This window comes from Colletotrichum aenigma, assembly GCF_013390185.1.
Source record: "Colletotrichum aenigma strain Cg56 chromosome Unknown KSG_Cg56_contig05, whole genome shotgun sequence".
In the NCBI taxonomy this organism is placed as follows: domain Eukaryota; kingdom Fungi; phylum Ascomycota; class Sordariomycetes; order Glomerellales; family Glomerellaceae; genus Colletotrichum; species Colletotrichum aenigma.
Genome location: NW_023500911.1, coordinates 2,946,834 through 3,198,717, shown reverse-complemented (window position 1 = coordinate 3,198,717; position 251,884 = coordinate 2,946,834). Strand labels below are relative to the sequence as shown.

Genomic DNA, 251,884 nt, shown 5'->3' with positions numbered 1-251,884 from the left:
CCTGAGGGTTCGACATCTTTGGAACAGGTTCGCGCGTTATGCCCAGTCTCACCATATATACCACAGCGTCTCCAAGCTGGCTGGGCTCTCTTTGATGGACCCCCCTCGTCGACCTCTTGAGGTGCTGGACGTTTCCCTTTTTGTTTCCCTTCAAGCAAAACCTGAGATTCCTCTATACTAAGTGCCCCTCTAAGCTGGACCTACGTTCTTTTAGCCCTCTAGCGCTTAGTGAGTGCTATATTTGCATCCTCAAGGGTATAAAGCTGATCAGTCAAAATAGTGATTAAGTATGCTCTTACCTGCGCACCCTTTAATAATTGCTTAACTGCAGTAATAATTAGTGTTAGTAAGCTTCCTTGATGAGCAGAGATGTGACTTTTGATAAAGTTAGACTGTGAGATGGTTTATTGAAGGTTAGAGGGCGTTTGCGACTGCTAAGGTGGAGGTGTTGAAGGGTTAGCTATAGGAGGTGTAGGCGTCTGTAAATATATATCAAGCTTTTTAATGATATAGTCTAGGTCTTATGGTGAAGTTCTAGCGCCTTGGAAAGCAGACCTGATGTTTTCCTTATTAAAAACCTTATTATAGGCCTAGTGGAAGGCAATAAAGAACTCAGACTTAGTGATGTGATTTATGAAGGCTCTAATGAATTAGTTGATTTTATCACTATATGTGCGTTTTAAAGGCGAATAAAGGGTAATATCTAATAGCTGTAGTAGATATAATGAATATATAGGCATACTGATAGTTATAATATTGTTCTGCTTGCAGTAATTATTAAATTCAGCTGATAAATAGCTCTTATAGCTATTGATAATAAGCATCTAGTAGACGCCCTTTATTTAGTTCTTAGTATGTTTATTAAAGTGTTTAATTTAGTTAAGACCTATCTAATTGTCCATCTATCTATTAGCAGTAGGTGTAAAACCGTGTATAATAGAGGTAATATTATTAAGAGTAGGGGTAGTATTTAATATAATAAAAGGGGGAAACTTTTCGTTTTGTTGATTATTATAATAGAATTCCTCGTATTCAATAATAACCATTTATAACCAGTATAAATAGTTATTACTAGTATAAAAGAAATAATACTAATAATAATAGTGAATAATAGTAATAGGTAGTAGTAGTTGAATAGATAAAACTGTTGAATTGCTTTCCTTCCTCAAAATCTGTTCTAAGTGGAAAAATCCATCATATATATAATACATTTTTTCCTCGCAAACCTTTACTTAGGTAATTACTATGATAGGTAATTAACTGTAAAAACCTTATTATAAAGTTAATCATTACGGCTTTGTTTTATCCGATTCGGGTATTCTAGATCCGTAGTATTATTGTAGTTATAGTTTATAGATTTGTTACGGGTTATTAGTTTCCGTTGTTTTGGTTTCAAATTTAGTTACACTAGTATTAGTAATCTTAGCTTTGCATCTTTTTTATAGCGCTAGTAATATTTACTTTTACTTAAATTCTCCTAAAATTAGGAAAAATTAGTAGGGTTATACAGGCCTAAATATTTAATAAATTGTCTATATTGCGTAGTATTTAAGGCCTTAGTTATGCCATCAGCAATATTCTTATTAGACTTAGTATAGGTTAAAAGCACTTTTTTATTCATAATATTCCAACGAACAAAGTGATAGGTTATATCTATATGCTTTGTTCTTTTATGAAACTCTGGGTTTTCAGCTAAATACTGGGCTGATTGAGAGTCAGTAATTATACTAGGAATAGTTAGGTTATAATTAAACCTTAATAAATTATTAATACTAGTAAGAATATTATTTAAAAAAATAGCTTCTTTAGTAGTTTCTTTTAAAGCCATATATTCAGCTTCACAAGTACTAGTAGCAGGGCTTTTTTGTAAGCTAGTATTCCAGCTTATTATATTTTTAGTTTAAAAGAATATATAACCAGAGGTAGATTTTCTTTCTGGTATATAACTACCCTAATCAGAATCAGAAAAACCCTGTATTCTTACAATAGGAATATTATAGTAAAAGATTAATACATAATCGGTATTATAATTTAAATAACCCCAAATCCGATCCAAGGCTTTAAAATGGATAATAAAAGGATTTGACATAAATCTAGCTACTTGATTTACTGCAAAGGCTATATCAGGCCTAGTTTTTATTGCTAGCCAGATTAAAGAGCCTACTTCTTGCTGATATATCTGTATATCTTGTTTAGTAGCTTGATTTTTATTCTTAGTTAATTTAAGGGTTAAATCTACTGGTGTAGTATATTTATATATGTTTTCCTTGTTAAACTTCTTAATTATAGTTTTAGCATAATTATATAAAGATATAGTAAAGTATTGTTTTTCTTTATTTATATTAATTTGTTGACCTAGAAAGGTACTAACTTCGCCCATAGGTTCTAATTTCATTAAATTAGCTATTTTTTCAGCTAATTCTTCTACTTCTTTTTGAGGCCCTAATATCAAGATATCATCAACGTGGCATAATAGTATAACTTTAGTTATAGTATTAATAAAAACGCCATTATCATAAGGAAATATGATAAATCCTAATTTAGCTAATTGTATAGCTAAAAATTCATACCATAATCTAGGGCTCTGTTTAAGCCCATATAGAGCTTTTAATAGTTTTAATACCTTTTTAGGGTATTTTTTATTACTATAGCCTTCTGGCTGGTATAGATAAATTTCTTTATCTATAGGGGCGTGTATAAAGGCATTTTTAACGTCAAATTGGCGTATTATATAGCCTTTATTTAGTGCTATAATCATTAATAATCTATAGGTTTCAGGCCTACAGGTAGTACTAAAGGTATCTATATAGTCAATACCTATAATTTGATTAAAGCCTTTGGCTACTAATCTTGCTTTATACTTAATTATGTTACCGTTTTTATCTTTTTTCTTTTTAAATACCCACCTAGTATTAAGTGGGGTTTTATTATTAGGTAAATCAGTTAAAATCCACGTTTTCTGTGCTATTAACTCGTTTATTTCGTTATCCATAGCTTTTTCCCAGTCTAATTTATTAGCTGAATTAATAGCTTGTTTATAGGTATTAGGATCGTCAATATTAGTATTTAATACCAATATATCATTTAATTCATCTTCTTCGTTATTATAATAAGTAATGGTAGATAATTTACTATTACTATTATTAATATTAACATCTTGTTCTTCTATAGCTAATTCATCTATAGAATTAGAAGAATTAATATTGTTATTAATATTATTATTACTATTAATATTATTATTAACACTATTTTTTTCAAAAGCATTAGATATAGTGTCTATATCTATATTTTCAGCGTTAATAGTACTAGTTTCAGTATTATTAATATACTTATAAGGAAAGTTATTTTCTATAATAACTAAATCTCTAGTCCATAAGGGTTTATTAGTTTCTAAGCTAAAAACCCTATATTGAGATGAATTTATATTAAAACCTATCAAGATACCTTTAATACCTCTAGGTGATAATTTAGTTAGTTTATTAGTTTTATTTTCATAATAAACTAAAGATCCAAAAACCCTTAAGTGTGAAATATTAGGTTTCTTATTATATTTTGATTGGTACGGAGTTTTATAATTAATAGAACTATTAGGGGTTCTATTATATAAGTAAACTGCAGTACAAATAGCATCTCCCCAGAATTCTAAGGGCAAATAACTGTTATATAATATAGCCCTAACTTTATTAAGTAAAGTTCTATTTATTCTTTCAGCAGTACCATTTTGTTCTGGTGTATAAGGACTAGACCTTTGATGTATTATAGCAGAATCAGCTAATTTAGCTGTAAACCTACTATTAACGTATTCAGTACCATTATCAGTGCTTAAAATAGTTATTTTTTCATTATTAGGGCTATTTGCCTCAGTTATTAATTTAAATAGCTTAAAGGCTTCAAAAGCTTCATCTTTAGTAACTAATAATTTAATTTCTAGATATTTAGTATAATTATCTAGAAAAGTTTTAAAATATCTTTGATTATTATACGTTTTAGGTCTTATAGGGCCACATAGATCGCTATGGACTTTTTCTAAGTATTTAGTAGTCCTATCATTATTAGATATTTTATTTATTTTATTAGTTAGGTTAGATTTAATACAAATTTCACATGTAGTGAAATTATTAGGTTTAAAAGGTAGATTTAAACCTATAGTACTATTATTTAGTTTATTTAAGTAGTTAATACTTATATGTCCTAACCTATTATGAATAAGCATTTCATTGGTTAGAGTATTTAGTATATTTATATTATTAGTATTATTTTTTAATACTTTAATAGGTAAATGATATAAATTTCTCTTTTTACTAGCTTTAGTTAAAAGTTCATTATTTCTTTTAATAAAAGCGTAGTTTTTAGTAAAAGTAGTAGTTATATTATTATAAGTACTAAGAACTCCCTGACTTATTAGATTAATACCAATTTGAGGCATGTATAGACAGTTTTTAAGGAGTAATTTAGTATTAGTATCTATAAATTTAATATAACAGTCTCCATGTAATTTAATCGTAGTTGTTTTTGCTTTTCCCCAGCTTACTTGTTTATCACAAGGTTTTAAGGATATAAAATTATTTTTATTAGTTATGATATGTGCTTCTGCAGCCGTATCTAATACAAAATTGTATATGTATATATCCTTATTTTCCTTAATATTACTACTATTATTTTTATTAGTTATAGTAGTATTAAGTATATTAATAGGGGAATTTACCTCGATAGCTGTATCAAAGTCTTCTGAATAATTAGATGAATTATCATCATAATTACTAGTTTTATTAGATTCTGAGTTAGAATCTGATATAGAGGCTTTAGTATTAAAGTCTCCAATAATAAGAGCCCTATTTGGTGGGCTATTATTGATTTTATTATTAGGATCTTTAGAGATATCCCAATTTTCAGGGGCTAAGGCTGGATTTAAGTAAAAGCACTTATTAGTATTATGGCTAGTAACTTTGCAGTTATTACACCATAATCCTTTAGTCTTTTTCCAGCTGTTTTTGCCCTTAGTTACTTTATAAGACTTATTATTAGGGTTATTATTGTTTTTATAATATTGCCCTTTTTTATAAGTTTTATAATTAGTAACTAGTATTTTTGTTTCTTCTTCCTTAGAATTAATTCTCTTAGATTCATCTATAATACTACTAATTAAAGTAGTTATAGTATAAGAATCTGATTTATTTCTAAGGTGTTGGGTAATATTAGATATAAAACCCTCGAATATATCATTATCAAGCCCATTTAAAATCCAGGCTAATAATAGGTCTTTAGGAATATCTAATTTTCGAGCTTCTAGCTCATTAGATATTTCTTTAACCTTATTAATATATTCTTCAATATTATTATAATTGGATAACTTATTATTTAGGAAATCCTGAAATAATAGATTGTTTGAAGTAAATCCTTTAGGATTATAGGTTTCCTTTAATATGTCCCACGCAGATTTCGCAGTTTCTGCGTGTTGGATTTGTATAAGAGGACCATCTTCAATATATAATAATATTAGGCTAAAAGCCTTTTTTGTTTCCTTAATAGTAGGATTTTTATCCTCTACATCAGAATTATCACTATTATTATCACTATTATCATTAATAGGATTTTTTATAATAGCGTAGCTTAAATCTTTAGTAATTAGACAAGCCTGCATCCTAACTGCCCAAGTAGTATAGTTTATACTACCCTTAAGCTTAGGAATAGAAAGGGACTTATTATTAGAAGAGTCCATTTTTTAATATTAATAATAATATATTTATTATTATTTATACTAAAATAAAACAAAACTACTTAATTTTATTTATATAAGTAGATTAAAATACGACTGATAGATGCATATTTTTAAAGAATTATAAGACTGATAGATGCTTATAATTCTATATATTCCTTTAATATAAAAGATAAAGATCTTTTATGATAGGAATTATATTTTAATAAAAACCAGGAATAGTTTTATTAAAAGGTTATCTATTTCTAGATAAATAGTCCCTTTAAGACTTAAAAAATAGGAATAAAAGTTCTTAAAAGATACTCTTTTAATTCCTGACATAGGATTTCATTAATACCAGGTTCTGTGGTATAATAAAATTCGAAATCCTCCTTTTTTGATAGGTTTAAATTGGGTATTAAGTGAAAATAAGTGATATAATATTACGGTCAGCTATCCGACAGTAGGGTCTGCTAACAGAAGCTGGGGATTGATACGTTCTAACAGTACACTGGGTTGTGATCGTAGGTCGTAGGTACAGGCTGTAGTAGATTAGGTCTTCAGAGGCTAAGGTGATCAGTCTTAGACTCAATAAGTGATTCGCAGTGAAGGTAAGCTGAGAGTATCCGTGAGGATGAATACTAAGTTGATTGCTGAAGAGCTATGGAAGTCTGACCATAAGCTAGGCTCAGGGTTATACTATATATAAGTCTAATCCTGAATATATTCCTTTATACCTTAGGTCGATCTGGATCATTCCGATCCAGAATGATCGTTTAGCCCCTAAGTTGTGTTGGATCATATTGATCTAATATAATCGTTATCTTATTATTATATAACTTAAACTATAGTTCTTCTGTTACTAAGTGAGTTCCTATTATTCCTATGATCCTGCAGTATAAATATCCTATCCTAGCTGCCTAACGCCTAAGTAGGTTGGTTAACTGTTATCTATGTATAACAGGTTGTAATATTAGGTCCCCTCTCTAAAGGTCTTATCCTTAAGACCTAATATAAGTAGGTCGTTAGTCCTAGGTTAGGGTTTGATTAATTATGCTTCCTGATTTACTTATGATGCTGATATTATATTAGGTTGTATTCAGAAATCAGATTCTTATAAGACTTATTATACTCAGATTCAGCATAACTATAAGGCTCTTAGTGCTCTACTCTAGTTGATCACTATAGTTATAACATAATATATTATTCCCCTTATTTTCAGCATAGTTAAGTGTGCAAAATAGACCTTACTAACTTAAAGCGTTATAGTGAGTATATAAAGCAGGGTTTCTCAAACTGTAATAGTAGTGACGTGGCGAATACTTATAAGTACCTTAGCACCTTAGTGTTCCCTGGTGTTGCTGATTTATCGCAGTAGTAAATCGTTATTTCAATAAGCAAAAGAAAGTGGAGCGGGAGGAGGAAGAGGCTGAGGAGGCGTTAGAGGTGTTGCAGACTCAGCTTGCTGCCGCTCTAGGTTGTTTATCTCATCTTTAGAGACAGAAAAGGTTCTTAAAGGAGCGTGGTTTAGATCTGATTCGTTGGGGAATACAGTTTGTAGATAAATAGGAGGCTGAGGAATATGCTCTAGAAGCTTAGGAGTCCTAGGTGATAGAGGATTTGTTGCTGTAGGGTGCTTAGAATAAGTTAGATTAGTCTTCTCTAGGTATTAGGGTGGTTAATTTAGGCATTCCTCTGAACGTAGGTTCTTCTGAGGTTTCTTAACTGGCTTTAGGTGTTCCTAGGCGGATAAACAGTTTTCCTTATTACAGTCGATCTGCTTTAGTAGGTGGTTTAGTAAAGCGATATAGGTGCTTAATTTACTTATATCTAGCGTTCTTTTGGACTAGTATAATAGGTGCTAGTGTGACTTCTTATTCTTAGTGTTATTACTAATAGATTGTGAGTTCTTCTGCTGCGTTAGTGATATTTTTAGCTGGTTCCTATATATTATCTTTATATCTATATCCTTTCTATTTGATGAGGTATTAATATCCTTTTAGTTCTTTAAGATAGTTAATAATTTATTTGACTTTATATTCTGGTTTATTATCGTCTATAATAATAATATTATTTATCTGTGATTCATATAGTGTTAGCTTAAGAAGTGAGATATAGAATACTAGGTGACACTTTATGGTTTCTAGGAGTTTAAGTTTGTAGTTAACTAGTGAAATTACTTATGAGATTTTAAAAGGTCTGAGTTTTTTATAGTTAAGTTTGTTGCTTAGTTGTTTTGTTTTAATATTTCACCTTATAAGGTAGGCGCTATCTCCCTCTTTTAAGGTTGGTCCCTTAATCCTTTATTTATTGCTGAATTTTATTATTCTTTGTCACATGAATTTAAGTTCTTTATATGCGTTTTCCTGGATATCCCTAATTTAGCATACTGAGGCGACAGCTCTTACTGCAGCTAGGCCTGTTCAGGGTTCTCTATAGGTGGTTAGTTTGAATCTATAGTTGAGGTAGAAAGGGGATTCCTTAGTATTTTCTCCTACTACACTATTATAGGCGAGCTAGGCTATTAGTAGTAATATAACCTAATTATCTTAGTTATAATTAATATAGGCGTAGAGATATATTTTGAGGATTGAATTAATTCGTTCTGTTTATCCGTCAGTCTATAGGTGGAATGCAGTAGATATTAATTATTTAACGCTAAGGTGTGATATAATTAATTTCTAAAAGTTAGAGGTGAAGATCTTATCTCAGTCTGATATAATTTCCTTAGGTGTTCTGTGGTTAGCGATAATATACTTAAGAAATATATATATATATTCTTCAGCGTTGCTTAATTCTTTATATAGGATAAAGTAGGCATACTTTATAAGTTGGTCTATAGTGATAAGAACGCTATTAAAGTATACTCCTATAAGGGGTTCTTAAGACTTTAGTAATTTGATAATAAAGTTGAGGGATATAGATTGCTAGGCGGTTTGCAGTATAGGTAAGGGTTATAGCATACTATAAGGTTGATATTAAGTAGGTTTGCTTTTGAGGCAGACCTTATAATCCTTAATTGCTTTTGCTACTTATTCTCTAGTAACCTTTTCTCTATATTGTTATTATAGTTATTTCTAGGTTTTTATAATTCCTTAGTAACTATATATAGGGTGAGCATAAAACTCCATAATTGCTTTATCGTCTAGTTTGCTAGGCGGGCTAGTATTAGATCGTCCAGCTATTATTAAGAGTTTGGTTGCTAGCATTAGGTCTCCGTTATTATTTCCTTTGAGAATCACCTAGGTTTCCTCAGGTACTAGGACGTTATAGTCTGGTCGTCAGCTAAGAGCGTCAGCTTTACTATTATCTGATCCTTTGCAGTAGATAATTTAGAAGTTGAATTCTAATAGGAATTCTGACTATCTAATCTATTATTTATTTAACACTTTCAAAGTTATAAAGTGTGAAAGGTTCTTATAGTCTGAATATATAAGTACTTCGTAGGTGGTTCCTAAGAGCTCAGGTCTCTATTCCTTAAAGGCTTTAATAACTGCCATAAGTTCCTTATCGTGGATCTAATAGTTGAGTTCAGGTCTATAGAGCTTGCGAGAGAAGAAGGCGCATAGGTGTAGTCGCCCTTCTGAATCTTATTGAGATAGTTGCGCTCTAATTGCATAGTCAGATGCATCTGGTTCTACTTTAAATTGCTTTGTTAGATCTGGAATAATTAGGATAGGTTTGCTGGCGATGAGGTCCTTAATCTTCTGGAATGCTGTTCGTTATAGTTCTTCCTATATAAAGGGTGCGTCTTTGCAGCTGAGGCTTATGAGGGCTGCGTTAATCTTGCTATAGTCTTTAATAAATTTGCAGTAGAAGTTGATAAAACCTAGGAATCCTTAGACTTCCTTGAGGTTATTAGGTGCCAGCTATTCCTTAATAGCTTTAACTTTGTTTTCAGATATGCATACTTTTCTAGGGGTGATAGTGAATCTGAGGTATTCCACCTTTTATATATAGAATTTGCTTTTCTCAGGTTTAACTAATAGCTTAGCTTCTTAGAGGGCTTATAAGACGTGGTGTATATCTTCTTTATGTTTCTTAAGTGTTGATAAGAAGATGAGGATATTATTAAGATAGACTACTACGCAGATGTTAACGTATTTGCATAAAACTTAGTTGATCATATTTTGGAATGTTGCAGGGGCGTTAGTGAGGCTGAAGGGCATAACGAGGTACTCAAAGTATCTCTAAAAACTACTAAGACCTAACTAAGTACCCCCTAAAAGGAGAATTTGAGTAAAACTAAATATTACTAGCGCTATAAGAAAGATGTAAAGCTAAGATTACTAATACTAGTGTAACTAGTAAAACTACACCTAATAATTAAACAATTATCCTTATAACTATTAATCACATAGCAATATAACTAAAAGGAATAAAGTAACCATAACGTTATCTAATTAAAACAAAAACCACACTCGTATAAATTACCTATTATAGTAATTCCTACGATTAGCTAAAACGAATAAAAACTGTATATTAGGTTAGTTACCATAAAAAGTACATATCAACGGAATAACAATTCCCTAAAAGTTAATAATACAGTTATTATTGACTAAAGTTAATATTAAGTTAAGATTTGAAACCAAAACAACGGAAACTAATAATCCGTAACAAATCTATAAACTATAACTATAATAATACTACGGATCTAGAATATCCGAATCGGATAAAACAAAGCCGTAATAATGAACTTTATAATAAGGTTTTTACAGTTAATTACCTATTATAGTAATTACTTAATTAAGTAATTACCTGACTAAGTAAAGGTTTGCGAGGAAAAAATGTATTATATATACGATGGATTTTTCCACTTAGAACAGATTTTGAGGAAGCAAGCAATTCAACAGTTTTATCCATTTAACTACTACTTATTATTACTACCTACTATTCACTATTATTATTAGTATTATTTCTTTTATATTAGTAATAACTATTTATACTGGTTATAACTGGTTATTATTGAATACGAGGAATTCTATTATAATAATCAACAAAACGAAAAGTTCCCCCCTTCTATTATATTAAATACTACCCCTACTCTTAATAACATTACCTCTATTATACACGCTTTTACAATATTACGCTATACTCACCTTTAAAACGCGCATATAGGGATGTCATCAACCTATTCATCAAATCCTCTATTACCCATATTACAAAGTCTAAGTTCTTTATTATCTTCTATAAGGCTTATAATAAGATCTTCATAAATAAAAATATTAAATCCACCTTCTATAGAGCTAATGTTTTACTATAGGACCTAAATCATATAATTAGGAAACTAAATATATATATATAGATGCCCACACCTCCTACAACTAATCCCTCAACACTACTAGCCTAGCAGTTATAAACGCCCTCTAACTAACATAAAGCGCTTTCACAGTTAAACTTTATTAAAACTTAGATCTCAGCCTATTAGGAAAGCTCTCTAACACTAACAATTAAAGCAGTTAACTAGCTAGCAAAAGGTGTATAGGTAACAACATACTTAATTACAATTTTAATAGATCAGGTACACACACTTCAGGATGCTAATATAGCCCTTACTAAGCGCCAAAGAGCAAAAAAGATATACATCTAGCTTAGAGGAGTACTTAGTATAGCAGAATCTCAGGTTATCCTAGAAGAAAAGGGCAAAGGGAAACATCCAGCGCCTCAAGAAGGTGAAGATAGGGGTCTGTTGAAGAAGGGTCGGTCAGCTCAACAGCGTTATAGTGTGTGCAGTAAAACAGGCTGTAATATGCGAACGTGTTCTAAAGATGTAGAATCGTCTAGTGAATCAGATGCTGATAAGAGCTAATTAATTTTCTACGTTCTGGTTGTAAAAACTCTTATGATATTTGAAAGATGAGGAAAAGTGCGCAGCTGACTGATATGCGCGGCTGACTGGTAAAGTATGTTACCTTTAACTAGTTAATATTTAGAGACTAAATCTAAATACTAAGATTAATAAATAAAAACTACCTTTAGAATATGTTTTAAATATAGCTAATCTAAAAATACTATAATTTAGTAGTAATAAGCTACTCTAATTAAAATAACACTTTAACTATCTTAGCTTAATAGTATTTCTAGCTAAAATAGTCCTTAGCTATTTACTAATTTATAAAGAATCATAATAGTTATGGTTATAAAATAATATAGTAGTAGGTAAAACGTAAGCCTTTTTTACTATTATTAATAACTAAATAGCTTTATTATAACCTTACTATAAACTTCATAATAGATCTTCTCTATATAATAAGAATAAAGTTTAAATACTTCTTATTAATAATAAATAGACTTTTTAAAATAATAACTTTAAAAAAGATAATATTAATATTTATAGAAATATATATAGAACGCTTTATAAACTACTATTATTAATTCTATAGTATATCTAAATCAATCATTAATAATAAAAATAATAACTAAATAAGCTAGTTTTGATAATAGTTTTATATATTTACTAAAATTTAGTAGTATTTAAGTACTATTTTCTATTTATAGATAGATAAAGTAACTAAATGCTATAATTAAAAGATCTAAGTAGTTCTATAAATAATAATCAATTTTACTTAAAATAATCAAGAACTTTATTTAACCTCTATTTAACTAATAATTAAAAGCTATAATATAACTATTATAAGAGTAAGCATCTTCTTTTTTATTTGTAATTACTATATTAAGTTAATATTAATACTTTAGTTTATATTCAAACTAATAAACTTATATAAGTTAGCTACTAATAAGTTTATTAATAAACTAAAGTTAACTTTAAAGTTAGTTTAAACTATAATTATTACTACTTAGTAAATAATAGAATAATTAGTAAATATTAAAAAAGTACTAATAAAGCGATATAAAATAAGTAATAAAGTCTAATTATTATTAATAAACTTGTATTAAGAACCTCTATAAGAAATTAGATTAGCTATATTTAAAATATAAAATAACTAAAATAATCTTATTAACTATAGTTAAATTAAATATTTTAAGTAAAGGTTATAACTGCTTTTATATTAGCTTTTTATATTATACTATAAATAACTTATTTTTATATTAAAGAGTTAATAATCCTTAATTACTATTTATTTTTAAGTTCATCAGTCAGCAATAAATATCAGTCAGCAACAAACTTTTCCCCAAACGCAGTTTGCACCAAACCACTTAAAACTTTGACGCATAATAACTCTGCAACCATTATGCTAATTTACACATAAGAAGATAAGATACCTCTAGCTATTGAGGCGATCTAATCAGCCTCCGTCGCCAGCTGAAAGCTAAGTGTGTTGTGTGCTGCGAAGACTTATGGTGTCCCTAAAAGTTCTATACGCTATAGAATGAACGATCAACCCTAATGCAAATATGCCTAACCCTAACGATATAAACTCAATCTAATCAAAGAGAAAACACTTCTGCAATATATTATTAAATAGGATTCCAGAGGATTTCCTTTACGCCTCGCTAGTGCGGAAGATATAGCTAATCTCCTGCTGCAAGCCTGTAATAGCAAGCCTGTTAGCAAGCAATAGGCTAGGCGGTTTGTGGACTTACAGCCTGCTCTGAAAACTAAGTTTAATCGTCTATATGATTATTAAAAGGCTCTGTAAGAAGATCCTGAGGTTATATCAAAGTCGTTTGCGCTATTACGCAACATAATAGCTAAGTATAGCATCTAAGAGGGGGACCTATATAATTTTGATGAAACTAGCTTTATGATAGGCATGATCACTATGTTAATGGTGGTTATATATGCTGATCGATATAGTAAAGCAAAGTCTGTCTAACCTAGCAACTATAAATAGGCTATAATTATTAAATATATTAATTTAGGCAGGTAGTATATCCCTCTATTTATGATTATTAAGGGTGTATATCACCTTACTAGTTAGACTATAGAATCAGGTTTTCTAGGCAACTAGGTGATCAAACCTATAGCTAATAGATAGACGGATAATCAGATAGGCCTTAACTGGATTAAACACTTTAATAAACACACTAAGAACCAAATAGAGGGCGCCTACTCGATGCTTATTATTAACAGCTATAAAAGCTACTTATCAGCTGAGTTTAATAATTACTATAAGCAGAGTAATATTATAACCATCAGTATGCCTATATATTTATTGCATCTACTACAGCTATGAGATATTACCCTTTATTTGCCTTTAAAACGCATATATAGTGATGAAATCAACCTATTTATTAGAGCCTCTATAAATCATATCACTAAGTCTGAGTTCTTTATTGCCTTCTATTAAGCCTATAATACGGTTTTTAATAAGGAAAACATCAGGTCTGCTTTCTAAGGCGCTAGAATTTCACTATAAGACCTAGACTATATTATCAAAAAGCTTAATATATATTTACAGACGCCTACACCTCTTATAGCTAACCCTTTAACACCACCACCTTAGCAGTTGCAAACACCCTCTAACCTATAACAAACTATCTCACAGTCTAACTTTATCAAAAGTTATATCTCTGCTTATGAAGGAAGCTTACTAACATTAATTATTACTGCAGTTAAGCAATTATTAAAGGGTGTATAGGTAATAGCATACTTAATCACTATTTTGACTGATCAGCTTTATACCCTTGAGGATGCAAATATAGCACTCACTAAGCGCTAGAGGGCTAAAAGAACGTAGGTCCAGCTTAGAGGGGCATTTAGTATAGAGGAATCTCAGGTTTTGCTTAAAGGGAAACAAAAAGGGAAACGTCCAGCACCTCAAGAGGATGAGGAGGGGGGTCTATCAAAGAGAGCCCAGCTAGCTTAGAGACGCTGCGGTGTGTGTGGCGAGACCGGTCATAATGTGAGAACCTGTTCTAAGGATGTGGAATTATCAAATGATTTGAGTAGTAATAAGGAATAGTTAATTAAATATGTTGTGGTTATGTAATAGTAGATACTATTATATGCATAGGAAAAAGTTTATTGCTGACTGATATCTGTTGCTGACTGATAAACCACGTTATACCTAACCTATTTAGAAACCCCTATAATTTTTATAAGATAAATAAATAGTTAGTAAATTTTAAAAGAAATATAGTTTTATAGATAAAAATAATAATAACTTCTAATATATAGCGTTATGAAAAGATAATAATAAATAAATAAAAGTAGAATAAAAAATAGTAGTAAAATAAGTTATAATTAAAAAAATAAAGAGAAGTAGAAAAAACTCTATTATAGTATAAAGCTATGAAAAAAGCATAATAAGGCTAAAATAAACCTAAAATAGATAAATAATAAGTAACATAAAAACTTTAGAAATGAAAACCTTATTTCTCTTATTTAGTATAAATAGTAATAATAATCTTAATAAGCTAAAAAGTAGTTAAAATCTATAACTAAATAGAAAGAAGATAGAAATAAAATAAACTTTATAAAAAACTTTAGCTACATTTAAATAAACTTAAGTAAGATAGTATAATTAAACCTTATTAAACTCAACTAAAAGTAATACCAAAGTAGAAGTAATAGTAAGAGTATTAAAAATAAAAGTAGCTAGAGAACTAATAGAGGATATAGAGGAAGTATTAATATTAATAGTAATTTTAGTAATAACTTTAATAATATACTTTTCTTTAGCTTTAATATAGATCTTATAGCTTTATATAGAAGTATTATAAAGAAGCTTTCTATAAGCTTTAATTTATATAAAGAATTAATAAAGAATCGATATTTATACTAAAATAGTAGAATAATAAAAACTTACTAAAGCTTACTTATTAATACTATAATAAGTAAGATAATTCTAATTAAAAGAAATGAACTCTTTATAGTAATAAACTATATTTTTATTACTTAAGTAGATTATTAGCTTTATAAGAATAGAATAATAAAAAAGTAGTACTTATATTAATACAAATTAACTTAATAGATTTATTAAAATAATAGATATAATAAATAATATTACCTAATTTAAGTCATAATTAGCCTCTATAATAATAATAAGATAATAAAATAATATATTTATATAAAGGTAATATAATAAATTATAATATTACCAAACTTTTTAGTTTTAATTATAATAGATATATATTTTAAGTAAGAAATTCTAAAAACTACTAAGTACCCCCCTAAAAGGAGAATTTAAGTAAAACTAAATATTACTAGCGCTATAAAAAAGATGTAAAACTAAGATTACTAATACTAGTATAACTAGTAAAACTACACCTAATAATTAAACAATTATCCTTATAACTATTAATCACATAGTAATATAACTAAAAGGAATAAAGTAACCATAACGTTGTCTAATTAAAACAAAAACCACACTCGTATAAATTACCTATTATAGTAATTCCTACGATTAGCTAAAACGAATAAAAACTGTATATTAGGTTAGTTACCATAAAAAGTATATATCAACGGAATAACAATTCCCTAAAAATTAATAATACAGTTATTATTGACTAAAGTTGATATTAAGTTAAGATTTGAAACCAAAACAACGGAAACTAACAATCCGTAACAAACTAATAAACTATAACTATAATAATACTACGGATCTAGAATACCCGAATCGGATTAAATAAAGCCGTAATAATGAACTTTATAATAAGGTTTTTACAGTTAGTTACCTATTATAGTAATTACTTAATTAAGTAATTACCTAACTAAGTAAAGGTTTGCGAGGAAAAAATGTATTATATATATGATGGATTTTTCCACTTAGAACAGATTTTGAGGAAGCAAGCAATTCAACAGTTTTATCCATTTAACTACTACTACCTATTACTATGATTCACTATTATTATTAGTATTATTTCTTTTATATTAGTAATAACTATTTATACTGGTTAGAAATGGTTATTATTGAATACGAGGAATTCTATTATAATAATCAACAAAACGAAAAGTTCCCCCCTTTTATTATATTAAATACTACCCCTACTCTTATTAACATTACCTCCATTATACACGCTTTTACAATTATTCATTCTGTTGCGTAAGGTACTTTCGGGGATACCATATATCTTTATAGCGCCTCACATACTAAATTTATAACCTAGAGCACATGTCGATTAGATCGCCTCAATAGCAAGAATGATCTTATCTTCTTAGGTGTAAATCAGCATTGCGGTTGTTAAGATATTACGCGTCAAAGGTTTAAGTGGCTGGGAACAAAGCGCGTCATGGAAAAAGTGTGCGGCAGACTGATATGCGCGGCTGACTGGTAAAGTACGTTATCTATATTAGCGTGTATAAACGCTATAGTGACGTCATATTGCAGAAGAATCCAGTCTTCTTTTATAGCAAAAATAACTATAAACCTATAGCTTTCAGGTCTATAGGTAGTAGAAAAGGTTTCTAAATAATTAATACCAATATATTAATTATAACCTTAAGCAACCCATCTTGCTTTATATTTACATATATTTTTTATTTTATCTTTTAATTTAATAGTATATACCTATCTACCGCCTAATAGATGAATATTATCTGGTTTTTTTATAATTTCCCAAGTTTTTTATCTTCTATTTGAGTTACTTCTAGTTGCATAGCCTGAATCCAATTATCTTTGGAAGGAGAATTTAAAGCTTGTCTTGTACTAGAAGGCTCTTCTGATGTTATAACTGATAGTATACAAGAAGCTTTATCTATAGAACTGGTTCCAGCAGTCCTATTATTATCAGTTATAACGTTATTATTTAATTTATATATACTAAGAGCAGGGCAATCCTGAATAGTAAATAATAGTGCACTTTCGGTATTATTAACCGTATTATTAACCCATTGGTAGTCTTTTCTCGCTTCTTCTGATAGAGAGGGGATCTCTATTAATAACTTGGATTTATTATTATTTATTTCTCCATTATTAATACTAGTAGTTTTCTGACTATCATTAGGTGAAATACTCATACTAGTATTGGTACTATAACCATCATTGTGTGAAATAGTACTATAATTTTTATAGCTATTATTAATAGTATTATGTTTAGTATTATTATTATTATTAATTATATTGTTATTACTATTAATAATAGTCTCATCGCTTAGATTCTTAAGAGCATTATTTGTTGTAGTAATATCTCTACTTATAGTAGGATTATTACTATAAGAGATAGATTGACTAGAAATATCTCTTAGTGGACTATTATGGGCAGTATTATGTCTATCATCGTTAGGCATAACACTACTATTAGTATCCTTAAAGCGGGTATTTATGCTTATAGGAAGCTCTTTGTGATGAGAAATAAAGGTATTTTCTAAGATTTCAACGTCTCGAGACCATGAGGCTCTCTTTAGTTGCATATCCCAGATCTTATACCCATTAGATCCATAATTAATTATATAACCTTGACGTGCTCTAACGTCTAGTTTCTTAATCTTAGGATCTTTATTCTTATAGTAGCATACGCTACCCCACACTTTTATGTTATTTATATTAGGTTTTATTTTAATTTTTTATTTCATAAGGCGTTTTATACTCAATAGAGCTATGAGGAGTCCTATTATGCATATAAAGAGTAGCATAAAAGGCTTCACCCAATAAGTAGTGTGGTAAACCTGAATTATATAGTATAGTTCTTATTTTATTAACTATAGTGCGTATAGTACGCTCTATAAGTCCGTTAGGTTCATGCGTATAAGGAGGTCTTTTATTGTATATTATACCGCTTTAGTGCATATAGCTTTAAAGCGATCGTTTTTGAATTCTCTACCTCCATCAGTAGATATTTCTTTTATTCTTTTATTATTATTATTATTATTTACTTCAGCTTGAAATTCAAGAAAAGCTTCACTTATAGTATGCTTTTCTTTATCTTTAAGTAATTTTCCCCATACAAAACGGGAATATTTATCTATAAAGATAATAAAATAGATATATTTATCATATGTAATGTAATAGGCGTTATAGGCCCACATAAATCTGAAGCTATATAATCTAGATAATCTACATTTTTATTATGAACCTGTTTTTTACTAGCCTTTGTTACAAATTTGCCTTGAAAGAAGGCTTTGCAGGGCTGTAATTTATTATTATTTATATTATTTATATTATTTATATTATTTATATTATTTATATTATTTATATTATTTATATTATTTATATTATTTATATTATTTATATTATTTATATTATTTATATTATTTATATTATTTATATTATTTATATTATTTATATTATTTATATTATTTATATTATTTATATTATTTATATTATTTATATTATTTATATTATTTATATTTATATTCACAGTTGTATTATCTTTTATTTTTAAAAGAGTCTGTAAATGTATATGTCCAAGACGTTCATGCCATAATTGGAGGCTATTATTATGATTATTATTATTATTTATATTATTATTATTTGTTGTATTATATATATAGTTATTGTTATTATTGGTAGGAAATTGGAAGAAATATAAGTTATTTCTTTTCGCCCCCATAGCAATAATACAATCTTTATTAATATTATATAAAATAGGTTGTTTCCATATAATAGAAGCAATACCTAAAGAATCTAACTTAGATTGACTAAGTAGATTAATACCTACTTCAGGTATGTAATAAACGTCTTTTAATGTTATACTATTATTATTAGGATATATTATTAAATCACCCTTTATAGTAGAAGTAAGAGTCTTTGCTTCTCCCCACTTTACTGTTTTATTTATTTTTATAGGATTTTTTATAAGCTTATAGTTGTTAACTACATGAATAGTAGCCGCAGTATCAATATAAAAATCAACCGTATTTTCATTCTTATTGTTATAACTCCTTGCTTTTCCTTTTTCCTTAATAATAGATTGGTTAATTAAATAACCTAAGGAAGGATTATTAGTATTATTATATATATTTGTATAGCTTACATTCTATAGCTTACATTCTCAAAGAGAATATCTTCTTCTTCTTTATCAGAAGATAGATCCATTAAATCCATAGGAGTTTTAGGATTATTAATAGATATATAGGGGGTAATATTCTCTGCAGTAGTTATATTAACTACTTCTTTTTCTTTATCCTTAGCACTAGTAATACTGGTAGAGGGTTTTTTCCACCAGCTAGGTGCTTTTTCAGGATGTAGAAAAGCGCAGTTTTCTTCAGTATGGTTTGTTTTCTTGCAAGTTTTGCAGTATAAACCTTTCTGTTTTTTTCCAGGGTTTTTTACTTATTTTATTTTTATTTTTATTATTTTCCTAGTTTTTATTTTGTTTTTTGTTTTTCTTATTTCCCTTAGTAGTAGTATTATTAACTACTTCTTTGCCTCCTTTCCTCTTGTACTCATCTATAAGACTAGCGTATAAAGAGTCTAAGGAATAGGCAGTAGGGTTAGTCCTAAGAGACTGAGTTATAGAGGTTATAAAAGCCTCATAAGTCTCATTTAGACTATTAAGTATATAAGCTATAACTACTTGATCTGGTAGTTTAAGCTGATTATAAGATAAGTTATCTGTAAGTTCTTTTATTTTATTTATATAGTCTTCCATAGAATCAAAGTTATCTAAGGAAGTATTAAAGAACTCTTTACAGGTTAAAAACTCGTTTGTAAAACCTGTAGGCTCATATAGGGCTTTTAGATGCTTCCAAGCCGTATAGGCGTCTTCGTCATCTTTTATAACCCTTAGTGGCCCGTCGTTACAGAATAACTGTATATAACTTAAAGCCTTATAGTTTTTATCTTCATTAGTAGAAGAAATAGGCTTAGTAAGGTTCATAGTAATATCTTTACTATATAGTAGGGCTTTTATGCGTATAGCCCATACTTTATAGTTCTCTGAGCCTATAAGCTTAGGGAACTGGACCTTAGGATCAGTCATTATTGCCTTAATAGGATGCAGCGCGTAGTTGCAAGCCTTATAAAGGATAGACGACAGTGAGGTTATTAACTAAAGAGCTATTGTACGTATAGTACAGTGGTTCTTGTAGTAACGTTATAACAGTTGTAAACCCAGAGGGTCAGGATTCAACTGGCAAAAAGAGTGGTTTTTATTGCTTCTCTTTAATCAATATCTTCTTCAGCTAGACTTCTGTCTGACTGAGGAGACATATATCCCATATAGTGAATCGGTCGAGAGGAAGTCCGTCGTGACCTAAGTATAGGTCTAAACCAGATTGGGAGTAGACTACTAGGTAGTTCGTATATATAATCGAAGGAGTATAGGTTGAATAAAGTAGCAGTAAGGTCTTGTCTGCTTAGAGAAGGATCGATCGAGGTATAGTCGATTTGTATAGGATTAGGTATATAGATTCGCAAGAGATGGATCTGATGGAACTAAACAACTAGTCCAGCTAGTATTTCTGGTTCTGCGAAGGTAGTATGGATAGAAAAGCGTTCGAAGGATCGGTTTTCAGTATATATAACCCTTAAGTAGAGGTAGGGCTTTATAGAAAGGTAGGGGAGAGGTAAAGACGTAGAAGGAATAGTAGTTATCTCTGAGCTGGGCTCATAACCTGTTAGCACAGGTATAAGCGTATACAGGTTATGGATGTGGTAATGTTATGATAAAAGGTAATAATTCTGAGCATTTATGAGCATTTAATTGTACAGATAATAATAAGGGAACAGATGTATTGTGATGAGTCTGGTTGTTGTTGTTCGCAGGTTGCATCCTCTAGTAGGGAAAAGTGAGGGGAAAGATGACCTGAAACGTAACCTGCTAAACTGCTAATTACATAAGATGCTTACGTAGCTATACGTATTACATAATCAATATTATAGTTATAAGTTATAATAAATCAAGTATTTTTATATAAGGTTTTATACCTTAAACTTTATTAGTTTATTTTATATATAATATTAAAGTAAGTTTAGCGTTGTTATTATTCTTACATTATTATTATTATTATAAAAGAATGTTATATGTTAACAAAACGTACTAGCGAGAGCGTTATTTATAATATCGTGAGAGCGTTATTCGTAACGTTATAAAGGTGTTATCTATAATGTAGCTAGAGCTTAATAATAACTTAAACTTATACTTAAGGGTATAAACTTAATAATATAACTCTTTATATAGCTAAAAGGGTTCTTATAGCTATAATATAAAAACTTAACTATTCAAACGAGGCCTTAAGCCTGTTCTTTATATCCTATTATATATATAATAACTATAATATTCTTTCCCTTTATTATACCTATATATAAGCTAAATAAGGCTATATTGAATGATCTAATCTGTAAGACTAGAGTTAATAAAATTAAAGGCTCTAAGGATAATAACTTTTTCTATACTAATAAGATAACTCTATTTAAATTTACTTAGACGTATTTAGTTAAGATAGCTAATAAGTATAATAAATTATATTTATATAGCTTAAGATTAATATAGATATAGTTAAAGCTATTAATAGTAATCCTAACGTTTATAACTACTTTATAGACTTCCTTAAGATAGCTAAAGTAGCCTAAGGGGAATATTGATAAGTTAAAAAAGGTGAATTTAATAATAATAGTACAGCTAATAGCAGTAAAGCTCTTTATTAAAACTGCATAATAGGGCGGAAGATATTATATAGCGTAACAGTATAGAGGTTTTAAGGCTGCTATATTTAGTAGAGCAGCGTAAACGTCTAAATAGTAGAGGAGACTTTAACAGAAGATAGGCGTAAATTAAATATAGTATAGGAGATAAAAGAGACTGATAAAGATAGAGGCAGCTAAAAGAAAACAGTTAACTTAGCTTATTATAATATTTAAAGTTAGAGGAGCGTAGAGGTGAAGAAGATATCTAAGTCTGAACTACTTATAGTTATATAACCTAAAGGTTATTCGTAGAAAGTGACGGGACTAGTTTAGCTTTTGCAGTCAATACTACTTAAATTTCATAATATAAGGCTAGCAGCCTAACTATCAATTATATATTAATATAACTAAAAAGAATAAAATAACTATAACTTTATCTAATTAGAATAAAACATTACAATTATATAAATTACTTATTATAGTAATTCCTATAATTAGCTAAAATGAATAAAAACTATATATTAAGTTAGTTATTATAAAAAGTATATATTAATAGAATAATAATTCCCTAAAGTTAATACTATAGTTATCATTAACTAAAGTTAATATCAAGTTAAGATTTAAAACTAAAATAATAGAAACTAACAATCAATAATAAACTAATAAACTATAACTATAATAATACTATGATCTAAAATATCTAAATTAGATAAAATAAAGCTATAATAATTAACTTTATAATAAAGTTTTTTATAGTTGATTCCCTATTATAGTAATTACTTAAGTAATTACTTAATCAAATAAGGGTTTATAAGGAAAATATATATTATATATTTAATAGATTTTTCCACTTAGAATAGATTTTAAGGAAAAAAGTAATTCAACAGTTTTATCTATTTTACTACTTCTACCTATTACTACTACCTATTATTACTACCTACTACTTATTATTACTATTATTACTATTATTGGTATTATTTCTTTTGTATTAATAATAACTATTTATACTAATATAGTTCATCAGTCAGCGACAAATATCAGTCAGCAACAAACTTTTTCCCAAACGCGGTTTGCACCAAACCACTTAAAGCTTCGACGCTTAATTACTCTGCAACCATCATGCCAATTTACACACAAGAAGACAAGATACTTCTAGGCATCAAGGCGATCCGATCAGCCCGCGCCGCCAGCCGAAAGCTAAGTGTGTTGCATGCTGCGAAGACTTATGGTATCCCCAAAAGTTCTATACGCTATAGAATGAACGATCGACCCTGACGTGAACATGCCTAACCCTAACGATATAAACTTAATCTAATTGAAGAGAAAACTGTAAAAGCGTGTATAATGGAGGTAATGTTAATAAGAGTAGGGGTAGTATTTAATATAATAAAAGGGGGAAACTTTTCGTTTTGTTGATTATTATAATAGAACTCCTCGTATTCAATAATAACCATTTCTAACCAGTATAAATAGTTATTACTAATATAAAAGAAATAATACTAATAATAATAGTGAATAGTAGGTAGTAATAATAAGTAGTAGTAGTTAAATGGATAAAACTGTTGAATTGCTTGCTTCCTCAAAATCTGTTCTAAGTGGAAAAATCCATCGTATATATAATACATTTTTTCCTCGCAAACCTTTACTTAGTTAGGTAATTACTTAATTAAGTAATTACTATAATAGGTAATTAACTGTAAAAACCTTATTATAAAGTTAATTATTACGGCTTTGTTTTATCCGATTCGGGTATTCTAGATCCGTAGTATTATTATAGTTATAGTTTATAGATTTGTTACGGATTATTAGTTTCCGTTGTTTTGGTTTCAAATCTTAACTTAATATTAACTTTAGTCAATAATAACTGTATTATTAACTTTTAGGGAATTGTTATTCCGTTGATATATACTTTTTATGGTAACTGACCTAATATATAGTTTTTATTCGTTTTAGCTAATCGTAGAAATTAGTATAATAGGTAATTTATACGAGTGTGCTTTTTGTTTTAATTAGATAACGTTATGGTCACTTTATTCCTTTTAGTTATATTACTATGTAGTTAATAGTTATAAGGTTACTTATCAAATTATTAGGTGTAGTTTTACTAGTTACACTAGTATTAGTAATCTTAGTTTTACATCTTTTTTATAGCGCTAGTAATATTTAGTTTTACTTAAATTCTCCTTTTAGGGGGTAGTTTTTAGAAAAACACTTCTCTAATACGTTATTAAACAGGATTCTAAAGGATTTCCTTTACGCCTCAGCAGTGTGGAAGATATGGCCAATCTCCTGCTGTGAGCGCGTAATAGCAAGCCTGTTAGTAAGCGATAGGCTAGGCGGTTTGTGGACTCACAGCCTGCTCTGAAAACCAAGTTTAATCATCTATATGATCATTAAAGGGCTCTTTAAGAAGATCCTAAGGTTATATTGAAGTGGTTTGCGCTATTACGCAACATGATGGCTAAGTATGGCATCTAAGAGGGGGGCCTATATAATTTTGATGAAACTGGCTTTATAATAGGTATGATCACTATGTTAATAGTGGTTATATATGCTGATTGACGCAGCAAAGCAAAGTCTGTCCAGCCTGGCAACTATAAATAGGCTATAGTTATTAAATATATTAATTTAGGTGGGTGGTATATCCCTCTATTTATGATTATTAAGGGTGTATATCACCTTGCTAGTTAGACTATGGAATCAGGTTTTCTAGGCAACTAGGTGATCAAACCTATAGCTAATAGATAGACGGATAATCAGATAGGCCTTAACTGGATTAAACACTTTAATAAACACACTAAGAACCAAATAGAGGGCGCCTACTCGATGCTTATTATTAACAGCTATAAAAGCTATTTATCAGCTGAGTTTAATAATTACTATAAGCAGAGTAATATTATAACCATCAGTATGCCTATATATTTATTGCATCTACTACAGCTATGAGATATTACCCTTTATTTGCCTTTAAAACGCATATATAGTGATGAAATCAACCTATTTATTAGAGCCTCTATAAATCATATCACTAAGTCTGAGTTCTTTATTACCTTCTAACAGGCCTACAACAAGGTTTTTAATGAGGAAAACATCAGGTCTGCTTTCCAAGGCGCTGGAACTTCACTATAGGACCCAGACCATATCATCAAAAAGCTTAATATGTATTTACAGACGCTTACACCTCCTATAGCCAACCCTTCAACACCACCACCTTAGCAGTCGCAAACGCCCTCTAACCCACAACAAACCATCTCACAGTCTAACTTTATCAAAAGTTGCATCTCTACTCATCAAGGAAGCTCACTAACACTAATTATTACTACAGTTAAGCAATTATCAAAGGGTGTATAGGTAATAGCGCACTTAATCACTATTTTAACTGATCAGCTTTATACCCTTGAGGATGCAAATATAGCACTTACTAAGCGCCAGAGGGCTAAAAGAACGCAGGTCCAGCTTAGAGGGGCATTTAGTATAGAGGAATCTCAGGTTTTGCTTAAAGGGAAACAAAAAGGGAAACGTCCAGCACCTCAAGAGGATGAGGAGGGGGTTCCATTAAAGAGAGCCCAGCCAGCTTGGAGACGCTGTGGTATGTGTGGTGAGACTGGTCATAATGCGAGAACCTGTTCTAAGGATGTGGAATTATCAAATGATTCGAGTAGTAATGAGGAATAGTTAATTGAATGTGTTGTGGTTGTGCAATAGCAAATATGTAAAAGCGTGTATAATAGAGGTAGTATTATTAAGAGTAGGGGTAGTATTTAATATAATAAAAGGGGGAAACTTTTCGTTTTGTTGATTATTATAATAGAACTCCTCGTATTCAATAATAACCATTTCTAACCAGTATAAATAGTTATTACTAATATAAAAGAAATAATACTAATAATAATAGTGAATAGTAGGTAGTAATAATAAGTAGTAGTAGTTAAATGGATAAAACTGTTGAATTGCTTGCTTCCTCAAAATCTGTTCTAAGTGGAAAAATCCATCGTACATATAACACATTTTTTCCTCGCAAACCTTTACTTAGTTTAGTAATTACTTAATTAGGTAATTACTATGATAGGTAATTAACTGTAAAAACCTTATTATAAAGTTAATTATTACGGCTTTGCTTTATCCGATTCGGGTATTCTAGATCCGTAGTATTATTATAGTTATAGTTTATTAGTTTGTTACGGATTATTAGTTTCCGTTGTTTTGGTTTTAAATCTTAACTTAATATTAACTTTAGTCAATAATAACTGTATTATTAACTTTTAGGGAATTGTTATCCCGTTGATATATACTTTTTATGGTAACTAACCTAATGTATAGTTTTTATTCGTTTTAGCTAATCGTAGGAATTACTATAATAGGTAATTTATACGAGTGTGCTTTTTGTTTTAATTAGATAACGTTATGGTCACTTTATTCCTTTTAGTTATATTACTATGTGATTAATAGTTATAAGAATAATTGTTTAAGTATTAGGTGTAGTTTTACTAGTTACACTAGTATTAGTAATCTTAGCTTTACATCTTTTTTATAGCGCTAGTAATATTTACTTTTACTTAAATTCTCCTTTTAGGGGGTACTTAGTGAGGTCTTCGTAGGTTTTAGAGATAGACCCCCCTTGTTATCCTCTTAAGGTGCTGGACGTTTCCCTTTTTGTTTCCCTTTAAGTAAAACCTAAGATTCCTCTATACTAAGTGCCTCTTTAAGCTAGACCTATATTCTTTTAGCCCTCTAGCATTTAGTAAGTGCTATATTTATATCCTTAAAGGTATGAAGCTAATTCGTTAGAATAGTGATTAAGTGTGTTATTACTTATGCACCCTTTAATAATTACTTAACTGCAGTAATAATTAGTGTTAGTAAGCTTCCTTAATAAGTAGAGATATAACTTTTAATAAAGTTAGACTATAAGATAGTTTGTTATAGGTTAGAGGGTGTTCATAACTGCTAAGGTAGAGGTGTTGAAGGGTTGGCTATAGGAGGTGTAGGCGTCTATAAATATATATCAAGCTTTTTGATAATATGGTCTGGGTCCTATGGTGAAACTCTAGCCCTTTAGAAAGCAGACCTAATGTTTTCCTTATTAAAAACCTTATTATAGGCCTAGTGGAAGGTAATAAAGAACTCAGATTTAGTGATGTGATTTATAGAGGCTCTAATAAATTAGTTGATTTTATTATTATATATATGTTTTAAAGGCGAATAAAGGGTAATATTTAATAGCTGTAGTAGATGCAATAAATATGCAGGCATACTAATAGTTATAATATTATTCTGCTTATAGTAATTATTAAATTCAGCTGATAAATAGCTTTTATAGCTGTTAATAATAAGCATCTAATAGACGCTCTTTATTTAGTTCTTAGTACATTTATTAAAATATTTAATCTAGTTAAGACCTATCTAATTATCCGTCTATCTATTAGCAGTAGGTTTAATCACCTAGTTGCCTAGAAAACCTGATTCTATAGTCTAACTAATAAGGTGATATACACCCTTAATAATTATAAATAGAGGGATATACCACCCACCTAAATTGATATATTTAATAACTATAGCTTATTTATAGTTATTACGCTAGACAAACTTTGCTTTACTACATTAATCAGTATGTATAACCACTATTAATGTAGTGATCATACCTATTATAAAGCTAGTTTTATTAAAATTATATAGGTCCCCCTCTTAGATGCCATACTTAGCCATTATGTTGCATAATAGCGTAAACCACTTTGATATAACCTCTAAAAACTACCAAGACTTAACTAAGTACCCCCTAAAAGGAGAATTTAAGTAAAACTAAATATTACTAGCGCTATGAAAAAGATGTAAAGCTAAGATTACTAATACTAGTGTAACTAGTAAAACTACACCTAATAATTTGATAAGTAACCTTATAACTATTAATTACATGTTAATATAACTAAAAAGAATAAAGTAACTATAACTTAGTCTAAATTAGAATAAAAAGCACACTCGTATAAATTACCTATTATACTAATTTCTACGATTAGCTAAAACGAATAAAAACTATACATTAGGTTAGTTACCATAAAAAGTATATATCAACGGGATAACAATTCCCTAAAAGTTAATAATACAGTTATTATTGACTAAAGTTAACATTAAGTTAAGATTTGAAACCAAAACAACGGAAACTAATAATCCGTAACAAATCTATAAACTATAACTATAATAATACTACGGATCTAGAATACCCGAATCGGATAAAGCAAAGCCGTAATAATTAACTTTATAATAAGGTTTTTACAGTTAATTACCTATCATAGTAATTACCTAATTAAGTAATTACTAAACTAAGTAAAGGTTTGCGAGGAAAAAATGTGTTATATGTACGATGGATTTTTCCACTTAGAACAGATTTTGAGGAAGCAAGCAATTCAACAGTTTTATCCATTTAACTACTACTACTTATTATTACTACCTACTATTCACTATTATTATTAGTATTATTTCTTTTATATTAGTAATAACTATTTATACTGGTTAGAAATGGTTATTATTGAATACGAGGAATTCTATTATAATCAACAAAACGAAAAGTTTCCCCCTTTTATTATATTAAATACTACCCCTACTCTTAATAATACTACCTCTATTATACACGCTTTTACACAGCTTAGTAACTATAAATAGGCTATAGTTATTAAGTATATTAATTTGAGGGGATAGTATATCCTGCCTTTTATAATTATTTAAGGGTTTTATCACCTTATTAACTAATTAATAGAATCAGGCTTTCTAAGCAACTAAGTGATTAAACTAATTACTAACAGATAGACTGATAATAAAACTAGCCTAGACTAGATTAAGTATTTCGAAAAGTATACTTAGGCTTATGCAAAAGGTGTCTATTAGATGCTTATAATTAATAGATATAAGAGCTATTTATCAGCTGAATTTAATAAATACTATAAGCAGAATAATATTATAACTATTAGTATACCTCTATATTTATCTTACTTACTCCAGCTATTAGATATTACGCTATACTTACCTTTAAAATATATATATAGGGATGAAGCTAACCTATTTATTAAATCCTCTATTAACTATGTTATGAAGTCTAAGTTCTTTATTACCTTCTATAAGGCCTGTAATAAGATCTTTATAAATAAAAATATTAAATCTGCCTTTTATAGAGCTAGTATTTTATTATAGGACCTAAATTATATAATTAAGAAACTTAATATATATATATCAATGCCTACACCTCCTATAACTAATCCCTCAACACTATTAGCCTAGCAGTTATAAACACCCTCTAATTAACATAAAGCGCTTTTATAGTTAAACTTTATTAAAACTTAGATCTCAGCCTATTAGAAAAGCTCTCTAACACTAATAATTAAAGCAGTTAACCAGCTAGCAAAAGGTGTATAAGTAATAGCACACTTAATTATAATTTTAATAAATTAAGTGCATATACTTTAGGATGCTAATATAGCGCTTACTAAGCGCCAGAGAGCAAAAAAGATATACATCCAGCTTAGAGGAGCACTTAGTATAGCAGAATCTCAGGTTATCCTGGAAGAAAAGGGCAAAGGGAAACATCCAGCGCCTTAAGAAGGTGAAGATAGGGGTCTGTTGAAGAAGGGTCGGTCGGCTCAACAGCGTTGCGGTGTGTGCGGCAAGACAGGCCATAATGCGCAAACGTGTTCTAAAGATATAGAATCGTCTAGTGAATCAGATGCCGATGAGAGCTAATTGATTTTCTACGTTCTGGTTGTAAAAACTTATACGATGTTTGAAAGATGAGGAAAAGTGTGCGGCTGACTGATATGTGCGGCTGACTGGTAAAGTATGTTATATAAATAGAAATAACTATAAGTAGAATACCTAAGTATTATTACTCTATCTGTATAACCTACTTATTAAAGTCTATTTACTTATATGCTTGCTTCTACTATGACCGCCTGTTCCCCACTAGCTTTTGGTTCTTCTAACGCTAAGTCACCCCTTAGGTCTGGCACAAAGCGGTCAATTCGCTTCCAAGTCTCACTCCAAAGGGTCTCTTTCAAAGGATCTTGGCTGGGCGCTACCAAGTATCCACTGCTTGCTAGAAAAAGGACCACATTCTTGAGATTCTCGCGGACTGCCTCCTCCTGCGAAACTGTTATCAGCAAGCATGGTCGTTCCACAAAATCCGAATTACTCACTAGACTGTCACCCTGCCCACTGTTCATCAAACGATCCATGATATCGATGATCTTAATCCACAAATCCAACATCTCGTCCCATTCGGAAAGAAGCACAAGGTATTGGAGAAAGACTTTGCAAAGCAAAGAAGCGGCCTGAACTCGCATCTCACTCATACCTACAGGGTCGGAAGAGAAGACCTCTGGCTTCAAGAGCTTGTGGATCAACGGGAACAGAACCTCTCCAAATATCGCTATCCACTCCTTGTGGTCGTTGCAGGTGAGATCTGGCGAGAGCAACGATCGCTGGAGTGAAGTGAAGGCCTGGAGGCGAACATCTCGACATGGATTCGTGCATTGCGTTGTGAGAGCCTGAAAAATGGGCAACCAGTACGCAGACCATGCTGGGGCAGCGTATCAGACATTGTTTGCAGCAGGGATAATCACTGTCAGCGTACCTTCATTGTTTTCAAGATGGGACTGCTTCATCAAGAAGGGAATGCGTGCCGTCATACTGTAAATCGTGCTGATTGCTTTGGAGCCACGAGACACAACTTCGACAAGACTGCAGAATGTTTAGCTGTCTCGAGGCTTCAGATGCGGCCTGCAGCTACTCACCTAGGGTTTTCGCGTGTACCCTCACGAGTCTTGCGCTGCTTTGCATCAGCTACAGCAGCACGGCCGGCCACCGAGGCGAACTCTCCGAGTAGCAAGATAGCAGACTCATAGTTATCCGCAATGATGGCTGGCGGGGCTCCACCGCAACCCATTTCCAGTATATCGAAAACAAGTGACGCCGAGTCATGTCGCAGAGCCAGTGCTCGCATAATGGCCCAGAAGTCCGGAGAGGTCATGATCTCGTTGCGAAGTGGGCTTGGCTCGTCGATGCAAATTCTCAATCCCTGAAGGAGCAGAACCGAGGTCTTTGCCAGCACGTCCTTCGCAAAACTCGATATGGTGTGAAGTAGGACGGGCACGTTAATATAGTCATGAGTCTGCGAGGAGCCAGAATTAGATTTAAAATGTTGCAGTGGTACAATGGGAACTAAGCCTTTGTCACTACTTACGTAGCTAACGTGCAATAGCTTCAAAAGGTAGAAGGCAGCCCTTGAGACAAGAATGTAGTGGTAGCGTCCAGCATCCCGCAGTACTGCTTGCAATGCGTCGATAACCCGCTTGCCAACAAGTTGGATGGTGTCTTGGTCACGAAGAGCAAGTACGGTACTGAATTCCAGGATGTAGGCCATTGCTGGGTCATAGACGATCCCAGCTTGTGCGGTCTTCTGTCCATTCATAGGCGAGGACGGCACATCAGATTTGACGACTATCACCGTAGAACTGTGATCCTCTGGCAAAGCATCTAACAGCGCATTGACGAGAGGCTCCAATTCATCAGGTGGCAGGTTTCTGTGTCCCATTATTCAGCGGTGGCTAACATCAACCCGAGTGCAAACTTACGAGATGTTGGCAAAGACTTCGCCCATACGGCATTGGTTGACGCAGTCGACAGTGCATAGTGTGCTTTCGAGCTCTTCCTCCGAAGGCTCGGGTGGGTCGTCAGCTGCGTAGCTGGAGATGTAGCTAGTAAACGCAGAGAAGAAACCAGTCTCCACGGCTTTTGAACCTCTATCGATGACTTGAGAGGGCGTCTGCAGCGGAATAGGGTTGATGCCAAGAGAACCCTCCAAAAAGAAGGACGGGACGAGAGAGTTGACGAAAAGGTTGAGCCAGATACGAGTAATAGATTTCCAGCCGCTGCGAATCAAGTGCTCATTGCCGGTCACGACGCGGAAAAGTACCAGCGTGGCCAGCTGCGCGCGGAAGTCTCTACCCAGCTTGACCGCCAGCTCACTGACCATGACACTGCTCTCACCAGCTTGAACCTCGGTGTTCAAGCTTGTATTGAAAGGAATCTCGGTGGCCAGCGTTGTCATGTGGCTGAGTGAGTATACAATCTGATTGAGAGCATCAGCATTCTTGTATTTGGCAGCTACTCGCGCGCACTCATCGAAGCCGGTAACAATTCTGGCAAAGACCGCATCGTCCGTGGCAGACATGAAAACGTATGACAGTGTTGAGACGATTGGCCGCCACGTCGCTGCGAACATGTCCGCGTCGTAGATGTTCGTATCGCATAGGACCAATGGCCGCACCGACTCAGACTTCACAATAAGCTCCCGCCAGGCGTAGTCGAAAGCGTGCTTATTGTCGTGTTCGTCAGGGAGAATGATCTCATTCGTTCTGATGTTGTCATAAATACTTTGGAGGTAACTAGGGGCAAAGTCTTGCCCGTCATTGACGCCCCTCAAATTCCGTGCAAAGTCATCTACTGTCATGCGCTTCTGACCCTTGAGGTTGGGGTTATGCTGGTCCGTATTCAGCATGATGATGGCATACGTCAAGACGAAGACTGCATCTGCGTTGGCAACTTCAGTCGGTGTTGCCATGGAGCAGTATTTGGCGGCGAAACAAGTGACGATCCTCTCAATCAATGCGGATTCTCCAGGAAGTCGGAACGTCTCCAGGAGGCCTCTGAGCGCCTCGTCAACTCGTTTTTCAGAAAAGTCGAAAAGATTCATGTATGCCTCGAGGACGGTTTCACAGCCCTTCTTCGACAGATACTCCCCAAGAACCTTCTTTGACACTCGAGAGGTGCCTTTGAGGAACTGGGCAACCGAAACAGCATCTTTGACGTTCTGGATGATGCCCTGTGCCTCGAGATAAGCCAGACCTCCCTTCGGATTCTCGTTGAATTTGCTCGTTCCTTTGATAATAATCTTCTTCTTCCGCCGTCGCTCTCGTAATTCGGCCGGATCTAGGTACTCTTCCACTACTGGCGGCTCATCCAGTCGCTCAGCGAGGAACTGTATGTATCGGAGAAGTGCGTCTAAACATAGCGGCGGAACGCTTGTGGTAGACCAAGTAGCGCTGTCAGGGAGGGCATTTCTCGCCAGTAGTCCGATCATGTCTTCGCAAAGATCTGCTCGATCGGCGTCGCAGTCGTAGTTGACAAACAATTCGGCCATGAACGTCGGCATCCGTGCCAAGACACCAATGCTTTCAACCATTGCCTGTCGCGCGTCGGGCTTCCTTGCGCCGCCTTCAAGGCCCAGTTTCTGCCTATCCTTCACTGGTACTGGCGTGGAACGTCCGCTGCTGGTCTGCGACGGTGGAGGTTTGACCAGTTTGGGAGACTGCGGTATTCCGGCATACAGCGTTGGGTCAATACCGGGTTCGCGTGGTATTTCTACTGATGGGTGAAGACACGCAACGAGGTATGAGAGGAACAGTTCCTGCTGCAGTTTTAGAACGCCGCGGCAAGTGGCTAACAAAGTGCCAGCAACAATCAGGGATTCTTGAAGAATGGCCATATTATCAGACCTCACAAGCTGAAAGAGGTAACAACAAAGCCTGTCTTCCGCAATGCCAGCCAAAGCTGGATGTCGTGCGATGGAGGGCCCTGATACCTCAAGTGCCACGTGTATGATGCGCAAAGCCATTACCCTCATCGTATCTGTGTGCTGGCGGTCGTTAGGATCTAGAAAGTTGACTAGGACTCTGAAGAGCTCCCGAACTGATGGCAGCGAGTAGGGTCGCAGGTCGAGGGATTCGGAACTTTCTTCGCCATCACCTCCTGCTTCGCCATCACCTCCTGCTTCGGCGCCAGTGTTGATATTGGGCTTGGATTCTCCAGAGTCGTAGCTTTCTTGAGATGGCTGGTTCAGGTCTACTGGCGTTGAACTCGATGTCGACAAGCGAGCTTCATTCTCTGGTCCTGGGGCTTGCAAACCAGCAGCAGCATTTGCAGCAGGGTCCATCTTTACGCTGTCCATGTCCGCACTCGTCTGTTTATCGAGAGCATCAGACTCGTCTCCGGCTTCGACTTCCAAGTGCTTCACGTCCTCGAAGATGATTTGGCACATGCGAACCATTGACGCCTCAGCCGTGCGGCGTAGCACGGGTGAGAAACGGGGTTGTGAACAGATGGCCAATCCTCTGCCCATCATATCGCATACGCTTTCGTCGCTGAGAATGTCACCCCCAGGCCCTGACATCATGTCTTCCATCAGATGGAGAATCATGAGCAAAACAACTTCAACCTGGCCAGAGTCACTGCCATCAAATTGGCAACGCGTGACTGCTGCGGATAGTGACTGCATCGCCAGGGCGAATCGCGGGGAGGTCGGGCCAATGAAGCCATAGGCGAGGAACTTGCGGAGTGCTCCGAGCGTGAGTATCGTGACAGGCGCAGCGGTGCCTTTGGTTTGTATGATCTGCAAGAATGGACTCAGAAGCGATAACGCGTCAAACGAATGAATGTCTGGTACGTAGACAGTGGTCAGCAAGGCTGGTCTATGGTATACCTCAAAGGAGAACAAGGCAATATCTTACCTCGAACGCTGGCCAGTTCGTGTCGAAGCTTCCCAAAGCCAGCCATCAGAGGATTGTCCTGTATGCTGCGGCCCCTTTTCCCACGTAGACCCCATCGGTTGGCAGAAGCCGCATCCTGTAAATTGTCTGCGTTGAGAGCACTGCCAGTAGCTTTCGGGCCTCTGGGTGTAGCATTCGTGGGGCCTAAGTATATCGGGTTCGGGTTTCCGCCGAGAATGGCGGATACAGAAGAATGCGGTGAGCGCGCATGCTTGTGCAGTGCCGACGTTATGGATATGCACTCCGACATGACCAGAGACACTGGGTCTACGGCGACCGAGACAGGCCGACTTCGATATTGCATTCTGGGAGGCATCACGGAGGGTCCGTTAGGCCTGCGCAGGTCGAGGCTGAGATGACCGGTTGAGGTAGGCGCTGCCTCGGGGTGCTCGGGTTCGTCACCATCTCGAAGCATGTTTGATTGAGCGGGGAAGTGGTGGACGCGGATGCGAATGCGGCGGATACTTGCCCACAAGGTTGGATATTCTGCAAGCTTGCCCCTTCTCGGACAGAAGTGAACCGAGAAATCGGACAGGGAACGGATACGCTCATGCGCGTGACAATCGTATTATCTGAATCGGATCAGAGCTCGAGGGCCATCAAGAACGCAGGACCACTGGACATTGAGCCTTCAGGTTCTCGTCTGCAAATCGGAGGTTGATTGTTGCGTGTCTGGTTATAACAGCTGTCGCCAAAAAGAGGACCCCGGCAATTGACCAGGTTGCAGGAGCTCCAGATTAACGTGTGAAGTCTGGGTGGCACTCGTGGTAGCTGGCAGTACGTCTCTAGGTACCCGAGGTACCTGGTGGTCATCCAACAGGGTGCTTGCTTACCTTATCGGGTGGACCGTCCTATCAGGTCTACTACTATGTAGTATCTTACCTCTGCTAGGCGTTGTGCCATCTTGGGGCAGACTCGAGACTTCCCATGTACCTTAAGGTATCTAGGCATAGGTATGTTTGCGCGAGGTAAGAATACACACCTACTCAGCTAATCAGGTAGGCAGGCACTGTTTGGAAGTATTTGAGACCAATTCGGCACGTACACTCTGCTCTTAGATGCAACTATGCCTTGAATACTACTAACGCGAGCACGCGAAGAAGATGGATTTACATGGCATCATGCTTAGCCATGTGTGCTCTTATTTTCTCCACTTCAGCAACGTCAACAATATCAGCAGTGTCGTCAGTGCCTTGTCAATGATGGCGTGTACATTCGTTCCTTGTTCATGACGGGAATAACGTGTTAGGGCCGACCCATCGAGACCGCTGGATATTTTGAAAATGCCTCAACATACCGAACTTTCTCAGGGCCAGTCACATAGAAGATGCTGGTCACAATAGCCTCGATTTGAGTCTTGAAGTAAGTGCCTGCCCTCACACTATTCCAACTTATCGTCACTCGACACTCACCTTCCCGCTCAACAAACGATACATGTGGTACACGTAGATCCTCCTGTTTCACCTCGTAATGGTAAATGAGGCGACTGCGTTTAGTCGTGCCTTTGTGTACCTTCCAACGCCTCTCTAACTAAGGCACTGTCCCTTTACAAAACATCCCATAGTACCCCAAATCGAGGTACATGTAGTATACACAGTGAAAATGCAATTGTGAAGAGCATCTGCCGGCCAGGCAGATGATGAACTCAAAGTCTTTCGGCTGAACCTCGGCACGTTCTACGACCATGTAGATTCGTGTTTAGCTCTGCTTGCGGCTGACTTCAGCGTTCTGCATCCTTCGCGAAACCTCCACCCTCCTTCTCCCTCTCCTTCTTCTTCTCCTTCTTCTCCTCCCCCCCAATAGCGTTCTGTCTCTTCTTGGTTTCTTGCTTGCTCTTCTTGTCTTCCGTCGCAAGATGCTGCATATCGGATTTGTCCTTCTCCCACTGGCTGCTCGCGTCGCCAAATTGCTCCTTGACTTTCTTCGCCTTCTCTGCCTTCTCCTCCTCTTCCTTCTCTCTTGCCAACCTCTCTTGCTCCATTTCCTGACCACCGTTAGATCTGATTATTCGACCTAACGAATCGAATGACAACATACCTCCATGTGCTTGATGTCATCCACGCTTGGTTCGTAAAGATGCCAAATCGTGTAATGCGGCAGGCCAACGACTGAGTAGTCCATCCGCTTCGCCATCTATGCCATCGACGTTAAAAAAAATCGTTGACTCAAGCTTAAGCACACAAAATCTTACCTTGCCAAATCCCTCCGTCTCCGCGTGCTTCTCGAAACTGAAAGCTGGAAAGTGAACGCCTGACCGGAATACTCTTGCTTTGGCCAGGATGCTGACGCCCCCCACCCCATCAATCTCCATCTCCATGTCGGGGTCCCCGTACGGATCTCGCAGATATGCCAGGTGGGGTCGCCATGTAGCGTACTCGGCATAACCTTCAACAATGACAGCATCCTCGTCCAGGGTGTCAGCGAGGGCCAACGCTGTCTCTGACTCCTGCCAAGAGTTCAGATCGTAAGGCTGCTCACCCCCAAGCCAATCAGGCAGGGGACGCCAAACGTCTATGCGGTGTTCAGCCATGGCAACGGGCCTGCGAGTTTCATTAAGACTTACTTGGCACGATGACATCCTTATTGTGGCGCATAAGATCCTCAAGAATGGTGAAGGGTGCCGTTTCGACGTCAACATCTCTCCAATACACCCACGAGTGATAAGGCCGCAGGGCTGCACTAAGAAGCCAGTTCCGGGCCTGAGCCATCAACTTCCGTCTGCTTGCCTGAGCAGCGAAGCCGTGACGACTCTCAACATCCTGATTGACCTTTTGCCCGAAGTCCTTCTCAATGATAGAAATCTCACCATATGGCTGTTTCACATCCTCGTCGGCCTGGAGCCCCTCTAGGTTGTTTGACAGAACCTCGAGAGTTCGGTCTTTGGAATCGGATACGAGGAAGGCGAGATCGATCAAGTGATGTGGGTACGTGAAGTTTCGTAGATGGGAGAAGAACATCGGCAAATGGTTCTCGGCATCTCTCAGAGGCACGCAAAGAAGAATGCGCTCCTCACGCTCCCAGCCGCGGGCGGTGCCTTGCACATTGCTGAGGTCGTAGTATCGTACTGTTTCAAGCTGCAGGTCGTCGCTCGCTGAAAGCAGGCCAAGAGACACAATCGAGGTCAGTGATGCACCTGGCCATACGAGAATTAGGAAAAGGATGGCCAAGATGGCAACAATGGCCAAACGGGTGAGCAGACGCTGTCGACGGCGGTTCGCGGGTGTCGCTCGGGGCTGGTATCTACGAGGGAGCATCGTCAGGTTTCGTGGCAGTTGAGGAATGAACCGCACAGGAGGAAGTGTTTGAGGGCAATGACAGCTGTGCGACGTACCTGTGAGGGGAGATTTCAAACGTGTTGCCCCTGGGGTATCCATTGGAGAAACCGCCGGAGTGATGGCGAGGCATCACTTTGGAGCCCGACGATGCATATGACGGCAACATCCAGGGCACTGGGTAGAGGGACTAAGCCCTTAGCTGGGAATGGAGCTTCGAACAGTTGCGGTATAATTCCACCGGACGTTGGGAGTCGTGATGTTCAAGCAGTCAAGGGCATCTGGCAACCGTAGCACTTTCGCGTGGAACGAAAGTTGATTGCGCTGGGACGATTGCGCGGCGGGGAGCACTTGTATGAGTTCCGAATGCAAGAAAACCGGTTGAGCAGCGCGCAACTGAACAGGGCAGGGTATCTCAGCTGTTGCGAGCCGTAATCGTGATGTTTTCGAATGATTGTCGTCGAGGGGTGGGCTAAGCGTCGAGAGCTCGCGTCGTTGCGAGAGGTAGGGTAGATAGGTACAGGGGAAGGGAGGCCGACGTGCTTAAACACGGCGAACGCTTGTGCATGAGGTAAGGCACCTTGAGGTAGGTACCTTAGACATACTATGCCACTAGGTGTTCTGTGACCTGCAGCGCCATCCCCACCTCATTCTCAGCTTGGGAATTAGGTGGCCTGAGCACCTGCACGATTACTGTAGGGGTAGTAGGGTACAGCACAGCGAGCACAGTGTCTTGCCTCGGAACCTGAGTAAGCTCTCAATACCTCTCTTCATTGGCTCACATCTCTCCCAGGGGGCTCCCTCAAGTATCGCTTCCGCTCTCAAACCGAGGATAGTATTCGTACTCTGGAACCTCGTCCGCATGTGTACCTTTCCTTCCAGATCCTGTCTTAGGTTGTCTCGCATGGTAATCTGCTCTGTGGGCCGTCTATAATGTACAGACAGACACACGGCTGCACGCTCGTAACAAGGGAGAAGGGCATCTAGCCGGCAGATATCGATACCGAGATAGTCTTACGTGCTAAAGTCTCAGTCGTTCTTAGTTGCGTCGATTCCCTCACTGACATCGAGATATCATGTACGGACCAATGGCGGTCGCATTCTCCCTGAAACAGAAGGGCCCAACTACTTAAATTGGCGATGTTGTCGAGTTACAGCACTCGCACATGGTCGACATGGAACACAGCACCTGGGTGAAGCCTGCCGCCTAAAAGGGGGCATGTGTACGGTTTCAACCTCAGCCGGCATCTTGGCTTTTGGGGCGGCCAACAATACATGGACTTAGGCACTGGTCAAAGACTACGGAGTCGACACATAGCGGGCGTCACACAATCGTCAATCATAGACGCATAAGCGGAGCGCGTCGAAGTCAAGAAACACCTCGGCAGTGCAAAAGCAAGGACATACCTCCAAACCATTCCGATGATTTGACCCAACCTGCCACCAGTTGCCCCAGATATGATCCTAATATCTAGAACGCGCCATTAGCCGGGATCCAATGTAAGGTCGCAGTAGAAATGGAGACAAAAACGGCGAGTCAGACAAGCCAGTTTACTCATTCAGTCGGCCGGCCCCAGCCTCCCAGAGCTTCAGAACGAAGGACCGAGAGGCCGGGACACTGAAGCTAAATTACGGTTCCGGAGGAATCAACTCCACCACCATCCTTATCCCTCGTATGAGAGACTCCAGTGCGAGAGTATAGCTCGGCCGACTTGAGATAGTTGAATGGATAAGCTATGGTCATCATGTAGATCCCGAGTGTCACTGAGATGGGGATCATGGGGAAAGAGGGTTGCGAGAGTAAAGAGTAGACCTACCATTGAAATAATTTCCAGCAGGTGTCAAAAGCAGCCCTCTGAGAAGCTTTGGAGGCCTCAGTCGCACAATATTTGCCTTCAGACAATGCCGGGTTAGCATACGATATTATTTCAAAACTCTCAGCAGGCAGTAGACAGGGTATCCATCAGAATTTTTTTTTTGGTAAATGGGTATCATCACAGATCTCAGTAGCAGAACTGAATGAAAGGTTGTTCATCACGGACGTGGGGTGGAGGAGGGGGATTTGCGTAGATAGCTAGAACTTACCGAATACACGACATCCTGTCTACCAGAAATGCTGGACTGACGACGAGAGTCGGCGGGGTGATGCTCTGTGTCCAAGTCAGCGCCTGCCTCAAAGAATAGTTGCCGCAAAGGTGATTTGGAAGAAAGGTCCCAGAACAGGTTGAGGTCAGATGGTAGTGCATGTTGTTCGTGCGCTCAGGGTATCGCGTGAACTAGTGGAAGATGTTGCATCATATGCAGGGGATAGATAGGTGATAGGAATAGGCATTGAGCACTTACCATTGCGATGCAGCCCGGCAGCCCAGGACTGAGCCTGATGAGGATGAAAATATCTCAACGATGGGTGAAATCAAGGGACAAATGTAGGAACGAGGTGCAAAATTTTTTGGGCTTGAAGTAGTAGCCCACTAAGCTGGATACGTGCATAAGCACACTTATCCTCTCTTTTGTGCCGAGAGCTGTGAGTGGGACCGGCTTGCCCCTGTTGAATTCAGTTAAACGAGTCTACCTCTCTATTGAAAAGAACCTCAGCTGAATGAAAATTCACCTCCCAGCGACTTTGATAAAAGCCTCCCAAGCGATCAGCCGAACTGTGAAGTGACTATTCAACTAAGAGCCCAATTCTTTCTCAGAAAGATTCGAAGTTACTTCGAACAACCAGTTGGGCGTTACGTTCACTACTTCAGATTAGTTGGCTATCTAGCTTGCTATACGCCCTGCGGTCTTTCCGACATACGCTCCTGCCATTTCCGTGCCTTCAACCGCGAAACTGTCGACACGACATGTCCGACCGACGAAGAATTAATGGCCCGCCCGGTCCCACTCTACCGCCCTTGTTCGATGGCTGCAGCTCTAAATCAAGTTCCAGAGCAAGGCCAGCAAACGGAATCCGAGGATTATGTTGGTTCAATCCTTTGCGGTAGTCTCGTCACTCACAATACTAACTATACGACCAGTTCTCAAGACCGGCGTAGCCCCCACGGCATCTGGATCCGCCTACATGGAAATCGAGCCCCCTCAGCTTCAGACCAATCCTATAGCAAATGCCAATGGCATGAAGCTCATTTGCACCGTTCACGGACCTCGTTCCCTTCCCCGGTCCGCACCCTTCTCACCCTACCTGGTTCTCTCCACACACGTCAAGTACGCACCGTTTGCTACTCGTCAACGCCGTGGATACCTGCGCGACTCGAGCGAAAGAGACCTAAGTGTCCATCTCGACACTGCTCTACGTGGGGCCATTATTGCTGACAGATGGCCCAAGAGTGGCGTTGACGTCATTGTCACCATCATCGAGGGGGATCAAGAGCGAGAGCTCTCTTATTCCCAAGGTAATGAGCAGTGGGACGTGATGAACGTTTTGAGTGGCTGCATCACGGTTGCGGCTGCCGCTCTAACTGACGCTGGGATTGACTGTGTGGACATGGTAACTGGAGGCGTTGCTGCAGTTGTAGGAGAAGCGGTCGGCGACCTGTCGGCAACTTCAATCGTCATGGATCCTGTTTCATTCGATCACGAAAGAATCTTGGCTGCTTGCTGTGTTGCCTATCTGCCTAGCCGCGCCGAGATGACCAATCTGTGGCTCAAAGGTCAGCTTCCACCTTCTGATCCTCTCCTTCATATGAAGTTGGTGGATCGAGCTATTCAGGCGTCGAAAGGCAACTATCGGGCGGTTTTAGAGAGGCTTCAGGATCACCAGCCACCCCAAGGCTAGTCAAGTCTTGATCTGGATACAGCTAGAGAACGCAATATCTTGCCTAGTTCGCTTATTGGCGGCACTCTGTCCCACCGGAGTACATGTCTATCCCAGCTTCACAAACGAAGCTGAAGGGTTTTGAGTGGATCGCAAGGCATGTCATCAGGCACAGGAACTACTTCGTTGGACATTTACTCCGGTCAGGATCAGTCGATCAAAGACACGCGAGGGATTTGGCACAAGTTCAGAGCTACTCATGGTACCTTAGGGGACGTTGGCGGCAGCTCGCACGCTCCCATGGTTTGCAGTGTTGTTGAAGTGGCTTTACAGCGCCAGTCCACTGGTGTAGGTGGATCGAAGAAGCTGGAATAGGGACTGTAGCCGGGTGGGTCACTTGTGCCGTGCACCATCCCACCTAGTTATGTAATGATATTATCAGCGGATATATGATACCAGTAGACGAGGCTACGAAACTTTGGCACTTAAAATCCTTCTTCTTGATGACGTTTCTGTCTTGATGGTCTGTTGTACGAATCATCTTCATAGAATTCAAGTAGATTTCTACTGTGAACTGTGCCGCCTATATGGTCTTCAAAGGTGCTACGGTAATTAGGTCAGTCCCGTAGATTTTGTGGAATTGCGTTAGCGCCTTGGTCGGTATTTACTAACCGCCCATGAATGATGTTACTGTACCTCAGTACCTCAGGGTACCTCACCTTACCTGCTTAGGGTAGGTAGGGAACGTAAAGGACCTGGAGGAGCCGGGCCCCGGCTCTGTGCTGTGCCTGTGCTCGCGCCAAGTACACCCTCCAACAACTTATCCGAGCTTCCGACGCCGATTCTCCTCAGTCTGCGTTGATGCGGGATCTACCTCATTGTTCGAGCTGCTTCAACGAGATCCGATTGATAGCAATCACTGCCATTTCGACTATCGCCTTCTGATAGTGCAGTCTGCTATACCTTGCACATCAGCATACTCCACGATAAGCCATCTTGCATCTGCAGTCTGAAGCCCTCGCGGTCCCTTTCACGTTCCGTCCTTTCTTCTTGCCTGCATCATGCCCTTTCAACCCTTCGCCTACCGCCCATGATTCGTTTCGCGACGCTCTCAGCCGCTACGAGCGACAAGGCCGCCACCGCTGCCTTCGCTACCTTTGCTGACTTCCGACTTTGAATCTGCTTTGCTGTCCAGCTGAACATGGCGGATCAGCCCGCCTCTGCATCAGTGGACAACTCCACGATCTGGCGGGATCTGTCGCTGTGGACCGCCCAATATCTTCAACAAGCCGTCAACATCACGAAGCTCGCCCCTTCCTTCGAGGATCTGGTACAGGCTGGCCCAAGGATCGTCAAAAAGCTGACAACATTCATTCCGGCCCCCGATACACTTGATGGCCTTGGCCAGAGAGTCATTCCCGAAGCGACCGAACCCGGAATCATTCGTACGACCGACGCCGCTACGACCGCTGCGCTCGACATGAACATACCCCCTCCGATGGAACACCATCATGGGCTTGGGACAGGGCCGGGGCATGATACCCTAGTCGACCGTGATACTGGAATTGCCAGTCCCAAGTTTACCATGGAAGGGGCAAAGGGTCTAGGCAGCGTCTTTAGCTATGCCACGAGCAAATGGGCCCTTTGCTGTATCGCTATGGCTATTGTGCTCAATCGCACCCATATATTTGCAGCTACGAGACGCCGTTTACGCCTGACCTTACCTATCCGTCTCCTCCTGCGCGGTCTCCCGGTCTTACTATTCCTCATACAAGCCCGCGGTCTCCTACGCTCCATACAATGTCAAACATCCCCTGACTTTGCCGAGATGCGCTGGGGTAATACTAGCAAGAGTTCAGAGTTGATGTTCTCCCAAACCGGCGGCTTTCTTCACACAATGAGCTCCACACTCCTACTCGGAGCTTCCGACCAAGAATCATGCACAGCCGTTGGCATGGTGCCCGCGAACAACGAAGATCCGGCGCAGTATTTGCGAGGGTCATTGTCACTTCTGTGGCCGTTATTCGGCACGTTCTGCCTTAGTCAATTTCTCGAGACTGTGTCATGCGCCGTTCAGGGCCGTCCGGTATCGGCCGAAACGGGTATGACACTATTCGAGCATTCACTCGCCTTCGCCGAGGCTGATGCTGCAATTAGCAATCAGCTCGGTTGGGGCTTGTTTACTCAGTCACAGGCCGCTGAGGCGCTGTCTGAGCCAAGTAGCAGTATTGCTATTAGCCGGTCCATGATTCTTCGAAGGGTCAACACTCCGCCTGAAGTTCTCCTCGTGGCCTTCCTCTCAACTATGAGCCACATAACTAGCCACGTTCTGGGCATCTTCAATCTGCAATCCAAATTTCGCCTTGTCAACACAGGGTTTTGGGGCCTCTGTTTCATGGCGAGCATACTCTATAGCGCTTTCACATTTTCCTTGGATGACCCTTCAAAACAAGGACTGCTCAGGTTTCCCACAGTTTGTATCATCGGTTTCATCCCTCATGTTCTTGTCCTCGGTGGCATACTCATCTGCCTTTCCATCTATCTGCTTGCGCTAGGCTTAGCCGCCCTCACCCCCGTGGAGGGGTCCACGGGCCAGCGTCTAACACTTCGCGAGCGGCTAGCTCAAGCCCATGAGAACATGCAAGCCAACTTGTCTTTGTCTGATATTCGTATCGGCATGGATATGGACTTCTATACTGCCCTGTTGAGAACCGGCTTTGGTGCTATCACAATGGCCAGTGAAGCGGTTTACTTAAATGAGGACCGAGACATCAACCTCAGACACCGCACTTGGCTCGAGGAGGAGAGGTTTCGAGAGCTGGAGGAGTTGCGAGCGCAGTGGATAGGAGCCAGCTCGTCTGACTCGCAGTACGACACCATCGGCACCATTGGCTTGGTCCCCGTGAAGGATGACCACCTGCTGCCCATAAATGGCTATGCTCGCGAGCGAGCCGCACAGAAGGTACCGAAGGCTCGTTCAGGCGAGCGTAGGGTCAGGGATGGAGTTGGCGCTGCGGAAAAAAGTGGAAGGTGGCTCATGGCGCTGGATTTTCTCATGAATATCAACAGGTTGATAATCCGAACCTGGGCCACCGCCGCCATCAAAATTCTCTCCAAGATAGGCGTCCGTTCGCCACAGTTTCTCTTATGGATAGCACGCCGGCCCAAAACTGCCACCAACATCGTCAACCGAAACGGCAGTGAACACTGTGTCGACCACACCATCGAATCTATTGAGTCCACCATGGACATCCCGATAAACGAGGCCGTCGATGTTGAAACAGAATTCAGACAGCAGGCCTGGAGGAGAAGCAGTAGCTCAGCATTTATCGACGAGACAGATCTGGATACGCGGCTCTATGGCTGGTGGTTGAAGGGCGGATATTGGGGCACCACGGACAATAGTGGTGAATACCAACCTGAGGAGACCGCCGATGATGACGCCACTAGTGTCGTCTCGTTCAGCGCCCACGACGACAGTGATTGGGAATCAGAGCATGACGGGCAGAGAACACCGACGCAACCGAGATCCTGGACAACCAGAGATACCACACCAACGCCTGACGACGCTTTACAGTTATCGGATTTGGCCCGTCTACTGCATCCCAGTAATCCTGAAGAGAGAGATGAGGCGTTTACACTGGCCGCCCACTTGGCTAGTGATAGGATCATGACAAGGGCACAGTTCAAAAGGTCGCAGCAGTTACAACGGATGAAGATACTGCAACCAGCCGGAAGACCAGGCCAAGAATCAACTAGGTCGTGCAAGATGAGCCCTGACGAAGAGGCTCAGCGCCTGGAGCAACTTCTGCTATCTCGCCGTTCTGACACTCCCCGAGCTCTTCACAGCGAGTCGACCTGGGCAGAAGGGGCCGCCGGCCTAGGTCCCGACGGCCCTCAATGCGTCGTATGCCAGAGCTCTCCAAGGACAATTATTGTCTGGCCTTGTCGCTGCCTGAGCCTTTGCGACGACTGCCGGGTGTCCTTGGCCATGAACAACTTTGATAAATGCGTCTGTTGTCGCAGGGAAGTAATCAGTTTCAGCAGGATTTTCGTCCCCTGAAGCCCTCTAGGCATTTGGTGCGACGATCTTTTTGGCGGCGCCTGATTCAAGACCACATGATGGAAGTGCGTGGACACGAGGATAACGTCGCCGCTGGTGGGGTTCAGTTGTTTCATTAGACATCAGGGGGTATCTTTTGCTGGTATTGTACACAAACACACGCTACCTTCGTACTTCAGCGCCGTTCCACACTTTGGTTCAGCGTCCAAATCCATCGAATTCACATCCCAGCCCATTCGACGCAGAACGTGCGTACATGCTTCGCAGTCGCGTCTCCAGGAACGACGGCTTCTCCTCCAAATAAGAAGCCTTTCTTGACCGAGGTGCCTAGACGTCCGCTCCCCACTATGTCGAGCATGGGGATTTTCTCGTCGCATCCATAATTCGTAGCTAGGAAGTGAGCGTGATAGCGTAGCGGATCACCAGGGTACACGCTGTAGTCGGCACCGAAACGCAGACCTGGTGTCATAAAGTAGCCTCTTGATAAAAGGTACTGGTGGAGAGGGCCGAGTGGCGGAGACGGGACGGTCAGAATCCTATCTTGGGCATTCTGAAGACCGCCACTCGTTGTGGGTGTGACCGCCAGCAGCTTGTCCTGTGGCAGAATATTATCCGAAGACGCCTCGCCCACCGTGAGGGTACTTTGCTCCTGAGCGCCTGCAGCCCTTCGTGCCTGCACGGATGACTTCTTGGCTTGATCCTCGGCTATCAATCTTTGCGCCTGGTCCCGGCGGTCCTTCAAGATTGTGATGTAGGCTTGGCGAGTCTTTTGGTCTGGGGAACCAAGGCAGGAAAGGTGTTGGGATGTCTCGTCGACCAGGCGGCCTACCTTCTTCTCGATGAGCATACTGGCTTCCTCGGGCAGCAATTCCAGGGGCAAACTAAGAAACACATTCTGTGTCGGATTTTGCGGTGTAGTTCCAATCAGCACTGAGCAAATGCTGTGGTTTCGTCGAATCCAAGCTACATCTTCTGCATCAAAGACAAGATAGCGGTCGGCAATCTTGGAGATGCGCACTGGCGCCAGACCTAGTTCAAGCGACACATTCATGCCGTCTTCGAGTGATTCCTGTGAGAGTCAGCTACGGTTCAACCTAGATTGTACGCTGCACGAACGGCATTTGACGTCCCCAAAATCATATTCTCTTTGAAAAAAAAAGTTATCATCACAGAGTGTCAGTGGATTGACAGATTGATGTTTTTTTTGGTTTAATCATTGGAGGGGGAAGATCTGCAAGAGGGGCAGAGAATATCTTACCTGAGCGGACATTGTTGAGTGTAAGAAACTCAACGAGAGAAAATTTTAGCGACAGAGAATATTTCAATGCTGTGCTTGGTGGGGCACCAGGGACCACTTTGTACCTTACGGTCTTCGATGCCTTATCGGTACGTATCTTTGGGATGGAAGGTAACTCTTCACGCATTCACGCCTCACACTATCTCGTTCATGTTTCTCATTTCTGTTGCTTACGGTGAGGCTCCTATTTTCCATACACATATTGGTCTTTTAGAAGTCGAGCTTCTCCTCTTTCTTCCTCGCCTCGTTTGATCCCGTGTCTTCATCTCCATCCAGCATCGGTGGCAAGCTATAGGGCTTGAATATCAGGCCGCTCGCGCTACTCAACCGGAATGAGAGATTTTCCTGTGATGAGCCGCCCTCCAACCCCCCCCCTCTTTCATGATAAACGGGAAGGCTGTGGACCTTGAGCATACCTTGAACCACGTCTTCCGATTTGATATTCGGCTGTATATGCACCTTGCGCTGCAGCGGTAATAGTTCTAACACGCTGTCACAAAGCAGCTCCATCCATCTAGTGAGCCCGCTGGAGCGAGGATACAGTGATGTTGATATGGAAATGACGGCTGTTAGGCTTCCACTGTATTGACGCAGTAAAGCTCTCAGCCCGTGCAGGAACTGCAAGGCATCCTGAGGTCGGCACACAGACGAGCCATAGATCGCAGGCGACAATAGGCTTGGGACTAGGACTCGATGAATTGCGTCCGGCGCTGAAGACCTCAGTTTCGCCGAGAGGTTGGCAATGAATGTATCCAAGGGCGACGGAACGTCGGCGCCTCCTGGAGATTGGGACCAGGTCATGGCAGGACAGCAAAGCGTCGTGTCAAGCCTCCCTTTGATATCGCTGGGTTGTAAGCGTTTCGAAAGGTCGAATTGGTGGCAAAAGCTGTCTGTCATGTTGGCGTTTCCTCGGGTTGCATCTTCATTAACAGTCAATTGACGTACTCAGTGGATTACAACCCGAATGACGGATGATCATCGTACCTGTGCCTGTCTTGTTGCCGTTAAGAGTCTCATATCTCCAGGCGATTTTCATTTTCTCGTTCGAAACCGAAGCTGGCTGGCCGCGAAGCGAGCTGCTTGTTTTGCCAAGCCCAGGAAGCTCACCCTTCCACGCTTCGGTTAGACCTAGCACATGAACCTCATGGCCCTGTACGAGGCCTTCTGCGCCATAGTACTTGAGAAGGACACCCGCAAAGTCCGTCGTTCCAGCTTCCTCTACTAAAATGCTGCTCCCAAGAGGCAGCCCGGCGTGTCCCGCCAGCAGTTGATCTAGTGACCCGGTGCCCGTCGAGGTTGTGAAGCGCCCGTCCAAGGGTGATGGGCGAACTCCCACTGCAGGCGATACTTCCTGCTTTTTGACACCGGCTTCTCTCACTGTGCCCCGGGCCTGTTGGCCAAGTACGACATTCTTCTTGCGGAACGACATGACTTGTGCGGAGCGTGCTCCCACGAGTAAGTGACTGGTCCAATGTCTTCAAATTTGACGGGGCGATCAACATCAATGAGGAGTGCGAACTTACGCATTCGACTAGGGGCCCTATAATGACTTGTTCCGATGTTGGGCAGAAGCAGATGATGTGAAATCGCCGTCTTAGTCGGGTCGCAGACGCACGAGCTAGGGAATGCGCTGCTGCCCCCCACCTTTCAATCGTATGGTGCCTAGGTACATATCTTATCTTAACACGGGTAAGTGAATTTCGGGGTCCGTAATTTTTTCTCCAACGTGCCTGCCTCCAAGCTATCGTGGGACGCAGTTCTTGTCGACGATTTTTGCGTGCTACCTCTTCCAAATCCAGGTCGGCCGCCTTGACAGAGCTTCTGGGCCTCATTTGAACTACAGTCACTTCTACATTCTCGCAGACAGTCAGCCATCAACCATGTCAGGCGGAGGCGATGTGACCCTCTTTGAGGAGTCCTTCACAGTTACGAACTACGATCAGTCCAAGTACGATCGAGTGGCGCGCATCTCTGCCACCTCCACGGACAATCAGACTCTCATGACACTTGACATCAATATTGAGCTCTTCCCCGCCTCCACTTCCGACAGTCTTCATGTCGTCCTGGCTACCTCCCTAGCTCACGACGGTAGTAAAGACGAAGAGAAGGGCTGGAGGGACGTTACCAAGGGCAACCACGACCGAGAACCCACACTGGCCGACATGTTTGATTATGTGTGCTACGGCAAGATCTACAAGTTCGAGGACGCTGATGACGGGCAAACCATGTGAGCAGCCATCTTAAACCACGCCGGCGAAGCTCTAGCAGAAGAAGCTAACAGTGTCTTATAGCAAGGCGTACGTCTCGTTCGGCGGTCTCTTGATGTCTCTGGAAGGCCCGTACAAGAAGCTCACTCCTCTGAGAGTCGATTATGTCTACTTGTTAATCAAGAAATGATGAACGATTCTATTTACATCGCAACGAGCTGTCCACCAGGCTATTGACTCATAGCGCGAACGAATACGAGGGGTTTGACGAGGCCACAAGAAACGTGCCTTTGGAACCGTTTGTGAGCTGAGGTCGTTTGGAAGACACCTGGCCCTGGCGAGAGATGTCATCACAATCTACCTTCTCGGAACCGACACTGGCTCAGCCATCTATAGCCCCTAGGGATGGGTCCTGGTTGTGCGGGCCTGGGAATGGCAGTCTTCGGTGGATTCTTCGCAGAATATGGTCGTAATCGGGCTCATTGTGTTTCGTCAGGATGCCGTGACGGATGAAGAATTCGAGCATGACGAGAGCGCAGTTGGGCTTCCATTCTCCCCGTGCCAGGCTATGCTGGACTTCTTCAACGGTGCACAGGTGGAATTCGGCAACCTCTCCATCCTTTGGCTGCGGCACAACATCCTCAGGTAGTTCGAGATCGTATAACCATTGAACTTCGGGATAAATGAGACCCACCTGCCCTGCTTCTGCTTCGGTGATATAGATGTAGGTGACGCCGCCCACGTGCTTCGTGCGGCTGCGAACAAGCTGGTCCGGAAGGTTGGCCTCCTCATCCGCCTCGCGGATGACACATTCGAATGGGTCTTCCCCCGTCATCAGTCCTCCTGCCACTGTGTTGTCCAACATGCCCGGAAATGTCGACTTGGTCGGAGAGCGGCGAGGTACCCAAATTTTGATGCCATGACTTGCAGATGGGCAGCGTACGAATGCTGTTAGATGCACCCCGTACCTCATGACTCCGAACAGGCCGGATGCAGATCGTTCCATGTCGATGAGTAGCTCGCCTTTACGCCCGTAGACAGGCCACAGCTCGTCTCGCCACCCGCGCAGTATCGGAAAAGCATCGCGCTTCCTCCAGAAATCAAAAAGATCGGCTGCCAGCTTACTGCGGGCACCTAGTGTGGGTGCTTGAAATGCAGAAATGGTGCGCTTCGCAGTGTCAATGCTGATTTCTCCTCTCACACTGGCCGGCGCCTCTGCCAGCTTTTCTACCACTTCTGGCAACACATAGCCCAGAGACACGTCGCCCTCACCGTCGCCACAGATGAGGGTGTATAGGGAACCACCAATCTCTGCATAGCGAGTCGTGTCGTGCTCGTACGGATACCTGCATGTGTTCAGCACAGGTGACCCAGACGTTTGGGCAGACATTTCTCACGAGTCTACCTGAGCGATGAGGTCGAGATTGCTGAAAGCTCCCATATCTCTCCTGAGCATTTCTCTCTCAATTCGGGCGCAGGGGATCATGCGGCGGCAAGAAACGGAAGCCTTGAACATGTGCGGGTAAATAAATGTTGATGCAGAACGACTTCTGAAGGCAAACCTGAGGCTTGACGGCAGAATTGTGGTGTGTAATAGTGAACCAGTCCTGTTCTGCTTGGAACTCGGCCGTCTGGTTAGACCATTTCGCGGAGAAGTAAGAGACGTCACAATAAACCACCGACCAAGAATTAGAAGCTGTTAGAGAGGGAATCACTGGCGCATTGCAGCTGGGTGAGACCAGTTGCGGGGTACGTATGCATGTATGAGGGGTTAGGCAGACGCACACACCGATCTAACTACTATGTCCTCATCTAATCAGTTTAACGCGGCCCCCAAGGTCCAGCCATAAGTTGACGTCTGAATTCAAGCCTTCGTTCTGAACAGTTGCAGGGCCAGCCACCTGGTTAACCCCTGCAAGTCGTTCCTTGAGCTCGCCACCACCGGGGCATTGAGTTCCTGCGGTGTGAAAAATGGCAGTCCACGAAATGGCGCTAATGCCCGTGGACGATTCTCCCAGCATCTCGGAGCTTCCTGCTGTCCCTTACCCCACCCTAGGAGGACGTTATTTCTCATCTGCAAACCAGTTTTCTTCATCACCCTTTCAGGCACCGTATTTGTCTTCAGCGACGATACATGGCAACAAGCTTTGAACGAATGCGCAACCCAGTCAATCAAGCCCCGAACATCGCTGTCAAAGTAGGCCCTTGAAACAGCTTATTCCAGCCCCGACGCCCATTGCCAGATCAGCCTCAAAGCAATGTCCGGCCCTTTATTTGGCATCGTCCCAGCCGGTCAACCACTATTGACAGAGCCAACCTCGGCGCCGTCTGAAACCTCTTTTCTCTATTCAATATCCGCCGCTCGGCCTTTCTCCCACATAACTGTCATGCTCTTACCTGGGATCGTTCTGCCACCAAATACCGCCGCTGCCATCTACTTCGCTTCAGCAACTGATGTTGCTGCTGCCACTGCAACAAGCGAGACGCCCAATTTCAAGTTTCTGGGCGGCATCGGAACCGGGAAGGAAAGCGCCATCTTCAAGATCAACGCAAGTAGCGCCGATGCCACCCAGAATACTGGCCGTGTTATCATCGGTATTTCAGTCGAGCCGGCTGACTCAGTAGCTGCACGCATGGAAGAGCTTTCCGCGAACCGATTATCCAACACGGGCTCGGGTGCCTTATCGGCATCCCAGCCATCAACCCAAATCCTGGCCCAGAACATCATCAAAAACGCGTTCAATTTCCTAGCAAGCTTTAGTGGAAGTGCCGGGCCCGGTGGCGTCGAAATGGTGCCACTCAAGGCATTCGAGGAGTGGTGGAAGAAGTTCGAGAGCCGCGTGCGATCTGATCCAAGTTTCCTTGAGGGACCACAGAATGATTAACCCTCACTCAGTAGTTCAAATCATTATCACATCCGTAGTAGCTTTAAAAGATACCCATAAACCAAGTTGTTTTGCTCATGTATATCGGTTCATTGGTACAACCCGTCTAATATCTCGTTACTACATCTCGCCGGGAACGAAGTGCGTTCAGCGTATGCGATGCATGAATCACTTTCATGAAAACCTCGAGTTCAAAAAGGAAAACCGGTCCCGTCTAGTACATGGCCTGCAAGATGCCTGGTGAGTTTCAACGCCAAAGAGCTGCGCCTATCTCAGAGTTACCCGCAAACCACCACCCCAAAAACGCCGTCTCATGATAGAAAGGGTCCAACGCACAAAAATAGAGGACTGGAAATGAAGAGATAACCCTCGCGCCATCGCCATCTACTAGGTAGACAGGACCAACTGCACAGTCCGTTGCGTTGGATAGTGAAGTCTGCGCCTCTTAATCCTCATCCAAAGGCTTCATGAGTGGACTCTTCATCCTCGTTGGGCTTCCAGCGCGACTTCGACGTCCAGCATTCACCAGGCTTGGAACGAGCCTTTCACGGCTCTCCGTCCTCACCGCCAATCCACCTCTGTCTAGAGAGAAGGGCGGTCGCCCGTCATCGAATCTCTCAATGTTGAGCTTTGGCGTGGCCAAGCCAGAGGAACGCCCGGCTCTTGAGCCTTCGCTGCTGTCAGACTGTTCGTTCTCATCGGAGTCGACGTCGCCCAACTCAAACTGATCTGCATCGCCATCTTCCAATACACGTTCGTATGTTGCCGAAGAGCGCCCGAAAAGCTTGCTGGTGATTGAGAACCCGCGTCCAAACTTCCGAGGGCTGCCGGGACGCCTGTTTCCTCGAAGTGCAGAGGTCATTCTGCCAAACCATCGTGTGCGTCGATCGCGCTTTCGGAGAAGAAACCCTACCACAAAGAGAATCACAATGAAGAGTAAGAGACCGGAGCCAGACTTTGACTTGGCCTTGTCCAGTAGCTCATCCGCAGTGGCCCAATCATCATCGTCTCCCCCTGTAGCGATTGGGGAGAATTTGGATCCAGCTGGCTCAAAGTCCGTAGCGCCAGCAACATTGCTGCCAAACCCAACCGGTAGTGCAGCTCCCTGTGGGGGAACCTGACCAGCGGCGTAGAGTACCATCTTCCCCAGGGTCCAGCTGACCTCAATCCCATCAATTTCATTGACCGGTTGAAAGGGGTCCATGAATCCCTTTTCCTTCACATCGTCAATGGTCCCTTTCGTTACGTTCAAGCCAGGGTTTGGTGTGTGCTCCAGCCCGGGTCGGGGGATTCCAATGCCTTCATACAGTACGTTGATCAACCACGACGCTTTGAAGCAAGCTTCCTGCGCGTTCTTGGCCTTTTGTGTGGCCGACTTCTTCCGCGCCTCGATGCTAGCCTCGATATCTGCCCAGTCGCGAGTGCAGAAATCCACCACATTTTTCTGGTACGTGGCCAGGTCGTATGCCGTTTTGTGGCTCTTGCTGAAAACGCCGTGAGTCGTGTGCCAGTACTCGGAAACCCCGACGAAGTGGTTCACATCGAAATCAATGCTTGGCACATGCTGGCCATTCAGGAGACAAGGTTCGTCTTCGCAGGGAGTGTCCTTTCCTAACAGCGGCTCGGTCTGTCGGAGACATTCGTCGAATTGGCCAGTACCGATAAGGGACAGTTCATGAATGGCAGTTTTGGTGCTTATAGGATCGCCCGATAGAGAAGACCGCAAGCCAGATGGGAGGCATGGATCGGGGATCTCAAGACTATCCGGTTTGCCGTACTGCTCCTTGAGGCTTTCGACATATCGCTCACGGGCTCGATTTGCGCCGTATCCTAGCCAAGTTGCAGTGAAGACGCGGTGTTCGATAGTTGACCCATCGAGGGTGCGGAGGCGGACAAGCTTCAAGTCATTTGCATGCTTCTCTGCCTCGGTACTATTTGGAGCGAAAGCAATCTGTGCCGATGCGCCTCCCATATCCAGAAAGCCATACGTGTGATGGCCATTGCCGTGTTTGTGTTTATCGGGATGGTCAAAGCCGCCGAGAAGGTAATTCGTGGCAAGCCAGCCGTATAAACCTTCGGTCTCGCCCGATATGACTTGTATATTTGTGTTGCAGTCAGGTAGTGAGAACATCGTGTTTTCCTGCAAATAGGCACACATGTTGCGAAGAAGGGCTCGCTGCTTATGCTCGGGAAGAAGACGCATGCCGGCGGTGGCCATGAGATAGACAGGAGTGTCGGCAACTTTCTTATCGGGCACTTCCTTGAGGGCTATGTCGATGAGAGACTGGAGGTGTTCGCGACCAATCTCTTCGGGCTTTTCTGCGAAGGATGACACGCCAGGTCGGATCTTTTGACTCGTTTGTAGCTTGATCTTGGGCAGACTGTGCAGTGCGTCAATGGAGGCATGTTTGATGGCCTTGGCGTGGTCCTTCCATTTATAGACATACAGACGCGTCCCCGAAGAGCCCGCATCGAAGATGATACCGTACCGCCCTGTACGAATGAATTGTTACAGTCAGAATGCCGCTTCTTTAAACAGATAGATTATACTAAACCAAGTCTTCTCTGCAGAACCTACATTTCTTCCCCATTAGTGGCAGCTGGCGCAGTCAGGCTGCGTGATTGAGAAGGCCGTGGGTGACGCAAGGGGTTTTGCGCCTTCGAGGAGAGCACTATGGCAACTGGATGAGGATTCCGCGTGGAGATAGGAGTTGAAATGTCGCTGGGATCCGATGAGATATTGAGTGGCTCTGTCAGTTCGTCTAGTTCGCCGACGAAGTGTAGCGTGTAGCCGGTGATTTCGCAGGTGGAACGTATTCGAATTTCGAAAGCGATGCAGCCGTGGCGAGATGCGAAAGGTGTCGGTACAGTCAGAAGCGAATAAGTCCAGTGGTGGGATTAAAATAAACGACGACGAATAATGGCTGCTAAAGTTGAAGATGATTTGTGTCAACAGATGATTTGCGTAGGGTTGAAGCGAGCGTCGGTCATCCTGGAGGTTGTCAGGAGAGATGTAAAGAGAGAAAGAGGTTGGCAACTGATTGCCCGATTGATGTACGGAGTAGTCGTGCAGCTGTCCAGGGGGCGGAGCCAAGGCAAATGCGTGGGAACGGGGAGTCTGGAACGACCTTCAGTTTGGACCGGACTGGACGCTGGTTATGCCAGGGATTGGTGCTCGCACTTACACAGTCGTGGAAAATTGTAGGCTTGATTAAAGTGGGGTTGTCTGGCGAGGGAGGGATGCTGATGGAGACGACGCAGACAGGAATAAACTTGCTTATTAGGTAGGAAGTGAACAGGATGTGGAAAAGTGCAACACAAGACTGTCTGTCACTGTGGTGTACTCGTGTTGGATTACTGAGGCAACGTGGACAGGAGACGACTCCTGCGACAGTGGCAGGCCGGGCCAAATCTCGGACAGGTACAGACACAGGCTCGGGTCCAGAGCGTGGAATGATAAGACGGTGGTGGACTGGTGGTTGCAGCACTGGGCTGGTCCTCAAACGGAAGGATACGTAACCATCTGATGTCTGCTATGATTGGCCGTGGTCAGTCGAGGTCATATCCGCGCGAGGTACCTATGTACGAACATTCGCCGTCGTTTGGGAACGTCCCGGCTGCGTTTAGCTTTCTCACCTTCAAGCTGGCTTGCTGGGCAGTACCACTGGAGCAGTTATTTTTTTTCTTCTTCACCGGCGAACCCTTTGTCGTGCTTTCCACATCCTACTCTTCCTTGCATATGAGGCACGATGGGCTGGCAATGTCTCCGGCACCACATGTGGTTATGCTCGGGTTGCTCACTCCCTTGCCCTCTGGATCTGCTCCTGGCAATCATGACAAGGATGAAAAGAGACACCGCAATCGCGATCAGCGCCCTTGCACCAGCACTCGCAGCCTATCCGTACAGTACGTGCGTGATAACAGTGAAGGTCAGGTTTAACCAATGATTAGTAGGGGTCCCTCCCCCCTCCTCTCCAGTCTCACTGCCGCTACTCGCTCGCCATCGCCTCTGTCTGGCCTGTGCACCGTAAGAATTCCCTCAGGAGGCACTGAGTAGGGGACAGGTGTGGGTCGACGCTACATCCGCACTGACGCAGCGTCGTACATGATGTACACAGATACCTTAGGTACATACGAATAGTACATAGTCCGTACAGCGATGGTGCACGGCAACACAGTATATCATTGTATATCATTGGAACCCGGACTTGGCGTATCAGATTGGCTAGAGGGATTCCCACGTCGCCCGCTTTCAATCGCAATAATCTATCCAAATTGCTTTTGTCACGTACTATCCGCCTCAAAGTATGTGAGGCTGCCACACTGTGTCGCATATCTCCGCGCTTTACTGCATATATATCCGTACGTCGCTGTATCAAGTTGAGACAAGCCTACGGCCGCCGAAGGTACGCGATTGATAGGGCACCATTGAACCCAGTTTCGCCGCCCATTTGCTCTCCGCCTTCGGCTTGGTCTGTTTGTCACGGACTTGACTGCCGTATGTACAAACGTACGGGTTAGAGTTGGCCCCATACGTGTAGCAAACAGGATAATCAGTGTTGTATTGCTCTACATCATGCCTGATCTTTATGGTTTTGTCAGGTTGGTGGGATAACTCGTCCAACAGGTCGCTGCTGGTATCTTCTTGATGTTAATTGCTTGGAATTTGCCGTCCCCGATCGCGATTCATAGCAGTATATGACTAACTCGTATCCTAGCCCGTTTTCCTTGTCTTCCCCTTCTCTCTCCTCCCTGACTGTCTACCTCCCCCCCCCCCCCCCCCCCCCCCCCGCAAAAAAAAAAAAATAGCCTTCATTTCATCCCAGCATTCATCCGCTCTTGTGCCCTTCTCCTACCTTACACAAGTTGACAAGGACCTGGGCACTCGTAGCTATTCGCGCCACAACCGCGCTGCCCGCCGTCCGTGTCTCATGTCATCTGGGATGAGAGCCCGCAACCGCCCACCGCAGTCCAAGCTTGTCAATTCCCAAGCGCCTGGTACACTGTTCAAAGCTAGCAGGCTTAGAGCTTCCAGTCCATTCCGTTTGTTTCGTCTCTCTCGCAGTATCATATTTGAGCGTCACCGTTTCTTTGGCTAACAGGCTTCGCGATCGCCACGCCAGCCATGAATAAATGCCCCAGTTGCCAGAGCCATTTGCTGTGACTCTCGCCAACGAACTATCTAGCACGCCCCACATCCGTCGTGTTCGTCCCGCGACGTAACACAGCTGTGATTGATCACGTACTTGGGATGTCAATCAGGGCTCTTTGTCTGCATTGTCGTCACCTGCCGAGATGATGAATTGATCTCCTAGACAGGCATGATAATAAGCGTTGTTCTCAACCCGCACCAAGCACCTATGGTCTCTCATTTGCTGATTACCATAAGAGTGTACAAACTTACTACGGACTGATTTGCATACATCGCCATACTTGCTACTCAAGTGATGTCATCTGCAAAGAGCTTCCAAAACTCCTAGCCTTCTCACGACAACCGCTACTCTATGTCTCTGGGCAACTGAGTCATCTCCCAAAGTGCGCAAAGTGCGCAAGTTGAGATGGATGAACCGGTCATCGCTTCCCCTCGCCTGCTCGCTCATAGTTGGTTTGTTCCGTCATTATTAAATACCACACGTCATGCCTTATGGTCGTATTATTCACATGCTTGTCAGGGGTCCGAAAGCAGAAGGTACCAGAACTGGACGGCTGGCAACTGTGCCTAGCCATTAGCAGGGTGTGGGAGGCGGCTGAGGCTATTCGCATACCTTTGTGATGTGGTGTGGTTTCTCTAGGCTCCGCCGGCCCGTTGCCAGTCTGGCTGGCCCCAATCCCAGCAGACAGGCCAACCCCCAATCCGCGGCTCCGTGCTGAGGAGGGATTTCGTTGGGCTGTATAACCAGCGTGGAGGTTAGAAAACCCACGGGTTAATGGCGTTCCAGCAGGCAGTCTGGATGCCGTTGACAGCCTGTAACCACGGCCACTATCGAAACTTTGTCCTTGGGATGCTCCGCGTGGGGTTTGCGGTATGCCCACTATTCAAGTCAGAGGCATTTCCCAATATACCGGCGGAAGTCGGACTAACCGGGGGTAGGGCCAGGCCTGGACCACGGTTCCTCTTCCCGGGACGCAACGGAGCCACACTGTCCGTAGACCCTGATCGGACCCGCGTGGCGTTGGGGATCAAGGTATGTAGGCTCCTGTTGATGTTCGCAGAGACCCTGTGTTGTGTTCGGACCTGGACCAAGAGGCTGGAAGTCAACTGCATCTGATGCGGCAGCCTCCACTTGGCCCATTTCGACTCTCTGCTTGACCTTGTCGTACAAGTCCTGAACTTGGTTCAGTCTGCGACACTTGTCCTTGTAAAGCTTCCCCAGCTCTTCATACTTCCTGCGCAAGTCACTATAGTCGAGAATCTGGGCTGTTCTGAGATTGATTCGTGCAATCAGGAGGCGGGGCATCATACTCCAGATCGCGTACCTTGGAACCTCTCCTGCAAAGTTTCCTTTTCTTCGATTACTTCGCTGATCGTACTTTGGTGCCTTCTTTCCATTGTCTTGAGCTGGGCAGTCATTTTCTTGACGGTTTGGCGCTGGAAAACGCTACGCGACGTCAGCAAAGTTTTCCTTTGGGGAGACAACCGACGCACTCCTCTTGGCTTGTTTGGTATGCCCAGAAGCTCAACGCTCTCCCGGTGCATTCCATGATTACAGTTGGACTCAGTCCACTCAGAACACTAGTTTTGTAATCCTCGTTCAGGTTCAAATTGGCCAGGACAGCGTCATCAGGTCCTTGGAGCCCAGTCCGACAGGCTGGGCATTTTCTCTGCCGATCGGAGACTGGGCCTGAGAGACCATGTCTGGCGGCACACTCGACGCAAAATATGTGACTTTTCAAATCATCAGAGTATGAGCTCCCTCGTCCTTTCCCACTTTTGCTTGGTTAGGTTGGCTCACCTGCATGTAGTGACTAACGCCTGTTGCCCAACCTCCCTCCGGCACTCTCTTACGTTGCATCTAAGTGGGTGCTCCATTGGGTCATTCGGCTAGGGCTGTGTGGCAAAAGTTGGCTGCAAAAGCTTCGATGTTGTTGATGCGGCGACGACACTCTGGCAGTTGCTGGCCGATAAGACGAATCCATTCTTCGGATGTGAACTAGACACAGCTTGAAAATTTACAACACCCGCCGGAAGGGCGTCGGAGGAAATTTACCAAAGCGACGCTGGCATCAACGATTCCCCGCTTCTCGGAAGGGAACATGGATGCGCGAGGGGAAGGAGGGACGAGTGCCAGCAAGTGGCAGGTGAGGTCGATTCCAACATTCCGTGTGGGTGCAGGTGTGGATGCAAGTGCAGGTGCAAGTGCAAATGCAAGGCTGGAGGGAGCTCGAGGCTGCCCGGTTTTTCCATTAAAGATTCTTACCTACGTTGGGTTGCTGGAAGTCACTGCCTACTGCAGTGTCCTCCCGTTCGTCACAAACCGGACGACATGCTGAATGACGTGCGTCCACCCACGTCTTATATCGAAACATAACTAGTGAAGAGTGAGAGTAGCAATTATAGCCGTGTTCTCTCTTGCCACACCCATTTATAGCCCTTGCTTGGTGAGAAATCATTCCGTGGGACACCACCTGGGATTGGTGTTGGAGTCTGGGGGATTCCGGCTGATGTTGGCATGTTCGGAAGGTTGGGTGCGGGGCCGTCGCCGGAGCCTGAAGTCCGGACGTCTCCGCAATGGGGCGTTTGGGTTCATCGCTACGGAGCACATGTCTTACTTGTACCAAAGGAAGTGCCAGGACACGCTGGTCGGGTTCGGATGGTTCGCCGATCCGTGGCAGATGTTTTTAAATCAACGCCCGCATGACATCGCAGTCACTCCACCTCGTCTACTGCCGTTCAGACATCGCAACGCAAACGCAGTTACAACCACATCAGCCGGTATGTCGGGCCTACACCCACACAAAACCATGCCCAACATTCCCTTCTCGTGCTCGTAATCATGGACGCGTGTTTCTACTTTTCTTACACTATGTCTATCGTGCACAATTCTTCTACAGCGCTTCCCTGCGTTGCATAGGCTGGCTGATTCTTGTCACATATGGTTGCCGCAACTTGCCATTGAGACTCGGGCTAGACGAGAAAGCAGCCTTAATGGCAGAGCAATAAGGGCATGGATCATGGGACAACTGGGTGTGGGGTGATTCACTGCCGGGCAAGCAAAAATCGATGCGGCCCGACAATCCAAAGAACCATCAGGTGGTCCTCCACTTTCACATTTATCCGCCCAATTGCAACGATATCCTTCAGATACCTATACATCCACCTGCGCGCCCTAAAATGTTTTCGGCATGACCAGACTCTGCCTCCAGTAATGTTCTTCCTTCTAACCGGATGATCGGGGAACATGGCCGTGTGCCCTTTGACTCTGACTATGGAATCTCAGCTCCCCACCTAAACTACGTCCAGGCGCATCTGTTCACCCTGCGAAGTGTGCTTCGGGCTTTTACATTCGCATTATTGCTCCATTCCTCAGATATGTCCGGCTTCGCTGTTCAACACGTGCCAATACTGCCCTCTGCTGTTCCAACCGTCTCCCTCGGCCCATCTACAACCGCGTCAATATGCTCGGATTGCTCACTTGTTCACCTTGCTTACCAATGCCTAGCGCCGATGCGATGATAATCAAAGCTGCCAGAAAGTCTGCCTATAGCTTTGTCGCATGACGCTGTTCCAATGACTAGTAGTTATGGCAAACTTCCATGGCAGAGACTGTCTTCTCCTCAGATCTAGAAAATGCCTTCTTTGGACATATCGGTGCAAAGTCTCTGGTGGTACTAGGCCGAGATTCCAGTCACTATCCATGTATCGGGTAGAACTGGCAGTGGTTGATAGTTATTTATTTGGTAAAATTTCCTCTTAGCTGTCATCCCCAGTACCAGTGTTCACTTGTGCATTCATCATCGTGGTCCTCGCCTTCATGGCGTCATGGGATTATTTACGATGATTGACTCCCGAATACTGCTTATCGTGATCAACTGTTCGACTCGTAGAGAAAAAGGCCGTAGTAGTATAATATGCAAGTATTTCGATATTTATACAAACAGCTACTATGGCTGGTTGCCCAGCTGGCCAGCGTCCTCGCCGTCGTTGGTAGCCAATGCCAGGTTTTCACGCTAGACCTGAGGCCAAAAAGGGAATTGTGTACAGAGAAAGAGAGATCCATACGAATAGAGAAGAAGAAAAAGCCACCTCAGAGGCTTGCCCCTTTAGGGGCCGAAGAAGTTGCTATCCATCGGCGCGGCCTGGCCACCTATCATGCCGTACTCCATGCTCATCATCTGCTCATTGACATGGTATGGGGAAAATTCCACGCCCTGATCAGGACTGTGACCCCAATACATACCGTCTAGGTCCCAGAGACCATGCTGGTCAAGCATGCCCATTATGCCCATCCCCTCCGGCTCCAGTCCGATGGGTGACATGTGCAGCTCCGTCTCGGTCATCAGTAAGCCCTGCTCATTTCCAATAGCTTGCAAGGGGCTTTCTGACCGCATTGAGGGTTGTCTAGACGCATCATACATTCGCCACACCACCTCTCGGCTTCGGCGTGCTGCCAGGGACCAGTCCTCCATAGCCTCGAGAAGATCCAAGATCGTCTCGATCTGCTGGTGCCACTCGGAAACGCGTGGGCTATTCCACTGCCAGAACACACTCACAAGTGGTATCATAGCAGCCTGGTAGAGGAACCATACAGCGTTCCATCCGGACATTTGATTCCGAGTCCATTCTCGCGCAATGTCCTCGATCGTCTGCTTGGCGAGCTCACGGCACGTCTCAACAGCGTCAACATCTTGCTCTGCGACTTGGGAGGAAGCGACGCTGCTGGCAATGCTGAGCAGGACTGGTCGATGGAGAAGCATGCGGAGGTTTTGAAAGCGCCACTTCATAATACACCTGGCCATGTACAGTGGCTCTGCACAGGGATCGGTCGTCCTCAACAACCATGGCAGATTGCCATACCAGTTGACCAGCTGACCATCCAGATTGCAGCGATCTTCTTCCCGCAGCAAAGGAGATATTGCCAACATGTCTTGTATCTGAGTGGCTATCTTGCAGAACTTGATGTTCTCGATCAGGGGCAGAATACCGGCGTGCTGAGCAGAGTCTCGGGCCTACAAAGACAACTGTTAGCTCCTTTACCACGCTTGCGACGGCACTTAGTCGGTCACTTACTTGGTTGATTCCAAACTCCGGCGGCCGAATGTTGATCGCGGGCCCCCAACGGCCAAATGACGGCCGGCCCATCGTAGTGGTAGCCCAAGTGTCAAGACAGAACAAGCTCCACCATGTACGGCGCCGGGTTTCGGCAGCAGCAATGTCACTGGATCCCTGCGCCAGGCTCTCGCGATGAAGGCCAAGAGCACTCGCCATTCGAATTGCCGCACCGAGAACAGCGTTTGCCATGTTGGGCCTGTTGATATAGTGAAGATAGTAACCGCCAATTAGAGCCAAGGCCTGAACGCTCTCAATGTGGCTACTTCCAAAGGCATCTACTGGAAGATACTCCATGGCCCTGTTGTAATAGTTGATGTGATTGTAATCGTCCGACTTCATAGCCACGACACTGCCCATGGCAAAAACCATATTGAGCAGAGCCAGCCATGGTGCGTCAAATCGCTGGCCTTCGAGGTAGTCAGCACGGAACGAGGCTTCATCCAGCATGGGGACGAAAACATGGATGCGCTTGAAGTAGGCATCAATGAGGGTCTGTCCTTTCCACGACCAGGGGATGCGTTGAGTGTCCTTGGATATGGTGCCCCTTACTCGCGTAGTCGGGAAGTTGTGGGTGACTTCGACGCTGTGGAGCGGGGTGGTGAGAGAATTTCGCAGCGCGGGCTGAACTTTGAGCAAACACATTAGGGCTGCCTTGATTGACGAGGCGCCCAGGTAGGATGATTGCCGATCCACAGATAGGGAGAGTGCGTTGACGTCGTCGGCTTCAATGGGAATGGGGTCGCGGCCACGGCGTTCCTCATCCCACTCAGCGTTTCGCCCCGGCATCAATTCAAGACTGGTAAGACCCTGCTCAGAGCCTGAGCAGACAGGAGACTCGAGCTCTTGGGAGAGAGGAGACGCATGGAGAGGGGGAGAGGGAAGCGCGGTTGGGGTGTTATGAACGGGTCGTTCGAGGAGGCTCAGTAGCTCCTGGCGAGAGAGTGGCAGTAGAGATGGGACGTCTTGGCTTGGAAACAGGCGCTTCAAGATGGAGCGGCACTCTTCTAGGGACTGTGACAGCGCCTCGAGGGTCTTCCTCGAAGGAATGACGCGTTGCCTGTGCTTGTCATAGAAGCACCTTTTCGGCGCACGACTCGAGAGGCATTGGCCACATGGCTGTTGACCATCGCAGCGGCTGAGATAGAGTCAGATGGGTTCCAAATTGGTAGGTCTGGGCATCAATGCTCACATTTTTCGCCTCTTGCATTCGGCACATGCATGTGGGGTGGTGATTCGCTTAGAGCCCGTCGAGCCAGGTGTTTTCCCGTTGTCTTGGGGCTCATTTGAGGGTTTTCGCGGCGTGACGCCCTGAACTGAGGTACGCGGCTTGAGCAACGATCTAGAGGGAACGGGTGTGAACGTATGCTGAACATGTACTTACAAGTATGGAACATGCCACCTTGGTTAGGAACCGGAATTGAAGGAGCCATGCTCACCGCCGGCGACAAATGCTTCTTGCTTTGGAGTATCAGGTGCAAGGAGGCCGCTCAGCTTGAGGGCCGCGAGTAGAGGCAAAGAGAAAAACCCCGAGATAGCAAGCAGTACAGCTCTGGGAGACCTGCCTCGGTCGTTGCCTGCTGAGGGAGTAACAGGTTCGTTTGTGTTGAGTGAAGGCACTGGATGAACGGTTGGATCATGTCGGTTGAACCCAAATCTTATATATCTACAAGAGAGGCTAGTTGAGGAAAACCGGAAGACGCACGAGAAGTCCGGCAGCTATTCAGAGGACCGCCAGATCGGCAACATTGGGTGTGGAGAAGGTTGTCAGGGGTATATGTGAGCATGTATGACGAAGAAGGGCGATGGAACATTAATGCCGTGTCGGCTGGCCGGGCTGGGGCGAGTAAACCAAGCCTGAGGTGAACTTGAACGAACTGGCTTGTGGGAGGCACCCTTCGGGGGTTAGCCGGGGTGGAAGAAGATGGGGACGGAACAGGGATTAACCTAAGCCAATGCTAGCTGGGCCAGCCGAAGCGGTTGAATGCTGTATATTTGTTCCGGAACAGCGACGATGTGTGCCCATGTCGTAGGGGACGATCCACCTTTGAAGAGTGTGCGGTAGCCATCACGGCTAGCGAGGTGGGTTGAAATGTTGGTGTGTTGTTACCAGGTCTGGTCGCCCAAGATGCTGGGCTATTCTCATGCGAAGGCTGGCTGTGATGGCACAAAGCGCATGTACGATGTTTGGTATCGCCCGTCTTGAGTTGCTGAGATCAGGAACATGTTCAAGCAACACGGCGGTATTCACGCAAAAGAAGGTGGGACGGGTCGTACGGATCCATGACTACGATTGGGTATGGCTGTGAGTGTTTAATATCGGATGCGGAGAAGAAGGGTACGTATGTGTAGAAAATGTGGTTGGGTCCACTCGATGGAAAGTCGGAAAGTCGGTTGAAGAGCTGATTGGGGCTTGGAAACCTGGAGAAGTTGGAGCAGGGACGAACATTCGTTCGCATGACCAGCCGTGTGAGGGGCCCAAAAAAAAAAAAAAAAAAAAAAAAAAAAAAAAAAAAAAAAAAAAAAAAAAAAAAAGGAAAAAAGAGAGGGTGTTTGGAAGGACATGAAGGGGACTCCAACCCAGGAAAAGCAACAGCCACTTGGAGAGGGGGTGGTAAGGTGATACTGAGGGGTATCTCAGGCAGGCTACCTTAGGTACCTACCTGACCTACCGTTCCCGATGGCATTGGCGATGCGATGTGATGAATTTGCCCATGACAGCCGTTAACCATTCACTGGTGGGGAAATCTCAATCGGGCGGGGCCGTGGCGGAACACCACGACGACACAGGTACGGTCCACGGATACCACACCTGTGCTTGATTAAGGTCAGGCTGCCCCACACTTTCCGCCGTCCGAAGTGAAGTAAGGTACCTTACCGAGACTCTGAGCGCCGACGGGACCTCGGGACCTGACGGGACCTGACCTGGTGAAGTTCTCCAGGCACTATGTATTTCCATCCCTCCGCTTCACCTCCATAAGGTACGTAGAGTCGAGTCCTCAATTCCTGCATCTCTCCAATATGTTGCCACACCTCAGTCTCGCGATAGCCAGCAGGACCGCGCCGCCGATCCAGGGTAGACCCCAGCGATGCCCCTGCTTCTCCAAACCACCCCACAACCTAAAGGTTATTGAAGAAAACGAACGATTGACAGAACAGATCATCTACTATCCACGGAGACATGAGGGTAGGGTGTCAAGACCAAAGAAGAAGAAAATAAAAAGTGTCAATTCGAAATTACCCTCAGACACATCAAAACCACAAGCAGCCCATAATCGCGGCTGTGCACGATTGTCCAACTAAGATCCTCCACAACGGAGAAACGGCCCTGCTGCAACCACCCGGGACGCATAATATCCCATCCAGTAGCGAATCTCGTTGACCACACTGGCGAACACACAAATGAAGCGGCCCATGATCCCGCCGCGTCTTCCTGTTCACTTCAACTAAGGTACCCGGGAATTGCGAACTCTACCGGCCGTCCCATGACCCATTCTCTCCCTCCTTAGTATCCACCCCCATTGGCACAAGCTGTTTCTCTCCCAGTTTTGTCCCCCCAATTACTTCCTCTTAGCGCCCCTCGTCCCTGCACTTCACATCACAGATGTGCAGGACCAGATTTAAGTGCTCGGCTACGAGATGTGGCGGACAATGCTCGGAGGACCCACGTTGCATGCAAGGAACATCAGGTAGGTATCCGTAGTACAGATGCCTCACCTGTCTTCTGCGCATAGATTGTCTGGTCGACACGTTGGCTGGCAACCCTGCAACGCCGTCATCTTCAACGAGACGGGAAAATTGTGCCTGGCCTGGAACTTCTCCCGGCGAACCGCGCCGTGACCATTGCCATGCACACCTACAGAGAGACACAGACGCACATACCCCAGCTTTTCCTCTGCCGCCCGCTATCCGCTAACGGGAGGCAATTGCCTGAAGTTAATCGACTGCCCTCCTTTACCCGGCAGATGATCCAATGCACCTCTTTCACATGCGGTCTAGCAGACAGACAGTAACAGCCGTCAAACAGCGCGTAGGCCTGCTCAACCGGCTACATCTCTCGCTTCTGCGCCCGAGTGGTCATGTGTTAACGTGCATCCGCCCGTCCCTGATCCTCGGTCTGGAACAACAGCGTTGTCAGACTCAATGCGTAAAGTTGATTGGGGATGCGTTGTGTCTCGACGTCGCATCGTGCGACGACTGCCCGATTACCTCCCCACATCCTCGCGTCTTTCGGTCGACTTGGGAAGGAGACAAGCAGATTTCCATGCAAATGTTGGCTACCATGGCTGGGAAGACTCGGCCAGCTGCTGATGCTCCGTGGAAGTCTACACGTCCTGTCGTTCAGTCTGTGAGCTTGTTTATCCACGGCCCCAACCCTAATGCTGTCCATACGCATTCATTCTTCATCTTCCTCAGCCCTCCCCTACGGCTTCTGCCTCTTCTCTCTCCCCATCTACCCTTCACATAGCGGCAACTCTACAGGCTCAGAGCGCGGATATTATTGGAGGCTGTGTTGCTAGACGTGTTTCTCGGCAGATGCTGCGAACTCCATACCGCAACATCCATTAAATCTTGAACGGTGTCGATGATGTCAACAAAGTACCGGGGCACCACCAAGCAACTCACAAGGCTGTGTCCGTAATACCTCGTTAATGACGGGGTAGACAGGGGTCTAGCGACTATCAAAAGTTGATGTCCATGCAATTCCACATGCCCCATGTCAAGAGGTTCTGGTTAATACTGGCCATCGGACCTAACGACCCGTCCGAGTCTCTTCTCCTTCCCTAGCTGCATCCTTCCTGTGAGAATGAAAAGTCACGGGTGGTCAGGACAGGGGTATATGTATGTCTGCGCGCGAATGAGCTTTGGCTTGCTGGATTCAAAGGTACCTATGCATTGTTGCAACTAATAGCTTGATCTGACACTGACAAATTTCCTTTTGGTGGCATCTGGAATAATTCAGATCACTTTGCAGTCTCCATTCTCAAGACGGCTTAAGCTCACAAGACCCAAGCAACAGCGTCGACCGCGGAGATTTTGCATGTCTATGACACTGCCCATCACTTCGGGAGACTCGTTTGTACCTATCGCAAGGCACTCGAAGTCAACGTACCCCGCCCGTTTGAGAACCCCATGAGAACTCCTGGATAGGAGGTCGCTCTCAAGTTGCTGGAACGATATCTTGCAGAGGGCATTGGGTGGTCAGCAGAGCTAGCATAGGGCAACGATGATAGGGCAACGATGACAAGACGGTTTGGTGCCCGTCGGGCATTTTCACTTTTCCTTCTTCGTTCCTAGAGACTTAGATCAGAGGTTGTTGCTGGGCGTGGGAGGCATCCCCTCTGCTTGCCCACTTGGTCTCCATCGTCAGCAGCAGAACAAGACTCGTCACTGGGTGCCCTTTAAAGCCAAACGACACAGGATTGCTGACTTGAAAATTGGGATTCTGACAATACCTGCACGGAATCTAACTGTGCGTGATAAATCGCAAGTATGTGAACGACACACATTGTGTGAGGCCTGCCATTCAAGTTACAAACTTATATCTCACGGGGAAGCCGCTATTCGGCTCCCAACTCTAAGCCCCCTTCACAGTCACATTCTCAGAAACAACACTTACACCTCTCTACTAGACCATACGTCCGAACTCCGGCAGTATTGATGCCCTTTGCGCCGGTCGAGCCCACCATCCATCCCCCAGCGTTCCACCCAAATCCTGACTGCAAGGGACTGCGGTCCGACGAGATCCACGTCCTTCCCCAGGCCCCCCACACGCTCAACCGGGTCTTTCGAATTAGTTGTTGAAGGGTTGCATTCCCCTGCCCTGCACAACAGTTTTGTGCACCACACATGCAAGAGTGCCGTCTTCACGCCGAGCCCAGAAGCCTAAATATCTCAGCGACCAGGGTTTTTCTCACACTACTAGTTGGACGTTCCCTAATGCCAGGAGACCCTTCCCTCCGAGATCTGCAAGCCCGACGCTGAAGTCCATAGGGTGATTGTGCATGTTTTCGTCTACCCCTCCAAATGCATGTATGCCGGTCGAAGGGTGCCATTGATTGCGATGCGTGCTGAAGTGGCAAGGGAGGTCGGCAGAGTGGAAAGCTTTCCCGGGTCTAGAAGCGAAGTACCTGGGTCCGGCTCACAATGCCGTCGAATATGCACGTGTTCTCTATTGGGATGTACTGATTCGTGATTATCTTGATCGTCTCCTGGGCCACCATGCCACCTGCCGTGGCGGAGACGTTGTGAAGTTCTCCGCCACGAGCACGGGACACCTCGTGAGCGGCTTCGATGACTCGTTTGTTGCCATCAGCATCTGGCAAGATTTTCTGGACGAATGCCATAATGTCATCCGGTGTGGCCGAAGATGTATGAGATGTTGCGTGGAGAGCAAGATATATTGGCAGAAGCGAAAGAGGCATCGGCATCGACGGGTCCTTAGCCAGCTCATCGTTGGCAAATTCCTGTTCTGTCAATGGTTCAGCTGTGGCACCTCTGAAGTAGACAACGGTGCTATACTTACGAGCTACGCTTCTTAGTTGGCCGTCCCCGTCAGTTGCAGGGATGATTAACTTGATGAAAGCGGCATTTTTGCAAAACACGTCAACTTCAGCTGGGTCAACGCTTTCGCCACAAGGGTTTTGGCGAATAATGCTCAGAACCTCAGCGGCGTCCTTGCGAGCCTTGTCCTTGTAGATGTTTTGTAGCTTGATGTAGACGCTCGATTGGGCCTTCATGTCCGGAAGACCGCCGGGCAGCGGCAGACATTTGTGCTTCTCGTAGAAGCTGCGAACTGCAGCGGCAATGACCCAGAAACTTGATGTTGATTCCAACTGTGACTAGGTGAGCACCGATTCCTATGCGGTTTATTCCGTCCGTACCTCGTTAGTGTGCTGGTACTCAAACACCTGCTTTACAGCACTGGGCAGGGATGGCTGCGAGATGGTTTTCAAGACCGCAGCGACAGCCTCTTCAAAGTTTTCCTCGCCACCTTCTGCGTTATCGACCCTGGCAGCGTTGGCCACCATCTTGCGGAACTCGACTTTCTCCTTATAGTTGGTGGGCGGCACGTCATCATGGGTTGATCTCCACACTTTGAGGTAATGTAAAAGAATCACTACGAACGGCAAGTGACCGTGCTCGTGGTTATCAAGGCCGTCGATATCCTTGGTCATGTTCTCGGCAAAAGCCGTCAGTTCTTCCCAAGGTGTCAGAAGACGCAAGTCCGTGGTGGCAGTTGCATCTGGGTGAGTGTCAACGATGGGGTAGACGCCAGGGAGACGTAGCCTAAAGTAAGCGTAAAACCCCGCTGAGTGGATGGCGATGAGTGGCGTCTTGCGTTCTCGGCTGTAGGACTCGAGTGCGTTGAGATGTTCGGGTCTGATGGGCAGCGCAAACAGGATGATTGTGAAAGGGCTGTCACTGCCTAGAACTTCTCCAAGTTCCAGGGTTTCCTGTTCCTGTAGTTGGCACATGAGCTCCTTGATATGGTTCATTCTGTGGTAGCTCACCGAGTTCCGAGGATGCCAATCACCCTCCACTTCTGGGTTGAGCTCAAGAAGTAGCTCGGTGCAGCACTGTGCACGAGACTTACCCAGTGAGCTCTCGTCAAGGAAAAAGTTGACACCCAGATCAGCCTCAGTCACGGTAGTGTCGTCGGCGATGGTGAATTTTCCGATACCTGAGTTCGATCAGTTGCCCTTTTCGGCTCCAAAGAGGTATAGTCACATGATGCCTACCTGGGAGAACAAGATTCTTCAGTGTTTCTACGCCTATAGTCCCCGAGCCGGAGTTGACCAGCAGTACATTGGCTGACTCCAGAGCAGCCTGGCCGCTGGCGGCCCATAATCTGAGCTGGCGATCATACTTCTTTTCCTTCTCTGAAGGAACAGAGAGGCAGGGCAGAGCTTGACCGGCGATGGTATCAGTCATATTGGACTGTACGCCACAGAGGATCGAACGATCTGGGAGGGTTGTCCGCTTATGTTGTGACGCTGACAGACGGAACTTGAAGGCTGTGAAGACGTCCAGGTACCGTTGCCGCGAGATGTCTCCGCTGAGATGAGTAGAAGGCCGACTGATCCGCTTGGTTGACCTGGCTGGGTGATGCGAAACCAATTCGAAGAATAGCGTCTGTGGTAATCCGATTGCACTTGCCTGCCTAAGGTAGCAGGGTAGGTAAGTAAGGTATGGAGCGTTTGCTGAGGTAGTCACTAGTGTACGCGAGGTAGGCACCTACAGGGCTCGGCACGTCCCAGAAAGACTGGTCAGGGAATGCTTACATAACAGCAATCCGAGCTGGACCTAGGTAAGGTAGGTACACCCGGCGACCCCGGTAGGTGGCCGTGCCGGGAGCTTGAGGTGGCTTCACTCTTTCGGAAGTGTGGCAACTATCTTCCGGGCGTGACAGCGGGCCCAGGTCTCGTCTTGTCAGTCTTCCACGAGTGCTATCTCGTCTATTCTAGACAGGAAATCAAGCTGAAATCGGGAAATAAGCAAAATGGGGAGGTAAGTCAACTTTCATGTTCACCTTCATTTTCGCTTTCGTGCCCGCGGGAGAATTTTCTTGCCGCCCTTCACGTCCTGCTGTTGTCTCCATCCGTCCCCTTTTTTGCTTGCCCCTTGCAAGTGCTCCGATAGTACTGTTTAGCAGAGAGGGAGCTCGGCCGCCCTACTTGGTAGAAAATTTCGACTCACGCACCTTTCACCAGGCGCCCGATGCCACAGAGACACCGCCATCTCCATGAATGTCTTCTGCGCAAAAGCAATCATGCTCGCCTAGGTGGGAAGGTGTATCTTGTCGTCTTGACATTGATGCGGAATAGGTGCATACACGTTCAGATGCTGGCTGACACCGAAACGAAGCCGACTAGAACCTCCAGGGCTTCCGGGATATTGCCCAAGGATTGAGACGCTCAACGAAACGTTGTTCAACCTTCAGCCCGCATTCTCCAATTCATTCCTCGCGCATGCATGCCCACTAGGGCGTCTACCCATATTGTGGCTCGGTGTCTCTGATGCGCGCTGCGCCTTGCTTTGGTTGGCCCCCTTTTTGTTATGCCGGCGTTTGGTGCATCATCACGTTGCCAGCAGACACCGACCCCGATCTCCAATGACCTCCGACGCTAGGTTCGGTATTGAGGCTCGTGGACCACAAGAGTCGGCTTCCCCACAAGATGGCAAGAACGAGACCCGTGGTTGGATTCAAGGGAACCGACCACTGGCATGTTGCATTGGCTCAAGTCGAACCTAGACCGTGCCTGTCGCCCACAACTTCAACGGCGCGCGGCTCGAGGTCTTGACTACTTAGCATTCCTCATCTGTAATCAAAACATGCTGGCCCCGAGCGAGAACTACGAGACGCCGAAAGTAGTGAGCGCCTGCAATCTTGACGACCTTCTTCTTTTTCCTCTTCTTGTGTTCCTCTCGGTTGGCTTCGCCCTTGCGTACACTGGCCTTGCGCCTTGTCTCACAACTGGTCTCAGTCTCTGGGGTCGGCGTGGCGCGCCGGCTCCACGCCGTCTTCGCCCACGGAATCAGCTTACGGCCGGCAGCGTCGGGCGAGAGACAAACGAATAGGGCCATGAGCCGCGAATACAGACACACTAGGAGGTTGATTGCCCAGAGACGGTGGTTAAATTATGTGACTTGCCTCGGGGCGTAGTTCGGAGCTAGTGGATCAAATGCGAATGCATTCTGAACGCCGAACATGCTTTTTCGTGCGGTCCTGTTTCCATTTGTCGCTCCGAACGCCGACTCGTTTTTTCCTTGCGTTCGGAAATGGCACCATCTATCTAACTGTCTTTTTAATCGCGGTTCTCCGTTGAGTCGTGTCTGCTCTGTCGTGTTTGCTCGCTCCTCGACGCGCCTCCCAAGCGCCATCCACTCGCTGTTCCGCCCATCTCAACGCCGCGGCATTCTTCACTATGAGTTGTGCTGTCCTGCCGCCAACCGCTGTACCTGTTTATCACGAGTCGTCGTCGCCGCAAATGGTCCGAGCCAAAGGACCTACAGCCTGACGTTGTGGTGCTGTCCTTTCCATCGGAGAGGTTGCCCTGCCCTAGCACAGTTGGCTTTCGTCTCTCTTGTTAGAAAGCTCCAAGCCTGCCGATGCTGTCGCCAAACGCCATATATATACCGCATATTGTACTCACGATCGATCGACAAGCTTTCCTTATCAGAACACTCAAACGCTCTATCGGACGGCCTGTCAGGCAAGCCTGAGATCACTGTCACTTAGGTAGCGATGGGTCACTTGAGGGGCGATGTCGAGACCACCAAGGCGGAGACGTTGCCGAGGCATCAATATCGCGATGCCTCCCTGCCAGCATGGAGATTTTGGTTACTGAGTGTCGGGTGTGTAACTTTCGTCCGCATCGCCTGTGTCTCCATTACTGATCAAGAGCTAGACTTTGCCTTGGCCTTTTTCTGTCCATGTTGGACTCTTCTATTGTTGCCACGAGTCTGTATACGATCGGCGCAGAATTTGAATCCATGGGTCTCATCAACTGGGTCGCGTTGGCTTACACGCTCACCTATCTGAGTTGTGCAGTACTGTTTGCTCGAGTCTCCGATGTTGTCGGGCGTCGTAATGCTTTCTTGGCAAGCTTCGTCATCTTCTTCTGCTTCTCCCTTGGCTGCGGCTTTTCTCAGAACCTTGAGCAGTTGATCGCATGCCGCGCACTACAAGGCCTAGGCGGCTCTGGTATGCTGAACACATTGTATTCTCACCGGAAAAGAAACTAAGTGACTGCAACAGGTTTGTACTCCATTACTATGATCATATTCCCAGAGGTTAGCCCGAAGCATCTGCGCCAGCATATCGCCAGCCTCGTAGGAATGGTGATCGCTAGTGCTGGTGTTCTTGGACCCGTACTTGGCGGCATCTTAACGCATTACACCTCTTGGCGATGGATTTTCTGGATCAAGTAAGTCTACTCATAGCCATAGCGGGCTGGCGCTAAATTGCTACTAGTGGTCCAGTTGGATTTGTATCCATGGTCGTTTTCTACTTGACTTGGCCTCAGGCTAAGCACCTCCCAAGCCTGCAACGTCGAACTTGGAAAGAACTAGACTTTGTTGGGTCCTTCCTCCTCGTGGCTGGCTCCGTGCTCGTTGTTTTCTCGTTTCAAAACGTTGGCTCGGATGGAGACAAGTGGCATCGGGCTATTTTCATAGTCCCAGTCACTGTAGGTGTCTTCTCCTTCATCGCCTTGGTGGGCTGGGAGACACTTGTAGCTCGGTTCTGGGACAAGCGCGTTATGGCGGCAATTCCGATTCGACTGCTAAGAAACCACGTGTACGTCGCTGCTATGCTGCACACTATGTTTTTGGGATTTCCGTACCTGCTTGTTGTCTACGCCTTCCCTGTTCACCTGCAGATCGTCAACAACAAAAGCTCCTTGCTCGCCGGCATACTTCTCCTGCCGATGCTAGGATCCGTCGCTCTAGGCAGTACTCTTGGCGGCCTGGTGAGCAAGAACAGAAACCTTCTCTTTGAGACACTGTTCACCGCAAGTTGTTTCATGACGCTGGGGTGCGGACTGTTAACAACATTATCACCGTCGGTCGAGCTGGAGCCGAAGGCACTAGGTTTTTTAACCCTGATCGGCTTCGGATTTGGATTGTCAGCAACGTCGGCCACTATCCTTGGCACAACAGAATCCGAGATTCCGGACCATGGTAAGTGCCGCGTCAGCCCTGCACCTCTTCTATCTCCGCTTCTGACAGAGCACAGCTGCAGCCCAGGGAATCATCGCACAAGTCCGTATTCTCGGCGGTAGTCTAGGAATTGCGGCGTCGACGGCGATCTTAGGCACTCATATGAGAGAAGAGCTGGCAGGAGTCCTAGGACCAGGCCAGTTGTCAACGATAACTGGAGCGGGGACGAGCCTGACGGAGGCGCAAGCTATGGCTGTCCGACAGGTGTACGCAGACTCATTCCAACAAGACATGAAGGTTGGTTCCATCTTATCAGGCGTGGCAATACTGATCAGCTTGGGAGCCTATCGCCGAAATCGGATTTCGATCGAAGAGCAGCGACAACTGCACATCAAGACAGAGATGGAGAGGAGAAGAAGGGCGTCGGCAGCGACGACGCTCGTGTCTTCAACAGATTGAATTTGGATAAGGCTGGCTGGTCTGGTTTTGGCGTACGATAGATGACACATAGATTGGCGAGCCCGGCGGCAACGCATGATGAATAGACATGACAGTGCATTCTTTACTGTGGGTTTCCATACGCACTCTTCTACTGATGAGCAGCGGGAGTCTTGGACAGCAGGGGCGGGGGAAGTAAATGCCGCCAAGTTCGACGTTGCCTTGCACTCATCGTCCCATTAGCGGGCGCTTGGTATGACGAGCAGCTTCAGAAGACGACACGCAATGTGGTATTGCCTGGCCCCTAAGTACCTGCGCCAAAGCGCGACGAAGTTCTCTTTACTCCTTTTCTGGTCGTTTACAGCGGTGAAAATAAAATGAAAATGAAAATGAAAATGAAAATGAACGACCGTACCCAAGTTCTATAATAAAAGCACACGCCTCGGATAGAAATGATGCAATCGCGTTCCCCCGCCGGTTATCGGGCTGTTGAAACCCCGCATAGTGGGGCTTATCCATTCCGTCCGCCGTATCGTCTTTCTACCATCTGCTTCCCCTCGTCTTATCCGTCTCTTGACAGTCGGAAACGTGCTAAGAATCATTCGTCCCTGAGGTTACACGCTGCCTTGGCCTAAGGGTTCAAATCAACATTTTAAAGTCGGCCCTTACTTTTAAGTCCCGAGTTTTGCAATCTCCCTTCCCTCCTCCTCTGGCTCTTACACATGAACCGCATAGTCTGCTCGCTGTCTTCTACGCTCTGCTCTCGTCAACACCTTCGTCTATCGCCCACCTTCCAGACCATCTTCAACAAGAGCCACATCAGAACCATCATGTCTGCCACCGCTGCCGCCAGACGCCTTGAGGGCAAGACGGTGCTTATCACTGGCGCCTCCAGTGGTATTGGAAAGAGCACTGCCTTTGAATACGCGCGGACGTCGCCTCATAACTTGAAACTCATTCTCACAGCCCGTCGTATCGACAGTTTGAAAGAGATCGCCGCAAAGATCAACGAGGAAGTCGGAAATGGCGTCAAGATTCATCCTGTCAAATTGGACGTGAGCAACCCGGAGGAGGTCCGCCAACTTGTGCCCAACCTACCCGAGGATTTCAAAGACATCAGCATCCTGGTGAACAACGCGTAAGTCCCCACCCCTGATATTTTAACAGCTTTCCCCATGGTCCTCGCGGTTGCAGTCATTGAGTAAGACTGATGTTGGCATGCAGAGGTCTCGTCAAGGGCGTCGCAAAAGCCCCTGAAATTGCCGAGGAAGACATCAATGTCATGTTCGCAACCAACGTCACTGGTCTTATCAACATCACCCAGGCCATCCTGCCCATTTTCAAGTCGAGGCCCGACGGTGGCGCCGGTGACATTATTAACATTGGCTCTATTGCCGGTAGGTAGAACTGGTCCATAGGGTTGAGAACTTTGTTGACGTAAAACCACAGGTCGCGAGCCCTACCCGGGTGGTTCTATTTACTGTGCCACCAAGGCTGCTGTGCGTAGCTTTACGGACAGTCTGAGAAAGGAGCTCATTGCCACTCGCATCCGCGTCATCGAAATCGATCCCGGACAGGTTGAGACTGTACGTCCCCGACTCAAGGCGGAACGCCAAATGCCTGCCGGCTCCTTTTCTAACCCAAACTTAGGAATTCTCCGTCGTCCGCTTCTATGGTGACAAGTCCAAGGCCGACGCCGTCTACGCGTAAGTGAATAGCCTCGGAGTCTCCACGGCTTTCGTCGATGTTCTTTCCAAACATCTCAGACGCTCCCCCATCTGGAGTTGGTATAGACTGAGCTGACGATCGCCTGGGTACAGCGGCTGCGAGCCTCTGACTCCCGACGACATTGCCGAAGTAGTCGTTTTTACCAGCACGCGCCGGGAGAACGTGGTTGTGGCAGACACCCTCATCTTTCCCCAGCACCAAGTAAGTCAATTAATGAAGGCAAATCGTCAATGGCTCGACTGATATGCTACTAGGGTGCTGCTGGTATCCTCCATCGCAAGTCTTGAAAGTAATCCGCAGTACTGGGGATATTTAATCGAGAAAGCTTAGCGTTACTTAGCATTGGCGACCTAGGCGAAGTTGATGAGCCTGAACTCGTTGAGTTAAGCAACTGCATAGATAGATTCAACTAACTTGATAATGAGGAATTGGGTATCCATTTCCAAATGATAAATCAGCAGTAAGAGGCCATGGCGATGTGCTCGATGCTGCAAAGAGCCCTTAAAAAAATGTGCGAATGCAAGCTCGGAAAGATGTCCGATAATGCGCTTTTCCGTTACTCGACAACGTGTGTAGGCACATACCTTAAGGTACCGAAATACTTACGCACGCCTCCCCGCCCGGGTCACGAAAGTAGGTACGCAGTATGGTACCTAATTAGGTATCTGAGTAAGGTAGGTAGGTACTGATTTGCCGCCTCCTACCCAGCCCAGAGGAACACCTGCCCACCGACCGCCTGGCCGAGACTCCCCGCAAGCACGTTGCGCATCGGCCTAAGGTAGGGGGTCCACGGGTAACGTTTGGGACACTCAAGTGCCCTAGTAGGTACCTTCGGGTAAAGGTAGTCCCCAAAGAGGCGACAGCAAATTAAGCAAAGACAACGACATCCCCTAGACCGCCTCTTTAACTATTGTCAACAGTCCTCATGCCCCTCTCCTGACTCTTTACCTACACACCTTGCTTCCACGACGACTGCCTAGCTCGACAACCCCTCAGCTGTGTCCATGCCGCGCGCGGTTGGCATATTGCTCTCAGTCGCACCGCATCAATCTGCTCTGATCCCAATGTCAATGCAACTTCGTTGACACCTACTTCGTCGGTCCGATTCAACCGCGTCGCAGTACTGCTTTCGCGCCATGCAAAGCCTACCACGGCCATGAGCAATCGAAATGGGCTTCACGACCTTCCTCGGCTCCTCCACCGAACGAGTGCATTCTCCTCGCACAAAGCCTTCGGCTCCTTCATCCACCGACAAAGTCGACAACATTCTGAATGTTGACTCGGACGTGACCGAGGACACCACCTCTCACAATGGTTACATCTACGACGAATCACACCTGTGCAGTCTGCCAGCCGACTGCCCCGATATACGCGAACTTAATAACAGTTTGGTGGCCCTGGCCGCCGTGTTTCCCGACGTCCAGATCCAGGTTTTCCGCGAAATGCTTTCCAACTTCGACCAAGAGTCCAGGCTTGCCGTAGTTGCCGACGCCCTTCTGAAAAACCGTGTCGCCTGGGTCAAAGGTCGCTGGAGAGTCGCCAGTCATCAGCGCACAGAGCCCCAAAGGCACGAAAAAGACCTAGGAGAACCAAAAAACCTGCTGGTTCCCCGTGTCGAAACATTTCGAGCCTCTGACTACAAGCAGGCCGTTCAAGCCTTGGCCTGGCACGAGTTCAAGGGTCTCTCGCGATCCACTATCAACGCTGTCCTTGCGGAATCCAACTATTCATATCTCGAAGCACGCAAAATCCTCGTGTCTCTCTCGTCGAAGTCCTGGCGTTTTACCATATCCTCTCTTTTCCTCCGGAGGAAGCCTGTGGCATCTGTCGACGCCGAGAACCATCCCCTAGTAGTCTGGAAGTCAACCGGACAGGGCGCTATCGTGCCGTCTTTGAAAGCTACGGGAAATGCCGAACTGGACGGCGAATTGTATCGTCATCTAATCCAACCACTGAAGGAGAGGGCCAGGCAAACGCAGGAGGAAAAAGACCACGGTTATGCCCTTCTACTGAATAACGAACAGGCCGAGGAGGTTCACGCCTATCACGAATGTGCTTGCTGCTTTACCGAGTCCACCTTCGAGGAATTCACGAACTGCAATGCGGATGGCCACATGCTATGCTTTCGTTGCGTTCAACATTCCATCAAAGAGGCTGTTTTTGGCCAGGGTTGGCACAGCAGCATCGATATAGATTCCGGCACGCTCAGATGCCTGGCGGTCGAAGGGGACGGATGCTCTGGCTTTATCCCGTACGATCATATGCGCCGCGCAATGCTAGAGGAGAAGAAAGGAGCAGAAATCCTCCACAAGCTCGACCAACGTTTGGCGGAAAACAGCCTGCTGGCATCGAACTTACCGCTCATCCGGTGTCCATTCTGCGAATATGCCGAAGTTGATGACATCTACCTGCCGGCTTACGAGACACGATTAAGCGTTAGGCTTGACAGCCTTCTTAGCCTTTTACTAATTTTACTTTGCATCCTAACGGTGCCCTTCATTCTCCCCATAATATTACTCTCATCAGTCGTCTGTCTCTTGGTCAGCACCGAGCGCACGTTGGGCGACTACCTCGTAATTCAATGGAAACTCGCTCTCGGTCGCCATCGAAGGCGGCGTCGCGGACTGAAGTTCACTTGTCAGAACCCTGATTGCAACAAGAATTCTTGTCTATGCTGCTCCAAAGCGTGGACAGACATTCACGTGTGCAACGAGTCATCCTTAGTTGCGCTGCGTACACAAGTGGAGCAGGCCATGAGCATGGCCATCAAACGAGTCTGCCCGCGTTGCCATACGTCCTTCGTCAAGAACTCAGGCTGTAACAAACTTACCTGCCCTTGCGGATACAAGATGTGTTACGTATGCCGCAAAGACATCGGGGGCATGAATGGCGAGGGCGAAGGTTACCGGCATTTCTGTGATCACTTCAGGCCTGATGGCGACCCGCGACCATGCACTGAGTGCACGAGGTGCAATTTATGGGAGAGTGAGGATACGGACTTCGTGCTGAGGCACGCGAAGGAGGAGGCCGAGGCCAAGTGGCGGGAGATGGAGAACCGGGAGTTGAGTGGTGCAGAGAAGGCTTTTTTGGAGACGGGCTTCGCTAGGAATGGAGTCTCGTCGGTCGAAAGTTGCATCAAGAACGGACGATTGCCGACCTTGGCCGAAGTGTGCGACTTTATAGTCGAAACCAGCTTCGTCTGACGTCCGGCCAGTGAGTGGTTTACAGATCACCCACATTGTTGCCTGGTTAGACAAGCTCCTGAAGAACACCACTTCCGTGGTTTGGGCCGAGACAGGGCGACTTGAAATTCAATGGTTGTCCCACTTTTGGCTTGCAGGAGCACATCTAGTCGTCGTGATGTAGGAATGGCACCTTCTGCCAGCCAGCCGTCCCAAGCGGGATGCCCAATAGGGGTTGGGATCATCAAAACGTCCGTATCGGCTCGCTATGATAGAATTATTTGCAGCAAGTACTACTTTGTACTAGGAAAACAGGCTAAATCTGGATGCATTGCATCGATTTCCTGATAACATGTATCATTACGAAGAGAAGACACGTAATGTCACTGATTGATTGTACATGAATTTACGTGTCGAGCCACGAACTTAGGTCCATTTCTATGAAGCCTGCCGGAGTTCCAGCTTGCAACTACACCGAGCAAATCCGAACACGCTAGATCTTACCCTTATCGGCCAATAGCTCTGCTGCGGCGCCGCCGATGGCTAGCTTGCCCGTCTCCTTCACCTTGGTCTGGAAGATGACCTTACTGCCGTCTTTCCACATTTCCGTAACCAGAGTTTGGCCAGGAATTACGGTGCCAGCAAAACGCACCTTAACGTTCTTGATGGGGCCGAAACGCTCATAGACGGCCTTGCCGGCGATGCCAAAGAAGCATAAGCCATGAAGGATGGGGGCTTTGAAACCTCCCATCTTGGCAAAAGCTGGGTCGACGTGCAGAGGACTACGACCGAACACATTAGGGTGAACTCAACAAGGAAAGGGCAATCTTGGGGGCAAACGTACTTGTAGTCGCCGCTCAGTCGGTACAATGCAGCCTGCTCCTCAGTTGTCTTTTCCTCAATGACGACGTCAGGATGCCTAGAGGGAGGCTTGTTTGCAGCGGTGCTGGCTCCGCGGTCAGCTGGTTTCTTTTGGCCGCCAAAGCCACCACAGCCTCTCAAAAACACTGTCATCTCGTTGTAGAAGATGGGCTCCTTAGTCTCTGCATTGACAGTCGTGATGCCGTTCTTGACGATGGCAGCGTTACCCTTGTCAACTACCTCGAGCAGCTTTCCATACGATACGAGCTTCGCCGTTGTAGGTATGGGATACTTCTTGATCTCAAGGTACTGCTCCCCGTGTAACAGCATCATTGGCGAAAAATTCGGAACGATATCGTCGAAGTTGTATGGCATTTCTGTTCCAAAGGGAGGTATGACTCCAAACGTCGGAATTACTTGGAAGTCATCAGCACCCTCGAAGACATACTTCAGCTGCTCGCGCTTGGCACCAATTCCCAAGTTGTAAAGCATGACGTCACGCTCTTCGTACTGGAATTCAGTGCCCTTTGGTTTGGCATTCATCGCGGCCTCGATGGCTTCGAGGTACTGCGATCCACTGCCAGACGATTCGTCTTGCTGTAACTCATGGTCAACAACTTCGGTTTTTTTTTCTTAAGACTAGCGCTACTATACAACGTGTGCCGACAGCATCATCGGGAAGTGCAAAGTCATACCTTGTTGGTCTTGTTTTCCATGTTCGCCATGACCTTCTGAAGACCATCCTGTGTCTTTTCGGGATGGTCGGCGCATCCATCCTCAAAGTTGCGAATAGCATCCCAGTGTTTCAGCACCTCCTCAGGTGTTAAAGGGACGTCGACCGGGAAGCCGTGGCCGCCGCTTCGTTGCCAGCGGGTCTGGCCAACCCAGCCACTGCCGACTTCGTATAGACCGCCGGTAGGGTTTTTCGGCACTTTATCACTGCAAAGGGCCAAAACAACTGGGGCGATGTAGTCAGGCTTGAAGGCCTGGACCATCTCCTCGGGCATGATCGTCCTAGTCATGGCTGTACCAGCGTTGGGCGCGATAGTGTTGACGTAGATGTTGTACTTGTAGCCCTCGAGAGCCAGTGCGCGAGAGAAGCCCAAGATACCGCATTTCTGCGTGCCTGTCAGTCAAGTAACTTTGTGCGTACGGGGATGCAGAAACACGTACAGCAGCTGCGTAGTTTGCCTGGCCAAAGTTACCGTAAATACCCGAGGTAGACGTAGTGTTGATTACGCGACCGTACTTCTGCTTCAGGAAGTAGGGCCAAGCAGCTTTGGTGACCTTGTATGTGCCACGGAGGTGTACGTTCAACACAGGGTCCCACAGACTGTCATCCATGTTGTTGAAAGCCTTATCGCGGAGGATGCCTGCGTTGTTGACAACAATATCAACCCGGCCAAAGGCATCGATGGCAGCTTTCACGACTGCATCGCCGTCCTCAGCCGATGCCCTCACTCCGACAGCCTTTCCTCCGAGTTTCTTGATCTCGTTGACGACGTCGTCAGGATTCGCTAGGTCATTAACAACCACGGAGGCGCCATGCTTCGCAAACGCTAGACTGTAAGCGCGGCCAATACTGAGCCTTGTTAGCCGAGTCAAGCAGACGTAGGCATGAGGTAACTTACCCAGCACCTCCGCCGGTGACGAGTGCAACGCGGCCAGTGAAGTCCAGCTTTTCTCCCTGATCGTTAGGGCCCATCTTCATGGACTCCTCCAGAAGAGTCAAGAAATCATTGGGACCCGATGGATATTGAGGATTGGAAAAGTCGGTGGCCTGATCCCAGTTTTTAAGAACGGCTCCAGGAGTGTAGCTGTCGTCGGCCTTGAGCAACAAACCGTTGGATCGTTCCCAGCGCAACTTTGCCACATGGCCGCCTCCGACCTCAAAGATGGAGCCGTTCTCGTCCACATTGTCTTTATGTACCAGTACAGCAACAAGGGGAACGACCCAGTCAGGCTTCAGGTTTTCCAAAACATCGGGCGGCATCACAGTCTGGGTCATCCTGCTGGCAGCTGTCACACGACTTAGCGCGCCATCTCGCTTGCAACTCCGCTTATCCCACGTTGCACTTACCGATTGGTGCAATTACATTGGATAAGATATTGTACTTGGCACCCTCCTTGGCCAAGGTTTCGGTGAAGCCAACCATGGCGAGTTTGGCAGCTATGCAGCAGCTTAGCATCAGATATCATAGATATTGGGCCTTGCAACGAGGCTTACCCGAGTAGTTGGTCTGGCCGAAGCTGCCAAAAAGGCCAGCTGCTGATGCAGTGTTGATGACACGGCCGTACTTTTGCTTTCTGAAATGGGGCCATGCTGCACGTGCACACTTGTAGGAACCCTTCACATGAACCTTCATAATCAAGTCCCAGTCTTCATCCTTAATGTTCTTAAAGCTGATGTCCCTCAAAATACCGGCGTTGTTGATGAGGATGTCGATGCGACCGAAGTTTTGGATAGCCGTCTCGATAATTTTGTCGCCATTCTCGACCGAGTCGTAGTTCGCAACAGCCTTGCCGCCGGCAGCCTTGATCTCGTTGACAACAACGTCGGCAGCCTGTACCCACCGTGATGTTAGCAACTTCCGAGCTCTTGGCGGCATGTGTCGTGATATCATCGTGACCACAAACCTTTGTTGAGTTGCCTTCACCCTTGAACGAGCCGCCTAGATCGTTCACAACGACACTGGCACCGCGGGAGCCGAAGAAGGTGGCATAAGCCTTGCCCAAGCCGCCGCCAGCGCCCGTGACAACAACGACCTGGCCGTCGTAGCGTAGCTGACCAGCCATCCTATCTCTAGAGCTTTGGGGGCACAATGAACGAACAGTCGGTTAGTGATGTACTGGGAAAGGGTTTCGATATAACACAGACGCAGAAGAATGGATGATAGCGAAAGGATATGCGAGATGGGGAAATTGAGGAGTATAAGGCTGGGATTGGGACACTGCGAGAGGATGGGCGGATGGTTTTCTAACGCAGCACGTCCGGCAACTCTGAAAGAGCCAGCGTGACGGTTGCCGCAGACAGAGCCGAGGCAGCTTCTCTGACCGAAGCCGACAAATGGCGCTAGTCCGTAATAAGACAGAGACTGGATTCACATGCAACTTAGCCGTGGGTTTGGCGGAAGTCTCCATGAGGTCATGTGGAGAAAGAGACGTCTCCCCGCCCCTCCGCATGTCACATGTCCCCAGATTTTGTAAGTTTGACCAGTGACACGAGAGTACTCCGACGGGGTAACTGCGTAGTGTCCGTACATGCAGCGAACCTAGTATCAGTACCTAGGTATCACCGCCAGTAGGTACCGCAGGTTGCGACCAAGAGCTGGATGGACCCAGCTACCTACAATTGACAACCGGCCTCCAAGCTCCAGCTGCCGAACAACACCAAGGTAATAGGATATCGACTCGTGCAGCCAGCAACCTAAATTGATTACAAAACCCAACCCCTGAATTCTCGGACGTATGCTTCGGCACATGCGACGCAGCGACGCAGCGACGATGGACCGGTGTGACTGGTTACGCCGCAGAAGACGTACAACACTTCTTTAATGTTTGGGAGAAACTCATCTCAGCAGCATCGTCCACCCTGTGATGCTTGGATATTCACCAACTAATAATCTCCCTCCCCGGGGTTCGGCACACCTTCGGGACGTCTCAAGGCCTCTACTTGTACCACAAGCCCGAGGCCTACTTGCTGCTGTTGCCGCTAATCTAAACATCATCTTGGGTCAGTCAAAGGAGAAACCTATGACATGATGACCGATTCCATAGACATATTCATTCAGATTGATGCGGATGATAATGAACGCGAAGACCTTGAGGTTTTTTCTTTTCTTTGATGAATAACCCCCATCATATGCGAGGTATACTTCGACCCCATCAGAGGTGGTGTGTTGTCTTCGCAGCAAACCAGGGCATCTAGTTCAGACTCGTCGTGGACAAAAACATGACAATGACGACACACATAGCAGCAGTATAATCAAAGTTCTCTCTGATGACGTATTTTTTGGTGGCAAAATTGATTAGAATACAGTATCGCGGCGGATCTTACTGTCGCAGAAAGGTTCGCTTTCTCCCTAACTCCAATCGTGATAATCGTGATTCGTAATTCATAATAATTTTGTCATAGGAAAATACACTCTCCATGAATCTCATGCTTGTGACCGTGGGAGAGAAAAAGTAGCTCAGAGGCAAGCTGGTGAATCGTTTCAGAATTCCTTATCCGCCAGCATGTCTTCGCCTTTGTGTTTGATTTGGTTCAATTTTTTGGCGATGCTCTCGGCCCGAAGACGAACAGCTTCCTCCCTGGTTGCAATTTCGTTTTCAAACTGTTCGACCATGTTTCGCTTGTTCTGACGGGCAGCTTTCACTTTCTGGGTAATCTGGCTGAACTGTTCCAAAAACCAGTCGCCGGAGCGTTCCCAATCGCTGACTGGCATTTGCATAAAAAATTGCTTCTGGTCTGCTTCACGCTGGCCTTGGAAATGGTCAAGCTTTGCAGGTAGACTATCACCAGTAAGGGGACCGATTCCTTTCAGGGATTTCTTCGTTGGGTCATCGTCAAACGCTTGCTCACGCAGCTCAGAGTAGGTCATTTCTGCGAGCTCGTCATCAGCATAGTCGCAGCTGCCCCGGCGCCGCTTTTTTGTGTTGTTTCGCTGAGTGCGACTGGGTGCCGGCAGAGGATTCTCCATGAGAGCCGGCTCTCGAGATAACGCCTTCTTTCGATTGGCTCGAGGAGTGCCATTGTCGTCCTCGCTCAAAGGGTAGTCGCTCGCGAGGCTCCCCTCGACCTCGTCATCCAGTCGAAGACCGGCAGTGTGGCGAGTTGGCTGGGTTTGTCCAAGCTTTTCAACCCTTACGAGGTTATTGTTGGGGATCTTGTATGTTGGGGAGTCCGAAAAGACTTCCTGGTCGTCCTCGTAGGCAGCAGGTGCATAAGACCTTCGTACAGTTGCGGGATGCAGTGCGAGTTTCACGGGACGTTGTGGTGAAGACGTATATGGCTCGCTGGAATAGGTATCCTTTTGAGCTGCAGGTTCGACAGAGGCAGGATCACCGCTTTGAGCAAGAGCCAGATCGGGGCCATCGTTCGAGGGTGCAACGCGCATGGCACCGTTCTTTCTGATCGTGTATGGTAGTTTGTCAACAGTCTGCAGCGGTGGGAGATTGCCCATGGCGAAAGTAGGCGGTGGGGAGCGGAGTCGACTGTGAATGTCCATTACGGCGTCATATTTTTCGGACCGCTGAGTCGTAGGCGAGCCGAATTGGCTATCGATTTGTGATTCTGGCCAAAATGCGGACCTATCGCTGCTCTGGGAGCTGGCTCGCTGGTGATGGTGCCTTCGCGGTGAAGCATCAGGAGCGTTCGCGGCAGAATGCACACGCAGGGGCTGCATTGAAGATAATCCCGACTGAGGAGGCTGTCGGAGCATTGTCAGATGTGTAGCATGCGCTCTAGCAGATGCAGATGGTTTTGGGGCGGGAAGCTTCGTGGAATCGGTGATTGCGTGACTTGAGGTTGAATATGCCGGAGGTGTTGCGGAACGCTGTTCCACTTCGTGATTTCTGGCGAGGTTCGCAGCCCCATCGGGAAGAACCGAATCAGGGGAAGGGTTCCTAGCGTACTGGGCCATCCTGTTCGAGCCCAGATTCGGAGGCATGTTGCCAGTGACGTTGCGTCCGTCACTACGCGCCGCCTGGTTGTGCTGGGTGTCAAATGTCGAGATCGGATGTCGGGGAAGAATTTTGCGGAAATAGTTGAGACTTGGTCATTGCAGATGACCACGATGATCAACAAGCCGTGGGTTGAAAAGGACCGAGACACAATGAGGTGCCGGGCTTTCTTTTATCGAGAACCGTAGGCTGACGCAGCATCAACTCATCTCCGGTGAGGAGGAAGGAGGTGTTGGATGCAGCAAGTAGTAGGGTTTAGCTACCGGACGCGTCAAGGTTCGCGTATTAATGGCCAAAGCGCGCTCAGATGCAGGGGAGTACACCACCCCGCCACCCTTTAGTACCTAAGGTGTAAGTGTACCTTTTATGGCGTCAAGTCGGCTCACGTCGCAAAACAGCCTATCGCACTATTCGGGGGGTGGGGGGGTTTCCTCGTTTCTTCTCCTCACATAGACCACTGGCAGAACGCGAGTTTTGCCGGTTGAGTGATGTGTCCACGTAGACCATTCGTTATCGCGTTGGAAAACGGTACAGCCCTGTCGCTGATACCACTCCTACGTGCTTCGGTAAGCAGGCGCGTGAACCGTCGGTAAATTGGGCTTTGGATACTCGTCGCATGATTATGCCACACGCACTCACCTTGGGGATCTCCCAACCACAATCCGTGAATGACGCCTCTGAGAATTCGGGCGAAATTCGAAACTCCTTCGAAGGCGTAGGAGCGACTTACTAAGAGCCTTTATTTATTTCACTGCAGAACGACTGAGCCCGCCAGCCTGCATTGCCTAGGAGACATAGAAAGATGTAACCACTGCAGTTTGCGGTAGCCCCAGCTTGACATCTAGTGCAATTTCTTTCAAAGCAGTATGGCCGATTGGCATGAACTCTGCCGGCGGCACCAAGCGAGGTTATTGACCGTATCTCGTCAGCGGTGTGACGTAGAATTGGCTTCTCTTCCGGTTATCGGGCCAAACGGGCTTCCACTAGCTTCTTGCTATCGTCGTCATTATCTATCTCTAGTACATTAACTCACAATCCAGTAAATACGTCCCTCGCCACTGTTTTCTGACTTCGCATGGCTGGAATATCTGCACAATGGAGGCATCACATCATAAAGTAGAACACCAATTGACGTGGTGCTTGAGGAAGGCTGACCAGACGGAGGAAATTGAATCCGGCTTGCCTCGCAGACAAAGTTTCAGCAACGTTCAATTACTATGCGGTCAGGTGCAGAAGGCGATCCTCAGATTTGGTGAATTATTTCGATATTTTCCGGTTCCTCAATGGATCTAGTCTAGCAACCATCTTGGCTGGCAGGAAGCTGAGCATGCAGCTCTGCTAACCGCTACGCCACTTGCGCGCCTCACACGAATTGCTCGACTGCTTCATCCGATCTATCCTCTTGTTCTCTATGGCGAAGCAATAATTTCGCCTCTTCCTGGGCAAATATCGTCACCTGCACGACCGCGCGTCCCGCTTACCAGTCATATTTACTGTCTCTTGGTCTCAGTACTTTCCGCTCGCCAAATCTGCAGCAGCTTCATTGCCAGCCGGATCGGCCGCAGCTCGACTCCAAACGCCGTAGCTCGCAGACGCATTATGAACAGAGTCTGACGGCAGGCAACGAAAACTGGTGTCGTTAGTTTGCCGATGCCCTTCACGCCTGTCCGTTGCAATCACAGGACCCATCCTTCCGGCCAACCTCTCACTCAGACTTTTGTTCTGGTGCTGCCAATGTTTTTGTGGCCGCCATCATCTGGTGTTTAGCCCGAAAAGTGGAAACGCGCAGCCTCAAGTTGGCCGAGACCCTCTCGGGGAGCTACATATCGCCGGCGGTAGGTGTTGGTGAAATCTTGCAGAAGCGCTCTCACTTGTCTGATTGCGCTAGGGTCATCACCGCCCAGGCGCTCCTTGATTTTAGTCATCAGTCGGTTTGCTTCGACTGGCGTGATTGTGCCCTGTGGCAGGAGATGGATGGTGCGCTCAACCCAAGTGGTCGTCTCGGCCGGGAATAGCTGGAACATTGCCAGAAGAACGCCGCTGCCATCTGCAAAGCAATCTCGGGGGAAGGTGATCATCATTCCTGCCATGACTTGCTTGACCAGTTTCTCACCGTGTGTGCTGAGCAACTTACTGACGACCTCGCGAATGTGAGCAGCAACATCTGGAGGGAGAACATCTGATGTTGCCGGGTTGTCGCCGCCGTATGTAAGGAGGTCGCGAAGGAAATGAAGCGTAGCCGAGAGAGGATCGCGTTGTTCCAATGTCAAAGCAAAGACGGCTGCTTCAAAGATCGGACCCAGGAGCTCCGAGGGTATCAGTCGTTGCGGGTAGTAAAGTAGTGCGTCAATCAGCAGTCGGAAAAAGTCCTCAATGACATCTGGCACCTCGCCCGGCTGAAGCTCGCTCATGACGCGCAGGAATGTCGTTGTCTGCGCCTCGAAGAAGGCGTATATGCTTTGCGTGATTTCCTGGTCCACGTGCTCCCGATCCTCCGAGAACTCTCGAAGTATAGCTGCCGTAACCCAGAGAAAGGCGCCTTGGCGAGAGGCGGAGAAGCCACTGGCCAGCTTGTTCGCCATCTCTGGCAAGAGCGGCGTCATAGCCGTTCTGTAAGAGATGATCATATTGCGCCAGCACCGGCAAATTCTTTCACAAATGGGAACGAATCCCAGGAAATTGTCCAAGATCGTGGCAAGCACAGGGAAAACCTCTTGCCAGTACTTGACAGCGGGGTTCTCTTCCCCAGGTCCGACATATGGCACTACAACCTGCACAAATGTAGTGACGAGTTGAAGATGGTCTGATATCATGTCAGCGGCGTGTTCATCGATAGGTCTCAATTGCCAACCCACCAGCGAGTGCCAATTTGCCCTTGTCGTCAGTGGCGAGATTGGCTTTGTTCATCAAACGTTGAACCAATGGATCGCAGTAGAGCTTAAGAAGTTTGTAAATCTCAGCAGGCGGCTGGACGGCAACAACACTGGCCACTCCCTCTGTGATTTCCTCCTGACTCATATCGGGAAGTTTGTCGAGTATTTGATCGTAAAATGTTTGCATCTGGAGTACTTGCCCACTGAGGAGCTGCTTGCAGTCAGTGCAGAAATATTTGATGGCCATAGCTGCCGCCCTTACAACCTCTTTTGAGTCTGTCTGGAACGAGGTTACGATGTAATTGAATTGCGGCTCGAGATATTCGGGGTGGGCCGCCGTCCATTCCGTATATCGTCCGAGGACCATGATAGTGGCAAACCGGAGCTTCTCATGGCTAGGGATCTGGACGAGTAACGGCATCAACTGCGGGAGAACAATGTTCTCGTCCTTTTCGACCATCTGTCCCATTGCCCGCATCGCAAATAGCGGAGCCTCTAGCTCTTGCCAATGTGGAACGGAAGTTGCTGTGGCTTGACCGGCGTACTTATGCATCCAAAGCTTGATAGCCTCAAGAACCTTAGTAAGGCAGTCTGTCACGCCCATTACTTCGCACGAGTCCTTGAGAGTGTCGCCCATTTGATGTCGGAATTCGCGAAATCTTTCCTCCTGCTCCCGATCACCATCAAACAAGTCAGTTTCGTCTGTCGATTCTGACTGGGGGTATTCCAAGTGCTTCAGAAGTATATCCACGAGTTTGGAATAAACGTCGACAAGCTCCAATCTCGCCTGAATGTAACGTTCCAGTGTCAGGTACTGCTTGAGCTCATACCAGAACTGGAAGGTGTGCTCAATCACATCTCTGCCCTTGTCTCTGGCCGCACATTCCAAGACTGAATCGACAAGAGGCCGGAAGTGTCCCGGCTCGCGGGCAATAGCTACAACCCATGCCTCTGCAGCCAGAGCGAAGATCTTGGTCAGGGACTTGTATACTTCCGTATCTTCCTCGTTGACAACAGCCTCGATCCTGGGACGGAGAGCAATAACGCGAGGCAGGAGAGCTTGTATCGTGTCGAGATTGTCGTCGACGTCTCTCGTCTCCCGGAAAATTGTGCAGAGACATTCTGCGGCCTCCTGCGAAGCCTGATCGTTGCCCACAGCGTTGAAGATAACGTCGAGAAGAGGGGACTTGACAACATTGCTGACGGGAACCTCACGGAGCCAAGATGTAATACACTCCATTAACTGGGGGTTTTGAGCAGCAGAGGCTGCATGAATGAATCATCAGCGTGGGTTCTAAAATGTATATCGTGTATACGGGTTTAGGACGTACCAGATGATTGGGAGTAGTTAATAAGCAGTTGCACAACCTGGTCCGTATTGTCACCCAGCAATTCCCTGGTCCGCTGGGAAAGCTCTTCTTCCTGTCATTGCCAATTAGACTCTGATCCCTGTTGATATAGGCCCAGCAAAACCACGCCGCTGGAAGTAGAAGGCCGGTCGGTGTTTCCGTGATCCACGTACAGTTAAGGTGATTTTGCGGCCTTCGGTCACCTCCTCGGGTAGCACGCGCAGAAAGTCGAGAATGGCGGCGTGGCTCTCAACGCTGTCCCCGAGAGATGATACTACCGTGGGAAGAACATCCTTCCAGTCCTTCATCTGCACTGCCAGTGTCGCCAGACACACGCAGAGCTGAACTCGTATGGGTTTGGGGCCGGGAGCAAAGTGCTTCAGAAGGAGCAGGATTTGGTCTCGCAGCGCAGGTAGCTCTGTTTCCGATACTTGCGTCGTCAAGTCGTAAGTAATCTGTACAGAGTCATGATCAGCTCACCATTTCAAGAAAGACCACTTGAATGTTCTACCTTTCCGCGCAAAGTAATAGCCGCAAAGAGCTTGGCCTCGGGCTCTGCGTCGGACTGAAGGATGCCAATGATGGTGCCCCATGCATCTTTCTATAACCATTGTTAGCAGAGAAGTAAGCCGGTGACAGCTGCATCGGAATTGTGGTAGTCTGACGGATTTCTGGAAACGTTCCAGGTAGGCGTGCGCCTTCTTCTTTGTCTCTTGCTCGCCGCCGCGCATGGTCACCATTGCCGACAAGACGTCGTTGGGCGCGAAGGCCTCTTGAATCCCGTTGGCGGCCATACTTCAGACGTCTAGCAATGTCGCAAGTGTCAATCGGCTGTTTGATGAGGCGGGGAGCGGGTATGTGGTCGAGAGAATGTGGGAGCAAAACCGCATATGACGTCGTGCGGAAGGACCGCAGGTGCCGCAGAAGGGGTAAGCGATGAGAGATTAAGTTGCAACTCAGCTCTCGTTTCTTTTGAGGCGAAAGGAGCGTTGGGCCAGTGAGGTGGCAATTGGGAGGCTATCAAAGCAATGCGGCGACGTCCAAAATGGGCGGATGGAGGGGGTGGAGGAAGGTCGCGAAAGGAAAATAAAACGTCAGTCAGGCTGGCGGGACAGTAGGCGGGTCCAGAGACAAGCTACCTAGGTAGGTACCTAAGACCTTAGGAATCCGACCTGACTAGATGTCTAAAGCCGGCTACCCTATGCCTACCGCGCCTTACCTTAGGTAAGGTAGGTACTCCGTAACCTAGCACCTACCTACTTAGATAGGGATATAAGTTCACTGGTAAAATACAAGTATGGTTTACCTGCATACAGTACATCAGTGTAACGCATATAAGATCGCTGAGGCACACCTAAAGGTTTGGTAGTGAGCGCCTCACATAATGTACCTATCCGTAGCTGCGCCGACAGCATGTCCTCTCGTACCTTACCTTGGATGCCTAGCATTTCATTCCCTGGAGCTTTCAGTGTAGGCAGGTGCTTACTTACTGGAGATTCTCGAGTTGTTTGCCACGAGCAATCGCCGCGGCACTATTGGAGTCGTTAGAAAGATCTTTGGAGTTGTCTGTAGCACCTTTCAGTGCCCAGTCAGGTGCTGTGAGGCGCCGCCGGCTTAGGCAACCAAACCCGGATGAGCAGAGTGGCCGGGGAAGGGATGCGTCCAGAGTGCCCGGGCACCTCACCTCAGTACCTTAGACCGGATGGAACATCATTTTGCCAGCCCCACCTAAATTCTAGCAAACCGCGGGAACCACCCATACCTGTAACTGACTGAGCCAGGCCAAGAGTCGCGCACCCTCATCGCGCCCCAGCTGCGAAGAAGGTGCTCGCCGACAACTTGCTCCGCCACAACACACTCGACGAAGCCGAACGCGAGCGACAGACAGCATTTGCCGCTGTTCCATATCGTGAAATATCCGAACTCATAAGCGTTGCTCGACCTTTCTCCCACACACCTAAATATGTCAGGACGCGGCGGCGGCGGCGGTCGCAGAGTACTGCTTCCTCCCATCAACTTCATCTTCAGACTCCTTCAGTATGTCGCTGCACAAGTCAGGCCCTATGCGTACCGAGAGGCTAAAACTTTTACAGGCAGCACACGACCGTTCAGATTTGGCTGTACGAGCAGCTTTCGATTCGAATCGAAGGCAAGATCAGGGTGCGGCGAGTCGTTGAGATTCTATCAAGAAGCGCTGTACTGACTTGGATCACAGGGCTTTGACGAGTTCATGAACCTTGTCATTGATGATGCAGTCGAGGTCAAGCAGGTCACAAAGACGAACCCGGAGGAATCACGGCGGCCATTGGGTGAGTGCTGAAGCTGGTGTCAGACATCCTGTTAAGCTAACAACATTGGACAGGTCAAATATTGCTGAAGGGTGACAATGTCTCGCTGATTCAGAGTGTCTCGGAATAGACAGCGATCATGTCGAAGGAACCACATTGCGATGACGGGCCTTGCACACGGATGATAAGAAGGGACAAAAAAGTTTGATACCACGAATTTACCAACATGATGCGGCGGACTGTCAGCGGTTTTTGAAGCTTTCCGCCGGCCTCCTAACCTCCCCGCTGCCGAGGACCACGCCATCGAGCGGCTGGTCGTGTTGTGCGACGGGAACTGTGCTATCTGACGCCTGGGAGAGAAATTGCTCTGATAGAGCCAGGCCAAAGAGCATCAGAGGCTTTGTCGCTACTGACGAAATGTTGTTGTACTTAGCAGCGTAACGTCGAATAAAGAGGTCATAAAATCCCTTGCCATGGCCTAGTCTTCGCAGCGAACCTGACTGGGGGTCAATGTCAAAAGCAACTCCTGGGAGCAGCATAAGGTCCAAGAAAGAGGATTCTGGGGATTCGGCTCCATGCTCACCCAGGACGCGTTGTCTCTGGTCGATGGTGGCCGGGTCAATGCTGGGAATGCCCCATTTGTCCGGCTGCAGCGACTCGTAGTCTTGAAGATCGCGCAAACGGACCATGTCCATGACCCTGGGCGGCGTCTCCTCGGAAGGAAAAGGTGATTTGTGAAGATACGGGACGTAAACTTGCTTTCCGGATGACAAGGCATGGCGCACAATGTCGTCCGTCTGTATCTCGCCGGACGACATTGAGAGGAAAACACTGATCCTCTGTGCCTCCACATAAGGTTTAAATGTCTTCAGAGTTTCGCAGACAGTCCGGCCTTTTGGCGAAGCTGAGCACGTGCGTTCCAAAAGAGGTGAGCAGCTTACTTTGTATGTTGATAGACTCATGAGCTACGCCAGCTAGCCTGTCCCTCATGACAGACCGCAACTGCTTCTTGGCAGCCACTAGCGCGGAGCCCATTGTGATTTGTTACTGTTCCCTCGACTGTCTAGGGAGCGGATGCATGGAAAGAAGTTCTCTGGGTCTTCTAGCATCGGCTTGGTTCCAACTGTGAACGTTATGCGTTAGTTAAAGATGAACGAAGCATGCCGTCGAGAGGGCTTCAAGTGGGGTCTAATTTGAGCGTCTTACTGACGTTCCGTGCGTTCTTAGGATACCTATTATCGATAGTTCACATGCGGGCAAGCGGGGCGTTGTCAGTCGGTGACTTGCACCACAGCGATGTTCTGGGGAGATATGTAATAAATGCAGCATGCAAGTAGAAGGTACAGCGGGGAAAAGTATTGTATGCAGCAGTGTCTGCAACGATAATCCGCATTCACAAGCATTACCTACGTGAAAAAGAGACAAACAGTATCTGGCGTAGATTCATAAAAAAAAAACACATGCTAAGGTGTGTGATAGTGGCTGTGTCGTCCACTGAAAAGGCCACGCGACAACCTCGTCGGGCGAAGCAGTAAGTTCTCCATTGCTGATGTATTGGTGGTGGCTCTCAGCAAGCCATGCTCTGAAAGGGTTTGTCAACCAAACCACGCCAAGTCTATTGGACTCCGGAACCGCACGTACGGATACTTTGGTGCACGTTAATGCGCCAAGAGGCTTGTTGCTTGGCTGGACGTGAAGAAGCCGACACAGGACAGCTCAGTCACATATGGATTGCGAGGCTAAGACGCGGGGGAAAGCGTTGGGGCAGGCGAGGAGGGCCGGCCAGAAGCATCACTGGCAACGCGCCAACCCAGTTGCCAAGGCGTGGCATTCCGCTACCTTGCTTTGCGACTATTCCGACGGCCTCAATAGGCTTGGATCTGTTGTTGGTGACGGTATCCCACGACGAATTCTGGCCTTAATTTCCCCGGGCTGCAGCACTTGAGAGGGACAGGGCGGGCGCATTTCCTATCCCGACGCGAAGACAAGCAACTCCGTGGTAGAGGGAAGGGGTACAATTTGTTTTTTGTGTTATGGTGAACCAAAGACGACATGGGAAAACCCAAGAGCTCCAGCCCTTGAGAAGGATGTACTACATCGTCTATCCGCCGAAATCCGTTCACTACCGCTGCCAGGCGTAACTCGATCTATGCGCAGATTTGACAGGAATGTGGATTCATCCAGTGTCTTACAGTACCCTACCTTGCCTACTCTACTTGGTACCTTTTTGGCCAGCGAGTTACGACGCCATTCCAGGTTCATGTCGTAGTATTGTTCAGATAAGGCGTACGCCACGAAACAAGGGGACCGTCCGGTCTACGATGCAATATACTACCCCGCAAAGGCGCATCGCTGCGCTGCGGTGCATCATCTGTGTCGCCGCTGTGCCTGTATCCGTACGTAGCTGCGTGAGGGAGGGAAGCTTCGGGCCTGAAGGCTCCTGGTACTTCGTGAAATATATAGATCCTTCCCTTAACTCTCTGGTTCATACTTTCAAAGCACCCAAGCAAATGCGTACGCGATAGCGTTTGTTTGTGGTGTAGGCTCATTACTCGAAGGCACCCACTGTGGCGCGACGAGTGTTTCCATTCCGAGGTACCTGCCTCATCTTATCCATGGATGGATGTAGGCAGGTAGTCGATACTGCGGTGGGCAGGCAGGTACATGGGAGGTTCCTACTGTAAGGTAGCCAGCGGCTGCAGTGATACATTGGAAAGCACAGCAGTCGCGGGACGCTTCATAGGTAGGCAGGTACCTAGGTATCTAAAGTACAGTCCAGCAGGAGGTAGAGTACAAACCCGACCTGACTTTCACGCTATGCCTAGCTAGACCTGGAGCTTGAGCCACACTTTTGTGGAGATCCACTCGCCCTTTCAAAGCAAGTTGGAAGAGCCAAGAAACCCCCCCAGAAGCTCCCACGAGCGTGTCGGGCGTCTCTTAACGGCACCTTTTGCCTTCCCTTCCCATTGCCTGTGCCTTCTCGCCATCCGTCCAACAAATACCCCGACCACCCCCTTCCTTAGCTGCTTTCCTACGCAGGCCTCCTTCCAACGCCAAACTCCACAATCTGAACATCTTCAGCTTCTACCAAGCGCTCACGGCGTCCTCCCCCAAGAAACCTACTGTCGCCCACCTCGACCCGTCGCTTCCGTCCGCGCCGTCCACGTCTTGTTCTTGAGCTCCCGAAGGCAGCGACTGCGCACAGCCATAATACTTATCCAGGTAACTAGACGCTCACTTTAGCAATGGCTTCGCCGCCAAAGTCCAAGTACGACACCCTGCCCAGGATGCAGGTCAAGGGCCCATTCTCCGTCACCTCGCCTGGTGCAATTCCGAAAGAGGGGGAGACGTTACCTCGTCGCCTACCCCAGGCTGTTCCTGACCTGATCACCCTTCCCGGAGGCAACATCACCACCACATACGAGCTAGTCAAGTCAAGCGCCGAGAAGTACGGGAACGCAAAGTGCCTGGGTTCCCGCAAGCTCATCACCACCCACCGCGAGTCAAAGAAGATCAAGAAGATAGTGGATGGTGAGGAGCAAGAGGTCAGCAAAGACTGGACCTACTTCGAGCTGAGCCCTTACGAGTACATCACCTACCACGAGTACGAAACACTCACCCTCCAGCTCGGCTCTGGCCTGCGCAAGTTAGGCATGACCAAGGGCGATCGCGTCCACATCTACGCTGCCACCAGTGCGCACTGGCTAGCCATGTCCCATGCCGCCGCTTCTCAGTCCATGCCTGTCGTGACTGCCTATGACACTCTAGGCGAGCAAGGTCTGAGATACTCAATGGTTGCTACTGCCGCCAAGGCCATCTTCCTTGACCCTCATCTTCTCCCTACGCTCGTGAATGTCCTCAACGATGCCAAGGACATCCGCTACGTTATCTGGAACAACCAGAACCAGGCTCAGCAGGCACACGTCGACCAGCTCAAGTCTGCACACCCTCAAATCACTATCCTTAGCTTCGATGACCTGAGGCAGCTTGGCCAAGACAACACAATCGATCCTGTTCCTCCTACTGCCGAGGACTTGTGCTGTATTATGTATACTTCGGGCTCGACTGGCTCTCCAAAGGGTGTCCCCCTGAAGCATAAGGCTGTCGTTGCCGCCGGTATGTTCCCAATCTAGATCTTGAGATCATCTTGATGGCTGAAATTCGTTCCAGTTGCCGGTGTCAGTGTCGTCGTGCAGCCACACATTGGACCTGGCGATGGTCTTCTGACGTACCTCCCACTCGCCCATATCCTTGAATTTGTTTTCGAGAATGCCTGTCTCTACTGGGGGTCGACCATGGGCTACGGCAACCCCAAGACATTGTCCGATACTTCGGTCCGAAACTGTGCTGGCGATATCAGAGAGTTCAAGCCCTCCGTCATGGTCGGCGTCCCTGCAGTCTGGGAGACGGTCAAGAAGGGCATCATCGCAAAGGTCAATGCTAGCGGTGCGGTTGTCAAGACGCTCTTCTGGAATGCCTTGGCTACGAAAACGAGCCTAATGAATGCGGGCCTCCCGGGATCTAGCCTCGTTGATACTGTGTTCTTGAAGAAATTGAAAGAAGCGACTGGTGGACGCCTCAAGCTTTGCATGAACGGAGGTGGACCCATTGCCAAAGAAACTCAGCATTTCATTTCCATGGCCATTGCGCCTATGATCATAGGATACGGTCTTACCGAGACTACTGCCATGGGCTGTCTCATGAACCCATTGGAGTGGAACGTCAACAATATGGGAGCCATGCCTGCGTCAATTGAGGTCAAGCTGGTTGACTTCGCGGAGGCTGGCTACTTCGCTCACAATAAGCCGAACCCTCAGGGCGAGGTGTGGATCCGCGGCCCGTCGGTCATGGAAGAGTACTGGGACAACCCTAAGGAGACCAAAGAGGCTATCACGGAAGATGGCTGGTTCAAGACAGGCGACATCGGTGAGTTTGACGGCAACGGCCACCTCAGGCTCATCGACCGAAAGAAGAACTTGGTCAAGACTTTGAACGGCGAGTACATTGCCCTTGAGAAGTTGGAATCCATTTATCGTGCGTCCGCACTTGTGGCCAACATTTGTGTGTATGCCGATGCCCAGAAGGCGAAGCCTATTGCGATTATAGTTCCTGCCGAGCCTGCTTTGATGAAGCTGGCAGAGAGCATCGGGATCAAGGGCACCTCTTTGGAAGGACTCGTACATGACCGGAAACTGCAGAGCGCCGTTCTCAAGGAGTTACAGAGCGCCGGCCGACAGGGTGGTCTTTCTGGCATCGAGATCATTGAGGGAGTTGTCTTATCCGACGAGGAATGGACACCCCAGAACGTGAGTTTATATAAATGACCCGGGTTGTCTCTAAAACTTCTTGGATGGCTAACATCTCTCGCAGGACTTGGTTACAGCAGCCCAAAAACTGCAGCGCAAGAAGATTTTGGATAAGTACAAGACCGAGGTGGTAAAGGCGTACGGCTCATCCAACTAGTCAAACACCTATATGCTTGTTTTCAGGTTGAGTTCACGTTCTGTAGGACTTGTTATTTGTCAAGGTCTCTGGTTTTTTTCGCCTTTTTTTTTCTTCTTCCACAGGTTGGGTTGGACTTCGAAACGCTTGATATCCAGGAGTACAGTGTACACGATTCGACTTTGTAACACATAATAACGATCGAGGCCCCTGTTTTCAATCCAAACCAGTTAATGCAATTCGTATTTCACAGTCACAGGTAGGGCTAAGGCTCTTGCAGAACTATAACGGAGCGAGTGCTGGAATTCCGTGGTTTTCGCACGCAAGCTGCTGCTGCCCGGGATGGCCCGGGTTGTTTTCAAGGCTGTCTTGCCGACTCGGGACTGCCGGGCAGACAGTAATTATGTTGAGGACAGCCGGTTCTGGCCACCATCTATTCTGGGTTTCCGACGGACCCAGCGGCCCTGGGTCCAGCAATCAGGTGGAGCGTGTTGGTCAAGATGATATTGTGAGACACAACACGGTAAAATCACTGGAATCCCATTCCTGCCTGGCCTCGGGTAGGAAAAAAATAATAATAATCGCACTTTGTCTCGCACAGCTCGCCTAGCCCGCAAAACACCACAATACCTTCCAAGTCATAGCGAAAGCTCCACTTACACCAGGCCATCGTACAGAGACAGGGCGGATACGATGGTCTCATCACGTTTGCTACCCTCCTTGAATTCTTCCATGTCGAGACTGCCGTTCTCGTCCTTGTCCATCATGCGAAAAATCTTCCGTACCCGCTTCTCGGGGGTGTCTTCGTCCTCAGGAAGCTTAACCATGGAGCCAACCTAGTTCCGAGATTGTCAGCGGGCAACATGGGACAGGCCGAGCAGTTTTCCTGAGAGGAGGGTACGGGATGAGAATGGGACCAGCACCATCGCAAACTGACCATCTTGTAAATCGCCTCGACGATCTTGAGCATTTCGTCGTAGCTAATCTTCCCGTCGCCATCGATATCATACAGCTGGAAAGCCCAGTCGAGTTTGTCCTCCATTTTTCCGCGGCTCGTAACGCTTAGAGCACATATGAACTCCTTGAAGTCGATGCTTCCTGACTTGTCGCTGTCGAAGACGTTGAAAACGTAGTCTGCAAATGAACTTGGATCGCCAAACGGGAAGAACTGTCTGTAAATCTTCTGAAACTCCTCCTTAGTGAGCATGCCCGATGGACAGTCCTTGAGAAAGCCTGGGTTGCTGGTCAGAACCGTTTGTTCTCGGAAAGTTCGCGATGCGCCCCGAGGAAACAGGGGAGGAAACGAGGAGATGTTTTCCGGGCAATTCGTGATTCGTTTTGCGCGCGATGAATTTTGGGGACTGTGACCAACGTACCCTTGTACCATTGTTGCAACTCCTTCTTGTCGAAATGGGTCGACTTCTGCAGTTCAGCAAGCTGCTCCTGGGAAAGCTTGGACTGGCTGTACAACGGCTTGTCAGCCCATGTCTCGGATGATCTCAATCGACGCAGGTGCTGGAGTCCTCGCTATAAGGTCCGCAGGGTGGGATTCCGTGCCGATGATGGTGACAGAACAGGGAAGGACGGAGGACAACGGCACTGTCCGGTGGGTGGCGATCGACTCACGATTTGCCCATGGCTATTTGAAAGCCTTAGCAGCCGAGAACAAGGCGCAGCGAGAGATATCCTAAAGATGCAGGAGGGGAGTCAAGGATCGTGCGAGCGGGCGGTGCGCGATAGGCTTCAGTCGGCAGTGAGTCTGTCGCAAAGAGGGATCGTGTGTGAGAATGATTAGCGTCGGCGGTTGCGGAGGTGGTGGCCGGCTCGGCGTCAGGTTGTCGGCGCGACAAAGTAGGTGAAAACAGGGTGTCCAGGATAAGCGCAAGGAGGCTCTTCCGTTTGTTGGCTAAGGCAAGTGACGAGGACGGCGCGTTGACGAAGACGAGGAGGACGGCGAGGCTGGATACAGGCAAACAAGGTGATGGTGGTAGTTGTCACAAGCGGGGGAGGGGAAAGAAATAAAGCCCCAGGATGCTTGGGGGGGACGGGACACTGGAGGCGACCAACCCAGCCAGGCGGGGGACCAGACCCGACGACCTGACGGGAACTGAGGGTTGAGGCCGGGAACTCTGGGTACCTAAGGTAGGTAGGTAAGGTAAGCTGAGGTGGCGGCGATAGGAGGGGCGGGTACCCTGTAACGAGGAAGCTGTAGCAGAGTAGATGCTGTGCCCGGCCTGCTGGGCAGGCAGTCAGCGAGGCGAGAATGAGGTGGAGATACCTCTCATGAAGTGGCTTTCAACGCTATGGGGGAAGTAGCTATCCACCTATCCCAGGTGAGCTTGCCTGCTACCTACCTCATCTTAAGTACCTAGGTACTAAGGTAGGTAAGTAGGTACGTGAGGCAGGCATGATTTGAGGCTACCCGCCTCCCCCCCCTTTTTTTTTCGTTCTTTCATACGCGCTGCAGTCGCCGCAGCAAAAGAGCGAGCTGGTCACTGTGGCCGGTGTCATCCGTCCAATATGGTGGAGGCAGCCCGACAGCTTCGATGACACTGCGCGGCTCGTCAACTATTATTGAACTGCTAGGACGGTGACGGTGACGGTGACGGTGACGGTGACGGGACTGCATGCGTGTGCCACCAGCCACACTGCGCTTGGATATCTGCTCAGCGGCATGTACTGGAGCCTCGAAACATTCGCACAAGTGGGGGTTATCTTTTCTACGACGGCGAAAGTACTAGGCACGCTACTTTAGAGCAGAAGGCGAAGAAAAAAGAGCTGTTTACCTCGGGCTTCCAAATGCTGAACGGGGCCCGCTCCTTCCACCAAAACGCGACTTGTCCCACTCGACGTCCAAGTTGCCAAGCGGCCTCCGACAACACAGCCCGCCACCTGGGTGCGCAGGAACGTGTGGTAGTCTGCCAATGGTAGGAGACAGGACGTCAGCTTGGCTCCTTCCCAATGAACAGTGACCTGAACAGTCTGCCCCAGTCTACATACGTCTTCATGCAAAAGGCAGTTCCTTAGGCATCCCTTGATCATCGCACGAAGAAAACCGCCACCAGCTTCTGTGTGTGGGGATGAAGAACCACCGGAACAGTATCACGACGAACCACGGCAGCGCTGGCCACCACGCATATATTCCGTCCTCGAACGACTTGTCTCGGTTTGTGAGAAGAAGCGGGATCGTTGTTGTCTGCAATTAAGCCATCATGTCAGCCATCCATCGCGCGTCTGTGCCGAGGGAGAGGGGAACAAGACCGTAATTGGTACATACCTTAAGCGCCGGGTCGTTGCTCTTGCTAAGCAGCTCTTTCATGAGTCTCTCAAACCACTCGTCCCATTCGACATCATATTCTCCGAGCTTCAGCAACGTGTCAATCTCGTCACTCAAGTGCTGCCGAAGGCCTGGCATGAACGAGTCAATGATGCCCTTGAGCTTCACTCCGCTGTACGCCTCCTCGCCCTCCCCTTCCCCCTTTTGCACTTTCTCCAAATAGCTCAGGTACTCATGCAATCCGCCAGTGAAGGCCTCATGTTGGGCGATGTTGGCTTCCATGAGCCCTGGTGCTTCTGCCATCTTCTCGATTGCCGGGAACACATCCCTCTCCTCAGTGTGATGGTGTTCCTCCACCATCTTTGCCCACTCTATGGCGTACGAAACAAAGTCCCGGACGTCGCTCGGCGACTTCTCTACGTTGATGCACTGCAGGTAGACCGTGTTGATGATGCGGATGATCATGTTGTGGATAATGATCATGTCTTCGGCCATGCGCTTAGCTCCGGTGGTCTTCACGCCTTTCTAACCGGGCACAGAATGTTAACCCAAGTTCGACGATTGCCAAGCGCTCACCACAGCAAAGAGTCTCTGTAGACATACCTGAGATCCTACACGAGCACTGCTAATGAGGGTAAAGGGCCCGTCGGCCCATGGCCCTTGGCCAGTCATGCTGATCGGATAGTATAATCAAAACTCAACTCTTTTCGCAAATGTTGGTGGTAGAAATGCTGTCAGCTATCGAGGAGATGACAAGATGACCTACGTATGCTCATACGTCCGAACAAAGACTGCAAGCGATCAGGAGCTGCCTGGGCCATATTTTAACTGTTCCTCGAGACTGGGACTGTCAAGCCTAGTTTCCTTTCCATGAGTGGCTGACGAGACAGGATTTTGAGTGCTGACGATAGCACCGAACGCGGCAAGACGAGCCGGGTTGATGGCCCGTCTGAGATGCTGTCACGCCTTGGCCCTTTTTAACCCAACGCCTGTCAACCTATCGTTGTCTTTGGATTGTCAGGATTTGCCCTTTGATTGGGCTTACTGTTTTAATTACCCCCGGTTTGCCACAGAAAATCCAAAGTCCCAAACGCTGGCAGGTTGCCCTTGGGAGCATCTGCTTCTTCGAGTAAGACCTCGATTGCGGATCTGGGGCGGGAGCTTTTCAGACACAAGTCGACGGAGGAGACTACAGGTCACTAAGAATCCTCATCACAGGATAGGTAGCGATGATTGGAAGGTGCATTATCTGACGGGCCACCAATACGCCATGAACCCAACACTTGAGACTGGTCATGCCGCAAGAGTTGACAAAAAACTTGATAATTACGAAAGCAGAATGAATGATCCATGCCCGTGTCTCGTTAAGCTTGTTTCTCCCAGGCCGGTTCCTTCATCGTCAAAATCAACGAAAAACGCCTTGGTCCACCAGTAAAAAAACCACCCAAGCCACCACCGCGTCTCTCAGTTGAGCTCACCTGGCCCGCCTCATTGTGCGCTGGTATTTTCTTTAACCAACTACGGCTTTCATGCTTAGACTTTCCAAGAATGCCCCTAGATCCTCCTTCTTGACCTCCACCACGCAATGCTCAAAGCTGTCAATTCGAACCCGAGCGTTGGTCTCCGCGACAACTTCCTGAAACGCGGAGCCGAATCGGTTCAAGCCGTATCCCCTGTCTCTAGCGGGCCCGTCCTCGTCCTCGGCCTCGTCCGAATCGGACCCGTCTGATGCCTCTGATTCGGTATCGAGCTCATCATCGTCCTCATCATCCTGCCCTGCCGCTCGGCGAGCAGCTTTTTTTTCTTCGCGAATCTTTTCCTGGTTTCGCCGAGAATCCTCCTTTCGTTTGGCCCTTTCGTCCTTGGCTGCCTTTCGTTTCTTTGCCGCCTCACGGTCGAGAAAGGTCGAGTCCGGCCCACCGCCGCCGCCTGTTCCGACAACGAGGTACACGCCGCGTTTGTCGTTCAGACTAGCGACAACTAGGGGAGTACCGCGGCCGCCATGAGAGAGGCGACCTGTAGCATCCTTCTCCTGCTCCACAAGAGCCTCACCGATCCAGAGGGCTAGCTTGGTAAGGGCAGCTGGATGACCAAAAACGGGAACGTCAGGACCCTCCTTGACCACACACATGCGGAACGCCCGCAGATGCTTGATTTGTTTCTTATTTATGAGCGAAGTGCCAGTGCGATAAATGGCGCGGTGTAGAAATTGGGCAGTCGGCAACCCCGACTTGAGATCATCGATGCTGGCGCGAGATTGTTAGCAGCAAGATGCGCGATGAAATCCAATGGGGTACATACTTTTCGAGGGCATCATACGCTTCCCAGAACCGGCTAACCCACTCTTCGCTCTGTGCGTTGACAATATCTTCGTCATTGCCTTCCTCGATTTGAGAATCTTTGATTGGATGAGCCAGCTCCGTGCCATCTGCATGTTTGCCGACTTCTAGCAGAGCGCCGATGACAACACCAACATCCTGTGCGCTCAGTGTAGCTCGCCAACCCCAACTTCGAACGAAACCCCAGCCATCCTTGGCGCCAGCGCGGTCTTTGCCATCGGTGTCTACCGCAGGGACCATGTCATCCAAGTTGTAGAGAGAAGCGTATTTTAGGAGCTTGGCTCGAAGCTCACGTTTGAGCATCATATCCATGTGGGTGTAGCTCTGTTTGCATTGGACAAGGCTCACGCCCATCTTGGCCAACAGCTTGTGCAGCCGTTTTAAGCCAGTCTCACTCCACGTCTTTAGACGGGCAAATAGGTAGGGCGAATGGAGCATGCTGTCGTAAAGACTCCAATGTCTAATGAGAAGGAATTTGGGTTCTGGAGATAGCCTGATGCTCGTGTCCTCCGGGCTCCGGGCAGTAGTCGGAATGATACCGGAGTTTTCGGCCGACGTACGGGAGCTATTGACATCCGGAGGATTCAAACGGCGAACCTCATCTCTGAGAAGTTGGCGGATGCGAGCGCCACGAACTCCCATCCAGCCGTTACCCTGCCCACGGTCTGAGTTGCGGACTGGGACCGCAATGCCTGCAGACGACCTGCCATAGAGCTCCATGGAGGTGACACCAACAATTGTTAGCCAAAGGAGATCATTGTCTTCACGGCCAAGCTCTGACGCCAACGAATACATCATTGAAGATATGGGTTCCGAAAACGAGGCGCCAATTTTGTAGTACTTTCGCAGGACCCCCTCTTTCTCTCTGCGCAAGCGCAGCAGGCGACGTCGCAAGGACCTCGCTGAAGGTGCAGGGGGTGGTTGAGCAGCAGATGGGGGCTCCAGAGGGTCGCTAGACAGAACCATGCCAGCGTCACGGAGAGACACTAGTCCTCTGTGAGCTGGTCGCTGGGGCGATGAGGGTATGGACGAGGACTATTCGGTCTACGGTCAGTAGCTGTCCTGTGATGAAGAGCGATCAGGAATGGGTTTAACTCACAGAATTGCTTCTTCTGCGCTGCCGTGGCCTTTCGTCTGTGTCGCTGGAATCTTCGTCCGGATCTGACCAACTTTTTCTTTTCTGGCCAGCATGAACAGAACCTTCAAAGAGATCCTCGTCATCGTCGTCTTCTTCTCCAAGATCTTCTCCGTCGTCGTCGATTTCGGGCATGTCAAGCAGAGCCAGATATGCATCTTTTTCGGTCGTGAGGTCGTCCTCTATGTCGCCATCATCAAAAACAATGATCCCTCCCTTTCCTGGTGTATAGGCACGCCCAATTCGACCCGCAACTACTCCGCTAGGACAGCGTGCCTGAAGACTTTCATCCTCATCAATGGCAGGCTCAAGAGGAAAGCCGCCGAAGACATTGCCAAGGTTCCAGGGACGGTGAGAGTCGATGACCCAGACCTCAACGCCGCCAAAGGTCAATTCGTCTCCTTCGGGCTCCAGCCCAAGCAAAGTCCCCAGGTCGACCATGCCCCCAACACCGAGACAGACGACGACTCCTCCGCTCCCCCCTTGGGTTTCCATCATGGGCTGGACCAAGTCCCGGCCGGCGCGCTCGAGATCGGCATAGCCGGAAACAGGCTGTATCTTGTGGGGGATGTAGTCGTGTTTCAATAAACGAGTCAAGATTCGGCATGCGCAGAGGGCGTCAGGCTCGAGCGCAACGAGGACGAGAACGGGTGGTGATAGTGGGTGTCGCGTGTTTTGTAGGTGAAGGTAGAGTTTGGATATCTGAGACCGTGGAAGATACATGGCTAAGAGGATTTCGACGCGTTCCCACGGTATCTGCCAAGCGGCTTCATGAGATGCAAAGGTCGCTTCTTTTTCTCAGGGTACGGAGGCGGGCTTTGGATGTTATTGGCGTTCTGGGGCAGGCCGGGAAGACGGGCGTCGGTAGTTTGGAAGCAAACGCGGCAAGCAACTCGAACAATGTGCTGGTAGGATCTGATCTGATTGAATCTTCAAGAACGGCAGATTGAATTTGCTACCTCATGCAAAGTCGATCTGCGGCGAGTGCAGTCGGTAGAGATGTTGACGAGTAGATTTTGACAAGGCAGGCAGTATGGACAAGGTACCAGCACCAGGGAAACGGGGTGGGAGTGATTGACTGAGAGGATGGCCCTGGCGGGTGATTGCCTGAGTGTTTTGCGCGTGAACGCGGTTTACGCGACTGGGGATTGATCTGTACGCGTGTGGTGGGGACGGGACGGGCACGCCCAGGTAGGTAAGGTGGTTAAGGTGAGGTGCACCACACCTAGGTTACCTGTCAGTGTCAGTGCAGTGAGAGAGGCTTTTGTTTTGTTCCCTATTCTGTATAGTTAAGAGAGGCAATGTAGCTAAGGCACCTAGTTACCTAGGTAAGGTGGGTAGGTACCTAGGTACCTTACCTCACGTGGGATGGACCGGGACACTCAGGGAGTTCGGCCGAATGCACTGACCAGATGGAAAGCCAGAGGGAATGGAGGGGAATGTCTTTCCAGGTTTGCTGGCATCATTTATCCTTACTTCGAGCCGTACAACTCCCGTCCCTTCGCCTCTCTCGACGCCTTTCAGGTCACAAAAATGCTGCGATCGCTTTCTCGAGAAGCTGCAGGCGCATACTGAGGTACACCCGGGCTGTTGTGTCTGTTGCATGCCGCATATGCGCGACCTCCTCGAAATGGCAAAGCCCGCGTGGCTCGTCCTCGCGAATTGGTTTGCCCCCTCCATCTAGTGTGTTGGGTACCTTGACTCACAGTGATCCGCCTGCCCGCCATGCAGGGGATTCAACTGAGATGAGGTGTCCGTTGTGACTCTCGCCGTGGTCGTGGATTCGGACATTTACCGCCCCAGCACGTTGGAGCCGGTTCTGCTCTTGTATTACTTTAATCAACGGATGGGCATCCTTAGAACACTGGGACCAGCCCCGTCAACACCAACGGCTGCGAGCAGCTGGCCGTGATTGGCCTACCACACCGTTGGTACTGACAGTAGACCCGGTTCCTGTTACTAGGTGGTGTGCTCTGTTCCCTCTCGCCTGGCTTCTTCCCCGTCCCGCGTCTCCCAGATCATCCTCCCGTCTCGCCCTCTTTCTTTTCCTTTGCCTTGACCACAATTCGTTCCCGCAGTCTTCCGTACACCTACTGTCACGCTCTGCTGCTGCCTGGTCTTTTCGGCATTGCATGTCCAGCAGTCTCCACGGCTACGATTTACTTTGGCACCTTCCCACGTCGAGTACACATCTCACTTGCTGGACCCTCAGCTCGACGCTACCCGACCCTACAGTCCGGTTCGGACATTGCTGATGCAGCCGCCTGTCACTCAACACTCGCCACAGCCTTAGAACAAGCTCACAAACACCGGCAAAACCTGCTCCGTTACGAGGCATCTTGTCTGCCCACAACACCTTACAGGAAGGCAGTGCTATGTCGATGAATTCATACCCATCCGTTTCTCTGCAGAGCTGGTCTTAGGTCACCTCTCAGAGGCGCTGCGGCCATGAATACGTCCACCACCGAGCCAATAGAGCCGGCTCCAGCAGACACAGTGGATGACGACGCATTCGAGGGTTCGGATTACGGGGAGTCGCTCGTATCCTCGGGCTTCACATCGCTTGCTTCCCGCGTCATGAGACATTCGCACGAAGGTGGCAGGTGTGTTGCCCACACCCTCGTCTCCGTCCTTGGAACAAAACTGAGCCTTCACTCAATAGACGATATCAGTCCTTCCTCCAGGGAATATACCCCCTGCCCAACGACGAGACGGAACAGTTCCGGGAAGAAATGAAGCACCAATTGATCAAACGTCTTCTTGATGGCAATGACTACCTCTCTCCCATCAATGACAGTCCACAAAAAATCATGGACGTCGGCACCGGTACCGGCCTTTAGGCTGTAGAAGGTAAGTCTGGTGCTAGTCGTTCCCCGTGCATATGTTGGGTGAAGCTTGCAGTTCTGACCCATCTTCAAGTGGCCGACAAGTTTCCTAGTGCACATGTCATTGGAGTAGACATCTCTCCAATCCAGAATGCCTATGGTCCTCAGAATGTGGACTGGCGAATTGACGATGTTGAAGAAACCTGGTCCCCTCTATACTCTGACTTGGACTTTGTGCATTTGCGTTCAGTCAGTGTCACCCTTCGAGACCCAGTAAAGGTCATCACGTCGGCGTATCAGTAAGATGAATGCCTTGGGTTAACCCGTTCAACGGCTGACCTTGTCACAGTAATCTAAAACCAGGCGGTTGGATTGAATTCCAGGACGCTGGCATCAAAATCGGATGCGACGATCACACGATGCCCGAGCACTATGCTCCAACAAGATTCATGGACCTTTTCGTTCGCATGTTCAGAACTCACTTTCCTGGGACCTAGGGATTCCCCTCATCCTACCCGAGATTTTAAGAACTATTGGTTTCGTCAATATCCACTGCCGAACTCACAAGATGCCCATCGGGCCATGGGCCAAGAGTAGGCATCAGCGAGAAATCGGTCTCTTCCTGAGTAAGGACGTCTTGTGGCAGCTCGTTCGCGCCGTCCTCGTGAAATGGCCGCAGATGGGCCTCACCCAGCAGGAGGCCGAAGCCATGGAACAGGACATCCGAAAGGCGTTCCACGACACCAGAATACATGCGTATCTGCCGTGGATCTCCGTCTGGGCCCAAAAGCCTTCCGCTTGAAACGAGACCTCCGCTTCCTGTGGTACCTTTACTGGCAGGCTACGATCTACCGATTGCCGACCAGAACTTGCTGCGCCGTTCGCCAATGGTTTCAATACGTTCCAGAAGGTTCAATTAATTGTCAGTCCGGGCCAAGAAGTGGTCTTTCTGGCCGCGCTTTAGACTCATGCAAGAGTCTCAGCCAGACTTGTGACAGTGGCCACGTCGGCCGCTCCATGTCGTGGGTCGCGTCGCCTAGGAAGCAGACAGGGATAATACACGGTTGACAGCATGCGGGGCAGGGCGTAATAATTTGGCTTGATCGCGGTGCGAAGACTCGAAAGCATGACCGCCTGGGCACCGACGATACAGTCAGCGACCTCCGACAGGAAAGCTCCCCATCACAACACACCCCCCGTGCGATGTGATGGCCTGAGGGTATAGAAAATGCGACATCAATCTAGCAGCTATACATGTCATGGCTTTCTCCCATACGTAACGTACACGTCGAAGTAGCCATGCCTCCTTACATCACGCCATTCTGCGCTCGCCCTCGCGCTGAAGTCCCATACCTCCTCCTTTCTCCACCCCATAAACCGGGTGAAGAGGGCCAAAGTCATCGACTCAAGACCAACACTGAAGTTGGCTTCGGTCCAGAGGCCCAGGGTTTTATGCCTGACATCCCGCGGCCATTGATTGATGGGCCATTTGAACGGTATTCGCACAATGTCAATGAAGCCTGCATTGGCCATCATTTCCGCTGCCCGGCCACACGTGTCGAGGAGGAAACCCGATCTTCTACCAGCCTCCATCATGAGATCATTCCATCTCCCCAGATCGCATTCGGGTGGAATCGTCCCATCATCGCATCGCATGGGAAAGTCGATATCCTGGATCTCGAGCCACCCCCCCGGGTTGAGGTTCCTGCGAGACAATGTTAGCGAAGGATAGGATGATGAGTGCAGAGCCGTGATTGGAGAAGCGACTGACTCAAATGCTTGTCGGTGAAAGTTGGGCCAGTCTCTAAAGGCACCTGTCATCATCATGCTGTGGATGTAGTCAAACTTTCTCGAAAAGCTCCATTCCTCTTCGAGGTCGTCTATTTCGTAGTGGACGTTGGGTGGTGTGCTGTAATTGTTAGTGAAGCCGCAGTAGAGCAGGATGAGCGATTCTTACAAGCCTGGCTGAACGGGCGAAAGGTCCACGCCAATAACCTCGGACTCGGGATGCTCTTCGCCTGGTCCCGGAATAAACACGCCTTCAGGTGCTAAAGGGACTCGGATAGTGTCTTACCAAAGTCTATTGCCCACATGCCTATGGGGTTGTCAATATGCAGGCTACAAAGACGTACGCGCGGAGGCCTAAGGATCGGGGCAGAGACGGAAAGGAAGAGAGCGACACACACCTATGCCACATCCAACATCTAAAACCCTATGTGGGTGGTAGACCGGCGCGAAGTTGAGCCTATTTTCGAACGTCAACTGGCATAGCTGGTACTGAAATGCTATTGCGACAGTTAGAGAGCAAGTACATCGCCGAATTGGTCTGCTAATAGCAGATGAACTCACCTTGGCGGTCGAGCTCCTCCTGCAGACAAAGTTTCGTTAGTCCAGACGACATCATGTCGGCAGTCGTATTACGCTCGGAGATACTCATACTTGATCAGTTGGCAAGACATATTTGCCATCTTTGTACCCATGGTAGATGCGGCCGTTCTCCTCCATGGCCCGGACTATGCTCGACCGTAATGAAGCGGTTGACGAAGGCCATGCTTCGGACTGTGATGCGTAAGCTCGCGAGTCTACGATTCCATTACTGCTGAATAACTTGCTTCGCCCAATGCCGAGTCGACATCGCTCCCCAAGTTGCTCTGCATATCGGCATCGGAAACTTCCTGTAAGGCGTGGTAAGTAAGGAACATAATAGAGATCAGGATCCCGAAGGTGGTGAGCCTCCACTTCGACGCTGACCTCGTCAGGTTCCAGGGCCAGATTGGCCCCCAGTGGAAGCACAGTGTCGACACTATGCGTCGCTTCCAGGATCGGGTCCTCCATCGCCATCGTCTTGTCTCGTCGAAGCTCCTTCTAAGTCCCTGGCAGTTGTGCAGCATTAATTCGAGCCTGCTCCGACAATTCCGACAACAATACAGTGGCGAGATAGCTCAAGGCTCTCTTAGCTCTTTCTTCTTTATCTATTTTTGCTTCAAGAGAAACCCCGAAAGCGGCTCTACACAATTCTTGAAAGGTGCTGGCCGTATCCCCCCTCTCTGCCATTGAGGATGGAGACGGAAGGTCACGTCTGTGGTAATAACATGAGGGGAACGGCTCGGCTGCGGTGCTCCTTGCGAGGGCAACACGAACAAGTGGCTTCCTTGTCAGGCCGAATTTTCGGTTCCGTGTCACCCAAAGCTGTGTATCTTTCTATCTTCCCTTTGGGCTAACCACCCTCCCCCCTCAACAGAGGGTAGGGACTCCGTGCCTTCTCTCTATCAGCGCAAAGAGCTCGGGACGATGGCGTCAGCCGCCTTCTGATATAACAACAACAGATGATGCTGTACAGAAGTTAGTCACGGATGCAAGAACGATAGCTATGACATTGCTCGACTGGTTTTGCACAGGGTCGGTCCAAGCCTACGCACAGTTGAGGTATCAATATCGTACTGGCGAGGAGGGTTGCACAAGCCACGTGCATTCGTCCAGTCATAACTTGACAGCTATAACCTGCGACTATGGCTAGGGGGTAGGTTGGCGCCTTCCGAGCTGTCAACTGCTGATGATATGCACGAACCATGGTCGTAGCCTGCAGAGAGGGGTAGGGATCCCGATGGCGAGGGTTCAGGTGGTGTTTTGAGAGCCGACAGTCGTAGCATACATCACGGCCGTTCCGCTGAGAGTCGGTTTCCTGCATACAATCATGCAGGCAGTCGGGGAGAAGACAAATACGGTGGGTAGCATGTTGCCGCTGTGGCCCACCGACGTCTTGCTATCATGACCATGCGGCGAGAAAACAGGAATAGTGGGTGTGGTAGCCGGCGAGAAAACAAGTCCGTCTGTCCGTTTCCTGAGAATCCTGCAGAGCCCGAGGCGATTCTTGTATTTCGAGCACCCGTGCGACAAAACAAGAGTGGCCGCAACCAGTGTGACTGGCTGGGTCCATCCACCCACTTTAGTCCAACATCAGGTTCGAAAGATCCTGTGACCCGTTCCCTGAAATATCCTCGTGAACCGAAGAGCATGGAAAACTGCATAGTGGCTAGCAGTTCATGGCTGATGGCTGATGGTTTATGGCTATGGCAGTGGAGTTTGGCCACCACGATCATGCATGTTACACGCAGATACCTTGGGCAGGATGCAGTATTCTCCCAGGCTATAGTGAAAGATGGGCACACGGCCGACGCATGCAGATATTCCTTGGGAAATTGACTGGCAGGTACACGTAGTCTTCCGATGGGTCGGTCGGCAAAGGAGGCCAACAAGTCGGACGTCTTGCGTCTGACCGGCGTGTCTGTCACGTCTGGCCAGGCTCCCGTTCGATGCCTAGCAGGCTAGACCGGAAGACTGCAGATGACAGCTCATATTTTCTATTGGATGTAAGTGCAGCAGCGAGACCAGAGAGGTAGTCGGGCAGATAGGTCACGACGGAAGGAGAAGAGTCTTGGACGGGGTGCTGGGAGAAACCCTCGTCAAGACGGAAATGGCAGCAGCGGGAATGATGTCAAAAGCAAAGGAGTGAGAGGAACAGAGAGGGGAAGCAAAAGGAGGGAGGAAACAACAGATCTGTGTCAGTTTTGATTCTTAGGTCGTTACCAATTTGCCTATTACATTACCTGCCTACCTACGATAGGCTACGGCAAAATGAAGGTGAGTATTTGCGATTCTGCCGCCTTCCCAGTGCTCTCGGCAGGCATCTGCCATGGATACCGTAGATATCAAAGGACCCTTACAACGATGCGGAAGATATTTGAAATGACCCTACCACACATCGTGCCTGTCACTGCAGGGTAAGGTACCATGAGGTGTCAACAAAGAAAACCCGGCCAGGCCAGGCCAGGCCAGGCCGGAGGCGGTCGAGGACACTCACCCTCCCTCTCCCCTTCACTCGCTCTCGCCCACCTAGGTGTTCGTTGGTAAGGTACCTACCTCACCCCATCCGGCAATCTTACCTGCAACTGGTTACTTACACGTTGATTTTCATGCCATCACCGGGCGTCATTGCCGCCTGCCGCACTTTTATGCTCTTGCCCTCCCGGGAAGGAGTCGATGCCATTCAAGCCCCGGCCGCCGTGCTTACCTTACCTTCCGTTACCTACCGGACTGCCTCGACCTGAGGTACCTTACTTTACCTGATCACCTACCACTCTTCCCCATCTCTCCGAGGGCCCCGAAGTAAAGTAGGCAGGTAGGTACCTACATAACTTAACTTCTGGTTTGTCAAGTCAAAAACTTGCCTCCTCCCTCGACTTCTTCCGGCTGTCAAACTCACACCCTGCATTCACTCTCACACTCAGCCCGATCCACACCACCCTCGACGGAGAGGAAGGGGGAGAAAGGAAAAGAAAGACAAAACCAGGTGGAAGACAAAAACCAGAATCCACTCTTCATCTCACATCACGGCCCCAGACCCTGCCTCACACAACCGCCTCAGACAAGGCGTCATGGCTGCCCTCATCGAGCTTTCGGGCCGCTTCCAGAGCCCGTTTATTCCTCTGCTTGCTGCCCTTCTCATACTTCTAACGGTGATGAACTACCGCTCATGGAACCGTCTCAGACATATTCCTGGACCGCCAGGTGCTGCCTTCAGCAAATGGTGGATGCTACGTAACACACTGGGTGGGCAGATGCATCTCGCCCTCAAGCGAGCCTGTGATGACTACGGTGAGTCAGCCCTGGAAACTTCCTACGCCCGGTCCCCAGCACATTTCCAGCCCTCACCACTCAACCGCTCGCCTCTGCCACAGAGATGAGTTGTGCCGTCCGAGAAGGTCTCAGACACACATGCGCACTCGTCCACTGCGTGCTCAAGAGCCGCAGACATTTCCCCTGTCTGGCTTCCACAGGCTGCTGACAGAAACCCTTGCGTTGTAGGCCCGGTCGTCCGCATTGGTCCCAACGACTTGGTAACCAATGACGCAGAACTGCTTCGTCGGATGTGGGCGGTTCGTTCGCCATATCGCAAGGGCGCCTGGTATCAGGCCGTCAGATTCGATCCTACCAGGGACAACATCATCTCTATGAGAAACGATCATGACCACAATGAACTCAGAGCCAAGATGGCCATTGGTGTAAGTTGTGCCATGTTCCTGTCTTTCCTGGTCTTACATTCGATTTTCATCAACGCGCCATCCTCTGACACAAAATCAAACAGTACTCTGGCAAGGAAAATGAGGGTCTTGAGTCCACCGTCGACATTCAAATACAGTCACTCGTCCGGCTCATTGAGGAGAAATATGTGTCCACTGCTGTCAACTTCCGACCTGTGGATTTGTGCAGGAAGATTCAGTACCTCACATTGGACATAATCACATCGCTCGCGTTTGGCTATCACTTCGGGTACCTCGAGCAAGATGCCGACGTTCACCAATACATCCAGACGACCGAGGAGAGCATGCCAGTCATGATGACACTCACCGTGTTCCCTCAACTGGCAAAACTGCTTCAGTCGCCCCTTTTCCGCCGGGCAATGCCCTCGGAGCATGACCGCGTGGGTTTTGGCCAGTTCATCGCGTGAGTGATTGTGTTGCTCTGTGCCATCTTTGGTGTAAACACGAGACCACTAACTGTTGTTTGTTTCATGCTAGCGTCGCGAAGAGGGTTGTCGCAGAAAGGCTCATGTCAGACAAAACGGCGAAACGGCGGGACATGTTAGGGTCCTTCCTTGCACATGGCCTGACCAGAGAGGAGGCTGAGGGTGAGACATTGGTACAGATCATAGCCGGATCCGACACGACGGCCACTTCAATCCGGACTACAATCCTGTATCTGATGACAGCCCCATCCTGTTATTCCCGCCTTACCAACGAGATACGGGATACGGCGCGAAGGGGTATGATATCATCCCCCATTACTAACCGGGAAGCGGGTGACCTTCGCTACTTGCAAGCTGTGATCAAGGAAGGCTTGCGTGTGTTTCCTCCGGTTACCGGCCTCATGTCGGCAACAGTGCCCAAGGGAGGTGATTTCATGCATGGCATGAGTATACCCGAAGGAGCTGATATTGGTTGGACTGCCTTCGGAGTGCTCCGCTCCAAAACGGTATACGGCCCAGACGCCGACGTGTTCCGGCCGGAACGCTGGTTAGAGGCCGAAGATGATCAACTCAAGTCCATGACGGCGCAATGGGAACTGGTCTTCAAGTACGGCAAGTGGCAGTGTCTGGGGAAGACGGTGGCCCTATTGGAGATGAACAAAGTGTTCGTTGAAGTAAGTCTTCTCTGGGCTAGCCAGCGTCCTGCGCAAGAGGCATCTTTGGTTGACTAACTGTCACTGCCAGCTCTTGCGGCGATTCGACTTTGCCCTGACGGATCCTACCAAATCATGGAACTCGTTCTCAGCTGGAATATTTATTCAGTCTGGCCTATGGGTTAGAGTGAGCAGAGTGGAGTAGCCGAGACGAGAGGTAGCCAAAAGGTCATTGGAAAGATCAGGTGTGGGATGTGGATGGCGAATCCTTTGAGAATAGGTGCGAATGATACAGCACACATGCATGCGTTGGTAAAATTGTAGATGGAAGCACATACAACCGAAGCAAGTTGGCAAGAGCCAAGCGTCCCCCCCTCTCCCCCTCCTTTGGACTGTAGGCTACCAAATACTGTTTGAAGGCATTCAACCTGTGTTGAAAGCGAACCGTAGAGTGCTTTGCATACCGGTCGACCCTGTGGGCGGATGAGGATAGGTCGGTCGCATGCTTCAGAGATCCGAGACCGAAGTTCTCTCGGCGAGTCATGGATGTGCGTTTTCTGTTGTGTTCGTGTGGACGGTTCAGAAGGTTGCAAATACTAATTAAATAGATTTCTGATGGACGTGGTAAAGGTGAGGTGCTAATTAGGCGATCCTTTCCTCCTCTCCGCACTCAACCGGCTTAACCGAGCCCCTAAACCCCAACTTTGAAGTAAGTTGCCGTCCTTAGCAGAAGCACCTTACTCGGCCCGCTGGGTTTAGACCAGATAGTCCGGTGTCGCCCCGGCCCCCTTGTAAACCTTCCCACTGAGTGCACTTTCGAATGAAATGACAGTACCCACGCACCGCGGCGACTCCTTTTCCACTTCCATTGCCAGGCAGGCAGAGGCGCCATCCCTGTAAACAAGACGACTTGGGATGAACGTGCAGGGCAGTCCAGAACGATGATGCCGGTAATAAGTTTTGCTGCAAACTAATGTTTTCCTGCACAATACGAGTTGCTTGGGATGTCTCAGCACGAGGATTTTCGTTTGTATTGTACACAACAACTATATATATACATATCAGGCAGCCGTCACCAATGGCGTCGATGTTGCCGAACCCTACCTCCGAAAGCCATTCATAGGATCAAGCACGGATTTCGCCATACGCTGGGCACTTGCTTCCCATTTGTGACGCCATGTCTCTGCGATCTGGGTTGCTCTCCCTATTCGGCCTCGTCGCCACTGTCCTCGCGGCAGATCTCGATGACTTTGTCACTCGTCAAAGAGATATTGCTCTCATAAGCGCCCTGAACAACATTGGACCCCATGGTTCAATGGTTCAAGGGGCTGGTGCCGGCATTGTCGTCGCCAGCCCGTCCAAGTCGGACCCTGATTGTTTGTTACCGACCCCAAGCTCCATTATCTTCGTTCGCTAACCCAGTACGCGCCGCAGACTTTTATACCTGGACCCGAGATGCCGCGTTGACCATGAAGATGGTCGTCGACGAATTCATTCTTGGCAACAAGGATCTCCAAGTCTATATCGAGGACTACTACCACTCTCAGGCTATCCTGCAAACCGTCACAAATCCTTCGGGGTCTCTGCTGGCCTCTGGCCGCGGCTTAGGCGAGGCCAAGTACTTGGTCGACGGCTCACGCTTCAACGGTGCCTGGGGTCGCCCTCAAAGAGACGGGCCGGCGTTGCGAGCTATCACACTCATTACCTATTCGCATTGGCTTATTCAGAATGGCCAGGAATCCAAGGTCAAAGACGTCATCTGGCCCATTATCGCCAACGATTTGTCCTACGTTGGCCAATACTGGTAAGTCAATCTCCCGGAAGACGCATGTCGTGTCGATGGCCTAACAGGGAGCCTAGGAACTCTACCGGATTCGACCTCTGGGAAGAAGTCTCCGGCTCTAGCTTTTTCACCACTCAGAGCCAGTATCGGTCCCTCGTGGAAGGCAACACGCTGGCACAATCTCTTGGCGTCAAGTGCGCAGGCTGTGAGCTGGCACCCGACGTCTTGTGTTTCCTCCAAACTTTCTGGAACGGGGAATACTTCACGGCCAACATCAACACCCAAACACAACGGTCCGGCAAGGATGCCAACGTCATGCTCGGGTCCATCGCTGTGTTTGATATCGCAGCTAGCTGCGACGATCCTTCCATTCAACCCTGCCACAGCAGATCTCTGGCCAACTTCAAGGTCTTGATCGACGCTTTCCGTAACGCCACGCTCTACCCAATCAACGAGGGAATCGCCAAGAACAAGGGTGTAGCTCTGGGCCGCTACACCGAGGATGTGTATTTTGACGGCAATCCTTGGTGAGTTGAATCCGAAATTCCACGCCAAAAGCATGGTGCTGATCCGCAATTAGGTATCTCATCACCATCGGAGCAGCCGAGTTCCTGTACGACGCAGTGGCTCAATGGAAGTCGCAGGGCCAAATCAAGGTGGACTCGACGTCGCAACCTTTCTTCGCCGACTTGTACCCCAAAGTCAAGGAGGGCACTTACCAGAAGGCCGCCAACCTATCCAATGACTACAGCAGCATTCTCAGCGCCGTCACCGCCTACGCGGATTCCTTCGTTGCCGTAGCCCAACAGTATATCCCCAAGAACGGCTCAATGTCTGAGCAGTTCAACAAAGCCCCGCCAGGCAACCCTATCTCTGCGGCTGACCTCACATGGTCGTACGCGGCCTTCGTCACGATGAGTGAGCGCCGCGCCGGCTCGTACCCGCCCAGCTGGACTGCCTCCACGGAGCTACCGGCTACATGCACCACATCCTCGACGACCGGCATTTACGCCCCGGCAATCGCTGCCGGAGCCCCTAACGTGACGGGCTCCTGCTCTGTATCCGTCAGTTTCCTGGTCAATGCGACGACGTACTACGGCGAGAATGTCTACCTTGTCGGCAATATTGCCGAACTTGGTTCCTGGAACGTTGGAAATGGCCAGCAAATGAGCGCATCAAATTACAGCTCTGAACGTCCGCTTTGGACCGTCGACGTAGAAATTCCCGGGGGCCAGAACGTGAGCTATGTCTACGCGAGGAAGCAAAACTGCGACCAAGGCTACATTTACGAGACAACAAACCGTACACTGGCTGTACCTTCCTGTGGCTCGACGAAAAGCCTGGCGGTAAATGATGCTTGGGAAGGGCCTACGGGATCAAGTGGCACCTGCTAAGCTGGGCACCAAGTGTCGTGGTGATGGGTAATAGTAAGCACATAATGTGAAGAAAGAACTCTCATTTGATTCATGGACAATTGCCCAGGCCTTTGCCTTACCCTTCACATGTAGGAGGGATTGAAAGTTCCTCAGCTCCCAAACATATTACTACCATCCGGGTTCCCCATCATCCCCGGGCCGACCATGCCATTACCGCCCAGAGGAAAGCCGCCGAACCCCCCTCCGAATGCCGCATACGTATCCATGTCGTACCCTTGCATCAAGTAGCTCCAATCCATATCCACAACATCACCTTCCGAAGCCGGGGGACCCATCGCCGGGGTCCCCGCAGTCACCGATGGCGGCGTCATGATCATGTTTGTCGGCATTTGCATGGGGCCGACCTGGGACGTAGTATTGTTGACCGGTGCATTTCTGGCAGCCTGTTGTGGGAATCCGGCTCCTCCATCTGGCCCGGGCCGGCCGCCGCGCTGCTTCTTGCCCGCCTTCTCTGCCCGCTGGCGCAACCTCGTGATCCACATGGGCTCCTGCTCAGGTCTTCCGATCTGTTGCTGGCCGGCTTCGTGAGCGTCCCATGCCTTAATAAATAGATTGCCGAAAGCGATGTGCATCGGACTATGCAGTGTATTCATCAGCCCTCGCCGTTCGTGGTTCTCAGCAATGGCATCCCATGCTCTTTCAACCATCGGCCCGGTCAGCCGTTGCCGTAACTCCGTCACCAAGAACATGTAGGCCGGAAAGGGGAAGTGGAGGTACGTATACCACTTATATCCCTGCAGACTTTCCGCGGCCTGGACAATGTTATCGTACTCGATCATCTGGATAGCTTCAAGAAAGAGTGTATCGCGCTCATGATCTTGGAGCGTGGTCGCTTCGCCGTTGCCCATCCGTACAAGGAATGAGATGACCCTCATCTTACAAAGTGATTGCCGCGTCATCGTCAGAGTAAAGAAATGTAAGGGTATTTTGGGGTCACACCATTTGAGGTAGGTGCCCTCGATATGCGCGAAGAAGCCGTCTAGTGTGTAGGTTTGATCCTGCCCAGCCATGCGGACCGTCGGGACCGGTCGCGGTGCGATAGCCGCTGGACCGGATTCTTTCTCCTTGTCCCCATGGCGCTGCCCATCGCGTACAGTATCGCTGCTAATAGCCATCGCCAACTCTGTCCGGATGAGGACGAAGAGCATCTCGGTCGCACCCTGGTGTGGAGTCGGAGCATCTTTGCCGTTGATATGTAGGTCAGTATCGTTGATATTGAGAGGCAGCTTGCAGTCACCGGCAGTAGACAAGGCTGTTACGGTTGAGCCCGTCATCTCTCCTATACGACGATCGTAGCCGACAATAGTCCACCAGAGACGCCGCCGTTGCTCGACCTCATAGGGTGAGAGCCCAAAGGCTGCAGCATCCCGATGCAGACCCATCCGCTGGCCGATCCTTACAGCTATGCCGACCAGGCAAAAGATCTGTCTTGGATCGACGAACATGCGAACGGCGATCTATTCGCGTTAATTAGCAAGCCTGCTGTGTAGAAACGCGTTTACAGGAAGCGGTTCGTATCTACCAAGAAGAGCATATAGGCCTGGAGGACCATGGTGTCACTTGTCCGCATAAAGCCAGCGTTGACAAGTGCCTGTTGGAGAGCCGTGTGGAACCTAGATAAGACGGAAGGTTTGGGTTCGTTAAACATCTTGGCGACCTCGGTATCCTCAAGTGAGGTGACTGCTAAAAGATAAATTGCAAACATGAGACATTCCACGTTCTTTGAAATCTTCTCGAGGTTAGCACTGGCCTCTATGATGAGACCTTGAACAGTGGGAACATGTGTTATTTTCAGGAGAGGATTGACGTTGTTGATATAAATTTGCCAGAGTTGAAAGATTTGAATGGGAGATGGATGCAGGTGTGTCACGGAAGCATTCCGGTTGCCGACAATGAATGGGAAGCCATCCTGGTTGTCATACATCTTATCGAAGGCGTGGTGTATCGTGGAACCATCGACCTCATCTTCTGAGGAATCCCTCAGCAGTTCCTCGCTGGCTCTGAACTGGGCCATCAGTTAGGACAGAGGGTGGCAAAAGGCAAAAATGGGGCGCGTGGATAAATGAAGCGGAGGAGGGCAGCAAACCTCTTTGTGAAAGGGAAACCATTTGTTAAAGGGTCTAGTATATCGAGTAACATATTAGTGCATGTACGAAGGGGGAGTTCTTGCCGTAGTAGTAGTAGTAGAAGTAGTGGTAGTAGTAGAAGTAGTAGTAGTAGTAGTTGTTGTAGTGGTATAGTGCCGCTTTACTCACTTGTCGGACTGTGACCTCCTGCTGCCGGCGACGGAGGGTGATGTGCTTCCCTCGGGAGACGTCTTGAGACCCTCGAAGTCGTTTTCCAGCTCAGCAACCTCATCGATACTAGGGCCCTCGTCGATGTGGATAGAGTCTCGGTCTGAAGGCTTCAGGTCGGCTGCGATGGGGTCGAACTTGACGCCATTTTCAGCCAAGAGCAGCTCATACTTTTTCAGTCTGTCGACAAGGTCTCTCTCTTGAAGACGCTTCTTTCGTCGCCTCGGTGGTTGTGGGGGGATGACTCGACATTCGACGCGAGCCTTGACACAGTTGGCACAAGGCTTGTTCTTGTCGCAACGAACCTTTCGCTGCTGGCAAAGAACACATGATGTGCCTCTGGTAAGCTTCATGGCAGCCATGGGGTCGGGTTCGGGTGGAGGAGGAGCCCTCGGCGGAGGTAGTAGTTGTGCTTCTCCCGACATGGTTTATTATGTGGATGCGGGCAACTTCTGGTATGCAGATGGCGAGACGCTGACTGACTGGCTGATTACCATACAGGTCTTGATGTCGGCTGGCTGAATCCCGGTTCGGATCCGAAAGGTGAGGTTGCAGGCGAAACGTTGACGGGGTGCGGGACGAGTTTAACGAAGAGACCAATGAACAATCATCAGATGCGCCAAGGGGCAGCTGGCCAGACCTGTCGGTATGGAGTGGAGTGGAGTGGAGCGGAGCGGCGCCGTATTCTGTCTCGAGAGGCTCTCTGCCGGAGACCACGAGGTTCGGTGAAGATTTGGTTCTGACTACCCGAGACACTGTTGGAATGGACGGTCTGTTGGATTGTCGGAATGGGCAGAAGATGGCTGCGGTAAGCCTAGTAGATGTGTATGTGTGTACGGATAATGAGCAGGCAGCAGGCAGAAGCTCAGCTTAGAGTAGGTTTGGTGGAGACAAGCGTGGATATGCGTGCGGAGATGGAGAATTTGGGGGGACAGGCGGAGTAAGGCAGACGGGGGTAAAGGTATGGATTGGTAGGTCCAGTTAGATACGGATAAGGTACCTAGGTAGGTAGGTAAGCGGTTGGGGTCGGTTATGGAACCAGGCGTTGAGGGTAATGGATCCGTAGGCGGTGGGAGTATCAGCATCCGCATCAGCACCAGCACCAGCACAAGCTCTGGTGTCCGCAAAGATGGTATGCTAGGGCCAGGCAATGGGACTATTCGTGGACCAAACCGGAAGAGACAGGACGAACGACAGGGCCGTGGGCGTTTCCAGTCCGGTGGGTGTGGTGCTCTTGCCTACGTTATAGGGTAGGACCGTAGCTTAGGTCCGGCGACGACCACACGGCGAGACTGGGACCTTGGAACTGGGAACGGATGGGATGGGATGGGATGGAACGTCGCGATGTCTGAGGGGGAAGACCGGCAGGGAGAGAGAGCACCTGAGGAGAATACCTAATTAATTACCCGTCCGGGACCGAACGAGAGTTGACGTTGATCCAAGTTGACAGATTAGAGGTCAATGCAACAACAGAGAGCCCAGCTTTCCACAAAGAGCCCTAAGCAGCTTTAGGTACCTAAGCAGGGACATCGGGCAATAAGGTGCACCTCATGCCTTACCACACCACCTAAGGCACCTTACCTAAGGTACCTAAGGTAGGTAGTGCTACAGATACCCAGGCACCTTGTCTAAGGTATGCATTGCATTACCCGAGCACCCGAGTCCATGCCGCAAACGGCGCAGTCGGGACCCCGCCGGACACCAGTACGACCTCCGGTGCCCGAGACATGGCCTTCTAAGGTCCCATTGATGCTGAGTATCCTTCGCTTCTCCCTGCGAACATGTCCGGAACCAACGAGCGACGACACTCGCCTGGACATCCCCACCGGCCTCGACTAAGCTTTGCTGGCACCCATCCCACCGCCATTGCACCGCAGTCGCGTGAGACACTCGCGGCAGCCACCATACGATGATGGTGTACATAGTATCGCGTCGCGTCCGAGGCACCTTCACTGGTCGCCGACGGCCGCGTTGATACCATGCTAACTAACAAGTTGTCGTAGCCACCCACATGTATAATTAAAATGGCCTGAGTCGACCGATTCTCACCCGTCTGTGGTTCATGCCTGTGAACTGCCCGAGCGCCAAGCAGCGAGAAGAAAAAAGCGGCAGAGGCGAAAGAAAAAGAAAGGGAAAAAAAATCAAAAATCAAAAAAGCAAATCCAGCCGAACTTGTTGTCCGCTCATTCATTATTCTAATCAATTCCTGCCACCAGAGCCAAAGCCCTTTTTCCCCCTCCCACCGTCTTGTGCGGCCCCTCCATCTCTACCTCCTCGGGGGCATCATCATCGCGAGTGGGCCTAATAGAGCATCCCGAATCATCATGGTCGACACTCCCCCAGCGACCAAGTCTGCCGAGGGCGACGGCGCTTCTTTCAATGGCGAAGCTTTCCGAGCAACAAATACCTCAACACCCACCTTGACCCCAAGGGAAAGCGATGATCACGTGGAGAAGAAATCGGAGGACAGGCCATCAACGTTACAGGAGAAGGTCACGGTTCACACGCCGATAATATCAGCCAGCCCTTCAGCCAATGCCAGCCAGCTCGACGTTTCGAAAGAGCCTAATCTGGACGAGAAGCAAGATGCAGAGAACCCCGCTCCGGAGGGGCTACCGGTTGAGATTGACGAGGCAGAAGAGAATTTCAAGCCAAAGAGCATCAAGTTCTGGCTCACCATCTTTTCCAACTTCATCGCCTTATTCTTGGTGGCACTCGATCGAACCATCATAGCCACCGCAATCCCACGCATCACTGACGAGTTTGGGAGCTTGGGGGATATCGGCTGGTATGGGTCGGCTTACATGCTCACCACTGCCGCTTCCCAACTAGTGTTTGGCCGAGTATATAAGTTCTACAATCTTCGATGGTACGTAGTGATACGACTAGGGGCTACAGAAGCGTTCGTGGCTGATTTTTTGCGCGTACAGGGTTTTCCTCAGCAGTATCTTTGTTTTTGAGATTGGCTCACTTCTTTGCGGCGTCGCTCCCAACTCGGCCACTTTGATTGCAGGAAGAGCCATTGCAGGTGTCGGCTCCGCTGGTATATTCACTGGAGCCATGATGGTCATGATTCCAATGGTGCCGCTACATAAAAGGCCAATGTTTCAAGGTAACCAAACATTACTGTCTTGAGCAGACGTGTCCAAGTTTTAACACCAACCGTAGGCATCTTTGGTATGGTCTTTGGCCTTGCTTCCGTGATCGGGCCACTGATCGGCGGTGGCTTCACGGGCACAGTCACTTGGCGGTATGTTGCACTCAACATGTCTCTAGCTAGAATGGCTTGGACTGACGCGGGAATCCGGAAAACAGATGGTGCTTTTACATGAATCTTCCTATTGGAGGCGCGGCTTTGGTATACCTGTTCTTCATGCTCAAGGCTCCCAAGCAGCAACCACGAGAACCTGCAACACTCACCCAGCATATCTTGCGCCTTGATCCCTTGGGGACGTTCTTCTTCCTACCCTCCATCGTGGCCCTTCTCCTTGCCCTGGAGTGGGGCGGGGCGACGTATGCATGGAGCGATGGCCGTATCATTGCTCTTTTCATAGTCTTTGGGGTTGCCTTCAGCGCTTTCGCCGCCGTCCAGGTATTCATGCCCAAGACGGCAACGGTTCCAGTCAGGATCATCACCCAGAGGACCATGCTAGCCGGCGCATTCTTCATGTTTTTCTTGGCTGGGTCGATGATGTTGGCGGTTTACTATCTTCCTCTTTGGTGTAAGTTCTCCCCCCCCCCCTTCTTACAAAAAAAAGGGGGGGAAAGGGCCGGTGTGTTGCTGCGAGGAGACGACGTGTTAATCAATATTCCAGTCCAAGCTGTACAGGGTGCGGATCCCGTGGACTCTGGTATTTATACACTACCGCTGGTGCTCAGCATCGTGGCGTCATCCATCATCTCAGGGGGAGCGACGCAAAAGATTGGCTATTACGTGCCATCGATGATCCTCTGTCCATGCATCATGGCAACAGGTCTAGGATTGATGAGTACCTTTCAGCCGGGAACTAGCTCGGCACACTGGATCGGATACCAGTTTCTCACAGGTTTCGGCCTGGGGTTTGGCATGCAAACCGTCGGTCTTGCTGTGCAGGCGGTGTTCCCCAAAGAAGACGTGTCAACAGGTGTTTCCATAAGCTTCTTTGCGCAGCAATTGGGAGCAGCTATATTCGTCTCGGTAGGACAGTCGATTCTCAGCAACATGCTTGTGTCGCAGCTTTCTGGCATTCCTGGACTGCCTGCACAAGTCATTGTCAAGATTGGGGCAACCGACTTACACAAGGTCGTTCCGTCCCAGTTCTTGGATGTGGTCGTCAAGGCATACAACTACGCATGCACTAGGATCTTCTTGGCAGGCATGGGCCTGTCATTGGCAACGCTTGTCTGCGCTCTATGCATGGAATGGAGAAACATCAAGAAGGGGAGGAACCGTGCCAGTAGAATCGAGCCGGAAACTGAGGCGTAGTGATGGATCATCAGGCGAGGGGACGCGACAAGGGCGACTTAGTGACAGAGAGGCACATCCATACCATATACGGTACCGTAGTTCACCTACCTTGAAATACCTACCTTGAATGATGATTGTGTTCGGTGGCCTCAGGCGATCAGGGCCATCTCTAGTGTAGCGCCAACGCACGATGTTGGGCCCTGAACGGGCTGCCATGCATTTCGGGGCTCACTGACAGAGGCCACACACAGCGACAACGCACGTCAGGCCTCTCAAACCACCAAACTCAAAAAAAAAACTTGCCTTCAAAACCGGCCCATTTCCGATTCCGATCACCTTTTTCTCAGGTTCATGATCCTGCCTGAGTCAGGTTCGTTGAGTAAGGTACGGCTGAAGTGACGCTCCGCTTAGGCATCCGTTCCCGTGTTCAGCTTCTATCAGATCTTTGTCGTCCCACATTACAGCCAATGTGCATGCATGCGCTGCGGACGAGGCAACTGGCTCCACGTATTTTTGCGCGCCTGTTCCCCGATCAATGAACGTCCCATCAATTGAAATCACCCTCCGTTCGAGCCGATGGTTCCCATCTCGAGGATCAGTGGAAGCACCACGAGTATGCCAAACCAGACTGCTGTTTCTCTGAAACGCAAGAGGGCAAGCAAACCCAAAGTTCGAACAGGGTGCTTGACATGGTGAGCCCCTATTCATTACATACTACTGCATGCCCCTGTTCTCGCGGCTGTAAAGATTAACTGAGCGCAGCAAGTACGACACTCTTACCAACGAGAATGGTGCCTGGGCTGCGAAGTGCTGACGCATGGCTACAATTTTTTTTTATACAGAATAAGACGCATCAAGTGCGGAGAAGAGAGACCTGCCTGCATACGTTGCATATCGACCGGAAGGAAATGCGATGGTTACGACCAAGTTATGCCGTCTCGACCGGCAGAGGCGGACGACGATACGCGTGCTCCCGCTCTAGTTGCCCAGGCATCTTGTATGCAGCCATGCTCTGAAATCAAGGCTCTGCGCACATTACGGCCCTTAGTCGCCGACATAGACGGCACTCACACGGAGCGTGTCTATTTCCACCGCTTTCGTCGCGTTGCCGAGGCCGGTCTCTGTAACCATGTCACCAACCTCATCAGTGTTTGGAGCCGATTAGCCCCTCGGTTGAGCCATGCTGACGAGGCTGTGAAGCATGCCGTTGTAGCTCTTGGCTCCGTGTATCAAATTTATCAGTCGGAGATGCGTCAGAACGATTGCAGCTCGTCGCGCCGGGACCTCGAAATTTTCACGATTCAGCAGTACGGCACAGCAATGTCTAAGTTGTCCAGCTGTGCCCATGTGCCAATGAGAGACAGAATTCCCGTTACACTCCTCTGCTGCGTGTCTTTCGTCTGCATAGAAACACTTCGGAACAATTGGCGGCCAGCGTTGACTCACTCGTCAAATGGCCTGCGTATCATTGAGAGCTTGCCGATGAGTACGCTCGACGAGCTTCGAAATATTCGTCCAGCCCACGAATGGGAGAAAGCAACGGAAGAGATACTGGGGATGGACTATATTCTCCGTCTCTTTGCCACCTGGGAGGTTTCTTGTGCTCTATTCGCCGAGAATTTCAAGCCTTTCATCTCCATCAAGCTGTACGAAGGGCGAGAGCTTGACGACACGCCTACAGAAGAGTTCCAGTCCATAACGCAGGCTCACCGCGTCGTCGTACAGCACACCCGGGATGTATTCGCCTTCGTTTGGTTGACTCGAGAGCACCAAGGAGATGATGAGTTCTGGTCTCAGCCAATTCCCCAACGCCAGCACGAGATATTGACCCAGAAGGGCAAGGATATGGCAGGGCTTTTCGAAAGATTTCTGGCCACGTCGCAAGCTCCGCGGGCCGGCACAGGAGAGCATGATTCCATGTGCCTAGACACGTTGCATTACAAGTGTGCACGTCTTCTCTGCCACAACCTACGCCAAAGACCTCACCAGAGGTCCCAATCTCCAGAAGTCGTAGCTCGCTATGCGGAGCTGGTTTCCATTGCCTCTCTGTTACAACAAAGGCTCACAGCTGGGCAGAGGGAGACCACAGCCTTGCCTCGCTCCTTTACACTTGACATCGGAATCATCCCGCCGCTTTATTTTATTATCGTCAGCTGTGGGGATCCAGTCGTTCAGAAACGTGCCCTTCGACTGCTGCAGAACTACCCACAACGAGAGAACTTTTGGGATGGTAACTCAGTGCGAAACTTGCTACGAACGGCTGAAAATATCAGCTACGGACCAGCGCACCCTTTGGAAGAGGTGCCCAATTCGCTGGCGTTGGGAAAGGGGATACCCGCGCTATATGAGAAACTCCAAGAGCTACGGATCAAAGTTGAAGAAGACTAAAAACGTGCTTAGGCAAACCCGGTATCGACACAATGATTTACTCATGTGTCCTAAATTGTTGCTGTTGGTGTCCTCTCTACTCGACGCATGTGCTGGCCCTCATTTGTGTGTAGAGAAGAAGATAAGAGGAAAGAAGGTAACAAGATCTACGACCTAAAACCTCAGACGTTTCCGTTCATTAGCAAGTCGATTGTTGAGTGAGTACCTACTTACTTCCACATTAGGTTAGGTAGCTGCGCAAGACCGCACTGGTGGTCATTGGCCGATGGTACGTGCCCTTCCGGCATCCTTCGTGGGGCCTTTGCTGTGAACCACATCATCCAAGCTACAATCGCCACGCAATCGTCGCGCGTCTGGTTTGCAACGTCGATACTCGAGAAGCGCACTCAAAACTATTTGACAATAAAAGTCGCACACGATGGCATCGTTTCCTCACGAAGTTCCCACAATCACCGAAGAGAGGACCGGTTTCGACTTGAATCTCCAGCATGGCCACCAGGATCTGGTTCAAGCTGTAGCCTTCAATGCCTATGGCGATCGCTGTGCAACCGGCTCCGTCGACGGGAAGATCAAAGTTTTCAACCGTCACAAGGATGGTGTCTGGCATCATTGCGATACTTGGGGGGCGCATGGCAGCGAGATTCTTGAGGTAGGCGATTCTGACGCTGCGCACAATCACTGCCCATTCAAGACTGACACTCCCTCCACCCAGCTCCAATGGCTTCCCCCGACCGTATATCCGAATCTCATCGCATCTCTCGGGATAGAAGGCCGCTTCAAGTTATGGGCCGAAGATCCATCTGCTGCTCCAGGCCGTCGCTTCAGCGCCAGCAACCGTGCGACAACAAGCAAAGCCGCATACGAAATGCGCTCCTCGAAATACCCCTACCGCTCATTTTCCATGAAGCACAACGAGGAGACAAGGCACACGTACCTTGCCCTTCTCGCCGCCGACGGTCGTCTGATTGTGTACGAGAATGAGCAACCTGAAAACATGTCCGAATACACCTCGATAGACGAGTTTAGCATATGTCCCAAGCCGAATCGCGGAGAAGAGGTTAGCTTCAAAGTTCGGTTCGATTCGAATCCAGAGCCGTGTTACAGTGCATTGCGGGCAGGGGTCGCACACGACTCTTTAGGCCTCGTTGTGGCGGGTATGTCCTCGGTCAAGGTGTATCGCTCTAGGGACGTGATCACAACCTCGTACGGCGTCGCTCAATCACAACGCCAGTTCTATCTTGCTGTTGACGTTGGTGTCCATAGAGGCCTTGTACGCGATATAGCATGGGCGCCTGGGAATATCCGAGGATACGACATTATTGCGACGGCTTGTCAGGACGGGTTTGTACGCGTATTCCGCATAGACACACCCTACTCGTCAGACGATGGCAAGACATGGTCAACGGCGGAACTCACGAGACATGAAAATCACCAGGCGCAGGCATTCTCCAACGTAAGCCAGTCCACAGACAACAAGCAACCTCAATCAGGTCTCAGTGCCAGTCTAGCTAAGTCTGGCTCGCACGTGGAGAGGCACTTCTCGGGCCAGCCAGGACAAGTGAAGCATATTTTCAAAGAAATCGCCAAGCTGGATAGCCATCGTACGCCTGTATGGCGCGTCGGCTTCGATGATGATGGCCAGATCTTGGCCAGCACTGGCGACGACGGAAAGCTGGTGTGCTATCGCCAAACTCCAAACGGCGCCTGGGCAAGAAGTTCTGAGCTGGCTATGGTGAAAACGAGAATGGCCCTGCCTTGAGCCGGCTTCATGGGTCGGTCCAGCTTGTATCGATCGGCCCTCATCGCTTGCTCGTGCCATTTTCGAGCCGTGGTAGTTCTTCAACCGACGCCCAGCGACCAAAGTAGCATGGCATGGCCTCCTCAAAGGCTAGGGGCCAACATGGCTCCCATGCAAAATCCCGGCTTGCGGCTATCACAAACCAGTGTCTGACGCAGACATGGCTGCTGCACTACAGATAATCGGTAGCGAGGGCAATCTGAAAGAAATAGACTGCCATGATGGATCGGGCCATCAACTTTGCCATCCAGCTACCACACATCTCGAAATGCGGAATGACTCGAGTCACAGTCTTGGTTTTCAAGGAGAAGTTAGATACCCCCATTGAATGATTTCGCAGCCTTAGCCTGTCTGATGCGACTGATTGCCAAGCGCCCTTAATTACATATTCTACGAAAAGTAGTAGATGACTTTTGACCTACCCTAGACATTCCCTCACTACTTCCTACGCTTCTGACCTCCGCCGCCGGCCCCCTCGTCCGCTGCTTGGCGCTTTCTGCCGTTCTTACGCCAGAACTCCTTGCTCTCCTTCTTCTCCCTCGCCTCCTTCTTTTCCTCAGACTCGGCCACCTTCTTGCGGTACTCGGCACGCTTCTCCTCCTTTTTGGCGGCGCGGCGAGCGACCTTGTCGTTACGGATCGTGGTAAGCTGCTGCAGCAGGTTGCGCGCCGTCTTCTCCTCCTTGTTGAGCACGACAGCTCGCTTCTGCATGTAGGTCTCTTTGTTCTGCTTGCGAGCCTGCACAATCTGTGACTTGAAGGGCAGCTCGGCGGCCAGGGCACGGGGCACGCGCAGAGGGTTGAAGTGGCGAGTCTCGCGCTCAATCTTGCGATACTGGCTGTTCTTTTGCGAAGGTGTCTCGATGCCCTCAGCGCGGCGCACCTCACCCGTAAGCCGCATCGCCTGCCAGCCGATGAGGTTTGTTACGGGGCTGTAGAAGCGATGTGGCTTGATAGGATACCATGCTCGGAGGAAGACGATGTCGCTGTACAGAATCTTGTCTTCGAAGGTGGCACGGAAATGGCCCTCCGGCTTGGACAGTGCACGTTTGATCTGACCACGAACGCCGGAAACTGTCTTGATGGACGCGCCCTCGAATTTCGCGATCTCGAGCGACGAGTTGAACATGCCCTTGATGAAGGCCGTGTTCTTGTGGATCTTGTCGGCAGTACCCGTGAGCTTGAGCTTCTTGACGATTTCGGTTGATTCGTCGACGCTGAGGACTGTCCCCGTGGCTGCTATCCGGAAGCCAGGATTGGATGACGAGAAGGAATTGAAACAAACAAAGCCGGAGTTGGGCGCGATGAGTGGACCGTAAATCGTTGCGAAACAATGCATATGCTCTGGTGTGTATTTCAGCATGCGATTTCTCGTTCTCGAGTCTGAGATGCTGTAAATAGGCATGGTCTGGAATCGCCTCCAGCCGAGGGAGAAGATCAATGGATCGTTCGTCTTGAGAATCTTTTTGTGCCACCTGTGCTTTTTGATTCGGACCTGCACATATCCAAAGCGATCCTCGGTAGGGCTCAGACCACCAAGAATTAGAGGCATCCTCGCATTGAACATCTCAACGAACTCGGCCGGAATACCCTCCAGGACAATCTTGGCATACTTGCCGGCCTTGAAGCCCTCGACAACAGCTCTCTGCCTCTCGTCAAGGTTTTCGAACTCTGCCTTGTTGATATCCAGCTGCTTCTGGATAAGGGCCTTTTGCGACTCGTACCACTCGTCCTCGCCGAATTGCTGTTCGCCGCCTTCCCTCCGGGCATTTGCTTTGTCGTTGAGGAATCCTTCTCTATCTTCTTCCTCAAACCGTAGTTTGAGTTCCTCTTTGCGTTTCGCGTTCCTTTCACGCTCGTCCTCGAAGTTTTCCTCTTCGTCGGGGTCTTCGGGGCCGTGCTGTTCTCCGGTTTCCAGGTCCTCGAAGATACCGTCGCCTTCGTCATCGTCCTGGTCATCATCAATGCCGTCAAATTCATCGTCATCCCCGTCATCGTCATCCCCACCTCGTGACGCCGATGTTGTGAAGCGGCGCCTCAATGCCTCCACATTTGCCTGAAGAGACCACTTTGCGGCCAAATCCTGATAGTCGTACAAGGGTATCGACCTATCCTCCACTTTGTCGTCCGTCTCCTGTTTGGACTTTTTGAAGAAATCGTCGTCGTTCTCTGAAGCTTCGATATCTTCTTCCCCTTCTCGGTCCTCACCACGCCACCTCTTCAGTGCTTCCTGTGGTGTTATAGAGTCGTCATACATGAACCTAGCGAGATCCGGTGTATGATAGGAACGTCTCTTGCCATGCAGCCTCTTGGCGCGCTCCGCCATGTTTTCCTTCCACTTCAGAGCGGCCGCCTCCTCGTCCGAGTCGAAGCCTTCACCATCCATGTCCCCGTCCTCATCTTCCAGCCCAGAAATGGATCCGAGGTCAGAGTCACTGTCAGCGAAGGCCACATCCTCATCGTCGCCATCCCTTTCAGAATCCTTGAGGAAGATCTTGCCGAGCTTGCCCTCGTCGAATTCTTCTTCAACGTCAGACTCGCCGTCCTCTTCACCACTGACGAAACCCTCGTCATCGACCATCTCCTCATCCGACTCTCCATCCCGGTCCGGGAGATGCGCAAATCGTTGGGTCTTTCGGCCAGTATCATTGTCCTCGACGACGTCCTTCAATTGTTCGCCGCCCTTGAAAAGCTGGACACCCTCCTCAGTCTGACCTAGCAACTTCCGCTCGCCCTGAAGTCCAACAATGAGCTCTTCACCTTCGCCCCTCTCACCATCTTCGGCATCATTGTCGAAGGTGAACCCCTTTTCCCTTGTGATCCAAATTGCGTCACCGTCGATCTTGAGACCGCTGCGATCTGACAAGGGGGCGTATAGTTTCTTCTCCTTCTCGTCTAGGCGTCGGCGTGTCGTCTTGCCTGTGATCTTGGCCATGGCTTGCTCCATAGCTGGAGTCGGGCAGGGGTCTGGAAGCACCTCGAGGTTGGCGACGGTAAAGTCCCCAAGGCCGGGAATATGCACTCTTTGGCCTTGGGAGGCAAAGTTAGTTCCTCTGAGGTAGCCTGAAACAACAACAGAGCGGTCGCACTTGGAGTCCTCCTCGATCTTCGTCGGATGGGTGATGTCTCGGTAGCTGTCGACGATGGTGTAAGGATGGGAGTTTCTCCAGACCAATGGTCGCGGATTCTTCATCACGGAGAGGAAGCGCGAGAGATTGTGAATCTCACGGTCAGGATAACGCCCATTCATAACTCCTGAGAGATAGAAGAGGTGTGCGCCTTGGTAGAGCTCGCTCCAAAGTCTCCTCTTGATCCGCTTCTTCGCATCCTTCAAAGTCTGAACTTTCTTGAACAAGTCCAAGTGAGTCAGAATGGTGAAGACGTTCCCGGGCATGCCGACGGAGCTAAATATATTCAAGGCTTCCATTGTCTCCATCTCGAAGCCGAAGTTGCCATCGATCATCAGCAGGACGATGTCTGCGATCTTGGCCAAGTCGACCATGGCCTCGAGTTGATTGGGACACTCGACGAATGTCAGCCGCTGCTTCTTTGATGTAACAACAGTGATGGGACCCTGGGGGTCGGAAATGGTCTCCTTCGCATATCGACGGATCAGAGATTTGAGTAGAGTCGTTTTGCCGACACCAGGAGGTCCTATGATGGTGACCAGCTTTGGTGGCGGCTCGTCGGGGAGTCGGTCGACGAGGGGCACATGAAATCGCCTTTCTTTGATCTATCCAAAAGCATTAGTCAACGCTTGTGTAGAGTGCCGTCGGTTCAGGGGTGCGTACGTCGGCAGATCGCGCGTTGGACTTAAGAAGCTTTCCGGGGTTGGAGAAGGTGAAAGCCTTGGGGTTTCGATCTGGAGCGCTTGTGAGTATTGAACTGAATGCAGCCAAGATCAGATCCATGTAATTTACCTCCAGTATGACCTTTCTTCTTGTCCTTCGCCTTGCGGTGAGGCTTGTGCACTTGGTCGTCCATGATGGCGGCAGTGTTAACGAGTACTTTTGAGGATGCCTGTAGCGACACGGCGAGCGCATCCAATATTTTTTTTCCTCTGGTCGCGACGCTGCGCACTTACCTTCCTTAGCTTACCAGAAAATTTGTTATGGGTCTCGTCTTATCTTATCGCGGTAGTGTATCGATAAGATCGCTGGCCCGTTGCATGGACCCCACTACGTACCTAGTCCCTGGATAGGTAAGCTAACGCACTGTACAGGCTGCGTTACGGTTTACCCCTCTTGCACTACCCCTCCCTCCCTCTCTCCCCTTGATTCTGTCGATGAGGCCGATCATCGAGGCGTTGTATTACAACCAACACATGGGGACACCTGAGATGAGCCGGCTGGGAGGCGTACGTTATTCTTGTACATCCCAATCAGAATGAATAAACAGGCCACGGCCCATGCCCAGCAGCATCTGGGTACAGTTTAGAAGCTTCCGCGGGATGATGGCCAGCCAGAGATAGGTATCTATTTCACGCAAGGCGACATTTCTGCAAACCAGCCATAGTCAGCAGTGACGGCATAGCCGCTGACGAGTGTCGTCGAGGCGGATGATGATACTTGGCAGATAGGCCTTGATTGGCTTCTGTGTCGAGTCACAAGACACCAAAGGGGCTCCGCAATCGTCTGCGAGCAGACGCATCATGCCTGAAGAAACAAGACAGACGCTCGAACACTGAAGCTGCGGACTAGGTCGGTAAGATTTCTTATTTGTAATCTGGTACACGAGCGGCGGACATGGTCTGGGGCGTAGTTACGTAGTAGCGGTGTTCATTCAGATGTGATATGCGCTCCACGCGCGTGGGTTCAGGGCGGTGGCTGGCTTGAGGCAGCCACAGCACACGCAGACGAGGGTTTAAGTGCGTTATGGGATGACGTATTGGCAGGTGTGGGACACCTCATTGAGGTGTCCGCAATGAGGTGTCCGTGATGGATGGGGGTTGAATGCTCTCCGTACGTGCCACTCATACACATCCTCACCTACCTACCTACCTGACGCTCACGTTGCATGGGCCACACTGAAGCACCGCCTACGGTACGCTGTCTCCTCAGAAGCAAACTTCGCGTCACTTTTAGTTCCCGGCAAGTCGCGAAGTTCCCACACCCCGTTCAAGCCTTGCTACTGGCCTGTTCTCCCTACCTTCCTACTGACCTTCCTGACCTGTCTGTGCCTTCCATGCCTGGGAAAACCGGGCACTTATGAGACCCGTTGCCCTGGTTATAAAGACTGCCTTGCAGGCGCACTCCCACCTGCGACTTTCACCTCATCATCTGCTTCAATCTCTACACACACCCAAAATTGTCGTCACATACTACCAGCCTCAAAACTCTTTCCACACCATACAGCCCGTCACCATGCCTACCTACATTGTACGTATCAAGCTTGCTTTTGACGTTGTTTCTGGAACGCATCGTGTTGACGTGATGCTTTCCTAGGTCACCTGCAAGGAGGATGCTACTCCGGAGCAGTTCCAGGCGTAAGTCGGCAACTACGTTTCACGAAGCACACGTTTTAACTGTACACGCAGGGCCAAGAAGCATGCCGAGGACCAGGGTGGAAAGATTGGTCATGAGTACAGCCTGATCAAGGGTTTTTCGTAAGTCACTGCGATTATGTAGTCCCTTTATGCTGACCACGACTGACCTAATCAACTTCGCCAGTGTCGAGTTTCCCGAAGACCAAATCTCCACTCTCGAGAAACACGAGCATGTCAAGCACGTCGAGAAGGACCAAGAGGTTCGCACGCAATAGACACCGAGCAAGGCTTTGCTTGCGGTTTCAATGAGCCTTGTACCCGATTCAGTACATACCTTAACTAGAATCATGACGTCCGTAATGATTTGATGCTCTTCTTTTCTTTCCGCTCCCACTTGCAACTTCTAGGCTCTATGCGTGACACACGTGAACGATTAATGGCGCTACAGTAGAGCCTCGCTTTTTACTGGAATTGTCTGGACCACCGCGAATTCCCTCTCAAGATTATCTCTGGAAGAGTGACAGTCATGTCTCTAGGCACCATTCGTGCTCCGTACCCTTCGGCCGCCATTTGCTTGAAGCGCCCCGCGGTTGGCGTCGGCCCCCGCCCGTGTCTCATCACCCGGCACGGAAGCCACAGGAATCGGTCTATGCCACTAGCCACCCCCGCCTTCAAGCCCCAACACGGACAGCACCCGGTGACTGCGCTAAGATCAGCTCCCTGCGTCTAATTCGTTCCGAGTCAAGCCTCCTGTCCTGATGCATATGATCTCATTCCTTCCTAAGCCAAAGCTCTCTCCCTCGCACTCCTTGACCGCAAAATCTCTTGCCCGGTAACTACAGCTCTTACAATGCCGCCATGAGGAGTATCGCTAGACCGTTGAGGCTCACACAGCCCCAGAGGATACCCCTACGAGCCTGCTCTTCTTATCCTTGCCGTTCCTTCACCTCACGCCATGGCCACGGCGGTGCCAACTCTTCCTATCTGTCGCGTGTCGACGAACACGAGATTGTGCAGCTGGCCAAGAAACCTCAGCATCCACTGAGCCTCGCCGATTTGGTCAAGTATTGATGACCCTCCCAGCCCGATATTCCCACGAGCTTTTCAATCTGACGTTTGGTCAACCCAACCTAGACATGGCCGTCCTCCGCTGAGCGAAAAGTCCCTCTTCTCTTCGGCCAACTTCACCCTGTCACTACTACCCATTCGCCTTGCCCACCGCATCCAGGCCCTTCGAAACCTGCCATATATCGTAGTGTCGAACCCCAACATTAGTCGAATCTATAACAACTACGTCCACTCACTCTCGACACTACTTCCTTGGTGGACTAAGGGCGGCAAGGCGGGCGAGAATGCGGTTCGGACGCTCGACGATGAGATTCGCTTCACAGAGGTCCTGGCAGAGCTCGTCGCGACACACACCGATACCATACCGATTCTCGCTCGGGGTTTCCTCGAGTGCCGCCGCTACATAAGCCCCGCAGAAGTCACTCGCTTTCTTGATGAACATCTCCGTGCCCGTATAGGCACACGCCTCGTGGCCGAGCAGCACATCGCCCTTCACTACAGCAGCCAGCCGCATTTCGACCCGGGTGCCAGTCCGACGCCATGTCCGGAGCATCCCAGCTACATTGGCGTTATCGACACCGCTCTACGTCCTGCTCACATTGTCGAATCCTGCGCTGGCTTCGTTGCCGACATTTGCGAACTGCGGTACGGCGTTCGCCCACATTTGATCATTGATGGAGAACCAGACACTACTTTTGCCTTTGTGCCAATGCATCTCGAGTACATCGTCACCGAGCTGCTCAAGAATGCCTTCCGAGCCACCGTAGAACACCGTGACAACAAGGAGCCTATCGTGGTAACGATCGCTCCCGAGCCGCCCGCTCGCAAGCAGTCGGGGCAGCCCCTCAAGATTGACGTGCCCAAAGAGGGTAGGGGTGAATTCAGGAGCGATGCTATACGGCCGCTGGATGACAACGTGCCAGGAGTGACCATTCGGATAAGGGACCGAGGGGGTGGTATAGCCCCTGAGGTACTGCCCAACATCTGGTCGTACTCATTCACCACGTTCTCCGAAGATGATGAGTTTCCTGGTTCCGATAACGATGGATTAAACGTGATATCCAATGCGAGTGCAGGCGGAAGCACTATTGCAGGTCTCGGATACGGTCTGCCGCTTAGCCGAGCATATGCTGAGTATTTTGGCGGTGGCATTGCTGTGCAGAGTCTATATGGCTGGGGTACTGATGTCTACCTTAGACTCAATGGTGTGGGCAAGATTCAATAGAAGCCTCGTTCTGATGCACTGCCAAGCAGTCAACGCTCGGTCGAACAGCTAAGATTCACACGTGCAAGAGGGGTAGGAAGCGTTACCAGCACGAGCGCCATCAAGATAGCGCATCACCTGTTCGGTTATTTATACATATTAATTGAACTACTAGGAGATTGATTACCAAGTGGATGCCGTCCACATTTGATGCGTTACCAATAGCAAATATGTGCCCCTGACCAACAGAGAGAAAAACGATAGAATCAAAAATGACGTCATCGAGTAAACTCGTTCGATGATCGATTGCGCAACGCCCCAGATTTTTTGACCAGCCTCCTGCAAGTGCCCTCATTTTACGACAGCGAAAACGGCTCTTATGTACGATCTCTTGCATATATTTTACATGTTCGCCAGCTCGTTGTCGATCTGCCTGTCCATGAACGTCCTCCTCTCGCCGACGAGTCCGGTCTGCAGCCGCTGCTCAACCAGAGCACGCACTTGCTTCTTTGTGACGGTGTCGAGGTCCACTTCCCTCAGGACGCCCTGAATGGCTTCGATGATCATACCGTCGTCGGGACCTTGCATGTTGCCACGCTGGAAGTCGAATGACGAAGTAGATTGGTTCGCGCTGGGACGGTTCAGACCCAGTGCTGATTGTGACCGGCTACCGCCGAGACCAGGCGAAAGGCTAGCCTGGCCACGGAGGTTGGAGACGCTGGGACGATTGCCGGGGAAGTCTTGATAGGGGGTCTGCATGCGATGGATGTCGTGAGTACCCAGAGAGGCCATCGATTGCCTATTGGCCATGGTCTGGTCATTGTGGTACGGGCTGGTCGCACCCGATGCGCGAGCCATGTGGCCTCCGAAAGGAGCCGGGGACTGAGGCGGCATGTAGGTGTTGTTGCGGTTCATACCGGTGAGGACGGAGCCCTGGCGAACGGACGAGTAGACCGACCTGATCTCGTCCATCTCGTACTGGTCGTCATAACCCATGTCGGTCTTCTCCATGTAGCCGCCACGACGTCCAGGAAGGTTGTTGGCCATGGCGTAATCATCCCATCGCTGCAAAGGAATGCTCCTGGGGTCAAATCCTTCGTCGTCAACAGCGACCAACTGCTTAGCGCCCTTCTCTCCAATGACGATACGAGTGTTACCCCAAGAGAAGTTGTCCTGGTTCCAGAAAGAGTAGATGGGAAGGGCGAAGGAGTAAATAGGGAAAGCAAGAATGTAGATGATCATCCATCCGATGTGTTGCCACTGTCTCTTCAAGATGAATATCAAGGCTTGTAGGCCATACACTGCAGCGATCATGATAATGGAAATGTACGGAATCTGGCCAGTACTGGTAGCCAAGGTGTAAATGAGGTATCCGAGATAGACGGTGGTGGCGGGGAGGATGATAGTTCCGAACAGATCGATGAAGACGATGAAGCGCATGCTGAAGCAGCAGAATCCGCACATTTCCTTCAGCTTCATCAACTCAAAAAGGTTGTGGATGGTAGAGTTAATCCAACGGCGACGTTGAGACAAAAGAACGCTCCACGATTCGGGAGCTGCGGTTTGGCAGTACGCATCGGGAATAAATTTGTACTTCATAGACGGGAAATATTTCGTCATCAGCGTTGTAAGGTAACGATCCTCACCGAGAGACAACAGATTCTTCTTGTGAAGGGTGTCGACGTCGCAAACACTGTAGTCGCGAATCACGCCGTCACAGATGATGAGCGGCTTGCCCTTGTCAACGGTTCGCAGACGGTACATGGTGAAACTGGTGCGAAGTTAGTCAAGTGTCCCCAGTGCGAAAGTCATCGGCAGTCTTTTACTTACCATCCAGGCAAACAGGTAACGCTACCGAAAAGAGACTCGAAGGCCTTGGCGAGGTTGTGGGAAATGAAGTACTCGTAAACCTGGATCATAGTCCACCATGTTCTGTCATCGTTCTGCAAGCCGGTTTCGCCGCAAATACCAGCAATCTTGGCGTCATTGGCGCAAGCCGACACAAGTCTATTCAGCGAATCTTCCCTGACGCAGGTATCGGCATCAACCATCATGAGATACTCGTAGAGTTCTGGATCAACTCCAATGATGTTGTTGATCTGGTGGAACATCTCAAGTTCAAGAGGACTCATGGGGGCGCGGTGGTGAACTCTGTTCAGGAAGCTCATCAAAAGAATCTGGGAATCACGCTTGCCCCTGTTACCAGGCTTAGCCTTGGACTGCTCAGATTCCTTTCCAACCTTGACGACAACGATGTATGGGACTACATTCCCCTCAAACTCGTACAGACCCGAGTAGACCTTGCCGTAATTCAGCTGCTCACTGCCAGTGCCAACAGACTTGAAAGGAAGCGCGGGTGGGTCAACCTTGGGATCAACACCGAGGATATCCAGAACGATTTTGGGGGTTGGACGATCGTTGCCGGCACCAACGATGATACCGTCACAGATGACGCAAATGAGCTTCCGTTTGTTGTCATATTGCAAGGCTGTAAGGGAATCGAGGGCTTTCCGTAGTGAGTCTTCGCCTTCAGTATAGGCAGGAACCTGGCAGATAACAAACTTGTCCTGGGGAGCTGGACGTCGCTTCGAGCCAAACTGAAGGGCGGACAAAAACTTGATAAGAATGACAGAGCAGAGAATGATTGTCATCGCTAACATAATGTAGTTGTTTGCCTGACACTTGGCGGAATTTCGGAAGTCCGGAATACCAACATAGAAAAGATTCTTTATGCAGTTCATGCTGTTCTGCACAGATGTGTTCTCGGTCGTGTTCGAGGCCGCAGTCTTGATGACGTCGTTCCACAAGTCTGTGACATCTTCGCCAGGGTTATTGGAAACGACGTTGGTAAGTTTCGTGTTGAGAAACTTGTACGTGTCGACGTTCTTCTGTATATCCATGGTATTATAATAGTCGGTCAAGTCGTAGACGGCGCCATCATAGATAACCCACATGTGGCTGTCGTTGGAGCCTTCATCTGACACAGTCTTTTTGTCCCAGACGAGGTCACCCTTGTAATATTCCTTCATACGGGGCAGGAACGTCTTGCTGTACCAGTCGGTGTTGCCCAAAGCACTGGTGCGGTCGGAAGCGTAGTAGCCAGACGTATGGACACCTGTGGTGTACTCCGGGGTGTTGTTCGCCGTCAACTGAGTGGTTTCCGCGAGTCCGAGACCAGGACATACCAGCGTCAGGGGAGGGGGGAAGTACTCGTCCAAGTTCATACCCGCGAATGGCAACATATTGTCCTTGGTGGTCTCGATGGCCGTGTCAGAGTGCTGCGTCTTCCAGAACTTGGAAATGTCGTAAACGCGACCTCGAACGCTGACATAAAAGTCGGTTTCGCCACCATGATACCCGACTTCTTTGGTATTCCAAGCCTTGTCGAAATTGGGGCACAAGAGTTTTCCGAACCAGATAATCCAAAAGACGATGGCAGCATTCATGAGAATGATGAACCAAACGAGGACGAGCTTCTCGCGCCAGGCCATGCGGACATCGGGTCGCTTCATTCGGCCAACAAAACTCAACAAAGGAGAAGGAATCCACCAGGTCCAAGCCCAGACGATTGCGACCCAAATCCGTCGCTCCTTGGTCATCTCCTTGGTTTCAACATGTTTGCCGTCAGCAAGCTCGGGATCCATCTGTCCGACGAATTCGCCCTCGTGGTTGTAGAAAACTTGGCCCTTGTAAGTATCACCCTTTGTACCCAGTCCATAGTCTCCTGACTGTTGCACATTGCGCATTCCAGAAGGGGCAATGGATGGTGCTCGCATGGCGTTGTTGTGGTTCAGGGTGGCTTGGGAAAGATTGCCTTGGCTGTAGTTTCGCTGATGAGCAATGAGGTGATCACGGCTACCATTAGGAGTTGTTTCGCCAAGCATGGGAGTTGGAAAGTAGCCGCTGCCGTTTGCCGAGTATCCCGACTCCAAGTTGTTGGCAACCATGACGTTACCCATGCCAGGAAGGTTGTTGTCCAGCGGCTTCATATCAAGCATGCTCTCGGCCTCCCACCACGCAGCCTCCCGTACCCAAACACGTTCTTTACCGATGACTACTTCGCCATTGGTCCATCCGCGCTCGAGAATCCAGGTTTCAATGCCCTCGCGGCCATCTTTACAGCCAAGCGCAGCATAACGTTGGACAAACTCGTCAATGTCGAAGTCTGCTGTGAAGTCGAGGTTCTTGTTGCGTCTGTTGGCCCATTCAGGCAGGCGCCAGGCGCGAAGCTGGCGGGAAACGGTACCAGCGGACCAGGCAGAATTCACCGAGGGCAGGGCAGCCAAGCTTGCAGGTGAATCGTCAGTAGGATGAACGGCAAGATGGTACCAAACACGGCTGGAGCTCATCAAAGACAACAGGTCGATGCGACCGGCACGTCCCAAGGTGATGCCTTCGCCCGCAACGGGGAAAAGCAACTTCTTGAGGAAAGCATCGTCGTCTGCAGAATGTCCAATCTTCTCGAGGACCTCCTCACGCTTCTCCAACTCATGCTGACGGTCCTTACCGGCCGCACCTGACATGATGCCCATCTCAGGGCCGACCTCGCCAATCGCAGTCTGCATCTCTCGCACGATAGTGCTGCCTGCAGGGGGGACTTCAACGCCATCCGCAATCATCTCAGCATTAATGCCAAGAGTATCATCGAATATCCCCCTCATAGACAAAGCCTTGCCCAAATTCGGATCAGGCACATCCAATATAGTGATACAGACGGTGTCACCGCTGTCACCATTGGAAGTGGGCGTATGAGTGCCGCGGCCGTCAATGGACTCAGCACCATCTTTGATACGCTGCATCTGGGCAGAAATGGCCTCGTTGGCTTTGGAGATGACCCAATCGACCAGTGCCTCGTAAAGACCAGCAACAAAGGTCGATCGGTCCTGGGTTGTACAATGCCTGGCAAGGGTCTCGGGATCCATGCCCAGCAGCCCACTGACATCCTCGCAGATTTCCTCGAAGACCTCCTCATCGACATGGTAGTCCAGAGTGTCACCGAGCTTCAATAAGCCTGCAAGTGTGGAAATCAGGTTGCGGTGAGCGGAACCCTTGATACCGATTTCTTTCAAGGCGGAGCGGAAGTCATCAGCAGCGGCAGCATCATCGGCAGTCGGCAGATAAGAGGGAGGGTTGTATGTGCCAGATCTGGAAAGTAGAGCGTAGTTGGAGGCAGCCTTCAGGCCCAAGAATTCTCTCTCGGCAGGGGTGGAAGCCGAAGTGAGGAGGTAGTAGAAAACGTCAAAGGCGCGATATCCGGCCTCAGGAGGAATACTAAGCAGACCCTTGGCAGTATCAATGCCGCCCTGAGATAAGGAAACTGATGCCCCATGAAGATTTCCCGTCAGGTTAAGTGTCAAGGTGACACCGAGAGCAGACTGGCGAGATGCAGAAGGGTTGTATGGGGTAGAGCACCTGAGGAATGGTTGGATGGCTTCCAATGACCTGAAAACCGACGAGGGGATCGAGAGGGGCAGAGATGAGAGGAACGGAGTGAGGAGAGAGGGCGTCGATGTGTGAAGAGACCTGGGAGAAATCAGCGACCAATCCGGTTGAGACCAAGTATAAAGTATATTGAGTCTTACCCAAGGACGATGCAGCCGTCCTCGGCACGGCGACGAGCGTGTTCCCATGCTCTCGCACCGAGGGTAGGGTCTATGGTGCCACCGGGTCTCCCATCGGAGCCGGCCTGAGCTGCCGTGAGCCATGTGTTGACGACGAGGCTCGTCCCAGCATCCAGATTATAAGGCTGGGACGACAAGTAGATGTTGTGAACGGCGTTGAGGAGAGTGGTGGTGGACACAGGGGTAGACTGTTGGGCACCACGAGGGCCTCCAAGACCCTCGGATGCCACCGAGTACATGGACATTCGACCGCTGGCCATGTTGATGGGGTTCGAATCGTGATGTCCGGCGTGGACAGCCCCCTCGGAGGGTCAGGACTCTATTCGGGGTCGTTTATAAGACGGATTGGGTTACGAACGAAGGTTGAACAGGCGTCGAGGTCGTGGCCTAGAAAGCGAAGGGCAGCCGTGGATGGAGAGAATAACAGATGGTGACGAGGAAGAAAGGAAGCGAGTTATTCTGTGGTTGTGCTATTACGAGGAGTAAGATAGACGAGTGGTAAGACGGATTGAGGCGGAGTGCTATGCGGTTTGTCGCTGAGCAACGCGTAAAGTTATGCTTCGAAGGTGGGCGCGAAGCCGATTTCTCCCTTTCTCTTCTTGCCTTCCGGCAAGCAAACGAAGAAGTCGACAGTAAATCGAAAGCAGGAGAGAAATCCAAAAACTCAGCGAACGATGGGACAATCAGACCACCAAAGCGAGTGAGGCGTCTGTCGAGGGGGAAAAGAGGTAGGAGGAAGAAAAGCCAAGTTCCCTGTCCAAGGCTTCGACAACTGAAGATGAGGGTGATGGAAGAGGGTGACAGGCGAAAGGGGAGGGAGGGGGGCGGCAGGTGAAGCAGGTACCTCGATTTTGCAGGTTTTCCCTCAGGTACCTATGTAGTAGGTAGGTAGGTAAGGCAGAGGTACAGACGCAGGCGGAGGAGCAGGCAAAGCATAGGACACGGCTACCTAGGTAGGTAGCAGAAGCAGTCATGCTGCAGACCAGGAAGTTTAGGGAGTGTCGGAACGTGGGTCTCGTACATATGGATAGGTAATAGGAGCCGAATGAGTGAACACTGAAAGTTCGGGGATGGTCTGCCGCAACGCAGCAAGAGGAACAGTACAAGCGTGTCCCAAATAGAGGCTGAGAACTCCCGAGGGTGCTCTCATGCGATATCGTATTGTTCTGCAGCTTACCTTAGGGAAGCCCGATCTGACGGTTCACCACACCATGGGCCTGCCACTCAGCTCGTACAGCACATCAAAATACAGCACGCGTGCCTGTTGAGATTTTTTTTTAACCCCCCCCTCTTCTGATCCCACCCCCTTCCCTTCCTTTGATTTCGTCGCCTTCCTTGCCTTGGCCCCTGGGATGAGGCGGGCGGAACACGCCCAAGACGCAAAGTGTCACTCCAGAGACCCCCGGCCAAATCTTGGACGAAAGAAAGGAGACCCCGGCAACGTCGCCAAGGGCACTCCCTAAACTCAGCATGGGGCTCAGGTCCCTTGCACTGCTGCGCAGAATGGAGTAGTCAATCCCACCGGTCGGCCCGTGGGCTCGCACTGTAAAGAAACCCCGACTTACCTAAGGTAACCTGCGTTTGCCTGCTTCATACTGCGTAGGTACGCCAGCCACTTGATGCATTCACATGAATTCCAGATGTCCGCAGACACCTTACCCCAGGAAGTCATAGGGCAGGCATCCGTACGATGACAACTCTGGGAGTGCTTGGAATCAGTCATCCATTGCAGAAGCAAGTTTTACCTGGTGCATCCGTAGCTGGGGCTGATGGCCCGCAATGGCTTTCAGTCATAAAAAAAAAAAAAAAAAAAAAAAAAAGGGCGAATACAAGCAACTAACTGCACGAGGTTGCCAAACGACCCCCTCCACGACAACGGCGACGGCGGCGGTTCTTCCACAACCGAACATCCATCGTGTGTGCTTTGCCACCGGTAGCTCGCAAGCGCCAGGAGTTGGCCATCATCGTGCTGGTCCGATGTGCCAAGGCAATGCAACACGCATGACAGACCAGGGCACAACTGCCACAGCGGAACAGGGGGGATGCAACATGCAACACGCTCAAAACCAGATTCTCAGTCGAAGACGACATTGTTCCATAACAAATATCCGTACATAGTAGAAAACACGAGCAAGCATTACTTAGTACGCCCAGCCGCCACTCGCCCGTCTCCGCGAGTCCACAGTCGTTCGTCGCGAATTCGCCGCCGTGGCGACTAGTACAGTGGCTTGACTGGGACTGCTGCAGATCCGGCCGCGGGCTGTCCTTTTCTTGGAACAAATACGAGCCTGGAGCCCCGGGACACGCCCGGGGAGGCAGTGGAGAGGGCGAGAAGTCGGCCCACCCAGCCGATCGAACGGCGGAAAATGCATTACACTAAATGCGAGCTGCGTATCTGCAGCATGTTCTTGGTGCCGACGGCGGCTTCCTCAGTGTGCGACTCTGCCATGCAACTGCGTACGCAATGACCGTGGCCTCAACCAGTGCTTCTAAGAAGGGTCCTGCTGAGTCCTGAGGCGATTCCATATTCCAAACGGCGGCATGAATCATCGGACAGGCGATGGATGAACAGTGGGTGCAGGGCGTCCGTGTAATTACGCTCGTCCTCACGCACTGCAACAGTTCAGCTGATCTCGTGGTTCGGACAGGAAGAAGGAAGCTCATACGTGTCTCCGTACCTTTGGGTTGGATGCTAAGGATGCATCAACAAGCTCTGTGTTTTTGTAACTGCCACCGTCGTGAATGCGAGATGGTGGCTGGACTGGCTGGACTGGCTGGACTGGCTGAATGTCAGCTGAAGAGACAACAGCCCGCTTCTTCCCTGGTTTTGGTAGCATTATACGATGTCACTGAACCAACAGGTGTGTTGTTATTGTTGTTGTTGTTGTTGTTGTTGTAGTAGTAGTAGTAGTAGTAGTAGTTGTTCTTTTTCCGACCCCCTCTCGGTGCATGGGGCGTCCCTCTTTTTCCCGCCGATTGGTGCTCATAACTGATGGCATAGGATGCATGGCCGGAGTTGGCTTGGCTGAGGAGATGGTTGGTTGGTGAGCAATCGGGCTGGAACGCGATGAGGCTGTGTACCGAGTATTGGCCTACGGTTTTTTTTCTTCATCTTCCTTTTTGTTGCGTACCCAAGTACGTAGTCTGAACCTGATGCATGCGAATGACACTAAAGCTCTAGTTGCCTTAGTTTGGTATTCGCAGAGGGTGTAATGTGAGGTAAGCTGAGGTACCTTACCTTACCTTGAGGTCGGTCATTCCCTCGCGTCGTACTGTAAGGTAGGTAGGTAGGTACGGATAGATGGACGAGACTTGATGCAGCTCAGTGCTTTTTTTGGACTAAGGTATCCAGCGGTTTAGCGGCCGATGGGCCCATTCAACACCGGCTCTTTCCAGACCCAGTAGATGGAACCCCACGGCCCCTTTTCTCCCAATTTTCTTCAAGCGTCCACCCACTGCACCCCCAGTGCTTGCCCCGTCTCTTGCTCCGTCTCTCTGTCTCTTGTTTACCCTACATCATTATTTTACAGGTCCCTTTTTTTTCCCCCTTCTTTTTAGCCTACCCTGCCTGGCGTCCCGCTCAGTCTTTGGCCCGCACCTGGGCTTCCTTGCAATCTTTTCTCGGCTGCTTCCCTGTCCTTTCCATCTGCTAGCAATGGAATCTCCCGACTAACCCGCGGGTAAGGTACGTATCATCCTGCCGAAGGTGCTGGACGTGCCGTGACGGAGAGGAAAGGGACTCCCTGTGCACTGTGTTCTGAGTGACTTCCCCAGGTTGGCAGGTACCTACCTACGCAGTACAGTCCGCACCACATTTCCCTTCTCTAATTGAGACGATGATAATTCGAGGCAATCAAGGCTCAAGCCCGGGTTCTCCACGTCTTCTCCCACCGTGGCAGAGGCCAGAGCACCCAGGGAACAGCAACGACTTCGCGGCTCGAACCGCCTGCCATCCAAACTGCCCAGTGCCTGCAACTCATCAGACATCAACCATGCATTATGCTTCCTTCACATTCAAACTCAGAACACCGCCCTCCACTTATGCTTAGTGTCATTCCGATGCTCGTCCGATGGCTGTTTATGGGATGAACACCACCTCCTCTCAAGCACGCTCCGAACAATACATTCCCGTCAACATCATCCTCGCATGTTGCTATAGGGACATCGTGCAATTACACACTGCATTCCAGATGCTGCAAGTTGCCAGAGTAGACACATTCCTCGCCGCTGTCCTGTCGGACCAGGAAACATTCAGTCTCCTATTACCCCTTGAACCGCCATCATCGGCGAATTCTGCGGCCCCTGATACGGAGACATGTGCGAAAACGCCGTTGTTGGGAGTTGGGACGCCACGCAGCAACCCGTCTTCTATAGGCGCACAAAGTTTAGGCAGGGCATTTTTGAACCTCAGTCCATCGTTGCGACCTTCAACGTTTTGTTTCAATCCGGCTAGCTGTCGCCCATGTGCCTGTGAAGCCAACTTCAAACAGCCTCGGTGCTATCGATACTGGCGTATGCAATGCCATCTTGTGCCTTTCGTGTCCTGGTGATGGCCCCCAAAGGAGACGAGAGCAGCGGAAATGCAGCACTCTGATTGCAACGGCGAAATGATGCCAAAAAAAAGAAGAAAAAGAGAAAGAAAAAAAAGAAGGACAAAAAACCCCTCCGGCGGCTTGCACAGTAAGAATACCCCTGATCTCAATACCACTCGATGTTGTCATAGTCTCACCTCAAAGGCCGCCAAGGCACGCCTGTAGAGCCCGGGGGAAAGGGGGGCCTGCGGGAGAACTTCAGGCCTCACTCGATCAATCTAATCTTCACCCGGGGTGCGTTGATTACCATGATGATCTTCGGACCGCCAGCGGTCCTCTTGGTCCCGACTCCATTGGAGCCATTCTATCCTATACAGCGACATGACTTGTATGCGGCAAGCGCCCTGCGAGAGTATTACCTCATCATGTCTTTGCTATTTACTGGTTTGTTCGGGAGTTCAGACGACGCGAGGCGCAGTGATACCCTCGGTACGAACGGACAGGAATAGAACCCACGCTAGCGATGTGCGAGTGCACGTATGTAGGTATACGGGTACCAACTTGCTGGCTGGAGTGTACTCATATCCATAAGCATCGTAGCTTGACGGCAACAGGCTCAAGGAACCCCGCAACGAACCGCTGGACGATGAGGAAGCCAGAGGGGATATCTACGTAATAGACACTGAGAGAACACTGGCGAATACTGCATAGGTTACACTTTCTACGCTACGAGTACGGACACATCAGAATGAAGAGTGGACATGGACATCTGGAACGAGGTCAATATGGTCAGCGTTGGAAGCACAGTGCGCCATACTTGATCCACTACAAACGGGGATCAGGAAATACAGGAATGGGATGGGAATAGTCGAGAAGAAAAACGAGCAGGGGTCAGAACTTGTCATTTCGTCGTCCCCGAGCCTGGATGGAGGCGATAATAGGCAGGCAGGGCAGGCAATGCCTTGATGCTAACGGAGGTGTCGTGAATTGTTCCCGGTCTCCACTGCGTGTCCAATGTGTGTGTGGTGCTTGTGGCACACAGTTCGTATGGGAAAGAACTGCGTTTTAGGTCTATCTCGTTCGCCGTGTGGAACCACTGCTGAGGACTTGCGCCCCGAAGAAAACAATCCCCTTTCCCAGTTACCACATTCGCTTGTTGCTGTTACCCGCCCCGTTGCACCATCCTACCTCTCTGCCTCTGCTGCTGGCTCCCTTAGCATTTGGAGGGAAAAGTGGGATTCAGCGCGCGCGAAGAAGAGCACGCACGATTGATTGCCCAGAAAGAGAGAGCTACAGAGAGGAACCGCTTCGTTCGTTTCGTGCCTCGAGCTTCGCTCACTCGGTCATCTCAGCCTTGGTGGACTAGTCAGTCCGCTCTTCTCTTTCTTCACCTCTCCCTGCACGCTCGTTTCTTGCATAGCAAGTGCTGTTGTTGTGGCACGTCTCCTTCGTTTTGAGTTTTCGACTTCTCGTTTGCCTACCAACTATCACGCCTAATTCGACTTCGATCTTACCCTCAGGATTATCTTGTCCCTTGTTCGACTTCCACATCGGCTCCTTACACGCCTTGGAATACCTATAGCCTCTCCAGCTCCTCTACTCCGCGATTGACCGATCGACAAACGCGTTCGCAGAGTTCGTCCACACCAAGTTGTCGCCGGCGCCATCGTGCCCAGCATGGCAATGAACCTCCCACCGCTTGGTGGAAACGGCGGGGGCGCCCATAATCAACCTTCTCTCCCCTCGTTGCCCGCACATTCACAGTCAGACACGCAATTGACTGCCCATTTGGCCAGTCGTTTTCACGTCTCGCTGCCGACTGCTCGACTGTCATCCCACGCCCTCATTTCCCTCAATACCTACACCTCATCCGCCAAGGGTCCTGATGGAGGCAAGGAAGGGAGTGCCATGGCTGGCGCTGAGGATATCGCAGACCGGGCGTGGGTCAGATTGGGTCACAGATCAGAGAACCAGGCCGTCGTCTTTCTGTACGCATTTGTAGCTCCATCTTGATCTTTTTGGCTGTTTCGTACTGACTATGCAAATAGGGGTGAATCTGGCTCAGGAAAGTCTACCCTTCGATCCCACCTCTTGACCGCGTTCCTGGGCAAGTCCTCAACTCCTCTCTCTACAAAAGTATCTCTCGCTGCCTACGTTTTCGATACCCTCACCACAACCAAAACTGCGACGACCCCAACAGCCTCCAAGGCGGGTCTTTTCTACGAACTTCAGTATGACACGGCCACAACAACCAATCCGGTGCTTATCGGTGCCAAGCTTCTGGACCACAGACTTGAGCGGAGCCGTATTACAGACATCCCGACGGGGGAACGCAACTTCCACATCTTGTACTACCTTATGGCGGGTACCAGCGCCGCGGAGAAGGCCCATCTTGGCTTCGAGACCCCGGCTGGTGCTGTTCAAAAGAGGTGGAAATACCTTGGTCACCCCACTCAGCTCAAGGTCGGCATCAATGATGCTGAGGGCTTCCAGGTCTTCAAGAATGCGCTCAAGAAGTTGGAGTTTCCCAGAAGCGAAATCGCCGAGATTTGCCAGATCTTGGCCGGCATCTTGCACATTGGCCAGCTTGAGTTTGAAACGACGTCCAACACCCAGATCACTGGCGACGACAGCGGTGGTTTCTCCCACGAGGGAGGCCAGACCGTGACGGCCGTCAAGAATAAGGATGTCCTCAGCATCGTTGCTGCTTTCTTGGGTGTCGGCACCCAAGACTTGCAGACGACACTGTCATACAAAACGAAGATGATTCACAAGGAGCGTGTCACCGTCATGCTGGATCCCACCGGTGCCCGGTCCCACGCCAACGAGCTGGCGCGTACCCTCTACTCCCTCTTGGTTGCGTACATTGTCGAGTCTATCAACCAAAGAATCTGCGCCCCTGAAGAGAGCGTCGCGAACACTGTGTCTATCATTGACTTCCCCGGTTTCGCCCAACAGGCGGCAACTCATTCAGCTCTTGACCAACTTCTCAACAACGCTGCTTGCGAAGCTCTCTACAACTTGACGCTACAAAACTTCTTCGATCGCAAGGCAGACATGCTTGAGAATGAGGAGGTAAGCGTTGCAGCTACCAGCTATTTCGATAACTCCGATGCCGTCAGGGGCCTACTCAAGCCTGGGAACGGCTTGCTCAGCATTTTGGATGACCAGACCCGGAGGAACCGCACCGATCACCAGTTCCTCGAGAGTCTGCGCAAGCGTTTCGAGGGCAAGAATCCCGCCATTACCCCTGGCTCCACAACTGCGAGACTCCCAGGCAGCAACTTCCTTACCGAGAACACGGCAGCTCTTTTCACCGTCAAACACTTTGCAGGTGAAGTTGATTACCCCGTGAAGGGCATCATTGAGGAGAACGGCGAGGTGATTTCTGGCGATTTGCTCAACATGATCAATTCCACCAAGAGCGAGTTTGTTGCTCGTTTGTTTGGTCAAGAGGCTCTACGCACAGTTACTCACCCCAAGGAGAGGTCGACCGTGATGCAGGCTACCATCAGCTCCAAGCCAACAAGAGCACCCAGTGTTATGTCGCGAAAGACAACTAGGACCGCTCGCAACCAGGCTCGCATTCAACGATATCAACAGCAGCAGCAAGAGGAAGCTCAAGAAGAACTGGACAGGTTGAGCGATGGCAACTCCCAAGCCGGAGGCTCCAGGCTTCAGGCGTCGGAGCAGGGGGCATCCGGTCAATTCCTTGCATCCTTGGAGAACGTTACCAAGGCAGTGGCTGATCCCAGCACCAACTCCTACTTTGTGTTCTGCTTGAAGCCCAATGACAGGCGCATCGCCAACCAATTCGACAGCAAGTGCGTTCGCACCCAGGTGCAAACGTTTGGAATCGCCGAGATCAGCCAGCGTCTGCGTTCGGCTGATTTCAGTCTCTTCCTCCCATTCGGCGAATTCTTGGGCTTGGCCGACTCCGACACCATTCTCGTTGGTTCTGAGAAGGAACGTGTTGAGCTTGTCGTTGAAGATAGGCATTGGCCGAGCAACGAGGTCAGAATTGGATCCACCGGCGTCTTTCTCAGCGAGAGATGCTGGATGGAGATTGCGCAGTTGTCCGAAAACGCTTCTGCTTCTGGAAGATACGCTCTACCATCCGACAACGGCGACGGTCTCACGCCTCAGGACACCCCTTTTGCTGCCTCCAAGGAGCGTCTGCTCTCTGCCGGCAACACGCCCATGGGGTACGGCGAGAAGGGCAAGAGCGGATACTTTGGCGGTCAGGACGGCTCCGACGCTCGCTCCGAAGCTGGCGTTTCTGCCTTCGGAGGCGGTGACATGTTCAAGAACCTAGACACCCGTGAGCAGATGGCCGAACGTGGAAATGAGAAGAGCCTCGAAGAAGTCGAGGAATTCAAGGACAGTGCCAGTCGCAAGCGCTGGGTCTTTACCGTCTATCTTATGACCTGGTTTGTTCCCGACATTCTCATCCGCAAGATGGGCAAAATGCCCCGCAAGGATATCCGTGTTGCTTGGAGAGAGAAGCTGGCCATCAATATGCTGATCTGGCTCTTCTGCCTGTTTGCTGCTTTTTTCATCGTGGTCTTTCCCAAGCTCATCTGTCCCACGCAACACGTGTACAGCGCTGAAGAACTGTCTTCCAACGACGGACAGGACGACAATTCTGCCTATGTTTCGATTCGCGGCGTCGTCTTTGATCTTGGTTCTTTTGCTCCTCGTCACTACCCGCCGTATGTTACTGTCAAACAGTTGAAGAACTATGCTGGCCAGGACATCAGCTCCCTCTTCCCTATTCAAGTCAGCGCCTTGTGCCAGGGCAAGGACGGTTCCGTCGACGAACACGTGTCACTGGATTACAAGAACACCAACACCACTGGCTCCCCCACGCTCGCCACCATTGACCAGAACTTCAAGTTCCACGATTTCCGTTCTTGGACCAACGACAGCCGCCCGGATTGGTACTACGAACAGATGACATTCCTCAAGGCCAACTACAAGAAGGGCAATGTGGGCTACTCTCCTGAGTACGTCAAGACTCTGGCCAACAAGCAGCAAATTGTTGCTATCCTGGACAGCCGTGTATACGATTTGACGCAATATATTAGCGGCGGTTTGAGGATGCAAGCCGCGGCGGGCGAGTCCGTTCCCGAGGACACGGGTCAGACCAAGTTCATGGACAACACTGTTGCCACGCTCTTCCAGCAAAAGGCCGGCTCGGATATCACAAAGCTATGGGACAACCTCAACATCGATGCCGCCATGAAGAAGCGCATGAAGACCTGCCTCAACAACCTCTTCTACATCGGCGACGTTGACACCCGTAACTCGGCCCGTTGCAAGTTCGCCGAGTATCTTGTTCTCGCGATCTCCATCATTTTGTGCGCTATTCTCGGCTTCAAGTTCTTGGCGGCGCTCCAGTTCGGCGGCAAGAACATGCCTGAGAATCTCGACAAGTTCGTCATGTGCCAGATTCCGGCTTACACGGAAGATGAGGAGTCTCTTCGCCGTGCCATTGACTCTTGTGCCAGGATGCATTACGATGATAAGCGCAAGCTTCTCATTGTTGTGTGTGACGGTATGATTATCGGACAGGGTAATGACAAGCCGACGCCTCGTATCGTACTTGACATTCTCGGCGTCTCTGAGACGGTCGACCCCGAGCCACTCAGTTTCGAATCTCTCGGCGAAGGTCAGAAGCAGCACAACATGGGCAAGGTCTTCTCCGGTCTGTACGAGGTCCAAGGCCACATTGTTCCTTTCTTGGTAATTGTCAAGGTTGGCAAGCCGTCAGAGGTTTCCCGTCCAGGAAACCGTGGCAAGCGAGATTCTCAAATGATTCTCATGCGGTTCCTAAATCGCGTTCACTACAATTTGGAGATGAGCCCCTTGGAACTCGAGATGTATCACCAGATTCGCAACATTATTGGCGTCAACCCAACCTTCTACGAATTCATGTTCCAAATCGATGCGGACACAGTCGTCGCTCCCGACTCGGCCACACGCATGGTTTCTGCCTTCCTTAACGACACCCGTCTTATTGCCGTCTGTGGTGAGACGGCACTAACCAACGCCAAGGCATCCTTTATCACCATGATTCAAGTTTACGAATACTGGATCTCTCACAACCTCACCAAGGCTTTCGAGAGTCTGTTCGGCAGCGTCACTTGCTTGCCTGGTTGTTTCTCGATGTACCGCATCCGCGCTGCCGAGACCGGCAAGCCTCTGTTCGTCAGTCGCGAAATCGTCCAAGATTACTCTACCATTCGCGTCGATACTTTGCACATGAAGAACCTGCTTCATCTTGGTGAGGACCGTTACCTCACAACGTTGCTGCTCAAGTACCACAACAAGTACAAGACCAAGTACACCAACCGGGCCCATGCTTGGACTATCGCCCCTGACTCTTGGGCTGTGTTTCTCTCCCAGAGACGTCGGTGGATCAACTCGACGGTGCACAACCTGATGGAACTCATTCCCATGGCTCAGCTGTGTGGATTCTGCTGTTTCTCCATGCGTTTCATTGTGTTCGTCGACTTGCTGAGTACTGTTGTCCAGCCTGTGGTCGTCGCGTACATCATTTATCTTATCGTGATGGTTGTCCAAAACCCTACCGTGGTGCCAGTCACGGCCTTCATCATGCTTGGAGCAATCTACGGTTTGCAAGCTATCATCTTTATTGTCCGCCGCAAGTGGGAGATGATCGGTTGGATGATTCTGTATATTCTTGCCATTCCCGTCTTCAGTTTTGCCCTGCCTCTCTACTCCTTCTGGCATATGGACGACTTCAACTGGGGTAACACTCGTGTCATCGCTGGTGAAAAGGGAAAGAACATTGTTATTTCCGACGAGGGCAAATTCGACCCCTCTGTCATTCCCAAGAAGAAGTGGGAAGAATATCAGGCCGAGCTCTGGGATGCGCAGACCGTCCGCGAGGATGCTCGCTCCGAGGCCTCTGGCTACAGCTACGCCACTAAGGGACAGGTTCCTGTTTCTGAGTACGGTTACCACAGCCGCCCTGGCTCCATTGCTGCCGGCTATGCGCCTCCAAGGGCCCCTATGGGTTACGATCAGCGTAACATGTCACGCATGTCCCTTGCAGCGTCCGAGATGGGCGGTAACCGCAACAGCCAATTCGGCGGTTCGCAATTTTTCTCCCCCGAAGATATGGTCGGCCTGCCCAGCGATGACGCGTTGTTGGCCGAGATCCGCGAGATTCTAAGGACGGCCGATCTGATGACGGTGACGAAGAAGGGTATCAAACAGGAGCTGGAGCGTCGCTTTGGCGTTCCTCTGGATGCCAAACGACAGTACATCAATAGCGGTTAGTCCTCCCCTGGCCACTTTTCACATCTTTCTCTTACTGACGTCATCTGCAGCTACGGAGGCGCTATTATCAGGCCAGTTGTAAAACGCAGCGTCGTTGGTGATTTATATCTAATTTAATGCATCACATTTGGCTACGGGGACACCAAAAAAGAGAACACCTCTCACGCTTAAGGACATTTGCTATTTGTTATCAGCTGGGAGGGATTGCATGCACCGGGAAAGTGTTTATTATGTTGCACATTGTTATATACAGAGGATTCTCGCATAATACTGGATGAAGTTGTCAGATGAGTTGCCGATTCAGGACCTCGAATAAAGGTGGTTAGGAGCGAATGATTTTAGTTTCCTAATTTGGGCAATACTTGTTCTTGCATAAAATGCATCCACGTGCAGCCATGAAAATGCCAATAATCATTCGGCTGCTTGTGGATATTGTCGGTAGTACATGCAATGGTGGTCTTCTACCACACCGGATAAGCAATGCTACGTGATTACTTGACGTCGTCATCAAGCAGACTGTGCGTGCGATACATGCAGATTCAGGATGACCCCATAATTAACCTGACGACAAATGTAGCATACAGAAAACACTCCACCCAGAAAATATCCAACAGCATGAAACATCGAGCGGGACATAGGTGTTGCCTTTCTTTCTGGCCGTGCATGCTTTCGCGATGGGTCCTTACAGTTTTGTGCTGACTGCCGGAACCTCCTCGTCGAGGGGGAGAACATCAGGCAAAGGACCGACTGGAGTGATGGAGAAAGGGTTGATATGAGTGTGGCTCTTGGTGTAGTGCCACTTGATATGCTCGAACTGGGTCGTGTCGCGGAAGGCTTGGACATTCCAGTAGAGATTACGCATCCACCTGTGAAGGAAAGGGTATCCAGAACGGATATCGCGTATGTTCGTCTTGAAATGTTGCACGTAGACGGGCAGTGCAGCTGTCAGTAACTTTGTGGTCAAGAAGATGCAGCTGAACTCACATCGAATCGAATAATGGTGACAAAGCTGCGCGGGGAAAGACAGAGTAAGCTTGGCCTTGATGCCCAACTGAAGAAGGAAAAACAGTAGTAACAGTAAAAATAGAAGCAGGGGATCGCCTGAGACTCACAGTCTGATATCCGCTTCAGTGGTAACCTTTCCAAAGTAAAATGGGCCCTCGCTATATGTCGACTTGAGGTGCGCCTCGGCTTTGTCGAGAGCCTTGAAAAGAGCGACGACGTTGCGTTCATATGCCTCCTGCGTCGTGGCGAAACCAGACTTGTAGACGCCGTTGTTGATCTTGTCGTACGTCCACTCGTTTGTCTCGTCAATCTGGGTGCGGAGAGTCTCAGGGTAGAGGTCGACTCGACGGTACTTTTCGTCCACGAGGTCATCAAACTATGGCCAAGGTCAGCTACGCCAAATCTTTCCTAGCTTCCAAAATTAGGTCACCTCGGTGTAGAGCATGCGGATGATCTCGCTGCTTTCGTTGCTAACGATGGTCTTAAGCTTCTTGTCATACAGCACCGGGACAGTGAAGCGGCCCTCGTAATTGGGCTCTGACTCGAAGTAAACGTCGCGGAGGTGCGTGAAATTCTCGTGGCCCTGGATGGGGTCTGGGACGACATTGTCACCGGGGACGCTCTCTTGCTCGCCCTTGGTGACGAAGCGCCATCCTGTTGGGCAATCAGCCCAGCTACCACACTGAATTTTTGTGCGTATCACCAAACCCACCTTTCTCTCCTAGGTGCCAGTGGACAACGGAGTAGCTGATGATGTCCTCTAGACCCTTGAGCTGGCGGGTGATCAAGGTACGGCAGGCCTGCGGGATGTGAGCTACTTGTCGCACAGCCACCAGAAAACAGGGCCCTGGAGTGTTGGCAAAACTCACCCAAGGACAAGCATAGCTGACATAGAGATGATAGCGGCCCTTCTCAGCTTGAAACTTGACGCCTTTCTCCCGGGAGATCGAGTCACGGAACGAGCTTTGCTGACGCTTGAACTCGCCGGACTTGTCGCCGGACTTAACCCACTCGGTGATCTTGCTGGCCTGCAGCGTTTTCGTGTCAGTCCTGTGCCTGATCTAGAACCTGCCCGCTGGGCTCTGGTCATCTTGTTCCAGTCGCGGCCTTACGTACCATTCTGAGCTGTTGGCTGCGAAAAGCGTCTTTATGCTGGACGAAAGTTGACGAATCTGAAGGCGAGAGGTGTCGAGGCGATGGCACGGCTGACGTCAAAGACCGAAACTATTGACGGCGGCATAGGCTTTGTTTGCCGAAATAGGAGAGACGATTCAGAATCCTCACGTTCATGGGCGATGATGATGATGTTGGCCGGCAGCAAGAACCCGCCGCCAGGGTGCGGGGGCGGAATGATGATTTTATACGGTATGGTCTAGAAAGGGACGATGTAGTTGTGTGGTCGTACGTTTGTTCGCATTGACGAAGCGAGGACGACTAGCCCATGCGAGCCACTCAACTTGGGCGCAAGGTATCTTTGGTGATTATTACAAAGGCATGCATGGCCCATGTCATCTACGGTCTTCTCCCCTTTCATGCCTAGAGTCGCCATCCACAACGTCCCTCTGCAAACGTCCGCGAAATGGCTTCTGTGAGATAGGTAACAGTTGCGCAACAGCTCTAAGCATTGCTAATGGTGACGTAATCAGGACCCAACAGATACGGTCCCACCCTCTACGCTACTGAAGCAGAGCGCTTACAAATGACCACTGCACCTTACTCGTACACGCTTGGGCTTATTCATTCGGGTACGTACTTGGGGGTATCGTCCTTTGATGCGGATCGGTTATCCTGGCACCAGTTTTCTCGCCATCATACCATTCCATGAATGTCAAGATGCGACATAAGTTTGTTCCTAGTTGCCTACTTGACTCTGTGATACATCCTTTTCTTCTTCTGAATCCTACCTTGAATGCTCAACATCCTGATCTGTCTGTTCGTCTAGGCCTCCTCCCTGACGACATACCTCAGTCAAGACGTATCGAACCCTCCAATGTAGACCCTTAGGCCATCTTCATCTTGATGTACGGAACCTCAACATCCTCGCCGTCAACATCTTCTGCCACCATCTCAAAGATGACCTCCTTCTGGTGAGAGGGAATAGGCTTCTTAGAGACAGTTTCCACCAGCTGGCTCAGTTTCAGGTTCTGGCGGTCCTTCAACTTGGCAGGGGGGAAGAAGCTGGCATACAGCAAGCTGACGCCTGAACTGAGCATAGAAATGCTGAGACCTTGCTTCTCGAAGTGCTCGAGAAGCTCCTTCAGCGTGATATCTGCCACTTCGAAGCGATCCCAGATCTTGTCTAGCTTGACGATACCGTTCGGGCCCTTGAACTCCACCTTCGGGCTTGCAATCGGCTCGCTGAACCCGAAGAATGGCAATGCCAAGTTGATGAAGCCATTCTTGTACTGCTCTAGATCTTGCTTGCCATCGATGACCTTGTACAGCTCCAAGATGACCAGACCTGTGACGAGAGCTGTGGTTGTCGCAATAGCAGGAATGATCTTTCCAGCAATGAACTTCGTCTTGTGACGGTCAGCCTGCTCAATCTTATAGTTGGCAGCGCGCAGGTTGCTGCAAGCCGTGATGAAGTCGATGTGATGGTTGGAATCGTCGTCCTTCTCAAAGTCTACAGGTTGGAGTTGGAAGCCGGCCAGATCATTAGGAGATGGCAGGCTGGCAATGATCTTCTGTAACTCATTGTTGTCGTCGAAAGAGCTGCCCTCTCCGCCCTCGGCGTTCGGGTCCTATCAAGTATTAGAAATGACCAACAGATGAGTCTTTCGTTTGAGGTACTCACAGGGTCGCTATCATTAGCCTGGATCTTGACGCCTTCCGCAGGCGAGAAGTCAGGCACAATCACATTTTCAAGCTCACGCAGATAAATGTCCTTGTCAGTGCCAGGGGATTTGATGTTGTAGTTGAATGCATGCAGATTGGCAGCAGCCACAACAAACGCAAAGTGAGTAGGGTTCTTGGCATCGAACTTGAGCGGACCAGGGGCCCGCTTGGGACCAGACCAGAAGGGAGTGCCACTGGAGGTTGTCGAGTCCTTGGGAAAGTTGTGCAGAAGTTGTTGGATCTTGTTGTTGAACTCCTTCTCGAACAAAATTCGTGCCCATGCGATACAGTCTTCGAATGTACGCGGGCGATCGGTAGTCAGGTAGTCGCGGAGCGTCTCCAGAGTCAACTTAGCGCTGCCGCCTTGTTTCAATGTGGCCTCGATGTAATTGGGCTGCGTCAGATAGAGGTTGACAGTCGAAGGAGACGTGATGAAGAGATTCTCGAACATATGGTCCTTTGCCCAGGCAATGGTGTGTTCGATCTTGTTGGGGAAGCTTTTCACGGTGCACATGGGGAATTCCTTCTCGGGAGGATCTTGAGAGGAGGAGTAGGACTCAGTGAGATGTGGGAGCACAACCTGAGTATTACCCTTGGTTCCGAGGGTGCCGCTTTCAAGGAGAGGCTTGCGGAAGAACACGCAACGTCTGTCAACGTATGTTCTCGCCTCTACGTTGTCAAGTGCATTTGTGACACCATCGAGGTCGTTCCAGAACTGTTCGTTGAAGGTCTCCTCAGTCTCAGGACTTACGCGATCCTTCAGGCAGACGATGTGGCCGTTAAGGTCAGGGTTCATGGCCTGAACGGCTGCTGCCGCACAATCGCTCTTCATATTGCCGACATCCTTGGCGCGGAATAGGAACTGACGGTTGAGGTTGCTCTTCTCGATGGAATCCATGTCGGTAACCGTGATCTTGCCCTTGGGGCCGGTACCCAGGCCAATCATGGCCCAGTTCTTGAGCATCTCGCATCCGATGGCACCCGCACCCACAAGGAACTGGCGTAAGTTGGCGATCTTCTCTTGGTACTCGCGACCGAAAACCACAATCTGTCCGTCGTATCGAGTGCCCAACGGCTTGCAGAGCTCCGCAGTACGTGCAGTACTAGTCGGAAGAGACTCGAGCGAGTCGAAGTACATCCACTGCTTGATGGGCTGGAACTTGCCGGAAACGGCCTTGAGAATCTCCTGCGCAGTAATTCCACCAAACAGAGCTGCCATGGGGTTGAGATCGCCAAGAGCTTGATAACTCAGCTCCTTGATCAGCTTTTCGTCGAACTCAACCTCGAGGCCTTCGGCCTTGGCGAACTCCTCTGCGGAGCGGAGGATTACCGTGGCATCTCCATCATCCAAGGGGTTGGGGAAGCGGCCCTGGCTCTCCACAAACGCGTGGAGAGCCTGAAAACCAAGATGCAACTGCTGGGGGCGATCGAATTTGGCAAAGTCAGACATGACAAATTCAGGCTCCTTAATCGCAGCGGTGATGCTCTTGAAGTTGATAGACTTGGGCATCTTGACCTGCTGGTAGAGACCTCCGCGCTTGTACTGGCCAAGACCGGAAACATCGCCGATCGAGAATGTGTACGGGCCCTTAACAGTGATCTTGCGAGGCTCGCATCCATTCAAGCCTTCCATACCCTCAATCTCAGAAAATGTGACATAGTCCCCATCCTCAAGTCCATGACGGGTCTCGTCAAGAGCAGAGACGAGTCCCTCCTCGTCAATGCCGGCGACTATTCCACTCAAGGGGCTTTCACCAGTCTGGTCGATGACGGTAAAGTTCTCGCCAAAGTCACAGAATATGGAACCAAATAGACCGAACGTGTCGGCGGCAACGACGTAAATGCCTTTAGAGTGGCAGTAATCGCCAATAAGAGTCTGCAGTTTCAGAGGAAGGCTAGTTAAGACGACAACTTGGTACTTGTCGAATTGGGAGAGGTTCTCGCCCAAGCTACGTCGTTCGTCAGCTAGGTCTTCTTCGGCATTTCATTTTCTGAACTTACTTGGACGACTGGTGAACCTTGATCGGTGTGTATGCGTTCAACTCGGCGACTCGAGGAGCCGTAACCTCATCCCTGGGCTTTCCAACATCTTCCGGGTGGAGGAAGAATTGTGAGGACAAATCGGCAAGGGAGACCAAGCCAGGGTCGTAGAGTGTGAGACTCTTGACTCCGGCAAGAGCAATGTTCTTGGCAATCTCGACACCTAATCCCTTGAGACCGGCAATCAGAACATTCGAGGCGCCCATGCGCTTCATGGCCTCGTGGCCTAGAACATAGAGCTGGCGACTGTAGAGGGATTCGTCGATCTCGGTCAGCCCCACGACGGAGTCGTCAACCTGCATACGGGTCACCAGGTCGACCTCCGTTAACTTTTTGTCCTATGCATGGTGATATTATTAGCAGACTGATACGACGCGACGTGAAGAGGCCGGCCACGCCGCGAGCTGCAGCGGCGCTGCGGGGTTAGAAGATCGTTCTGGCGAAGCATTTGCTTCGGCCACAACCGTAGTCGAGGGGGTAAAACGTACAGCCATGGCTTTTTTCTGGGAATTCGGTGTCCCGCCGTTGGAAAGTTTGCGCTTCCCCAGTTTGGCGAGCTGTTTCTCTCGAGGTGCTGCTATGACGTGGAGGGAAACACGGCGGTGGGACGATCAGCTCAACCCCACCAAACGATGAAGCGAAGTGTCCAGTATGTGTTTGAAGGTATCGTCTCGTTCGGCCGCGGGGTCCGTTGGTATTGGGTTCGTGAAAAGGGAAGTGCGCTGCGTGGAAATGGAAAATGTGCACCAGGCAAACTCGTAGAGATTCCGAGATGGAGACGCAGATGGCAGAAGAGTAGCCTTGTTGAAGTGATGTAAAGGTGGTCGAGGAACCTGCGGGTGGAGAGGGGTGGTGTTGACGAGGGGCAGGGGGGTAACTGGGTGATTCAGTGGGGGTTGAGGGAGGTGAGAGGCACCTAGCTACCTTCCATAGAGCCCGGTCGCTACCTTGCGGATAAGGTAAGCAACTGCCTGACGCTAGAAAGGTGCCGGGCTACCTCACAAATCTACCTTGGTTGGGGGAGCTTCTCTTACGTACTACGCACACACTGCCACACAGTGTATGGCGCTGGAGCTCCACCGCTTGTGGGCACAATTAGGTCCACGGGTAGGCGATTTCTAACGGGAGCAGAAGCGTCTCCCGCTCCTGACATCATTACTAAGTACCTAAGGTGCCTTCAAGCTATCTACGCCCGGGCAAGGCTGGTGGATGACTGCAATCGGATTGACCTCATGGGTTATTGCGAAGCCAGTAGAACATGCTGTACAAGGAAACAAAGTAACGTGTCTGGCTGAACATAGTGGAGGGGTCAAAACTCTTTTCCGGCACTGTGCTTCTGCTGTCCTGAGCCAGCTTCTCCGATGATCTACCGAGTTCCATCGCGGGGCGAAGTCCAGTGCCACTGGCCCTTAAGCTCGCCTGACATTGACATGACCCTCCAACATTCTAGCACCTCTACAGTCTAGCATGAATGAAAGTCGGCTGCTCTGATGCGCACCTCGGAGATCATAACAGGCCACTGTCGGCATCAATGTTAGGTGATTTAGTGACATGCCATCATGAATAATTCATCACCGACCATCGACAACGTTGATGCTGTGAACGCAGTGATCTAGATATCAACAACCCTGGATATCACCATGGTAGGGTTGTCATCCGTTGGCAACTTTTGGCGAGACTGGATCACGACAATGGTTGTAGATAATTGAGCAGATGCGTGACACCCGTCGTCGCTGCTGTGCGAAGTGAACCCAATCTCCGTGCACAAGATCCGGCGTTTACGCAGCTACTGATCAGCTTGGCGTGCTTGACAGTACGAGGACACCGAGGGTCATTTTGGGGATTTCTTTTGGATTGTATTCAATCTAGCGCGTGTCTGAGTGGCTGGCTGAGCAGCATCGCCCAACTGCACGACGGGGCCTCAATTGGATGACGCAGTTTCCATGTGTTCGCGCCCAGAGCAAACGATCCGAACGTATAACATCGCCAGTTTCTCTATAGTCTATAGCCCTCGCGAAGCAAGGTGCTTACAATCATTCGACGTGCTTCAGCTCAACGTCACTGTAGTAAAGCTTGTTAGCTTGATGACAATGCCGGAAAGGGTTGGATCCAACGCCAAGGTAGGTGATACATACAAGATGAGATCGGCGCGAGGGGGAATGTGACCGGTGAAGCCGCTAGAACCGAAAGTCAGTGTCTGTCATGTGCCGCAACGGCACAGCGGCTGAAGAAGATGCTTACCGCTCGCCATAAGCATAGTCGCTGGTAATGTCAAGGGTGGCCTTCTCGCCAACCTTCATGGTGGTGACGCCCTCATCCCAACCTGCAGCGTATGTGTATTAGCGGTCACGCAGACGAAAACTAGCGGGATATCATCTGCAGATTGCTCCGGTGAAGTAAGGGGGTAGTGATCGTGGCAGGCGTGGTCGGAACATACCCTTAATGACCTGGCCGACACCAATGCGGGTGATGAAATCGCCGCGACCGACAGAAGAGTCGAACCTGTAAGGGAGACGTTGTCAGCAGCGGTGTTGAGCAAGTGCTTCCGAGGATGGCGGGGGGGCGAGGGGATACCACGCAGTGGACGGGCGAAGGAGGGCAGCAGAGCAGAGCAGAGCAGAGTAGAAAGAGTAGAGTAGAGTAGAGCAGAGCAGAGCAGAGCAGAGGAGAAGAGAGCAGCAGTAGCAGAGTCCAGCGTCCTTACTTCTTGCCCTTGTTGTCGGGCTGTGTGGTGTCCTTCAAGTAGCCAGTGTACTCAATGGTGACGGTCTGGCCGGGCTTGGGAATGGCACCGGATCCCTCCTGATGAGTAGTCTTGGTAACGCCCATGGTTGCTGAAGTTGGCAATTCGTGTGTGGAAGTTGTTGCGTAGTGTGGAGGTGAGATGAGAGTGGGAAAGGAAGAGAAGAAAGCTGAAGCAACGAAGGCAAGCTTAGATACCTAGGTCCCGAACAGTGGAAGTGGGGTATGGAGGGGTAATTTGTATTCTTCGGGTCAAGGTCCAAGGTCAAGGGCAAGGGGCGGCGGCACTACGGATGCGACAGTTCAGCCCGGCGGACGCGACCTTGCACTTTAAATACTTTGTGGGAATTCAATGTGGGAGTCGGATCGATATGGTATAGTATGCGCATGGGTGATATGCGCATGGCAATGATGGCTGAGGTGATGCCGCAGTCGCGACGACTTCGCAGTTGCTTGATGAGTTGCGCTTGCGCGCGTTGGAGGCTAAAGTACCCCGGTACACTGGTACGACTGGCTCTCTCCACGGACAGAGACCACGGTTCCAACGTCGCGACAGGAACTTGAGGTCAAGCGCCTTGCATTATTACTCCACGTCCCTTATCCTAGTCATGGTACTACATCTATACTATCTCTCTCGTTGCTTGCATTTACGTGACCTGGCACTTCTGGCACCTCCCGCAGCCTGTTTGCCTCTATTTCCTCCAATCAGCCGTACTAGCCAGATTATCTGATCACTCACCGCCCAAACACACATCATGTACAATCACCCAGCTTGGGCTGTTTCAACCCCTCTCTGCCTGACCCGAACTTGATTCACATCCTCAACCAGTACATAAGGTCTGAGGAAACACTGCCGCTATCTCGATCTCGTTGACCACTCATCCGTACTCATCTGAGGCCCTGACGGGCACGCATTTCGTGGGACACGCAGGGCTAACAAGCGGCGAACGTTACGTCGGCCGCTCGGCAGTCCCTTGAATTGAACGAGGGGTATGCCCCAGTTTCCAGTTCCCCGTGCTTGATGCCCCTCCATCCCCTTCGCGCTAGGTAGCCTGCCCATTCGACCACAACGACGACAACGCCTGCCCGGCCTGTGTCTCTGACTGACGAGGTACGTACGATCGGACAGAAAGGTAGTCTTGGTCTTCTTTCGATCAGTCTGAACACCACGCATTATGAACGCCAGCCTCAACTGTTTAGCATCCCGCCAGTCAGTGATACCTCGAAATCCTCCATCGTTTAGCTGTGCCAACTTGGTTCGCCTCGGGCGCGGCCCTATTCGCCCATGTCCCACCGTTGAACCAATGGCGCCCAACCAGCAAAGCCTTGTCCACCAGCCACTGACTGCAGCCCTGCCAACAAAAAATGTGATAGAAATCCCGTCAACCCAGCTTGAGAACATGACAACGCGCACATCTCCACCGCCTTTGACAGCCCCGTCCAATCTCTGCCGATGTAAATGGCCAAGTCCGAAAACCAAACGCAGAAAAAGAAACAAAACTGTGGGCTCTCTGCGAGCCAGGATGTGCCGTCTCGCAGATACAACAGGCGCGAAGCTCGTCATGAAGACTTCGTGGAGCATTTGACATATGATGTGATTGCTCAGAACCTCGCCCGCATATGCATCTTCGCGGCAAGCCCAATACAATTCCGGTCAGGCTTGCGAATGCGCCGTCCTCGTCCTCATTCCTCGTCAATTGTCGTCAGAATATGATAGACCCTCATGTCTCCACGTCGGCGGGTGTCCATGGAGCAGTTGGTAGGTCGTCCTGCGGGATCTGGCAGCTGTATATCCATAGTCATAGCCAGTCATTGTCGTCAAACACGTAGATGTCGACCTTGCGCCACAGCATCGGACCCGGTAACGTGTTCTGTATCGGGGTTCTTTGCAATACGGCCCAGGCCCCTCATTGGCGAAATGCTGTGGCCAAAGACAAGACAGCTGCGGTCTCGACAGGGTATCAACAAATCGAAACCCATTTCGATCTGCGCAATGCTTGCGTGTTTTCCGCATCAGGCCGCCATCAACGATGGATCGGAGCGGGGCATCAAAGGCGCCTGGCTATGAGAAATATCCAATGGCACTAATAAGTTAAATGTCAGTAAATCCTCGTCGTAAATCTTGGTAGTGTGCACTTATCAGGTCCAACACATAGTCGACTCTTTGATAAACGCGACTCTTTGCCAGCAGCCCCCTCTCCCCCGAACCAAGTAGCCCGGTCCCCTCGAACATCATGAACAGAGCTGGCTGAAGACATGTATGGCCGATGGCCGATTCATGTGTGTAAGGGTAAACGCAGGGCTCTCGAGAGAATGCGGAACAACTAGACAGGGTTGAGAGTTGCTTGTCCGTCGAAGGTGAGATAATGAAGCCGCGCTGACAGACGAGGCCATTAGAATCATCGGTGTAAATCATCTGAATGCACCATGCATTCGGATCCGGTGGTGTTGAGAACCCAGACAAGCCCGAGGTATACAGCCGGCCGCTCGTCGATGGGGTGGGCCCCGAGGCCCTGGTGCAGACTCGAGTTCTTACTGTAACAGAAATCGATTGGCATCACAAGCGTGCAGGTAGGAGACGTCACAGACTTAGTAGCAACACGAAAATGTTCCAGGGAGTATATGGGATGGATGATGTTGCTTTTCTGGCGCTTCACGGACACTTGCGCGATCAATTTCTAACATGCCCAATTTACAGGATCGGGACTGCGGCTCGGGTCAGACCGTGCAAACACTCCAGGCAACGTGATACCGGGGATGGCCTGTTGATGAACGGGAATGCCCAAGTCCTAGAAAGCCACTGAAGCGCCGGAAAAGCAAATCCATCGTCACAGAGTGAACCGGGCAAAGTTGCACTTGGACGAACAAATTAATGGCTGGAGCACCCAGTGCCACGGGATGGTCCGGCGTCACCTGAACCATCGCTGGCGGGTGGCAGCATTGCATTCCTATGACGTCTCTCGGCCTGTTGCTGAAACGCAGGACAGGGCCAAGCTCTATGTCTGCGAAGCGTGGGGTGGTTGTGCCACATGCGTTGATGAGAAGACCGGGACTGACCAGAGTTCATCCGCTGATATCCCAAACATTGGCATCTGGATCAGCACAAGCCACGAGTAGGCACTGCAGCGTTTGGTGGTTGGGCACGTGCAAGAACGGACGAGACGTCAAGGGAACCGGCAGCGTGGCTGGAACATTCGTGCTACTCTGAACTTGCTTCGTCGCAAAAAGGATCATACCAGTGTGTTACAATGGCTAGAATCCGGAAAGAGGTTTGGAAGTCTTAGCTGCATGTGCGTCCCGTTCGTCGAAGCAGCGACACTGCCCAACACGCCGGTGATCAAAATCACGCAGACATACCGTGGATGGTGTGCTTGGAACGGAAGTCGCTGGTTTAATATGATGCGACTGGTAGCTAGTAGGATGATCGACAGGTAAACAGCTAGCTTTTGCACTCTGGAAGGCGGGGAGAGTGCCTGACAAGTAGCCCCTGGAACGATTTGAAACGAGCTGAAGAAATGCTCGGATGGGTCCAAGGTCAGATTCAGCTGTCACTCACCCACTGATCTAATCCATCCGATATTGTTTCAGGGATTCAGGACGTGCCCACATTCTCAGGTGCGAGGCGTCCAGAGCCTACTCCGTAGCCGCGCAACGTGGCTCACGGTAAGCGCGTCAATGCCAACGCGCTAGAGCAAGAAGAAAGAGACAGAGAGGGAGGAGAGGGATTGGAGGCTTTTGTGGGAGAGAACGAGCGCTGGACGAGGGTTAGGGATGAGACGAGACGACGATGACGAATCGATCTGATCGCCGTGCCATACCTCACATTTCAGTGGCAGCGCCAGAAATGGGAGTTCGTCACTTGAAGGCGCGAAGCCTTAGGGGTGACACTAGATCAAGCCACGCCCGCGCCGTACCTGGAGCTATGCTCTGGTCTCAACGATAGCATGTGTCTCGGCCCCATTTGATCTCAAGCCGGGAGCCTCACTATCGATGGTGGCACGCGCGAGGCCGCAGCCCAAGGGGGAAGAGTCATGCTGTGGTGGTGACACAATGGCCATTGTCTGCATTGGAAACCCAAGTCAACAGGGTTCGGGACCGGACCGGCAGCCGCTGGACAGCCGCCAGGACACCCATCGGGCAATAGTCGACATGGAGGTGATCGACTGAGGTCTAGACCGAGACATGTCCTGGCTACCGATTGCGAAGCTCTATTGATGGCTTCTCCAACGCGGAAGACATGCAACTCAAGGGGACGGCGGGCTGAGTTTGGCACTCTGATGACACGATGGGTTCGAAGTTGGGGATGTAACGCGACCCATGGCGAGACGGGCCGGGCGGTAAGTTGCGAGGAATGGGGACGGTAATGAGAGTATCGGGATGTAGAGAGACGGCTGGAAAGCCGCAAGGCGTGGAGGCGCCGTTCCTGCCGGCGAGAGGACTGCACAGCCTCGACATGTCGTGTTTTGAGCTTCTGTTGCACCGTCCCGCATTCCGTTCACTGAGGACTTCACACCCAGACCCCGGAGCGCAGTGCTGGGGCCACGAAGAGTCTCCTGGACCTGTGACGACGAGGGGGAGGAATACGAGACCTCTCGTCCCAGGAAAGCCTTCAGCCAGTGCTTCCAGGCCTAATTGAACTCAAGTTCGACAGACCCACCAGAAAGATTCGAACGATGATGAAACCGTCCCACGAACGTCTTGTCCTTGTAGCAAACAGAGTTTTGGAGGAGGGTCCTCCCAAGCGAAGAGTTTCCGAAGGGACCGTCCGAAGGCAGAATCACAGCGCACATTAGCTTCAGGGGATTCCAAAAGACGCAGAGCAACGAACGAATGGTTTTGAGCCGACACATTCCTAGGCTTGTCTGTGGTAGAACTGAAGCGGAAGCTGAAGCTGAAGCTGAAGCTGAGAGATGTGTGTGCAACCAACCTGGTCTGCGGACATGGAGAGAAGGGCTCCAAGCGTGCAACTGCCTGAGCACGCGTTGCACTAATAGTGAGTTAAGTTGTGTGTGTTTGGGGGGTTGATGAAGTGACTCAGCAATTAACCTGAGTCGCGCGTGGCGACCACATCAACTGGTTGCAAGCAGCAACTGCAACTGGCAAAGCTTTGGCGATGCTTTTGCGCTGGCATCGGTCATGACCACGTGGGGGAGACGCGCAACAAGTCGAGTCCAATCCGCAGGGTGGCCCTCGGCCGCTGATCGGAACGGGCGAGAACAGTCTTTTGGGGATCCATCTCCTAGCGAGACCGTCTGGCCCCCCAAACGTCATCTGTGCCTCTCTGTGTGCCCCTGTCTGCTCGCTGATCAACAATGGTAAACCCCGCTTGCCGAGTTGCAGAGAGATTGACAAGAACCGGCTTGCCGGCATTGCACTGGAAAAGCAACCACGTCGCTGGCGACTCGACTCAAAGACTCGATGGCCTGCGTCTCGTGCTGCGTACACTCGGCACAACAGTGTGTGAACGTGGCACTGTGGGTAGGTAAGCAAGGAGAGAAAGAGGAACGGTGGGAGAGGGTTATTCATTGCGGTTGCTTTAGTGAGCGGGCAGAATCTTGATGTTTGGCTGTGTTGGTCCAGTGCCGATGTGATTAAAGGCTCAAGCCCACGGTCCATCGATGGGACATTGAGACAGGCTAACGCGAGCGGCGCCTCCTCCTATTGGATATGGGTTCTGTGCCATCCACAAAGTGGCAAGGGAAAGGCGAACCATGGACAGGGATGCAGGGCACGGGAGAGGGACAAGAGCAATTTTGCGTCAACGGTAGCCCTGTTTAGCAACGGCACAGTCGCCTCCGCCAGCGCCGGATGCACATGGGGACGCCGGTACCTGAGCTGGACTGCGCAGCGACCCAGGGCTGCTCACTGCTTGACGCGGCCTGGGTTGTACCTACCTAGGTATCCGTACCCAGCTATACCTATGGAGGGTCCAGCAACTGTGGGATGTCGCTGCAGCACGAGCCTGGGTAACAGGCGCGTCGCCGAGCAGGCGACCCATTGTTTGCGCGATGATCGGCCGTTGGGCGGGTTTGTTGGCCCCGTCAGTCGTGGCCAGGCGTTTCCAGGATTGGATTTGAGGTTTTTGGAAAGATCACCGCCAACGTTGTATTCTCGAGCAATGAAGCTTGTCACGCCGCCAAAAGTAGACTTTTGTGGGCAGTGGGCAAGTGACGATGGGCCGTTGGTAGGTACGAACATGGGTGAAGTGCTGCAGGAGGCAGGTGAGTACCAAGAAGCCAAGTTGACGAAGGTATCATTATCGACTGCAGGTGGCGGGCGGCCTGAGCACATCAATTCCCGAGCACGGCAGGCAGGTAATCTATTATACTCATAAACATCAATTTAGGCACCGTGGCGGGTTGCAACGCCAGCAAGACAATGCGACAGATGCAGTATCGCGGCCCTACGAATACCAGCCTCTGTCACCTACCTTACCTAGGTACCTACAGAGTGCAGCTGATGGGCGACGGTCAGCATGCATCGCCATGTGTGTGAGGTGAAATGCCAGGCTGCGGCGTGGCGGGACACATTGCGCGATTTCCACAGTAGTAGTCGCGTTCACGGTAGATTATCCGTACCTGCGAAGCGAAGTCCCGTATGCCCGCATGGCCGATATGTGCATGCATTGGCCAAAGTTGTGCAGCCACGTGAGAAGGATAGCGTGTGCACAGCTGGAGAGGAGAGCCTGCTTCCGCCCATCCAACTCTCGAGTTCCAACAATACCTAGGTACTGTACGGATACTCGTGCTGAGTATCCGTACCGTACGCAGTACCTATTCCAATGTTTGATGTGGATTGATGGAGACCCGGACTGCACACTGGTGCAGGGGCTGAGCGGTGCAAAATTACCCGTAGCGTCGTCCTGCTGAGCCTTAGCCAATGATCTGCAATCGCTTGTCAGATTTCCCCTGTCCGTTCCCACTACCAGCGGGCCGTTCTGTAATCTGTTCTGCTCTGCTCTGCTCGCTTCACCCTGGAAGGAGCAACAAGCCCCGGCGGGGGAAGGGGCGCAGGGAAGGAAGTCGATGGGAGGAGGCCGGCCTGCCCTCCACCGTGTTGGAGAATGTCTTTCTGATAGGGAGGTACTAAGAGATGAATTGCGCCTGCCAGTCAGTCGTATGTACTCGAATATCAAGCCACACTTCCCCAAGTATGGTCCACGTTGTGTCCCGCCTCACATCGGGAGTAAGTTGATGTACGAATACTTACTTCATCAAGTGCCTGCCCTACCTACATAGTAGATCCTGATCCTGTACCATATCCGTGGTGGAGGCTGTGTTCCGAGTCTTTTGTGCTGGACAGACAGACAGACAGAGAGACAGACAGACAGCACGCTGTGCCTCCAGAGATAGGCCCGTCGTCCACCGAGGGACCTGGCCATTTTTAGACCGTGCTCCAAATTAAACATGCAAAGCCTGGGACCCCTTTGGCGTCTGCCATCTCATCGAGTCATCCCATCCCATCCCATCCCATCCCATCCCAATTGAAGGCAGCCCGGCTACCTTACCTTACCTAAGGTACTCAGCAGTAAAGTATCGGTGCCTCAGTACCGCTACCCGTGGACTAAGGTACCTAAATACGTATCCGTAGGCAGGCCCGGTCCCTAGCAGCAACACCGCCGCAACAGTGAGGTGACCTGAACGGTAGACCACGACCAGAACAGCAATGTCATTTCCAAAATTTCCACCTGGCCCACCGGCATGCTGTTGCCGGCCTAGGAGAACAGGGCCAGAAAGGGCCAGAGACGCTCGTGAACACGCCCAAAACGTACTTTGAGCCGTCATCGCCGGTACGACGCCATGGTGTCTTCCGGTGAGAGTCGTCGAGATCGTCTGTGCCATTGCCATTGCCGTTGCCAAGTTCAGTTCAGTTCAGTTCACCTACCTACTTACCTACCTACCTACCTGCCTTAGCTCAGTCTGCAGCTTCATAGGTAAGCAGTCGCGGCAAACACAGATTAAAAGTACGTAGCGGTAGGTAGGCTATGCAGGGACGCTGGCTCCTTGGACGGCCCGGTGCTCGTCTCTGCTAAACTCCCTAATTTGTTTGTACCTGCGAGATGGGAGGGAGATCCTGGATCTGGTCACCTGCGCACCCAACGGACCCTGGCTTCCCAGTCAAAATTCAATTTCTTCCGCGGCATGCCCCTTGTTCGTCGAGCACTGCACTAGTGAACGGATTGTGTGTGCCGTGCACTGTTGAGACGCTGTGACTTTGCCGCGTACAGAGCTTACAGTGCAGAGAGGCAGACTAGGCATGAGATCAGACGAAGCATATTGGGCGGTTGCTCGTCGCTACCGAGCCGGGTTTGTTTGACTTAGCCGTTGTCACTTCGTCGTCAACTGAGGCGGTTATTCCATAACGATTAGGAATGCATCTACTAAACGAACGAGCCGTAGTTTTGCCCGTTTGGCCATCTATACGCATAAGCGACGCGCATGCACGAACGAATGTATGAGGTACGTACTGAGATAGGCTGCTTTGTTACTCTGTACTTCCGAGTCCACTTGCGCAATCATCGGCCGCCGCTGCTGGCGGCGAGCATAACTCGTACCGCTCTATGAAGACTAGGTAAGTAAGCTGGCATAAGCAAGCTCAGTCGGCCAGGCATTCGGCGACTTGTGTGTGTGTGTGTGGTGGGTGACATGCTGGGCTCGCCCCTACAATGTAATGATCTTAGAGGGAATCAGAGGTTATCACCGACGTAAAACTAGTGGAAGTACTGACTGAGTACGGCGGACACTACACTATACGTTCTTGTTCACTGTTGGATGCACAAAGTAGCCCAGGTGCCTTTCCATGCTGCCAACTCGGCCTTGGCTCGCCCGCAGGGCGTTGTGTTCCTCCCGAGACGAGTCCTGTTAGTTCGCTCGTTCATTCGTCTTGTTGTTGTTATTGTTGTTGTCGTTACATGCCCGTGCTGTGTTGTTGCTGTTTCGTCGAGCAGAAAGAGGGGGGCGTATGTGTGTATGTGTGTGTGTTCTGAGAGTGTGGTGGGCGTGTGCAGCCGCCAGTGCAAGTGTAAGTGCAGGTAAGAGTGAAGTAGCTGCGGTAGGACAACTGGAGGTCGAGGAGGAAAAGGAAGGGGGGGGGGGGAAAAAAAAAAAAAAAAAAAGGGAAAGAAAAAACGCCAAAACCAATGGGCTATCACCCCTGTCTGCGCTCTATTCCGTGCCTGGACTGCGATTTACTACTGCCCAGCAGTGCCCGGCTTGTCTGCCATTCCAACTCCCTTCCGTGCCGCCCAAATCCCAACCCATCCCATCTTATTCCCTCTCATCCCCTCCCACTCTCATCCCTCCTCCCACCCCCATCCCCCCTGTCTGCTCATCCTCTCTCTCCCCCCCCCCCCCCCCCCCCCGTCCTGTCGCTCATCCCTTGTCGTGTGTTTCCATCAATCAATCAATCTCCCATCCTTTTGCTGCCTCGTTCCATCCACATTCTTTCCTGTCCCCTTCCATTCCTTTACCACCCTCGCTTTTCCCTTCCCTTCCCTTTTTACTCCTCTCGTTCGCTCTCCTCTTCTGCGCCCCCACCTCTCCCGACCTCGTCTTCGAATCGTCGACCTCGACCTCCTCTCGCCTCCGTCAAGAATTCCCCGGGCGACGTCGATTCTTCGATTCTCAACCTGCGCCCCCTTTGCGCCTACGCGGTCCACCGAGTCGATCCTCTTCCGTCCCCTTATGTGCCACGAACGGATCTGACGACCCGACAAAGGTCTCGCGGACAAACGCCAACTTCCTCATGAATTCGCGATCGAAAATTGCTGTAATTCTTCAACCCGTGACGGACAACTAACCCACGTCCTTCCCGCACCCATCCGACGATTTCTCGTCGAGTCGCTCATTTTTACCACCTTGCAAAACACAACAAACTATACTTACACTCATTGACACATTTGTCAAGTACATTCGTTGAGAACCCCCTGACAAGTGAGTCCCGTCTCACTCTAGCTATCGCCGGGCGCCACTGCTGACTTTACATGGAGACTACTAAATACTGCCAAAAATTGGTATCTTACAATCGCTAAAACAAAACTTCAATTGAAAATTCGATAATCGGGATTATTGTTGGGAAGGAAACATGCACGCCAAGTCTGCTCTTCTGGCCGCCGCCCTGGGCTTGGCAACCACTGCCTGCGCCGACCAGGAAAGGCCCAAGATTTACTTTCCCCGTCACGTCAAACGCCAGTTCACGAATTCCACGAGCACGAGACCCGAAACTTTCCCAGCACCGGAGAGCACGCCCTTCGACTCGACAACATCAAGCGGGCCGAGTTCGTCATTTAGTGACTTCCTGACCAGCTTGACCGACACTCTCAATCAGAATCCGTCATCCAGCGCTTCTTCAACAGAGATCCCCGCCGTCACATCACCCTCGCCTACGTCTACTGTCGCATTGACCCAGCTTGTCTCTTCAGGAGCCACTGAATCCTCTGTATCGCTGTCCACCGCAACTCTTGCAGATGGCAGTGTAACGACTGTTGTGATCTCCAGCACCATCGTCTTCGACCCATCAACGGAGACGACGGCGAGCGGTGCGGCTTCCACCAGCAGCCTCCCCCCCGTCATCGTGCCTACAACGAGCGAATCCTCGCCCGTTGCGACAAGCGATGCCTCTACAATCTCACCTCTGCCGACCACGACTCAGACGCCCACGCCGACGGCTGAAAGCTCCGCTGCCGCAACAACCCCGACGACTACCCCCGAGTCGTCCGCTGCTGCCGTTCAGCCTACCCCATCCCCGGAATCTTCTGTCCCTCAGTCATCCACCGCCCCTGAGTCGGCGACTTCGGTGGCTCAATCATCCAACGCTGCAGAGACCACGCCGGCAGCTTCTAGTGCCGTCGAGTCTACCGCCGCATCCGCGACTGAGGTGAACTCGACTCAGCCCACTGACGCCGCTCGTGTGTCCAGTGCCCCCGGTTCAAGCATTGTCGTTGCGCCAACCTCGGAGGCCGTCACGAGCTCAGCCGTCCCTGCTAGCTCTGAGATTGCCAACAGCAGCAATCTGGCTGCTCCCACAACCCAGGCCGGGTCTATTTCAGTGCCGGAGACGACTCTCTCCATCTCTTCCTCTGGTATCTTGCTTGCCCCGACTGGTGTCGTGAGTGAGACGTCAACTTCGGAGTCCAAGACCTCTGCTGCGGAGTCGACTTCGATTCCCGAACAGCAAACTTCCGGCGTCGTTGCTTCGAGCGTTGCTCCCAGTGTCAACATTACGGAGCCCGCAGTGTCCACTTCAGCCCAGTCCGTCTCACTACCTGCCGAAACCACTTCCGCTGCCGTTCAATCCTCTGCTCCCGCAGAGAACGCCTCCACAGATGCTACTATTTCCGCCACTCGCCTGCCAACTTCAGTTGCTTCTTCCGAGGCCCCCCAGACAACGAAGCCTACGAACCCGCTGGAGCCCATTGTTTCCCTGATATCCAGCGAAGTTCCCATCATCAACGCAACCTCTGCCGAGCTCCCCGCCGCTTCCTCCTCTGCCGCTTCGTCCGACGTCCCTATCCCGACGCCCACTGCTCTCCCATCGCCAACTGATCGTACCACGACATCGGCAGTGCCTACCGACCCCATTGTGAATCTTACCTCGGCACTTGAGATCTCGACTGAGCCGACTACGTCCGTGCCGGTTCCTAGCGACCCTGTTGTTAACATCACTTCATCAACCGAGCTCCCCGTGTCCGTTCCCACCACTGTGCTTTCTTCTACGGAGGGCATAATCAACGCTACGTCGACGGAGATTCCTGTGGGAGAAACGTCAACTAGTAAGCCGGTTACTTTGACTAACAGCATTGTCACGTCTGCACCCACAACTACAGCGACTGGTTCCGTGGAGCCCATCCCTGTCAACTCCACTTCGACCGAGGTTCCCATTACTAGCGGACTCCCGACAACAACTGAGCTCCCTTCTTCTGTGACTTCCATTAGCAACACCACCGATGCTGAGAGTGCGACCTCTGTTCCGGCGTCCACTGCTTCTATCCCGCCGACAACTATCGCAAACGAGACTGCTCCTGTGACCGAGACATCCGTTCCGGTTACCTCCCAGCCTACGACTACTCAGCTTCCGGTTGCTACATCGACTGCCATCCCCGTCAACACCACCGAAACGCCTGTTGTTGAGACCACACCTACGGTATCGACTCCTCCTGCCTCGACCACACCCGTCATCACCAGCATTCCTGCCACGGCTACGATCACCGACTCCGAGTCCTGGCTTCCTACCACCATCATCGTGGAGCAATCCACCTCAATCAGTACTCCTACCGAGGCTCTGGCCCCCACGACGACAGCCCCGTTGCCCTCTGACCTCCCCAAGGTCATCAGCCCGCCTGACCCTAACGTTGAGAAGCCGAAAGACTCCACACTTCTGCAGATTGGCTTCTTGCACGGCGAGAACTACCAGCACGTCAGCAAGAACCCCAACGCTGCAGCTCAGATCTTCAGCTGTCTTCCCAAGGCTTTGGCCGACGCAGCAGGTCTCGACCTGACCCAGATCAAGATGCAGAAGCTTGTTCCTTACGACACCTCTCAGACTCTCGGCTACATTACCACCCTGGCCAGGTTCTACTATCCTACTAGCATGGTTGATACCCTGCGCATGGATATCAAGATTCCTAACTCTGCCATCTACAACAACCCTGACCAGCTTGTCTTCAACCTCACTCAGAACATCAACCCTGCCATTGAAATTATTCCGGGCATGGAGGATGACCCCAACGCCACTGGTGACGGCGGCTCATCGTCCACCGATGCTGCCAACCCCAACGACCCTTTCAACAACGATAATAACGAGCAGACCCCCATCCAGAAGGGCACTGCAGCGGCTATTGGAATTGGTGCTGTTGGTGTTGCTGCTGCGTACGGCGCCGCCATGTTCATCATTGCTCGCCGCTACAAGCAAAAGAAGCAGGCCCACCGCCGCGCTAGCTCCCTCACCTCGTCTGAAATGCGTTACACAGGCGCGGGCAGCCCCCCGATGATGGGCGGGGCTTTGATGAGCAGGGACTTCTCTAACTACGGTGGAGTCGCCGGTGGCCGAGACAGTCATGGCAGTGGCCGCACGAACCGCAGCGGCCCGGGTAATTCAGCAAGGACCGCGATCATCTCTGCCCCCGTTGCTGCTGAGAATTCACTCGGTTGGAATTGATTGACGACCTAAACGCCATTTTCCATATTTGTCACCATTTACGCTTCGATACCCTTCGGGAGGATCCTGTTTGAATGAGATGCCTGGCGATTGCCCGGTGTCGAACCGATGGCAGTTAGAGAGGGCATAATACATTCGGTATATATGTCTTTGGCCATGAGCTATCAGCTCGAAAGATTTCTTTCCTTTTCTTTACTTCATGTCTGGCAGTACGTACCATTCTACTCACCGGGCCAGGGGTGTCGACGGTTTCGTCACCCTGTCCCCCAACCGTATTACCATATTCTCGATGTCGCTGTACTTGGGCTGTTCCACCTTCCGTCCCCCACCTTGTCCAGGAGGAACATTCTTTGGAGTATCGAGATTTTTTTATTTATTTTTTAATATTTTGTATCTGTGCTCTGGATCTATACATGGGGCGAAAAGCGGGATGGGTGATGCAATGGAGCCATATCAACGAGTGGCGATGAGTTCGGAGTTGGATTATGGCTGGCGATACCCTGGGGGAAAAGAACCAGGCTGGGTTCCCTTGTACATCTTTTGCTTTCTTGTTTTGCAGATGGAGAGGCGTCTATAACACTGCGCCTCGAGCTCGCAGCTCCACCTTTGTCCTGTGTTATTTCCCCCGCTTGTCAGGTTGAGATGTGCCTAAGTCACTGAGGCTGTCGGACAAGGGGTCGCCTCATTCGTATATTTGTCGCAGATACAGCGAATAGAAAAAAAGAAAAAAAAAAAAAAAAAACCACTGCGTCCGAAGGTCCAGCAATGCAATGTGTGTTGACAAGCGTAGGCTGTAAATAGAATCCAGTATTAGCTTCGTTAACGTACATGAATGAGTATTCATATCTGGGTTTACAGCACTAGGATGGAGTTTTCCAATACCACGGGTGGCTTTCATGCGGCACGGCCACCGCCCCCCCCCTCCCCCCCTTTATCCGTGTCATGTTATCAAGTCTGCCTGAGAGGTGTCTGCCTAGACGACCTCACCACACACATCTCATGCGGCAGTCTAAATCGACAAAACTTTCGGATGCCATTCTGATGATTTGGCTAGGGTCCTGCGTCTGACTCATTTCACAGAGAGAATTCCTTGCGTAAGCGAATAAGCCCGCAGGATATGAGGATCGAAACTGAGCGAGCTACGAGAAATGAAGAAGGTAGGAGCAGGCAGCGATGCCTCCGCCTCCTAAGTACTTAAGATGGGGCACTTGACAACAACCTTGCTTTCCCAACTTGTCGCTCCAAGTTCAAGATCGCCTGCAACGAAGCCAGCATGAACCGACTAGCAAATATCCTCTTTCAAGGACCGCTGCGCCTTGTGGGCATGTTACGAGCCTCTCCGACGCAGATCAGTGCACCCAACGAACGAACCCACACCGCGATAGAGACTGGGGAGGTTGAGGAGGAGGCTGATGAGCAGGAGAAGAAGAAGAAGAAGATGGGGAGTTGGAGAGAGCGAAAGTACGAGTTTTCGAAGCCGGTCTCGGCTGTGTGGGACGGCGCGCGCGTCATTCCTCCGGCCGGATGGGACCGCATGAAGAAGGGGCTCTGGCCGCAGCAGATGGAGGACCGATGGGTGATAGCCCACGTGGCGGCCGCGGAGGCGGACGGTGGAGAGGGGGAGGGGATCGTGCTGGCTAGGAGCTGGACAAGGTATCCCTTGACACAGATCACAGTGATACCCTCTGGCGCGGACGGTTGCAGCAGGAGGATCACAAAGATTACGTGGGAGGGAGACGAGGAGCGGTGGAGGGTGGATGACCGCAAGAGCGAGGCCAAGAAACTTTTTGTCCGGTTCGCGAGGGGGGTTTTCCAAGTCGACCTGGCAAACGACAACGAGTCCGACGAAGACTGAAGGCATGTTCCTTTCTCTTCCTTTCTCTTCTTTTCTTGGATCCGTGCGTCCGCTCTGCATACCTTCATCGGATGAACTTGGACTGACTCGGTACAGAGGTGTGGGAAACCTTCGTCTTGCGGCGGATATGAATCGGCGCGCAGTATTCCTCTAAAGGATACACCCATGCACCACTACACCCAAAGTTTCTCGAGACATGACCTGCCTTAATTTTGAGACGCTGCTTTTACAAGTTGGGTCGTCCTAGCTATAGGTTGTGATGATTCTGCTGTTGGCGGCCATGGCTATCAACTGCTTCTGAGGCAGATTTCGCATGCGCCGGGTGCGGGCGAATGGTTTAGTGGTATAATACTCGCTTAGCATGTGAGTGGTCCAGGGTTCGATTCCCTGTTCGTCCATTTTTTTTTCGACTTTTTTTTGCAAGCTGGTCCTAAACTGAAAAAAATAATAAAAAAAATTGACCGTTTCTGAACGTGATATTTGATACTGCCCACACGTTGCAAGCTGCAGTCTGTTAGGAACGTAGCCGCATCAATAACGACGCCAGATAGCTTGCTGCGCTAACAAGGCACGTAGGTCTACATCGTCCGATGACCATCGCCTACAAAAATTATACGCAGGCAAGTAAGTGTAGGGCATATACACAGTCTCTGTTTGACTTTTACAATTTTCACTGCTTGAAGCAAGTTTTTACTGGGTTTATAACTTTACTGGGTTTATAAAATGCGGCCATCAAACGTTAGGAAGGAACTTCATCAGGGCGTGGTCTCATCGATTAAATCAGTATGTATGTACGTAAAGGTATAGGCTTTTTGCACGATAGTGTCCCTTGCGCTCTAGCTGGCTGGCGCCGTCACCGTGGTGGCATTCGTCTTCTCTGGCTTGGATGATGGCTTGCGACTTGCCCTACCAACAATCTTCTCCGTCCAATTCCAGCCTCCGAGCGGCGTCGATGATCGCGCCTTGTCCTTGTCTTTGGGGCCTGTCGGTGATGTGGGGCTTCTTGCACTGGCTGTCGTTGTTGTAGTAGTATCGCTGTCATCGCTGTCCGCCCAGTCACGTTCGCTCCACGTAACCGAGTCGACACGCTCAGGCGGTCGCGGAGGCCGATTTGCCCTCGGCGGACTGGCTGAGGAGCTTCGGGATGACGAGCGGCGCTTTGGGGGTGGCTGCATGTCAGGGACCATGTCTTCCGCCTCTCTCTGGGAGTTGGGGGACAGAAGCGCCGTCCCCAGAACATCGCTCGCGCCATCTCCGGTAAACGAAGCACCACTATCGTTGACCTCATCGCCAAACTTATTAGGTGGCAGGCTGATATCGTTGGCTCTTTCCCCAGTTGGCTCGTCAGCATCACGTGTCCTCGCCGTAGCGGAGTCGCTAAAGTGGGCGTCGACGAGATGCTTCACCACAGGCCAACCATAGGCATTGGCGAACATTCGACGGACGATGATGTTGTTGTGAGCGTCTGGCTCTAGCTTGACCAAGACCTTCCTCCAAGCGAGTCCACGATGATAAGCACGTGCAATCTTCTCTTCAACCCGCATCTGCGATGCGTCAATCTCCTCATCGGCGCCCTTGTTCGGGTTTGTGTTGGCTGTGTCATCGTAGTCTCTGGTTGAATCCATGGTACCTTCATGTGAAAACCGGTGAGATGGATGCGGAGACGAGTCCGTACTAGTCCTCGACCCTCCAGAGCCAGTTGAGGCGGCCCTTCGGAAAGTGCCTCGCCGAGAAGCCAACGACCCCGTGGGTTTCTTCTTCAACGGCGGAGGCGGAATATCAGCAGGCTGGTAGACACGGTCATGGAAGATTGCGCGAGGCCTTTTGGATGGGTCGATCAGGTATTCGGTGGTAGGAATTTTGGGGTTGATCAGGTCGTGAGCGGACTCGAAGAAGCTCGTTCTCGGCGGGGCAATATGCCGATTCTCTCCTCTTTCAAGTTCGTGGCCGGCAGTGACCTTGGAGGAGCCACCAGATGACTGCGATATCTCGTCAAAATTGATGGTCTGACTTCTCCTGTAAATCTTGTGTTGCTTGTTGGATATGGGTGGTGCCTTGGGCTGCGAAGAGTCGCTGCTCTTGAACATGGAGAAGAAGCCGGCGAATGGTCCACCACTATTTGCGTCTTTCCCGCCCTCAGGTCCTCCATCTTCATTATAAGGCGTGGGAACAGACCGCAAACTGGCCCTGTCATCTTCCATCATTGCGTTCCGCGGTGGCTGTGGAACCTCGACTGCATTGGACGGGGCCGTGGGGGTGATGTTGCCGGACTGGTCGTCGGGCGTCGCATCGTCTTCCGGAGGGAGCATGCTAGTTCTCCGAGGTGTGGGAGCCAAGCTACCGCCGGTTAGTTCAGCCCAACCGGCACCGACCAGAGTCTCAACCAAGCCAGCGTCTCGCCGGGCCTTCTCCACGCGTCCCAATCCTTGCCAGTCCAAGAACAAGAGACAGCTAGTTCTGAGTGGCACAATGCCATCGTTGACAACGTTGGAATACACCGTCCGGTTGCGAAACTTTTTCAGGGCAGTGTGAGCCGGTCCCGTCGGCAGGATCCTCAGCAGAGGCTTTGACTCTGGCTGAACTTCTCCCATGACCCTCTTGTGTGCGCTCTCTCCGAGGTTGCTGACGATTGCCCCCCACCCGCTCCTTGCGATGGTCGGCGCCCTCCAGGTTAGGCCAAGATCCTGGCCGGTTCTGCCTACCAGCCCGAAGTCGAGGGCAAATTTGACATAGAGAGGGTTCTCGTTGCTGAGACCGAGAAAAGGCGTGGCAAGAGCAACAAAGTTGATCGGTTTGATAACGTTAAAGAACTCTGGGGAGTGTTTCTGAATGTATGCAACGGCGTATGTTTGTATTAATCCACCCAGTGAATGTCCGATGAAACTGATGCTGGTAATGGTAAAGGGACGCTTCTCTTGTATCTCTTCTTTGTGTATAGTACTGTGTTTGTGGGCTGCCTTGTTGCTGTCTGGTTCAGATTTGTTAAAAACGGCAGCGACTGCTGATTCGGCGTGTCCTTTCTTGGACGGAAGAAAGGGCTGATCGGGGTAGGACATGGAGAGAACGTATCTAGCCAGTCTCTTACCCAGGTATTTAATACCCCTCTCCGTCCTTGTCGCATTGCCAGAGAAGCCTCGAACAATGACTTCCTCATCATCTCCGTCGTCCTCTGCAGGAGAGTCATCTTCGGGGACAGTCTCCTGTGAAGAGCTGGCCCCGTTCGTATCGGCATGTTCTTTGCTTTTTCTTTCTGCACGCTCCTTGGCACGTCTGGCCTTGGCATCAATCTTGGCCTGGGCTACCGTAGAATCAATGCTCTCCTTGAGATAGAGCATGTCTGCCCCGAGGTTACTGTGTAAGCCATGAGTCAAGACTACCAAATGGACCTTCTTTTGCTTCTCTTCGGGTTTCTTTTCTGTCTGAGCACTGCTGTCGTGGGCGACGCTCTCGACGGGCTGGTCCTTACGAGGCCGGCTCTTGAAACGGTCAATGTTGAGATCATCCCAGCCCGGAAGCCTCGGAGTATTCCACAATGCGGCCGTGTCCTCAACCTTGAGCTCGATGGCTTTGGAGAAGACGCCCTTCGGCTGCGCCGGATGATGTCCGTCCTTGGCGCCTAGGCTCTGCTGAAAGTCGGCGACCTTGCCGGGTTGCGGTACCTGCGCCTGGCCGCCAATGACGGGCAGAGAGTAGCTCAAATTCAGGGACTTGGCATCTCTTGCTATTGTCACCTCGTAGCCTACGGCAGCCGAGGTCGAGAAGATGACTTGGGACGATACCTCGACGATCCACGTTGCGCTTTCGATCTCGTGGTCCGGGGATACGCCAAAGTGACTGCCTCCTCCGGTCCCGGCACTCTGCCTTAAATGCTCCGGGACAATCAGTTCGCTCTCCCAAGAACCGCCAGCCTTGAGCATGGGCTCGAATTCGGGAACACCATAGCGACGGGGGTTGGCGAACTTGACGTTGGGGTCGAAGTTGGAGGGGTAAGCGGCGGCGGAAAGAGTGTAGGGGCCGTGGACGAAGGCGGCACGAAGGGCGATTGCTGAGGTGTTGCGGACGCGCAGGTAGAGGCGCTCGGGCGAAGGCAGAATTCGGTCTTGAGAGGGTGTGTAGGTGACGGTATAGCGGACGACCTCGCCAATCTTGACGCTCCCGACTTGGTAGACGAGAAGCATGGTGGTATCGAAGAGTGTGCTGGGTGCGCCGATGGGGTTCGGTTCGGTGCGGGTGGGAAGAGGTAGAGAGCAGGTCCGGCGTATATAACGAGAGAGCTGCTATCGTCGGTCTGTTGGTGACGCCGTCATCTCCGATCGGGTCGCTTCGGTGGCGGCAGACGGGGAAGTGAAGGGGTCGTCGAGTTTGTCGTGAGCGAAAAGACCGGTGAAGTGGCAGCGACGGTCAGATCAAGGGAATAGCGGGAGTCCGGTCGCGTGTTCGATCTCGCATTCGCACGGAGGGTGGGAAAGAGTGGTGTCGAGAGGGCATACGAGGCGTATCCCACACATGCAAGAAGGGAAAGGATAGTATAGTAGGACGTGTAGTAAGTAGGACGGGTAACAGGACAGGGAGGATGGGAAAGCGATGGAAAAGCGATGGGATAAGGTGAAGTAAGGTACCCCAGGAGCGGTAGTCGGGTCGGTGGTCGGGGGATGTGAGGCTGGGAAGCACGAGCAGCTCTTCGTCTTGGAAGGCGAAAGCTCAAACTCGCAGCCCAAAAGGTAAAGTAAGGCACGTTCGGTTCCGGGTTTTGAGCGCGTGCCTATCCCCCAACTTGGCAAGGTAGTAAGCCTTTACAACGACTGCGACAGCGCATCAGCAGAAGCAGAAGCAGACAAAGTCGGGAAGCAGCCATAGCCCGGGAGCGTTGGCAGGATTGGATAGGCACGAGGAAAACCCAAGACCCCGGGGACGCCAAGCAAGAGTTGCTTGCGGTGCTTGCAGAGAGCGCACAGCACAATGATGCAACCTTCTCAGCGGGACGTCAAGCAACGCGAGTCTTCATTGGATGCCACCAGCGCAGCTGGGGGCAAGGCATCCGGAAGTCGAGGACGTGGACCAGGGCCAGGACGGATAGTATGTACCTAGGTACTTGGTAGGCCCACTAAGGTAACCTAGTGTACCTTACCTACCTACTGAGCACAAATGCGATGCGCCACTGCCGAATCAAAAGACGGCCCTCTCGCCTCACCATCCCATGATGATTCCCATCCGAGTGCCGCCGTACTTAATGGGCATCTCGGTTTGACTTGGATGATCGGTCCAACATGGAGGTCGCTGCTAAGCTCAAGGGCTGACTTTCGCCCCACGCAGTCCATACCCAAGCCAATTTCACCTCAAACTCATCATCTAAAGTCGGTCAGACTCAGCACTTTACGACAGAAGCGTCTTGCAGGAACGGGCTCTTGGTCCTCGCCAACGCCAGAAAGTCAATATATTACTTACTCAAAGAGAAGAGAGGGTGTGCGGTCCAAGTGCCACAGCAAAGCCAAGCATGCTCATCCTCGCCTCCCCGGTCCTTGCTTGCAGTCCCGCCTGTCCTGCTTTCCACGTCTCAATGGATGCCCAGGCGCAGGCATCGTCTGTCTTGGCAGGGGACCAGGCCCGATCGATATGTGTTAAAGGCATTTTTGCGCCCTGTGGACGTGCGCCCATGTGCAATGGGGGTGCATCCGAGTGCCGCCGCTTACTGTGTACTACTATACGTACGCAGCACACCCATTGTTGTTGTAGCTGTGAGATGCTGCGTCGCATACAGGAGTGCAACCGGCACTACCCTGAGATCTGAGATGGGCATCAATGCGAACAACAGCCAGGAACCGCACCACGTCACGTTCTGCCCCACCCGCCACGACCGCCGCCACGGCAAATGGGCCTCGAGCCTCCCCCGCTGACACAGGTACAGAGCGAGTCAAGATCCGCCGCACGCCTCAGTCTCGTTGATCCCGGACCTGGGTCCGTAGCTAAGGTAATTAAGGTGAGCCTCGACTTTGCAGGCCGCCATATTGCCGCCATATGCCTTGGCAACAACCACCGGACTCCTCTCGTCCCACAATCCTCTCGGCCAACGGCAGCATGGAGATTGCCCATCTAAAGCAAGGCAACACAAAGCTTGTTCGATCCAAAAGGTCGACAACACGGCCTGCCAGAGACAAACTTTACTTCGTTGGGCCACGTCTTCGGACGACAATGCACATGAGATTCGTTCCCGCTCCTCGCCGCGCCGCACAGAAGCGAACTGACCGAGGCAGAGAGTTCACATGAGAAACAGCCTAACAGCACCCAGTCCGCAAGCGCAGCGCAAAGTAACGCCGGATAAACCTTTGCTGCGAGGTTCTTTCCTAGAGCTAGAGTATACACGTTACAGTCCTCTCTCAGCAACCAGAAGCTCATACGTCCATGCCCACCTCGGGAGATCACACGCCTAGTGCTACAAGCATGAACCCATAAAACGGCAAGTTGCCTCTCCAAGTGCGCAACGCCAACCAAACGGCCAAATAACAAACCCCCGTAAATCATTTCGTGTGTCCTGTGTCCGGTGTTATGTGCTGTCATTGAGATACCTTGTTGGTTTGGTCCTGATCTTCTGTCGTAGTACAGGGTCGTTATGCCCGGGAACCGTCTTCCGGGTCTCCTGGGTGGACATGATTCCGCCACTCAAACACCCGGTTCATCCCGCGGCCGGGTCCTGTGAGGCCAGCGAGCGTTGAAGACTTGGGTTCCGCGTATGGACGCCGCCGACTGGGCGTGGCGTGTATCGCTGCCTCTGCCTCGTAGTCATGAGCCACGCGTCCATGTACTACTCGCTCTGAGGGTCGCATGGTTCTGGCGCTGTTATACAGTTCCTCCTCCATAGTGTGTCGCCGAAGCATCGGCATTGGCGGCGGGTGCCCCATTCCTAGGGGCGCCGTCAAAGGAGGAGGGGGCCCCATGGGGGACGCCGTCATCGGCCCGAGAGGCGAAATCGTATGCGGCGGTGGTGGCCCCATCATCCCCGACCGGGAGGGGCTGCCCGGGCTGGAACGGAACTCCGAGAAGCGCTCAGCCAGGCGCTGGCCCATCGAGTCTCGTTGGCTCATCGTATCCTGAGGGAGGCCTCGTGCCCGGGTGACGCCTGACATGTAGTCGGTCGGCGTGGGGCGCTCGAAAGCCGCCGGTGGCGTTGGTGCGGGTGGCACTGGTGGTCCGGATACGAATACGTCGTCAGCTTCTCTGCGATAATCATCACTTGCGTAGTTTCCAATCGTTGTGTTGGCGCCAGTAAGTTCCCCGTATCCTCTGTCAAGAACGTCGTCGTCTCCGTAACTCAAAAATCTGCGCGTGTCGTCGTCACGGTTGTCTTGAAACCTACGAACGAGTCTGTCTTCGTAATCTTGGGACCGAGACCGAGGTGACGGCCCCGAGCGAAGCGCCGGCCGCATGCCCCTGGATGTCATGGTCAAATCCAGCCTTTCAAGCCGCTGGATCACTGCCGGAATTTGTACGTCGGGAAGCCTATCCGCGTCTGTCGTGTCATAATTGAACCATGGGCAGTCGCAGTTCTTCCATTTGACGCCGCAAATCATGCAGAATTGCGCTCCGCAGCGACTGCTATCGTCAGCAAAGCCCCGATCGCAGACAGACGGTCGACCAATGATGCTTACCATGTCATATGGTTGCAGCCTTCCTCGAGTTCAATCATGTGATTGCACTTGTAGCATCGCTGCCAGCCGGCCTCTTTGGCCTGCTCAAGAAATCTTGTGGTGTCTTCATCGTCGGGACAGTCTCTTGACGAGTGCCATTTCCCTTTGCAAGAGCAGCACACATCAGTTCCGCATACCCTGCAGGAGCCGCACTTGCGACTCCCTCTGCGATAGATGTCCGATGGTCTGATCCATGCTCCGCAGCGTCGCGAGGAGCAGTAGATCCGGTTACGGGTCGAGTACTCCAAATACTTTCTGTTCCAATTCATCTTGAAGTCAGATGACAGCAGACGCTCGACATACTTGAGCGGGATGACATCTGGCGTGCAGCACCTGGGAGGCATAGACTGGGGATCCGTGATGGAAAGCTGGAATCGCCATTCAAGACAAGACTCGCACATGCGGTGGCCACAACTGAGCTTCGGAACTTTCGAAGACCGATGTTCGTCCATACAAATCATACACTGTGCCCTGCAGTGATATCATTAGCACGTGGCACACCAGAGGAATATTGACTCCGGAGGCTCCTAGACGGCGACTCACATTTTGACAGGTTTCTCGGGCGAGCGAGAACGTACGCTCCTGGCGAGCCTTTGGCCCATGAAATTAGATGAATGTTTAGTCGACGAAGCTGTGCTGTGCGATGTGACCTGGGATGCCGCCCTCGAAAGAGTGTGGGAGCGTCGAATCATCCGAGAGTCTCTATACACAACATCTGACTGATGTCTTCTGGAAGGTCTGCTCGGGCCAACATCAGAATCACCTCGGTAAGGGAGCGTTCCGTATGCCAACCTTTTGGAGGACGTAGGAGGCTTGGAGACCATCTCGCAAGTCTTCGCTGGAGGCCGGTGTTGGCTCGGCCTCCTTGCGGGACTGTGGGAGCGCTGCCTCGAGAAATGCCTCTCGGAAGCCGAACGAGACAGACGAGAGCGATGCCGCAAGGGAGATCTGCTGCGTTCATCGAGAGACTGACGCGATTGTCGCGGCGTGTGCACGGTCGATTCATCATCGTCTTCTTCCACATACACGATTTCCTTAATCTTCCTGCGGCGCTTGGGCGTCTTCTTCTTTCTCTCCTCTGGAGAGAGCCGCCTTTCCTCCAGCACGAGGCGGTGCGTGCGTTTCTCATGCTTCCCTCTCTCCTTCTCCCGCTTCACCCTCTCGTGCCGTCTCTGGCGTTTCTCTTCCTGGGTCGATATACTGGTCGCTGACTCCTCGTCCGTCTCGGTGTCCGTGCCAGACTCTGAAGATGCGGAAGATCTCTCCCTTGCGTAAGGTCGACGGGGCCGGGAGGGCTGGGCGGCTCTTGGGCTCCGAGCACGCCGAGGACTCACCCTCCGGCCGGGCGTGGGCGACTCGGTCTCGCCAAAGTCATCATAGGCGTAGTCTGCGGCTGGATATCGTCCCCTTCTATAGGTTTCCGTCACTGGGGCTCTCGACAGCACAGGTACGGGCATCGTCTCGATGACGGTGGCAGACGCGCCGCTGCTGTTCCTGGAGGTTCGGCTTCGTCCGGGGGACGAAGTTATCTCGGGTCCTTGTATAAGGTCTTTGGGCCTCCGATATGGGAGCGAATCTAAGGACGTCTCACCACCGGCACGCCAACCATGGTCAGCGACAGGCAGCGGCCCTTGAGGGTAGCGGCGTCGGGTCGTTGTCCTGTGCCAGTCTTCCACATCTCGGTAGGCCATTGGGCGTCAGAAAGCCTCATCCGGGAGAGGGAGCGGGAGGAAATTGGGATCGAGGCAGGACGGGACGGGAAGTCGTGAGGCGAGGGTGTGGGAAAAAGGGCAGCGGAACAGCTGGTTGCTCGCGAGTGGGCGGACTTAATGCATGCCTATAGCTGTGATTGGGCTTGGATGACGGGTTGCATGTCGGCCATGCACTATGCAGGCGGGCGAGAGATGATATGGCGCGCCCTAAGAATCGGGACGATGGCGATTGTTTGCCTCGCTCTCGTGAGGTATCAATCGGGCAGCAGCGCAAGCTGTTTGGTCGGGTTGTCGTGTGTTGTGGAGAGGTGAGAATTGAGAGGGACCAAACAGGATGCGGGCTGCTTCCTGTCTGCTGGGCGGCTGGTGGGATCACGAAATACCGAGATAGGTAGATGATCGAGGTGGTCAAGCCAGGCTACCTTACTTACGGACTTGGGACTAAGTAGTCAAGGTAGGCAAGGTAAGTAGGTAGGTAAGGTAGGCAGTAGACATGACAGATGGAACGAGGGGTTCTTGTTTATTCGGCGGTACGAGACACGTCCAAGGCAAGGAAAGCAGGCAGCCTAAGGTTGCCGCGAGTGGCTGTCCCCAGTCCCATAAGGGCAGAAAAGCAAGCAAGGGAAGGGACATTTCCCGTCGAATCCTCAAACCTGAAAATGACTGCAACATGGCAAGGCCGTTTGTGTGTGTGTGTGAGAGAGAGAGGGAGAGAGAGAGAGAGAGTCATTCCATAGCCCGAGCTGCAGCTGCGAAAGGGGGTTAGGGGCGCCACAGATGCGGCAACCGATTGGTTCCCCTTCCACGTCCAGGGCTACGTGTTGCGGCAGTGGGGTGGAATCGAGACGTTGCTGTCTCTGTGTGTCTCTGCCACTCACTCTGCTGCTCCACCTTGAGAAGGCAGATGGAAGCAATCAAAGTCGATTCATACAGATGCACCGGCCCGTTTGAAGTTTGTTCCATCACGTCGGCTTTCCGTCCCAGAAGATGCTGACGTGACAGACAGACGGCAAAGACACACGGCCGATGCGTCCGCCGTGAGTCGTCGTCTGAGCAGGCGGCCAGTCCGAACTCCTCCACCACCTGTTGCCAAGGTTGGCAGAAGGGACTGGACGGTTGGTTCACTTCAGTTCACACCGTGCGCGTCCAGCAGCGCGGGAGAGGAGTGAGGGGGCAGGAGGTGAAGTGCCTTGGGGAACGGTGAGGGAACCCTGAAGGATGCTTCGCGGGAGCGAACCGGAGGCTGAGCCTTGATGTTAGCGCTGTCGCTCTGCAGGGGCTGCCCTGGATGATCTGACCGCTCTGGCCGCCGTTGCCCTGGACCGCCCTGGATTTGCCCTGACGTGCCCTGATTTGTTGCCCTCCCAGAGCAGTCCCGACCCGTCCGTCTTACAAGTTACAACAGCCGTCTGCAGTGTGCGGACGTCGCAGAAGCGAGCGAGCCGCTGGAGTCACGCACCGTGGCGTCGCGCCATGCCATCTTGACCCATGACAACGGTGCCGGCCCGTCATGAGGGCTGTGATCTGACACATAGTCTCATTGTGCACTGAAGGAACCCAAGGTTACTCAAGTACCTACCTAGGTACCTTACGTTGGCAATTGGATACGTAGTGCCTTGAGGTAAGGTGCTGAGGGTCTACCCTAACAATCCACTCTTCCCTACGATATCGAACACCGAAATCCCACATGCTGTGCACAAGGTTCACCACAACGTGCAAAATCGGGCCATGCACCATAATGCACGTTAGCTAGTCTGAACGGCGTCTCGGTCTGCCGATGTCTGCCGTGCTTTCCCGTCCCGGTTGGTCGGTGCGGGGCCGGTCCGGTGGTCGGAGCTACTGCCTGGTCTCGTGCGGCTGACCGCCTTATCTCATGCCCGGATTCCTTGGCTCAAAATTTCGCAGAATGCATCCTGACCAAGAAATGCGAGCTAATAGAGGCCTGGTGGCTGGATTGATTGGAGAAAGAAGCAGATTAACGGCAATTCCTAACTCTATACAGGTATACTAATACCCGAGCTCCAAGTGCTTTATTCGGGGAGAACTCCCTTGGGACATCACCTAACTCAGAAGGAATCGAATACAACGACGAGAAGGACGACGAGAAGGACGACGAGAAGGACGACCAGACCGCCGCTCACACGAGGACTGTACATTGTATCCACTAGCATTTCAGGCGGGTAGATTCTCTTGAATGTTCATAGCACAGTCATGGTGTTTCAGCTCGTGTACTTCAAATTTGTGCACGTAGCGTCAACGACAATCTACTACGAGTGAATGCGATTTGTTGACCTCAGTGGCCGCTCTTTGAGATACAGCTCCTCTGGTAACGTACCTGTTTTGGTACATCTCAACATGAGACTGCTGGAGATGCGTGGCCAGGCGAAAGTTGCCGCTCTTGCAAGCAAGACCGAACTCACCGCAACCCCGGCGCATCGAGCGGACTATAAAGCGCACAAATACCGGCATCTGCTTCTTTTCCTATGCGGCGGCGCCTGCATACAATTTCTCGCATCCATCGCCAATTTTGACAGTCCGCGTTCGCTCGGATTGGTGGATCTTCCGTCCTCCACACGACATCCTGCACCTCCCCCGATGCTTCGGTCCCACGATTGCCCGTGCAGGGCCATCTGGTCCGTTCCCGCATCCTGGACTCCCGGCTCTGAACCCCACATCCGCACCGGCACTCGAAAACGGATACTTGGTCCCGGTACCACGGTGCCTTTTGCCTCCTTCCAGAGCTGAAGAGTTATCTGTCAGGGAGGTTTATTACGCAGTGGTTCGTTCATGTCCCACGTGTGCCCTGAGGAGGTTCCCGGAAAAGAAGAAAAAAAAGTGGGGGGTTGCAGCGACATAGCGGCGATTGACCCTCGCATTCCTTTGGACCGACGCCGCCAATCCGCGGGCTCGGAACGCATGTTGATGTCGAACAGACACTGACGAGCAGAGAGGTGCTATCTCACCACGATCGAATGCCGGCTATCGACTTGGAGGCCGTCGGTTGGCTATGTGGCGCGCGCCAGTCCTCGTGCATAGACAATGACAGCCAATTAATATGAGGCATGCCGGCACCCGCGTTGTCGATAGATACCTTGACTGCTTCCAGAAGGCGCGATATGAAGCTACCAATATCAACTCGTCATTATTCGTTGATTCCTTGTCCACAAAAAGCACGGAAATCTGGACATGTTTACATTTCCTCACCCGCGCACATCTCCATCAAATGGGCCGTGTTCGATCAAGAACCCACAAGATAGACAACCGCGAGATTGACTGCATGTTACCAAGAAATCGCGACGTCTCCTAATGACAAGGAAGAGTACAACATAGAGTCAGCATAGCGCGCCTCGTGACTGCCCTGTATGTGAGATCGCTTGACATGCATCCTCCAAGTCTTTCCCCTTGCGTGCATGCAACTCATGGGTGGGAACCCCGCGCAGCCCAAGCTTGTTGGGGCAAGTTTGCGTCCCTGGACTGATCGCCCTGCAGCATAATCTCACGTCCTGCTGGACGTAGACTGTGACCTTCTGAATGGGGGATTATTTGTCCTGTTTGGTAACTAGGGCGCGTTGATGGACGGACGCTGTGCTGCGCCTATCCGAGCACCATCCGGGTTTAAAAGAGGCGCATGCTTTTTGGACTTGTGTTGGTCTTTTCGGCACACGCAGGGGTATTTTGTTGGCAATGCTAATTCCTACAGTGATATCTTGAAAAGTAGACGAGTAAATCCAGAAGGGAAATATCTTTCCTCCCCGCAGACTTGAAAATCTTTAAGATCTTCCATGTTCACTGTCCAAAGCTCTGCGATAAAGTCTAGGTGAAGTGCCCGTCAACAATGGGACACTACATGGGTCGAGCGGCCTCGAGTGGCTTGCGGCCAGATCGCTGGCGAGGCGGCGTCTCTGAAGCCGTCAGCAGGAAACCAGCCGCTGAAGAATCACTCCGAGCACCAGCAGAATTGCGCTGGTGAGAAATGACAGCAACCAAGCCTCTGTCCTGTGATCCTGCTGCCATTCCCGGAGATGGCGGGTGAGGTATCTTGAAGAGGGTTGGCGTGGAATGGAGTCATTGGTTGAACGGGTGAGCGCCGGAGTGTCGGTCCGAATACCGGTGAGCCCAGTATTACCCGCCAACCACGCCTCCCCAATTTGCAGGTCTCCACACATCCCTTCTCCAGATGATGCAACCCCAGACTGTTTCTGCACCCCAGATGTTTCTCTGGCATTTTGCTGCCTGTGTACCTGTTGCGCCCGCTTCCCCACGTTTGGAGACGATTCGGAAGGCCGGGCAGCGATATCACCGGGGGTTCAGAATATCAGAAAGACTGCAGACGTTTTGTAGTCGACATTGAGGCTGGAGCCAGGATCGAGGGTGCTTTTGCCCTCCTGTCAGACGCAAGGCCACACATGCGTGCAGTTTGTTTCTGGGCATAGCAAGTCCTGCGTGGGTCTTCTTCCCAAAATATTGGAGGAAGGTCGTACGAGCAGCGGACTGGCACAGCCCTCAACCGCTCAAATATGCTCTCCGTCTGACTTCGGCCTCCTTGATGATTTCCGCTGCCAGGCTGAGACTAGGCGCCAGCGTCGAATATCGCTCAATCTCCATCACCACGTCATTAATGATCTGGTCGATGGTTTCCCGGTGAGGAACGAGGGTCAGCAGAATGCTGCTCAGAGAGGGTGACATGGTGGCACCCATAACAAGAAGCGTCTGCGACACAATCGAGAGGGCACCTTGCCACAAGTATGGCATATGTCCGGCATGACTGCGGCGAGTTAGCAGTGGTACGCCGAGAGTGGCATGCCATCACCACAGCACGTGGCGTGACCAATCAGTAACACTTACTGCGCATTGATGTGCTCCAGTTGCCGAATGGAGGCTTCCAGGCACTTGTGGCAATTCTGTCGGACAGCGGGATCCAACACAGCCTGCTCATTGTCCAGTACGGCCAAGATGTACGGGCGGTAGATGATTGTCCGACAGGCGTAGAATCGCAAGCGCAGGACCGTCTGCACCGGATCTGAGAGCACGGTGCGGCCAAATGGGAACTGCAACGGGATCGGCAGGCTCTCGTACCATTGTTGCAACTGAAAATCGAGTTCCGCCACGACCGGCTCCAGACTGGTGGTCGACGCCATCGAGTCTTTGGAGTAGATGAGTTGACTGACCCTGTTGAGGAGCCGCCGGAGCGCGATCTCAGCCAAGAAGTACCACAAGTCGTCTCGGCCAATCGCTTCTTGCTCCTCGCCCTCGAAGCCACCAGGGAGGCCAACGTTCTCCTCAAACTGAACGACGCCCGAGTGTGGCAAATCCAACTCAGCGAGTAAGTCGCTCTCGAACAGGAGCGAGTTCCAGTAGATGCGCTCAGTGAGCTCCCTCTGATTAGGCGGCACCCTGTTGGGGGACATGAGCAGAAGTTGCAACTTGGTACTTGTGGTGCAAAGTAGGTTCCAGGCCTCGAGCGGTCGCACGAGGTAGAACAGATAGGCTGAAGCGAGAAGGTGGCACTGGGCAGCCAGGACGTTGTTCGATGTCATCATGCCGGGAAGAAGGGCCCAGGCTGCGGTGAAGTACTGTAGGCCGGGCGCATCCTCTCCAGGAACGATTCTGGAGATGCTGCCTCTCAAACTTGCTTGACCCAATGCCAGGACAAGCAGGACGATGCAGCTCTCTGCGCCCTCTCGGAAGCCGTTGGAGAGGGCTGTGCGGTAGTGACTCCTCCAGGTGTAGGGGTTCACGCAGGCATACCACACATTGACTCGTTCAAAATAAGCCTCGATGTAGGCGGTGGTGTTGGAGAGGTCGACGCATGGGGTTTTTGTGAGTGAGTGCAGCGGTTCGCGGGCCATTTCCAGCTGCAGGAGGATCTGCGGGTCGTAGGGTCGAGATACGAGGTCGCGGATGAGAGGCCACTGAAGCAGGTGCAGGGCGGCGTTGGTGTGTAGCTTGGGCATGGTTGAGATGTTGGTCGGGTTGTTCCAGGTGCCTAAACCACCGTTAGGAATAATTGAGACGAAGTTGCCGGTGCCTGAGATTCCCATCATACTGTCTCCATTGAGTCCTGAGCCGTTGCTCATTGAGGGAGACTCCTGGTTGATGGCGATGCCACCGTTGGCCTGGCCTGCGACCATGTTCATCTGCAGCAAGCTCTCGATACGATTCAAGCGCTCCAGAATCAACTTGTCGCCGGCGTCCAGCTTGATGCCCGGCTCTCTGTAGATGCACTCGGCTCCGAGCTCGGTGCAGAGCTTACACTTGGGCTTGGTTCCATCGCAGCGAGACTTGCGAGAGCGACACACTTCGCACTATTGCAGTCGTCAGTGATAAGCCCTGGGCCAGGTCTGCAGGGGCAGGATTATCGTCAAGGGGACCGAAAAAACGTACCGCGATGGTGGCTCTCCTCCTCGGGTAGTCGACGCCAGCGTCTGTGTTTCTCCTTTTGAGCGGGTTGGAGCCCTCATCACTAGACGGCTTGTGTACACCGTTGGTCAAAGCATCGGGGCGGTGGTCGGAAGACTGAGACATGTTCCGGGCTTTGTGGGCGGAGCCAATGAGACCATCTCTGCTGAAACTGGGTGTTCTCTGAGTCTTGAGGGAGGCGGGCGACTTGAGTGGATGTATGCCGTTTACGATGGATGTCATTGAGGGCGAGGGAACCTCGATGTTGAAGTTGTCGCGCGAGGGGACGGAGAAGGGCCTCCCCGCTGTGCCGCTGGCTGAGTGGGGAGAGTCGCCCGTCGAGGACGGGGACATTGCCTGCGTCTGGAGGCGCAACAGTTGTGTGGAAGACGTGAGGGGCAGACTTTGATGCGCCGCGAGAGCGCAGCGCAGCGCAGCACAGAAAGAGAAAGCCGAGTCGGGTCGCGTGGTATTGAGTTAACTACCGTACCTAGGTATTTGGTGGATCGTTTGACGGGGAAACGTCCGAGCAAGCGGGCAGCAGTCAGTTGTCGGCCGGGCAGGGCAGGGCAGGGCAGGGGCGGCGGCAAGTACGTCGAGTGGTGGCGGGCTCCTCGGTGCGACCAAGGCTTTTTAAGTCGTCGACCCGCGGCAGAGACTGTCAGGCCACACTGGAGGTTATCGAGGAAGCTTTTTCGCCTGTCACTTGGGAGTAGGGGACGGGAGCGGTTGGACGGCGGGAGAGAGGGTCGAGGGAAGGAGGAGGAAGAAGAGGGTGATGTGATGCGCGGTAGTGGAGCAGGTATCATTCTTATTATTCTGGACCCGAGAAACGACGGGAGGGAAAATGCGGAGGATGCCATACGACGACTGACTGGTGCGATGCTTGCTCTTGCTGGGCAGAGTGGCAGGCCAGTCAGAACCGAAGACTGCAACGGGCATGGCACGAAATGGGCATGGCATGGCATGGCATGGCAGGGCAAACCGAAAGACCACGGAACCGGGGAAAGGATGCAGGACAGGGGTATTGGTTTTCTCTCAGCCGTGTAGTGTCGTGTCTCGTTTGCTGCCATGCGCGTGAATACCAACCAGTAGTTAGAGTACATTGGTGTTTGGTTGGCTTCTGGTCAAGTCACCCGCAGCCAATTTCCATCCGGGCAGGGGAGGGTAGTGGTGGTGCTCAAAAGGAGTGAGGGGTTGGTCTCGCGTGGATGGATGGATTGGGGTCGGGCAAGGTGTGGAGGGTTTTGGGGTAACGCGGGAAGGAGGCGCCTCGGACTGGAACCTACCTAAGGTGAAGGTAGAGAGAGGTTCACTGGACCTGCCCGTCAACCTACCTACCTACCTACCTAAGGTAAGGTACCTAACGGACTGGACGGTAGGTATGAATTACCTACCTACGTAGTTACCTTACCTAAGACACCTTACCTCGGGCAGGCACCTTCCACCTAGTAAGTGACTGAGGTGCCCTCCCTGTCCTTCCCTTTCTTCAGCGTCCCTCCCGTCTTCGGGCTCCCGTCCTTCACGTGGTCCATCGTTGAGGTGCTGCTGCATCTCCAATGGAAGCCAGTGGAGGGATATCTGCGGCGGGAGTTGCTCGCTAATCTTGGACAATTCCATCACATAATGTTGCTTAGCATTTAGACACCTCCTTACAATTTCAAGCCACGCGAACAACCCAGCATCCCATCCCGCTGCCACATATTACAGCCGTCACTTGTGACCCAATAATTGCCGTCTCGCCAGCTTGGTCCCCGCCCGTGGTCCAGTCCCCGCGAATCCGGGGTGCGGGCGGCTGGAAGGAATCCATACCTTAGGTATCTACATATGTACTGCCTGCGGTCCCCATCAATCCCATTCGATACCAGATTCAACTCGCTCATACGTAGCTTGCTGCAGGTCGCTCGCCAGGGCCTTCTCCGCCGTGCCCACCATATTCTCGACGCAACCGCGGCCGGTGAACCAACCTTTGGCACCGTCGCCTGCTGATTTCCTTGGTTCAGAGTCGTATCGAGCCGTTCTTCCGTAAGCCGCGGACGTCTTGTTTCCACTGTCCATTTCTATGACACAGGACGGGAAGAAGCAAGCCTCTTGACCCCCGCGATGCAAGTCGCCAACGGAACCCGATGAACGCTTCAGCTTGCATGCGTGCACGGCAAAAAGACACAAGTTCACCCAACTCTTATTTTTGAACTTAAATCTGGTAATTGCTATGAACCTGCTGCCTTGTGCTTCAAGAAGAAAGACAGCCCGTTGTAAGTGAGGCAAGGCCTTGCCTTCGTAATGAAAACATCAGACCCCCGAGACCAAACCGGCAAACCTACTCGTCAAAGATGACAGCAGTGACCTCGCCCTCCACCTTGGTGCTGGCAATGATCTCTCCCAGCTTGCCCGAGACGGCGTCACGGCTGATGAGGACAACGCGACTGTCCGACTGGAGACCGACGGCGACGAGCGAGCCGGCCTTGTTGACGGAGAACTGGCGAGGGATGCGGCCTCCGGCAGGGAACTTTTGCAGGAGAGTGAGCTCACCCGTCTCCGCATTAATGGTAAAGCTGTTAAGGGAGTCGGACGGAATCTGAGCGCCCTCGTTGGTGTCCGGGTTGGTGATGCTGAAAGCGCTATCGTTTCGGGAGGAGACGGTCAGAAACTTTCCGTCGGACTGTACAGTGTCAGCCAAGCATTATCACCATCACCACCATCATTGTCCCCAGATGTTCTTAGAGTCACGGAACTTACGGAAATCCAAATCTCAGCACCGCTGGCTCCCGCGGGCGCGGTGTTGCCAGCGCCGTAGGTCGAACCAGAGTACACCTCCTTGAAGCCGAGAGTCTTGTTCTCGCGGTAGGTGACGTCGTAGGCGGTCACGGTGTTTGCCAGCTCGGCGATGAGATACATGTACGTCTTGCCTTCGGGAGTCACGAGAAATTCGAGATGGCGGGGTCCGCTGCCGGGGGCGGCCACCAAGGGTTCGACAGCGGCAAGGTTCTTGCCATCAACGGCGAAGACGCGGACAAGATCGGCCCCCAGGTCGGGGACTAGCACGAAGTGGCCCTTGGGGTCGAGGACGACCTCGTGAGGGTGGGGTGCCTCTTGTCTCGAAGGGTTAGGGCCCGGGCCGGTCATGTTGAAAGTCTCGGACTTGACGGGCGTGATGGCCGCTGGGTTCGAGATGTCGAACCAGCTCAGAGAGGAGCCTCCACTGCATCAGATTTTAGAGCCATGATCCAAGGAAAAATGTCGTCAACGCCTATTCGGACTTACTACTGAGCAACGGCCAGGCCGGCCCCTTTCTCACCGAAAAGAACAGCGCTCACCGGCCCGCTGATCGTGTCAACCTTGGACAGCTGCTCCAGCTTGCCGTCGGGGCCGGTCGTGAAGGACGAGACAGTGCCGTGGTCGGTGGTCAGACCCTCATCCGTGCAGTAGAGCTTCGCGTTAGGCTTATCGAGGGTCAGCCACGACGGGCTGGGGGCGCATCCGTTGGAGGTCGAGATGTTCTGCAAGGTAGACTGGGTGCCGTTGTTGCCCGAGAGGGTGAAGTTGAGCGTGGTGATGGCTCCGCTGTACGACGACGCAAAGAGAACCGTGGCAGCGGCCGGCGCGGGCCCTGCCAGGGACGACAGCAGCAACGACAGGAAGCCTGCTGGGAACAAATCTCGCATCATGTTGGGCAGCTGGAGTACGACACTGGCAACGAGCTTCGTGAACGAGTGGCAGGGACGGTGTGGGTGAAAGGCGAGGCAGCACGCCAGCAGCAAGACGGAAACGAGACACAATAAGAGAGCGAGAGAGACGGCAAGGAAGGCGGGCACGGAATGCAACGATGAGAGAAAGGGACGACGCCGTCTTGAAGAGCGAGGACGGCGCATTTTCGGTAGTACCCCAACCGGGACCACCCTACGAAGGTCGAGAAGACGCCATGAGCCAGGGGTAAGGACGGGTCCTGCCTCCAGGTCTGTTAACGATTGTCCCATTGATCAATATCCTTGGCTCCCTGGTCTTGCTGGTCTTTTTTTGCCTTGGAAAACCCACAGACTGCGGTTGCTTGGACGGCGAAACTGGGGCCAAGGTTACCCGTCCTGGAGGCGAACGGGATTCTTCCGTGCTTCTGGTCGTAACCTTAAAAGGCTCGACACTTTATCCGGGGCAGGCCTCCGCAGCGGTAACCCCGGAGAACCGCGGGTGTGGTATGTTTGGATACGCACAGAGAGAGTGTGTCCTGCGTAGAGGCCGTGTGTGAGAAGGAGGGTGAGAGGCGCAGAGAGGCCAGAGTTCAGGCGAGTTGGACCTCCTGTCGGAGGCGGAGTGAAGGGCGGGCACTTTTTGAAGAATGGTCAACGGTCCTGGTGGGCAGTCGATGGCGGTAGGGACATACCCTGTAGCTGTTCAGGGGTGAAGCACCAGTGCCGGAGCGCGCCGTCGTCTTGGGAAGAAGATATCCGGCCGTTGAGGGACCACTCGCTGGGCGGTGGGCATGCAGTACGTACGGACCGGCTTTCCCCTGCAACTCTGGCAAGGAAACTCGGGGGAGAAGAAGAGCGACGGACACATCGGATGAGCCAAATGGAGAGCGCGAACCGCAGTGTCTCTTCATCCGGTGTTCGCGCAGGCACACCACACCACTACATAGTACTCCAGCGAACCGTTCGAAAATAAGTGTCACACAAACTTTCGAAAGTGTGGTTCGGGTGGAGAAGGTTACCTTGGGCTTTTGTCGTGTGCCGTGTCTGATGCGGAGAATGTGGAGAAGAGAGAGAGGAGGCCAAAGAGGAGCACGAGGAGAATGGAGGGGAAAGACTGGAGGGCAGGAGGAACAAGCGGAGAGAACAGAGTGGGGTGGGACAAGACACGGAGATGATGGTCGGCGAATCGGCCTGGCCCGACGAACCGGACTCGGCTTGAGAGATGGTTCCCGCCGCCTCTCTTCCCCCCAGGGTCTCAGCCTCCGGCTCTGTCTTTCTCTCTCGCCTTGTTCTCACCTTATTCCCACCGCTGCACATTCACGCATTCACACATTCACCATCGACAATCTCCTGTCACCCAGTCATCTGATTGGGAGCCACCGATCTCCGGCAGTCAGATGACACAGTTGATGGGCGCACCAACTTGATTGGCTACTTATTTCACCTGGCTTGAAGAACGTGAAGCTGCCATGTATTGTGGCGACGCAGACATGTGGGTGTTTTGCTGGCTCGCATACGTGACGAGTGACCACAGGATGCGCATTATTAGGTAGCATAACCAAGCTATGCGGATGGTACTATACGGCGAATATTCTCCATCCCTCTCTCCCTTACGGACGAGTCACATACGGCTGCAGTCTTGAAGCCCAGGCGGCCTGGGCATCTACAGAATCTAGTGCCTATCTCGGAGATCTTACCTTCACTAATGAAGCTGTCCCCGTTGTAGCCTGGGAGAGTCTGATTCTCAAGTGTCCAAGGCATAGTTTTCGAAGCCAGGCCGCACCAAATGGGCCCCGGTTCTACCAAACTTCCGCTTTGTTGGAGTGCCGTCCTCCTCTTTGCCTAAAATCAGGCACATTGAACCTGCAAGGCTCCTGTTATGCAGAAGGGGAGTGCATCTTGTGGTGGGGGCTGCTCTTGCATAACTTACCTGAAGACATCCGGGGCAACAGGAACTTGCAGCCGTAATTCCGTGCCGTGTCTCGTGGGGCCTGCTCTGCTGATAGGTGAGGTTTGTCAATTCGTGTACCAATGCTGTTGTGCTGCTGAAAGAAATCGCTGCAGTGCGGTATGTTATTGTTCTCAAGGCTAACTCACGGACGCCATCCCAAACGCTTTTTCTACCCCATCCAGACCAAGTTCCTAATTGTGGCAGACGGATCGCTGTTCGGGTCAACTTAAACCGACGACGTTCGAGGCCCACTCGACCAAGCCTGTACCGAAATCATTCTGTTGTCTGACCGTGCCGGTTTCCCCCCATCCACGCAGCATTCTGCAAGATCAACGGGCGCACCTGTTTGGGTCAAGATTGACTGCTTGATAGCACACTCATGCCTTTTCGAATGGGGCGCCGGTAGGCGTGCTAGTCCCTTTGGATGCAGACATACTGTATGGCGCCTGCAACTTGTGAGCGGACATCCAGTACGATGCGGTTGCTTCGTTAACTTACCAGAACTTGCTTTGCGTTGCAGATTCTCCAGGCCATCTTCTTGACATTTCCGTCAGCTGGCACAATTGCGGGAGCAAACTCTATGCCAAACATCTGGTGAATAGCGTATACGATCCGCTTGGCATACTTGCCGTCCCTCTCAACATGGCCGCCAAACGATTCTTCTACCGTGTTAGGGGCAATGTCGGGATCACGGTCGCAGCAGTTCTGCACCACGGGCAGCAGAGCTTCCTCGACCGCCCGTTCGTATATGCCGTTGGCGTCTACCTCAACATCCTCTTCGTCGAACTTGCCAATGCGGATTTCGAATGGCTGAGAGATGTTCATCACATTGTGACTGCCAGCGTGGTGAAAACGGAATTCAAAGACACCCTGGGTCCACCACAAGCGATCTCCCTCAAAAATGACCTCGCCCTCCACAAGATCAGCTTCTGACGGATCCTTCTTCGATACAGGACGGTCTGGAACCAAGATGGCCTTGTCTGCGGTGGCTGCGTCGTAGTTGCCTGGAGTTGTAGGAACCCATCGCCCCAAAGAAGAGACTTCGGTGATGTCCCTGGAGTGGTTGTCGGTAACCATGTACAGGCCGATCCAATCTTTGCTGTCGTGCTTGGCTGGGGCACGCCATTTGACCTTGAGGGGAGCACCGTATTCGAAGATTTGCGTCTCAACACCGCGAGGGAAACGCGCCGTCACACTCTCCTTGCCAGTAGCCCGCTCATTCGCGGCGGAGAGGCTCGAGGGAGTGCCTTCAACCGTGAGAGAGTAACATTTGGGGTTGAGGCCTGCAAGGTCTGGAGATAGCCTTGTGATGGTCAACCGCGCGGGATACTTGTTGAAGAGAGCGGAAGTATCGCGGACAATAGTCTCGATGCCTGCGGCAAATTTGGGGCGCGCAGTGTCGAGGAACTCTTCGATAAACTGCGCGGTGCCGTCAAGAACCCTGTCAACCCCTCGCTGCCAGCCTTGGACTGGCGGGGGAAGAGACCGCTTGATGAATTTGGTGAGCCCCGCCTCTTGGCGCACGCTCCTGCCGTAGATTTTCTGCATGTGCGGCTTCTCAATGAAGTTGATGAAAGCCAAAGTGAGGATCTGACTGATCAGTGCCATGACGAAGATGGCTCTGCTCCAAGTGATTAGGGCAAGCCCCCACAAGCCTGCGGTGCCGAAGATGCGCTCAGGGTTGTTGAGGAAGCGGTAAATGGACTTGTAGGTCAACTTTGCTGTTGAGTCGTAGAAGAAGTCCCCAAAGAACCAGCCAAATTCTCCGAGCGAGTCGTAGACGCTCACAGAGGTCCAGATCTGAAGGGCAACAAGACCCGCACCAACAACGTGCTTGAGCAGAACCCAGCCGTAGGCCCAGTCCTCGGGAGGAGAGTACATCTTCCAGCAAGCTGCCAAAAAGGAACTTGTGGACATGACCAAGCTCAAGTGGTACATACCCTTCCATTGATTCCAAGCCTCAGTGTGCGTCTCGCCGAACTTGAGGAAGTGCCTTGTCCAAAACTTGTTCTTGGATTGCCCATAAAGGATCGCTCCGAGACCCAAATGATACCACACGCGCCAGAGCAGAGCATGCGACAGGAATATGGCCTGAAAAACTTGGGTTGAGGGCGTGACCAGAGTAAGGATAACCAAGTAGAGTCCAAGCAAGAGAACCGAGGTGTCAGTGATGCGGAATAAGTCGAAGTTGCCTAGACCCAGCATGTTGTGTACTTGAGGTGGGCCTTCTTTGTTTGTCGAGGCTTGTTCGACCCAAACATCTTCAGTATCTGAGGACGGCTTGATAGCGACAATCTCAGATTTCTCACCGACGGCAGTCGACACGGTTCGCTTGCGTGGGGCAGGAGGATTGTAGGTTTTCTCAATGTGAGGGTTTTCAACGATCACCAAGAAGGCAAATTGGGCGAGGTGTGCAACGACGGAAATGAAGAGCACCTCATAACTGGCAGCCATCATGGAAATGCCGTAGTAGCCAGCGTACCCAATTGAGTACATGGGATGAGGAGCCATCTCGAACACGCCGTCAAAGTTCAGCTCTTGGTCAATGAGGTAGAAGAAGTCACCCCAGTACCAGGCATAGTCCTTCACGACCCGGTGAGCGTCTAGCTTCACCCACAAGTTGAAGAGAACGAGCAGGATGCCGACAATCCATCGACCGGCACCGAGCAGAAGGCTCTCGCCCTCGGGGGTGTGACCACAGATGATGGCAAAGAGACAGTAGGACACGAAGTCACACATCAAGATCAGATCGACAACACGGCGGAAGACGAGCCAGGTGTTGTACTCCATAGGAGCCTTCTCGAAGCTGTAATCTTCAGGTATCTTTGCCTCAAGTTCTCGCTTGAGCATGTTATAGAGCCAGGGCCTTGGCTGCTTGCCAGAGCTGGGATGCTCAAAGAGTTTCCATCTAGCAGCCCACGTCTCCAACCTGCGGTGTTGGGATTGAATGGTGAGAAGATAGCCAATGCCGATGTTATAGGCTGCTCTCCAGAAGAGAAAGACGAGCGCAAAGACGGGGCGTTTCCAAGAGGCCGGGATGAAGTAGGCGGCGCCGATCTGTAGGGCGAGGATGGCCAGGACCAGCAAATCGGAAAGATTCTTGGGTTGTCTCGGGTCGAGCAACTGCGACACCATGTCATGGGTCGTAGGAACGGTAAAGACTGGGCGTAGAGGGCCACGTCAGCCTCCAAAACCAAGTGGGAGTCAGAGTTGAAGAAAGCAACCATGCAGCCTACCTGTACCGTCAGGAGTACGACCAAAGGTCTTGTTGGGTTTCTGGTCAACGTCTAGGTCTTGACTGATGTCAGACGACTGAGACTGGTCGTCTCTGAGAAGTGAGGCATTTAGGTCCTCGGTGTGGGCGGCGGAGGACACAGGCCTCTGACGCTGGCGAAGACCAGCATCATTGGAGTTGTAATCGGTCGAGGAGGTCATTCTGGTAGAATGGTTGGCGGTTGTTGAAAATGCCGACGTCCTGTAGAGAGACTGATGGAACTTCACACACAGGGGGGTCGGTAAGGGCGAAGTGCAAGAGTAGTTCTGATGCTCAAGGTGTCCATGAGCTGCCAGTTGTCTAAATACCTGGTCTAGTAAGGTATGCAGAAGTTGGTGGGTTGCAGGTGGTTGTGCGCATGAAGTAACGTACGTGTGTGAAGAGACAGCGGCAGGAGGGGAAGAGGCAAGTACCTTACCTTAATATGAGGTGTTGAAGGTTAGACGTGGAATTACGACACAGCGACCAGGGGGGGTCGGTTTCCAGTGGGAAGTCCTCCAGAGAGGGCCCCACCATTACACTAGAGCAGTGCACTGAGGGTGGGTTTTTGGGATGAAAGTGCCCGCCCGTCCCGCCCAAAGGCTTTGGATCACATGTCATAGAGACACCAGAGTTTCCTTTTTCAATGTCAAAGGGACAATTGTTGAGGCTGGCCTCAGGCCAAGTGGCCAGGTGCGGACCACTGCGGCAATCTGACGAGACCCCAATTACTACCTACTTTACCAAGAGCAAGAAAGACAGACAGAGAGAGAGAGAGAGAGGGAGAGAGCGAGGGTGAGAGAAAAAGAGAAAACTGGCCCCCCTCCTTCTCCTTCAACTCAGTGAGCCCAGAGCACCACCGCCACCATAACAACCTCAGTTTGGGGGCGGCAGACCCAATCAAGCATCTGCCCGGGCGCAGATCCGATCTTACAGGCAAAGAACCTAAGGTCTTCAGATAACTTACCTTACTTCTAGTTACTATACCTAAGGGTGAATTAAGAGAATAGTAACCTTAGTAACCTGCAACCACTAATTGCCTACTGCCATCTACCTCTCACGCACTCAGCCGTCAGCAGGTACAACTGCGTGTCTCAGACGCACACGTGCAATCGCGCTCGAGTGTTGTCCCGAGCCCTAACCACCCCAGCCAGCCACCGCCTCAGGTCAACTCGATGTCTTTCTGGGTCTAGGTCTGCCTGGTCTACCTTACCTCAGGTACCTACTTAGTGCCCACGGCGGAAGAGAAAATCCTTCACTGCGCTTCCAGCGTTTTCCTTCACAACGGCACCCAGCACATTTCATAGGTTGTCCCACGCGGGATGGGATGCTAAGGCAACCTGCAGGCAGGACCACCTTCCCGACTGCGCCAAGCCGCGCCCGGATGCGGGGCACGCCAACGACCTCTCGGAGAAGCCCAGCTTACTTACCTAACTCAACGTGTGGTGTCTTTGCAGCCTGCCCGTCTCTCGTCTTCTTTCGCGGCGCTTCTACTAAGCGAGGGTCTCACTAGACGCTTGGACACCCATGTACCTATCTAAGGTACCTTAGCTACCTACCTAAGGTAAGGTAAGGTGCCTTACATAAGACCGTCTGGTGCCCGATAAGAGACGGACGGAGGCTGGGCCGATAAGCAATTCAAGGGCTCGTCGCCGAAGGGAACGCACCTACCTACTCTCACTTACAAGTACAACACATCCCTCTGCAACTTCAACCCCTGAGCTTGAGGTCTTTCCAGAATGCCTTCAAGATCTAAGAATCCCCTGACAAGTGTCACATCGAGCCAAAACTCCCGTTGCAACGGCAAAAAATAAGGCCTAACACAAAGCTTCGAGCGGAGCCGGTCCAGCATCCTGCAGACAGGGCCATGCCAGTCTCACCACGCGATGCGGAACAGGAACATGAACACTCATCAACAACATCCCTCCGCCAAGTTCACGCGCATTCAAGCGCGCCACGCGTTTTGATTTGGTAGCCATGCCACCAAACACACCTCTTAGTAACCACTCATTTGCCTGGAGACTGGTCCAATGGAGGGAGCCCCTCAAGTTCGGCATCCCTGGCTGGGATTCGCGCTGCCCCTCCAGGGTACGCCCGTTTTTTGCATGAACTTCTAGAATGACAGCATCAAAACACACCCACCTCGCACAAGGGCCCCTTCCTGGCTCAAATTTCTCACCGGCGGGCGCGCTTTGAAGAGTCGCTTCGTTCGGCAGTTGTATAAAGACTGCCGGCGGAGGTCCAATCCCTCTTCTGAAAGCCTGACTTACATGTGGTTTTGCCTGCCAAAGCGTCTTAACTGACCTCCATTCGTTCATTGACTCTCACACACACATATTTGATACTCACTCACATAAGCGGGATACCGCCCCTCGCTAGGGAAGACATATCCTGATAATCATATACCACCCCTTGCCACCAAACAGAGCAAAAGACATGGCACGCGCTACCCCGACAGCCTCTCTGGCAGGCGACAAGCCCTTGCCGACCCGCCCCGGCACTTCAGGCACGGAGAACCTTCTTAGGACGAACCGCCGCCAAGCCTCAGACAATTACCAGCGCGCCCAGCGTGCAGAGAGAACCTACCGGGCCAAGAAGCGCGCCACCGCCGCCCGCGCCGACCTCTCCGACGCAAAGACCCACTACGCCGAGTGCTTCAAGCACCTCACCCGCGGCCTGGCCGTCACCTTTAGCGCCGTCAAGTCTCTCCCGTACGTCTTTGACGAGAAGCAGGAGGCCGCCCGCCAGAAGGCCGAGGCCAAGAAGAAGCAGCGTGCCCTCGAGAAGAAGAAGAAGCTCGAGGAGAAGCTTGCGAGGGAGAACGCCGCTGCCGAAGGCGAGACCCCGGCTGAAGATGCCGCCGCCGAGGATGCTCCTGCCGAGGAGAACGCCGCATGATGGACCATTCGCAGAGTCGAGTCGATTACGTGGTTGAAAGGAATCTAGAGCCAGACCGAGACTTTGCAGACGGACTCCTCGTGCTAGCTCTCGAGCTCCGTCTCGCATCCTTGTCTCGCGCCCATGTTTCCCTCCAAGTCAAATACACACATCTCTACCCCGCCTTCAGGACCTCACTCTGCGACGGGTCTCTCAGCTTCGTGCGCAACCGCGCAGGAACGCGCCATTCCCTCCGGCCCAACATATCGACAGCAACACAACAAGACAATGACGACACATCATCGACAAATACCAACCACAAGGACGACACAATCGACCAAAAGAAGAAAAAGCCCTTCACAAGGGGGAAAAAAACACAAGAACGACACTCGTAAGCATCGCAATCTACGCTCATGGACAACACATTCGCTTTCCCGCCCTCGAGGCACTCACATTCGCTTGACTACACACACCATCAACCCATTTTCCTTATTCTCCTCGCCTTTTTTTCTTTCCCCGCTCTTTGTTACTTGTAGTACTGCTTGCTCTCGGCAGCAACATTTTACGGCCTTGGACGAGATAATGATGACGGAGCCGACATACAGACGGACTCTCCTTGTAATAAACACACCACAATCACTTGGGCACGTAAAATGGGGGAACCGGCGGCCACGTTTGGGTCTTCTCACTCGGCGTCTTGTCGAAGGTTTCCATCTTTCTCTGCTTATTCATGTTATTTTTCGACCTTTCCTATGTAACTGTCCTTTGAATGTTCTTGCTCCAGGTTGCTGGAGAAAAGGGGGGCGGGAAGAGGGAGAGGATGGTTCGATGCGGTCAGGACGTCCCTGCATCAGAGATACCTACTTTGCGATTTTTTTTTTTCTGAATTTGAATATGACGGCATACCTTGAAACAAGAGACTCTTCATGCCGTGTCCACTGTGTGAAAAATCTGCGAATCCCGTAGACTAGGATCTTGTCTTCTTCGTCTCTGAGGTCCTGGTACAAACAGAGCCAACGCGCCATCTAGCCCAACAAGACCAACGGCCTACGCGTGAAGCCCAACACACCGCCGCGACGGGCTACCTATTTCCATGAGATCATGACTTTGCATTTCCGAGAGAGAGAAAAAGGATGAACTACCAAACCCCAGGATGCCAATTTTAATACCGATGCCGTAGCCGTATCTCCAGTAGTAGCATCATAAAAACCGTCGTTACCGCTCCACACCGTTCCCTCTTCAACCACATTGCAACTCCCTCTTCTGCTCGCGCTTAGTTCGCCTTCTTGGCGAACTCGACTCTGAGAATCAAGTGCTTGAAACCGAAACCGTCCATCTTGGCGCAGGCCTTGACGGCATCGCTCCGGTCTGCGAAGCTGATGAATGCGAAACCCTTGGCCAGACCCGTCTCTCTGTCCTTGGCCAAGAACACACGAGTGACCCGACCGAATCGCTCGAACATGTCGCGCAGCTCCTGCTCCTCCGCCAGCTCCGAAACCTGTGCAATTCACAATTAGTAACCCACGTACGAACGACAACATCTGTGAGGGATAAAGCCCAATGGAGATGACTCACGTTGGTAACACGCAGGGTAGCCAGGTCGTCTCGCTCGCCGTACTTGCTGCCGCCCATCCTGTCTCCGGCAGCAGCGCCAGCGGCGCCAGCTCTGAGCGCAGGCGGGACATAGCTTCCCTTCTTGGCCCCCGGGCCTCCAGCAGCAGCAGCAGCAGCTCCCGGCTCGTCTCCCATCCCGGCGGCAACGTCGGCCGTGCCAGTCTCGGTGCCGATCGGGGCCATGGTGTCCTTGTAAGGGCAGCGGGCTGTGAAATGCTCGCCGTTGCAAATACGACACTTGACCTTCTTGTCCTTGAGCTTGTCCTTCATGGCCTGGGCGTTGGGGTCCTCGCCCTGCTCCTTCTCATCCTTGCGCCAGTTCGTGCTAGGCCGGAAGATGATGTTCTCACCGACGGAGGTCGTGTCGGGGGCGGGACCGGCGGGATCCTTGGCGCTGAGGCCGAACTTGGACCATGTCTTGCGCTCGGCGACGCGCGGGTTCACCTTTTCCGTGTGCGTGGTGTAGCGGATGCGGCGAGTCGTCTTCACCTTCTGGCCCTGATCGTTGTAACGGAAGGTGATGATGGTCTTGGTGCCGTCCTTGTTGCTGATGGTCTGGGGCGCGGGGAGGTCGGTGGTGGTCTCGTCGACATCTTCGTCGTCGGCCCAGTCGTGCCTGGACAAAGGGAAAGAAGGGGAAGATCAGCATTTCTGTACACCCATCTCACATGAAGGTTTCCCCTTGGCGCTCTTCCTCTGCACACAACTACTTATCCCAGCGCTATTTCCAGAGGAGGGGGGTAGGGGCTTCTGGGGGAAATGACTGACTTGGTCTTAGGGGTGGCCATAATGGATCTCTTTCTCTGATTTCTGTCCTATCTCGAAGTTGTCAGGAAGGTGATCACGGGTTCTGGCTCGATCGAATCGTGGGTTCGAGGATTGTCAGTGTCGACGAAGCGGGTTGTCGCGATGTCCGATTTCTTGGTGGGGTTCTTGAGGTGATGAATTTTGTGATTTTCGTGGTGCGTCTCCGAGCTTTAGTGTGGGGCAAGCTCGCTATACCGTTTCGGGTCTACCTGCCGGTTTTTTACCACCTCCGTTTTCATTACTGTGGCAACAAGGGCAACACGGTGGAATGTGGACCGTTTTGTAACGGCACCTTCCTGTAGTTTCCCATTGAAGTCTAATTCGACCTTTGAGTGACAATCCAGATGTGAGTCAGTCTGAGACGAGTCCACGAAACACCAATGTTGTGCACCACAAGACACTCGCCGTCCAAAATTTCCATGTTGAATGCTTCTAGCCTTCCCCGAGGTCATCTCGAGGGGATGATGCTTAGCCCGTCCGCTACTAATACAAAAATGCAGGTCATACACTACGTCAACAGGTGTTATCCCAAGGATATCTACGTCGCCTTCTGTGTCATCCAAACCCCAGCCATGATGTATGCCCGCCACCGCCGAAACGGTCCAAATGCCGTCCAGATGGTGATTCATGGAATTGGCCCCTTCTTTCTATCCGTAAACGCCGTTTTGCGCAGCTGAAGGGGTATGACGCAAACAAGGTCCCAAACGATGAAAAATGACAAAAATAAAATGACGTATGAAACGAAACACCTGTGCCGCCTTAGGCAGTTCTACGGACCGTAACCAAGAGACAGAATGGAAAAGGAAATGGTGGTTCATGATCGAACAAGTGAATGACAAGTCAAGCGTTCTCGCGCGCCTTCTGAGGGATTGGAGGCAGCGCGCAGCTTGGTGGTGGTGCGGGTGGGGGCCCCTCGACGAGCTGCGGCATGCTTCGTCTGCCGAGAGACCTGGAGTCGGCTCGGAGATGCCTGGTCGACAGTGTTGGCGGAGTACTGGGTACTCGGGGTGACGACCTTGACCTCGGTGATACCGAGGCGGTCTTTGGGGATACCAACATGGGAGCAACTGTCCTCTCTTGCTCCGGGCTGGCGCTAATGGTAGAGAGCGGGGAAGAAGCGTCGAAGAAAGTGCTCGGTCTTCTGGGGGTTTGTTGGCAGGCTTTCGGTGAGTGGAGTTGTCCAAACTCGCCCATGGGTGAATGGGCAACGGGTAACTCGTCGACCTCGTTGGCCGAAGGCGTCGGAGGAGTCCTCGAAGGCAGGATGAAGGTTCTAAGCTCCGGTGAGAGGGATGCCTCCCCCGGCTTGTTCAGCGAAGGAGAGCTCGCGTACTTTCGCGGGCTGGTACGAACTGTTACTGTAGCAGCCTGCTCTCTGGGACTGAGACTCGTTTGTCTCGGGGGGTAGGCGGCTAAGCCGTCGCCCTGCTGGGCTGGGGCAACCTGTTGCTGGCCAAGTGAGTCGATGAGGCCTTGCACTGGGGAGGGCTGATCAGCCACCATGGAAAGCGGGCGAGCCATGGCAAGAGCAGTGGGAGGCGGCTTGCGCATGCTTCTTGAGCTCGAAAAAGAGTCCCGGTTTCTGACTTGCTCAGGGCTCGCTGTGGGTGACTTCATGGCGCTGTAGCGCCTACTGATGGGCACGCTGAAGTTTGCAGCAACTTGTGCAAGCTCATGTTCACTGTATAAAGTGGATTGAGGGCGCGACATGGGTGAGCTTCTCAGCTCAAGGTAGCCCGATGTCTGCAGTGACTGTCTACGATCAAGGATTGCCGCGGCGTTGGGCCTCGGCCGGACCGTAGGCACCTCCTGACACGGAGGGGGGAGATCCTCGAGGTAGCTGCTGGCAAAGCTATCGCGAACGGGGGAGCACGCAGGCGAAGAGCCAGCCGAGGTCATGAATGTGCGTTGACCAGATGAGATGTAAGAGAGACGGTTGGTGCTATCCCTCAGGCTCTCCAACGCCCGGTCGTCGTGGGACATGACACTATTGGTGGTAGAGATGTCATCGATGGAGGGTTCGCGGGTCATGTCAGCGTCGATGGAAGAATGGCGTTCAGAGTCGTGCAGCCTGGCCTGCTCCAGGTGAAGGCTGAAATCCGGAGGGAGGACTCGCGAGAACCTATCCGGGTCGCGGACAATCAACGTCCGCTGACTAGGCTGCGCCTTCAGCTGTACAACGTTGTCATCAGCTTTAGGCTTGCCAGTCTCAGAAAGATTCTTCTTGCCGCCAAGCGCCTCGATCTCCCGGCGCAGGACCGTAATCCAGGAATCCATTTCCTCCGCGCTCTCAAAAACCATCAGGAAATTGGCGGCGTGTCTCTTGTCGGCGGCGCGGAAGGGAAGTCGGGACAGGAGTGATCGCGAATCGGCAGAAGACATGCCGTTGGATTCCATTGCTGAGGAAACCTGGAGAACCCAATGACGTCCGGGAATGGCATCGCTGACGAAGGCAGCAGAATCCTTACCCAGATGCAGCATCTTTTCAGGCAGACGGTCGAAGTTGCCGTCACCAGCATACTGCAACAGGTAGCCAGAGGTGCAGAGGACGTATATCTTGGATGTCCACTCCAGTCTGGTGGTGGAGATTGTTCTCAGGTGCTTCTTTCTCGCCTTTTCGTCAGGCTGGTCATCGCCAAGGTCGGAGGCGAGGTTCAGCTGGGTCAGGTCATCGCGCAGGCTGATGCTGCCCTTCCTGTCATTGAAACGCAGTATAACGTCGGCCGACGTGGTGCAGGCGGGAAGCTGCGCGTGCTTGATCGCTTGGGGGTATGCTTGAAAGAGTGGTGGGGGATCCCAGGTCGCGAGATTGCCACGAGAGGATCTGCCGGATGGTGTCTGTGACCTAGATCGCTCGGTGGTGGTCGGTCTTCTTTGGATGGAGGAATCGGTGAAAGGCGCGTTGGTAGCCACTGAGGTTGGTCGTGAGGCGGCGCCAGATAGTGTGATTTCGGATCTCATGTAAGGCCAGTGGCTAATTTCGGCCAGAGAAGCTCGGATACTACTTGGTCTTCCGGTGTCGAAATAGGATGTCGAGCTGTCGATCTCGCGGACATTCTTATTCCTCCCAAATATGCTCCGAAGCCCCAGGCGCGAATCTCGTCTGCTGAGCCTATTTTCTGAGCGCAGAGGAACGCGGTTCTGCTGCTCGGCGGGGGCAGAATCGAGATCTGGAGGTCGAGAGCGGCGGGACTGAGTGGCGCGGTACTGGAGGGTCTCAGCAAAAGTGGCAGCGCTGGGGCTGCTAGGCTCAACGTCGGCCATGGCTTGGTGGTTTGTTCCAGCCAGACGTTGAAGTGGTGTGAAAGTTCACGGAAAGGAGAGGACCAAAGTGATTACAGGTTCCAGTCGGAAGAGAGCGGGTGGTGACCTGAGTATAAGACAGAGAAGGACGGCGGCGCGCTTTGGCATAACAAGCAGCAGCGGGTGGATTCGGTAATGTAAGTTGAGATGGTAGGCATAAGAAACAATCGAATGTGGCCAGGGTGGTGTGGTAGTGGTGGATCGTGGAACCAAGCTCTCTGTATCCCAGCAAGCAAACTGTCGGAGTAGGGTTGGAAACTATTGACGTGTGATGAGAGGGACGTTGTGGGCGGGTCGAATAAGTTTTTGAGGACGAAGACTCGGTTGCGTCGCGGTAGCTGGCATGAAGCTGGTTGGCTAGGTGTGTCTCGTGTAGGTGTGTGGGTGCGACTGAGCCGGCAACGGGTGAGTGATGAGAATAAGGATAAAAAGGGTACCGAGCTCGATGAGTAGTAGTGTTCACGGCAAGGTCAGGTTGATCAAGTGAGGGCCCGCCTGACGTACCACTGCAAGAGCCGGACGCAGTTGCAGAGGGAAGAGAAGAGGATAAATGAGACAGCAGGACGACAAACCTCCAAGGAAGAGCAGGACGGACGGGGAGGGCATTCGGGGATATTCATAATAATAATAATAATAATAACAATAATAACCGAGCCAAAGCAAGAGCCATCCTGGAAATGGGGGCCAGCGTGAGCGTAGGTAGGTAAGGTAAGGATGGAAGGTACGTGGGGTGGTACCTTAGGTTACTTTTCCCGCATGCCTACCTTCCATAAGGTAGGTAAGGTACCTATGTGACATTGAGGTTGGTACCTAAGGTACCTACCTACCTGCTCAGGTCGGATTAGAGCTGGCAGCAGAGAGGCGCGGGTACCTGACGGCAACCTAAGCCGCCGCCGCCGCCTTCCATTTGGATGAGGTGTGCGGGTGCGGTGCGGTGCGGCGTGAACGTGAGCTGACCTACTTCCAGCTACCTTAGGAGCCCACCTAGGCTAGGACGGTGCGGTCGACCTACCTACCTTACGACCTTACCTTACCTTAAGGTACCTTAGGTAGGTAGGCAGGCACACCTAACAAGAACAAGGACCGTGATCGTTGTTATTATTATTACTATGATTATGGATTGTCGCTCGTCCGCTTTGGCGCCCTCTGATGACGAGAGAGGAGACAGAGACGCCGAGAAGAGAGCGCGTCCGTCGTCCAGGCTGAAGCGCAGGACCCTATTCCTTGCACCTGCTTTTAGTCTAGGTAAGGTTGCTTCCATTGCCATTGCCATCGGCTCTTCAGTCTGTCCATGTACTGCGTAGACTGTGGTATCTGCACAACGCTGGACGCCTTGCATCTTACATCCTGGCACCTGGTTATCTCACCCTTACCTCTCTGCTTCGGTAAAGTAGCCTATCCCTGTCCGCCCACACGCCCCCTTGCTTGAGTCCTCTCGCTTTCCGGATTTGTTGTCACTACCTTGAAAACAAGTGCCCAGTATCCGTGCTTGTGATTAGCAGGTGAGTGCGTTGCAGATATTTTGCAGTCGTAGGGTATGGGTACTGTTCATATGCCATCCCATCCTGCCTACTGCAGCGAACCCAGGTACACAAACCTCTTCTCAACAAGCACTATGCCGGCGGCCGCAAGCGCGGGACAGAGCCGGTAAGGAACAGATGAAAGGCATAGGAAAAAACATCAGACCAAAAAAAAAAAAAAAAAAAAAAAAAAAAAAAAAAAAAAAAAAAAAAAAAAGGCAGCAAACACAAAAGCATCCCGCACGAAATAAACTCTGCAGGTGCAGCCTCGGCAAGCGATGCTTTTGACGGGATGGCCAAGTTCGAACCAGCGCGCCACACACACCCCCATCCATCGTCGTCATGTCGGTACTCTCGGACAGGGTCCTTAGGGATCTCGACTCGACGACGGGGTAGTGGGACACCAAATCACCGCGGTAGAACAAAAAAAGTGACACGGCGATGAAAAACTAGATTGTAAGAGGGTCACTCTGATCTTTGATAATGTCCAGTCTCCAGTCTCCAGTCTCCCGGTCAAAGTCCAGGACAGTTTTGGACCAATCACACGGGAAGCGCAGGAAGCTCTTCCCCGAACGCAGTGACGAGTTCCTGTTCCCCCCAATTGCCCGTCGCCCATCAATCACATCCTTAGCGAGCCCCCTGTGAATCGTTGAGCCCTGGAGGTCCAAGAATCCATCACCCGGATCGTCTGGCCCCTGCCTGTGTTTCTGTGTTCCTGGCCTCTGCTACCAAACTTTGGCAAATGGCAAATGAAGCGCCTTCCCAAAAGAGCGACCGAAGGACAATCCCGACATGGGTGGACGACAAAGAAAGGAAACAGCAGAAATGAGGCCTGTCGGTTTCGCCGTTGACACACGACACGAAATGACCCAATGCGACGCCGGCGGTTGCTGTTCGTGTCCTGTGCGTGTTGGATTATGGATGCATTTTTTTTTGTGAAAAGTACGTATCGTCCCGTTTACCTGTGGTATAAAAGACATTTAATCTACCTTGGCAACAGAAGGAACTGTTGTCTATCCGTAGGACTCTGGATGGATTGAACTTGGACGGCCTTTCCCCTGTCGTCCATCGTCCGGGGATGTTTTGAAAGTGTGAGGAAGAAACGCGCCAACGGCCCCTTGCTGTCTCCAGCGAATCCCCGACGTGTAAAATCCGACGGGGCGGACACGTCGAGTCTGCAGGGGAGCAGAGCAACGACGTCCCATTCTAAAAGTGGCATAGATCGGACCTCCACAACGACATCTCTCGCAGCTCGCACGCACAGAGTAAGGTACGCGGTAAGGTAGTGTACTGTAAGCTGCCTTCTATAGGTAGGTTCACAAGTACCCCCCCACTCTTCCACCAACAGCACGGAAGCTGCTGCCCTGGAACGGTAAGAAGCTCACACCCCACTCCCCCACTCCGGCGCATATGAGCTGGGAAGTACTACCTATGTAAGCGCCTTGTATGTGGGAGAAGAGGAAGAAGCAAAAAGCAAATATATGAGATGGGCCCCAGGCTCAGTCCGAGGAGAGAGAAGAAACCGCGTCGGAAAAGAAAAGAAGGCTAAGAGGAATTTTCACAGGAGAAAAGCAACGAGACACCACGATTGCGGATTCATCATTCAGCTGGTATCTGTCACCCAACACCTCGCCTGAATTACCTAGGTATCCGTACCGACCATCGATCGCACCTTGGCTCGGACAGGCACAGCCTCTGCCATTCACGACGCTCACATTACCTACCTAGGTATCTAAGATAGGTAGGTATGTACGACGACGCACGCACGCACGCACGCACAGCAATGCGAATGCGCTCCTCCCGCGCTTCCTTCACAATTCGTCTAGAACCACCATGGGACCCTCGTGCGCTCGACTAGCTTCGTAGCGCGGGAGCTTTGGCGTTTTGGTGTCTGTCGTGTGATGGTATGACCATTTTCTCCGAGCTTTCGAAACAGTAGCCTGGAACCTCTCCAGAGCTTGCCTCCGCAGGTTCGGTTGAGTTTGCCGGTATTCGTAGGTAGCCACCGGCCGGCGGCAGGGTGCAGGTAAAGTGAGGTGTGAGGTGGTGCAAACCAGGGAACCTGCCGTGCCCGCGAATTAATGAAGATGTGCGCTGCTTGCCCCACGGTATGGCCCCTTCATCATGAGGTAAGGTAATGGAAGATATCCGTAGCCGGCTCTGCTCTCAAGCTGCGCGAAACAAATACAGAAGACCCTTTGATTTGGAGGTTCAGATTCCCTCGGCATCGCTTTCTCTGGTTGCAAGATTGGAAGATCCTGCGACTCCGCCTTGAATCTCGACCCCCCCTAGGCGCTCAATCCGATTGTTCGTCAGGCAGCCTTCCCCGTCTTCCATTTGTGTCAATTCGATATGGTCCAACACGTCGGCGTCTAGAAACCTCCTAGCCTTTCTTCTCTCTCGGGATTACTTATAGCGCCTCCCTCTTGACACTTGACGAAACACTTTTCAACAGCCACTGCCGCCACTTGGACGACATGGACGCCTGCAGATTGCAGCCTGACGACCTCAGTGGTCCAGGCGCCCGAATCCTCTGACACATTTGCGCCGTACCACTGAAGCGTGGTTCGAGGGAATGGGCAGCGCGAAGCTTACAAAGGAAATGCATGCGAACCCGCGACCTGGGTGCAGAGTGTACAGATAATACCTACGACATACCTCATACGGGATTGCGGGATCGTGCGCAAAGGGTCTCCATTGCATGTCTTCATTGACGACTGATGTTGAGCACGCTCAGCCGATGCAGCTGCCATCCGACAATTGCGCTCGCTCTATCGGTAAGCACAGAGCAGGCGTTTCCAGGCAACCCGCTCAGGCGGCGACCGCGCGGCAGAGGTGTTTCTTGGTGTTGTTCGGACGACTAATGCATCTCCAAACCTTTCTTGCGGAGTCGCGGCTGTCGGACCACAGCGTCGACATTGCAAGCCAGCGGGAACGCAACAGCAACTTGCAAAGGGGCAAATTATTCCCCTTTCACAGTTGTCCACGGCATTGGGTACCGCGTGATGTTTGTTTGTTGTGTCCAAGCTCTCAAGGCGGGCGCCGAGCGGCTCTTTTCGCTCGAGCAATCCCTCATATCACGCCTTCCCTGCCTTAAGTGAACCGACCCTGTTGATACCTTCTAGGTATCCGTAAGGTAAGGTAGGTAAAGTGAGATACTATGTAAGGTACCATACCAAGGGCTGCTGGCCCCAACTCGGCCACTACTGCCGGACGGGTCCCTGATCTTTGAGCTCTCAGGGCTGGCCGTCAGGTCCTTCCCCGGCCCAACGCCGTTGTCGACACAATTTTCCGCCTCGGAGATGATGTGTGGCAGCCGCCCAGTCAGCTTTCGCCATCCCAGATTCTCAACTAGCAATTACTAAATAACGTCGGCGACGAACTTTTCGCTATCCGTACCACCCGTCCGTTCTCTCGCCTGCGCCTAACCATGACTTGCCCAGGTACATTTGCCGACTGGCCCTTTGAGTCGTCAGGACCCCAATCAACCGTTCGGCCGATAGTGTCGTCACATCCCAACATGGGCCACAGAGTCCTTGGACCTCCAGGGCCTTCGGCACCGCTTGAGAACCGCACACGAACAACATCCAGGCCGGGTGGTTCTCCAGCCAAAGGCAGATCTGGCCTGATGGTCTCCTTTTGGTCAGGCTGTTCCTGCAGTAGCGTCGTTTTCTTGCCCTCCATGTTTATCCCTGCTATCCACTGGCTCTCGGGGCTCGACCCGGTCTGAGCCCCCCGGTCACCACGGCACCTACCAGCAAGCCGGAACCCCTCGCGTCCCTCCAACCAGGCAGGTCCCTGCTTGCAGGGCCATCGCCGCTCGGAAAGGCGCACCTCGGAGACACACAGAGTACGACTCTGGAATCCACGCGCGCAGAGCTAGTTCGGAGCTGGCGCAGACATCAAAACCCGGGCTCATCCGATCGCCGCGCCGTCTTTACTATGGTAACATGGCATCAGCTTCTCGGTACCGGCGTTGCGTCCCTGCCGCGTGGTGTGGCTTTTGGCGGCTTCAACTTTCGGGACCTCAGTTGGACTGGCCAGCAGCTCCAGCTCACATGCGAGCTACTCGTGAACCAACATGCCTCATCCAACCCGCCAGAGACGAAGAAGGCCAGGTTGTGCGCACAGGGTCACCCACTTGATGTGGCAATCATATCGCCACCATCCTTTGGGATCACACCTGGAGGCCGCCGGATTTGTCATTTCGGTTTCCCACCCATCAATGGCGCTGGTTGTTGTTTTCTTCAACGCAATGGATTTTCAGTAGACCAGGTACTATGTACTGAACTGCAGGATGGCGAGATCTGTCTTGCCACTGCGGAAAACGCAGCATGCTCGATCGAGTAGCAACTTGCGAAAACGCGAGGCCGTCAAGTCTGCAACTATCCAATGCAACGGCTGCATACCATACCAGCCCTCAGCCCCAGTCTCATCTTCACATTAAGTCCGCCAGTGGATTCCTAGCAAGCGAGACAAGACATTGGGATGTCGTTGATAGCTTGACGAAGCTACAGGCTGGCATTACATGATGATGTATCTGCAGGTACATCACATTGATTACGTGCCTTACGGTTTTTATCTCCGGTCTGACAACTGAGACCGACAGATCTGAAGGACACTTTCATCGAGCATCACTAAGAATACTGTCCGGAGACGGACAATGCTGGCCTGCTGTTGGACACGATCCACTCGACGGCTTAACGGCCTGATCCGCGGGTGGCATTAGCTTCTGCGTGCAGTCCGCCAAATGCGCACGTTAGCGCACAGTTGTCAGCCGGATTACCTAGGTAGACGCAAATATCTTTATCTTTCCTTGCTTCTGCAAATCGTCTCGGCCGTGAATGACAGCTATGGCTGTAAACAAATCACGGAAGCCATGTTTGGGGTTCTTCAGGTGTGGTTCCACTTCGTCCTTTTGTCCTTCTGGCATGGACATAGCGGACGGTTGGCCTCACGGGCGGAGACGCCACGATGAATCCGTCGCTGGGCGCTGAACAAAAGGCTGCTGGTGTTCCAGGAACCAGGGCGGTAGTGGAGGATGGGTAGCGGCGGCGGCGTGATCGGCACCTTGCTGTATCGTGTTAGCTCGAGGCGGCGACGGTGACGAACAATCTAGCAACGAGGATCTCCAGATAAGCTTGGGCCCCCGTTGGGCACATGTAGCGGTGGCTTGCGCAAGGTGTTTTCACCTGAGACCTGGAGCAGCAAGAAAGGACGTGGGCGAGCAGACGCATCGGACAGCGGGTAAAGAGGCTTCGCAAGTGTTCTTTCTGACAGGCCGCCATCGAAACAAGCATCTGTTTTTGGGTGCTTTCTCAGGTGGAAAGGCGGCAAGAGTGACGCGGGAAGGAAACACCGAGGTTGAGCTGTAGCCATGGCTATGGGCAGGCCAGCAACAAAGCGTCAAGTTGACGAGAGACCTGAGGAGCTCGCTATCAGGCCTCTGGCATGCCCGATATCAGCAGGCGAAAGCCGTCAGCAAATGTTCGTGACATCGCAAAGGCTAGCTGGCAAATCAAGGGCTGGACGGTCTTCCCGGAGACTGAACCTATTGGATGTTTCGTCGACTTCGAAGGGTGCGCCACTGTCGTTCACGGGGGTCAAACTGAAGTCAGGTGGTATGCTGCGAAATCGAGCTGGCTTTATGAGTCAACGTTGGTCACGGCTAGACGCCATGGGATGAGCAACAGGTTTGGACGTTGCTGTCATAAGCTACATATCATGGAGAATTACCAAGATGATATTAGACGGCAGTGGGCATGAAGTACTTACGCCGTAAAGGCGTTCAGATGAATTGCTTACCGTAATCGTTGCTCTTGTTTTCCAACCCTACCCACCGTTTTGGAAACGCTGGGGTGGAGTGCCTGAGGCATGCACCAGGCACACTGTGCCCGGTTAGCAAAGAGTGCTAATTAAGGTACGGTAACTTACCTTCAGGTGCTGCAACGGCTGGAGGGGAAGCTCCCCACTGTGGCCTGGCTCTTCCTGCTTCTGGACCGCGGAGGCGGGGGGAGATGGACTGATCCAGTGTCAGCTGCCGTGCAGAACCGGAAACTTCAAGAAACTGCTGATCAGCAGGGCATTCTATGACCGAGCATGCCACCGCACTCGTCTCTACACCTCAAGGAGGTATGTCATTCCATTTGATGCCTCACAAGTGCTCTTATTCTCTGACTCGTCCCCTTTTGGTTCGCCCAACCCGACAGAGTCCAACATCGATTTCCTCCGAGCAGGCATTGGACCGCCTGTCAGCACATACTTACCACACAGTGAGGCAGGCACCTACGGGCCTGCCTCCCTACCTAGTAAGGTACCTACCCTGCCACCTGTCATTGGCTCAATTAGGATAGCTCCCTACCTATCCGTACCTACCTACAGCACCTGAGGGAGTCTACACACAAACTAATAGAACCCCCCCTATGTTAAGGTAAGAGTACTATACGTAGTAGCCTATGTATTACTTGGGTGATAGTAGATACTATCTACTAATACTTTATAAAGTTAAATTTAAAAGTGAGTTTTTATTTTCTCAGCTTACTTAGTATAGTGGTTAGTATAATACTATATTTTATTCTTACTTAATTCTAGTTTAAAAGCTATTAGTTTAATCCTAGTTTTCCCCTTTTTTCTTATTTTTTTTCCTTTAATCCTAAAATAATTCTAAAATAGCTCTGCTAGGGAGGGTTAGAATAGTACTAACTAGAGAAAGGAAAAAATATAACATAGATTAAATATATTATATATATTTAAAAATATATATATTTACTAAGGCTAATATAATATATATATTATATTATATATTTGAGAGAATATAAATAAAATATATATATTATATTAAGTATTATATTTTGTATTTTATATTATATTTATATATTTAGTATATAAATATTTAATTAAAGGCTTTTTAAACTAACTACGAACCTTATTAACTTAATATCTTATTTATAACTAATAGAAGTATAATTACTTTTAGGGATACTTGAAAGAAACTTTAGACTTAGAGTAATCTAATTTTATTAACCTTTTATATAAAAAGTATTTAATTCTATGTAAATAGTAGAAAATATAAGAAAATATACATAATTAACTATAAAATTTACTTATTAAACTTAATATCCTCTTATTCTATATCTTCTTCCTCTTTACTACTATAATCTATATCTATCTTAGAATTACTGTTATTAATATCTTTAACCATAAACTCTAACTTTAATTTAGATAAAGAATTATTAATTAAATTAATATGAATCTTAGGGTTAAAGTTATAGGACGTTTCTTTATATAGATCTTTATCTTAACTTTTAAATAGTATTAATTACTTTATTTTATAATAAGTTAATTTAGTTCTCCTTTAAGTAATAATATTACTATTTTAATTAAAAGTTCCTTCTATAGTAATAGAAAAAGAATTAATAGCTAAATAGTTTCTAGCTAATATATTAAGTATAAGGAATCTTTCTTTATTCTCTTTCTATTATATAAGTAGATTAACCTATTAATCTAATTAGTAAATATATTTAATAAATATATTTAATATTTATCAATTATTAATTAATATTTACTTTATCTCTTTAAATACTTAATTTAAGATAACTTTCTAGTTCTGCTCTTTAAAATCTTTAATTTTATTTATTACTTTTAACTAAGAAAAGCTTATTTATAATTTCCTTTTTAAGCTTAAGTTAAAAGTTTTTATACTTTTTAAACTTAGGCTTTTCTTTACTTACGTTAATAGTAAAATTAGTCCTTTAAATATCTACTCTAGATTTCCCTTTAATATTAGAATTAGTAGAGTTTTCTTCTTTATTACTACTATTATTTATATTAATAAAACTATTAAAAGGTTCTAAATATAGCTAAGTTTTACTTATTAAGTTTAGTTAAGCTATAATATTAGATTTTAACCTATATATATATATTAGAATATATTAATAATTATATATTATTTCTTTAAACATTATTTATTCTTTGTATTCTTTAGTTAGGTCCTTTTTAGCTTATTTAATAAAAGTACTCCCTATAAGTCTTTCTATATTAAGGATATTAATTAGACTATTAAAGTTTAACTTAGGGTTTGAAATAAACCTAAATAAGTAAAGCTTATATATATTATAGTCTTTTTTAACTACTATAAGGCTAGGGAAATAGCTTTCTAGCTTTCTTAGCCCTATTTTAATTACTATAATGAAGTTTAAAAAGTAAGGGTTTAAAGACTTTTTAGACTAATAATTATAAGTTAGTATTTTATTATAATATTATAATATATATACTTATATATATATATAGTACTTACCTTATTAGTTTCTTTAAACTTATTAGTGTATAGTTTAAGTTAATCTTTTAACTTATTATAAATAATAGCTAATAATAGTATATTAATACTAATAGTTTAGTATATTTAAGATTATAAAGTTATAGTAGGGTTATAAAAAGGCTTTAATATATCTCTTAAATATTCTAATTATAACTACTAATTAAAACTAAGATATATCAATTTAAATAACGTGGTTCATCAGTCAGCCAGACGTTTTTTCCCCACATACATAACAACATCTAGTATTTCTCAACCATAACGCACTAAATCAACTATTAGTTGTCGCTATCAGAATCTCCTGAGGGTTCGACATCTTTAGAACAGGTTTGCGCGTTATGCCCAGTCTCACCATATATACCACAGCGTCTCCGAGCTGGCTGGGCTCTCTTTGATGGACCCCCCTCGTCGTCCTCTTGAGGTGCTGGACGTTTCCCTTTTTGTTTCCCTTCAAGCAAAACCTGAGATTCCTCTATACTAAGTGCCCCTCTAAGCTGGACCTGCGTTCTTTTAGCCCTCCAGCGCTTAGCAAGTGCTATATTTGCATCCTTAAGGGTATGAAGCTGATCAGTCAAAATAGTGATTAAGTGTGCTATTGCCTGCGCACCCTTTAATAATTGCTTAACTGCAGTAATAATTAGTGTTAGTGAGCTTCCTTAATAAGCAGAGATGCGACTTTTAATAAAGTTAGACTGCGAGACGGTTTGTTATAGGTTAGAGGGCGTTTGCAACTGCTAAGGTGGAGGTGTTGAAGGGTTGGCTATAGGAGGTGTAGGCATCTGTAAATATATATCAAGCTTTTTGATGATATGGTCTGGGTCCTATGGTGAAATTCCAGCGCCTTAGAAAGCAGACCTGATGTTTTCCTCATTAAAAACCTTGTTGTAGGCCTAGTGGAAGGCAACAAAGAACTCAGACTTAGTGATATGATTTATGGAGGCTCTGATGAATTAGTTGATTTCATCACTATATATGCATTTTAAAGGCGAATAAAGGGCAATATCTAATAGCTGTAGTAGATGCAATAAATATGCAGACATACTAACGGTTATAATATTATTCTGCTTGCAGTAATTATTAAACTCAGCTGATAAATAGCTCTTATAGCTGTCGATAATAAGCATCTGGTAGACGCCCTTCGTTTAGTTCTTAGTGTGTTTATTAAAGTGTTTAATCTAGTTAAGACCTATCTGATTATCTGTCTATCTATTAGCAGTAGGTTTGATCACCTAGTTGCCTGGAAAACCTGATTCCATAGTCTAACTAGCAAGGTGATATACGCCCTTGACGATCATAAACGGAGGGATGCACCACCTGCCCAAATTGACATATTTAATAACTGTAGCCTATTTACGATTGCCAGGCTGGACAGACTTTGCTTTGCTGCGTTAATCAGCACGTATAACTACTATTAACGTGGTGATCATGCCCATCATGAAGCCAGTTTCGTCAAAATTATATAGGTCCCCCTCTTAGATGCCATACTTAGCCATTATGTTGCGTAATAGCGCAAACCACTTTGATATAACCTCAGGATCTTCTTAAAGAGCCCTTTGATAATCGTATGGACGATTAAACTTAGTTTTCAGAGCAGGCTGTGAGTCCACAAACCGCCTGGCCTATCGCTTGCCAACAGGCTTGCCATTACAGGCTTGCAGCAGGAGATTAGCTATATCTTCCACACCGCTGAGGCGGAAAGGAAATCCTCTGGAATCCTGTTCAATAACGTATTGGAGAAGTGTTTTCTCTTCGATCGGATTAAGTTTATGTCGTTAGGGTTAAGCTTGTTCGCGTCGCAGTTGGTTGTTCATTCTATCGGCTAAGGTGCTCTTTGGGATACCATAGGTCTTTGCAGCACGCGAAATGCTTAAGTTATTACCTGCAGCGCATGTCGATCGGATCGCTTCAATCGCGAGAATGACTTTGTCTTCTTGGGTGTAGATTGGCATTATGGTTGTTGAGATTTTACGCGTCAAAGGTTTAAGTGATTTGGACGTAAGAGTGTTTAGAAAAAAACGTCCGGCTGACTGGTCCAGCCGGCTGACTGATAAACCACGTTATAGTTATTATATTAACTTAATATTAATAGTTTAGCTTATATTAAAACTAATAAACTTACATAAATTAGCTACTAATAAGTTTATTAATAAACTAAAGTTAACCTCAAAATTAGCTTAAGCTATAATTACTACAGCTTAATAAAAATAGAATAATTAGTAAATATAAAAAAAGTATTAATAAAATAATATAAAATAAGTAATAAAGTTTAGTTATTATTAATAAACCTCTGTACTAAAAAACCTTATAAGAAGTTAGATTAGCTATAATTAAAATATAAAGTAATTAAAATATTCTTACTAACTATAATTAAATCAAATATTCTAAATAAGGTTTATAACTATTTTTATATTAGCTTTTTATATTAGCTTTTTATATTAGCTTTTTATATTATGTTATAAATAACCTACTCTTAGGTTAAAAAGTTAATAATTTTTACCTACTACTTATCTTTAAAAATGAAGAGGATAAATAGAAAGTTAAGTTTATTCTAATAGTATAACAAAAATATATAAATAAAAGTAAATACCAAGAGTTATTAGTTAAATAGATAAAGTATAGCTAACCTACTTAGGAACTTCTATAATCCTTATAAAATAACTAAATAATTAATAAGTTTAAAGAAAAATATAGCTTTATGAATAAAAATAATAATAACTTTTAGTATACAGTATTATAAATAAATAATAATAAATGAATAGGAATAAGATAAAGAAATAATAATAAAATAAGTTATAATTAAAAAAAAAGAATAAAAAGCTTTATTATAGTATAAAGTTATAAAAAAGTATAATAAAGCTAAAATAAACTTAAAATAAGTAAATAATAGGTAAAATAAAAAGTTTAGAAATAAAACCTTTATCTCTCTTATTTGGTATAAATAATAATAGTAATATTGATAAGCTAAAAAGTAGTAAAAATCTATGAATAAAAGTAAAATGGAAATATAATATAATATAAACTTTATAAAAAACTTTAGCTATATTTAAATAAGCTTAAATAAGATAGTATAACTAAACTTTATTAAACTTAACTAGAAGTAATATTAAAATGAAAGTAGTAATAAAAGTATTAAGAATAAAAATAACTAAAGAACTAATAGAAAGCATAAAAGAAGTATTAATACTAATAATAGCTTTAGCAGTAACTTTAGTAATATATTTATCTTTAGCTTTAATATATATCTTATAGCTCTAAATAGAAATAATATAAAGAAGCTTTATATAAGTCTTAATTTATATAAAAAGCTAATAAAAAATTAGGATTTATACTAAAGTAGTAGAATAATAGAAGCTTACTAAAGCATACTTATTAATATTATAATAAATAAGATAGTTATAACTAAGAGAAGTAAACTTCTTATAGTAATGCCTTTCAGAAGAAAGGTTATATTTAACCACTTATATAACCCTTAATCTGCTACCCTTAGACTTCATCCCAATTAAGCGAAAATAATTAGTTATAAAAGAGCCTCTAAATATATTAGCTAAGACCCCTATAAAGTGGGGGAAAGAACCTTTAAATCTATTAGCCTGCGTTATAGGGCCTAAGGCCCTATTAGCTGTGAGGGCCCTGCATAGGCCCCGCTATGGCCCCATATGCATAGTGGGGCTACCTCTAGCGTAGCCAGCCTAGCCAGCCTAACTAATTAACTAAGTTAATTAATAGTTAATAGTTAATAAATAATATATTATTACTAAAGACTAAAACTTAATAACTAATAATTAATATTAAGTATTTAATACTTAATAGTTAATAACTAATAAGTAATAGTTTATAAGTATTAAAAAAAAGCTTATTAGCTAGTGTTTTATAAAGAATATTTATATTTTAATACTTAATAATTAATATAAAATAACATACTCGCATAGCAAGTCAGCTAATATAGCAAGTCAGCCACTTTTCCTACTTTCTACCTCTTTAACCTTTACACTAACTTTCCTCCACATACAAACATGCAATCCACCCCAATTGAAAGTCGCATTATTCTTACCCTCCAGGCTATCGAAAAAGACCCAAAAATATCCGTACGAAAAGCAGCCTGAACCTTTAAGGTCCCTGAAACAACACTCTAAGACTAACGCACTAGATGCGTCGCACAACCTGAAAGACGACTAAATTTAATAAAGATAACTATAACAGAAGAGGAGGTGATTCTTAAATAAGTTATTAACCTAATTAATTAAAGGTTTCCTCTGTAATAATAAGATATATGAGAAATAGCTAACTAACTCCTAAATGTATATAATAAGATATAAATAGGACTTTAATAAGTAGAGAACTTTATATAATATATCCCCTAATTAAAAATGCAATTTTAATATAAAATTAACTATTAGAGGGCTTTAGCTAAAGATCCTATAATTATATAAGGCTGGTTTATATTGATATAAAATATAATTATAAAATATAAAATATTTAATAATAATATTTATAATTTTAATAAGATTAGGTTCCTAATAGGAATGCTATTATATATAAAGGTTATTATAATATCTAACTATAAAGGAAGGCTTTGTATAAAGCAGCCTAATAATTAGGAATAGGTTTCTATTACTTAGGGTGTATATATAGATAGCTAGATAATACCTCTATATATTATTATAAAGGGTAAATATCACCTCCTCTCTTAGTATACTAATAGCTAATTCTAAGCTATATAGTATATCTCTCTAAGCAAAAATATATAAATAATAAATAATATTAGCTTAAGTTAGCTAAAACACTTTAATTAATATATAAAGACTTATATAAAGGCCTCTTATCACCTCTTAATCCTTAATAGTTATAATAGCTATAAATTAACTAACTTTAATAAATACTATAAGGAATAAAGCATTATTACTCTTTATATACCTCCCTATTTATTATATAAGCTCCAGCCTCTTAATATTAAGTGTTTTAGCCTATTAAAGTACTTATATAGCAAAGAAATCAAGAAGATAACATAGATATAGATTTTATATATTACTAAGGATAACTTCTTTCCTGCTTTTAAAGCAGCATTTTTTACCTTAATAAGTGAAAAAAACATATAAGCTAGTTTTAGATAGGCAGGCCTATTACCTTTTAACCCTAAAGTAATTATTTCTCACTTAGATTTCAAGCTAAAAACGCTAACACTATTAAACTTATAGCTAAGCAGCTAAAACTCTTAAGATATAAAGATACTAACCACAGCACTAAAAGGCGTATAAAATACTTCCTCCCTTAAAAAGAAGATCTAAATATATTAAAGTAGCTTACTAACACCTTTATATAAGGTAGTTAACCTATAGGCAAAAAGTATTAATAAGTTAGCCTACTAACTAGCTCTTATTAAAGCTGAGAACTATAGGCTTTATATAGTAAATAAGGTATTAAGTAAGTACTAAAAAGCAAAAAAGACCTAACTATATCTTAGAGGGTTACTTAATACTGCTAAAGCAGAGGTACTATAAGTAGAAAAAGGTGGTGTTAATACTAGAGGAGAGAACAACCCTCAGAAGGAAGGTTATACAGAAGGTGCTAAACCACATACGTAACGCTATAGCAATTACAGAGAGTCTAGATATAACGCATAAACCTGTGAAGTAGTTTTGGATAGTGATAAGGAAGAGGATGATATATAGTTTTAATTGATTTCATATGTTGTGGTTGAATTAACTTATATAAAAGGTTGAAAGGTAGAGGAAGGTGGCTGACTCGCTGTGTTAGCCGACTTGCTATGCAAGTATGTTATATATTTTCTTTTATAGTAATAGAAAATATTTAGGATTAAGTTATAGTTTTATACCTTCTTTTATTTTTCATTCTTTTAATACCTTAACTAAACTATTAATAAATAGGAAATAAATATACTTAAAAGCATATTTACTTAAACAAAGCTAATATATACTAGCCTATTTAAGCTTATAGACCCCCCTTGTTTTACCTCTCTAACTACAATACCTCCCTAAGTTTAAATATCTCCTATTATAATATCTATATTTCTTTTTAGATACTTATATATATATATATATATATATATATATATGTATATTAGTATATATTTAAACAAATAAATACTTAAGTTGTTAAATAACTTATTGAAGACTTCTTAGAGCTAAGAGAAGTTATAAAAAGGTCTCTTATAAGGCTTTAAAGTAGAGAAGCTAGAAGAGGGCTACTATAAAGCTTTATAAACCTTAAGTTTAAAAGAGTAACTTTAGAGTTAATAATATTACTTATAGTAGAAAAAAAAAGCTAAATTAAGTAATTCCTTAATAGTTTTAGAGGGATATTTAGTTATCTATATAGAGGGGGGGCTTCTATAGCTTTAGAAAGAAGAAGAAAGTTCTTAAGCTTTTTTTTAGCTTCTAAATTAATACAATTACTCTAAAAGCTAGGATTTTTAATAAAATCTCCTAATTAAGAAGTAAATATAAGGTTAAGTAGGTCTTAAGGGGGATTTAAGCTAATAAGAAGGTTAGAAAAGGCTTATATTTTAGCTTAGTAAAACTAAATAAATAAACAAAAAGTATTAATTAACCTCATAGCTTTAGTAGAGTAAATAGAGTTAAAGTCAATAAAAATAGTAGTATTATACTCTATTTTCTTTAAAGAATCTAACATAAAAGTTTATTATTTTTTAGTCATATATTATAAAGTATATTTAATAGAAAATATAGAGAGTTTATATAGTTTTATAATAATCTATTTAAATAGATATATACTTTATAAAGATATGGAGATATTCTATCTAATTCTCTGAAATTTTTTGATTTTAAATTAGTTAAGTATAAAATTATATAATAAGTATTTAATTTAATCAAGAGTTTAAAAGTAATAACTAGATTTTAAAAAGTTAGTTTTAAGGGTAGTAGTATTTAAGATTACCCTATATATAAGCTAAGCTAATAGGTATTAATATTTAGAGATATAAGTAGATATTTAATAATTAGCTCTATTATTATATTAAATATATTAAATATATAGTAATTTAGCTAAAATTCTTAGGTTAAGCTTTTAGAAAAGTTTTATATAATATATAATTTTCCTATATTTTATTTATAAGTAGTTTAATATACTTATAGTATTTATAGTATATAAATACTAGAATTATACTAAAAACGCTCTTTTTTATATATTTATAATGAAATATAAAAATATAATACAAAATATATTATATATTATATATGTTTTATGTTGTATTTAAAATATATATATTTAATATAGTATAAAAATATAATATAAATACCTATATTATATTTAGTATTATATTTTTGTATTTAGTATTGTATTTTTGTATTGTATTGTATTTTGTATCTTTTTTGATAATCTCTAGTACTAACCCACCCTACTTCCTCTACTACGCTTCGGGTCGGGATAGGCTAAGACTATCCCTTTTACTGTGTTTTTTGGCCCTACGCACAGTCCTATCACCTTGACAAGGGGGGGGGTTATGACAGTTTATCATATCACTCACCTGAGGTACCTACTGGAGCATTACCTCATACTCCAGTATCGCCGCCCACCTCTGACGCAGCCTCAACCCCACCTTTCCCGCCTGTTGTTACTGCAGCTGCAATCATCTTGCCGACCATCTCTCGATTTTCCATTGGATCCTTCTATTTCGCTTTTCTCGCTGGCTTTACACCTTTGCTGCACAGAGTACAATCAAGGGCCAACCTCCTCCCATCGCCCCGAGGGTCTCCAGAGCTCCCAAAAAACGCTGTCATCAATGCCATGTCCCCAGACCTGAACTCTCTTCCACCTTCATCGCCCCCATCTCTCCCCATTCGATCCAGAATGTCTTCATCCAACGGCGATTCTCCAATGCCACATTCCGTACCGGCCTCTGCTGGCGCCCCAGCCCGCGGCGAGTCTCCCACTGGCTCCCCGCGTCGCCTGTCTACCTCGTTGCAGGCTGCCGCCACCATGAACGCGGGTCTTCAACACGAATCATCCAGACGTAAGTTGGCTCGCTCCTCAGCATGGCCTTTTGTAACTCACCTGACATGGCATCTCAGGCTCATCGAGCGGCTCGCTCTCGCGAAACCGACAATCTCCTGGCGCCGGCCGCCGACGATCGACTGTTTTGATGAATCTGCAACTGAACGATCCTTCAGTTCCCGGTCCTGGTGAAATGGTCGCGGATAGCCAGCATACCCAACATAACAGCGATGTCAACACTGCCAGCCCTCAGCCTATGGCAAGCTCGCCTCTCATGGTAGCCGGCGGTGATCCCCATCACAACCGTGCTCCTAGCTTGGGAGAGCTCCATCAGGAGCTTGAGGCAGAGCAAGAAGCCCAAGTCGTAAGTGTCCTTCTTTCAAGCCCCCTCCCAGTTGGATCTTCTGTTTCAGGGGCTGCACCAAGAAGCTAATGATAATGCCATTACAGAACCGGCTGCTTCACATGATTCGCCAACAGCAACTCCAACTCCAGCAACTCCAAGCCGCTCAAGGACAAGGCTCTTCCGCCATCGAAGACTCTGCAATTACCTCCGAGAGATCCAATCAGGGCACTCCTATCTCTCAGCCAGCCGCTGCCATACCTCCTTCGGGAGTCGCGCCTCTGCCCTCTTCCGGCTCCTTCTCTCGTTCCCCTGGAGTACCTCACCACCCTCGGAGCTCTTTCGACATGGCGAGAGTGGATATTCAACGTCGGTCTAGAACCCCGAGTCGCGGCGCCTCCCCCAGATTGCGATCAACCTCTATGAGCGGCGACAGTGGCGATCATTTTCTTCTCGGGGGCCGCGACGAGAGCGCATTCTACCAAGCAGAAACTCAGATGCTGGTTAGAGAGAATCAGATGCTGCGTCATCGCATTCGTGACCTAGGCAAGCCTGCCCATGTGCGCGGTTCGGTTGTGGGATTCATGCTAACAGGTGTTTAGAGAAACAATTGACGGACTTGGTCCCTGGCATCACAGCTCACGGTAAACCTTGCGAGCCCGCCCATTCATCTCATCTCACGAGAGCTACTTCAGTGGGCGAAGAGGATCAAACCACTGCACGAACCACCCCGTCCATCGTCGCTGTTCCTTCTGCGGTCGAGGCGACCAAAGAGACGTCTTAGCTAAGCTATGGCGTGCAACATGATGTTCACAAGGGGAGCGCGCCTTGTATAGGTTACGTATAGGTCATGTTTCCGTTCACTCAAATGGCTTTCAAATCTGGTGTTCGGTGTCACAAATAGCCCGATATTCTTTTCTCACGAATGCGACGACATGGCAACGGCGTTAAGGAAGTACGAACCAGGGTACAGGTCGTCACCCATATTTTTTAGGCAGGCAGCTTCAACTCAACGGAAACACGGCCTAGCAACCATAATTACACACTCACGTCTTCTCATGTTATCCCGATGATAACAAAGCTCTAGGCTGTCATCTCGCGCGTGATATTATGAGGTACGTCCTGTGGTGATTACGCGAGAAGGCTGAACTTGGCCGGCCACAGAACAACCATGTTAGCACGTTCAACCACTTGGTATGGCTACTTGAGACTTGAGTGTGGTTCAATGGATGGAGTCGTTCATGTGCTAGTCAATGAGAGCCTGTGCATTGTTGCGTCTCGGGGTTTCTGACATCTTGTTTTCGCGAGAGAGTAGCGGTCGGAATCCTCGGGTACTCTCTATTGGTCCATCGTAGGTGTGTTCAGCACAATGCGCAAGATGCTTGGGGCAGAAGCTCAGTAAATGCGATTGATCAGCATAAAGAGATGCACGCTCACGGAGACTGCGTCGCCTTGTAGCATGTCGTAAAAACGGGGTCGCACTAGGTGTTCAGCGCTTTCAAGAGCGACAATACTGCGTAGAGCAGCCAGATTTACCCGATGAATGTAGGATGGCCTCTTCCCATTGCAAAAGGTGGGAAGCTCCCAATGCAGGAGATCATCAAGCACCACAGAGTGTCCACGAGCTGTTATACAATAGTTGGGTTTTGTGCTCATCAACCTTGTAACGTAGATGATTCGTCGCTCTGATGGCACATCACTCGTTCGAAAGGTCATTTCTTTCAGTAGAAGGACCTCAGTCAAATACACATTGAATTCAGTGCAGTTTCCCTCGGGGAACTACAGCTTGTCCGCGGCGAGCGACTGGTTCTCAGCGTCTTCCTTCTCTCACAGTGCAGCAGATTAGGAGTCCTGTGGCCTTGAACTCTGATCAGCGCTGTATAATTTGTTCTGCCTACTCTCCCCCGGTCTTCATCACAGTAGGCCCACAAGTGGTGTCGTCGTCGTTGATTGAAGCTAACGAGTTAATCTGGTACACAGCTGGTTGAGACATCGGGAGCCTATTGGGTGCCCCCTGCTAACACTTGAAGCGGACCCGGCGCTCCGGAAACACCCCGGCAGGTCCCCGGTGGCGTCATCGGCACTTTTAAACATCTCTACCCACTTCGAGAGCTCAGGCGTTCCAAGCTCTGCGAAAGAACCACCTCGAGTCGCCATTCTTAAACATGTTGCTGAGGCCGTTGTGTGCGAGATCCATCCATGGCTTGGGCCGGCGGACCCGTCGAGGCTTCTCATCCACGGCTTCGGTGAGAGCCGACTTCACCCACATTGTGAGTTTGGACTGTCACCGTAACTCTCGGATCCGCGTCGGAGGCCGCTCCGTTATGCCGGCGCACGCCATAACACGTAGAATTCCGCCACGCACGACGGCCCTTGATCGCCGGGTGGAACAAAAACGAGAAGACACGGGCTAACTCAGATGACAAAACAGGTCGTAGGGGGTGGCGCGGTAGGTCTCGCAACAGCCCGCGCACTCGCCCAACGCCCGGGAACATCCACAGTTGTCCTCGAGCGCCACGGCGCTGTCGGCACAGAAACGTCCTCACGCAACAGCGAAGTTATCCACGCCGGTCTCTATTACGGCGCCGGTACCCTCAAGACGGAGCTCTGTATCCGCGGCAAGGAGCTCCTCTACGCCTTCTGCCGCGAGCGTGGCGTCGCACACGCCAACACCGGCAAGTGGATCGTCGCGCAAACGCCCGCGCAGCGCGAGGCTCTGCAGCGCGTGCATGACTTTTGCAGAAACGAGATCGACGTGCCCATTCGATGGGTCGGCGAGGAAGAGGCGCGCCGCCTGGAGCCGGGTGTGCGCGGCGAAGCCGGCATTCTCGACAGCCCAACGACGGGTATTGTCGATTCGCACGGCTTGATGGTCGGCCTGATGGGTCTGTTTGAGGATGCTGGCGGCGAAGTTGCGTTGACCTCGGCCGTGACGGGTGTGACGCCGCTGGGCGAGAAGGGCAGTCAGGGGTGGGAGGTGCGTGTTCGGGACTCGACCACGGGGGAGGAGAGCTTAGTGACGGCCGAAGTGCTGGTGAACGCGGCAGGTCTCGGATCCGTCGACCTGCACAACATGATTGTGCCTCTCGAGAGAAGGCGGGCTTTGTTCTATGCCAAGGGAAATTACTTCTCGTACTCCAGCTCGAAGCCAAAGGTCGGCAGGCTAATCTATCCGGCGCCTGAGCCGGGTGCCGGTGGTTTGGGCACGCATTTGACACTGGATCTCGCTGGGAGGGTGCGCTTTGGACCCGATGTGGAATGGGTAGACTCACCCAATGAACTGGCGGTCAACGGTTCACGGTTGCCCCTGGCCATTGAAGCCATCAAGAAGTACCTGCCGGAACTCGACGAAAGTTGTCTCGAGCCAGACTACGCCGGCATTCGACCCAAGCTAGGACAGTTGGGCGCTGTTGCACAAGGCACAGGTTTCCACGACTTCGTCGTAAGAAAGGAAGAGGGATATGAAGGCTGGGTGAACCTGCTCGGCATAGAATCTCCCGGCTTAACAAGTTGCTTGGCCATCGCGGAGCGGGTGGATAAGATTCTGTACGAATAAATTCTTTTGTCATTCATTCTGTGTTTGACCCAGTCTCGACCGAGATCAGAACAGTATGCCCCTAGATGCATATTATACATACAAGATACTCAGTGACGCTGGCAGACATGCATCAAAACACTCCTCCCAAAGTTGTAGTGCTAACCAGACACCGTATGACGCGACATACTTCACAACGAAATCGTTTCTGCTGTCAGCTCTCCTTCGCAGCTTCCATTTCAACTCCTCGAACGCCTATTCCGTGAAAAGAATCGATGGCAAAGGCTGTTATTGCCGCGATCTGCAACAGTACCCGTAACCGTAACGCCTGTGGAAAAGAGGGATGATTACAGTGACCATGCTTATCGCAAAGTTAAGTTCGGGCGGTACTTCCGCCCTTGTATATCGACGTGAAACTCGTAGATACCGTTTTCTGCGCCGACGTACCTAGACTCGTCGTCAGCACACGCCTGATTGATGTGCCAATGGTGGCCTTACAAAATGCGGCCGTCCTCGCTCCACGAGATCCCAGCCGTGTTGTCGGGCTCTGGAGGAGCCTCATGAACACCATGCTCTAGCACGACGCGTCGCCGAGCATTGCGCTCCTCTAGCTCGCGGATCGCAACGGAGTTGAGCAGTGGCAAAATTGAAGACCGATCTCTGTCACGATCTCTGGTGGCGGTGCGCAGGTCTTGAATATTACTTTCGAAAGACAGGCTGTACACAGCTTCCAAATCGGCCCATCCGCTACCGGAAGGCGTCAAGCTACGCAAGTCGTTGGCGGTTCGCTGGGCTGCAGCAGAGGAGTCACCGGGTCGAATGCTCGCAGATCGCCTCGGAGGATGGACATTCATCATACCCAGCGTGCGCTCTCGGTCAGGGCTCGACTGTAAAATAAGCCGATGGGCATTGCGTATCCGCTCTTGGGCCCGTTCTCGCGAGTCTCGGATATTACCTAAGAGATCACCGATGGCGCGAGATACACTGCCAGGCTGGAAGTCGCTGCGCTCCCCTGTTGTACGGGTCGCATCACCTTGCTCTATCATGCTGCGAGACACACTACTGCTTCGCGCGCGCGTCGTAGCTACTATGATGTTAGAGTCGTGGTCAATCAAGCGGGGAGTAGCGGCGCCCCGATAAGAGGGTCAGCTGTTGAAGGGTTGACAGACTTGCCGCCTGCTCCGCCATACGGGCTGCTATCCGGTCTCTCTGCTCTCTTCTCCGACGTTCGTCTTGCAGAGCTTCAAGCACCCGCGTCTCATCGGGTGTCAAGGCCAAATGATGCCTCTCCGGACCTTCGGATCCTCGTCGTCGGCGACTTTCTCCAATACCGAGCGGGGTGGCAAAGGGGGACGGCGAAGCGGTTTCCCGCTCGCCACGACCTTCCAAAATACGAGGATCAATAGTCGCGCGGTCAAGCACGGTAACGTGCTCGTAGTCGCCCTCCGCACTGATATCCAGTACTTGACGCTGTACAAACCCAGATCTCAAGTCAGCTACGCCTACATGACCGCGATCTTCTGTCCACGCCAAGAGATCGTAAGGACCGGGGCAGAAAGCCATGTCACGGACAGCTCCAGAGCCTGCCATTGGTCTCGATGAGGTGAAAGATGTCAGCAGAGGATCGGTAACATCTGGATCTGTCAGCCCGGCAACATCATATATAGAGATGGTGCCGTATTGAGTGCCCACTGCCAGATATGCCCCCGTGTTCGAAAAACATGCAGCGAAGCTACCCCTGCTGTCGGAGCCATCATCTCTTCGTTGACTCTTCAGCAAGATCTTGCCGCACAGTTCCCAACGATGCTCGGCCTTGTCGTCCGCCCTGAAAGGACCATTTTCGTCGATGGTCGTCTCAACACGATGGTGAATATACAAGAACGGATCGTCCAGGATGGCGACGAGAAGCCGACCGTCGGGAGATATTATGGCACGATTGACGTAGTCCGGGTAGGTCACTACATCCAGTGGCTCAACTTTGTCCTGACCCTCGAAGTCGCGCAAGCTAACCAAAACCACAGTCTTGTCGTTATTTGCCAAGACAGCAGCGGGCTCGGTGTAGGCGCCATGATGCATAGGACCAGCGATAGGCGGGAACCACATAGTTATGCAATTGACGCGGTCACGCGCCAGCTTTTGACTCTTGGCTGTGTAGCTTTTATTCAGTCGACTGCTCATGTTCAACCGTCGTGACTGCGCAACGAGAGAAAAGACGGTATCTTCGGGGCGCGGTGAATCTGAGTCGAATCCGAGGGGTAGTCGAGCGTCGGGTTCCAGGTTCAGCTGGAGGTCAAGGTCGTTGCCGTCATCGGCGGTGCTTTCGAGCTGAATCGCCGTAAACTCGCCAGTCTCTCCCCCACAGCAAATCCATCCGCTCTCGGCAACTAGGCATCGTGGCGAAAACGAAAGGAACTTGACAGTTTCGCATTCCTTGGTGGTGGTGTTGAGACGCTGGACATGGTTGCTTCCAGAGCCTCCGGGGAAATATATTATGTTTTGTTTCTCGGCGCTGATAAGAGATCGTAGTTGCCAATGTCTGAAGATGAGAAGATCTGTCAGTATTGCCCGCATGTGACAGGGCGCATTGGAAAAGGTCGAGTATGACTACTGGGAGGACGCACTGGGATCGGACTGGAATGCGATAGTGCTTTCGCGGCTTCTTGGAGATCAGGTTGCTGGTCGGATAATATCTGCATTGGTGAGGAGTGAGTATGACGATGTGCATTGAAGAAGGGTGGATGATGTCGTACGAGACGCCATCTTTCACAGCCATGATGGCCTATGGCTATGGGTCGGCCGGAGGAAGGGTCAGTAGGCGTGCATGTAGATGCGGAGGCACGCGGTATGGGACGGCGAGGGTGGTGTGTCGAAGAGGAGTTCGATTCTACGGGAGCACAAGGAGAAGGCGAAGATGTGGAGGGCAGTAGGCAAAGCTACCTAGCTAAGCGGACATAGAATGGTTGCAGGGTCGGATGTTTGGAGATGATGTGTGAGACGCAGATTGCGCGAGCGAGAGGCAACTTTCCGCATGACGTCCAGGTCCGTGTATGGCAGGAGGGGCCTGGCCTCGGTGACCTGTCTGATTTGATTACAGCTGGTTGGCTGGCGGTGTTGCGCTCTCGCTTTCGACAAGAGCTGCCGTGTGCACTCGGTGTCCCGGGCGTGGTGCCTTGCTGAAGGGTGGGTACGCCGGCCCCACGGGCGGGGAGTACACTACCTATCACTGGCCTCAGGTCCTGAACCACCTTACCTAAGGCAGGTAGGTGCCGACGGAACTGAGTGTGATTGGGGGCTTGGGCTGCCACCCGCTGCAACCAAACATATAGCCTGCTCAGGCATGGATCAAAAGCGCGCCTGGGAGGGACTGGGGAGGCTTAGTCAAGGGCCTCATCCTGACGTGCGAAGTTGGAACTCCCATCTGATCAACTCCATCATCGATCTGAGTTCCGCAACAGACAGGCACAGTAACAGCGTGCGCTATACTTCTTTAAAAAACTGGGTAACAAAACCAAAGCTATACTTCTTTGCACCTCTGCCATCGACATTTCTGATGGCACCATGTTGCCGGTAGATACATAATACCGACTTGAAGTAAAAGCTATTGTACTGCACAAGCGCAGCATGCGCCTCTACAGCTTCTCAGTTCTCCGTCCAATGTTATGATTCCAAACCCTGTCGCCGATGGATCGTGGCCGAAGGCCCCTGTCAATGGTCATCGATACCTGGCTCCATCATCAAATCCGAATGAAGACCCTTCGCAGTCAAGGTCTCAGCAACCACCTGGCTGCCAGTACGTATGTAAATTCAAAGGGAACTCGCGGACAATAAGCATGACGAGATAGACCCAATAATGAGCCGGAGGTGCTGGAAACGAATTGTCTGCGGCGCTCACGTGAAGATTGGAAGCACTACAAGAACCCAATTGCATCGTCGCATATCTGTTCCACGTCAACAGGAGCGCCACCCGTTGGCCTCAGGAGCATTGAAAATTTCTAGTTCAGCTGGCCTGGCTCCGTACCCGGCGTTTAGTGGGAAAGCCCATGGCCTGCAATTGCCGGCTCTTCCCGTCTCTGGGAGGCTCCAGCATGTTCCTGCCATTCGTTCGTCACGTGTAGTACCTCTATCAACCTAGGTACTCAGCCCCTCGTTGCTCAGTGTACGTAACAGGTGAGGCGACACCACTGCCACGGTTTTTATTATACACATTTTTTTTCTCTTCTTCTATTATAACTAGAAGTAGAATGTGAGTATCGACCTTGCACTAGGTACTGCGGCACCTACCCAAGGTGCCCTAGTACATTACCTTAATGTTCGAGTGTAAGGTAAGGTACCTTAAGGTACGGAGCAGGGAACTTTACGGCCGGATTAACCCAAGCCGATCTGCCGGCCGTGCGGGATTCGGTCGGCTTCTACGACCGGGGGCAGGCATCATTTTCGGGACAAAAAATTTCGACCCTCCCGCCATCATCATTTCTCGCACCTCACTACTCCTCCCCATCCCTCCACCAACCCACCCATCATTTTGTACTCTATAATTACCGCTCGTCCATTCCTTTTGGCGCGCAGTTCATTTGTCTCTCTTCACCTCCCTTTATACCCACACAGCTAGGCAAGATGATGTCTTCACGCTTCTCCAGAGCTGTAAGTCCTCTCTCCCCGCGCATTGCTGCAGCGCCCAAATCAGAGTTTGCATTTCTAACCCACGACAGCTTCCCAGAGCGACCGGCTCAGTAGCCCGCTCGGCAGGCTTTGCTCGCCAGCCCTTTGCCTCCAAGTTTGCTCGCTATGAGTCTACCGCTTCTGAGGGCAAGGTCCAGGGCTCCGTCATCGGTATCGATCTCGGTACCACCAACTCTGCCGTCGCCATTATGGAGGGCAAGGTCCCCAAGATCATCGAGAACTCTGAGGGTAAGCCATTGTCCCAACTAAGCCAGCTGGAATATCACGGCAAAGCGCTGACTTGATAATCGCAGGTGCCCGCACAACGCCATCCGTCGTTGCCTTCGCCCAGGACGGCGAGCGTCTCGTCGGTGTCGCCGCCAAGCGCCAGGCCGTCGTCAACCCCGAAAACACCCTCTTCGCCACCAAGCGTCTTATCGGTCGCAAGTTCACCGATGCTGAGGTCCAGAGAGATATCAAGGAGGTCCCTTACAAGATCGTCCAGCACACCAACGGTGACGCCTGGGTTCAGGCCCGCGACCAGAAGTACTCTCCATCTCAGATTGGTGGCTTCGTTCTCAACAAGATGAAGGAGACCGCTGAGGCCTACCTGTCGAAGCCCGTCAAGAACGCCGTTGTCACCGTCCCTGCCTATTTCAACGACTCTCAGCGTCAGGCTACCAAGGATGCCGGTCAGATTGCTGGTCTGAACGTTCTCCGCGTCGTCAACGAGCCCACTGCTGCCGCTCTGGCCTACGGTTTGGAGAAGGAGGATGATCGCGTCGTCGCTGTCTACGACCTTGGCGGTGGTACCTTCGATATCTCGGTTCTTGAGATCCAGAACGGTGTCTTCGAGGTCAAGTCCACCAACGGTGACACCCACTTGGGCGGTGAGGACTTTGACATCCACCTTGTCCGCCACCTTGTTCAGCAGTTCAAGAAGGACTCCAACATTGACCTGTCCGGCGACCGCATGGCCATCCAGAGAATCCGTGAGGCTGCTGAGAAGGCCAAGATCGAGCTGTCTTCGTCTCTCTCCACCGATATCAACCTGCCCTTCATTACTGCCGATGCCTCCGGCCCTAAGCACATCAACCAGAAGCTCACCCGTGCCCAGCTCGAGAAGATGGTTGACCCCCTCATTACCCGTACCATTGACCCCGTTCGCAAGGCTTTGAAGGACGCCAACCTCCAGGCCAAGGACATTCAGGAGGTTATCCTCGTCGGTGGTATGACCCGTATGCCCAAGGTCTCCGAGTCCGTCAAGAGCATTTTCGGTCGCGACCCCGCCAAGTCTGTCAACCCTGACGAGGCTGTCGCCATTGGTGCTGCTATCCAGGGTGCCGTTCTGTCTGGTGAGGTCAAGGACCTTCTTTTGCTCGACGTCACTCCTCTCTCCCTCGGTATCGAGACCCTTGGTGGTGTCTTCACTCGCCTCATCAACCGTAACACCACCATCCCCACCAAGAAGTCCCAGACTTTCTCCACTGCTGCCGACTTCCAGACTGCTGTCGAGATCAAGGTCTACCAGGGTGAGCGTGAGCTTGTCCGTGACAACAAGCTTCTTGGCAACTTCCAGCTCGTGGGCATCCCTCCTGCCCACCGTGGTGTTCCCCAAATCGAGGTTACCTTTGACATTGACGCCGACTCCATCGTCCACGTCCACGCCAAGGACAAGTCCACTAACAAGGACCAGTCCATCACCATCGCTTCTGGCTCTGGCCTGTCCGACTCTGAGATTCAGCAGATGGTTGAGGATTCTGAGAAGTACGCCGAGGCCGATAAGGAGCGCAAGGGTTCCATCGAGGCTGCCAACCGCGCTGACAGCGTCCTGAACGACACGGAGCGTGCCCTCAACGAGTACGCTGACAAGTTGGACAAGGCAGAGGCCGACGGCATCCGTGAGAAGATTGCCTCTCTCCGCGAGTTCGTCTCCAAGAGCTTGGCTGGTGAGGGCACTGCCACCGCCACCGAGATTAAGGAGAAGACCGACGAGCTCCAGGTTGCCAGCTTGAACCTCTTCGACAAGATGCATAAGGCTCGTGCCGAGTCTGGCGAGCAACCCGCCCAGGACGCCAACGCCTCCGAGAACAAGGACGAGAAGAAGCCTTAAATGACTTCTCCGTTTCCCTCGGCTCTTCCTACCACTTCTTCGGGTATTGAAAACAACCTGATGCGATGTTTGATTACGGCGGCATAGAATTTCTTCCCACTTGTTTGTATTCCATTGTACTCATAGTTCCGGTCGAATTAGACCGTTCACTCTTCCTTGTTGTCCCTTTTACAATGATTGTTAATACCTGCGGTCGGCGGAACCGGCGTTGGAGCATCAAAACATTCACACGAGATACCTTATGGTATTCATGATATGATCGACGGCATGGATGGATCATGGGGATAAGACGGGGTTGCACATGTACAAAACCAAAACGAATCCGGAGTCGTTAGATGTGAGATAATCTACATCCCCTCTCAAAACAAAAAATTCACAAACAAGTTCTCTTGCCACCGTTAAGCTCTGTGACAGGAGCAAGCGACCGAATCTCTGTGTGCGTATATGTTGAATGAGCAGCAATAGAGTGGGAGGGGGCCCTTCTTGAGTCCGGGTGACATTTCTTGCGCGAGGCATCATTGATACATTGTCCCACACCCACTCCAACTTGGCCATCTGCGGCAAGAGAAGTCCTATTGAACCCATGTTCCCATGGCCAACGCTGGGTGTCCATTTTTCTTGAATACAAGTCTCCAAGTGTCACATATCTGTCCAGTTTGAATTCTGGTTATTCTTTTCGAACAAGCAAAGTACCACAACACACATCTGCGATGCAATGCTTCTGAACATCACGTAGAAACGGAGCCAAGGACCGGATTTGGTATTCCCTTCTTTATCTACCGAAACCAAACCACCCCCTCTTCTGTGGCTGTTGAGACTTGCCCTCGCTCGCAACGTCAGGTTGCTTGCTGGACGGCGGTACCGCTTGCTGGGGCTCCTTGCCCGGGTAGTCAATGTAGTTCCAAGCAACGTCAAGGAAAATAGGCTTGACGGGAATCGTCGCCAGTTTGGGCGGAATATTGACGATATTGGCCAGGTCAACTCCGTTAGAGGGATACTCGCGAAGTCGCTCAATCAAGGGGATGGACCTCGTGTCGTCCTCTTTGGAATCGGAATCCTTGAGCAGGTTGGACAGATGCACAAGAGCGCGGTGGCGTTGCAGCTCGCCTTCCAAGAAGGTCAATAGGCCATGTGCGTCTTTCCCCGTAATTTCAATGTGACGGGGAGAGTCGGTAGATGTTTCGCCGAGCGCCGACGCCGCCTTTTGAGCTTCCTCGAATGCGTGCTTGATAAGAGCCAAGGCATTCACTGTGTTACCAATGAGAGCATGAGAGCGAGCGATGGAAAGAGACCTAGAACGATTAGCGTTGAACGAAAGATTGGAGAGCGAGCAGCTCACTTCAAAGCGCGGAAGTATCCAGCAAAAGCCTCGAGCTGTCCTGCGAGGCCTTCGTCGTTGGCTACTCCAGGCAGTTCCTTGGCGGCATCCAAGCTTTGCAGGGTTCCTTCGTAAAGGGCCACCAGTTCTTTCAACTTCGCGGCTTTGCGACTCGGCGTCTCTTCCTTGCGCTTCTTGACCGCTGGATCCTTCTTAGACTTCTTCTGGGAGACACTGTAGTTCTCGACTAGGCCATCATCGCTTCCTGTCAGAACACGGTTTCGGCCAATCCGCCAACTGATCATCTCGTAGTTGACGGCAGTTCTAGTGATCTGCAAGCTCTGCATGCGGGGATCGCTCTGAGATACACCTTCTCCTCGCAAGTCGTCGATGGCTTCTTTTGTTGCATCGGCAGCATCTTGAGTGGCTTCGAGGATACCATCGTAGGCTGCGGCGACCTCCCTGGGTTCGGCGTCTGCGAGAGAAGGCCATCGCTGCGTCAATTGGGCCTTAGCCTCCTCTACCCTGCCCCAAGCGAGGGAGATTGCAGCGTCTTCGATCCTAACCTCCCGCGAGCGCCAGGTGAGCGTTCTGGGGGCATTCTCGGCATCGGTGTTATCCTTGCTGGCCTCACTGTCTACCTGCTTGAGCACATTGGGATCGAGATTATTGATTTGTTGGACGAGAGCCGAGTCGGATTGGGGGAATGCTCGCCTCGCAATGGCAGGTATCGGTATCGTTCGCGGAGTCTTCAACTGATAAGCGGCATAGCGGATCGACGGGTCGATGGTGTCGGAAAGTATGTCTTTGAAGACGTCTCCCTTGGTGGAGGTAGCCATGGCGCTGTATATGGCACGAGCGACGGCATAGCTTTTGAGGGAGGGCTCCCAGTGCTGATTCTCAAACATTGCAGCACCCCGGATCTGTGCAGCATAAGCCCGAGACTCGAGCTTGTCGTTCTCTGTAGCGCCAGCTCCGGACTGGGCCAGCAATTCGACGAGGTTCTCTGCGGCCTTTGCGGCCTTGTCGAGTCGGGATACTATGTGAGAGCGCGTCTTTCCAGTGACACCCTTCGCATCAGAAGTATGGGAGGATTTCATGGCCATAGCATTGGCCCAGGCGCGCTCACTCGTGAGCAGGAGAAGACGTGTGTACCTAGCAGCCGTCAGTGGGCCGGACGAGCAAGTGAGCGGAGGCGGGCGACGCACTCATGGTTGTCGGAAATCTGGTCAGCGGTGATATCTGCCTTCTTGTGGAATTTGCTGCGGTTCTTGGTTGCAATGCCCAGTTTCTTGCGACTGTTCAGTAGCTTTTTGCCTAGCTGAGTCTGGTAGGTTGTATAGTCTCCGTAGAGGAGAGCTGAGTCCCTTCCGGAGACGACAAATCTGGTGATATCCATGGTTTCGAAACTGCCGGCGATCGAAGTGTTCGTCCGTGATAGTCGCCGTCGTTGGGTCTGCGGAAGTCGTGCACCACAGGGCTGACTAGGTAGGCCAGATGCTGTCGTGAAAAGGCCGAAATCGTAACTGGTCTGCGCTGCGCGGGGGCGGAAGATGGTGGGGCGCACACTCAGTTTCCAGTGTCCTTTCCACCCAAAAAAGTCGCACCCTTATGAAAACCTAGGTACTGGATGGATAATTAGGTACAGAGTACACTCGCTACCTGTCCACGCTAGGAGGGCGTTTGGTGAGGTAAGCATGCCCGGATACCTATGGTGGCGTGGAATTTCCAGGTTTTCTCAGGGTCCATTCCAGCAAGCCGGGCCGGAAATGTTCCCCTCCAACGGTTCCATTTCGACATGCCCGGGCGCTCTGAAGGCGCTGGATTGGTCGAAGCTCCTGGGAAGAAAAAAAAGTCCATGACACTGGACGATCAATGGGTTGATGATAAACAACACCTTTTAGCCGCAGACTCGCCCTGTTACTCAGTGTCACAAGGGGAAAGTACTGCCACAAGGCAAATCGAGACACTCTCTGTTTTCAGGCCTCTAAGTCAGATTTTCTTTGACCTCAAAGCCTGTCTTGTGGCACCCTTCCGGAGGTGTCCGAGCCGCCTCAGGCAATTGTTTTCTCGTCGTCGACGTCGTCGATTCCAACCGGGAGCCCATAAAGATACTCCACCCCCAAAACTTTTTCCCGCCGAACGCGACGAGCCCGAGGCCTACGACGACAACTCCACGACCAGCATGTTCTCAAGTTCCAGTCTTTTCTACGCTCGGAAGTCATAGTCGACAGCTATCGCTTCGTTGACACCCTCATTCCCAATGCTGGAGAGAACGGCGGCGACTCTGGAATCGTGCACGACTCTTCATGCGCTTCCTTCCGCCACCCACTCTTTGAGAAGTCGCCGAAAGTTGCACACCGGCTTTTGGCAGCATGGAGCTGCCCCCATAGACATCCACAGCCCTGCGCTGTCTGTGCACTGCAATGAGCCAGACTCATCCGCCTCAGAGCCGTCGTCCTCCTCGCCCTCTTCGACACCAGCGCCGTACGATGGCCTAGTTGCTTCCACCTTCCTGCTCGACTTCCTATACCCCAGTGGAGCCGCTGCCCTGTTGCGCAGACTTGCTCACGGTATTAATGACCGCCAGCCGTCGTCGATACAGAGGCTACCTCGTAGGTCTCGGCTATTCACCTCGTCCGCTGTTGCCACCACCGCCAAAACTCCAGAATCGTCACAATCGGACGCTTCCGATGCTCCTTCGCGATACAGCAAACCGGAAACACCAGTCGATACCAACACGAGAAGTACATTGCGCGCTCGCCTCAACAAAAGCGAACACGATAATTCTCAGGGAGACGTAGAACGGCGAAGAGATGTTGAGGAAGACGTTGCAGACGACAGCAATGCACACGGCTTTCCGGTTATTCGCGAGGTCGATGTCATAAATACAACCAAAACCCATAGCGGCCCCTCTTACGCCGGCTATGGATCGCGACCCGATCTGATGAGGGACTTGATGGCAGTCGAGCAGACGGAATACTTTGGCTCAATATGGCAACTTTATTCCCAGCTTGAACCGCAGTTACAGCCAATATTCTGTCCGGAAGTTATAGTCTACCTATACCGATCCGACAACCTTTTAGACGCTCGCAGAATCATTCTCCTCTTCTCTCAGCTCGAGCGCAGCCAATGGACGCCAGCGGTTCTTTCATCTGTTGTGAACGCCAATTTACGTCTCGGCAACGAGCGTGAAGCTCTTGAGCTTTACCACACAGGCCTCGATGAACAAACGATGGTTGGCGGACTTGATGATCTCCTTCAATACGGCTTCAGGAAGGCGAAATGGGATTTTGTGAGACATGTTTGGACATCATACCATGTTGTTTTCAAAGCCCACGGGATCAAGTGCGGAAAATTGGAACGTCTGGCAGCCGTTCCGAACCTTGGTGACCTCGCAATTCAATTTTCCAAGGAAATCGACACCTGGTTCACCGAGAGCTCAGAGAACACCGAAAAGGTCGACACAATCAACATTCTCAAGAAGAAGGTGGCGCGGCGAGCTCTTCAGCAGCCTTGCAAACCGAATGAGGCTCTTCCATTGCTGAGGATCGTCGATCAAGTAAAGTGGTACACCATCTACCTGTCTGAGGCCGTCCAAAGAGGCCAAACAGAGTGCCTACCAGAAATATACCGCATCTACAGGGCATTCCCTGGCACGAAACCCTACTGGGCCATCCTGCACGGTATGTTCGAGATCTTCTATCCTAATGACATAGAGGGTCTTGAACAGGTATACGAAGACTATCACACTTCTTACCAGGGGTTGGATCGATGGGGTTTCCGGAAGTTTCTCAAGTTCTATGCTGCGCGTGGCGATATCAAGTCTGCCGAGCGTTTGTGGGGCCAATACGTCCAGTCTTACCAACATCGCCAGGTCCTTCAAGAGCCGGAAACCTTCAACCATTTGCTGAATGCTTATGCAAACAATGGAGATCCCGAAGGTGCCCGCAGAGTGTTCGATGAAATGAGGGACCGCTATGGAGTCACTCCCAGTATCTACAGCTGGAACATCCTGCTCAAGAGCTACGTGCGCTCGAAATCGTACGATGGCGCCTTGGGTCTTTTTCACGAGCTCTGTGTAGCAACCGCTCCCGACCAAACTTCCTTTGCGACATTTATGTCTCTTACGGGCAGAAGCGGTGACCTAGACATGACCTCAGGGCTCCTTGAGAAGGCGGTGAAGAAGGAAGTTGTGATCAACGTACCCATCTTGGAAGCCATGGTACACGCTTACTGCCAGAACAAGAAGTTCTCGCATGCCCTGGCAACCTGCGTGAATGCCAAGAAGCAGCTGGTTCCGGGAAATCAAACGCGACTATGGAACGCATTGCTGTTTTACCACTCAGAACGTCGGGCTTTCAACGAGTTGTGCCGCGTTCTGAAAATCATGGCCGAGATGGGGATAGAGTGGACGTCAACCACCCACAATGTACTGCTCCAAGCACTGGTCCGTTGCAAACAAACTCACCACGCCTACGATTTGCTTCGAAAAGCGCTGCGAGATAAGAGCTTTGAGCTCACACCAGAACACTTCTCTACCGTCATGGACGGTGGCTTGCGTACGCGGGAGTACGGGCTGGTCACTGCCACGGAAAGGATGAGACTGCGTAATGCTACAGCGCGATCTGTGGATGCTCTGATCCGACTGGTGGAGGCCATGATTAGGCGGCAGATATACAGCACACTGCCGACAGAAGAAGACGCCGGCAAAGCCTTGTTGGCTTCATCGTTGCAACAAATGATTGAAACCATCGACGGAAGCAATGTCCCAGACAGTGTTCTCAGTGCGTCACTTCGAAGCGCGGACTCACTCCACCGTCTGCGACGCGTGTTACCTAGAGCCATTACGCTCTTTTCACGGTATCGGGACTTCCGTTTGGTCAAGGAGCTTTTTCGTTTGCAGACAGACTTTGGGTTAGTGCCCGCCCCACAGAGCTCTGACGACCTTCCTTTGAACATGCTTTGTGCGTTGTTGAAGGAGAATGTCGAGGATCAGAGCTGGGACAAGGCCAAGGAAACATGGAAGCTCATCTGGCAGCATGCTCTCCGGCTTGGATGGCCACAGACTCGAAAAGGCTCTATGAACGGCAAGGTGATGCAGCGACACGCAGTTATGCTCTCTGCCCCAGTCAATACGATTGCAAAGATGTACATGGACCAAAAAGACCCTGATGGATTCAAGAAACTTGTCGACAGCGTGTTGAGTGCTGGCTTCACCTTCGGCAGGCAAACTATGAACGCGATCTGCCAGACTCTGGCCAGACTGGGCTACTGGGCAGAGGCCTGCGAGTACTGCGAGAAGTATCTAATGCCGGGCTTCAGCGGATGGCAAATGAAACGTCTCAGGAACCGCCACAAGAAGAACTTGCCGCTTGAGCAACGAAGAATAGGCAGTGCGCCGCAGTGGCTACGTCCCACTTCATACACCATCGTTGTCCTCGCGGAGGAATACATGGAGATCAAAACCATGATGCCATGGTCCTCCGCCGCCGCAGAAATGATCCACATCGCCAGGGACAAGTTTCCTCGCGTCGTGGCAGCCATCGACACAATCACATACACAGGCATCGGCATTGAGGTGGATGTCTTTGGTGACAAGAAGCTGTCTACAGGCCGGGAAAGGTTGGAGCGGGAAGACACCACCAAGGAGTATGCTCAGGAGGAAAGCCGACGGCCAAACTCACTTGGAGCCAGTAATTCAAAAGAGGATGGCTTCACCCAGCGGTTCGAAGATCGTATATAGACATGCAGATTCCGTGCGTAACCGACGTAAATGGTGCGAGTGTGAAAAGAGTCATATATCAAGCGTCTATAAATTATGATTGAACTCTTTTCGATAAGAGATGTAACAATGCAACTTTTCTTTATTGAAATCCCCAAATCTACTTAATATATACTATCTTCCAAATCCTTACAAGAAATGAAATGGTCTCACGAGCCGGTCGTTTGTGTGTCTTTTGCATAGGTCATTGCTTTGGCGTACGCATGATGTCTTGCACCTTTCCCACCATAGTGTTGCCCATTCCTTCATTCCGGGCATCTCCACTGGCTATACCGAGCCGGCTTCTCTGCATAACAAACAACGCAGCCGTGGGCGCGTCCAGGCTGTAGTTCAGATGGGGGTCGAATATAAATTGCCCACCCTGGCAGATGTTGTCGCCTGTGTGGCAGACCACGAGTAGCCGGGTCGAATCAACGCCCTGTATCGCTTTTCCACCGAGCGGATCGCCAAAGAGGACGACGCTCGATATTTTGGCCTGCGCATCTGCCGGCATTGCCGCGATGGCTAGACGTGCCACCTGCGACCCCTGAGAGTAGCCCGACATCGTGAGCTTGGTGTTTGGACACATGGAAATTGTTTGCTGGGCCACCCGGGTCATGAAGGCCGCGCCGTTGGGGGAGCCTCCGGCGAAGAACCCGGCGGCAATGGCCGGGTAGTTATTCACGCCTTGCACAGCAACCGTGCCGGTGCCGTTCATGTAGGTTCTGAGGGCGTCGAAGAAAGGGGGGCCGGTGAGGAAGCCCACGTTGCCTGGCATGTTGTGTAAGTGCTCTTGTTTCCATGTTTCAGTACTCCTGGCAGGCACGACTCGTGGCTTACCGGGCTCATTGGTTCCCCTAGCAAACACAATGGCGACATCGGGGCATGTGACGGCCTTTGCCGTGCTGTTGTTCATCAGAGGCATTCCAGTCGTGGTGTTCAGCCCCAGAATGGTGGTCAAGTCATCTCGCAGAAGACCGTTCTCGTCCACGGTCTCTTTCAGGGCCCTGACGACTTGAATGGTCGTGTTGATGGCCTGATTAACGATCCCCGGCACTGCGTCGAGTATGTCAAGGGCGCCAGAGAGAAGACCGGATAAATCTCGCCTCTCCTCTACGCTGGAGCCGGAGGCGTTGACATCATTGTCGCCGGGCTTCACGAAGATGTCTGCTTGGGGTATCGACAAAGCCGTCGTCTGCCGGCATAGCAGCGCCGCCGACAAGAAAACTCTTGGTCTCATCGGGGCCTGTTGGAAGAGGAAAAAAGGCGTTGGCTTGGTAAATCCGGCGAGAGAGTTGTGCACTCGCCCGGCTGAGGCGTGTAGACAGTTCGTGAGCAAGCGGACGATCTCCAAAGGTTTGGGCCAGATCTGCAGAGCCGCAGGCAGACCTAGATTCGATCATCCAGATACGTGGGATATCAATTACGAAAAAGGATTGTAAGATGGGGGTTCGCCGGTGTATTTCAAAGCTGTGACGTTTGCTCGTGGAAAGAGTGAGTTGCGTCACGTAGCAACGCATCACATACAGTCATGGGCCGAACAGCAACGTAATGAGTCCGCGGCAGCACGGCATTACGTGCGTTGTTCGGCCCAAACAGCTCAACACCAATGGGCCGGGCTAGGCTGCCAATGACCCTCAGCTGCTGAGGTCAGAAAATCATCGTTCTTGGGGGGAGCGACTCGTAGTAAGAGTACGCTCAGCCCCAGTGGCCCGAAGGCGAAGGTGTTTCATCCGCTGCGTCCTACGGCGCGAACATGCCGTATGAAACCATCTGATGTTGATAGCAAATAGACAGAAAGCCCTCACAGCACAAAGGCAAAATGCTGCGCGAGGACACTGCGAGTACGCCAGGTTGGCATTTGGCAGTTGCCGGAGGTATTTGAGAAAACGGTGTTGAGGTTGAGGGCAGCGCATGACATTGACCCCTCTCTGCTACTCGATCCGTTGCTAAGAATCGTAAAGAGCCCTCAGTAATCGAGAATCCATCATGGCACTTGGAAAATCCTAGGTGGATCTTCAAGAAGAGTTAGGATTTACGCGTGTCGACGATTGTGACGATGAGCTGTAGTTGCATTTAGCTCACCTTTTCGACTGCGTTCAACGGAGTCCGTGTAATCTAGGATGCACCTTAAAGAGCCAAGACCGCGGCCTCTAATTAAGGCGCTGATCCTCGCATTCGGAACCGGACACATAAAAGCCCCGTAGGGGAGAGTAAAAGTCCGACACAGCTGTGCGACTAGATAGGTTCTCGGTACAGCCAGCACCTCAGATGACGTTCAGCGCTGAACCACGATTGCCGCCTACCTCGACCGTGACCGGGATTCTTCAAAAATTGCTTAACAGTAATCGTATTCTCTATCGACAGCGCGGCTACGAGCACACGCGCGCCCTTCTATGAACCTTTCCTTTCCCATGGAACTCCTTGATCCGACCCAATACATCGTATAATCAGGGGAAATAAATAAGTAGATATAATATGTACAATGCAGGTGTGTAACTTACTCTTGGTTCTCCTGGTTTCCCAAAGACACTCCGCCCTGGTTCTGTACTCCGAGAGACCGAAGTCTTTGAGAGAGGAGACCTTCCGTGCCACCCGGGCTTCCGCGCCCCGACGCATTAAACACATTGCCACCGTACCCGACGTCACCTGGACTCAACTTCTGGTATTGGGCGACCTGAGCATCCCAGCTGTCTTTCGTCGTCGGTCTACTGGCTTGTGATGACTGCGGCGATCGAAGGTCTGCAGTCTTGGTGGAGGCATTAGTGCCATCGCTGATGTCACTTCCTAGGCGAGCCCGACCGGAGAGAGCGAACGGAATGGGCTCTACGGGCTGACTGCTGCCGGCAAAATAAAATGGTGACGGGGAAGACTGCTGGCCGGGCATCGTCTGCGGAGAGTGAGAGAGCCCGTCGGTTGCATCAAGGGTGTACATGGAAGGGCCGAACGGTATGCCAGAACTCCGCCGTCTGATAGCCTTATCAGCTGCAAGTGTTGCAGCAGGACCGCTGCTAGTGACCATCGGCGGGTGCATCACACGGATTGGCTTGTAGGGGGTGTACCGAGGCTCTGGGCAAGTTGTCTCATTGCGTAGCTTTTCCTTGCCGTCAGGGACTCTGTTTGCGAAAACGATTCGAATGCTCTTGTAGAGATAGTAGCGGCCTCTGGCAGGACAGCAGATGTGCAGATGCACAAGATACCTCAAGATGGGCTTGTCAGGTCCAACGGGGTCCTCCAACCCAGGCGCGTTCTCGATGATCGGACCGGCCGAGTAGCTGCGCTGTCGGATGAACGTCTTGGTTCCTGGTTCCATCCCTACCAAATCATAAGGCACCAAGAACAGCTTGACAGCCGTTTTGTTGGGATTCTTGATTACGATTTGGATCTGACCCTTTCCAGGAATCCGATAGCTACCGCCTGGAGGAGCTCTTGGAGAACCAGATCTCCGTCGCGAGCGTTGCGCTTTGTGTGCATCGGGGTCTGACCCATCTGCCACTGAAGAGCTGTTCCCCATGGCCACGTCGTCTTCGGCGATTCTTCGTTCTGCAACCCTGCTCTGCATCTTCCTCTTGGCCCTGTGGCCCTCCCCTGAATTAGATAGGCCATTCTCCAGATCAATCTGACCGACGTATGGACTGGGTCCGTCTTCGGCGTTGACGCGCCCTTGCGCAGCGCCTCCATAGCTGTAGAACACCGCCGGGAACGGCAGTGTTACATGCGCCGGACATCTCAAGCTTGATTTGCACTTGCCCAGGCCCAGCACTCCGATCTGAGCGAGAAAATCAAGTGGTTTTGACGGTGTGGTTGACATGCGACCCCGCAGGATACTCTCCTCATAAGAGCCGACCATAGATGCATGCTGCAAAGGCGACGCATCCGGGTTATTGAACGATGGCCGTCTCGGTCTCAAAAAGATTGGCGTTTGAGGTGACGTTCCAGTGAGGAATGGGGCATTGGGGGCTGAAGTAAGGGAGCGGCGAGGCTGATGTGCTTGGTAAGGCAAAGCGACGTTGCCTCGCTGCGAAGCTCGTCTATGCAGGTTTGAGGAGCTTGGTGACGGCAAAGCGAATGGAGATGAAATGGCAGAGTGCAACGTATGCCGGCGACAGCCCACTCCCAAGGGACTTGCGGCGATGTCGATGCTGTTCAGCGGTAGTGACAGGTCAAGATCGTCATTACTCTCGGACTGGACCAAGGGACTTGTGGGAGGCTTATAGACAAAACTGGAAGAAAAGGACGAGGACAAAGACGACGGTACTGATCTGAACTCGTCATGCGACGGAAACGATATCCTCCTATCAAAGTGAAACGACGAAAAGTCTCGAGGTGGCGACGTCGCGATCCAGGAAGTGCGAGACGTCGAGAAATCATTGGTCCCCTGATTGCCGTCCACCTCTTGCGCCGTCTCTTGACTTGACCTTGGCTGGTCCTCGGTAAAGTCGCCGCTGTGTAGAGCAGATCTCGGCCTCTGTATGCTCAACCCCTCTCGTAGTCTCTCATCTTCCTCCTTTGATCCGTCGAGTTTCTCTGGGGTGATGTCGGCAGGAGGTAGGAGGTTGGAAGAGCTCGACTGCGGGCGCGATGTCCGGGGAGTGATCGGGTGACTTGGGTTACTGAAAAGCGACTCAAACTGATTGATATTGTGAGCAAAAAGACTGTCTCGAGCGCTTCTGGGAGTGCCTACATGGCGATTTGGAATCCAAGTCGGGCTCTCTCCTTTCTTCAAGCGCTCGATCAACTCGGCTCGATCGGACGTGACGGCAGCAGCATCGGACTCGGGGGTCGAAGGTCGGGGGCTTTCGAGTATGGGTCCTTCGCAAAGCTCCGTCCGTATGCTCTCCTCGGATAGTTTCCTCGTCAGGGACGGGAGGATGGGCTGTTCGCATTGTATGGCGATCGGCTGTGGTGGTTCGGCATCCGGAGTGTCGGTGACATTCTCCGGGTGATCGAAGTCGTCCTGGAAGATGGGCATTTGTTCGGTAAAGGATTGGCCTGAACCACAGCGGTGCTGTGGTTCAGAGCTGTCGTCGGGTTCGCAATGTTGGCGGTAGTTTTTGGGCAGAGGCAGAGATCGGAACAGCCATGCCTCGCTTGGATCGTGTTGTCGGTCTTTGTTAGGTGGTTTGATGGTGTTAGTCACCAGGTTGATTATTCTTTAACAAATGGCTGCGACAAAGCGAGGCGGTAGGACGTCATAAGTGTGTAGTGTACACCGAGACGGGCCGCGACACCCCGATTTCGCTCCCTGTCCCTGGCTTGGTTCTGAGTCAAGCAAGGGTGCCGGTGGTTTGCCGGCGCAAATAATTTGACGAGAACGAGGCTTTCTTAGGATCGAAGAGGAAAGAATTTACGGTAAAA

General features: G+C 49.8%; 57 protein-coding genes across 57 annotated transcripts; 23 read left to right on the top strand and 34 right to left on the bottom strand.

The window, feature by feature from the left end:
- Positions 1 to 30,017: 30,017 nt before the first annotated feature.
- Positions 30,018 to 35,112, bottom strand: CGCA056_v008517 (Uncharacterized protein; the record flags this gene model as incomplete). Its single annotated transcript, XM_037323764.1, has 7 exons — positions 30,018 to 30,233; positions 30,288 to 30,670; positions 30,725 to 30,831; positions 30,885 to 31,261; positions 31,334 to 31,673; positions 31,725 to 34,587; positions 34,659 to 35,112. 7 exons carry the CDS (start codon positions 35,110 to 35,112, stop codon positions 30,018 to 30,020), a joined length of 4,740 nt encoding a protein of 1,579 aa, XP_037177996.1.
- Positions 35,113 to 36,417: 1,305 nt separating this feature from the next.
- On the bottom strand, positions 36,418 to 38,102 carry ANP1-1 (Mannan polymerase II complex ANP1 subunit; the record flags this gene model as incomplete). Its single annotated transcript, XM_037323763.1, has 5 exons — positions 36,418 to 36,681; positions 36,735 to 36,830; positions 36,889 to 37,208; positions 37,261 to 37,937; positions 38,029 to 38,102. 5 exons carry the CDS (start codon positions 38,100 to 38,102, stop codon positions 36,418 to 36,420), a joined length of 1,431 nt encoding a protein of 476 aa, XP_037177997.1.
- Positions 38,103 to 40,815: 2,713 nt separating this feature from the next.
- MTR3 (Exosome complex component MTR3) lies at positions 40,816 to 41,747 on the top strand (the record flags this gene model as incomplete). Its single annotated transcript, XM_037323762.1, has 2 exons — positions 40,816 to 40,933; positions 40,990 to 41,747. The coding sequence occupies 2 exons, from the start codon at positions 40,816 to 40,818 to the stop codon at positions 41,745 to 41,747; spliced, it is 876 nt and encodes a 291-aa protein (XP_037178478.1).
- A 1,180-nt stretch (positions 41,748 to 42,927) lies between these two features.
- Positions 42,928 to 45,789, top strand: ASI1 (the record flags this gene model as incomplete). Its single annotated transcript, XM_037323761.1, has 1 exon — positions 42,928 to 45,789. The coding sequence occupies one exon, from the start codon at positions 42,928 to 42,930 to the stop codon at positions 45,787 to 45,789; it is 2,862 nt and encodes a 953-aa protein (XP_037178695.1).
- A 220-nt stretch (positions 45,790 to 46,009) lies between these two features.
- Positions 46,010 to 47,059, bottom strand: tsp-4 (putative tRNA-splicing endonuclease subunit tsp-4; the record flags this gene model as incomplete). Its single annotated transcript, XM_037323760.1, has 2 exons — positions 46,010 to 46,858; positions 47,048 to 47,059. The coding sequence occupies 2 exons, from the start codon at positions 47,057 to 47,059 to the stop codon at positions 46,010 to 46,012; spliced, it is 861 nt and encodes a 286-aa protein (XP_037177994.1).
- A 237-nt stretch (positions 47,060 to 47,296) lies between these two features.
- Positions 47,297 to 48,515, bottom strand: elp4 (Elongator complex protein 4; the record flags this gene model as incomplete). Its single annotated transcript, XM_037323759.1, has 2 exons — positions 47,297 to 48,006; positions 48,071 to 48,515. The coding sequence occupies 2 exons, from the start codon at positions 48,513 to 48,515 to the stop codon at positions 47,297 to 47,299; spliced, it is 1,155 nt and encodes a 384-aa protein (XP_037178477.1).
- Positions 48,516 to 48,966: 451 nt separating this feature from the next.
- Positions 48,967 to 49,483, top strand: RPB8 (DNA-directed RNA polymerases I, II, and III subunit RPABC3; the record flags this gene model as incomplete). Its single annotated transcript, XM_037323758.1, has 2 exons — positions 48,967 to 49,313; positions 49,378 to 49,483. 2 exons carry the CDS (start codon positions 48,967 to 48,969, stop codon positions 49,481 to 49,483), a joined length of 453 nt encoding a protein of 150 aa, XP_037177992.1.
- Positions 49,484 to 49,675: 192 nt separating this feature from the next.
- Positions 49,676 to 50,749, bottom strand: CGCA056_v008510 (Uncharacterized protein; the record flags this gene model as incomplete). Its single annotated transcript, XM_037323757.1, has 2 exons — positions 49,676 to 50,639; positions 50,691 to 50,749. The coding sequence occupies 2 exons, from the start codon at positions 50,747 to 50,749 to the stop codon at positions 49,676 to 49,678; spliced, it is 1,023 nt and encodes a 340-aa protein (XP_037177993.1).
- A 931-nt stretch (positions 50,750 to 51,680) lies between these two features.
- Positions 51,681 to 52,178, top strand: OPI10 (the record flags this gene model as incomplete). Its single annotated transcript, XM_037323756.1, has 1 exon — positions 51,681 to 52,178. The coding sequence occupies one exon, from the start codon at positions 51,681 to 51,683 to the stop codon at positions 52,176 to 52,178; it is 498 nt and encodes a 165-aa protein (XP_037178274.1).
- Positions 52,179 to 52,623: 445 nt separating this feature from the next.
- On the bottom strand, positions 52,624 to 54,769 carry YND1 (Golgi apyrase; the record flags this gene model as incomplete). Its single annotated transcript, XM_037323755.1, has 2 exons — positions 52,624 to 54,671; positions 54,757 to 54,769. The coding sequence occupies 2 exons, from the start codon at positions 54,767 to 54,769 to the stop codon at positions 52,624 to 52,626; spliced, it is 2,061 nt and encodes a 686-aa protein (XP_037178100.1).
- Positions 54,770 to 58,255: 3,486 nt separating this feature from the next.
- Positions 58,256 to 58,880, bottom strand: Ccnb1ip1 (E3 ubiquitin-protein ligase CCNB1IP1; the record flags this gene model as incomplete). Its single annotated transcript, XM_037323754.1, has 3 exons — positions 58,256 to 58,596; positions 58,656 to 58,777; positions 58,825 to 58,880. 3 exons carry the CDS (start codon positions 58,878 to 58,880, stop codon positions 58,256 to 58,258), a joined length of 519 nt encoding a protein of 172 aa, XP_037177683.1.
- A 2,559-nt stretch (positions 58,881 to 61,439) lies between these two features.
- CGCA056_v008506 (Lactose regulatory protein LAC9) lies at positions 61,440 to 63,234 on the bottom strand (the record flags this gene model as incomplete). The annotated part of the gene is made up of 2 exons (XM_037323753.1): positions 61,440 to 62,345; positions 62,407 to 63,234. 2 exons carry the CDS (start codon positions 63,232 to 63,234, stop codon positions 61,440 to 61,442), a joined length of 1,734 nt encoding a protein of 577 aa, XP_037177682.1.
- Positions 63,235 to 68,561: 5,327 nt separating this feature from the next.
- nae1 (NEDD8-activating enzyme E1 regulatory subunit) lies at positions 68,562 to 70,380 on the bottom strand (the record flags this gene model as incomplete). The annotated part of the gene is made up of 4 exons (XM_037323752.1): positions 68,562 to 68,917; positions 68,972 to 69,281; positions 69,330 to 70,129; positions 70,188 to 70,380. 4 exons carry the CDS (start codon positions 70,378 to 70,380, stop codon positions 68,562 to 68,564), a joined length of 1,659 nt encoding a protein of 552 aa, XP_037177687.1.
- Positions 70,381 to 72,694: 2,314 nt separating this feature from the next.
- On the top strand, positions 72,695 to 74,609 carry FUS6-8 (Efflux pump FUS6; the record flags this gene model as incomplete). The annotated part of the gene is made up of 6 exons (XM_037323751.1): positions 72,695 to 72,804; positions 72,858 to 73,153; positions 73,208 to 73,376; positions 73,424 to 74,130; positions 74,186 to 74,406; positions 74,445 to 74,609. 6 exons carry the CDS (start codon positions 72,695 to 72,697, stop codon positions 74,607 to 74,609), a joined length of 1,668 nt encoding a protein of 555 aa, XP_037177684.1.
- A 768-nt stretch (positions 74,610 to 75,377) lies between these two features.
- CGCA056_v008503 (NADP-dependent 3-hydroxy acid dehydrogenase) lies at positions 75,378 to 76,562 on the top strand (the record flags this gene model as incomplete). Its single annotated transcript, XM_037323750.1, has 6 exons — positions 75,378 to 75,685; positions 75,772 to 75,944; positions 75,997 to 76,133; positions 76,198 to 76,253; positions 76,368 to 76,476; positions 76,530 to 76,562. 6 exons carry the CDS (start codon positions 75,378 to 75,380, stop codon positions 76,560 to 76,562), a joined length of 816 nt encoding a protein of 271 aa, XP_037177699.1.
- Positions 76,563 to 77,444: 882 nt separating this feature from the next.
- Positions 77,445 to 79,478, top strand: CGCA056_v008502 (E3 ubiquitin-protein ligase RNF216; the record flags this gene model as incomplete). The annotated part of the gene is made up of 1 exon (XM_037323749.1): positions 77,445 to 79,478. The coding sequence occupies one exon, from the start codon at positions 77,445 to 77,447 to the stop codon at positions 79,476 to 79,478; it is 2,034 nt and encodes a 677-aa protein (XP_037177688.1).
- A 472-nt stretch (positions 79,479 to 79,950) lies between these two features.
- On the bottom strand, positions 79,951 to 83,114 carry fox-2 (Peroxisomal hydratase-dehydrogenase-epimerase; the record flags this gene model as incomplete). The annotated part of the gene is made up of 8 exons (XM_037323748.1): positions 79,951 to 80,239; positions 80,302 to 80,915; positions 81,014 to 81,436; positions 81,492 to 81,900; positions 81,950 to 82,337; positions 82,399 to 82,488; positions 82,546 to 82,882; positions 82,956 to 83,114. 8 exons carry the CDS (start codon positions 83,112 to 83,114, stop codon positions 79,951 to 79,953), a joined length of 2,709 nt encoding a protein of 902 aa, XP_037177701.1.
- Positions 83,115 to 84,532: 1,418 nt separating this feature from the next.
- CGCA056_v008500 (uncharacterized protein) lies at positions 84,533 to 85,501 on the bottom strand (the record flags this gene model as incomplete). Its single annotated transcript, XM_037323747.1, has 1 exon — positions 84,533 to 85,501. One exon carries the CDS (start codon positions 85,499 to 85,501, stop codon positions 84,533 to 84,535), a length of 969 nt encoding a protein of 322 aa, XP_037177700.1.
- A 2,262-nt stretch (positions 85,502 to 87,763) lies between these two features.
- CGCA056_v008499 (Uncharacterized protein) lies at positions 87,764 to 91,016 on the bottom strand (the record flags this gene model as incomplete). Its single annotated transcript, XM_037323746.1, has 6 exons — positions 87,764 to 88,803; positions 88,856 to 90,139; positions 90,205 to 90,295; positions 90,396 to 90,677; positions 90,734 to 90,823; positions 90,888 to 91,016. The coding sequence occupies 6 exons, from the start codon at positions 91,014 to 91,016 to the stop codon at positions 87,764 to 87,766; spliced, it is 2,916 nt and encodes a 971-aa protein (XP_037178031.1).
- A 1,169-nt stretch (positions 91,017 to 92,185) lies between these two features.
- Positions 92,186 to 92,640, top strand: sme1 (Small nuclear ribonucleoprotein E; the record flags this gene model as incomplete). The annotated part of the gene is made up of 4 exons (XM_037323745.1): positions 92,186 to 92,259; positions 92,316 to 92,382; positions 92,438 to 92,531; positions 92,585 to 92,640. 4 exons carry the CDS (start codon positions 92,186 to 92,188, stop codon positions 92,638 to 92,640), a joined length of 291 nt encoding a protein of 96 aa, XP_037178030.1.
- A 112-nt stretch (positions 92,641 to 92,752) lies between these two features.
- On the bottom strand, positions 92,753 to 93,328 carry Y106G6E.4 (putative 5-formyltetrahydrofolate cyclo-ligase; the record flags this gene model as incomplete). Its single annotated transcript, XM_037323744.1, has 1 exon — positions 92,753 to 93,328. The coding sequence occupies one exon, from the start codon at positions 93,326 to 93,328 to the stop codon at positions 92,753 to 92,755; it is 576 nt and encodes a 191-aa protein (XP_037178025.1).
- Positions 93,329 to 93,554: 226 nt separating this feature from the next.
- CGCA056_v008496 (uncharacterized protein) lies at positions 93,555 to 93,972 on the bottom strand (the record flags this gene model as incomplete). Its single annotated transcript, XM_037323743.1, has 2 exons — positions 93,555 to 93,644; positions 93,937 to 93,972. The coding sequence occupies 2 exons, from the start codon at positions 93,970 to 93,972 to the stop codon at positions 93,555 to 93,557; spliced, it is 126 nt and encodes a 41-aa protein (XP_037178024.1).
- A 1,783-nt stretch (positions 93,973 to 95,755) lies between these two features.
- On the top strand, positions 95,756 to 97,973 carry FAA1 (Long-chain-fatty-acid--CoA ligase 1; the record flags this gene model as incomplete). Its single annotated transcript, XM_037323742.1, has 3 exons — positions 95,756 to 96,626; positions 96,681 to 97,816; positions 97,881 to 97,973. The coding sequence occupies 3 exons, from the start codon at positions 95,756 to 95,758 to the stop codon at positions 97,971 to 97,973; spliced, it is 2,100 nt and encodes a 699-aa protein (XP_037178023.1).
- Positions 97,974 to 98,608: 635 nt separating this feature from the next.
- ncs1 (Calcium-binding protein NCS-1) lies at positions 98,609 to 101,901 on the bottom strand (the record flags this gene model as incomplete). The annotated part of the gene is made up of 6 exons (XM_037323741.1): positions 98,609 to 98,788; positions 98,890 to 99,185; positions 99,329 to 99,414; positions 101,066 to 101,148; positions 101,230 to 101,754; positions 101,833 to 101,901. 6 exons carry the CDS (start codon positions 101,899 to 101,901, stop codon positions 98,609 to 98,611), a joined length of 1,239 nt encoding a protein of 412 aa, XP_037178022.1.
- An 838-nt stretch (positions 101,902 to 102,739) lies between these two features.
- On the bottom strand, positions 102,740 to 104,288 carry CGCA056_v008493 (Cell division control protein 45-like protein; the record flags this gene model as incomplete). Its single annotated transcript, XM_037323740.1, has 2 exons — positions 102,740 to 103,475; positions 103,531 to 104,288. 2 exons carry the CDS (start codon positions 104,286 to 104,288, stop codon positions 102,740 to 102,742), a joined length of 1,494 nt encoding a protein of 497 aa, XP_037178029.1.
- Positions 104,289 to 107,151: 2,863 nt separating this feature from the next.
- Positions 107,152 to 108,330, top strand: CGCA056_v008492 (Secondary metabolism regulator LAE1; the record flags this gene model as incomplete). The annotated part of the gene is made up of 5 exons (XM_037323739.1): positions 107,152 to 107,306; positions 107,366 to 107,529; positions 107,623 to 107,827; positions 107,878 to 107,989; positions 108,097 to 108,330. 5 exons carry the CDS (start codon positions 107,152 to 107,154, stop codon positions 108,328 to 108,330), a joined length of 870 nt encoding a protein of 289 aa, XP_037178028.1.
- Positions 108,331 to 108,785: 455 nt separating this feature from the next.
- On the bottom strand, positions 108,786 to 110,369 carry CGCA056_v008491 (Secondary metabolism regulator LAE1; the record flags this gene model as incomplete). The annotated part of the gene is made up of 9 exons (XM_037323738.1): positions 108,786 to 109,233; positions 109,300 to 109,437; positions 109,486 to 109,546; positions 109,603 to 109,623; positions 109,715 to 109,813; positions 109,878 to 109,896; positions 109,968 to 110,087; positions 110,126 to 110,203; positions 110,280 to 110,369. 9 exons carry the CDS (start codon positions 110,367 to 110,369, stop codon positions 108,786 to 108,788), a joined length of 1,074 nt encoding a protein of 357 aa, XP_037178027.1.
- Positions 110,370 to 112,963: 2,594 nt separating this feature from the next.
- Positions 112,964 to 114,912, top strand: CGCA056_v008490 (Cytochrome P450 monooxygenase lolP1; the record flags this gene model as incomplete). The annotated part of the gene is made up of 6 exons (XM_037323737.1): positions 112,964 to 113,183; positions 113,394 to 113,590; positions 113,674 to 114,032; positions 114,107 to 114,216; positions 114,385 to 114,728; positions 114,799 to 114,912. 6 exons carry the CDS (start codon positions 112,964 to 112,966, stop codon positions 114,910 to 114,912), a joined length of 1,344 nt encoding a protein of 447 aa, XP_037178026.1.
- Positions 114,913 to 115,884: 972 nt separating this feature from the next.
- Positions 115,885 to 117,884, top strand: GAMP (Glucoamylase P; the record flags this gene model as incomplete). The annotated part of the gene is made up of 4 exons (XM_037323736.1): positions 115,885 to 116,083; positions 116,142 to 116,511; positions 116,568 to 117,017; positions 117,071 to 117,884. 4 exons carry the CDS (start codon positions 115,885 to 115,887, stop codon positions 117,882 to 117,884), a joined length of 1,833 nt encoding a protein of 610 aa, XP_037177377.1.
- A 131-nt stretch (positions 117,885 to 118,015) lies between these two features.
- On the bottom strand, positions 118,016 to 120,645 carry aurR2-3 (Aurofusarin cluster transcription factor aurR2; the record flags this gene model as incomplete). Its single annotated transcript, XM_037323735.1, has 3 exons — positions 118,016 to 119,383; positions 119,449 to 119,926; positions 120,182 to 120,645. 3 exons carry the CDS (start codon positions 120,643 to 120,645, stop codon positions 118,016 to 118,018), a joined length of 2,310 nt encoding a protein of 769 aa, XP_037177378.1.
- Positions 120,646 to 122,544: 1,899 nt separating this feature from the next.
- On the top strand, positions 122,545 to 124,685 carry aflT-3 (Efflux pump aflT; the record flags this gene model as incomplete). The annotated part of the gene is made up of 5 exons (XM_037323734.1): positions 122,545 to 123,089; positions 123,151 to 123,332; positions 123,389 to 123,470; positions 123,536 to 123,942; positions 124,036 to 124,685. The coding sequence occupies 5 exons, from the start codon at positions 122,545 to 122,547 to the stop codon at positions 124,683 to 124,685; spliced, it is 1,866 nt and encodes a 621-aa protein (XP_037177371.1).
- A 2,788-nt stretch (positions 124,686 to 127,473) lies between these two features.
- SEH1 (Nucleoporin SEH1) lies at positions 127,474 to 128,814 on the top strand (the record flags this gene model as incomplete). Its single annotated transcript, XM_037323733.1, has 2 exons — positions 127,474 to 127,704; positions 127,768 to 128,814. 2 exons carry the CDS (start codon positions 127,474 to 127,476, stop codon positions 128,812 to 128,814), a joined length of 1,278 nt encoding a protein of 425 aa, XP_037177405.1.
- A 477-nt stretch (positions 128,815 to 129,291) lies between these two features.
- bms1 (Ribosome biogenesis protein bms1) lies at positions 129,292 to 132,836 on the bottom strand (the record flags this gene model as incomplete). The annotated part of the gene is made up of 3 exons (XM_037323732.1): positions 129,292 to 132,585; positions 132,644 to 132,714; positions 132,773 to 132,836. The coding sequence occupies 3 exons, from the start codon at positions 132,834 to 132,836 to the stop codon at positions 129,292 to 129,294; spliced, it is 3,429 nt and encodes a 1,142-aa protein (XP_037177372.1).
- Positions 132,837 to 134,215: 1,379 nt separating this feature from the next.
- On the top strand, positions 134,216 to 134,612 carry CGCA056_v008484 (Uncharacterized protein; the record flags this gene model as incomplete). Its single annotated transcript, XM_037323731.1, has 4 exons — positions 134,216 to 134,230; positions 134,297 to 134,337; positions 134,389 to 134,457; positions 134,522 to 134,612. The coding sequence occupies 4 exons, from the start codon at positions 134,216 to 134,218 to the stop codon at positions 134,610 to 134,612; spliced, it is 216 nt and encodes a 71-aa protein (XP_037177373.1).
- Positions 134,613 to 135,195: 583 nt separating this feature from the next.
- CGCA056_v008483 ([3-methyl-2-oxobutanoate dehydrogenase [lipoamide]] kinase) lies at positions 135,196 to 136,630 on the top strand (the record flags this gene model as incomplete). Its single annotated transcript, XM_037323730.1, has 2 exons — positions 135,196 to 135,401; positions 135,472 to 136,630. The coding sequence occupies 2 exons, from the start codon at positions 135,196 to 135,198 to the stop codon at positions 136,628 to 136,630; spliced, it is 1,365 nt and encodes a 454-aa protein (XP_037177374.1).
- A 381-nt stretch (positions 136,631 to 137,011) lies between these two features.
- Positions 137,012 to 142,490, bottom strand: CHS6 (Chitin synthase 6; the record flags this gene model as incomplete). Its single annotated transcript, XM_037323729.1, has 3 exons — positions 137,012 to 138,380; positions 138,440 to 142,132; positions 142,192 to 142,490. The coding sequence occupies 3 exons, from the start codon at positions 142,488 to 142,490 to the stop codon at positions 137,012 to 137,014; spliced, it is 5,361 nt and encodes a 1,786-aa protein (XP_037177375.1).
- A 6,180-nt stretch (positions 142,491 to 148,670) lies between these two features.
- CHS8-0 (Chitin synthase 8) lies at positions 148,671 to 154,152 on the top strand (the record flags this gene model as incomplete). Its single annotated transcript, XM_037323728.1, has 3 exons — positions 148,671 to 148,750; positions 148,811 to 154,065; positions 154,121 to 154,152. The coding sequence occupies 3 exons, from the start codon at positions 148,671 to 148,673 to the stop codon at positions 154,150 to 154,152; spliced, it is 5,367 nt and encodes a 1,788-aa protein (XP_037177376.1).
- Positions 154,153 to 154,752: 600 nt separating this feature from the next.
- gto2-1 (Glutathione S-transferase omega-like 2) lies at positions 154,753 to 156,194 on the bottom strand (the record flags this gene model as incomplete). The annotated part of the gene is made up of 7 exons (XM_037323727.1): positions 154,753 to 154,980; positions 155,055 to 155,079; positions 155,183 to 155,451; positions 155,506 to 155,729; positions 155,788 to 155,875; positions 155,945 to 156,103; positions 156,192 to 156,194. 7 exons carry the CDS (start codon positions 156,192 to 156,194, stop codon positions 154,753 to 154,755), a joined length of 996 nt encoding a protein of 331 aa, XP_037177406.1.
- Positions 156,195 to 157,075: 881 nt separating this feature from the next.
- Positions 157,076 to 160,447, bottom strand: UBA1 (Ubiquitin-activating enzyme E1 1; the record flags this gene model as incomplete). Its single annotated transcript, XM_037323726.1, has 4 exons — positions 157,076 to 157,819; positions 157,873 to 159,862; positions 159,915 to 160,291; positions 160,442 to 160,447. 4 exons carry the CDS (start codon positions 160,445 to 160,447, stop codon positions 157,076 to 157,078), a joined length of 3,117 nt encoding a protein of 1,038 aa, XP_037178634.1.
- A 1,539-nt stretch (positions 160,448 to 161,986) lies between these two features.
- Positions 161,987 to 162,782, bottom strand: fkr-3 (FK506-binding protein 1B; the record flags this gene model as incomplete). Its single annotated transcript, XM_037323725.1, has 5 exons — positions 161,987 to 162,014; positions 162,089 to 162,130; positions 162,195 to 162,276; positions 162,391 to 162,455; positions 162,658 to 162,782. 5 exons carry the CDS (start codon positions 162,780 to 162,782, stop codon positions 161,987 to 161,989), a joined length of 342 nt encoding a protein of 113 aa, XP_037178633.1.
- Positions 162,783 to 165,115: 2,333 nt separating this feature from the next.
- CGCA056_v008477 (uncharacterized protein) lies at positions 165,116 to 165,499 on the top strand (the record flags this gene model as incomplete). The annotated part of the gene is made up of 2 exons (XM_037323724.1): positions 165,116 to 165,266; positions 165,387 to 165,499. 2 exons carry the CDS (start codon positions 165,116 to 165,118, stop codon positions 165,497 to 165,499), a joined length of 264 nt encoding a protein of 87 aa, XP_037177481.1.
- Positions 165,500 to 172,778: 7,279 nt separating this feature from the next.
- Positions 172,779 to 175,850, top strand: CGCA056_v008476 (uncharacterized protein; the record flags this gene model as incomplete). Its single annotated transcript, XM_037323723.1, has 1 exon — positions 172,779 to 175,850. The coding sequence occupies one exon, from the start codon at positions 172,779 to 172,781 to the stop codon at positions 175,848 to 175,850; it is 3,072 nt and encodes a 1,023-aa protein (XP_037177478.1).
- A 2,691-nt stretch (positions 175,851 to 178,541) lies between these two features.
- On the bottom strand, positions 178,542 to 181,883 carry ROG1 (putative lipase ROG1; the record flags this gene model as incomplete). Its single annotated transcript, XM_037323722.1, has 1 exon — positions 178,542 to 181,883. One exon carries the CDS (start codon positions 181,881 to 181,883, stop codon positions 178,542 to 178,544), a length of 3,342 nt encoding a protein of 1,113 aa, XP_037178237.1.
- Positions 181,884 to 184,310: 2,427 nt separating this feature from the next.
- arih1 (E3 ubiquitin-protein ligase arih1) lies at positions 184,311 to 185,656 on the bottom strand (the record flags this gene model as incomplete). Its single annotated transcript, XM_037323721.1, has 2 exons — positions 184,311 to 185,292; positions 185,349 to 185,656. The coding sequence occupies 2 exons, from the start codon at positions 185,654 to 185,656 to the stop codon at positions 184,311 to 184,313; spliced, it is 1,290 nt and encodes a 429-aa protein (XP_037178235.1).
- A 5,946-nt stretch (positions 185,657 to 191,602) lies between these two features.
- On the bottom strand, positions 191,603 to 193,852 carry ecdB-3 (Echinocandin B biosynthetic cluster transcription factor ecdB; the record flags this gene model as incomplete). Its single annotated transcript, XM_037323720.1, has 3 exons — positions 191,603 to 191,864; positions 191,945 to 193,404; positions 193,484 to 193,852. The coding sequence occupies 3 exons, from the start codon at positions 193,850 to 193,852 to the stop codon at positions 191,603 to 191,605; spliced, it is 2,091 nt and encodes a 696-aa protein (XP_037177474.1).
- Positions 193,853 to 195,818: 1,966 nt separating this feature from the next.
- CGCA056_v008472 (putative 6-phosphogluconolactonase) lies at positions 195,819 to 197,166 on the bottom strand (the record flags this gene model as incomplete). Its single annotated transcript, XM_037323719.1, has 3 exons — positions 195,819 to 196,160; positions 196,238 to 196,700; positions 196,763 to 197,166. 3 exons carry the CDS (start codon positions 197,164 to 197,166, stop codon positions 195,819 to 195,821), a joined length of 1,209 nt encoding a protein of 402 aa, XP_037177458.1.
- A 2,346-nt stretch (positions 197,167 to 199,512) lies between these two features.
- On the bottom strand, positions 199,513 to 202,570 carry CHO2 (Phosphatidylethanolamine N-methyltransferase; the record flags this gene model as incomplete). The annotated part of the gene is made up of 3 exons (XM_037323718.1): positions 199,513 to 199,581; positions 199,634 to 202,296; positions 202,372 to 202,570. The coding sequence occupies 3 exons, from the start codon at positions 202,568 to 202,570 to the stop codon at positions 199,513 to 199,515; spliced, it is 2,931 nt and encodes a 976-aa protein (XP_037178501.1).
- Positions 202,571 to 204,824: 2,254 nt separating this feature from the next.
- CGCA056_v008470 (uncharacterized protein) lies at positions 204,825 to 205,286 on the top strand (the record flags this gene model as incomplete). The annotated part of the gene is made up of 1 exon (XM_037323717.1): positions 204,825 to 205,286. One exon carries the CDS (start codon positions 204,825 to 204,827, stop codon positions 205,284 to 205,286), a length of 462 nt encoding a protein of 153 aa, XP_037178223.1.
- Positions 205,287 to 206,538: 1,252 nt separating this feature from the next.
- Positions 206,539 to 207,667, bottom strand: tif35 (Eukaryotic translation initiation factor 3 subunit G; the record flags this gene model as incomplete). The annotated part of the gene is made up of 3 exons (XM_037323716.1): positions 206,539 to 206,763; positions 206,841 to 207,495; positions 207,648 to 207,667. The coding sequence occupies 3 exons, from the start codon at positions 207,665 to 207,667 to the stop codon at positions 206,539 to 206,541; spliced, it is 900 nt and encodes a 299-aa protein (XP_037177560.1).
- An 859-nt stretch (positions 207,668 to 208,526) lies between these two features.
- On the bottom strand, positions 208,527 to 210,950 carry CGCA056_v008468 (uncharacterized protein; the record flags this gene model as incomplete). The annotated part of the gene is made up of 1 exon (XM_037323715.1): positions 208,527 to 210,950. The coding sequence occupies one exon, from the start codon at positions 210,948 to 210,950 to the stop codon at positions 208,527 to 208,529; it is 2,424 nt and encodes an 807-aa protein (XP_037177561.1).
- A 17,700-nt stretch (positions 210,951 to 228,650) lies between these two features.
- On the top strand, positions 228,651 to 232,693 carry CGCA056_v008467 (L-2-hydroxyglutarate dehydrogenase; the record flags this gene model as incomplete). The annotated part of the gene is made up of 4 exons (XM_037323714.1): positions 228,651 to 228,813; positions 228,872 to 229,158; positions 229,245 to 229,640; positions 231,569 to 232,693. 4 exons carry the CDS (start codon positions 228,651 to 228,653, stop codon positions 232,691 to 232,693), a joined length of 1,971 nt encoding a protein of 656 aa, XP_037177569.1.
- A 341-nt stretch (positions 232,694 to 233,034) lies between these two features.
- On the bottom strand, positions 233,035 to 235,445 carry CGCA056_v008466 (Uncharacterized protein; the record flags this gene model as incomplete). Its single annotated transcript, XM_037323713.1, has 4 exons — positions 233,035 to 233,119; positions 233,171 to 233,756; positions 233,842 to 235,208; positions 235,294 to 235,445. 4 exons carry the CDS (start codon positions 235,443 to 235,445, stop codon positions 233,035 to 233,037), a joined length of 2,190 nt encoding a protein of 729 aa, XP_037177572.1.
- Positions 235,446 to 237,286: 1,841 nt separating this feature from the next.
- CGCA056_v008465 (Heat shock 70 kDa protein) lies at positions 237,287 to 239,444 on the top strand (the record flags this gene model as incomplete). Its single annotated transcript, XM_037323712.1, has 3 exons — positions 237,287 to 237,313; positions 237,382 to 237,580; positions 237,646 to 239,444. The coding sequence occupies 3 exons, from the start codon at positions 237,287 to 237,289 to the stop codon at positions 239,442 to 239,444; spliced, it is 2,025 nt and encodes a 674-aa protein (XP_037178173.1).
- A 772-nt stretch (positions 239,445 to 240,216) lies between these two features.
- On the bottom strand, positions 240,217 to 242,161 carry SRP68 (Signal recognition particle subunit SRP68; the record flags this gene model as incomplete). Its single annotated transcript, XM_037323711.1, has 3 exons — positions 240,217 to 240,736; positions 240,784 to 241,917; positions 241,971 to 242,161. The coding sequence occupies 3 exons, from the start codon at positions 242,159 to 242,161 to the stop codon at positions 240,217 to 240,219; spliced, it is 1,845 nt and encodes a 614-aa protein (XP_037178178.1).
- An 864-nt stretch (positions 242,162 to 243,025) lies between these two features.
- Positions 243,026 to 246,508, top strand: CGCA056_v008463 (Pentatricopeptide repeat-containing protein; the record flags this gene model as incomplete). The annotated part of the gene is made up of 1 exon (XM_037323710.1): positions 243,026 to 246,508. The coding sequence occupies one exon, from the start codon at positions 243,026 to 243,028 to the stop codon at positions 246,506 to 246,508; it is 3,483 nt and encodes a 1,160-aa protein (XP_037177574.1).
- Positions 246,509 to 246,731: 223 nt separating this feature from the next.
- On the bottom strand, positions 246,732 to 247,766 carry CUTI-2 (Cutinase; the record flags this gene model as incomplete). Its single annotated transcript, XM_037323709.1, has 2 exons — positions 246,732 to 247,297; positions 247,367 to 247,766. 2 exons carry the CDS (start codon positions 247,764 to 247,766, stop codon positions 246,732 to 246,734), a joined length of 966 nt encoding a protein of 321 aa, XP_037177575.1.
- A 1,260-nt stretch (positions 247,767 to 249,026) lies between these two features.
- CGCA056_v008461 (Uncharacterized protein) lies at positions 249,027 to 251,498 on the bottom strand (the record flags this gene model as incomplete). Its single annotated transcript, XM_037323708.1, has 2 exons — positions 249,027 to 251,156; positions 251,211 to 251,498. 2 exons carry the CDS (start codon positions 251,496 to 251,498, stop codon positions 249,027 to 249,029), a joined length of 2,418 nt encoding a protein of 805 aa, XP_037178032.1.
- Between the last annotated feature and the right edge of the window lie 386 nt (positions 251,499 to 251,884).